The following is a 206,988-nucleotide window of genomic DNA, read 5'->3' on the forward strand; positions in this document are numbered from 1 at the left end:
TTGTTTGTTTTCTTGTTAGGCCTATAGGCTACCTCGCCGTGCTGTGGGGATAAATATGCCACATGCAGCTTTGAGAAGGCTAATCCTGAAGAAGAATAGACTGCACTGAGAGAAGGTACTGGCAGAGCAGTCAAAGCCACTTCAGAATCATCAAATGATCAACAAGAAGAACATCAAGTCAACCTAACCACTGAGCACTGTGCATACTGTTGCCCGCTGCATAGCACACACAGTTGGAGACTTTAAGTAGGCTATCAAACAGATGATGCATTTATAGTGATTACCCAGCCATCGCAGTCATGATTAAGTTTAGCCTATATCACGACTTCGTGATAAAATGCCATGTCGCAGGGCTGAGTTTTATAGCCTGTCCTTGATGTTGACGTGCACTTGCTCACTGTGCGCTAAACACCAGAGCGTCTTGATGTGCGACAGAAACCATCCTATTTCGGTGGACACAGATCAACACCGAGAGAGAGAGAGAGAGAGAGAAAGCTGAAACTTCAATATTCTGCCTCGAAGGTCAGAGCCAACCTAGACTAAATCAAATAGGAGTGTTGCTTTTTAGATTTAACAATTTTATTTCAGCTGTCTCCCATTCCATCATTGCACTGTGGCATGAGAGAGTGGGATTAGGGGATAGGCTGTATTGCGCATGGTGCTTTATCAGAGGGGCTTTGATAGGCCTATCGGTTGTGACAGTCGGACTGCGCCTGCCTGGAATACAGGTGTTCTTTGGTCAAATATGGACGCAGAGCGCATCATGCACAGTGAGCAGATTGTCAACACTCGCGACTTCATCATCTCAGTTAAATGCACCTCCGACACCTCGGGAAAATCGGCATTCGGTGGAAGATGAGATTGTAGCCTTGACCACTACGGTAGTGGCCACGTCTGTGAATGGGGATCTCAGCTGCTCTCGGTGGATTGTAGCAATTTTCATTGATTATTCATCTCTGTGCGCCCTCAATCGAATGCAGTTCTGACCGTAGGATGCTTGTTTAGCCTACTATGGCCGTTTCAAATTAACACCCGGTGATTATTACATGCTGTTATCTCAGTGATCATTCATTCAGAAGATTCCTCCTCGGTATTATTCGTAATATCTCTCGGATACCCAGCCTACCATTCAATAACGATAAGGAGTGGCGGACCCAAGCACAGTGCAAGCTGCAAGGCTTTAGTAGGCTGAACACTCGCCCAGAGGGGAGCAGTTTAGTCGGGGATATCATGTCACATTGACGCGGCCGGGATGTGCTTTGTGCTTGATTAAAGCTCTGTGTGTGAACAGTTCGTAAATGTAAAAACCTTTAGAGATTGAATGATGGTGCCTGGGGCTCCAACAACCATGCTTCCCGCTTCCGAGGCTGCCAAAATCTACCAGACCAACTATGTGAGGAACTCCCGCGCTATCGGGGTTCTGTGGGCCATCTTCACCATCCTCTTCGCTATAGTCAACGTGGTGTGCTTTATCCAGCCCTACTGGATCGGAGACGGGATGGACACGCCGCAGGCCGGTTACTTCGGCCTCTTCCACTACTGCATCGGAAACGGGCTGTCCCGGGACCTGACGTGCCAGGGCAGCTTCATGGAGTTCAGCACGATCCCTTCCAGCGCCTTCAAAGCCGCGTCCGTCTTCATCGGGATGTCCATGGTGCTGGTCATCGGATGCATCGGCTGCTTCACGCTCTTCTTCTTCTGCAGCACAGGCACCGTCTACAAGATCTGCGGCTGGATACAGCTGGCTGCGGGTAAGTTCCCCCGTTTGCATATTGATTCCTTGAAGGGTGAAGGAGTTCAGAACTTCAGCAGTTCTACAACCAGAGAGAGATCTCTGTACTCCAGCTGTTCAATCAGCCAGGAAGGGGAAATACAAAATGTGTTAAAGCTAGAATTCTTAGTTGCTACATACATTCTTGGACTTGTAAATTATAGGCTGCCAATTGATTATTGATGAATATAACTAATACATGCCTCATGAGTTTAGTTCAACTGTTGTGCCCCATCAGAACCCTAAATATAAACTTGTTTTACTCCAATGTTGATAAACAACGTAAATGTAAACAAACACTGTATAGCCTAAAAACATGGTTAAAACTATGCTTTCGATATCATTGGTGGTTAGTCCTTGCGTCTATAGGTCTGTCTGTGAATTTTAGAGTGGTTACATTTCTCCAGCCCAATCACTTAGATTTTTTTGCAAAACGGTCGGGGATGCTCTTTACTATTGTTTAAATGACGGATTCTAGCTTTAAGTGTGGTTGATAGTGTTATACTTGACGTCCGTTTTATAAGACGTGCATGATCAATGTCGGGGGGTTAAGTAGGTGGGTTAAGCAAATATATTTCTATAAAATGAGCAAAAGCTCCTTGCAGATGACAGCCATGTTTGTTTATCTGTCTTAAATCATCATACACTGTCACACTATCTTTAACACATCTATTAATGGAGCAAAGACAACAACACAAAATACAGCCAGACACGCGAACGACACCGGCCAAGTTGCATGTAAAAAACCTTGCAAAAATACATGTACACACGCACGTGTCAAGCGCAAACGTGGTTCTATTTCAGATGCTGCAGGTGCTGCAAGTCCCCTCCTTCTTGTATATCAGGAAGATACAAACCCACATAGATGCTTGAAAAACACACGATAAGAGATGGATTAAAGATAACTAAACACATTTACATACATTTAAACACCAACTAGGTTTCCCTTTTTATCTGTAGATGAGTCCTTGGAGTAGAGAAACACACGATTATGTATGACTCCAGGTCAAAATTCTACAAAAAAACATCTTAAAAGAGGACCATATGAATGTTAGGTAAAATAACAACCCAATGTTAATCTCCCAGCTAAATATCCATTAACGTTTCATGTGTTTTTGACCAACCCAAAATTAATATAATTGATGCACAGTTGATTTGAGTTTTAACCTGCATCTCATGATTGCATCTTGACAGATAGACAAAATCCCAGTGGCATGCAGACGCACTCCAGTGGTGTAGTCTCACACATCAGAATTTACCCAAGCTTGTAAACAAGCATCACAGTGAAAGTTACTTTGCAGAATTTAAGCTGGTACAGAATGCACACAGACTCCAGGTTGTGGCTTTAAAGCGGGTGCATACGATCATCGAGTGATCCACCAAAGGCAACGATCCTTCAACTCATCTCTGTAGCAAGTAACACAAACCACTGATTTAAAAAAACATAATGAATGGGTGTTAATGCTGCTTGACAGATGTTGGTCTGAGACCCACAACACCATCCGTCTGTACAGCTGTAGGAGCCTCGCTGTAAATTCATGTTGAACACAAACACTAGCATGGAGGATTCCACAGCATTCTCGTCCCAGACTGAGTTCAAACGGAAGCCCTGCCCAATGAACACAGCCAGGGTGTTTATATCAGTACCTTGTTTTTCCACATGAAAGAAAGACACTGCTTATCCCTCAGTGGTGACCGCTTGGTTGGTATCCACAAAAGGATTCTCAGGGCAGGAGTGCAGATCTAGGATTGGTTTTGCATTTTAGATCATCATGAGTGTGATTATATGGACAGATCCTAGATAAGCAAGCCTACTCTGAGATGTTCTGCATACGGTCTTCATAATACGGTACAGATCTGATCATGTTCAGACTATACAGGGGGGTGATCAACAAACGGACTAACACGGCCTGTATGATGGCAAAAAACACACTACTAAACATATTGTAAATATTTACGTCATTTAAATTAAGATAGTTATTTTTGACGATCTCTGCCTAGTTATGGGGCCTTTTCACCACTGAGATTCTCCAAAAATACAGGTGACAAATATGTTTTATCAACTCAACAGTCCATGCCATGTTGAGGTCACTGTGAAATGGGCTATTAAGACGTTCCTGGGGAGTAGTAAATCGAAATATATTGTACTTTTATTTTCTGATTGCAGCTACAGATCCCAGGCATGATTGTCAAATCCTTCTAGGCTCAGTGTAGTCAGACTTCTATCCAGGACCAACTGGCTGTTGTGAGTGTCTGCCAAAGACGGCTCATAGCGAAGATGCACCTCTCCTTAAAAGCAGAGGAGAGGATGAACGTCTGATGAGAACAATCTACCTGTAGGCATTTGAACAGCAACGCCAGAAGGAAATGTACATGAAACCAACTGACATGTTCCCGTCACAGCAATACAATACCTAAACAAGTCTGTCTCCTTACTACTATGAACACTCTTGAATAATCTGCTTAACTGGCCCACTGCACACAGCACGTCTCAGGTAGACATGCCCAGTCTGCACTCAGCCCAGTAGCTGCCTGCAAACTGGAGCAGCAGGACCATCCGCCCTGCCTCCCTCCATCCTCCCTCTCTCCCCCCTTGCGTCGCCTTGACCACCCCGATCACTGCGGACCAATTAACTCCCGAACTAAGACTGACAGGAAGCCCCCTCCATGACAACCACACTGCATGGTCGGTCGATGATAATCACACTCATCCTGTGACAACTTCCACCAAATGCCAGGCGCTTCTCCACTCTAGTGGAGGATGTGATGGATGGGTCGGCTCTGGCAGCATGACAATGTCTGCCTGTCTGGCTCTAGTGAGGAAGCAGATTGGTGCTCGGCTCGCCATCCTGGATGGAAACAAGAACTCCGCTGACCATCCCTATTTCCCACCCTCACCAAGGCAAATGCCTGAACACGCAGGAAGGTGATTATCATTCATGTATTCGGCAGGGGCTCCTTGCTCCGTTTGGATATGGCTTCCACAAGCAAACAAAGGAGCCAGGGGGGCTCTTGAGTGCGTTATGGAGGCATTTCAATGACCTGTTTCCTGGCTCTGTTTGGACCACTAGGCTGCCCATACGGGTAAGTGGCCGCACATTGCTGCACTCAGTACTGGTCCAATGGGTCCCCAGAGACGGAGGCTGGCATTAGCATCAAACATTAAAAGGCCCATTTGGTTGCTAGTGGTTTATTGATCCAGAGGTTTCTGTGCAGAACAAAACAGCACAAAGCTTCACTAATGGGAGACATATGCTGTCACCGTCTGGCTCCTCTGCTGCTTACAGGCAGTACTGTCTGTTGGTCTATTTATTCAGGTGTGTGTGAGTGTTTGAGTGTGTGTGTGCTACTCTTTACCGTGTCTTTAAATTATCATAGGTGTCTGTCACAATCCCTCAGTCTGGGGATTGGGCCCAACCCGTGCCTATGCATGAAAATGCATGATTTGGCATTTAAATACACACAGTCTGTTCATACAGTACTGTGGCTGTTGGGGATCTTTGCACAGTGTGGCTCTCCATTTCTCACACTTCTTTAAAATGGAGGCAAGTGAGAGACATCACATGGTGCCTTGTTGGGGGAAAGAGAGGAGGTGGATAAGAGACGTCAACTAAGGGAGGGGATGAAGACCAGCAGGGAGGAAAATATAAAAGCACATTAAAGAAAATGGAAAGTGATGGTCACAAAGAAGGTTTTGGAGAAATAAAACAGAGAGAAGAAGAATTCAAATATTGATGCTGAAAAGTACTATCAAGAGATGCGGTCAGGAAGAAAGCCATGCCATTAGAAGTTCAAGCTCGGGCCCAGCCTTTCTGAACCGAATATGACCAGCCATAAATGAGAGCTTAGCCTCCCTCTCCACTCACACCTTTACAAGGTTGTGCACTAAATCCAGTGGGCAGTTGCTGTGTGTGTCATAATACCACTAAAGTCAATAGATATTGACATCAACCAGCTCTTATCCTTCCTGTCAGTGATAACGTGATGAACTGGCTGGCTGGGCCTGAGATGATTCGGGAGATGATGTAACATGACCAAACGGGAGTCCTAGTTACTCTCTCTCTCTCACACACACACACACACACACACACACACACACACACACACACACACACACACACACACACACACACACACACACACACACACACACACACACACACACACACACACACACACACACACACACACACACACACACACACACACACTAGAGACATTAGTCAGAGTTTTAGAGGACAGCAGAAGTAGTGTGGTGGGACATCAGGAGGAGTTGTGAATGGGGCTGATGAAAGCCGGCCCACTACTCCAGCTCTTTGGAAGCCCATTGAGTCTCCCACAGTATACTCCACAGATCAGACTCTCCCACAGCATATTCCACAAATCAGAGACTCTCCCACAGCATACTCCACAGATCAGACTCTCCCACAGCATATTCCACAAATCAGAGACTCTCCCACAGCATACTCTACAGATCAGAGACTCTCCCACAGCATACTCCACAGATCAGACACTCTCCCACAGCATACTCCACAGATCAGACACTCTCCCACAGCATACTCCACAGATCAGAGACTCCCCCACAGCATACTCCACAGATCAGAGACTCTCCCACAGCATACTCCACAGATCAGAGACTCTCCCACAGCATACTCCACAGATCAGACACTCTCCCACAGTATACTCCACAGATCAGAGACTCCCCCACAGCACACTCCACAGATCAGAGACTCCTCCACAGCATACTCCACAGATCAGAGACTCCCCCACAGCACACTCCACAGATCAGAGACTCCTCCACAGCATACTCCACAGATCAGAGACTCCCCACAGCACACTCCACAGATCAGAGACTCCTCCACAGTATACTCCACAGATCAGACACTCTCCCACAGCATATTCCACAAATCAGAGACTCTCCCACAGCATACTCTACAGATCAGAGACTCTCCCACAGCATACTCCACAGATCAGACACTCTCCCACAGCATACTCCACAGATCAGACACTCTCCCACAGCATACTCCACAGATCAGAGACTCCCCCACAGCATACTCCACAGATCAGAGACTCTCCCACAGCATACTCCACAGATCAGAGACTCTCCCACAGCATACTCCACAGATCAGACACTCTCCCACAGTATACTCCACAGATCAGAGACTCCCCCACAGCACACTCCACAGATCAGAGACTCCTCCACAGCATACTCCACAGATCAGAGACTCTCCCACAGAATACTCCACAGATCAGACACTCTCCCACAACATACTCCACAGATCAGAGACTCTCCCTCAGAATACTCCACAGATCAGACACTCTCCCACAGCATATTCCACAAATCAGAGACTCTCCCACAGCATACTCTACAGATCAGAGACTCTCCCACAGCATACTCCACAGATCAGACACTCTCCCACAGAATACTCCACAGATCAGACACTCTCCCACAGTATACTCCACAGATCAGAGACTCCCCCACAGCACACTCCACAGATCAGATACTCCTCCACAGCATACTCCACAGATCAGACACTCTCCCACAACATACTCCACAGATCAGAGACTCTCCCTCAGAATACTCCACAGATCAGACACTCTCCCACAGCATATTCCACAAATCAGAGACTCTCCCACAGCATACTCTACAGATCAGAGACTCTCCCACAGCATACTCCACAGATCAGACACTCTCCCACAGCATACTCCACAGATCTCCAGAGAGGGAGAGAGAGAAAAGGGGCCCACCCCTCTATCCCTCTCCTATTTAACTCATCCCTCTCTCCGTTCCATCCCCAATCTGCAAAGCACCTGTCCATGCCCTGCTGTCAGCCACACACACACACCATCCTTTTAGAGTGTAATGTTATGTACAATGGGCCAATGGACCTTTAAGCCTCCAATGCAGTCATCAGGAAGTTAGATGGTGCGCCTGCCAGGCATGAAATGTGTGATTTCTCAAACCCACCTCCCAAATGATCAGCATAGCATGCCTCTTAATAGAACTGTCAGCTGGTAAATAAATCAGAAAGCAGATGTTGTACGTCAGGAGGTGTGAAGGCGTCAGAGCAGGAGGTGTTTTATGTATCTTCCTGTGGATTAGAGGTGGCAGATACAGTGCCAGGTTTAGGATGTCATTCTGACACATCCTGTACCTGCCAATGACCCATAAGATGGGTTTGTGCTAAGAGGAGAGAATGACTGTAGATGCCATTATTGGGATTTGCTTCAATAACATTTCATTACTAGATCTGATGGTTTATATGCCGTCTTATTATTCAGATGCGGGGAATTGTTTTAAAGATGTTGTGATCTCATCGTATTGGTGCACACCATTACTTTGATAAAATAGCTCGTCAATTTTTTTCATGAGTTTGATTGGCAGCTGTGTTGGAGGACTTGCTAGGCCTGTTAGAAATAGAGTGGGAGTGACATCTCTGATTGAAGAGTTGCATGGTCTTTTGGGACTAAACTGTGACTGACTTATGATTAGATCTAAGAGGGTGATGATAAGAAGGTGACAAGAGACAAATGTACAGCAGAAGAGAGGTTTGAAAGACAGCCGATTCCAGATAGAGACATCTAAAATAGCATGACAATGCAAATCCCTAAAGAACAGTTAGTCCTCTGGGAGTACAATATAGCCTCATTCAAAATGGGTTCTAACACTCAACTATCTTATGATCAATTTCCTTCCAATCGAATTTGCTTGGTATGGAGTGCAAGCATCAGCCATACTGCCAGGGAAAATTCAGAGCAATCCTAAATATATTTGATGGAGGCCTATCTGTCAATACACTGTTCCTCTCTGGAGTTAAATTCAAGCTTTCATAACCACAGGCACTCTGACTCTACTGCATCATTAAACCAACTTCCAGTAAAATAGAGCCATTTAAATGCTCTGCGAGCTATTAAAGTGGGTTCCTGCACATCAGTGGATTTTCATTGTGGACCGGCACAGTTGAACCACAAATTGAACTTTGTAATTTTTCAGGTGAAGGCTTTCCCCGGTACATGTCGCGCTTCCTAAAGAGCTGTGTCTTTCTGGACCTTTTCTCCCGGGGTGTCAGCCTCGGTGCCACAGGTGGGTGGGGGGTAACGCACTGTACCGTGGCACCGGCCGGCTGGCGTTAGTGTTATTTCCTGGGGGGTTGATAATGGGATTAGGACTGGTCGACTGACTGAGACGCTGGTACAGCTGACAGGAGAGATAACACAGCCTTTCCTAGAGGTCCTGCAGGATGCACATGGTGTATGTGTCAGTCTGCTGTTGGTGATGCAAGCTACAGCTCAAATCAGATGGGATGCCGTATCGCTGCAGAATGCTGTGGTAGCCATGCTGGTTAAGTGTGCCTTGGATTCTAAATCAATCACAGTGTCACCAGCAAAGCACCATCACACCTCCTCCTCCATTCCATGCTTCACGGTGGGAGCCACACATGTAGAGATTATCCGTTCACCTACTCTGCGTCTCACAAAGACACGGCGGTTAGAACCAAAAATCGCAAATTTGGCCTCATCAGACCAAAGGACAGATTTCCACCGGTCTGATGTCCATTGCTCATGTTTCTTGGCCCAAGCAAGTCTCTTCTTATTATTGGTGTCCTTTAGTAGTGGTTTCTTTACAGCAATTTGACCAGGAAGGCCTGATTCACTCAGTCTCCTCTGAACAGTTGATGTTCAGATGTGTCTGTTACTTTAACTCCGTGAAGCATATATTTTGGCTGCAATTTCTGAGGCTGGTAACTCTAATGAACTGATCCTCTGCAGCAGAGGTAACTCTGGGTCTTCCTTTCCTGTGGCGGTCCTCATGAGAGCCAATTTCCTCATAGCGCTTGATGGTTTTTGCGACTGCACTTGAAGAAACTTTAGAAATTCTTGAAGTTTTCCGTATTGACTGACCTTCATGTCTTAAAGTAATGATGGTCTGTAGTTGCTCTTTGGTTATTTGAGCTGTTCTTGCCATAATATAGCTTGGTCTTTTACCAAATACGGCTATCTTCTGTATACCAATCCTACCTTCTCACAACACAACGGATTGGCTCAAACGCGTTAAGAAGGAAAGAAATTCCACAAATTAACTTCTAACAAGGCACATCTGTTCATTGTAATGCATTCCAGGTGACTACCTCATGAAGCTAGTTGAGAGAATGCCAAAAGCGTGCAAAGCTTTCATCAAGGCAAAGCGTGGCTACTTTGAAGAATCTCAAATATCAAATATATTTTGATTTGTTTAACACATTTTTGTCTACTGTGTGTGTGGGTGTGTGCAGCTGTATGCAGCATTGTCTGTGTATTCCTACACATTTGACAGTTATCCTTCAGGAGTTATGCGTCTGCAATATTTGCCAGCACTACCTGGGTAATCTTGGGTAGAATGAGCAATCTACAAATGTCCTACTCTGCAATAGAGATCTTGCTCAGTCTGCTACAGTGCAGATGTAGGCTATTAATTTGAGCTAGCATGCTACAGCAGGAAAATAATCCTGCAGCAACAGGAAATTGGAATTATTATCTGTATTATAATTAATGGACATTTTTGTAGGAGTTGATACATTTTTCGTACGTACAAATCTAAAATGGAAATGACAAACTTCAGAAGGCTTTTAATAAACCTCAAATAAACCAGAAGTTTTACATTTCCTGCATTTCAGTTAAGTTCTCCTGCAACAGGGTGATCAAATTAAGATCCTACATATGTATCATCCGTCCCCAAGGGAGCGTCACTAAATAGCTAGGCTACCCACCACTGCACAAGGGATCAGTGACAAATCCCCTAGCAGGGGAAAGTAATAATCTCAAGGAGCATAAGCTTCTCCCAAGAAGAGAAAATACTGCCTGTCTCTCACTTTCTCTCTCCATTCTCTCTCTCATACAGCTCAGCTATCACTGATCATAGTGAGAGAAGCCGACTTATTTAAAGCAGATGGGTTAATGCCACATGTAAAACTTAATTTTAGGTCACTTGTAGAAGTAGCTATCATCAACTGCAGTAGTGAGTAAAAAATAAGTTGACCCGATTGACTTGTAATTTGTATGTTTGTCCTACTGCAGTTAGTCAAACAGTATGTGCTGAAGTAAACCTTTAATCCAACTGTCATGATGTGCCCTGGGGGGAGGATCCAAGCCCCCCCCAATTCAATTCAAGGGGCTTTATTGGCATTTGAAACATATGTTAACATTGCCAACGCAAGTGAAGTAGATAATAAACAAAAGTGAAATAAACAATAAAAATGAACAGTAAACATTACACTCACAGAAGATACAAAAGAAGAAAGCTATTATAAATATCATATTATGTACTGTATATATACAGTGTTGTAACGATGTGCAAATGGTTAAAGTACAAAAGGGAAAATACATTTAAAATACATTTACAATGGTGTTTGTTCTTCACTGGTTGCCCTTTTCTTGTGGCAACAGGTCGCAAATCTAGCTGCTGTGATGGAACACTGTGGTATTTCACCCAGTAGATATGGGAGTTTATCAAAATCGGGTTTGTTTTCAAATTCTTTGTGGATCTGTGTAATCTGAGAAAAATATGTGTCTCTAATATGGTCATACATTTGGCAGGAGGTTAGGAAGTGCAGCTCAGTTTCCACCTCATTTTGTGGGCAGTGTGTACATAGCCTGTCTTCTCTTGAGAGCCAGGTCTGCCTACGGCGGCCTTTCTCAATAGCCGTAGGCAGCTCACTGAGTCTGTACATAGTCAAAGCTTTCCTTAAGTTTGGGTCAGTAACAGTGGTCAGGTATTCTGCCACTGTGTACTCTCTGTTTAGGGTCAAGTAGCATTCTAGTTTGCTCTGTTTTTTTGTTAATTACTTGACACATTGAAAATAATTATCTTTTTGTTTTCTCATGATTTGTTTGGGTCTGTGGGGCGACGCACAACTGGCCTAGCGTCGTCTGGGTTAGGGAGGGATTGGCTGGTAGGGATATACTTGTCTCATCGCGCACCAGCGACTCCTGTGGCGGGCTTGGCGCAGTGCGCGCTAACCAAGGTTGCCAGGTGCACGGTGTTTCCTCCTACACATTGGTGCGGCTGTCTTCCGGGTTGGATGCGTGCTGTGTTAAGAAGCAGTGAGGCTTGGTTGGGTTGTGTATCAGAGGACGCATGACTTTCAACCTTCGTCTCTCCTGAGCCCGTACGGGAGTTGTAGCGATGAGACAAGATAGTAGCTACTAAAAACAATTGGATACCACGAAATTTGGGAGAAAAAGGGGTAAAATTCAACAACAAAAAACTGCATTGTTGGTTAAGGGCATTTCACTGTAATGTCTACATCTGTAGTATTCGGCGCGTGTGTCAAATAAAATGGGATTTGATTGTGTTATGATTGAAAATGAGATCATTATTGTTAAAAACTCTACATGTGCCAACAAACAAACCACAAGACACACACATGAAAACAGGTGTGAACAAGATCTGTTTCTTATGCTGCATATTCCTGAGGAGGCTTCAACACCCTAAAATGAGGGCTATGAAGCTCTCCATTAACGTAGACTTGTATTGGCCATGTTGATGAACTATGACAAGCACATCTAGCATACAGCATTGTGAACTCTTCTCACCACCAGACATTCTGCTCTCAACCTGTTAAATAAAATCGCTGTTTGATCCATCAATCCAGACAGTGTTGTTGTAGTCTAAGTAGTGATAGGCTATAGATGTATTGACCCCCATGTCTCCTCCAGTCTCTATGTCCCAGCCAGCGTTCAGAGGATTTGGCTTTATAGATTTCCAAACTGTGTTTATCTTCTAGATCAGCAGAGCCAAGCAAAGGAGGCAGGGGTTTGATTTATCCCCCTCTTCCAGAGAAATGAAGGGAAGAAGGAGGGAGGGGTTTGATTTATCCCCCTCTTCCAGAGAAATGAAGGGAAGAAGGAGGGAGGGGTTTGATTTATCCCCCTCTTCCAGAGAGAGGAAGGGAAGAAGGAGGGAGGGGTTTGATTTATCCCCCTCTTCCAGAGAGAGGAAGGGAAGAAGGAGGGAGGGGTTTGATTTATCCCCCTCTTCCAGAGAGAGGAAGGGAAGAAGGAGGGAGGGGTTTGATGTATCCCCCTCTTCCAGAGAGAGGAAGGGAAGAAGGAGGCAGGGGTTTGATGTATCCCCCTCTTCCAGAGAGAGGAAGGGAAGAAGGAGGGAGGGGTTTGATGTATCCCCCTCTTCCAGAGAGAGGAAGGGAAGAAGGAGGGAGGGGTTTGATGTATCCCCCTCTTCCAGAGAGAGGAAGGGAAGAAGGAGGGAGGGGTTTGATGTATCCCCCTCTTCCAGAGAGAGGAAGGGAAGAAGGAGGCAGGGGTTTGATGTATCCCCCTCTTCCAGAGAGAGGAAGGGAAGAAGGAGGGAGGGGTTTGATGTATCCCCCTCTTCCAGAGAGAGGAAGGGAAGAAGGAGGGAGGGGTTTGATGTATCCCCCTCTTCCAGAGAGAGGAAGGGAAGAAGGAGGCAGGGGTTTGATGTATCCCCCTCTTCCAGAGAGAGGAAGGGAAGGAGGGAGGGGTTTGATGTATCCTCATCTTCCAGAGAGAGGAAGGGAAGAAGGAGGCAGGGGTTTGATGTATCCCCCTCTTCCAGAGAGAGGAAGGGAAGAAGGAGGCAGGGGTTTGATGTATCCCCCTCTTCCAGAGAGAGGAAGGGAAGAAGGAGGGAGGGGTTTGATGTATCCCCCTCTTCCAGAGAGAGGAAGGGAAGAAGGAGGCAGGGGTTTGATGTATCCCCCTCTTCCAGAGAGAGGAAGGGAAGAAGGAGGCAGGGGTTTGATGTATCCCCCTCTTCCAGAGAGAGGAAGGGAAGAAGGAGGCAGGGGTTTGATGTATCCCCCTCTTCCAGAGAGAGGAAGGGAAGAAGGAGGGAGGGGTTTGATGTATCCCCCTCTTCCAGAGAGAGGAAGGGAAGAAGGAGGCAGGGGTTTGATGTATCCCCCTCTTCCAGAGAGAGGAAGGGAAGAAGGAGGCAGGGGTTTGATGTATCCCCCTCTTCCAGAGAGAGGAAGGGAAGAAGGAGGGAGGGGTTTGATGTATCCCCCTCTTCCAGAGAGAGGAAGGGAAGAAGGAGGCAGGGGTTTGATGTATCCTCTCTTCCAGAGAGAGGAAGGGAAGAAGGAGGGAGGGGTTTGATGTATCCTCATCTTCCAGAGAGAGGAAGGGAAGAAGGAGGGAGGGGTTTGATTTATCCCCCTCTTCCAGAGAGAGGAAGGGAAGAAGGAGGGAGGGGTTTGATTTATCCCCCTCTTCCAGAGAGGGAAGGGAAGAAGGAGGCAGGGGTTGATGTATCCCCCTCTTCCAGAGAGAGGAAGGGAAGAAGGAGGGAGGGGTTTGATGTATCCCCCTCTTCCAGAGAGAGGAAGGGAAGAAGGAGGCAGGGGTTTGATGTATCCCCCTCTTCCAGAGAGAGAAGGGAAGAAGGAGGGAGGGGTTTGATGTATCCCCCTCTTCCAGAGAGAGGAAGGGAAGAAGGAGGCAGGGGTTTGATGTATCCCCTCTTCCAGAGAGAGGAAGGGAAGAAGGAGGCAGGGGTTTGATGTATCCCCCTCTTCCAGAGAGGGAAGGGAAGAAGGAGGGAGGGGTTTGATGTATCCTCATCTTCCAGAGAGAGGAAGGGAAGAAGGAGGCAGGGGTTTGATTTATCCCCTCTTCCAGAGAGAGGAAGGGAAGAAGGAGGGGAGGGGTTTGATGTATCCCCCTCTTCCAGAGAGAGGAAGGGAAGAAGGAGGGAGGGGTTTGATGTATCCCCTCTTCCAGAGAGAGGAAGGGAAGAAGGAGGCAGGGGTTTGATGTATCCCCCTCTTCCAGAGAGAGGAAGGGAAGAAGGAGGCAGGGGTTTGATTTATCCCCTCTTCCAGAGAGAGGAAGGGAAGAAGGAGGGAGGGGTTTGATGTATCCCCCTCTTCCAGAGAGAGGAAGGGAAGAAGGAGGGAGGGGTTTGATGTATCCCCCTCTTCCAGAGAGAGGAAGGGAAGAAGGAGGCAGGGGTTTGATGTATCCCCTCTTCCAGAGAGAGGAAGGGAAGAAGGAGGCAGGGGTTTGATGTATCCCCCTCTTCCAGAGAGAGGAAGGGAAGAAGGAGGCAGGGGTTTGATGTATCCCCCTCTTCCAGAGAGAGGAAGGGAAGAAGGAGGGAGGGGTTTGATGTATCCCCTCTTCCAGAGAGAGGAAGGGAAGGAGGGAGGGGTTTGATGTATCCCCCTCTTCCAGAGAGAGGAAGGGAAGAAGGAGGCAGGGGTTTGATGTATCCCCTCTTCCAGAGAGAGGAAGGGAAGAAGGAGGGAGGGGTTTGATGTATCCCCCTCTTCCAGAGAGAGGAAGGGAAGAAGGAGGGAGGGGTTTGATGTATCCCCCTCTTCCAGAGAGAGGAAGGGAAGAAGGAGGGAGGGGTTTGATGTATCCCCCTCTTCCAGAGAGAGGAAGGGAAGGAGGGAGGGGTTTGATGTATCCCCCTCTTCCAGAGAGAGGAAGGGAAGAAGGAGGCAGGGGTTTGATGTATCCCCCTCTTCCAGAGAGAGGAAGGGAAGAAGGAGGGAGGGGTTTGATGTATCCCCCTCTTCCAGAGAGAGGAAGGGAAGAAGGAGGGAGGGGTTTGATGTATCCCCCTCTTCCAGAGAGAGGAAGGGAAGAAGGAGGCAGGGGTTTGATGTATCCCCCTCTTCCAGAGAGAGGAAGGGAAGAAGGAGGGAGTGGTTTGATGTATCCCCCTCTTTCCAGAGAGAGGAAGGGAAGAAGGAGGGAGGGGTTTGATGTATCCCCTCTTCCAGAGAGAGGAAGGGAAGGAGGCAGGGGTTTGATGTATCCCCCTCTTCCAGAGAGAGGAAGGGAAGAAGGAGGCAGGGGTTTGATGTATCCCCCTCTTCCAGAGAGAGGAAGGGAAGAAGGAGGCAGGGGTTTGATGTATCCCCCTCTTCCAGAGAGAGGAAGGGAAGAAGGAGGGAGGGGTTTGATGTATCCCCCTCTTCCAGAGAGAGGAAGGGAAGAAGGAGGCAGGGGTTTGATGTATCCTCATCTTCCAGAGAGAGGAAGGGAAGAAGGAGGGAGGGGTTTGATGTATCCCCCTCTTCCAGAGAGAGGAAGGGAAGAAGGAGGGAGGGGTTTGATGTATCCCCCTCTTCCAGAGAGAGGAAGGGAAGAAGGAGGGAGGGGTTTGATGTATCCCCCTCTTCCAGAGAGAGGAAGGGAAGAAGGAGGGAGGGGTTTGATGTATCCCCCTCTTCCAGAGAGAGGAAGGGAAGGAGGGAGGGGTTTGATGTATCCTCATCTTCCAGAGAGAGGAAGGGAAGAAGGAGGGAGGGGTTTGATGTATCCCCCTCTTCCAGAGAGAGGAAGGGAAGAAGGAGGGAGGGGTTTGATGTATCCCCCTCTTCCAGAGAGAGGAAGGGAAGAAGGAGGCAGGGGTTTGATGTATCCCCCTCTTCCAGGGAGATTTTTTAAAATGTATTTATTTTTTTAACCTTTATTTAACCAGGCAAGTCAGTTAAGAACAGATTCTTATTTTCAATGACGGCCTGGTGGGTTAACTGCCTGTTCAGGGGCAGAACGACAGATTTGTACCTTGTCAGCTCGGGGGTTTGAACTCGCAACCTTCCGGTTACTAGTCCAACGCTCTAACCACTAGGCTACGCTGCCGCCCCAGAGAGGAAGGGAAGAAGGAGGGAGAGAGGGACAAGGGCATGGTGATCCATTAAAAAAGCAGCGAGGCGGCAGCAGCATGTGTGATGTTGGTGTGTCTGAGTTTACTTTGTCAAGAGACTGTCGCGCAGTTCCTGTTTCTGTCATCATCAGTCTCTCCAACCGGCTGGTTATGACACCTGGCTTTCATTGTTGGGTTCTGTTGTTGGGTGATTAATGGGGAATGAATGAGATGCAGCGAGGGTAAGACTACTTGGCCCAGTTACTCAGGTCTAGAAAACAACAACGCCACCTGTAAAATGCTCATCTTTAAGAGACTGTGTGCTTGACTGTGTGGGCAGTGGTGACTCGTCTCGTACTGGCCAAAGTTTTCAGAGATCTTTAACTTTTTAAGTTTCCACGCCAATCAAAGGAGGACATAATATAGGGCAAATCCTTTGATGTGCTGGACCTGGGCAGCCATCCACTGTGTTGGAGCGTGTACGCCTCATCCTACTCATCCGGTCTCTCTCTTCCTCCCCTGATGTGCTGGACCTGGGCAGCCATCCACTGTGTTGGAGCGTGTACGCCTCATCCTACTCATCCGGTCTCTCTCTTCCTCCCCTGATGTGCTGGACCTGGGCAGCCATCCACTGTGTTGGAGCGTGTACGCCTCATCCTACTCATCCGGTCTCTCTCTTCCTCCCCTGATGTGCTGGACCTGGGCAGCCATCCACTGTGTTGGAGCGTGTACGCCTCATCCTACTCATCCGGTCTCTCTCTTCCTCCCCTGATGTGCTGGACCTGGGCAGCCATCCACTGTGTTGGAGCGTGTACGCCTCATCCTACTCATCCGGTCTCTCTCTTCCTCCCCTGATGTGCTGGACCTGGGCAGCCATCCACTGTGTTGGAGCGTGTACGCCTCATCCTACTCATCTGGTCTCTCTCTTCCTCCCCTGATGTGCTGGACCTGGGCAGCCATCCACTGTGTTGGAGCGTTGTCGTGGAAATTTCCTCTATTTACCTAATCATGGGAGCAAACCACACACACACGTCAGAGTTAGTTATAAAAGTCCATCTTTAATTATATGAGCTCTTATCACAATCCTCTGACTCTCAGATAAATTCAGTGTCTCCCAGTGAATTCTCCGAGAGCCCCTTTACAATGCAACTGAGTTCCTTTAATAGCAAAGACACACATAGTCAGACAGCATAGACATAATTCATCGTTCAGCTTTGTCTCCTTTCCCAAACCCCAGAACCAATAAACCAAATCCTCCATATCAACAGGCATATATCAAATTGTCATTTATACACAACCCACTCTAAATACAAACTCACGGAGAGGATAGAATGATTCCAGACACTGCCATCCTCCATGAGAAAAGTAGGGAGTGAACTGGCACACACACAGTGGAGCAAAAGACATGCTTACTCATGATGACACTTTGACCTCTCCCCTCTCTGTGGCCCAGGCAACTTAGTTTTGACATAGAACAGATAACTGCAACCTCACCACAGTATTATACAAATATACCATTCTGATGAGAAGTAACTTACACACATTTGATGAATATTAAACATCTTACAAATGTTACCAACAAATTCTGATAATTCCACGACAGCATGTACACCTCATCCTACTCATCCGGTCTCTCTCTTCCTCCCCTGATGTGCTGGACCTGGGCAGCCATCCGCTGTGTTGGAGCGTGTACACCTCATCCTACTCATCCGGTCTCTCTCTTCCTCCCCTGATGTGCTGGACCGGGGCAGCCATCCACTGTGTTGGAGCGTGTACGCCTCATCCTACTCATCCGGTCTCTCTCTTCCTCCCCTGCTCCTCCTGACCCATGGCTAATCAATCAGTCATTGTTTTGACCACCTCTTCAAACCGTAAACCAAAACCCAAGCCCTGAGGGCAATCTCATTCTCCATGTTATCCATGGCCGCCTCATCATCTCTCCGCACTTCCACGCTCATCATTTTAATCTGCTCATCAATCAATGCATCATAATGGATTGGGTTTTCCTGGGCTTGGCTGTCATATTGCCGTGCCTCCAGCATGTATTACCCTAGCTAACCCCAAGTCCCTCCCCGTCTGGGAGAAGCAGCTTGTGAAGATGTAGGTGGTCAGCTGACCCCAGAGTTGAAGGGAAACATGACAGCCTATTGCTAGCCAGCCACAGAGACCGGGACCTGGCATAGGGGTCTAATAAACGACCAGCAGGGATGGTTTTCCTGGAGCACCCTGTCATTGTTAAGTAAGCCACTAACACCGCTTGGGGAATTACCCCCGAACAGTAATTACTGTGAAGGAAGGCAGTGCAGCCATGTGAATGGGAAATTAGCCACTGGGCAAAACTGGTTGAATCAATGTTGTTACCATGTCATTTCAATGAATAAAAATCATTGGGGTGACGTTGAATCAATGTGGAAAACTGATTGGATTTGCAAAAAGTCATCAATGTATGGGCATTTCATATTTTTTTCAACCAACTTTGAACCTAGAACCAATGAGGTGGTGACATTTTTTGATTTCATGTTAAATATACGTTAGTTTTTAACTCAACCAAGTATGTGAAATGGGACCAGTGTGTATATTCAAAGGGAATGGATCTCTGTAAGACAAGCCATTTTTATTAATTGGTGCAATATCTAAAGGACTGGTAGTACCGAGCGGAGCTGGTTTTGAGGAACAATGTTCCCGCTGTGAAAGAAACAGCTAATGATGTTGACAGAGTGTTTCTTTCAAAGCGAGCCTTGCCGAGACCATGGTAAAAAAAAACTTTTACAAATGAGGTCTGTGTTGTGAGGACATCAAATGGCTTCGGCACTCGCGGAGCAGCACAACAGCAGAGGTTGTTATCTGAAAAATTTAGCGCAGTATATTGGTCTCCGGGAACGTGTGGTTGATACTCCAGGGAGTCTGGATGAGGACACGTTCTGTGTGCATTGCTGCACTTGTGACTTATTATACAATCTCCCCTGGGTTCAAATACCATACTGCTCTTTAATGAGATACTTTAATGAGATCGTCTATGTTACAGCTTCTGGTTTAGCATTGTAGTTAAGTTATTTTTGTGTTGCGATTTTGATCTAGCTGTAACCCAGTACGTTTACATGGACCTGTTTATGAAGGTTTACGGCTCGGAGGATGCGTAGCTGAGAGAGAGATGCACTGTTTCACCGTTGTTCGCTGTCAGCTCTGTAGTCAATATTCTTTCCGAGCTTGGCTCGCTCACTCCCCTGTGTTGCCATGGAAACGGCACACTACTCGCTCGCTTCCTGCCTCTCCCTATCGTGTTGCTGTGAGATGGGCAGGAACTCTCGGACACGGCGGGCGGAGACTGGTGTAGTGGTCAAAGAGGTTCCTTCTGGGAAGGCACCACTAGTGTTAAAAGGCGTGTCTCCATGGCAACCAGCTGGATATCGACCAGTCTGCCCTTTAAGCCGTTCCCTGCTGCCCTCGCCCCATGTCACTAGTTGGCATCAAAGCCTTCCCTCTGATACAGCTCTGCCATTCATCACTGCTCACCAAGCTCCTGCTGATCACTCTTGTTGATCATCATGACATAAGATCAGAGTGGGCAGAGAGAGACATGATGTGTCTGGCCCCCTACACAGACAATGAAACGACTGACAGTCCATCATTTAGCTTGGAAACTAGATTCAACCACTCACATCTCTCACTCTGTAGACATTTTCAGCTTTATAAACAACTTTTAAATTCCACAATTATTTCAGTATTCCACTCTCTGTGACACACTGCTTCCAGATTCTCACTATTGTCCCATTCAACAGTCTCTTCCCACTTCAGCTGAATGTTATTTTCATGATTACAGCACAACAGAGACGGTTGCATAAAGTAACTGTGCAAGATCACTCCCTGTATCCCCTCCTCTCCCAGTCCATCATTAGTCAGCTTGGTACTTCCAAACTGATCTCCAAGCAGTAGAGAGAGGATCACATCACATGTACCCTTCCGTCAGCCCAGATCAGAGGAATATTAAAACAATCCCATCAGCCAACTTCAAACGGAGCCGGGTGGGAAAAAAAGAAACGAGGACATCTAGAATATTCACCTGAACAGCCTTAGCCATCTTCCACTTCCAGAACCCTGTCACCACATCTGAGGAACTTGGGAAAGAAAGGAAGGATCCACGCTGAATAGTGAGGAAGTTCTTCTAATCTAATGGGGAGATGATGAGGCTATACTTGGGCCCGTCTCTTTCTGTTCAACTAAAAACTCAGGGAAGGGATTTTTGTTAGACATCAAGCATTGATGAGACACCTGGGTTGATTGGTGCAATGTAGAACTAACCCTGTGGGGGAATTATCTTGGAGGCTTGCAGCTCTCCATCAGAGTGGAGGAAATTGCTTTTCTATTGCTGCTCATTCAGCACAGTCAGTAAGCAGTTCCCAGTCTGTAGCTGGGTCCCGTCCAAAAAGCCTTGTTACTTTATGATACTATACTACTACTACTCAGCTTATACTACTACTCATTCCCTCTCATGGAAGCGCATCAAAACATTATTAGGTCGATTTTTTACATTTTCTTCTACTCACATGATTACAGTGCGTCAATAATTGTTGTTTTCCCTGTGAGGCTGCATTGCATGTCACTGTGGCTCCTCGTTGGCAGATGCGCGATACTCGGCGGGTCTGCCGCCGGTAGTTAATTGTAACACCTGTTCCCAATCACCTCTTCTGCTCTTCCGCCCTAGAGGTTCATGGGAAACAGTGTCCTCTGTGCAATGTGTCAGGCTACTGTAATACTACAGCTCTTTATGAGTATGATAAAGGGCTTGTCATATCTGAGCGAGGGGTTGAGCGTGAGTGTCCGTGACTCTTTAGAGGGATTGAGGCATATGGCAGGGTTGGGTTTACTCATGAGATGCGATGAAAGAGTGAGAGAGAGAGAGAGAGAGAGAGAGAGAGAGAGAGAGAGAGAGAGAGAGAGAGAGAGAGAGAGAGAGAGAGAGAGAGAGAGAGAGAGAGAGAGAGAGAGAGAGAGAGAGAGAGAGAGAGAGAGAGAGAGAGAGGGAGAGAGAGAGAGAGAGAGAGAGAGAGAGAGAGAGAGAGAGAGAGAGAGAGAGAGAGAGAGAGAATTAAAGAGAGGAACAGAGAGGAAGGGGAAAATGAGAGAGAGAGAGCTGGCTATGTGACTCATGTTGTCCTCTGTCACAGCATCAGGAGTGTGTGACTCTCACGGCTAACTGAGAGAGTCAGGAAGAGGTGACGCAAGAGGTTTTAGTCCGCCCAAAATCTGTCCATGAAAATAAGGAATTTAATGAGTGTCAACAAAAAAATGTTATTGCTGATTTGCTGTGTGTGGCTTATTTGATCGAATAGAAGTTTCGTAATGGTTAAGTTGTTATGAAAGCACTGATATAAGTGGACGCACATGGCATTTCTGCAACTTTATATCAGAGCCTGTTGTCATAGAGATAGAGGACTCATCATGGATATAACCCGTTTTAGCATGGACATTGCCATTGAGGGCTTCCACCATTTTATAGTAGTCATCTGGGTGGGGATTTCTATGAGTTGGGAGCAATCAGCCAATGAAGAAGAAGAAAATGGAATACTTTAAAATGGAGCCCTGTAACAATGTGCTCTGAGAGTCAGATAGCAAGTTCAGGGAGTGAGTGTTTTAATTTAAAAAAACACAACATAATACAAAATAAGAAACACGAACAACGCACAGAAGGAAGGATCCAAGGGGAGGGACATATATAGGGAAGGTAATCAAGGAGGTGATGGAGTCCAGGTGAGTGTCATGAGGTCCTGGTGCCCGTGACGATGGTGACAGTTGTACGGGAGAATGAGCAGCCTGATGACCTAGAGACCGAAGAGGGAGCACACGTGACAAGCCCAGAGGGGGTCAGTCAGTGGGCTTTCATAGAGAGATTTAAACCAGAGGGGGTCAGTCAGTAGGCTTTCATAGAGAGATTTAAACCAGAGGGGGTCAGTCAGTAGGCTTTCATAGAGAGATTTAAACCAGAGGGGGTCAGTCAGTAGGCTTTCATAGAGAGATTTAAACCAGAGGGGGTCAGTCAGTAGGCTTTCATAGAGAGATTTAAACCAGAGGAGGTCCGTCAGTGGGCTTTCATAGAGAGATTTAAACCAGAGGGACTCAGTCAGTAGGCTTTCATAGAGAGATTTAAACCAGGGGAGGTCAGTCAGTGGGCTTTCATAGAGAGATTTAAACCAGAGGGGGTCAGTCAGTGGGCTTTCATAGAGAGATTTAAACCAGAGGGGGTCAGTCAGTGGGCTTTCATAGAGAGATTTAAACCAGAGGGGGTCCGTCAGTGGGCTTTCATAGAGAGATTTAAACCAGAGGGGTCAGTCAGTGGGCTTTCATAGAGAGATTTAAACCAGAGGGGGTCCGTCAGTGGGCTTTCATAGAGAGATTTAAACCAGAGGGGGTCCGTCAGTGGGCTTTCATAGAGAGATTTAAACCAGAGGGGGTCCGTCAGTGGGCTTTCATAGAGAGATTTAAACCAGAGGGGGTCCGTCAGTGGGCTTTCATAGAGAGATTTAAACCAGAGGAGGTCCGTCAGTGGGCTTTCATAGAGAGATTTAAACCAGAGGAGGTCAGTCAGTGGGCTTTCATAGAGAGATTTAAACCAGAGGGGTCCGTCAGTGGGCTTTCATAGAGAGATTTAAACCAGAGGGGGTCCGTCAGTGGGCTTTCATGGAGAGATTTAAACCAGAGGGGGTCAGTCAGTGGGCTTTCATAGAGAGATTTAAACCAGAGGGGGTCCGTCAGTGGGCTTTCATAGAGAGATTTAAACCAGAGGAGGTCCGTCAGTGGGCTTTCATAGAGAGATTTAAACCAGAGGGGGTCAGTCAGTAGGCTTTCATAGAGAGATTTAAACCAGAGGGGGTCAGTCAGTAGGCTTTCATAGAGAGATTTAAACCAGAGGGGGTCCGTCAGTGGGCTTTCATAGAGAGATTTAAACCAGAGGAGGTCCGTCAGTGGGCTTTCATAGAGAGATTTAAACCAGAGGGGGTCAGTCAGTAGGCTTTCATAGAGAGATTTAAACCAGAGGGGGTCAGTCAGTAGGCTTTCATAGAGAGATTTAAACCAGAGGGGGTCAGTCAGTAGGCTTTCATAGAGAGATTTAAACCAGAGGGGGTCAGTCAGTAGGCTTTCATAGAGAGATTTAAACCAGAGGGGGTCAGTCAGTAGGCTTTCATAGAGAGATTTAAACCAGAGGAGGTCCGTCAGTGGGCTTTCATAGAGAGATTTAAACCAGAGGAGGTCAGTCAGTGGGCTTTCATAGAGAGATTTAAACCAGAGGGGGTCCGTCAGTGGGCTTTCATAGAGAGATTTAAACCAGGGGAGGTCAGTCAGTGGGCTTTCATAGAGAGATTTAAACCAGAGGGGGTCCGTCAGTGGGCTTTCATAGAGAGATTTAAACCAGAGGGGGTCAGTCAGTGGGCTTTCATAGAGAGATTTAAACCAGAGGGTCAGTGGGCTTTCATAGAGAGATTTAAACCAGAGGGGTCAGTCAGGGGCTTTCATAGAGAGATTTAAACCAGAGGGGGTCCGTCAGTGGGCTTTCATAGAGAGATTTAAACCAGAGGGGGTCCGTCAGTGGGCTTTCATAGAGAGATTTAAACCAGAGGGGTCAGTCTTTCATAGTCCAGTCCGGGCTTTCATGGAGAGATTTAAACCAGAGGGGGTCAGTCAGTGGGCTTTCATAGAGAGATTTAAACCAGAGGGGGTCCGTCAGTGGGCTTTCATAGAGAGATTTAAACCAGAGGAGGTCCGTCAGTGGGCTTTCATAGAGAGATTTAAACCAGAGGGGGTCAGTCAGTAGGCTTTCATAGAGAGATTTAAACCAGAGGGGTTCAGTCAGTAGGCTTTCATAGAGAGATTTAAACCAGAGGGGGTCCGTCAGTGGGCTTTCATAGAGAGATTTAAACCAGAGGGGGTCCGTCAGTGGGCTTTCATAGAGAGATTTAAACCAGAGGGGGTCAGTCAGTAGGCTTTCATAGAGAGATTTAAACCAGAGGGGGTCAGTCAGTAGGCTTTCATAGAGAGATTTAAACCAGAGGGGGTCAGTCAGTAGGCTTTCATAGAGAGATTTAAACCAGAGGGGGTCAGTCAGTAGGCTTTCATAGAGAGATTTAAACCAGAGGGGGTCAGTCAGTAGGCTTTCATAGAGAGATTTAAACCAGAGGAGGTCCGTCAGTGGGCTTTCATAGAGAGATTTAAACCAGAGGAGGTCAGTCAGTGGGCTTTCATAGAGAGATTTAAACCAGAGGGGGTCCGTCAGTGGGCTTTCATAGAGAGATTTAAACCAGGGAGGTCAGTCAGTGGGCTTTCATAGAGAGATTTAAACCAGAGGGGGTCCGTCAGTGGGCTTTCATAGAGAGATTTAAACCAGAGGGGGTCAGTCAGTGGGCTTTCATAGAGAGATTTAAACCAGGGGAGGTCAGTCAGTGGGCTTTCATAGAGAGATTTAAACCAGAGGGGGTCAGTCAGTGGGCTTTCATAGAGAGATTTAAACCAGAGGGGGTCCGTCAGTGGGCTTTCATAGAGAGATTTAAACCAGAGGGGGTCCGTCAGTGGGCTTTCATAGAGAGATTTAAACCAGAGGGGGTCAGTCAGTGGGCTTTCATAGAGAGATTTAAACCAGAGGAGGTCCGTCAGTGGGCTTTCATAGAGAGATTTAAACCAGAGGGGGTCCGTCAGTGGGCTTTCATAGAGAGATTTAAACCAGAGGGGGTCAGTCAGTGGGCTTTCATAGAGAGATTTAAACCAGAGGAGGTCCGTCAGTGGGCTTTCATAGAGAGATTTAAACCAGAGGGGGTCAGTCAGTGGGCTTTCATAGAGAGATTTAAACCAGAGGGGTCAGTCAGTGGGCTTTCATAGAGGGATTTAAACCAGAGGAGGTCTGTCAGTGGGCTTTCATAGAGAGATTTAAACCAGCGGGGGTCAGTCAGTGGGCTTTCATAGAGAGATTTAAACCAGAGGGGGTCCGTCAGTGGGCTTTCATAGAGAGATTTAAACCAGAGGAGGTCCGTCAGTGGGCTTTCATAGAGAGATTTAAACCAGAGGGGGTCAGTCAGTGGGCTTTCATAGAGAGATTTAAACCAGAGGAGGTCCGTCAGTGGGCTTTCATAGAGAGATTTAAACCAGAGGAGGTCAGTCAGTGGGCTTTCATAGAGAGATTTAAACCAGAGGGGGTCCGTCAGTGGGCTTTCATAGAGAGATTTAAACCAGAGGGGGTCAGTCAGTTGGCTTTCATAGAGATTTAAACCAGAGGGGGTCAGTCAGTGGCTTTCATAGAGAGATTTAAACCAGAGGGGGTCCGTCAGTGGGCTTTCATAGAGAGATTTAAACCAGAGGAGGTCAATCAGTGGGCTTTCATAGAGAGATTTAAACCAGAGGGTGTCCGTCAGTGGGCTTTCATAGAGAGATTTAAACCAGAGGAGGTCAATCAGTGGGCTTTCATAGAGAGATTTAAACCAGAGGGGGTCCGTCAGTGGGCTTTCATAGAGAGATTTAAACCAGAGGAGGTCAATCAGTGGGCTTTCATAGAGAGATTTAAACCAGAGGGGGTCCGTCAGTGGGCTTTCATAGAGAGATTTAAACCAGAGGGGGTCAGTCAGTACGCTTTCATAGAGAGATTTAAACCAGAGGGGTTCAGTCAGTGGGCTTTCATAGAGAGATTTAAACCAGAGGGGGTCCGTCAGTGGGCTTTCATAGAGAGATTTAAACCAGAGGGGTCCGTCAGTGGGCTTTCATAGAGAGATTTAAACCAGAGGGGGTCCGTCAGTGGGCTTTCATAGAGGGATTTAAACCAGAGGAGGTCCGTCAGTGGGCTTTCATAGAGAGATTTAAACCAGAGGGGTCAGTCAGTGGGCTTTTTCATAGAGAGATTTAAACCAGAGGGGGTCCGTCAGTGGGCTTTCATAGAGATATTTAAACCAGAGGGGGTCAGTCAGTGGGCTTTCATAGAGATTTAAACCAGAGGGGTCAGTCAGTGGGCTTTCATAGAGATTTAAACCAGAGGAGGTCCGTCAGTGGGCTTTCATAGAGAGATTTAAACCAGAGGAGGTCAATCAGTGGGCTTTCATAGAGAGATTTAAACCAGAGGGGTCAGTCAGTGGGCTTTCATAGAGAGATTTAAACCAGAGGGGGTCAGTCAGTGGGCTTTCATAGAGAGATTTAACCCAGAGGAGGTCAATCAGTGGGCTTTCATAGAGAGATTTAAACCAGAGGGGGTCAGTCACTGGGCTTTCATAGAGAGATTTAAACCAGAGGGGGTCAGTCAGTGGGCTTTCATAGAGAGATTTAAACCAGAGGGGGTCCGTCAGTGGGCTTTCATAGAGACATTTAAACCAGAGGAGGTCAGTCAGTGGGCTTTCATAGAGAGATTTAAACCAGAGGGGGTCAGTCAGTAGGCTTTCATAGAGAGATTTAAACCAGAGGGCGTCCGTCAGTGGGCTTTCATAGAGAGATTTAAACCAGAGGGGGTCCGTCAGTGGGCTTTCATAGAGGGATTTAACCCAGAGGGGGTCCGTCAGTGGGCTTTCATAGAGAGATTTAAACCACAGGGGGTCAGTCAAAGGGCATATACTATAACGCTCTGCATTTTCTATGATGGAATCAAAAAATATCTGAAAACAAAATGATCTGAAATATTCTTCATGAGGAGTCACAACAGTGTACCCTTGTACATTTGGTAAGAATAAGGCATGTAGAAACTTGTGTTTCGGGTCGACTGTTTATTCCCCCCCCCCCTGGCTATTATGAATAGCTAATATAGTATAACTGATGTGATCTTGCCTGGGCCTGGGGCTGATACAGACGTGGGCGGCTTGCTGCAGAATGATTGGGTTATTCATTTGATCCTCAATCACTTTTACGGCACACTGTCCTCCAGGGACCATCCATAAACCCCTCTGCTTTAGGAATGGAGAACAGAAGCAGATTTCTCTGCTTTGAATAGGATAGGACTTTTCCCCAGGCAGGGTAGAAAATACACAAAGGTCAAAGTAATGAATTGCAGAACAAATGCAACATATCTATTGGTTTAATTAAGAACCACCATTGCTGCTCAATTAAGGACAGGATGGAGTAGTCTTGCTAGTCGAACACTTCCTTTCCTCTCTTTATGTGTCAGATGGTGTCACGATCGGCGTAGTGAAGAGACCAAAGCGCAGCGTGGTGTGAATACATTATTTTAATGTTAGACGAATGAACACGAAGATCACTAAACAAACAAACAAACAAACAAAATAATGAGACGACCGTGACCGCTATCAATACTGTGTGAAAACATGCAACATCACATAGACAATAACCCATGAACCACAATACAAAACAGACTACCTAAATTTGGTTCCCAATCAGAGACAACGACAAACACCTACCACTGATTGAGAACCATATCAGGCCAAAACGCATAGAAACAGACTAACTAGACATGCAACATAGAATGCCCACTCATATCACACCTTGACCAAACAAAACATAGATACAAACAACACAAATAATGGTCAGAGTGTGACAGATGGGACGCATTGGGATTCTAACCCTGTATCCTCCCGATGGTACTTCCATTCAGCAAGCCCTCCCTCTATCCCTCTATCTTCTCCCCCATCCACACTCCCTCTATGTATTCCCACCTTCCTCCTCTCCTCTCTCCCTAGGAAAGAAAACAACAGGCACCTCATATAACTCTTACTCTGTTCAGACACTCGTTGTATAAACTAATAGTGCGTGTTCCTGACATGATGCTCTTTGCCTCTCTGTCTGCCTGCTCCACCTGTGCACAGTAGAGAAGCAACAGCTACAATTGATGTCATTCTGCGCCTGAGCCATAGAGACAGAGTGCTCAGCTCTTTCCCTCTCTCCTTCTGTCCCTCTCTCTTTCTAATCTTATTCCTTTGCCTTTATCTCTCCCCCTCTCCTTCCCTGTCTGCTTCCTTGTAAAATCCTTGTCGGCCCCAATGACAAGTGAAACAAGTTGTTGTGGAGGGAGAGAAAAAGAAGCATGCCAATGCTATAGTCTGCCTGAGTGTGTTGGATGCATACAGAGATGAGGGGGAAGAATGCACTCTAATCCAAACCACAGAGCAGCTCATGTAAGCCAGTTGGGTGAATGCAGCAGGTCTCCAATGGGGGTTTCAGCACCTCTTGATTGGACAGCTCCCTGCTAGCATTACAATTCAACTGTCTAAAATGAATCTCTTTGGCTGTAATCGCATTGACTGCTCTGTTTGTACAGTCAATGCGCGGTGCTGTAATTGGCTGTGCGTGCACATGGGTGTTTGCATTTGTGCTTTTGATGAGCTAATGAGCCTGGCCATATGCAGAAGACGGCACAGCATCCATGTCACACAGCCTGCATCCCCACATTACCCTCAGCCCTTAACACACTGAGCCTGTGACCAGCAGCACTATGGGAGGATTGAGGGGAAAGGTGTGAGAGGATTCGCACAGGAGAGGAGAGAGCCCAATTTTCATCTATCTCTCTCTGCCCCAATTTACACTCTCTATATATGCATTTGGCATGGTTCACCTTCGCACTGAAAGAAAACCTGCACGCACAAACACAACCTCAATCCCAACCAACCAGCCAGCCTCATTCACAACCAACCAGCCAGCCTCATTCACAACCAACCAGCCAGCCTCAATCACAACCAACCAGCCAACCTCAATCCCAACCAACCAGCCAACCTCAATCCCAACCAACCAGCCAGCCTCAATCACAACCAACCAGCCAGCCTCATTCACAACCAACCAGCCAGCCTCATTCAAGACATTAAGCAGCCGTGGAGTGAACGGGCGGAGAACTGGGGCTGTAATCTGTCTGTCTGTGTTGAGGAGAAGCAGCAACAGTTGGCGGGAGGATGGAGACGAGGAGTGAGAGGACTGAAAGTTCCCGACTCTGACTCCACTTGTCAAGATAATCCATCCACCTGACAGGTGTGGCATATCAAGAAGCTGATTAACCAGCATGGTCATTACACAGGTGCACATTGTGCTGGGGGCAATAAAAGGCCACTCTAAAATGTGCAGTTTTGTCACACAACACAATGTCATAGATGTTTTGAGTGAGCATGCAATTGGCATGCTGACTGCAGGAATGTCCATCAGAGCAGTTTCCAGAGAATTTAATGTTAATTTCTCTACCATAAGCCACCTCTAACATTGTTTTAGAGAATTTGGCAGTACGTCCAACCGGCCTCACAACCGCAGACCACGTGTATGGCGACGTGTGGAAGAGAGGTTTGCTGATGTCAACGTTGTGAACAGAGTGCCCCATGGTGGCGTCATTGGCTCATTAATTGACTTATTCAATGTTTGCCTGAGACTTAAACTTTAGGCTCCTTGTCCATTTCAGATGTAGGATCTTAACCCATATTGTTACAGTAAAATAATCCTGCAACAACAGGATTTTAACATTTGATGTTGCCTGTTTGTTGGTTAGGCTATTAGCGGGTCAAAAGTAGGCTACATGAAAAGTGCAATACTGTTTAATATAACCGTGTGTTAGTGTGGGTTTTCAGGGACTTTTGTAAATCACGAGGCTCATCTGCATTTCCTGTGTTGCAGGAAAATTGATAACAAAAGTGATCAAATTAAGATCCTACATCTGTAGGTTCCCATGCTCTTTCCTCACTCTGCATCTCCCTGGTTCACTGTAAGAGGAAGTGAACGGGTAAATTATGTTTTTATTGTTAATGTTGAGTTCAGAGTTAGAATGACTGCCCTCCTCTCAGTCTGGACCCAAGCTATAAGACCACCTCAGAACCATATTGTGTCATTTATGAAAAGGTCTGGAAGTGAGAGGACCATAGTCAAATGCAGAGCATCCAATCCAACACTCTCTCACACACAGCACATATAAACAAGATCAACGTTAAAAACGAGAGAAACTCATCGGTGTCCCATCCTCTGATCCGAGAACAGTGATTAGCAATGTGGATGATCAGTGCCGGAGTCTGACGCAGCGCTAACACTCCCGGCTAGGATGATCTGTTCACAATGATTCAGAAATAGAGAGGCATAGGTGATCATATCTCAATGTATTTAATTCAAATGATTATGTTTTTGTCAAATGCTATTGGTTTGGGCTACTTACGGTCAATTTGCAGAGTACAAATGATTTTAAATTGTGTTCCGGCCCCCTGACCATCCGCTCAATAAAAAATTGTCCCGTGGTTGAATGTAATTGGGGACCTCTGGTGTAGAGGTGGGATTAGATTATAGCTATTACATGCTTTAACACCAGTGTGCATTATTAAAGATCAGTTAGCACCGTTTCTATCATTACCACAATTCTGATCCATATCATCATGTCCTGTTGAACTCCATACTAACAGGAAACCACATGTCCTGTTTAACTCCAGACTAACAGGAAACCACATGTCCTGTTTAACTCCAGACTAACAGGAAACCACATGTCCTGTTTAACTCCAGACTAACAGGAAACCACATGTCCTGTTTAACTCCAGACTAACAGGAAACCACATGTCCTGTTTAACTCCAGACTAACAGGAAACCACATGTCCTGTTTAACTCCAGACTAACAGGAAACCACATGTCCTGTTTAACTCCAGACTAACAGGAAACCACATGTCCTGTTCAACTCCAGACTAACAGGAAACCACATGTCCTGTTTAACTCCAGACTAACAGGAAACCACATGTCCTGTTTAACTCCAGACTAACAGGAAACCACATGTCCTGTTTAACTCCAGACTAACAGGAAACCACATGTCCTGTTTCCTGAGATTGTGTCTTAAGTAGATAGATTTCTCTCTCTGTACTCTCTCACTGACTCTTTAGCTTAGCCTCTGACAGCAATGTCCACGATTGTTAACACACACAAATGCCTCTACTACGGACTCTGCTCCTGTGACTGTGTGGGACTGCTAGATATCCTCTGACAATACTTTTATTGATCTGTTACCACAGCCTGCACTGACGTCTCCGTGTTATTGTCACACACTCTGAACAAGTGAATTGAATTGAAGACAGTCCCAGTGTCTCTGGCTGGAGTGGCTGTGCGTACTGTTTGTGTCCATGGGGAGCTGCAGTGGTCACTCTGACAGTGGTCAGGAGATCAGGAGAGTGAATCAATCAGCTAGTGAACAGAGGAGAGGAGAGATTACAGGAGTAGGGGAACAGGAGAGACTACAGGGGGAGGATGAGAGGAGGGACTACAGGAGGGGAGGAGGAGAGACTACAGGGGGAGGATGAGAGGAGGGACTACAGGAGGGGAGGAGGAGAGACTACAGGGGGAGGAGGGACTACAGGGGGAGGCTGAGAGGAGGGACTACAGGAGGGGAGGAGGAGAGACTACAGGGGGAGGAGGGACTACAGGGGGAGGATGTGAGGAGGGACTACAGGAGGGGAGGAGGAGAGACTACAGGGGGAGGAGGGACTACAGGGGGAGGATGAGAGGAGGGACTACAGGAGGAGAGGAGGGACATCACAGGAGGGGAGGAGGAGAGACTACAGGGGGAGGAGGGACTACAGGGGGAGGATGAGAGGAGGGACTACAGAAGGGGTGGAGGAGAGGAGGGACTACAGAAGGGGAGGAGGAGAGACTACAGGGGGAGAAGGGACTACAGGGGGAGGATGAGAGGAGGGACTACAGGAGGGGTGGAGGAGAGGAGGGACTACAGAAGGGGAGGAGGAGAGACTACAGGGGGAGGAGGGACTACAGGGGGAGGATGAGAGGAGGGACTACAGGAGGAGAGGAGGGACTACAGGAGGGGAGGAGGAGAGACTACAGGGGAGGAGGGACTACAGGGGGAGGATGAGAGGAGGGACTACAGAAGGGGTGGAGGAGAGGAGGGACTACAGGAGGAGAGGAGGGACTACAGAAGGGGAGGAGGAGAGACTACAGGGGGAGGAGGGACTACAGGGGGAGGATGAGAGGAGGGACTACAGAAGGGGTGGAGGAGAGGAGGGACTACAGGAGGGGAGGAGGAGAGACTACAGGGTGAGGAGGGACTACAGAAGGGGTGGGGGAGAGAAGGGACTACAGTAGGGGTGGAGGAGAGGAGGGACTACAGAAGGGGAGGAGGAGAGGAGGGACTACAGTAGAGGTGGAGGAGAGGAGGGACTACAGAAGGGGAGGAGGAGAGGAGGGACTACAGAAGGGGAGGAGGAGAGACTACAGGGGGAGGAGGGACTACAGGGGGAGGATGAGAGGAGGGACTACAGGAGGAGAGGAGGGACATCACAGGAGGGGAGGAGGAGAGACTACAGGGGGAGGAGGGACTACAGGGGGAGGATGAGAGGAGGGACTACAGAAGGGGTGGAGGAGAGGAGGGACTACAGAAGGGGAGGAGGAGAGACTACAGGGGGAGAAGGGACTACAGGGGGAGGATGAGAGGAGGGACTACAGGAGGGGTGGAGGAGAGGAGGGACTACAGAAGGGGAGGAGGAGAGACTACAGGGGGGAGGATGAGAGGAGGGACTACAGGAGGAGAGGAGGGACTACAGGAGGGGAGGAGGAGAGACTACAGGGGGAGGAGGGACTACAGGGGAGGATGAGAGGAGGGACTACAGAAGGGGTGGAGGAGGGAGGGACTACAGGAGGAGAGGAGGGACTACAGAAGGGGAGGAGGAGAGACTACAGGGGGAGGAGGGACTACAGGGGGTGGATGAGAGGAGGGACTACAGAAGGGTTGGAGGAGAGGAGGGACTACAGGAGGGGAGGAGGAGAGACTACAGGGTGAGGAGGGACTACAGAAGGGGTGGGGGAGAGAAGGGACTACAGTAGGGGTGGAGGAGAGGGAGGGACTACAGAAGGGGAGGAGGAGAGGAGGGACTACAGTAGAGGTGGAGGAGAGGAGGGACTACAGAAGGGGAGGAGGAGAGGAGGGACTACAGAAGGGGAGGAGGAGAGACTACAGGGGGGAGGAGGGACTACAGGGGGAGGATGAGAGGAGGGACTACAGAAGGGGTGGAGGAGAGGAGGGACTACATTTGGGGAGGAGGAGAGACTACAGGGGAGGAGGGACTACAGGGGGAGGATGAGAGGAGGGACCACAGAAGGGGTGGAGGAGAGGAGGGACTACAGGAGGGGAGGAGGAGAGACTACAGGGGAGGAGGAGGAGAGACTACAGGGTGAGGAGGGACTACAGAAGGGGTGGGGGAGAGGAGGGACTACAGTAGGGGTGGAGGAGAGGAGGGACTACAGAAGGGGAGGAGGAGAGGAGGGACTACAGTAGAGGTGGAGGAGAGGAGGGACTACAGAAGGGGAGGAGGAGAGGAGGGACTACAGTAGGGGTGGAGGAGAGGAGGGACTACAGAAGGAGAGGAGGAGAGGAGGGACTACAGAAGGGGTGGAGTAGAAGAGGACTACAGTAGGGGTGGAGGAGAGGAGGGACTACAGAAGGGGAGGAGGAGAGGAGGGACTACAGAAGGGGTGGAGGAGAGGAGGGACTACAGAAGGGGTGGAGGAGAAGAGGGACTACAGAAGGGGTGGAGGAGAGGAGGGACTACAGGAGGAGAGGAGGGACTACAGAAGGGGTGGAGGAGAGGAGGGACTACAGTAGGGGTGGAGGAGAGACTACAGGGGGAGGGATGGAGGAGAGACTACAGGGGGAGGGAGGAGGAGAGACTACAGTGGGAGGGATGGAGGAGAGACTACAGTGGGAGGGATGGAGGAGAGACTACAGGGGGGTGACTACAGGGGGAGGGATGGATGGAGGAGAGACTACAGGGGAGGAGGGGAGGAGAGACTACAAGGGGAGGCAGGGATGGAGGAGAGACTACAAGGGGAGGGAGGGATGGAGGAGAGACTACAGGGGAGGGATGGATAGAGGAGAGACTACATTTACATTTACATTTAAGTCATTTAGCAGGGGCTCTTATCCAGAGCGACTTACAAATTGGTGCATACACCTTATGACAACCAGTGGAACAGCCACTTGCATCTAAATCTTGTTGGGGGAGAAGGGGGGTGAGAAGGATTATGGACTTACCCTATCCTAGGTATTCCTTGAAGAGGGGGGTGGAAAGGAAGGTGGTGATTACAGGGGAGGGGGACTACAGAGGGAGGGATGGATGGAGGAGAGACTACAGGGGGAGGAGGGGAAGGAGAGACTACAGGGGGAGGAGGGGGAGGAGAGACTACAGGGGGAGGAGGGGGAGGAGAGACTACAGGGGAGGGGGAACTACAGGAGGTGGGATGGATGGAGGAGAGACTACAGGGGGAGGGTGATGAGTTTAGAATGCTGCATAGATATGGTATGGGTTAATCTAACACTATCTCTTTGTCTCTCTCTCCCTCCACCTTTCTGTGTTTCTCCTGTACTCTCTCTTTTCTGTAATCTCCCCCTTTCTCCCACGTCTTCCTTTCTCCCTCCATCCCCCCATCCCTCCCTCCCTCTGTCTCTCCATCCCTCCCTTCCTCTGTCTCTCCGTCCCCCCATCCCTCCCTCCCTCCCTCCCTCCCTCCCTCCCTCTGTCTCTCCGTCCCCCATCCCTCCCTCCCTCTGTCTCTCCCTCCCCCCCTCCCTCCCTCCCTCCCTCTGTCTCTCCATCCCCCCATCCCTCCCTCCCTCTGTCTCTCCATCCCTCCCTCCCTCCGTCTCTCCATCCCCCATCCCTCCCTCCCTCTGTCTCTCCATCCCCCCCATCCTCCCTCCCTCCCTCTGTCTCTCCATCCCCCATCCCTCCCTCCATCCCTCTGTCTCTCCATCCCCCATCCCCCCTCCCTCTGTCTCTCCATCCCCCCATCCCTCCCTCCCTCTGTCTCTCCATCCCTCCCTCCCTCCCTCCCTCTGTCTCTCCATCCCCCCATCCCTCTGTCTCCATCCCCCCATCCCTCCCTCCCTCCTCCTATCCCAGGTACGTGCCTGATTCTGGGCTGTATGATCTACCCAGACGGCTGGGACAGTGACGAGGTGAAAAGGATGTGTGGGGAGCAGACAGACAAGTACACCCTGGGAGCGTGCTCCGTGCGCTGGGCCTACATCCTGGCTATCATGGGCATCATGGACGCCCTGATACTCTCCTTCCTGGCCTTCGTCCTGGGAAACCGTCAGGATGGGCTGATGGCTGATGAACTGCTGGATAGTAAGGACAACACTTAATCTAAAATCAGTTTGGGATTTTAGGTAATTATGAATAAGATTACATGGACAGGGGGGACCTGATTCTAGATCAGTACTCCTACTCTGAGATACTTTATGAATACAAGCTGTGGACTTTCCTCATGTGAGCATGCCATACAGAGGCTGTCTCAAAAAGTGATATGTGTGATAGTGCAATGCTCTTCAATCCTGCCCCTGGTGACCACAGGGTGTCTACCTGTCTCTGAAGGGCAGCACCATACTGATGTGTTAGTGCAGTGCTGGACCAAACACCTGCACACCCTTTGGCTCTCCGGGACCAGGAGTGAAGAACACTATTGCACAGAATAACAGAACCTCTGTAACTGAAGTCTGAACCCCCTCTCCTCCAGACACTTCCACATCTCCCATATCTTGGTGTTTAATGTATTTAGGCTAATAAATAAACACTTCTCATCAACCCCCTCCTCCAAAGCCCATAGCATGGGGTGGGTGTGTATCAAATGTACCCTGCTGTCAAAACCCCACATGGTAGATATTCATATTCTGTCCCTTTTTATGCAAATATTTTCAGCATAATTTCACACACCCGAGCCATCACCAATTAACATATTTTAACTGCTTCTCACATAACACCTGCCTACTGTTATTACCGATGGGATTGGGAATTGGTGAGTCAGAGAGAGAGAGAGAGAGAGAGAGAGAGAGAGAGAGAGAGAGAGAGAGAGAGAGAGAGAGAGAGAGAGAGAGAGAGAGAGAGAGAGAGAGAGAGAGAGAGAGAGAGAGAGAGAGAGAGAGAGAGAGAGAGAGAGAGAGAGAGAGAGAGAGAGAGAGAGAGAGAGAGAGAGAGAGAGATGGAAAGGAGAGAGGAAGAAGAGAGAGAGGAGATGGAGAGAGGAGAGAGAGAGAGAGAGAGAGAGAGAGAGAGATAACAAAACAAGATGGCAGAGTCGAAGAGAATGGCTAAAACGACAAGAAGGGGGAAGGAACAGAAAAAGAGAGAGATGGAATGGAAAGGAGAGGGGAATGGAAAGGAGAGGGAGATGGAAAGGGGAGAGGGAGATGGAAAGGAGAGGGAGATGGAAAGGAGAGGGGAATGGAAAGGAGAGGGAGATGGAAAGGAGAGGGAGATGGAAAGGAGAGGGAGATGGAAAGGAGAGGGAGATGGAAAGGAGAGGGAGATGGAAAGGAGAGGGGAATGGAAAGGAGAGGGAGATGGAAAGGAGAGGGAGATGGAAAGGAGAGGGGAATGGAAAGGAGAGGGGAATGGAAAGGAGAGGGGAATGGAAAGGAGAGGGAGATGGAAAGGAGAGGGAGATGGAAAGGAGAGGGAGATGGAAAGGAGAGGGAGATGGAAAGGAGAGGGGAATGGAAAGGAGAGGGAGATGGAAAGGAGAGGGAGATGGAAAGGAGAGGGAGATGGAAAGGAGAGGGAGATGGAAAGGAGAGGGAGATGGAAAGGAGAGGGAGATGGAAAGGAGAGGGAGATGGAAAGGAGAGGGAGATGGAAAGGAGAGGGAGATGGAAAGGAGAGGGAGATGGAAAGGAGAGGGAGATGGAAAGGAGAGGGAGATGGAGAAAATAAGACGGAACAAAAAGGGAGAGAATTTACAGAGTCCTGAATTACTAATGGCTGTTTACACAGCTTGGCTATCAGCCTGTCTAAATGAATCACATGAGCTGATCGGCGAGGGCTGCCAGTTGGCGCAGGAGAACGCCATGTAACAGAGGGAGGATGCCGTAATCAGCTATGGGACAGGAGGAGAGAGAGAGTCTCAATTGGGCACACATTCAAATGAAGTCTAGTAGGATCTGCTTCCAAAATCCCAGACACCCTCAATTATCAATGTTATAGGGTTTCAAGATGTCTGACTTCACATTATCAGCTATAAGACGAGAGAGAGAGAGAGAGAGAGAGAGAGAGAGAGAGAGAGAGAGAGAGTGACCGAGTCTCATTTTGGCAAAGTGATTAATTGTTCTGTTGCAGTAATGTATGTGTCAGTCCAATGATTAACTATGTTTATAAAGGAGGTCTCTGAGCCATTTAGATAAGGATGTCATTACCTTACCACTGATTGGTGACTTTTCCTCACTACTGCCACCGACTGGCGTGGCTCTGGTACTACAAGTACAGAAGCTCTAGTGGTATTCATAGTGACATTACCAATGCTAACCTCTCCTTTCTGTCCTCACAGAGACTGGTAATTCCATATAAACAGCCAAATACTGTACAAAGGTGGGTGTGCTTTTTTGTGAATTGTGAATTATCAATATAATTATAATAATTATCATAATCAATATTATCAATATCCATATGCTTGTGTTGCCATTGGTACATCTAATTGTGCTCTTTATTCACAGGTGTTGGTGCCCATCAGAGGTAAAGATAATGTAACACAACGTTCCAGCTTTCATACCTGTCACTCTGGAGGTGGAAAGGAGAGCTACTGCTGTTGGAAAGAACAGAACGAGAAAAGGACAATTGAATGAAAGGAGGAGACATCCACTCCAAGAGAACCCACTTAGTAAAGACCAACCCCTACGGCCCCGTTATCACCCAGACATGACCTTGAGTGCAACAACAGATGGAAGACTTCATATTGTTTTATGAAATCCGTTACTGAGTGGACACGGTAGGCCTAACGGGCGGCAGATAGCCTAGTGATTAGAGCATTGGGTCAGTAACCGAAAGGTCGCTGGTTTGAATACCTGAGCCGACAAGGTGAAAAAAAGTCTGCCGTTGTGCCCCCTGAGTAAGGCACTTAACCCTGATTTGCTCCAGAGGCGCTGTACTACTGTGACTGACCCTGTAAAACAACACATTTCACTGCACCTATCCAGTGTATGTGACAATAAAACATATTAGGAAACATATGAGAAAAGGTTTGTTTGTGAAAAAGACCTTGAGATTCTGTCCCACCATTCAAGGCCCTAGCATAGGAAAACACAAATTAACCCAGCGATTCCCAAACTCAGTCCTGGGGATCCCAAGGGGTGCACGTTTTGGTTTTTGCCCTAGCATTTGACCCAACTAATTAAAATAATTAACTAATCACCAAGCTTTGAAAACTTGAATCAGCTGTGTAGTGCTTGGGGGAAAAAACAAAACATGCACCCCTTGAGGTCCCCAGGACTGAGTTTGGGAAACGGTCAACTAACTCATGACCACACATGACCGCTAGGCTACAGCATTGGATTGTTCAGACGTCTGATCAAACAGAGCTGTCGTCTTTATTGTGTCAAACTCACCCCTGGACACAGACAGTACACATGTACCTGAACTGTGGATTCCTTCATGACTTGTGTTCCACTCTTTGCTCTTCATTGGGCTCATCATTGTAAGACTGTTTACAGTGGGTGAGCATGGTCCATGAGAACTGTAAGCACTGTCTGGAAGGGTGGAAGGGTCAGTGGTGCCTGGGAACCTTTGGACGTCCCTACACAAAACCCTAACCTTTATCCTTACCTTAACCTTTTTAAATAGAATCTTCAACGGGGTGACATCAGAATTGGTACGTCCCAAGGATCCCATTTAGACGTGTCCCTACTGGAAGACAACGGCTGAACAGAGAGCGATGCTCCACCACTGACACCACATTAAATGTGACCAAGTTGAAGGTAAAGAAGACATTTTGTAGCTGTAATGAATGACTGTTGTGATAGAATCAGCGAGGTAGAGATCAGCGCCATGTAGGACTAGAGGTCAAGAGCAGGCTGCCAATCATAGTGTCCTCGGCAACCCTGGAGAAAACCATGCTGAAGAACCATGTATTAAGTAGAAGAAAAAGCCTATTAACAAATAGAAATAGCTGTTCTACGTGTTGGAATATTATTTTGTCTCGACTATGATATTTACAATCGATGGACAACACTTAACACCCAATCGACAGTATTGTAGAGTATTGCCATTTTACTATGTGAAGAAGTGTTTCCATAAAGTGTGGCTCAGTGTCTTGAATTGTATTATCTGGGAATATAACCTTAGAATCCATCTGCAACTTTATCACTAGTAGCAATGTGTCCTTTAACGGAAAGTCATTCTTGCTCTCTATCCAGCACATTTTATCAATGAATACAAATACAATTTCTTGAAGGTCAAAATATGGACGTTATGGCCATATAAAGGGACAGAACTGGTTGAAAAGATCAGTAGCCTCCAGAGCCCATGTAAACTCAAGTCACGTAGTTTACCACTGTCACACAAACAGGGCTGCAACGCAACTTTATAACTATTATTTCAGCAGTCTACTGCCAGCAGCATAGCACCCTGCATCCCACTGCTGGTTTGCCCCTGAAGCAAAGCACGGTTGGTCCCGGTCAGTCCCTTGATGGAAGACCGGATGCTGCTGGAAACGGTGTTGGAGGGCCAATAGGAGGCACTCTTTCATCTGGTCCAAGGAGATCCTAATGCCCCAGGGCAGTGAAGGGGACATTGCCCTGCATAGGGTGCTGTCTTTCAGATAGGAAGTTAAATGGGTGTCTTAACTCTCTGTGGTCATTAAAAATCCCATGGCATTTATTGTAAGAGTAGGGGGTTAAATTCCCAACCTGGCCACCTAATCATCCTCCTAATTGGCATATATCACTTTCCAGCCGGTGAGTGTAGTGCTTTATAAATCCACGCTCATTATGTTATAAATGTGCCGAGTGTTCTTATAGGGCTTCTGGGCTGAAACAAGCTCAACTTAACATGTGAACCACAGAAAGCTGCTGTGGGGGCGGCTCATAGTAATGTCTGGGAACGGAGGCAATGGAATGGCATATCATTCCACTGATTCCAATCCAGCCATTAATATGAGCCAGTCCTCCCCAATTAATAAGGTGCCACCAACCTCCTGTGATGTGAACTAATCAACATGTGAACATATTCAATCAGTTCAAACCCCACTTACCTTATTATACTGGCTAGTCCAACCCCCACCTACCTTATTATACTGGCTGGTTCAACCCCCACCTACCTTATTATACTGGCCGGTCCAACCCCCACCTACCTTATTATACTGGCCGGTTCAACCCCCACCTACCTTATTATACTGGCTGGTTCAACCCCCACCTACCTTATTATACTGGCCAGTCCAACCCCCACCTACCTTATTATACTGGCTGGTTCAACCCCCACCTACCTTATTATACTGGCCGGTTCAACCCCCACCTACCTTATTATACTGGCCAGTCCAACCCCCACCTACCTTATTATACTGGCTGGTCCAACCCCCACCTACCTTATTATACTGGCTGGTTCAACCCCCACCTACCTTATTATACTGGCCAGTCCAACTCCCACCTACCTTATTATACTGGCTGGTTCAAACCCCACCTACCTTATTATACTGGCTTGTCCAAACCCCACCTACCTTATTATACTGGCCAGTCCAACCCCCACCTACCTTATTATACTGGCCAGTCCAACCCCCACCTACCTTATTATACTGGCTGGTTCAAACCCCACCTACCTTATTATACTGGCTAGTCCAAACCCCACCTACCTTATTATACTGGCCAGTCCAACCCCCACCTACCTTATTATACTGGCTGGTTCAAACCCCACTTACCTTATTATACTGGCTAGTCCAAACCCCACCTACCTTATTATACTGGCCAGTCCAAACCCCACTTACCTTATTATACTGGCCAGTCCAAACCCCACTTACCTTATTATACTGGCTAGTCCAAACCCCACTTACCTTATTATACTGGCTAGTCCAAACCCCACCTACCTTATTATACTGGCCAGTCCAAACCCCACTTACCTTATTATACTGGCTAGTCCAAACCCCACCTACCTTATTATACTGGCTGGTTCAAACCCCACCTACCTTATTATACTGGCTAGTCCAAACCCCCACCTACCTTATTATACTGGCTAGTCCAACCCCCACCTACCTTATTATACTGGCTAGTCCAACCCCCACCTACCTTATTATACTGGCCAGTCCAACCCCCACCTACCTTATAATATAATAATATATGCCATTTAGCAGACGCTTTTATCCAAAGCGACTTAGTCATGTGTGCATACATTCTACGTATGGGTGGTCCCGGGAATCGAACCCACTACCCTGGCGTTACAAGCACCATGCTCTACCAACTGAGCTACAGAAGGACCTTATTATACTGGCTGGTTCAACCCCCACCTACCTTATTATACTGGCTAGTCCAACCCCCACCTACCTTATTATACTGGCTGGTTCAAACCCCACCTACCTTATTATACTGGCTAGTTCAAACCCCACCTACCTTATTATACTGGCTCGTCCAAACCCCACCTACCTTATTATACTGGCTAGTCCAAACCCCACCTACCTTATTATACTGGCTAGTCCAAACCCCACCTACCTTATTATACTGGCTAGTTCAAACCCCACCTACCTTATTATACTGGCTAGTCCAAACCCCACCTACCTTATTATACTGGCTAGTTCAACCCCCACCTACCTTATTATACTGGCTAGTTCAAACCCCACCTACCTTATTATACTGGCTCGTCCAAACCCCACCTACCTTATTATACTGGCTAGTCCAAACCCCACCTACCTTATTATACTGGCTAGTTCAAACCCCACCTACCTTATTATACTGGCTAGTCCAAACCCCACCTACCTTATTATACTGGCTAGTTCAAACCCCACCTACCTTATTATACTGGCTAGTCCAAACCCCACCTACCTTATTATACTGGCTAGTTCAACCCCCACCTACCTTATTATACTGGCTAGTTCAAACCCCACCTACCTTATTATACTGGCTCGTCCAAACCCCACCTACCTTATTATACTGGCTAGTCCAAACCCCACCTACCTTATTATACTGGCTAGTTCAAACCCCACCTACCTTATTATACTGGCTAGTCCAAACCCCACCTACCTTATTATACTGGCTGGTTCAACCCCACCTACCTTATTATACTGGCTAGTCCAACCCCCACCTACCTTATTATACTGGCTGGTTCAAACCCCACCTACCTTATTATACTGGCTGGTTCAAACCCCACCTACCTTATTATACTGGCTAGTTCAAACCCCACCTACCTTATTATACTGGCTCGTCCAAACCCCACCTACCTTATTATACTGGCTAGTCCAAACCCCACCTACCTTATTATACTGGCTAGTTCAAACCCCACCTACCTTATTATACTGGCTAGTCCAAACCCCGCCTACCTTATTATACTGGCTAGTCCAAACCCCACCTACCTTATTATACTGGCTAGTTCAAACCCCACCTACCTTATTATACTGGCTAGTTCAAACCCCGCCTACCTTATTATACTGGCTAGTTCAAACCCCACCTACCTTATTATACTGGCTAGTTCAAACCCCACCTACCTTATTATACTGGCTCGTCCAAACCCCACCTACCTTATACTGGCTAGTCCAAACCCCACCTACCTTATTATACTGGCTAGTTCAAACCCCACCTACCTTATTATACTGGCTAGTCCAAACCCCACCTACCTTATTATACTGGCTAGTTCAAACCCCACCTACCTTATTATACTGGCTAGTTCAAACCCCACCTACCTTATTATACTGGCTAGTCCAAACCCCGCTAGTCCAAACCCCACCTACCTTATTATACTGGCTAGTCCAAACCCCACCTACCTTATTATACTGGCTAGTCCAAACCCCACCTACCTTATTATACTGGCTAGTCCAAACCCCACCTACCTTATTATACTGGTTGTCTGGTCAGCAAGCAGTGACAGGATCCGGGCGGTTTCCAAGTGTAGCTGGAGGAGTTGACTGCATGACAAAGTGTATTTACGGGTTAACACTGGGGTGCACAGTCCAAAAATATCTGCACACATCCCGTACATATCCGATAACAGACCACTTCTGTGTGCAGACATTTACAGACATGTATATATAAATTGGAGATGTACGGGACAATGTCAGACCCGTAAATGTGCCTTTTCATGCACTGTGAGTGTGTATGACAGCCTGGGAGGTGAAGAACCAGGGAAAGGGGTTTGTCCCAACCATTTCCATGTACATAAAAGCATTAAATATTATCCTACGAATACAACAGTTTTTAGAGAGCCAAAACAGGGGGGTAAATAAACTTTGAAAACAAACTCACTGCATTTGTTTCTTTAATGGTGTTTCTTTCAAATGTAATGACATTGTGTTACAATCAAAGACAGAACAAGCAACACAAGAAAGGCACTTCAAAATACAGTCGTGTGTTGTGTTGTAAAGCTTTGTCCCCATGCACGATGGGGACAGGAGAGCACTTGTAACCATGAAGAGGCTGCTAAATCATTGATGTCAGAGATTACATGAAATTCATCACAATACAGTCACATCAGCACTACATTATTACAAACACATTATGTATATGTACATTAAGAAATGATCAAACAGAAGAGACTGGAACAATTTCATCTAATATTAAACTAAATATTTGCAGGGATCTTTTTTTCTGTGATTCATGTGATGTTAATGCAAAGTGCAGTATTTTAAACTTAACAGAATCAAGGTCCATGCTGAGTATATGTCAGGATACCATTATCTTTGGTAACATCTCCACACTTCTGCAATGTCAAAACGTCATCCTCAGTCTGTGTGATTGACAGGGGAGATAATCAGAGGAGCAGAGTTTTCATCCCCAAAATTAGCACAAGGTCCTAAGTATGGATATAGTTTCTTAGCGAAGGTGCAGCCAGTGAAAGAGTAGATGTGAGACCTGGCCTCTACATCATAAAAGGAGACCAGCCCCTCCTCATAGTCCACAAACACCCCCACCTTCTGGGGCTTTTCTCTCAGGGAAAGGAGGACAGGTGTGGAGGTACAGGCTAGGTACTTACACTTTTCCCTCAGTGCCACAGTCCAGTAACCATCCTTAGGGCTCAGAGTGATAGTTCCCTTCCTGTTGATGGACTCTCTGGCCACTCCTAAATCCCACTTAGTCTTTCCCTTAACAGTCACCTCATAGTAAGATCTTCCTGAGGAGATGCCTTTATTTCCAATGACACAGGGACAGGTGGAAAACCTCTTTGGGTTGTCAAGGAGATCTTGTTGTTTCTGTTGATATCTCACTTCTTTCCCACTTGTCGACAGGATGATATAGGGGTTTGCCGTATCAGGGTCCAGAGTCACATCTACTGCATAGCGCTGCGCCCTCTTCAATTTGACTTTATCCATCTCTTTATTCAGTGTCTCCTCCAGTTGGGACACAACTCTCCTCCCAGTCCCCACATACAGATCACTGTGAACACTGATCTTAGACCAGTCCTTGGTGGGTGGAACGGTGCAAAGAGATGGGAAGCTCTGTAGGAGGTGGAGGTGGTCCTCAGTGTGTGAGAGCTGCTCCAGCTTAGTGCTTCTCCTCTGTAGCTCAGTGATTTCCTGCTCCAGCTCTTTAATGAGCCCTTCAGCCTGCCTCTCCGCTTTTTTCTGCTTCTCTTTGACCACCTCAATGAGCTCAGCCTGACTTCTCTCAATGGAGCGAACCAGAGCAGTGAAGACCTGCACACTGTCTAATATCTTTCTCTCTGCAACTCTCTTGCTGAGCTCTACAGAGTGTTTGATCTCCTTAACCTTTCTAGATCTTGTATGCAACATCTGCTGTACTACTGCCATCATCTTCCCCAGCTCAGCCATCTTCTCTCCATACTCTTCCTCCAGAGGGACTGTGTTGTGAGTCTTGTGTTTTGCCTCAGTGCAGAACTGACACACACATGTCTGATCAGTTCTGCAGAACAGCTCCAGGAGTCTGTCGTGCTTCTTACACATCCTGTCTTCCAGATTCTCCACAGGTTTGATCAGCTTGTGTCTCTTTAAGGCTGCGACTCTCTGATGAGGCTCCAGATGAGTCTCACAGTAAGAAGTCTGACACACCAGGCAGGACTTCAGGGCCTTGAGCTTCGTCCCAGTGCAGATGTCACAGGAGACTTCTCCAGTTTTGGCAGGGAGTTGGTCTGAGCTGCTGGTAGTTTTCACTTTAACTGATTTCCTGAACTGAGCAGCCATCTCAGAAATTAACGTATTGATGAACAGATCTGGTCTCGTATCAAATGTTTTTTTACACATGGGACACTGGCACAGGTCACTGGTATCCCAATACTTCCCAATACAGGCCATGCAGAAGTTGTGTCCACATTGAATAGAGACCGGCTCAGTGAACACATCCAGACAGATGGAGCACAGGAACTGCTCTTCAGCGAGGACATTGCTGGAGGACGCCATATCTAGATAGAGACCAAGGTAAAACCATAAAGCATTTCTTGCAATCAATCTGCTCTTGACAGTTTACCAGCATTGCCTTATGTGCAGACTAATCAATCTTGATACAAGGTGTTACCAAGAAACTTAGAAAATAGTTATACAACCAAAGGACAAAGAGTTAACGTTGGCCTACTGTAGCAAAGAAAAAGGGAGAATAAATAAACAAACACAGTAGAGCTGATCTTCAAATGTCCATATTAATCTCTCTACTCACCTGCATGTGTTTATGGATAAGATTTCAGTTCTACTTTCTGTTAGGTGTTAAGAGGTCCAAACACTGAATTTCACTATTTAATAGTTTTCTGAAGAGCTGGGGAGTTGGGTCTCATGCACAACATACTGCGGGCTTTAGTTTCACTTCAGAGAAATGACATTGAAAATGTTCCTCCTCCCCACGCAACACTGCAATGCACTTCTCTTCCTGGAATAATTAACTATACACAACCCAAGGGCACTCACTTGCCCAACCCCTATAGCCCTATTCTGATTGGACCATTTTGTTTTGCATGGCCCAGTTCCCCCGTGTGGGTGGAGAATTCACTTAAGGATCAATGGAATATTCTAAAACATGCAATCTCCACTCAACCGGGGAACCGGGCCATGCAAAACGAACCGAGCCAGGCATTGAACACAGACTTCTCGTCCAGATGGAACAGCACACTCCGGTAAAACGAGAGGGGCGGTCTGTGCATATTTGTAAAACAGCAGCTGCTGCACGAAATATAAGGAAGTCTCTAGATTTTGCTCGCCTGAAGTAGAGTATCTTGTGATAAAATGCAGACCACACTACCTGCCTAGAGAGTTTTCAGCTATACTTTTCGTGGCTGTTTATTTACCAACACAGACGGATGCTGGCACTAAGACCGCACTCAGTCAGCTGTATAAGGAAATAAGCAAACAGGAATCCGCTCACCCAGAGGCGGCTCTCCTAGTAGCCGGAGACTTTAATGCAGGGATACTTAAACATAATTTCCATCAGCATGTTAAAACCAGAGGGGGGGAAAATATTCTAGAGCACCTGTACTCCACACCCAGAGACACATAAAGTTCTCCCTCGCCCTCCATTTGGTAAATCTGACCAGTTATATCCTGCTGATTCCTGCTTACAAGCAAAAATTAAAAGCAGGAAGCACCAGTGACTCGGTCTATAAAAAGGTGGCCAGGTGAAGCAGATGCTAAACTACAGGATTGTTTTGCTAGCACAGACTGGAACACATTCCGGGATTCCTCCGATGGCATTGAGGAGTACACCACATCAGTCACTGGCTTTATCAATAAGTGCATTGAGGATCTCGTCCCCACAGTGACTGTACGTACATACCCCAAACAGAAGCCATGGATTACAGGCAACATTCGCACTGAGCTAAAGGGTAGAGCTGCCGCTTTCAAGATGAGGGACTCTAACCCAGAAGCTTATAAGAAATCCTGCTATGCCCTGCGACGAACCATCAAACAGGCAAAGCTTCAATACAGGACTAAGATCGAGTCGTACTACACCGGCTCTGACGCTCGTTCGATGTGGCAGGGCCTGCAAACCATTACAGACTACAAAGGGAAGCACAGCAGAGAGCTGCCCAGTGACACGAGCCAACCGGACGAGATAAACCACTTCTATGCTCACTTCGAGGCAAGCAACACTGAGGCATGCATGAGAGCATCAGCTGTTCCGGACAATTGTGTGATCACGCTCTCTGTTGCCAACGTGAGTAAGACCTTTAAGGTCAACATTCACAAGGCTGCGGAGCCAGACGGATTACCAGGATATGTGCTTCAGGCATGTGCTGACCAACTGGCAGGTGTCTTTCACTGACATTTTCAACATGTCCCTGATTGAGTCTGTAATACCAACATATTTCAAGCAGACCGCCATAGTCACTGTGCCCAAGAACACAAAGGCAACCTGCCTAAATGACTACAGACCCGTAGCACTCACGTCCGTAACCATGAAGTGCTTTGAAAGGCTGGTAATGGCTCAGAACACCATTATCCCAGAAACCCTAGACCCACTCCAATTTGCATACCGCCCAAACAGATCCACAGATGATGCAATCTCTATTGCACTCCACACTGTCCTTTCCCACCTGGACAAAAGGAACACTTATGTGAGAATGTTATTCATTGACTACAGCTCAGCGTTCAACACCATAATGCCCTCAAAGCTCATCACTAAGCTAAGGATCCTGGGACTAAACACCTCCCTCCAACTGGATCCTGGACTTCCTGACAGGCCACCCCCAGGTGGTGAGGGTAGGTAGCAACACATCTGCCATGCTGATCCTCAACACTGGAGCCCCTCCGGGGTGCGTGCTCAGTCCCCTCCTGTACTCCGTTTACCCACGACTGCATGGCCAGGCACGACTCCAACACCATCATTAAGTTTGCAGACGACAACAGTGGTAGGCCTGATCACTGACAACGACGAGACAGCCTATAGGGAGGAGGTCAGAGACCTGGCAGGGTGGTGCCCGAATAACAGCCTATCCCTCAATGTAACCAAGAATAAGGAGACGATTATGGACTACAGGAAAAGGAGGACCGAACACACCCCCATTCTCATCGACGGGGCTGTAGTGGAGCAGGTTGAGAGCTTCTAGTTCCAACAAACTAGAATGGCCCAAACACACCAAGACAGTCGTGAAGAGGGCACGACAAAGCCTATTCCCTCTCAGAAAACCAAAAAGATTTGGCATGGGTCCTGAGATGCCAAAAAGGTTCTACAGCTGCAACATCGAGAGCATCCTGGCTGCATCACTGCCTGGTACGGCAACTACTCGGCCTCCGACCGCAAGGCACTACAGAGGGTAGTGCGTAGGGCCCAGTACATCACTAAGCTGAGTGCCATCCAAGGACCTCTATAGCAGGCGGTGTCAGAGGAAGGCCCTAAAAATTGTTCTAGACTGTTCTCTCTACTACCGCATGCTAAGCGGTACCGGAGTGCCAAGTCTAGGACAAAAAGGCTTCTCAACAGTTTTTACCCCCAAGCCATAAGACTCCTGAATAGGTAATCAAATGGCTATTTGCATTGTGTGCCCCCCCCAACCCCTCTTTTACACTGCTGCTATTCTGTTTATCATATATGCAGTCACTAACTATACATTCATGTACATACTACCTCAATTGGGCCGACCAACATTGGCTAACCAGGCTATCTGCATTGTGTCCCGCCACCCTCTCTTACACTACTGCTACTCTCTGTTCATCATATATGCAGTCACTTTAACCATATCTACATACTACCTCAATCAGCCTGACTAATCGGTGTCTGTATGTAGCCTCGCTACTGTTATTTTTCACTGCTGTTTTTATTTCTTTACTTACCTATTGTTCACCTAATACCTTTTTTTGTACTGTTGGTTAGAGCCTGTAAGTAAAGCCTTTCACTGTAAGGTCTACACCTGTTGTATTAGGCGCACGTGACAAATCAACTTTGATTGGAAACACGTTTCTCTCGACCACATGTCCCTGAACTGTGGAATCTCTCCACTTGTGAACATGGAAGAGAGACACTCCAAAACCAGGAGTGGTGTGTTGTTGTGAAGCTCATTTGTGCTGGTTAGTCATGTGCATAACGGGGACAGGAGAGCACTTGTAACCATGAAGGGCCTGCTTAATCATTGATGTTCATGAAGACCGGAGTGTCTGCATTGATATGCACACAGCACAACAGATCAAAGAGAGAGTTGCCGCAACATCTGCTTACCAGTGATAAACTACCACTAACCAACATGCACAAGAGAGGCAGGCGCTCATTAGATGCAGTTAGTGTTGCTCTCCTGATGGAAAGGTCTACAATCTGTTGTGATAAGATAGCAGGCAACCACTAAAGAAATATTCATTAATGGGCATATCTGTTGCTGGCATGATGGTACACATTCCTTACACCTGAAAGGTAATCCACTCTAAAGGAATTCTCAGGGGACATGCTGAAGATGGTTCAGGTCTCTATGGTTCCATGATATGGTGAAGTTGTCCGACAGCATCCAACCAGGAGTTTTATTTGGAGGCGACAGGCAGCTTGCTGGTGGCATGTCAGGTAGGTTAGTGCTATCCGGGGTTCCTTGGGACATCCCTACCCTAAACATAACCATAGTCCTTACCTAACCCTTTCCTTGACCATTTTCAACGGTAACTTCTATGGAGTAGGGACGTCCCAAGGATCCCGGATAACAAGGACCACGTCAGGTAGGAGTCATCCGTCAAACCGTTTGAAAGTGATGCCAACACATCAGCCTTCCTTCTCCCAGACAGACAGAACATACAGACAACACCACCAGTGGTATAAAACTGTCATTACAGTGATTTATTATAATGAACCATGAAAATAGCCAACCAGTGCAGTGTTTGAGTCTCTCTCCTCTCCTCTGCACAAACATACTCACACGCACACACAAATAATACAAAAAAGACTACACTGAATAGTCCAGAGTGGAAGAACAAAAGAAAAAAGTGCTACGGTCACAGAAACATTAATCTTTGCCAAGAAGAGCGCTCGTATTTACAACCATATTCCAAAATGGGATGGGAGCCAATTGTACAAGCATAGGAAAGAAAAGAAGCAAATATATACAACCTGTTTCCGGAGAAGGCTGGAGTAACCACCTATACATTAAATTACAATTTCTACAAATAACCATTGATATTCAAAAATAAACCGCTATAACGTCCTACCTACGGGTGAGACCTCACTCTGGCTACCACAGAGGACTACTGCACTCGTTTCACACCATCACTTCCCTTTCTCCCACACAGGACAGACAGACACACACATACAGTCCACACACCTACACACACACAGTCCACACACCTACACACACACAGTCCACACACCTACACACACACACACACACACACACACACACACACACACACACACACACACACACACACAAGTGCAGCCTCCTGGGGCAGTGAAGCAGGCTCCCAGAACAGCATTTTCTGAGTCACTGCAGCGGTGCACAGATATTTGTTAAACAGTGGAATAAAAATAATAATTCTGTATTTTTTTTATCTTTACAAAAAGCTTTCTGTTTGCTATAATGAGCCACTAGATAAAACGAATAAACGGTGTAGAAGAGCAGACAATAGACAAAGAGAAGTAGAAGTGAAAGGCGGACTAACTGATGAAGGGGGGTGGAGGCTGGAATGTACATTGATACAGAAAGTGCGGGACCTTACAATAGAAGTCCAAAACAGACAGACGGTCAGACGGTCAGGCACTCTCTCCGCCACAGGAGGGATATTCAAAAGAAAACAGAGGGAGGGACGTCGGAGAGAGAGTGGGATGAGCACCGGGGGAATCGTCCATCTTCATTTCAAACACAAAGTCTCTGAATAAGATTGTTTCCCGGTCCTTGTTTTCAGTTTGTCCTTTAAAAAGCACCCCTTTATCCCACGTTCTCCTGTTTTTCCATTGGCCATGTGTTCAGGTACATAGAAAATATTTACAGCTTTTGTTGCTTGTTGTGTTCCGCTGTCTGTCAGAGAGAGTTCACAGGGGCTGGCAGGGCCAAGGGGGAGGCCTGCATGGAGGCGGTCAGTGCCACCCCGTGCCCAGGTACCCAGCGTTGTGAAAGGGGGCGGGGGACGCAGGGGCCCCACGTGTTCCGCTGGGCATCTGAGTGGCGGTGGGCACGGCCTGGGCCGGCTGAGTCTGCTGCTGGGGAGGGGGAGGAGGGGGGGGCAGTCCAGTCTGCTGGTGGGGCGGGGGGTAGGTGGAGGGGGGCACCGAGGGGTTAGCGGTGCCGCCGGTGTGCATCAGCGGGGCTGGAAAGCCCCCCAAGTTCTGAAAGTGGTGAGGGGCCTGCACTTGCATGGGGACACCGGTGGAGGAGGCAGGAGGAGGGGGTGGAGGGAGAGGCAAGCCCTGGTTGAGTGACAGGAGGGTGCTGGCACTGGGCTGCTGCAGCTGGTGGGTCTGGCCCTGTGGGGGAGGGGGCGGAGGAGGAGGGAGGGAGGACTGGGGGGATGTGGTCAGGAGGAGCTGGTGCTGCTGGACAGGAGGAGGCTGCAGGTTAACGTGTAGCAGGGCCGGGCCGGGCCCAGGGTGTTGTGGTGGGGGAGGGGGAGGAGGAGGGGGAGTGGTAGAGCTCTGGTAGTGCAGGGCGTGGGGAGGAAGAGTCTGCAGGAGGGGCTGGGCTCCAGGGGGGAATGGGGATGTCACGGAAGGCTTGAACCCAGGGAAGGATCCCACAGTGGAGGCTGACTGGCTGGGGAAGTAGGCCGCTGAGGCTGGAGGTGCTGGTGGAGGAGGGGGAGGCGGAGCGGACTGTGGGCTGTACTGGGAGAAGGGGGGCAGTCCTGGTTGAGCCTGTGGCTGGGACTGAGGAGGAGCAAAGAGGAAGGCCCTCTGGCTGCGGTAAGGGGAGCCCTGAGCCTGGGGGTTGGGGGAGTGGAGGAGTGAGGGTGCAGCAGGGTGTAGCTTGGTGGGGGTCAGGGGGGCTGTCTTGGGTACGGCAGGCTTGCTGGGCTGCTGTGGGGCGGCCTGGGAGGGGGTCCGAGGCCGGCTGTCACTCTCCTCCTCCTTCACTGTGCGACTGCCAGGCTGGGACGGGCTGCTGGGGCCAGGAGAACACGGCTAGGGAGGAGAGAGAGACTGAGCGAGGGAACGGGTAAGTCATGAACAATAACAGCCTACATCAGGGGTAGGCAACTACATTCAGCTGCGGGAGGATCTTTGTTGGAACGAATGGTCGGTGGGCACACTGCAAACTGACGACAAAAAGAGATTGTATTTGAAAATAACAATCATGTCATACCTTGATCACATTGAGACACCATCATGTCTTATTCTTTGTGGGAATACTTGGGAACAGATTTCCTGAATTTTGTTGTAGACCGAAAACTAAATTTTAACTTTGACGGTTTTGGCTCATGGGCCACCTGTTGCCAACCCCTGACCTACACTATAGGCTGTGTGATGGCTGTGTTTGGCAGCAACATGTACTTCACACTACTGTTTGAGCCAGAAAGCAGAATGTTTCTTACCGTGTGGGTTGGGGTCCTCTGCAGGCTAGGAGATGAACAATCTCTGCTGACTGGGGCCTCACTGCCCTCGGTCTCTCCATCTGAAACAAGCACACATTATTACAATTAAACTATCATCAGTAAAGAAGTTATGTCCAAGTGGTGTGTGTGTGTGTGTGTACCTTTGTCCTTGCTGTGGTCACTAAGCGACAGGGCTCTGTGGTAGCCACGCTCTCTTGCCTGCTCCACCGAGGTGGACGAGGTCCACTGTCCCTCTCCCCCCTCTCTCTCCCCCTCGACAGGGGGCTCTGTGTCCTCGCTGGGCTGGGGGGTATTTGGCTCAGGCGGGGTGGGGGCCACTGGAGCTTGGTCCGGAGCAGGAGCCAGGGGTGGAGGCTCTTGGGTGGTCTCCATGGGCAGAGGGAACATCTCCACCAGGGTAGGTGTTGTAGAGACAGGCGAGCCGCATTCCATTTTGGAGCCGCTGCGCCGCGCCTCGCGCTGACGTTTCCTGTACTCCAGCAAAGACACCTGGGAAAACACATGAATCACACAAAAACAGACATACCATTATCAGTCCAGGAACCTTAAAACAGCTTGAATGGGGAGGCTGTATAGAGAATATAGCAACTCACCTTTTTCTTCTGTGGGGGATTCTGTCCTGACCCTCCCTCTCCGGTGCTGTCTCCACTTAGTGAACGAGAGAAGGCCAGCGTTCCCCCCTCCTCAGGGCAGGGGTAGAAGAGAGACCCTGCAGCCTCTGTGAAGGGTCCTGCTGCCAAGGGTACTGGTACCGTCACAACACCAGCCACAGCCACCGCCTCAGGCCTGAAGGCCAAGATGGGCTCCAGGGTGTGTGAGGGGGTAAGGTCCCTCAGGTTAGAGTTGATGGGGGAGAAGGACAGACCCCCTGGCCCTGACAGACCCACTCTCTCTGGACTCTTCATCCAGGGGGAGAGGAGGGAGGAAGAGGCTGGGTCTGTGGGGGGGGCCTCGCTGCTGCCCTCAGCCCCGATCTCTGGCCCCTCCTCTCCCCCACAGTCCTGGGACTCGGCGGTGGGGGGCTGGGGGCTCAGGGGGGCGCTGATCTTGGCCTCGTGGGGGGGGAACACCTCCAGACTGGGAGCCCTGACCGCTACACAGGGGGAGGAGAGCAGCGAAGGTGGCCGCTCAGCCTCTTGGGGGCTGGATCTGCGACTGCCCTCTGGTGAGCTGTCCAGGGAAGACTCGCTCTGTGGACACAGGAACAGAGATATTAACACATTGTTCACTTCCCTCTATGAGTGTGTGTGTGTGTTTGTAGGTGAGAGTGCGTGTCTTACTTCCTGCGGGGCACTGAGTGTGTGTGTAGGAGTGCTTGGTAGAGCCTCGGGGCTCGGCTCCTCCATACTGGTGACGCGGGGTGGCGTGGCCATCAGCAGGGGTGTACCCGGCGCCTCTGATAGGTCGGCCCGGGTTGGCGTGGCGCAGGGAGAGCCGTAGGGGGTGGAGCTCTCTGACATGCAGGCGTCTAGTGGACACAGACCCAGGCGTCGCTTCTTCAGAGGAGTGGGCAACTCTGTATGACACATACACAGAGAGGAAGGGTTACTCACATGCAAAAAACAGACACTTGCATACATGACTTATGTTCCTTCTAAGTGATGAGAAACACATTCCTGAGTCCTCACCAGAGTCCTCACCTGGCAAGGTGCAGCTGCCGTTGTAGGGGAGTGGGCTGTCAGAGTCCCCGTTGATAGGAGGGCTGAGAGGGCCCTCGCTAGGCATGACCAGGGTGGGCCGGCCGCTGCTGGGTGGAGGGGTGGTGGTCTCCTCCTCTAGAGCCTGCTTCAGCCAGCGCTGTGGGGAGAAGACAGGGAGGGAGAGGACTTAGACACGTCAACCACAAATACAAATCACGTTCACTGACAATAACACTGTCAGTCTGTCCCTCTGCTGGTAACACTGTCAGTCTGTCCCTCTGCTGGTAACACTGTCAGTCTGTCCCTCTGCTGGTAACACTGTCAGTCTGTCCCTCTGCTGGTAACACTGTCAGTCTGTCCCTCTGCTGGTAACACTGTCAGTCTGTCCCTCTGCTGGTAACACTGTCAGTCTGTCCCTCTGCTGGTAACACTGTCAGTCTGCCTTTCTACCCTGCAGCTATACCTGACAGCTAACACTCTCCATTCCCCTGCGGGGTGGTGAACAACATACCTTCTTGCAGGAGCCTGAGGTGGGCGGCGTGTCGGGCAGCTCGCGGGAACGCCGGCGTCCGGTGGGCACCCCAGGGGTGGTGGGGCTGCGGTTGGCCAGGAAGGGCGAGGAGAAGCGAACATAGTGTTTGGGCGTGCTGTAGACGTGCGGGCTGGGGCCCATGCCGGGTAGGGCGTTGAGCTGGGTGGCCAGCACCTCCAGGTCGCTGCTGATCCTCAGGGGCCTCTCCGGGGCCGGCTCTGGGGTCCGCAATGACCGCTCCTGCTTGTCGACGCACCACTCACTCACTAAGTGCTGTAGAGAGACAGAGAGCTTTAGTCAGAACCACACTGCATTTGACTATAGTATTGAGTAACATTTCACTAGAAGGAATAGAACATTCCTATAAGTCTAAATAGAATAGTGACTAGTCATGTTTAGGGGTGAGCACTGAGCCGTGGCTAGGATACCTTTTTAGTTTTCGGGTACTTCTGCCCGGAGCGGTTTCTGTCAGGGGCCGGGGAGCCACTGTAAGGGGGGCTGGTGTCGGGGGCATGGGAGGAGAGGGCCTCTGGCTCGGGGTCCCTGGAGGCCTCTACGTCTGGGCCGTCATTGGCCAGGGGATCCAGGAGTTCCCCAGGCGAGCCGGGAGGTATGTCAGAGCAGGTGCTGATGGTGCGCGCTCGCCGCCTCTGCTGCCCAATGTGGGTGCGGCTCCGCGAGAAGCTCTTCCTCTGCTTGCTGCCTCGCAGCTTGGCCGGCGTGGGCTTGTTGAGACCCGGCTCCTCCTTCACCTCTAGCAGGGGCTGGGAGAGACAGGTTTAGGAAAGAATACAGTAGCATAGTTTTGGATGGGTTTATAGTCACCTTCAGCTAACCCTTCAGATTATTGACAACATCCTCTTTTAATACTAACGACCTGGTGAGTGCAGGCATAAAGAACTTGTTGAGGCAACTATCACTTACCGTCATGATACCAGGAGACTGCATGTCGGCCTCGGGGGTGGCAGGGGGCTCCTCCTTGATGCCCCCCTCTGACTTGGTGCCGATCTTCTCCAGGGCCTGCTCCCGCCTCTTCTCCCTCTTCTCCATGCGGGCAAAGGCCTGCAGGATGGCCTCCATCTTCCTCTCTTCACGGGTCTGTAGAGGAGAGGAGGACAGAGCAGTAAGCGTTAGTCCACGTGGCCTAGTCTCCTGAACCCACTGGGCCTAGAGGGGGAGGGACACGTTATCGCAACACAGGACAGGCAAGAGGCAGTCTGGCTGGCAGAGAAAAAAACAGCAGCGGCGCAGAATGACAGAAGAAGGACCACCACTTCCTCTTCCAGTGGAGGAAAAACCAATGGAGATTCAACAAGTAAACACCCTGTTGATGTGAGACCAAACTAACTGGATGTGGGAACGTAACATTAACCCTTACCAAACCATTCAGGGTGTTTAGAATACCACGGCTGCCTCCACCAGACTAGTTTTACCACCCCCAGTAGCAGAGACACACTGGGGTCTGCCACAGGGCCGGTCAGTGGAGAGAAGATGGAGGTGGGGGTTAGTATGTTTGTCAGTCAGTGGGGTCCCCTATGAGGTGGAGGGGCAGGCAGGCAGGCAGGGGGGGTATGTTTGGGGTTGGTGGGTCAGGTTTACCTCCGGTTTACTCAGTCCCAGACAGCTGGAGGCCCCCACGCCTTGCAGATGGGACTCCTCCGCTGGGCTGGCCTGAATGGTTTACAGAGAGACAGCCTGGTTTAGAAGACAAGAGGCCCGGTCCCCCCCAATAACACACATAGAACATACACACACCACCACGGTTCCCCACTCTAGGGGCTTCAGTGTGTTGCCGACCCTCAGACAGGTGGAGGTGTGGAGAGGTGACCTGGGCACTACAAGGTTATGAAAGAGGGGAGAGAAGAGGGGGGCAGATAGGGATAATTGCTGCCTTATGCCTGTAGAAGTGTGTCCAGTCAGGACTTCTTCACCTTGTCTGCTTACACCAGCATATCCAGTAGCAACACAACCCACCACTGGAACTCAGCCACTTGTTCACCACAGTGTCATAAACCACATACTGAACCCACGACACAAGGAAAGAAAACGAAGACAATAGCAACCAACCCAATCGCCAACTTTCACCAAGGTTGATAACATACCATCTGCAACACCCAAAACCAAACCTTAGTGCAACCAACATATTAACTGTGTGTTCCATGCCGTGTCTGTATCCCTGGCACCAAACCGGATCTTTAACATGAGTGTGGGAGACATACCATGCCTAACACACACAGACATCCGCCAGCGTTAAGAGCCCATGCAGACAGGCCATTGTTGTGGATGAGTGGTTGGGGTTGAACACCATAAATACACCAGACCAGAGGACGACAGTTTACGTCAGAGGACGACAGTGAATCCAGAAGCTCTTTCTTCCATAGTTTTGGGGGTTTACTCCTCCTGGACCAGCTTGCATCTTCCCTTGGAGGGAGGCAGGCAATTGGATGTCCCAAAGTCAATAAGGCCCTGGCAACAGAGAAGCCCCCCCCACCTTCTCTCTCTCCATTGGCCAGAACGATGAGTCAGCGCTTTACACCTTGGGCCTAGTCGTGTGAAAGGGAGCTGACGGCAGGGTAATTTCCAGAGTGTGTGTGTGTATATATATATGAAAGAGGGAGCGTGTGCCAGCGTGTGTGTGAGCCCATCTCTCTGGGTCACAGAGCTCTTTAGCAAGGGAGAGGGGAGTAATTGGCCATTTCAAAACAGTTGGCCAATTTTGTACGTGAGGGTCATACTCAGACACGCAGGGAGAGTTCCAGTACTTACGTGTGATGAGGCTGGGGCTCTTGTTTACTCAGATAATGAGAGGGGAGGAGGGGTAGGGGGGCCTGTGGCTCTGGAGGGCCCGGAATGGTGCAGTGTGTGATTGTTTAGCAAATTAACTCTTAAATAAATGAGGAAAATAACCCATAATGATGACCAAAATACAGAGCCTCAGTGTTTGAGGGCTCTGCCAGAGGAAGTGAGTGAGCGACAGAGAGCAGGGGGGGGACCCCGTGGGCTAGGCTACACAGCAACAGAATGAGGCAGAGACAGCAGCAGAAGCAGGGAGGTGGGGGAGAACCACCACCACACAAACAGTGACCCATACAGGCAAGGATGAGCTTTTTCCTATGGGTGAGAGAGGGGGGGGGTTATGGGCTGCATACAGCAGGGCGAGCTGCAGCCCTGGCTCACAGAACTTACCATCTTCCTCTTTCTCTCTGCAATGGTCTCCTCTGACTCCATCTCTACTTCACTGCTAACGGAGTTATCAGGCTGGTCTTCTACACCCTCTAACTCTGTAGGATCCTGTTAGAGGGGGAGAAGTGCTTTATCATGGCACTGACCAACCACAGGCAGTCTGGCTACAGACTAGAGGGTCTAGAGTAGTGAGGTGGTAGGTGTAGGGGGAGGGGGGGTAGTCTGGGGGGAGAGTGACCGTTGGGGGCACTGACTGGGGACGTGGTGGGTTTGTCTGTGCACAAACTTGCTCAGAGCTTGTATTCGGTCCAAGGCAGTCAGAATAACAGCAAAACGCAATCGTACCCCTTTTCAAAGAAGAGCGAGAGACCAGGCTCACTTCTGTAGTACCTTGTGGTCAATTGTTTTGTGCCCAGTCCCAACAACTAACCTATCATATGTCAAGTTGTGGCTCTTGTGGTCACACAAAGGTCTGTTAGCGCACAATGACAGATGTGGACAGCTTCCAAATTCAGCGTGTTCATTTCATGGTTTGTGCGTGTTGTTCCTATAGAGATGCCTCGCACGTCATCTCTGACGTCAGACCCCCTCTTCACCGTTCCTCATTCTAGACCAGGCCTGGGCAACTCCAGTCCTCGGGGGCCTGATTGGAGTCACACTCTTTACCCCATCCCTAGCAAACACACCTGATTTAAACTAATTAAATTCTAAACTGAAGATCATGATTAGGTGATTATTGGAGTCAGGTGTGTTAGCTGGGGAAAGTGTGACACCAATCAGTCCCCCGAGGACTGGAGTTTCCCAGGTCTGTTGTAGACCATACATCAGTCTAACAAGTCTCCATAAACCATGCTTCTGTGTCCTTCCCTCAGATCAGTCCTTAAAAATCACTCGTCGTGGGAACTACCAGTCTCTACCACAGAAGCAACAGGCTTGCCGATAAGACCTACGGCCTGGGTCGGGGTTATTAGACAATGCAACAAAATGTTTGCAATGGAATAGGAAAACAGACATTTCTTACTGGACAGGTTCAGATTGTACCTCTCAGTTTCACTGAGCGTTTTCTTCCGTTTGGTATCTACTGAACACAAGTTTGGGGACCACCCCAGAGACAGAGGGCTTTCTCTCTGTGTATAACACTGAGTACAGGGATGCCTAGTGGTGCGTTCAGGAGCTCCTGCAGCAGAGAGGACACAGCGTGATAGCATGTCTCATCTGCCACTAGAGGGCTGGATGCCAGACAGCTCTGAGCAGAGATACACGGCATGGTGAGAGAGATGGCTGGGTGCAGGAGTGGGCTTTGGGCCAAGGAGAACCAGGATGGATGATAGAGGAATACAAGTAGTCTACGAATGGATAACACAAATAAAACAGAAATGCAGCAAATATAACAGAAATATAAAAAAAAATGGCTACACTCATGGACATTGGACGCTAACTAAATGGAAAACAAGCTAAATATGATAACACAAAGGTCTTCAAGAGGAAAGCCAACTTATAGGCTCCTATGGGGCAATCATGAACAGAGAGAGTGATGGGGACCGGGGTGGGGGGGGGTGCGTGGTGGAGACATGGATTGAGGTGAGTTGTGTTGCCAGGGAAATCTTACCTGGTTGTTGGAAATGGAGAGGCGGAGGGGCGATAGCTTCCTCTGCTTTCCGTCGGCTCCCAGACCCTTGGTCCTGCCGTCACAGTCCAGGGTCATGTTCTGATTCTGGCCCAGGTCCAGGTGGTCCCCTCGCTGCATCATGGGCTCCTTGTCCTTGCGGCCCCGCCGGCGGCTGCTGGCTTCCAGGTTCTCTGTGGGCTCCAGGTTGTACTTCAGCACCGGGCACTCTGTGTTCCCCCTTACACATGCACAATCCACCTTGTATTTACTACAGAGAGGGGAGAGAGAGAGAAAGAGAGAGAGGGTGGGGGAAGAAGCGGGGGAGAAGAAAAAAGGTTGAAAGATAAGATTGGTCAACATCAACCATGTTGTCTTATATATATATATAAATGTGTGTGTTATGTGTGTGTTATTAGAGAACCCAAAAATGCATATACTGGTTCAAATCAGCAAATTTTTATATATATAATGACAATTACAACAATACTGAATGAACACCTATTTTAACTTAATATAATACATAAATAAAATCCATTTAAAATCAAATAAATAATGAGACATGTACAATTTGGTTTAAATAATGCAAAAACAAAGTGTTGGAGAAGAAAGTAAAAGTGCAATATGTACCATGTAAAAAGCTAACGTTTAAGTTCCTTGCTCAGAACATGAGAACATATGAAAGCTGGTGGTTCCTTTTAACATGAGTCTTCAATATTCCCAGTTAAGAAGTTTTAGGTTGTAGTTATTATAGGACTATTTCTCTCTATACCATTTGTATTTCGTATACCTTTGACTATTGGATTTTCTTAGGCACTATTGTATTGCCAGCCTAATCTCGGGAGTTGATAGGCTTGAAGTCATAAACAGCGCTGTGCACCAAGCATTGCTAGGAGATGCAGGCATACGCAGGAAAGTGCTGTTTGAATGAATGCTTATGAGCCTGCTGCTGCCTACCACCGCTCAGTCGGACTGCTCTATAAAATCATAGACTTAATTATAATGTAATCAACACACAGAAATACGAGCCTTAGGTCATTAATGTGGTCAAATCCGGAAACTATCATTTAGAAAACAAAAAGTTTATTCTTTCAGTGAAATACAGAACCGTTACATATTTTATTGACCGGGTGGCAACCCTAAGTCTAAATATTGCTGTTACATTGCACAACCTTCAATGTTATGCATAATTATGTACAAATCTGGCAAATTAATTACGGTCTTTGTTAGGACGAAATGGTCTTCACACAGCTCGCAACGAGCCAGACGGCCCAAACTGCTGCAAATACCCTGACTCCGCTTACACTGAACGCAAGAGAACGCAGTCTACTCGTGGATTGCAATGTAATTGGCCATAATCGGCATCAAAAAGTGCTGATTATCGATTGTTATTGAAAACTTTAAAATCGGCCCAATTAAAATTGGTCAAATTATATATGTGTGTGTGTGTGTGGTACGAGGTGATCAATTCCACCCTGCTTACCAGCAGCCATAGTCATAGTCGAAGCCTATGGTGATCTCGGTGCCTTTGCTGATGGACCTCAAAGAGTAAATGTACAAATGGAGCATACCATCCTCTAATACATGACGCACCTGAGAGAGAAGAGAGAGGTGGAGAAAAGGGGAGAGAGAGAGGCACCTATTGAAACTCATGAGGTTACATTAAGTTGAAGTTAGTGGCTCTGGGGGGTGTGGTCAGGGTTTAGAGCCGTAGGTTTTGTATCGTGGTCTGCGATTGGCTACTCACCTCAGAGTTGGGGGTGCAGGAGCGTCGAATGAAGCGGGCCTCGTTGCCAAAGCTGCGGGCGTCCACACACATCTCCAGCCCGTCAAACTTTGAGTAGAACAACACAAAGGGGTACGGCCTGGAGGGGGGAGAAAGAAAGACAGAAAAATAAAGAAAAATTAATGAAATGGAGTGCTGGGCAGACACATAGTAACAGATTGGGGATGTCCATATGGTGATCAGGGGAAGACAGCCAGGAGCTCAACAAGAGCTGAGAAAGAAGGTGAGGGACTTCACTGCCCACTGCCAAGGAAGGACCACAACAAACACACCCCTTCTATCAATCTCTCCCTCTACCTCTCAAATGTCTCAGACATACAACTATGGAAAGGAGTAGAATTCCACTTTTAAATTTGAGCTGAGGATTCTTCTTGAGCTCAGGTTTCCACCAGATGGGTCCTCACCTCTTGAAGAAGCATCCGTTGGCCTCAAACTGCTGTCGCAGCATGAACTTGCCCCTGTACTCTATGATGAGGGAGTCTGGAGCCAAATCCCTCACTGCCTTCAGGATCTTCTTGTTCTTCTGAACCTGGCTCTGGAGAGGGGAGAGAAAACAGGACATGAGGAAAGAGGCTGACTGATATTTGCAGAGGCAATACGTGTGTACAAACTGTGTATGCTGTCTGCTCAGGCACATTGAGGACACATGTTTGTAGGTCACTGTGTCGGTTCCAGCTACCTCCACGGGCGGTTTGAAGGTGGCCGTGTGAGTGTTGTAGGCCAAGGTCTTGCCGTCGCCGGCCTCCTTGACGCGGAGCAGGATCTGGACGTCCTCGCTGTACTGGTTGCTGCCGGCATCCTCGTAGGCCTCCATCCAAGCCTTCATCTTGTTCTCCCACAGAGACGGGTGCTCCCCGGGCTCCATTTCTGGAGCGCCACCCTTCACTCTGGAGGACTTCCTGGAGCCCTCACGGAACGCCTGTTAGACAGACAGCATAAAACAACAAGGTTTTACCACCCGTTTAAGAGACGTTACATAGTGCATAACAAATCGACAGATTTCTGTTCAAATAAAAATGCCAACTCATTTTTGGGTGAGTTGCTCCAAATACATGTAAAACTCAGAGGTACTGTTGGTGTCAAGATAAGAAACTATTGAGTGTCAATAGGTTTGAATGGAAGTTTGAACACAGACCTTCTTGGCTCGGGCTGACGTGGCGACGGGCTCCTTTTCTCCGCTCCTCTTGCGTTTCTTGTCGGCCTGCTTGTTGCCCGCCAGGCGGCCGGTGGTGAGTGTGATGCTGGTGGGCGTGTGCTGGAAGGCCGTGTACAACTCCAGCGGCACCTCGTCCCCACTCTCTGTGGCACTGGTGTCCCCGTCTGCAGAGATACATACCGGTATGCCTTAATAAAGCATTGGTAATAAAGGTTTATTTGTGCATCTTGTACAGCAGGGTCCAACCAAAGCAAAGTTTTCCTGGTTCTAATCTATTTAAAAACAAGATTTTCCATAGCAATCTGCCATTCTAAATGTCTGCATTGTTGTATTACTTGATGTGCCCAGCAGGTGTCAGCATTCAGCTGAATCAGAGATGTGGTCCTGGGACCCCCAAGGTGCACATTTTAGTTATTGCTCAGCACTACACAGCTGATTCAAATAACCGACTCAGCATCAAGCATTGATTATTTGAATTAGCTGTGTAGTGCTAGGGTAAAAAACATGTACAAATTACCTTGACTAACCTGTACCCCTGCACATTGACACAGCACCCCCTTTATATAGCCTCGTTATTGTTATTTTGTGTTACTTTTATTACATTTTTAAAAATGTATTTAGTAAATATTTTCTTGACTCTTTCTTGAACTGTTGGTTAAGTGCTTGTAAGTAAGCATTTCACATTAAGGTCGACACCTGTTGTATTCGGCACGTGACAAATAAAATGTGATTTGTGGCCTGGATCTCTCCAGACCCACAAGGGGAAGAGGCTGCAGTAGTGAGCAGAGCAGCCTGACTTACACAGCCTTTATTACACTGCCATCTGATCTGAGAGCTGTTTACTGGAGCGCACTGGGAGGGACTGGAAAAGGTAGGTATATATCTCACCATCTCTCCACTCACCGGACATGTTCTCCCTCTTGCGGGTCTGCAGCACGATGGCCCGGTCTCTGTCCAGGATGCGCGGCTGGCAGCGCTCACACAGGTACGTCTCAGGAATGTGCTGCCTGTCGATCCCCATGCAGTCTATGTGCTGCCACACACTGAGAGAGAAGAGAGAGGAGAGGGCAGAGAGTCAGTAACAGCAGCCATTCACAGTGCAACAGGGGATCTAGAGAGGGGTCACTAATCCCAAAGAAAAGTTGAGATGAGACATGGACACTGTTTGAAGGCTAGAATGTTCATAAATCACTGCTAGGACAGTTTGGACTCTGGTCTAAGTTACTGTGACCTGATAAAGGAGAGGGTCTATCCCAGTTCCTACCTGCACTTGTCGCAGCAGATCATGTAGCCGTCGTCGTGGGTGAAGCCACAGATGCAGCGGGTGATGTCGGCCCCGTAGCTGCCGTCCTCTGAGGTGCTGAGTGTGGTGCCCCTGGAAGCCTCGTCCTGCAGGCCCCCCGGCACAAACAGCCCCTCGCCTGGCCGGATCAGCATGGAGGGGGGAGGGGAGGCCGGGGGAGTGGGCGGGGGGCGTGCCCCATAGTTGTGGTCCTTGGGAGGAGGACATAAAGGTGTTGAAGGTGACACAAACAAGCCACAAAAATAAAAGAGTCGCACACTATATATAAACTCCCAGTAAATCACCAACTTTTCGGCATCACTGTGACTGCTTCAGGTTGACACACAACAATAGAATGTCAAACATTGAAATTCTAATTCAACAACTGCAAACGGCCACTTATTTCCAATATGAATTGTTCAATTGTCTTGAATTGGAATTTCCTTTTCGTTATTCACTAAGCTAAGATGGCATTGTGATTGACCCTAACCCATATCCACAGTCTCCTCCCCCAGGTGAGTGAACTAGCCTGTATGAGGAGTATTATAGTGAACGGTAGTGTCCATGTATTATAGTGAACGGTAGTGTCCATGTATTATAGTGAACGGTAGTGTCCATGTATTATAGTGAACGGTAGTGTCCATGTATTATAGTGAACGGTAGTGTCCATGTATTATAGTGAACGGTAGTGTCCATGTATTATAGTGAACGGTAGTGTCATTATGGTGTACGGTAGTGCCCTGTATTATAGTGAACTGTACTATAGTGTACGGTAGTGTCAGAGAACTGTATTATAGTGGCCGTGTCCTGTATTACAGTGCACGGTAGTGTCAGTGTCCTGTATTACAGTGCACGGTAGTGTCAGTGTCTTGTATTACAGTGCACGGTAGTGTCAGTGTCTTGTATTACAGTGCACGGTAGTGTCAGTGTCTTGTATTACAGTGCACGGTAGTGTCAGTGTCTTGTATTACAGTGCACGGTAGTGTCAGTGTCTTGTATTACAGTGCACGGTAGTGTCAGTGTCTTGTATTACAGTGCACGGTAGTGTCAGTGTCTTGTATTACAGTGCACGGTAGTGTCAGTGTCTTGTATTACAGTGCACGGTAGTGTCAGTGTCTTGTATTACAGTGCACGGTAGTGTCAGTGTCTTGTATTACAGTGCACGGTAGTGTCAGTGTCCTGTATTACAGTGCACGGTAGTGTCAGTGTCCTGTATTACAGTGCACGGTAGTGTCAGTGTCCTGTATTACAGTGCACGGTAGTGTCAGTGTCTTGTATTACAGTGCACGGTAGTGTCAGTGTGCTAGTGTGTGTCCTGTATTACAGTGCACGGTAGTGTCAGTGTCCTGTATTACAGTGCACGGTAGTGTCAGTGTCCTGTATTACAGTGTGTCAGTGTCCTGTATTACAGTGGGTAGTGTCAGTGTTACAGTGTCCCTGTATTACAGTGCACGGTAGTGTCAGTGTCCTGTATTACAGTGCACGGTAGTGTCAGTGTCCTGTATTACAGTGCACGGTAGTGTCAGTGTCCTGTATTACAGTGCACGGTAGTGTCAGTGTCCTGTATTACAGTGCACGGTAGTGTCAGTGTCCTGTATTACAGTGCACGGTAGTGTCAGTGTCCTGTATTACAGTGCACGGTAGTGTCAGTGTCCTGTATTACAGTGCACGGTAGTGTCAGTGTCCTGTATTACAGTGCACGGTAGTGTCAGTGTCCTGTATTACAGTGCACGGTAGTGTCAGTGTCCTGTATTACAGTGCACGGTAGTGTCAGTGTCCTGCATTTCAGTGCACGGTAGTGTCAGTGTCCTGTATTACAGTGCACGGTAGTGTCAGTGTCTTGTATTACAGTGGTGTACTGCAGTTTAGCGTTGAAGTGGAGTGTACTCACGGCGTAGGGCAGCCCAATGTAACTGTGGGAGTGGTGAGAGCTAATGCTGTAGATCTGGTGCGGGTAGCTGGACTTCTCCACCACCACAGGGCTGGCCTCTACCGATTCTGGTCTGCTGGACAGAGAGAAAAACAGTTAGGAGGGGGGATCCCATTCACAACGTAACAGAGAAGAGAGATCAGTGTGTTTTAAATAGAAGAGGTGCAGAAACAGTAAGGGGGATTCCATTTACAATAGTAAGAGAGAAAGCAGAGAGAAAAAAATGAAAGCTAGACATGAGGGAGAGAAACAGGAGGGAGATGAGTGTAGCGTTAAACGACAGGTAGAGTGAGAAAAGGGGTAGACTAGGAGAGCAGAGAGAACCTCCTCATAAGCAGTGAGTGTACTGTTGTGCTTCATTGATTCTCCTCTTCCACTGGCTAAATGAGGAGTGTTTATTTGGGAGGGCTTTAGGGGAGCTGACAGTGGTTATGACAGAGTGGAAGTGGCATGTGTGTCCCCTGCCCTCTTCATATCACCTTTGCTAACTGGACAGAGCTAATAGCGGGGATAATAACTATAATACAATATTTAAACCTGAGCCCCATTTCTGGAGGACACACACTACTGGAGGCTAACACACAACATTGACACACGCAGAAACAATAACAGACATTCACTTCCGTGAGCTCATTTATCAAACCGGTAAATCCACTTTTATTCTATGACATTGTAGTGGCACAGAGAAAGCCTGTTGAACATGGGAGTATGGTTAAATAGGCTACTTCTCACTGGCATTGAAGGAGGGGCGAGGGGTTCAAAAACAAGGGAAGTGGGATTGGCAAATGGACAAGAGAGGATATGAAGGAGGGAAGGTGTGATGGGAGGAGTGGCACTGTCAGGAGAGAAGTAAAGAAAGACCAGTGACAGCCTAGGCAGTTGGGACTCCAAGCTGATGTCATGACAAATCAGAAGGCTAGCTGAAGTTCCAACAACTAATACAGCAACTCCTACACACAGACAGCCTGTTGGTCAGTCATGAGGAAGAAACTCCAAATCCTCCCCTTCTCATGCAGGATAGTCCAGACAACTGCTTCAAGGTCGAAGAGGGGGGGAGTGAAGGAGAGAGAGGAGAGATGCCCCCAGGTGTATCTGAGGCTGGCTTTGCACATTCACACACATTTCAGAAGCAAAATGAAACCTTGACAAGAGGCCAACTGCCCTGCCAAAACGTTTGGCTAACAATGCAGAGCACAAGAGAAAAGCCCACTAAACAAACTGGACAGCTTCACAGGTACCGTGTTATAACATGTATGTGTGGTCTGATGGTGTAGTAGAATCCCTGAGGGGATGCTATGGCTATATGGCTCAAACAGGCTATGTAGCATATTTGGACATTGAGTACAAGGAACAGTTGACACACAAACCCTGAATAATAAAGAGAATATGTGAAACCACACACACACACACACACACACACACACACACACAGCCCCGCAGAAACACTTCCAGACAGTAACTGGAATACATGATAAGCCAGTAGCAGCACAGTAGGGTAGCAAAACTAGGCTACTCAAAACGAGTGGACGTGCCACGTGTCAGCATGTTAAAGTACAAACACACCTCTCCAATGCTCCAACCCTCCCTCTCCTTCTCTCTAGACACCCCGTCCCTCCTAGGGTAAAGCAGCAGTACCTGGTGGAGGCAGTCGTTCACCCCTAGTCTCCCCGCGTGCTGCACACCATGACCTCTCAATGCTCGCTGTGCAGCACTTCCTTAAATATGGTATTGGCGCTCAAGCACCAGGAGCTTTGTGTCAAACTGAAAACACAAGTGCATGTAAAAAGGTCTAGGGGCGGGCCCCAGGGAAGGTGTGTGTACATAACTTGCTGAAACACACACACACACACACACACACACACACACACACACACACACACACACACACACACACACACACACACACAGAGAGAGAGAGAGAGAGATCACTACTCTTCCCAGGGCAGAGAAGTATCCCAACCCAAATCCAAAGAAACTTTAAAGTAGGCCACTGAAAACAGTGTGAATGATTTACTAGAGTCAAATCTATACTTCATAATCAGGGATTTGCAGGGATGCAGCATGCATCATTCAGTGGTGAGAGAACATTCTCATTCATGTATTAAAATGAAATCAGTGATTGTATGATGAGTCATTAAAATGGCCTTTCTTGTGTTTTCATGGGATAGTTCCTCTGGTGAGAGGGGGGGGGATGATAGAAAAAGGAGAAGAGAACAGACATGTGATGAGCGAGATTGTTTGACGGATGGTGAGGGGCCATGTTTGGTCTCAGTGTGAGTGGCCAAAGGGACTGAGACTGACTGCATCAATCATATCTGTCTCATAGGAAGTCGGGGACGAAGGCAGAGAGACACAGAGCCAGAGTAGATGATGCTATAGTCAATCAAACACACACAAAAGTCACACAAAAATCTCACACACGTCTAGGGGGAAGCTATGAGATGTGAGACACCGGGAGACTCAGAGAGCAGAGACAGCAGAGAGAGACAACATAGATGGAACGGAGGTTTCAATTAAACAGACAGCTAGGCATGTGCTAATCATAGCTCACAGCTCAAGAGAGCTTAATATGGAGCAAGAGATCACACACACAGAGAGAGAGAGAGCACTTCTGCACAGCCAGAGGCAACGCCTTCACACCAAAGTGTTTCCACTCACTGCCATGGCGACGCACTGTAGCCATCAGCGAGTGCACGCAAACTGTGCCCCGTGTGTCGCTGGGTAGCTAGAATAACACACACGGCAGCCGCGCACAGCAAGTCACGACACACACACAGTCTGCAGCCACAGCGCATCCCCCTGCTCGTCCCAACGCTGCATCTTTCAGAGGGAGGTGGAGAGAGTGACTGCTCCGCTGGGAATAGTATTGCTGTTCCTAGGGTTAGCAAGTTAGCACACTAATGCTAACCTCAGCCCTGTGTTGAGAACACGAGGGCCTCGAAGAGTACCAAGGATCTGTGACTTGTTTTATCAGTAGGGTGGAAGGAAGAGGGCTAGATGAGAACTACCCTGGTCTGTGGGCACGCTGGCGGTCGGTAGTCTTGTGTGTGTGTGTTTTACAGACAGCCAGCTATACTCTGTGCTCCCGCACATTGGAGGCCCAATTCAAGCTTGTATCAGGCAGGGGGTAGGTCGCCGCTGGGCGGAGAGAGAAGGATAGAGAGAGAGGGCTTAAAACCTGCCCCTGTGAACAGAAGGGCTCTGGGCTGAGACACAGCCCTATAAAAAGCTGACTGGAAGGGGGAGGAAAGAGGTGAGCGCGACGGGAACCATTTAAGACGCCTTAACCGCAAGAGGGCCACCTGCCATTCAGCCCAGTGACCATGGCAATGGCCCCTGCGCATTGCGGAAGGGAGACATTGGGGGAGGTTGTCATGGCAACCAGCTGTAGCCGACTGCAACAGCTCTTAAGGCTGGGGGAGAGTGACACGGCCCCATTTAAAGAGACAAGCCCTCTAAAAGGAGACCTTTCTATTCTTCAACCACAGGAGCACAGAGGAGGTCTCTCTTATTTGTCTGTAATACTTTGCCAGTATCCCCGAGGAGGGTATAGGGAATACTATGAGGAGGGTGGTATGTTGTTGCTGCCATGGCGCCAGGCTCCACTTCCCTAACAAGGTGCACAGCATACAGACAAGAATCAGGTGAATCATTTTCAGAGTAAAATTCTCCCTCCACCTGGTGGAGTCATTCTAAAATCATGACATTAGCTACACTGACATTGTATTACACAGAAGCAACTCAGAAATAGAAATTGAACAGTAACAGTGTGATGCTAGATAGTCAAATACAACATATGCTGTGCTTATAAGTGACATGCTCTTCTGCCTCATATCTTCTCTACAAAGTGTGTTTTGTCATATATGGAACTTGGATGGTCTGGTCAGATTAACAGCTAGGACATTGAGAATGGTTATGGGAAGTGATGGTGTGAGACGGTGAGTGCAATGTATGTGATCAATGGCAGTGATTGACCAGGTCTGTCCCTTACAGCAGACAGCAGGGCTATGGAGCCCCTCCGCAGGGCTAGAGCAGAGACAATGCATCACAGAGACACAGAGAGTAGATACACACACAGAGACAGAGATACACATAGACAGAAAGCACTTAAGGCCGTAAGGGGGAGATATGGTCAACAGACAGATGACAGGCCCAATTAAAGTGAATGAGGAAGCGGGGGAGAAAGGATGAAATAAAAAGAGAGAGTGGGTGAGAAAGAGATGGGAGGGGGGATGACAGCAGCAGACAATGGAGGAGAGGCAGAGAATGAGTGAAAAGGAGAATAGAGAGTAAGAGAAGGGTGAGATGAATCATGAGATGGTGGGTTGGGCCTGAAGACGTTGGTATACTCACTCTGAGCCTGCAGCCATTTCCAGGTATGAGGTGTCTGCTGTGTCCACCCCTACAGGGATCACTATGCTCATGACGTTCTTTGCTGATCAATTCTTGTCCTACTGAGTCCAGAGCATGGGAGTCCAAAACACTGAGGCATGCCAGCCACAGCACTCATTGCAGACATCTAAGTGCATCCACAAGGCCTGCCAACACAGAGGGAGAGAGAAAGACAAGGGACAGACTGAAAACTGGGGTATTTCCAGGAATCACCATGATTCATAAATTCAGCTGTGTGAGATGTAGGTACTAGCTAACTGCTAGTAACATGGAAAATGAACCGCATGATAGGAATTTCCCTCACAAAGCTCTCAAAGAGAACCCTCGCCCACCTCACTGGCTACCTGAGACATTCATGGATGCAAGGAGGTAGAGGAGCACTATACACAGACTGCCAGGAATGCAGGATGCTGCGGTGGCAGTGTTCCACCACAAGGGGGTGTGAGAGAACACAGAGCTCTGACTGGCGGCCATTAATGTAGGGGAAAGAAAAACGCAACACTGAGAGGCCATCTTTTCACGGAGCTTTATTGTTCTATTAAGCAGAACAGCACACGCACGCACACACACACTCTCGCAAACACACAATCCTTTAACGCTGTAATTAGAGCTGTCACAAGCCCCTGGCTGTCTGGATGTGAAAGCCAGTGTTAAATAGGCATCTTGTCTCACTCTCCCCCTCTCACACTGTTTGTTCAGCATTGCAGGTGGACAGAAGATGCATAGAAAGACTAAGTCAATAATTAACTCCATTAGGTGTCAGGCAGACTGCAGCCTCTCTCGGATGAAGAGAGAAGTAGTACGAGGGACTAAATGGTTGGTTGACAGACAGGGGTAGCCATTCCCGCTAACAGGCAATAACAATGCTGTGTACATAGATTAAATAGACCTGTCCCAAGTAGCCTATACACAAACGGTGGGTGCTAATGTACAGGCTATTATAGCTTATAGCCTACGTAATGCAATGCATGTGTCCAGACAGGGGCATATGCGCTGGCCCTGATACTGAGAGCACAGCGTTGTTGATAAGTGGGATTAGTGGGAGGGACAAAATAGGATGGAGTTCACACCTCTGTGTGTATGTGCACCAGCCCTATAGCAAAGAGGGCTCATCTCAGACACACTGCTATACAAATCTGGACATTTCAGGTTTACTAGACCACTGAAACATTTTTACAGTCTCTTTAAACAGCAGGGCCCATATCACAACACAGCTTTGTGTGGCTCAAATAACAATAGAAACCAATTGTTGGTGGAACATTTCACAGTAACAGGGCTCTTAGCCAGACCACTGAAATGACATAAAACCCCTTTGTGGTATCTCAAAGGCTCACTATGTTTTGGTGTAGTAAAAATCCCTTCCTTCGGGAAACAGGCCGTCTGTTTCCAAGAGTTTTGCTGTGATCGTCTCTGCCTCTGTCGAAGAGAATCCTGCTGTCACTGCTCAGGAATGCACACACACACACACAGCTCACAACCCCCCCACACAGACAGATAAACCAAACCCCCTCCCCTTCTAGACCCTTGCACACATTCCTTTGCTGGGAGGCACCCAGGGGCGCAAGCACACACACAGCTACAGGCATTGCACCAGGGGCCAGACACATTCGAGACACACAAAAGGGGGGTTGGAAAAAGGCTAACGAGGACAGTACAGCATTCCTGACAAAAATCTGAGTGCTGTGAATGCCTCCGACGCTCCTCCCACTTCCTTTAGCGGAGCCGTCTGTCACACGGGACCAATATGCCAAAAAAAGCAGAGGAAAAAGACAAATGCTCTCTTCACCTCGCTCCTTCTGCCCTCCCTTGCTGTGCCCCATCCACCCCACCCCCGCCGGATCTCTCTCCTCCCTGCACTTCCTAAATAAACCTCAGAGCATGGAAGGGAAGGGGAGTGCCGCAGACAGTGCTCCTAATTACAAAGAGGCTGAGAGAGAGAGAGAGGCTGTGAGACAGGCTGAGCGAGAGGCTGAGAGAAATATCCAAAGTAAGCATTAGCAATATGTACATTGTTACATCATGCCAATAATGCAAATTGAATTGAGAGAGAAAACGGCTGAGAGAAAGAATGGTGAAAGGGAAAGGAGAGCGAGTACAAGAGGGAGATGGGGGGGAGAAAGACAAAGCAAAACATTATAAATGGCAGAACACGAGCTCGTCAAGTGAGGAGGAAAGCTGCAGCTCTCGTCCCCCACTCCCCCTTGCGTTCTGTCTGAAGTTCTCTCATCACGGATCTCACAGCGCTGCAGGGAGCCTTCCAAATGATCCATCTACCCTCTGTTTGGGAGAGGGGTGGGGGAGGTGCCCAAACTCCTGTATGGGCAACTAGGGTTCCTCTAGCACAGGCACAGCAGCCTTCTGAGACTGTGTGAGAGTAGAGCAGAGATGAGAGCTGAGCCCACTCCACCCCCTCTTCTCATTTGCCCTCATCCCTTTCCCAATCTCCCCTCCCTCACTAAGGCCATAGTCACGTCATTGTGTGGGGGAATAACTTTCCTTTTCAGACAGACCAGTCACTCTACTAAATTCAGCAGGAGAAACACACACACGCTCCCTCGTGTTAGGCTAGTTGGAGCCACTGTACGTCAGAGCTTGATTTCATTGAGGCTCTTTGGGCCAAGTCTCAGTGTTTGATTTTGAGCCGGGAGAAGAAAACGATAGACATAAAGACGGGCTTCTAACTGAAGCTGCGCTCCTCCTTTCCTCTAAGTTCCCTACAGAGGGCTGAAGTGACTTCACACCATCCTCATAGGCCGAGTCATCGCAGCAGCCAGCCATGAGCGCACACACACCAAAATAAAAGACACTCCTATACACTGGAAAAAGGCACCATCAGAATGTCACAACCCTTCCTTTCACAGTGCCCAAACAGGGCTACCCTCTGCAGCAGCTGTCCTTCATTAATCACGGTGCCCAAACTGCCAGGGCTCCCTCTGTGCTTTACCTCTGAAGGCGAAACCATACATCAACAATACAGGACATAAGAGATGTAGGTCTACATTGTGTATGCGTGTGTAAAAGATTGGGCACCACTAGCAGCGAATAGACAAGTTCCACTGTGATGTTTACCCATTGACCACCTATAGCGCAGCAGCAAACTGCCCTAAAGGGCATTGGAGAGAGAATGATATTGCATCGTCCACATCCACGCTCTGCAGAGCACACTAACCAGCAGACAATTAGAGAGACTGTGTCCTAGAGGCTACTCTACACACTTTGGGCTTGTACCCTGTCAAACAAACACACACAGGGGGTAAAGGAGGGATCTCCCATCTCAGGGGCAGGGTACAGCCAGCCAGCCAGGGTTTTCAGTGCAGAACATCCAGATTCTGACAGCTGGTCTGGGGCAGCCCTGCTCTGGCCTACTCTCCCTCCATACACCCTCCTCTCCCTAACAGAGCACGGCCCCATTTGACATTCTTAAATCTGATAAGGATGACCGATGAGAAACAAAATCTTGGATTTGCATCGAGCTCGCCTGTCCACCTGTGTGACTCAGTCTTATCTATATTAGGAAGGAAGGGCCAACTACTCAAACCAAATCAAATTAGACTGACAGGCTCAAATGCAGCTTTTCTGTGCCTGGTGTTAATTGTCGAGAAAGTGGGTCGCAATTATCACAATTGCAACATTTGGTTAAAAATGAGGCCTAGGTTTTTTTTGCCCATATCGGGCAACCCTACATGGCAGTGTGGAAATTATCTCAAATGAGTGCAGGAAATACAGAAATTGATTAAAAAAATGCAAGAAATGGTTTTATAGTGTTTTCAACCTCATCCAAAAATTATCTGAATGGAGAAAGACTCATTGAAATCACCCTAGGGCCTCGCACTACTCATAAAGCTAATTCAATACTTTTTACAAATAAATACAAATAAAGCTAATTCAAAACTTTTCTTTTTTTAAACACTAAATACCATCAAAAATAAAGTGATTTGATATTTTTGCCACCCACCACTGGTCAGACACTCCAGCCCCATTACAGCACAGTTCCATGATCGATTTCACACCTGGCGTTATATCACCAATCACCACATTCACCCTCACCTCCACTGAGTCTGCCCAGTACCCAGCGTGCCCTGCACTAAGTAAGTTGTGTTAGCATGTAGCACAGCAACAGGAAGTGGGCGGGGCTAGGGAAGTATCAGGCCACCTATTTGGGAGGTAGTCCATTACAGCCCAGCACCGCAAAAACAGTTTACCTGAACCCTGTTTCCCTCTCCTCCTCTTGTGTGACCTACACGACCGTGCTGGGCCTCAGAGCAAGGCCAGACTCCCATGAGCTACTGAAGGCATGACTCTAGCTCTACACAGAAAGGAGGACACTGGAGGCTTAGTGCCAGGCAGCCCCACAGGGTAAAACTACCTAGGCTGGCAGTGTACTGTTGTCAGCCAGCTATATCTATACAGATTATAGTTTCAGGATGGAGTCTGTTGTTCTCCAGGGACAGAGGGAGCAACACAAACACAAGTGGCACTCTTTACAGTGGAGGATGAGGCAGAGAGGAAGTCAATAGATTCTCACTATCCCCACTGAGGTGTGGCCTTCTTCTTTCCTACCCTTCTGCCCTACCCAGTGCAGTAAACATCCTGTATAATGAACCCCTTCACTTCCTCACTCTGTGGCCCACTGTCCTGGCTATTGGCAGCTCAAAAAGCCTTCATGACTTCTCTTATTGAGCCCTTCATGGATGCAAGTGTGCTCCTGGGATTGAGGTGAAAGGAAAGGTGCCACACAGCAGCAAGAGCTCCCTGCCACGCACTCCTCTGTCCCCCAGGGGGGAGTGGCAGGCAGGCCACATCTCCCTGTCTCTGTCAACACAGCCAGCGAAACACCATATCAGGTATTTACAGCTGTGTAAGAGTGTGCAGAGAGGGGGCACCCACCAGGGGAGCGAGGAGAGGGAACCAGAGAAGGCAGTGTGAGTCAGCGTGTGAGGCAATTCGAATATGGTGCAGATAGGGAGACTGTTACAACGCTACGAGACTGTGACATGGTTATGGTAGCATGGCGTCTAGCACCAGGACAGAGCGCAGGCCACTGTCCCTTTAAGAGGAAGAAGAGGTAGGTGACTGTGGATTGTGTATTATATACCAGCCTCTGATTAGACACAGCAGGCCCGCTCTCATCCAGTATTTATGTCCACTCAAAAGTGATAATTTTTTTACTGAATTCAGGGAGGCCAACATCAGGGGAAACAGATTTTTACTGTGTCAGCTACATCCATACACACAGGCCTCGTTACATGTCAGAGGGTTCCAAGCCTGCAGTTGTTCTGACGAACGGAGCGGTTCAAACTGGTGTCTATTTTACTTCCCGACAGGGGCCCCAAGTCTCCCAAGGTCTCTCTGCATCTAGGTCTCCACTGCATGAGTGACATCACAAACGTATCATGACATCATTCATTTGGTGGAGAATGAATCCCACTATGCAAAGCTAAGCTGTGGAAATACTAGAGGGAGCAGCATACAGCAGTCTGAGGCCTTACATTACCCCCACTGTTGACAGGCATTTGTGAAACAAGCACCTGTGTCAGTGAAAAGAAAGATCAGGAGTCACAAGCAAATGAGTGCCTGTATCAGTGTGTCAGTCAGTCAGCTGTGGCAGCGACCTACACAGCTCTCACTAGGCTCCTCTGGAGAAAGAGAGCAGCTGCACAGCCTCACTGTGGGGAAAACTGAAAACACCTCTGCCTCCAATGATTTGGCCTCCTGTCCTCAATTGGCAGAGGGGGAATTAACATAACCCTCACCTCATAAGGACACAGAAGCCTAATTAGTGCCGTCCTGGAGAACCAAAACAGAAAAGATTAATGGCCGTCTCTCTCGGCAGTCTCCATCCAAGATGGTCACAAATCCGGATAATTTTCTGTTAATGTGAGGAGGAGTCTCGTCTTAGGCTATGGCAACATGGGGTCATGAGGAGAAAAGGAGGAGAGAAAAAAAAACACTGGGCGACTGTCTCAAACTGGCATTTGGACAGAGGCTGCCAAAGTTTGCGCCACAGAGAAGTATCCAACTTCTTTAGTTTGTCTCACAGGCCAGAAGGGAGGAGGGAATGGAGCGGTGTAGAGCTGCCTGCCTCACACCACCCAAAAGCTAGAGCCACCACCAGGGGACTGAGGCATACTACTGGGAATGGGGCCTGAGCTGATGGAAAAATGTCACAACACATGAAAAGAAAGACATGCATTGTCAGGAGAAGATTGTTTGGGCAAAGTGGAGTCACGTGTACATGCAAGGTGTAGCCAGGCAGATTTAAAAGGTCTTGTTGTGGCACTGGGGCTCCTTCTCATTTCTATAATGGGTGATATAGAGCTCCTCGCTGGCCAACTCTCAACACGATCACAAAAACAACAGACAAAAAAACCCTGGCCATTTATTTTTCATTGGTGGGTTATTTGATGACGGACATCTGTTCTGAGCCTGTGAGGAGCTGAGAGGGCAAGAGGAGGGCAGCAGGTCTTTGTCAATGTCAAAGGGAAATAACCAAGTCACAGCTGTTGTTTCATTCCCCCTTCACAAACCTCAACACCTCTGACCACCAGGTAGGACTTGGGAAACAGCCTGTTGTTTATCTATTCATGAATTTAATGTGAATTAGGCAAATTCAAATTAGGCAAATCCTAATTGGAAAATACAATTGAGACAAAGTAGCCTATGTTCCAAAGAGCTAGGCCAAATCACACTGAAATCTTCCTAGCTAATTTAATGACAGTTTCTTGTACTAGGCATACCCGAACACTGGTAAATATTACACAAGCACATCGTTCCAGCCATAATGACACACACCATGGTTGTTGTGACCGGTTTCCTCTATGGTTCATATCCACAATCAGTGTCATGCTTTCCTTCTCAGTCGAGCTGACCTTTAGATAATCACTACTTATTAACTACATTTTAGAGGTTGACCGATTATGATTATTCAACGCCGATACCGATTATTGGAGGACCAAAAAAGCAGAGGCCGATTAATCGGCCAATTTTTTTGTTTGTAATAATGATGATTACAACAATACTGAATGAACACTTATTTTAACTGAAATAATACATCAATAAAATCCATTTAGCCTCAAATAAATAATGAAACATGTCCAATTTGGTTTAAATAATGAAAAAACAAAGTGTTGGAGAAGAAAGTAAAAGTGCAATATGTGCTATGTAAGAAAGCTAACATTTCAGTTCCTTGCTCAGAACATGAGAACATATGAAAGCAGGTGGTTCCTTTTAACATGAGTCTTCAATATTCCCAGGTAAGAAGTTTTAGGTTGTATTTATTATAGGAACTATAGGACTATTTCCTTCTATACCATTTGTATTTCATTAACCTTTGATTATTGGATGTTCTTATAGGCACTTTAGTATTGCCAGTGTAACAGTATTGCTTCTGTCCCTCTCCTCGCTCCTCCCTGGGCACGAACCAGCAACACAACGACACCAGCCACCATCGAAGCAGCGTTACCCATGCCGAGCAAGGGGAACAACTACTAGAAGGCTCAGAGCGAGTGACATTTGAAACTCTATTAGCGCGCGCTAACTAGCTAGCCATTTCACTCCGGTTACACCAGCCTAATCTCGGTTGTTGATGGGCTTGAAGTCAAAAACAGCACAATGCTTGACGCACAACGAAGAGCTGCTGGCAAAACGCACAAAAGTGCTGTTTGAATGAATGTTCACCCGCCTGCTTCTGCCTACCATCGCTCAGTTAGATACTTAGATACTTGTATGCTCATCAGATTATATGCAACGCAGGACACGCTAGATAATATCTAGTAATATCATCAACCATGTGTGGTTAACTTGTGATTATGATAGATTGTTTTTTTACAAAATAAGTTTAATGCTAGCTACTGCATTCGCGTAACAGGCAGTCTCATTGTGGAGTGCAACGAGAGAGAGGCAGGTCGTTTTTGCGTTGGACTAGTTAACTGTAAAGTTGCAAGATTGGATCCCCTGAGCTGACAAGGTGAAAATCTGTCATTCTGCCCCCGAACGAGGCAGTTAACCCACCGTTCCTAGGCCGTCTAGTTAAATAAAGGTATATATATAAAAATAAAAATCGGCACCCAAAAATACCGATTTCCGATTGTTATGAAAACTTGAAATTGGCCATTCCGATGAATCGGTCGACCTCTACTACATATGCGCAGGAGAATGGGTAGCCTAATGATAGTGAATTATGAGATATTAAAATCGTCCTGTCTCGTCATCATGTTGCTTTCTACAAACATGAGTTAAGACTAGTAGCCCACTTACTGTTAAATGTGGTAACTTGGTCCAAGTTGCCAAAATGGGTGGGAGTGTTTAGTGTTGGACAAAGCATGAGGTCAAAGAAGAGTGGGGGTGGCAATAAACATCATTGTTCTTTATACAAAGTGCTGGGTTTATATCCTGTTATGCAACTCCTCAATATGACAACCTGCTAATAACATAGCCAAATTCAACAACTACAATAAATCTGAGCTGACGTATATTGCGTTGTTGTAGTAGTATCTGTATATACATCCTGCTCCTCAAATACAATGCATCACGAAACACAATATTAGCAAAGAAATGTGAATGAACGTCATTGGGGGGGGGCTATTAGCTAACCAGACAGTTGGACAGCGAATCTCAAACTTATGACCTGACAAGTGTATGTTTGTATCAAAGGCGGACATTGTCACTATTTTAATGTACGACAGAAAGCAGTCCTTATTCATCTATCCCATTGTGCACTAGCTTGCCCGTGACTGTGTGTCGGCGTTGCAGTCAGCTCAGCCGATAGGGGTGTGGAGGGCTGAAAGCAGCTATTAAATTACAACATCAAGCCAAGCCGCCATTTTCATTGCGCTTTTCTAAGGACGGCAAGAAAACCGTGTAACTGGGGGACGGACACTCGCCACGAGAAGAAAATCCCCAAGAAATCAATCAATCGTCTTTCAGACATTCTTACTTAAGTATCAATCTGTCGATGCCGTTTATGTGTAGTTATTATTAGAAAAATGTAGAATCTCGTCGATAATTTAACCAGCTGGTTAGCTAACGAGTCATGCTAGCTAGCTGCAATGGCTTTCAAAGATACAAAACGTTGGCTAGCGAGTCTCGGCAAAGCAACCATTTTCTCAAGCTACATAGCTAGGCGGCTAACAAATTATATTGGGCCTCTTCGTCTTGAAAAATACATAAGTGAGTTATTGTATCAATATTTGAAGCTTGAACTACTACCCGACTGTTACATCAGTTGTAGTAAGTACTTAGCTAGCTAATATTAGCGTTCGAACTACGGTAAACGTCGTTACGCTGGCCAACGAGGTCTTTAACATGGAAAGATTAGCTACCCAAGCTAGTTTAGTACGGCAATTTGGCACGTCATAGTGTGAACAATGCGTAAAGTTCACACTTACTGAATATACGCTCTCGCAGTTTGATTTCACTTTTAAATAGCATTGAAACAATAGTGTAACCAATCGCAATTTAAACGATCAAAGAAGCTACATTGTCAGTGGAGGCAAGATTCCCCGATTTGAGTATGCCCCCTCCACTGAGGTATGGTCCCCTCCCCCCACGTTTGCAGCAGTTAAACCACATACCCTCTGAATCTAAATTAAGGGATGTAAATGCATTTGTCAACTAGGAACAAAATATAATGGTGGGCGTTTATCGGTCCAATAGCAGTTTGTTAATCTAGTAACAGAAGGTCTCTAGTTTTATATATAAAAAAACATTTACACAATTGTGGACATGCGATTGAACTTTGACCAGAAATATAATGAAACTACAATTTCCAGAAAATTATACGTAGTCTTTTGTTATCTATATGTAAACAAAAGACCTGTCAATGCCCTCTGCGCAACACCACATTTTGTGGACTAGCTGGCTACTCAAACGGAAATAAACCTTCATAGGATCAACAAGAAGTGCACTTCCAACCACATATGAAAATCTGTAACTAGATAACGAGCACGGATGTGTTAAACCAAGGCAGTCCAACAAATACTGCAATACAATTCATGATTTACTTGTTCTGTAAGTACAATTTTACCACTAGCCTATTGCATGGGAGTACATTGGCAAACTGACCATCCTTTGGGGGCTGGTTGAAAGAGAGCGGGGTAGTTCTCCATGCCACCTAGTTCGACTGCAACAGCATACTGACATTGCAGGTAAAACGAACTAGCCAAAATAGTTCAGGTTTGATATTGTATTGCTTTCCTTTCATTAACAATCCAATGTTATTCAACTGCATTAAGTAAGCGTGCTAACGTTTCAGAAGCAGCCAGTTGAATCTAAAATTCAAATGCGCTAAAGTTAGCCAGCTAAACACTGCACTGTCTAACTAGCAAATGCTAGCAGCTGCTAGCCAGCTAATACAAGCTAACGTTACACCAAAACAATACTATAATTCAGGCTAACATTCTAAGTGGCTCACTTATATAAAAAAATAACTAATTTCCTACCAGAAAGTTAGTTATCAACTTCCATCTAACTATAGCAGCATCCACGTAGCTAACGTTACTAGCTACAGTAGCTAGCCATGAGAAACCAAGTCGGCTAGGTAGACTAACTTGGTGAGCTCTTGAAAGTAAGACAACCTATGAGGTAGTTTTAAAGCGTTTTACTTACAGTTAAAGTCCACTGTAGATAACCTGAATAAAGAAACAGCGACCTGGGTGAGACCCCCGTCGCTAGAGCCTCGCTCTCTACACAACCAAAACAATAGCTACTTCACTCCACACTGCGGCTCTATAAGGTTTAAAAATATTTACACTGATAGCAATCTTTTTTAGAGACTCCCCCTACTGTAATTAATTTTCGTTGGTAATTATTGGAACCCAATAATGACAGTCAGTTCCGAACCGTTAAAATTGTGTCCAACCTACGCCGACTGTTAGAAATTAGATCCCCTCTACCCTGTCTCTTTTCCCTTTGCAAAAATGGCGGCCCTGGCAGGACTACCGTGACTCCGCCTCCTCCAGCCCCATCAACCCCTAACCCGAGCCCCGCCCCTACACTCTCCGGGGTCCACAGGCCAAGATTACAGGGGCGCCGTGAGATGAGATGGCTACATGCGCGTTCACGCGTCCGTTCTGTTCTGTAGTTTTCTGTCTGTAGTCCAAATTTCGCCGCTATAATGCCACTATGCAGGATTTGTTAGTTCAGTTGCAACGAGTTAGTTCTAGTGTGTGTGTGTGTGTGTGTATGTATATATATATATATATATATCTCTCTCTATCCTCTTGTTTATATGATCTCCAAACTTAATGTATAACAAATGTAAACATTTGTAGGATTGTTAAGAATCAACATCTCAGATTGTGTGAGTACAGCATGTTCAGCAACTCATTAAAAATGAATCCATTACCATGAATGGGATAATACCTCTTTATTGTCAATTAAAACATTTCATAAACATTTACATTTTCCTTCAACTGCTTGAAAGATCAAGCAACATGGTGCAACACAAAATGACAATACATGACAGACAATACAAGGCATAGACTAAACTCATGTACATAGTCCTGTATGTTTTTTTCTTTTCAACATGCATCTGAGAACAATTTCTACACTTTGATGTGTGAGGGGGTAAAATTAGGGTGGTCAGTGCTTGATTTGGGCAGAAGTTTACTGAAGCTGCGTACTGGCACTTCAGATTATCTACTGCTTGGGTTCCTGCACCATCTATAGAATATTAGCTCAAAAGTAGTGTGGAGCTCCTGCACCTGAATATAAACAGTACCCAAAATGAGTACTGGCACCTCCAGTATTTCAGTCCATGTCAAGCACTGTTGTGTGTGTGTGTGTAGTCAATGCAGTTTCTTAGCAGCCAAGCACAAAGTCTGGTTGCTTTTATTACTTCCTCTGGAGGAACTTGTTGAATTGTCAGCCCTTTCCCTCCTGTTTCGCACTTCTCTCAACTGCAAAGCAATCTGATGTGCTTTTGTCAACCATATGACCATGATGTCTGGCACAGAGAAATACAATGTTCTACATCTATGGTCTGCCATCTCACCACCGCTCATGTCTCAAAGATTCATTCATTCAAGTTCTCTTTCACTTTTATAGATGATCCTGCTGCAAAATGTCAAACTTTATTAAAATATAAAAAACAAACAGAAATATATTGTATTGTCACTGAGGTCCATGACACACCTTCTGTATCTGCTACAAATAAAACAAACTCATGAATGGCAATTATTTACATTTACATTTAAGTCATTTAGCAGACGCTCTTATCCAGAGCGACTTACAAATTGGTGCATTCACCTTATGACATCCAATTATTAGGCCCTAGTTACCAGAGTTTGAAATTAGCATCTAATTCTGCTGCCCAATGCAGTAGGAGGAAACAAATATCTTCCACATGAGCCCGTGCTTTCTTTGATTTAACTGAAGGCAAGGTGGGTGGCAGGCAATACTGACCAATGTCAACACAATCTACAAATGGAAGCATCGTGCTATTGTTAACAAGTACATTTAATTCATAATTGCCGTTACATTATTCCAGTCTCCCCCCAAAAACGGCACTATTATGAATACATTTTATATGTAGGCCTAGTTCAATAATACTGACAACAATGCGTATGGGCTACAAGAGGTCGGCTTCAAGAGGTCGAGGCAAACGGATCGTCGTATATGTAAAGTAAAACGTCTCCATGGCCAATTTTCAGAGTATATCATCCACACAGATTCATTTTCTAAGAGCTAAAGAGGTGCGTCCAACAAAGAATCAAAAAATACGTTGGACATGTCGTGTACGTGTCGTTCGAATTAAGGCGAAGATACAGTGGCTCCTGCGAATGTTCCTATCCTGTTCAAATATACAGTCATTGCCTGTTCACATGACATTACAGTTCGACCTCCCCTCCCCCACTGAGATCTCGCCAAACCGCATCCCCGCGCGCACGCGTAATACTGAAACTGGGCTTTCTCGTCTGTTGCTTGTATCAGATCGTCTTGACAGAGTAGATGAGCCTTCATAACTGCTACAACTATACTCATTTCGGAAATCTTATAGCGAACGTAGGTGATATTGTACAACAGTCGTTGGGCTATATAATACTGTATATATATATATATATTTTTTTTGTACTTGATTCAGAGTGTAGGTTTTTCATAACACTAGTTGGAGACGTTATCAAGAAGTAGCCTAGTCGGTTTCCGGGCAGTTTGATGAGGATGAGATTCGGTGGTAAAATAGAGCGTTCTCTCGTTTTCGCAAAATGGCGTTCTTGTTTTGATAGATTGACATTGCTCTCAGCCAATGATGCATGAATTGGCCTGTTTTTGCAGAAATGGTTGGCTTCTGATGACATCATTCGGACATCGGTTGTAGGCGGGTTCTGAGCTGTGAGGGGAGAGTGGCGCAACCGGAGAACTTGCAGAGCCAGGCGCCATTAGGGCTGAGTCAAGAAAAACAATGCTTTGGAATGCAAGATAAATACGGGATGAGCAATTTATTGCTGTTCGACGATATGAATTACTCAAATGAACTCGCCACTCAACGTATTGTATGCAGATAGCTATAGATCACTTTCCGTTATTTTTGTGAAATTGCAACAACGCCGCTGGTGGCAAATAAGATGGCGCCTGCCGTTAACGAGCACGCACGTGCATAAAGCGCACTGACTAGGCGGCGGCACTGCGCGCACTCCCGAAAGGATTGCGGAAAGCATCGTTTCTAAACCATGCTCTTAACTTTTGTCGTTAAGTCGTGTTTGGTCTTTATGTATTTCCTATTCTGGCATTTAAACCGAGATGCAGACTGGCGAGCCAATTTATAAGTCGAAACATGGGTGGATGGAAAGTAACGGTCAATGTCTATGAAATTGTAAAAGTGGCCAAAAAAAGCTGAACTGAACATTGGCATGAAAGGGAAGAAACTTTTCTGCAGGACTTTAAAGTACAATTCGATTACAGCTGGATACATTACAACTGATGGAACGCGAAGTTAATTGCAAATTTGATATTTTTGTAATAGTTTCCACCAGAAAAAAAGCAACTGTCAAACCGCTTAGCTGTCGATAGGGAGCTTAGAGCTTGTCCGCCATGTTTTTCCACTCGGTTCTCAGATTCATTAATCAGTAAAGGGCGAATACTCTTCACAATTACTAAACAGAAGAACTGCTCTCGTAATTTAAATGCTCATTAGCCATTTGTACCTGTTATGCCTGTCTTTTGTCACTTGATGTTTTTCTTTAAACCTGACTGCCGTCCTATAATATCCCTCCACCTTAATTTACTATACTGGATGCAAAACAAATGCACTGCATTTTCTACTACTATTCACCACTCACCCATGTCATGGAAGACATATACACATTAAAGGCAGGAGGTGCATGACGTTCCAACACAAAACCTTTACTCAAGAGGAAGGAAATTGGAAGGACTGCCATGACCACCAACCGTCCTTGCTCAGTTGTCAGTTTCTAAAAGTTTGCACAGATGCACGTATGCATTAATTCACCATGTCACAACACAAGTTTCCAGCATTACATTTTCATATGAAAAATTAAATACACATTTCCCAAATATTTGCTATACGATTCCCTTTTATGAGTTTCATACATAGATGCATTTAAAAAATCTACTTCTGTAACTACCTAATATACATATACACGTATATAAAGGGCTTTGTCTCCATCTAGTGTGCAAAAGTGGAAGCGACACGAGTCGATCCATTTTCTGAACAACCCTCCATCTCGACCAATCATAGCGCTCGTTGTTGGTTGGTCGCCCTCTGTCAAGGTGGAACGACATTTTGAGAAAACACTGGGGGAAGAGAGAAACAACGATGTCTTCTTTTGGAAGGGCCATGGGTGTCCTTAGGGCCGGGACGCAGCTTCTTACACGTGGACCTCAGAAAATAGTAACCCGAAAGTAAGTAACGTTACTGGTGTTATAAACGTTAACTAGCTATGTGCTAAGGACGAAAGGTTGACTTCAATATCGTCCTTCATAATTAAATAAACATTATCAATCACAAGTCAACTGTACACATATCACTGTCTTCTTAGCTTTAAACAGTAACGTTTGGCTATAGCTTATAACTAGCTTACAAGTTAACCAACTAGCTAGCAGTCTGACAGTAGGCCTACCAAACAGATGTCCAGAGGTAGGCGCCATGATCAGATGTTAACCCATTGGGTTGTTGGGTTTAATGAAATGTGTAGAGCGTAGCTACATTATACCGGTATAGGGTGTAAACAGTGATACCATCAGTGCTCTGGTTTTCTGTTCATTTTCAGAGCTGGCGGTGGACCACACATAGAGGCCCAGTACAGGCAATTCCCACAACTCACCAAGAGCCAGACGTTCCAAGCAGAGCTCCTCAGCAGTGCCATGTGGTTCTGGATCCTGTGGCACTGCTGGCATGACCCAGATGCAGTAATGGTGAGTTAAATGTAGATTAGGCTCCTAATCATAGTTATGCCTGATATGTCCTGTCCAATCTAGTTTTGGCAGTTCATAGAGTAAAGGATGGAGACAAAGCCGGTGTCTGTCAAGCAGACTTAACCTCATAATGCCTCTTCTCTCAGGGTCACTTCCCATGGCCTGATGCATCCGCATGGACAGATGAAGAACTGGGGATCCCAGCTGACAATGAGGAATGAGTTGCTCTCTACCCCCAGGTGTGCCTTTTGCCCTGTCTACGGCTACATCAGTCTTCTCCACCACAGGATCTGTGACTCATCCAAGGGATGTTTGTCAATGAGAATGTCTTGTCCTCTGATGGAAGATTGTGTTCATCACGCAACAGTCTTAAACTGTTGGTTTTATGCACATTTGCATTAGGATGGGAAATGGAATGCTTATTCAGTTAGTACAGTATATGCACGAGAGCCCTTCTGTAACAAGATGTGTTAATATGCCCATTTCAATTAGGTTCCTTACTGTAGCAGTGGCATGTTGTATAAGTATATTGTAATAGTACTTCTCTATTTCTTGCATTTCTAGACCCTGTGTGTGTGTGCCCAGTCGCTACCTGGAGGTTAAGGGTGTCCCGAAAGGCTTTGTTGTACATAGACAAATAAAATTCAATTTATTCTAAAACATATCTTTGGGGTGTGTACATATGGAACGCAATGACTGTTTTTGAATGAGTCTAATAACTCCTAGTTCTAGTCGTTTCCTGTAAAAAAAACAATAAAAGCATCAATTCATTTATATATTTACAGGTCACTTTTGAAATGCTGAAACAGTCAATGCATTAAGTAACAGTGTCACAGTAAGCCAGTGTTTATGGTTCAAACCATCTGAAGGACTAATGCACAGAGAAGAAACATGACCATTGATGGAAAAAAAAATATGCAAATAGATTTGCATGTAAGAGTTTACGGTAAATTCTGTACAATGAGAACTGCTGCTAATAACAAACCCTGCCTGCAGGCTAGCTCTTGTGCTTATTATTACACAGACGAGTGGTGAGGACTTCAACATGCAATAAGAGTTAAGGTGGAAATGTCTGGCAATAGGATTCAACACTATTCTGTGGAGGGGAAGACATTAAAGTAGTGATCTTAGTCATTAGGTGAAATCTCATTAAGGGCTGAGCGATAGACCACAATTACACCAAGGTTTGGTGCACTGCAAGTTGAAATCATAGCACAGCTTTCAAGTCAGATACTGTATTAAAGTTACTTGGCGACTAAGTAAGTCGATGTCATTTAGTGAAATATTCTGTAGACTAGAGAGAGGGTGTCTAAGGATGTCGGGACAAGCATTTAGCTCAACACGTACAAGTGGTGTTTGGGAGGGGGTCTGTCAAAAGAAAGATTTTGAATGTCTTGGATGTAGAGTTAAACTTGTTAAGTAGCTAGGCAGAGCTTGAGCATAGATGGTATCATCTCCCCCCCCCTTCAAAATGTACTTTTCTTCAGATTAAAAAGGACCAATTCAAAAGCACAACTGCTTAGTTAGATGAGAAAGAAGTGGAACAGGAGTCTGGTTGGAAGAACTTGCCTTAGTAGTGTACATAATGTAGCTGGTGATTAAATCAGAGGTCATATCTGTGGCATCATTCCCTGAGAGTGAATAACTACAATTCCAAAATCCACTTCAGCACCATATCATAGGAATCCCCCCTTCCCCCCTTCAGATTAAAAGGACCACCAAAGATTTTCGTTAGCCTACTTGACGTTGTCTATAGGTGTAGCAGGGCAGGTAACCTTTTGGAGTCACAGTATTACCCATTCTCTTAACACACAACCCCTCTAACCTTTGGAAACCAGAAGAGATATAGGTTCAAATCAAGTTAAGAAACCCTACTTGGACAGAATAGAAGTGGAGAAAAACAAGTTTTAGTTAGAAATGATCTTACTGACCTACACAATATATCATGACCACATGAAGTCTAAAATGTCCACATATACAATAATCATAAGAGAACAAAAATAAACCCCTTTCGAAGAAAATCCGAGGTTTACGGCCAAAATATAATAAAATTATTATTCACCTCAATTAATAAATACATAATTCAGAATCCATAAAAAAAATAAAATTAAAATCACTTTAAAAAAAACTATAAATAAATTAAGCAGGATATTGTACAAGTTGTTTTTCAACCAAGTAAACAACTTACACGATAAAACATTTCTTATTGAGGCAGCACTCTGTGTTAGTCTCCCTTTGACCATCAGAGGGCAGCAAAATCATTTCGATTCTATATAGTGGAGTATGGCTTTCGTATGACCTAGCAAGCATTAAAGCATGTGAAATTCAAATAGAGAAACTTATGATGAACGAATGCAGACAGGTTAAAATGTCATTGTTTTAAACCTGATGGGTTTTTACCCCCCAAAAAAACAGTGCAATTATAAATTCGGCAATCATCTTTCAATAGATGAATGACAATGTATCAGGGAATGCTAACCAAGAGAGTGCTGCCTCAAAACTTCTCTCAACGTCATTATTGCTGGTGTGATTGAGATAAGGGGAGTTGGGAGCATGGAGGACGTACAAACATTAAGCACCATTTCGAAAAATTAGCTTAGCACTTTCTTCCCTCAGGGCCAAAAAGGACCCTGCTAGAGAGAGCCCAGACACGGCGCCAGGTGGGTCAATGCCAGTCTGTGGAAAGCCAGCGTGTCTATCCCAACTTCCATCTTGTCCTGGGTCTCATCCAGTTCATAGTGCTCCAGATATTCAAGGAAGGCAGCGCTGGGAGATGCAGATGGTGGGACATCACACAGCCTTCATCAGCCATTAACATTGGCTGAAGATTTGTCTTCAATGTTGCGATGTACTGTAGACCTCATTCCTACCTCATCCAGACATCTAACACTTCCCCATGTCACATTAATGCCCACTGGAACTCTCTAAGTTTCCCTGAAGTTGAGTAATCAACATGCTTCCCCCATCTTCTCCATTACGTTTTAGAGTGCTTGCAGTGAAGCTGTGCGCTTGATTGGTAGCTTGCTCATGTGAATCCAATACCCTGTGGTCCTAAGCATGCACAGTAAGCCTGTTCGTTTGTGTGTCTGACAACAACAAGTCTTTCAGATGGGCCCTTTCCCCAGGCAGTGATTTCTCCAGGCCAAAAAGGTTTCGACTAAATGTACAGAATAATCTGGATGTGAGGACAGGGGTCTGTTCCCCTCCTTTAGCTTTGCCTGTGGCCCTCAGAGCTCTATACAAAGACGCCATTGTGTCGGTTCATCTTTAGGATCTTCCCCAGTCTCTGCTTGGCCGTGGCCATTCCTTTCTTGGGCCGCTTGCCTGAAAAACAACCCAAAACCCCACATGAATGGCTGACGTGCTGAATGAAGAGAGAGTTGTGTCACAGTAGCATCCAATCCCTGAGAACATGAACTAATTACTAGACAAATGGAAAGAATAAAATAGTTGGTTGCGTACCTTTCGTGGCCTGGTTGCTGACGGGAGGGGAGTTGGAGGCATGTCTTTTGGAGGGGTGGAGAGGGGGAGATATTGAGGGATCACAGTACTGGTAGTTGTCGACCTCTGGGCTGGCGTCGTGGCTCAGGGCCCCAAGGGAGAGGGGCCCCTGATTGTCCCAGGCCTCGCAGCTGCTGTTGCCCTGGCTGTCCATGGGGCTCTTGTCCCCCGCCACGCGACGCTGGTGCTGCTCTCGGCGCTCAGGCGAGCCTCGGCTCGGGCTGGACCACCACGGCTCCTGGGAAGTGGCGGCCTCGTCTGGCTTGGAGGGGCACAGCAGGCCAGCCATGGACAGCATGCCTTGAATGGCCTCCTCTGTGCTGGGTGAGGTAGGACGTTCTCTGCAGGGACACAGAAGAGTCAATCACAGGCCACCGCGCCAGACTCCACAAAAGCCAACTGTGGTCATCTTTACCAGTCAAAAGGGAAGTTGTACATATAATCTTTGTATGCATAATTGGCACATGCTTCGGTTTCAATTCCATCTCCATCGTTATGAGATTACTAAACCGATGGCGTGAACTTTTAGACATTTCTACAAGAAATCATCCCTTAATAAATAACTCAATTGCTAAAATATTTTTGTGATTCCAATAACAGGAGCTGTGTTTTAGCTCGCCCACGCACAGCGGGTCAGACCACCCACCTTTTGAGTGGCTTGTGTTTGTGCCGGAGGTTCAGGTCTGTTTGGTCCAGCTCTATGGTGTGCCCCGCAGCCCTCTGGGATGAGCCCCTCTCCTCATCATCATCATCATCATCATCATCACTCTGGGAGCTTCCTGAATTTTCCTCAGAAGAGGTGTTTTGCTGCAGAGAGGGAGAGAGACGAGAAACTGGTTGAGGGTTGATGCACGGCAGCGTAGCCTAGTGGTTAGAGCGTTGGACTAGTAACCGGAAGGTTGCGAGTTCCAACCCCCGAGCTGACAAGGTATCTGTCGTTCTGCCCCTGAACAGGCAGTTAACCCACTGTTCCCAGGCCGTCATTGAAAATAAGAATGTGTTCTTAACTGACTTGCCTGGTTAAATAAAGGTAAAATAAAACATTAAATAAAGAGTTAAGTTCTCACTGACAAAACCACAGTGGGGGTAGACCATGTTAATATCAGGTACCTGTGTGTTGGAATCACTGTCCGAGTCCATGTCCGACACATCGGAGTGTCCTGAGGCTTCTTCACCGAGTTCAGTCTTAACCCTCTCAATACCCCCTGAGAAGGCAAACATACATCATTAACCACAGATAATGGTAGGAAACATTCCCTCTCCGTGTCCAAGTCAACAGGTTACTAGACCTAGTCAACAACATGACCCTTTAGAAAGCATGGTGTGTCTGGGACAATGAGGTCAATAAACTGACAAAGTTGAGTCAGATTATAAACCATACAACAAACACATACACATATATACACTCTGTCGTCACAGAAAAAGACCACAGTGGCATGCCATTCATTTTCTAATAAAAGCTGAGTACTGGGGTATTGTCCAGACAAAGATTTTTAGTGTAGCAATATTAAGTTTATGAAATTAAATCAGATGTGAAAAATAGGCTATGCAAAAATGTGGGCACCCTTGTCATTCTGTTGATTTGAATACCTGTAACTACTTAGCACTTATTAATTGGAACACACAATTGGTTTGGTGAGCTCATTAAGCCTTGAACTTCATAGACAAGTGCATCAAATCATGAGAAAATGTATTTAAGGCCAATTGCAAGTTGTTGTTCTCTTTGACTCTCCTCTGAAGAGTGGCAACACGGGGGCCTCAAAACAACTCTCAAACGACCTGAAAACAAAGGTTGTTCAACATTATGGTTTAGAGGAAGGCTACAAAAAGCTATCGCAGAGATTTAAGCATTTAAGCTGTCAGTGTCCACTGTGAGGAGCATAGTGAGGAAATGGAAGACCACAGGCACAGTTCTTGTTAAGGCCAGAAGTGGCAGGCCAAGTAAAATATCAGAGAGGCAAAGGATGGTGAGAACGGTCATAAACAGCCCACAGACCACCTCCAAAGACCTACAACATCATCTTGCTGCAGATGGTGTCACTGTGCATCGTTCAACAATTCAGCGCACTTTGCACAAGGAGAAGCTGTATGGGTGAGTGATGCGGAAGAAGCCTTTTCTGCACACACGCCACAAACAGAGTCGCTTGAGGAATGCAAATGCACATTTGGACAAGCCAGCTTCATTTTGGAATATGGTGCTGTGGACTGATGAAACAAAGATTGAGTTATTTGGTCATAACAAGGGATGTTATGCACGGTGGCAAGAGAACACAGCGTTCCAAGAAAAACACTTGCTACCCACAGTCAAATTTGGTGGGGGTTCCATCATGCTGTGGGGCTGTGTGGCCAGTGCCGGTACTGGGAATCGTGTTAAAGTTGAGGGTCGCATGGATTCCACTCAATATCAACAGATTCTTGGGAATAATGTTGAAGAATCAGTCAAAGTTTAAGTTACGCCGGGGCTGAATATTTCAACAAGACAACGACCAAAAACACTGCTCAAAATCTACCCAGGCATTTATGCAGAGGAACAAGTACAATGTTCTGGAATGGCCATCCCAGTCCCCAGACCTGAATATCATTGAGAATCTGTGGGATGATTTGAAGCGGGCTGCCCATTCTCGGCAACCATCAAACCTAACTGGAGATGTTTTGTAAGGAGGAATGGTCCAAAATACCTTCATCCAGAATCTAGACAGGCGATGGGAGAGGCGATGGGAAGCGTCTAGAGGCTGTTATATTAGAAAAAGGAGGCTCTACTAAATATTGATGTGATTTTTCTATTGGGGTGCCCAAATTTATGCACCTGTCTAATTTTGTTTTGATGCATATTGCACATTTTGTTAATCCAATAAACCTCATTTCACTACTGAAATATTACTGTGTCCATCAGTTATGTGATAGATGAAAATGAAATTGTTTATCCAAACACCCAATTATTTATAAATGGAAATCATTGAAATTGTCAGGGGTGCCCAAACTTTTTCTTACGACTGTATATACATACATACATACATAGTGAATTGCTTCAGCATCATGACTTACTGAGGTGGCCTGGTTTCTCCTCTCCTCCCATAGTGCTGTGCTGCCGTTCCTGGTCTGACTCCGTCTTCATCTCCTCTCTGCTCTTCAGCTGGCCCACGGACGACCGCTCACTCCCCGCCTTCACCGGGCTGCTAGCCGTGCTACTCCCTGGTCTCCTCGCGTCTCGGATGATCCGTCCGTTGTGCAGCGTGAGACGCAGGTGTGTGTCTGGGTTCTCAGCAGCAGCGGCAGAGGCGGTGGACACCATGTTGAACTTCCCATGCACCGGGGGACAGAAGGTAGGGTCCTGTGGTAGAGACAGAGAGAGAGTTATAGGACTCATTCAACACAGGTATCAGACGTTTCTATTGAATTGTATTACTTTGTCTAGTATGGGAGCAGTATTTTGTAGTAGTAATGAACGGAAAATACTAAATGTGGTTTATTGATTGATCTAATGATAATTTCCAATAATAACAACAAGGCATTTAAATATGACGTATGCCAGAGAGCGTGTGACATGCTAGTTTTACGTTGTGGGAGTTTGACCTGCTCCTCTCACCTCCTCCAGAGGGCCCACCACCAGCCTCCTGAGCACCTCTCTGGTGTGCAGCTCCAGGATCTCCAGGTTAGAGGGAACCTTAGGGCCCTGCTCCTGCTGCTCCCGGAGCCTCCGGGCTGCCCGCCGTGCCTGACGGGCCGGGCACACCCTCTCCAGCGTGGAGCGCGTGGCCGGACACTGGCTTCCACCGCTTCCCTGAGATTTCACTGGCTTGTTGGTGCCACCACTGCTGGCCTGGTCTTCCTGTTGGAACACACACACACAACATAACACCATTAGAGGAGGGAGGGGTTTGAACATAACCTCAATCTTTAAATCTAATCTACGTCTATGGACAAGGAAGCCGCAAGAGACAGATTGGCAGTTACAAATAAGGTGCAACAAATCAAACACGTCAGTGACATACTGCATGATCCTGAAAGATGGATTTGAAGCACTTGTCATACAGCCCCTCAGATCGAGTGCTCTTCCACCTACACAAAGGTGATGCTCCTCAGGCCCTCCATCCTCAGACCTTACCTCTAGGTAGCGGATTTCCTTGGTCAGCTCTTTAATGAGACGGTTGGGCCTGATATGGTCCGGGACCTCGCTGGTGGGCTCCGTAACCTGCAGTCAGAATGTTCCATACACACAATTAAGGTGGAGTTGAACAGAGAGGCTGTGTTTCCACCACTGGCACAGTGTCATCAGATCTGGGGAAAACCACTATGACCCCCCCCTCCCAACCCCCCCATCATCAGAGCTCAGCTGGGAGATAAACCATTCAGTCTAGATATTCATCAGCCAACAGAGTCAGGTGCAGAATAGAGAAGGTGAAGCCAGTACCATCACCCAAAGATACAATGGGAAAAAAAAAAATCACATTTCATTCTGTGCCCCTCACCTCTCTCTTCAGCCAGGTTTTCAGTGGACTGATTAAAGATTTCACTCCCTCCACTAGGTAGGTCTGGGGCGGGCAGTTGTCTTCTCGCAACTCTGAGAAAGAGAACAAAGGCGTTATATTTGTTATGATGCATGCAAAATAAAATGTAAAAAGCCAATAAATATATTGTAGTATCATGTGGATTTTACAGCTTCACTCACCTTTCAGGGTCTCCAGCAGGTTCTTGGCCACATACCAGCAGATAGCCTCAAAGTAGGGAAACTTGAAGAGGTCTGGAGTCTTCAGACGACGCTCCATCTCGTAACACCTGAGCTGCATGCCAATGTTGAGGTTGTGGAGGAAGTTGCCTCCGAACGCCATGCAATCCTGAGAGGTGAGGACGGCATGGATCCATCCTGCAGAGGGCAGCACACAAACACACAGTCAATGTTTGACTCACTGACTGGTAATACATGGACACTGGCTAGGTGTTGTATTCGTCAAATAGCAGCCAAGCATCGATCATCATGTCACCAGAACCCATTGGAAAGGAGCATCAAGCCTATCACCTTGTACTTTCACCCCCCTGTGAAGTTCACAAGTTTTATCATCTGTATCCTAATAAACTGCATGGTTTCATGAGTCGTAGTGGGAAGACCACACACCATGTCATCGTGTGACTCCAAGTTTACTTCAATATGATGGTTATTATATCAACATTTGCACAAAGGCAGTTCCATCACATAGTTCATTTTATCGACACAAAAAAAATCGACATCTTGTCCAGCGCATTTTGTTTTGACGACAATTGGAAAGTTTACAGACAAATGTTGTGTTTCCGTCAGGTCTGTCATCACATTCCCTCTCCGACATCTACTTTACTGGCATAAAAAGGTTGGTATTTGACACAAACACCCAACCTGATAAAAACCGACACACACACACTGTTGGCACACAAACTGACCTGACAACACAAACATACAGGGTCATATCAGGTCTGCCTGACCTGGTCAAGATAAAGCATTGCTCTTTATACCTCCGGAGAGAACAGAAAGCAGAGACGGCGGTGACGCAGCACTGATACTGCAGGCACTGACGCGGTTACGGGGTTACTGCGGTTGAGCGGCCAAGTATGTTGTGCTCTACCCCCTCCCCAAATATCTATCCCACCTCTCCACACCCCCTTAACCCCCTGGAAAAGACACAGCTGAAGCCCTGGTCATGATTAGTCTTAACCTTTACTCAAGATACACACAAAAAATTTTTTTTTAAATGTGTGTGTGAAATTTTTCTCCCCAATTTTGTGGTACTATCTTGTCTCGCTACAACTCCTGTACGGGCTCGGGAGAGACGAAGGTTGAAAGTCATGCATCCTCCGATACACAACCTAACCAAGCTGCACTGCTTCTTAACACAGCGAGCATCCAACCTGGATTGTGCGTCGCCCCACGGACCTCCCGGCCGCAGCCGGTTACGAACACAGAGTCTCTGGTGGCACAGCTGGCGCTGCAGTACAGCGCCCTTAACCACTGCGCCACCCGGGAGGAAAGGTATACAACTTTGGGAGCATTTTAAAACGTGTGGGTTTTCCTTCTTGTTCCTATGGGAGTATTGACACAGAAATGTATGGATACCCTGAACTTTTGAAAAGTCTGTTGAGTTGCACACGATTTCTGTTCTGAACCGATGACATATCCTGTATAGTTTTACATCGTCCTCAGGTGATCTCCACAGGCAAAAAAAACATGGAACCCTGTGATCTACAAATGAAATACGACCCCCCCATCAGGTAAGCTTATGGAAGGATCCTTGTGGTGATAACAGAGATGGTGAGATGGGGTTAAATCACTAAAGGACATGAGTGAAACCCCTCTAAAAGCCATCTGGAGTTAATGAGGAGAACAAGGAGCATGTGTTAACCATGAGGTTCTGCTTACTGCGGTCGCCCGTTCACAGCTCTCTAGACGTGTTACGTCATCAAGACATGGGGTGGAATGTGAGAGGTGAATTACAAGTCACATGCTATAGCAGAGGCTTGGCTGAGGATAAAGTAGGCCCAAGAGCTGCTAATATGGTCGCTTTCATGACATTACTGGTGCTGTTGTTCCATTAGGGAACTTCCTATTGTGTTACGACAATATAGACGGGTGTGTCTAGTGTCTAGGCTGTTGCTGAGCAAAGATTCCTTTTCCAAATTCACTTGGCAATGACATGTCAGTGTTTTTCCCAGGCAGGAACCCTGGGAAACTAGACCGTTTTTGTTTTTTGAGGATATAGACAGGTTTCTCTACGGAAGGGCAGACAAGACTACCAGTCTATTTATACATCACCAAAAGCAGGCGTGTGAGAGAGGTATTTAAGGACACAGTGGAAAAGGTCTTTTAAGGACACTGTCTAATTCCAGAAGGGGTTTCTGTGTCACACGCTCACAGGGCCAGTCTCCATCGTCAGTAGTAACCCCTCTTCATCTACACTATGGTTCCAGGAACACAAGCCTAATGTAAGCTGTTTAGCTCTTCAGGAAAACTAAACACATGGCCTGTTACAAGAGAAGGCAGTGGAGGCTGCTGAGGGGAGGACTGCTCATAATGTCTGGAATGGAGCAAATAGGATGGTATCAAACACATGGTTTCCATGGTTTCCATGTATTTGATACCATTCCACCTGTTCCGCTCCAGCCGTTACCACGAGCCCGGCCTCCCCACTTAAGGTGCCACCAGCCTCCTGTGACACACACACCTGTGGGGATGAGCAGCGTGGTTCCTTGCTGCACCACACACTTGTAGCACTTGTCCACCTTGTCCCCAAAGAACACCTCACTCTGGTTGGGGGAGGAGCTCCACGCCTCGTATAGTGCAAGGTTGGCCTGGGTCGGCTTGATCATGTAGAATACCTTCTCACCCTGGAAACACAGAGAGAGTAGAGAGAGTTAATGAGAGTTCATAAAAATAAAAATAAAATTTAAACCAAAAAACATCAGAATGTGACTAAAATTAGAAGCATTCAGATGCCTGCAAAGATGCTTCATTTCAGACACACAGATGCGTTTGACTTTCACACCAGGGGATTTTTTTCTTCCTGTTTTTCACAAGCTGAGCTGCACATTGCTTCTATAGCGAAGGAGAGTGCTTGCCTGCCAGCCTGGTGATGTCACCATGAACACAAAGCACAGTTTGTGATTAGCAGTGGTTGGTTACTTTGTTGCCGTTGGAGGGATCATTTATTACCACGGCGGGGACACAATTCCCCCTGGAACTTCTGCCAGGGTACCAATCAGCCTAGATTGCTCTAAATAGCTCCCCCATGTACAAACATACTTGATTAAATGTCAGCACGCATTACAAGTGGTGAGAGGAATGCCAAAGAGCGAGCCAGGCCGTCGATTTATCACCAAATAATGTTGTGGACACAGTTGATTTCATTGACTTGCCAAACTGCACTCAGCTCACTGCTACGATTTGATAGTTACATGTCCTACATGGACACTAGGCTAACACCCACTCACCCAGAGAACGTGGTACCACACAGAGGTGCCGCCGAAGTCGATGTGGAAGTCAGTGTAGCTGTTCTTAACCCCCATGAGGCAGTACTTCTGGACAAAGGGCTTGGGGAAGAAGGAGTCATCTGGCCAGTAGTTCTCCACCCAGGACATGTTCTGAGCTATGTCAGGTACCACCACCTGATCTGCCATTCTGGGGGGGAGAGAGTGAGCGGTAAGAGGGGTATGGCTACTTAAGAGGGTCAAAAATCACAGTAAAAAGTGCTGAAATTGACTAAATAATGAGATCATTGATAATACGTAGTTTGATCACTTTTGTCATGAGCTGAACATCATGTATTGTTGAATGTTTGTGTTCATTCTTGTTTTTCTCTTGTGAATCATGAAGAACTTGACAGCAGTCTGTGGATGCTCTTGTTTTCGGTTTGCGTGTCTTGTAAATAGCATTAATTTAAAATGTATCCATTTGAATGGAGAGAGAGTCTGCAATGGATTATTAGAAGTAGGACCAAATTACAGCTTACCTGGTATCAGAGAACTCCAGGCTGATAACGTTGAGCACCTTGGGCCGATGAGGCTTGTAGTAATACTTAATAAACTCTTTCAGCTTCATCTTGCTGTCTGCTTGCCTGGCCACGTCGATGACGTCAATGACTTTGTCACCGCCTGTGGACGACAAGAGAATGATGACCAAGCCGTCATATAGTGGAGCAGACAGCAAAACGTGGTATCAGTCTGCCCATGGAATCATCATCATTTTGTGTCTACAGTCTAACAGTTGCACCATTCAGCCAGATATATAATACATCTGGTTAAGAGAAAGGATCATTCCTACTGAAGTGACAGACACCAGGGATAACCATTTTAAATGGGAGTCAGTGGGCGAGGGGATCTGAACTCTGAAGCTCTCTGGCATTTCCATGTCTCTGTACAACTCCTAAGGGAGATACCGGCACAGCCAATACACCATATGAGTGGATGGAGTGGGGGGCGGGGGGTGAGGGCCAGACAATCTGTCCAGTCCATATGAGTCCCAGAGGTGGAGACTGGGGAAGGGGCCACTGTCTTTAATGGGTGTGAGGGTAAAAACCCACCAGCACTCACACACACAGCTGGGAGGCAGTGAATCAAACAACACAGTGAACGCCGGGGAGAGAGAGGGCCGGAAACGGGGGCCTATCGGCAGTGTGGGGACAGGACAGCTGGTGCTTGTGTGATCCTCCCACCACCAACCCACACACCCCTAATGTTCCCCAACCCCCTACACACACAGCGGGTCCAGCTGGACAGCGTCTGATGACAGTGAACAGCTGGAGTTAGGGTAGCTAGCCAAACAGAGAGAGCAGAACAGAGAGTGTTCGTTCTGTCAGTACCAGCCAACAAGCCCAAAACAGACCATAGTAAATACTCCACACTACACCTTTATATTGGCTGGTAGCACATGGTCAAACTATTCCTGTGTTTTAAGCAATGCACCGACACCTGGCATTCACTCCAGCTAGACCCTGTAGGGTCCTTCCAGACACCAACCTTTCACATGATATTTAGACTGAAAACTTCACCTACCTCCAACGAGGAGGAACAACATTAAGTACTGGGAGGTGACAAATGCCAGGTTTATCCTAAGCTGTCCGACCATAGTCTAGGCTTGGGTAACCCCAGGAGACAGCAGGTTCCAGGCCTGTCCCCCATTGTGTCCCAACTTTTAAGGAGGTAGGTAACCTGATCCTGCTTGTGTTCTGTCTCCACCCAGTCACAACACCTGTGCTGCTTCCTATCAGAGCAGCTTAATGCTCAACGGAGTATGGCAGAGGGTGGAATATGAACTTCCACGATGAAACACAAGTAGCTTAATGCTCAACGGAGCATGGCAGAGGGTGGAATATGAACTTCCATGATAAAACACAAGCAGCTTAATGCTCAACGGAGTATGGCAGAGGGTGGAATATGAACTTCCACGATGAAACACAAGTAGCTTAATGCTCAACGGAGCATGGCAGAGGGTGGAATATGAACTTCCATGATAAAACACAGTTTAATGCTCAGCGGAGCATGGCAGAGGTGGAATGCTCATGAAACACAAGAGCATGGCAGAGGGTGGAATATGAACTTCCATGATAAAACACAAGCAGCTTAATGCTCAACGGAGCATGGCAGAGGGTGGAATATGAACTTCCATGATAAAACACAAGCAGCTTAATGCTCAACGGAGCATGGCAGAGGGTGGAATATGAACTTCCATGATAAAACACAAGCAGCTCAACGGAGCATGGCAGAGGGTGGAATATGAACTTCCACGATGAAACACAAGCAGCTAATGCTCAACGGAGCATGGCAGAGGGTGGAATATGAACTTCCATGATAAAACACAAGCAGTTTAATGCTCAACGGAGCATGGCAGAGGGTGGAATATGAACTTCCATGATAAAACACAAGCAGCTTAATGCTCAACGGAGCATGGCAGAGGGTGGAATATGAACTTCCATGATAAAACACAAGCAGCTTAATGCTCAACGGAGTATGGCAGAGGGTGGAATATGAACTTCCATGATAAAACACAAGTAGCTTAATGCTCAACGGAGCATGGCAGAGGGTGGAATATGAACTTCCATGATAAAACACAAGCAGCTTAATGCTCAACGGAGCATGGCAGAGGGTGGAATATGAACTTCCATGATAAAACACAAGTAGCTTCATGCTCAACGGAGCATGGCAGAGGGTGGAATATGAACTTCCATGATAAAACACAAGTAGCTTCATGCTCAACGGAGCATGGCAGAGGGTGGAATATGAACTTCCATGATGAAACACAAGCAGTTTAATGCTCAACGGAGCATGGCAGAGGGTGGAATATGAACTTCCATGATAAAACACAAGTAGCTTAATGCTCAACGGAGCATGGCAGAGGGTGGAATATGAACTTCCATGATAAAACACAAGCAGCTTTGGGTTGCGTTGGGCATCCAGTCGGTCCAGATAGCTGTGGGTTAGTAATGGGCTTGTAATAGGAGCCTTGTGGTACCAGGCCTTTCTATTCTATAGAGAGCAGAGGTGGTCCTGTTGGGGGCTGAGGAAGACCTGCCCTCCCCTCCTGTAGGGCTTATTCAGCCTTTGGGAGATGATTGATAAAGGGGCTAAATACCCTCTGAACCTGGCAACCTGTTTGTTTGATGGACAGATGGCGTCCGCACAACGTTAGGCGCTCATTATCTGACAGAGAATGCATTCATTAGCTTTTAATTATATTCTATTTCAAAACAATAGGTGCAGGTCACATATGTCCTATCAAATAGGCATCCCATGCAGTAGACAGGCAGTGGATGGGTTGGTTATCAGTCTTAGTTGTGCTACATACTAAATGTCTGCCCTACTACCCCACTTAGTTACTTAGACAGACAAAAGCCCAGGGTGCTTGAGCATGTACTCAAGCACCCCCCCCCCCCACACACACACACACGTATACACTCTCTCTCTATGTCCTTACCGACAACTTGCTCCACATCTTTGACAGAGAAGGATGGTTGAGGCAGCCTGAGTCCTAGTCCCTCTATGTTGGACACAGCGATGGGGTACTGCCAGCCGTGGCTTTCCAGGTACCTCTGGGTCACCTGCTCCCCAGCCATCCACTGCAGGATCTCATCCCCACTGCGACACACAGACACACAGACAGACAGACAGACAGACAGACAGACAGACAGACAGACAGACAGACAGACAGACAGACAGACAGATACACAGACAGACAGACACCCAGACAGATACACAGATACACAGATACACAGATACAGAATGGTTAATGGCTAATTCCTGTTGATATGTTCAACTCTATGTAAATACCCAATGAGAGAAATTAAGAACATAATACATGTTAAGTATTGTGACTAAAACAAAGATCACAGTCTTGTTCATAGAAACACGACTGCTGAGGAAACGTGCGTTTTCTGTGCAGGTGTGAGAGTGGGTCTAGCTTGGCATTAGAGTCCTCGGTGGTAGGTGTTCTGGGCTCCTACCTGGCAAAGGTCCTGTTCTGGAGCTCCTTGACAAACACAGAGGTGCCAGCCTGCACTGGCTTGGTGCCATCGTCCTGCTCGGTGTAGTCATGCCTGTGCCAGTTGTTGCGCTTTTTCACTGCAAGAGGAGAAACGCAGAACATCAGACTCACAAAACGCCACAGCCTTCACTGGCCATGAAAACGATCACTATAGCCAGTGACAGACCTGAGACAAATTATTACTGTATTCAATTTTCTTCCCTTAAACCAACAGAGCCTTGTGAATTATGGATAGTCATTAGTCTTGATAATATATTTTCCCCGTTCATCCCCGAGCACAGAGGCCAAGGTGAGGGCTAGGACCCATTTAAGTCAAAAGATTACAGCTCCATTCAATTAGCCTGTTAATGTCTGGCCCCAGGCTCTCAGGGGTCAGGCTCCTCTAAATCAGACTGGAGACTCTGCTGCTCTCCTGGGGACAGTCCATCAGCCATGAAGGGAGAGAGAGGGGGAGGGATGGAGAAAAAGAGGAAGAGTGAACAGGCACGGGGGACGGAACAAATAGAGAGAGATAAAGAGAGAGAGCGCGGGAGAGAGAGATAAAGAGAGAGAGATAAAGAGAGATAAAGAGAGAGAGCGCGAGAGAGAGATAAAGAGAGAGGGGGAGGGATGGAGAAAAAGAGGAATAGTGAACAGGCACGGGGGACGGAACAAATAGAGAGAGATAAAGAGAGAGAGCGCGGGAGAGAGAGAGCGGGAGAGAGAGAGCGCGGGAAAGAGAGAGAGCGTGAGAGAGAGAGATAAAGAGAGAGAGATAAAGAGAGAGAGATAAAGAGAGAGAGCGCGGGAGAGAGAGATAAAGAGAGAGAGCGCGGGGAGAGAGAGATAAAGAGAGCGGGAGAGAGAGATAAAGAGAGAGAGCGCGGGAGAGAGATAAAGAGAGAGAGCGAAGAGATGAAGAGGGAGAGAGATAAAGAGAGAGAGCGCGGGAGAGAGAGATAAAGAGAGAGATGAAGAGAGAGAGCGCTGGGAGAGAGAGAGAGAGATAAAGAGAGAGAGCGCGGAGAGAGATAAAGAGAGAGAGGGGGAGGGATGGAGAAAAAGAGGAAGAGAGAGAGAGAGATAAAGAGAGAGAGATAAAGAGCGGGGAGAGAGAGATGAAGAGAGAGAGAAAGAGAGAGAGAGCGGGAGAGAGAAAGAGAGAGCGCGGGAGAGAGAAAGAGAGAGAGAGATAAAGAGAGAGAGCGGGAGAGAGAAAGAGAGAGAGCGCGGGAGAGAGAGATGAAGAGAGAGAGAGCGCGGGAGAGAGAAAGAGAGAGCGCGCGGGAGAGAGAAAGAGAGAGAGCGGGAGAGAGAGATAAAGAGAGAGAGCGCGGGAGAGAGAGATAAAGAGAGAGAGCGCGGGAGAGAGAGAAGAGAGAGAGATGAAGAGAGAGAGCGCGGGAGAGAGAGATGAAGAGAGAGAGCGCGGAGAGAGAGAGAGAGAGCGGGAGAGAGAGATGAAGAGAGAGAGCGCTGGAGAGAGAAAGAGAGAGAGCGCGGGAGAGAGAGATAAAGAGATAAAGAGAGAGCGGGAGAGAGATAAAGAGAGAGAGATAAAGAGAGAGAGCTAAAGAGAGAGAGAGAGAGAAAGAGAGAAGAAAGAGAGAGAGAGCGATAAGAGAGAGATGAAAGAGAGAGCGCGGGAGAGAGAGATAAAGAGAGAGCGCGGGAGAGAGAAAGAGAGAGAGCGTGGGAGAGAGAGATAAAGAGAGAGAGATAAAGAGAGAGCGCGGGAGAGAGAGAAAGAGAGAGAGGGGGAGGGATGGAGAAAAAGAGGAAGAGAGAGAGCGCGGGAGAGAGAAAGAGAGAGAGCGCGGGAGAGAGAGATGAAGAGAGAGAGCGCGGGAGAGAGAAAGAGAGAGAGCGCGGGAGAGCGCGGGAGAGAGAGATAAAGAGAGAGAGCGCGGGAGAGAGAAAGAGAGAGAGCGCTGGAGAGAGAAAGAGAGAGAGCGCGGGAGAGAGAGATAAAGAGAGAGAGCGCGGGAGAGAGAGAGATAAAGAGAGAGAAAGGGAGAGAGAGCGGGAGAGAGAGAGATAAAGAGAGAGAGCATGGGGAGAGAGAGAGAGAGCGCGGGAGAGAGAGAGAGAGAGAGATAAAGAGAGAGAGAGAGATAAAGGAGAGAGATAAAGAGAGAAAAAGAGAGAGCGGGAGGGATGGAGAGAGGAGAGATAAAGAGAGAGAGCGCGGAGAGAGAGATAAAGAGAGAGAGCGCGGGAGAGAGAGAGAGATAAAGAGAGAGAGCGAGAGAATAAAGAGAGAGAGATAAAGAGAGAGAGCGAGGAGAGAGAGAGAGATAAAGAGAGAGAGCGGGAGAGAGAGATAAAGAGAGAGAGCGCGGGAGAGAGAGATAAAGAGAGAGAGCGGGAGAGAGAGAGATAAAGAGAGAGAGCGCGGGAGAGATAAAGAGAGAGCGCGGGAGAGAGAAAGAGAGAGAGAGATGAAGAGAGAGAGAGAGAGAGAAAGAGAGAGAGCGCGGGAGAGAGAATGAAGAGAGAGAGAGATGAAGAGAGAGCGCGGAGAGAGAGAAAAGAGAGAGAGCATGGGAGAGAGAGATAAAGAGAGAGAGCATGGGAGAGAGAGATAAAGAGAGAGAGAAAGAGAGAGAGCTGGAGAGAGAAAGAGAGAGCTGGAGAGAGAAAGAGAGAGAGCGCGGGAGAGAGAGATAAAGAGAGAGAGCATGGGAGAGAGAGATAAAGAGAGAGAGCATGGGAGAGAGATAAAGAGAGAGATGAAGAGAGAGCGCGGGAGAGAGAAAGAGAGAGAGCGCGGGAGAGAGAAAGAGAGAGCGCGGGAGAGAGAAAAAGAGAGAGCGCGGGAGAGAGAAAGAGAGAGCGGGAGAGAGAAAGAGAGAGCGCGGGAGAGAGAGAAAGAGAGAGAGCGCGGGAGAGAGAAAGAGAGAGAGCGCGGGAGAGAGAAAGAGAGAGAGCGCGGGAGAGAGAAAGAGAGAGAAGAGAGATAAAGAGAGAGAGAGGGAGAGAGAGAGAGAGATAAAGAGAGAGAGAGATAAAGAGAGAGAGAGCGAGAGAGAGCGGGAGAGAGAGATAAAGAGAGAGAGCGGGGAGAGAGAGATAAAGAGAGAGAGAGAGATAAAGAGAGAGAGCGGGAGAGAGAGAGATAAAGAGAGAGAGCGATAAAGAGAGAGCGGGAGAGAGAGATAAAGAGAGAGAGCGCGGGAGAGAGAGATAAAGAGATAAGAGAGAAAGAGAGAGCGGGGAGAGAGAGATAAAGAGAGAGAGCGCGGGAGAGAGAGATATAAAGAGAGAGAGCGCGGGAGAGAGAGATAAAGAGAGAGAGCGCGGAGAGAGATAAGAGAGAGCGCTGGAGCGGGAGATAAAGAGAGAGAGAGATAAAGAGAGAGAGAGAGCGCGGAGAGAGAGATAAAGAGAGAGAGCGCGGGAGAGAGAGATAAAGAGATGAAGAGAGCGCGGAGAGAGAGAGATAAAGAGAGAGCGAGAGAGGGAGAGAGAGATAAAGAGAGAGAGCGCGGGAGAGAGAGATAAAGAGAGAGAGCGCGGGAGAGAGAGATAAAGAGAGAGAGCGCGGGAGAGAGAGATAAAGAGAGAGAGCGCGGGAGAGAGAGATAAAGAGAGAGAGCGCGGGAGAGAGAGATAAAGAGAGAGAGCGCGGGAGAGAGAGATAAAGAGAGAGAGCGCGGGAGAGAGATAAAGAGAGAGAGCGCGGGAGAGAGAGATAAAGAGAGAGAGCGCGGGAGAGAGAGATAAAGAGAGAGAGAAAGATAGAGAGCGCGGAGAGAAAGAAGAGCGGGAGAGAGAGAGATAAGAGAGAGAGCGCGGGAGAGAGAGATAAAGAGAGAGAGCGCGGAGAGAGAGAGATAAAGAGAGAGAGAGATAAAGAGAGAGCGCGGGAGAGAGAGATAAAGAGAGCGCGGGGAGAGAGATAAAGAGAGAGAGGAGAGAGAGAAGAGATAAAGAGAGAGAGCGCGGGAGAGAGAGATAAAGAGAGAGAGCGCGGGAGAGAGAGATAAAGAGAGAGAGCGCGGGAGAGAGAGATAAAGAGAGAGAGCGCGGGAGAGAGAGATAAAGAGAGAGAGCGCGGGAGAGAGAGATAAAGAGAGAGAGCGCGGGAGAGAGAGATAAAGAGAGAGAGCGCGGGAGAGAGAGATAAAGAGAGAGAGAGCGGGAGAGAGAGAGATAAAGAGAGAGAGCGCGGGAGAGAGAGATAAAGAGAGAGAGCGCGGGAGAGAGAGATAAAAAGAGAGAGCGCGGGAGAGAGAGAGATAAAGAGAGAGAGCGGGGAGAGAGAGATAAAGAGAGAGAGCGGGAGAGAGATAAAGAGAGAGAGCGGAGAGAGAGAGAGATAAAGAGAGAGAGCGCGGGAGAGAGAGATAAAGAGAGAGAGCGCGGGAGAGAGATAAAGAGAGAGAGCGCGGGAGAGAGAGATAAGATAAAGAGAGAGCGGAGAGAGAGAGATAAAGAGAGAGAGCGGGAGAGAGAGATAAATAAAGAGAGAGCGCGGGGAGAGAGATAAAGAGAAAGAAAGAGAAAGAGAAGAAAGCGGGAGAGAGAGCTAAAGAAAGAGAGTGCGGGAGAGAGAAAGAAAGAGAGTGCGGGAGAGAGAGATAAAGAGAGAGAGCGCGGGAGAGAGAGATAAAGAGAGATGGTAGTAAAACAGATAGGAGAGAAAAGAGATGGAGAGAGACCGACTGAGGAAGAGAAGACAGAGAAAAAGACAGGATGGACAGACAGCGACACACACAGAAACAGACTGGAATACTGACTCAAGGAGGGTCCGTGTTGGGGTTCACAGTTAGGACAGTGGTAAACGTCAATATCCACCGCATGGTGCTCCTCCACCTGGACACAGCTGTGGGGAGACAGGAGACATCACATTACTGTCAGTATATACACAATTGAAGTCGGAAGTTTACACCTTAAATACATTCAAACTCAGTTTCACAATTCCTGACATTTAATCCTAGTAAAATAAATCCCTGTCTTAGGTCAGTTAGGATCACCACTTTATTTTAAGAATGTGAAATGTCAGAATAATAGTAGAGAGAATTATTTATTTAAACTTTTAATTTTTTCATCACATTCCCAGTGGGTCAGAAGTTTACATACACTCAATTAGTATTTGGTAACATTGCCTATAAATTGTTTCACTTGGGTCAAACATTTCAGGTAGCCTTCCACAAGCTTCCCACAATAAGTTGGGTGAATTTGGGCCCATTCCTCCTGACAGAGCTGGTGTAACTGAGTCAGGTTTGTAGGCCTCTTTGCTTGTGCAGGCTTTTTGAGTTCTGCCCACAAATGTTCTATAGGATTGAGGTCAGGGCTTTGTAATGGCCACTCCAATACCTTGACGTTGTTGTCCGTAAGCCATTTTGCCTAAACTTTGGAAGTAGTGTCCATTTGGAATTGTCCATTTGCAACCAAGCTTTAACTTCCCAACTGATATCTTGAGATGTTGCTTCAATATATCCACATAATTTTCCTGCCTCATGATGGCATCTATTTTGTGAAGTGCACCCGTCCCTCCTGCAGCAAAGCACCCCCACAACATGATGCTGCCACCCCCGTGCTTCACGGTTGGGACGGTGTTCTTCGGGTTGCAGGCCTCCCACTTTTTCCTCCAAACATAAATGGCCATTATGGCCAAACAGTTCTGTTTTTGTTTCATCAGACCAGAGGACATTTCTCCAAAAAGTACGATCTTTGTCCCCATGTGCAGTTGCAAACCGTAGTCTGGCTTTTTTAATGGTGGTTTCGGAGCGGTGGCTTCGTCCTTGCAGAGTGGCCTTTCAGGTTGTCGATATAGGACTCGTTTTACTCATAACACCAGAGAAGCTGTTGTGGAAACAGGCTCTCTCTCACTGATATCTCCATCCATGGTTTCAGGGCCCATGCTCGGGATTGAGAGAGTTTTGTACACAAAAGGAATAAGCCCACTGCATGAAATACTTGACTTTGTCTGTGGGGGGTGACTCCTACTTACATGATTTAAAGCCTTTGGGAAAAGGGGTCACATACAAGTTTCTCTCACTGGGTCATCCGTTGGGCCAGACTTGAGACTTACGAGACACAAAAGATATCATGGTTTTGCGAAACTGACACCCTGTTCTGGCACTCTGTGTGGCTGTGGATAGTGATGTATAGGAGGAGTAGAGAGAGGCCAAAGAGAGGTTAGAGGTAAACACAGAGCCAGAAACACTACAGAGTGGTGTTGTATATGAGGAGCAGGGAGAGGTTAGAGGTAAACACAGAGCCAGAAACACTACAGAGTGGTGTTGTATATGAGGAGCAGGGAGAGGTTAGAGGCAAACACAGAGCCAGAAACACTACAGAGTGGTGTTGTATATGAGGAGCAGGGAGAGGTTAGAGGCAAACACAGAGCCAGAAACACTACAGAGTGGTGTTGTATATGAGGAGCAAGGAGAGGTTAGAGGTAAACACAGAGCCAGAAACACTACAGAGTGGTGTTGTATATGAGGAGCAGGGAGAGGTTAGAGGCAAACACAGAGCCAGAAACACTACAGAGTGGTGTTGTATATGAGGAGCAAGGAGAGGTTAGAGGTAAACACAGAGCCAGAAACACTACAGAGTGGTGTTGTATATGAGGAGCAGGGAGAGGTTAGAGGTAAACACAGAGCCAGAAACACTACAGAGTGGTGTTGTATATGAGCAGGGAGAGGTTAGAGGTAAACACAGAGCCAGAAACACTACAGAGTGGTGTTGTATATGAGGAGCAGGGAGAGGTTAGAGGCAAACACAGAGCCAGAAACACTACAGAGTGGTGTTGTATATGAGGAGCAGGGGAGAGGTTAGAGGCAAACACAGAGCCAGAAACACTACAGAGTGGTGTTGTATATGAGGAGCAGGGAGAGGTTAGAGGTAAACACAGAGCCAGAAACACTACAGAGTGGTGTTGTATATGAGGAGCAGGGAGAGGTTAGAGGTAAACACAGAGCCAGAAACACTACAGAGTGGTGTTGTATATGAGGAGCAGGGAGAGGTTAGAGGTAAACACAGAGCCAGAAACACTACAGAGTGGTGTTGTATATGAGGAGCAGGGAGAGGTTAGAGGTAAACACAGAGCCAGAAACACTACAGAGTGGTGTTGTATATGAGGAGCAGGGAGAGGTTAGAGGCAAACACAGAGCCAGAAACACTACAGAGTGGTGTTGTATATGAGGAGCAGGGAGAGGTTAGAGGTAAACACAGAGCCAGAAACACTACAGAGTGGTGTTGTATATGAGGAGCAGGGAGAGGTTAGAGGCAAACACAGAGCCAGAAACACTACAGAGTGGTGTTGTATATGAGGAGCAGGGAGAGGTTAGAGGCAAACACAGAGCCAGAAACACTACAGAGTGGTGTTGTATATGAGGAGCAGGGAGAGGTTAGAGGCAAACACAGAGCCAGAAACACTACAGAGTGGTGTTGTATATGAGGAGCAGGGAGAGGTTAGAGGCAAACACAGAGCCAGAAACACTACAGGGTAGTGTATGTGGAAGACGACCTCAGGTGACCTTTTGCTCCCTCATTATTTTTAAAAGGTATGAAAAGTCAAGCAACCTTGAAGTTGGGAGGCGATCGGTTTTACTTGTCTGGGGGACAGTGGCCTTCGGGCAAGGAATTAGTTAGTTAGGGCAAGGAGATTTTCCCTGGGCCCTAACAATAACCTCTAGACCACTCTGGGCCAGACCTTTCCCATTAGCTCAACCATGTGTTTGTCTCAGTATCACACAGAACTGCAACAGTGTCGACGTCACTCAAACCCCTACACCACCAAACCCCCGACCGCCCCACAACAGCCAGACCACAGGCAGCAACACACACATTCCTCTGGTGCATACCAACGCTCTGTTCCATAAGAGAACGCTGAATAACACACAGAATCCTGTGAATAGGCTCTGAGTGTTGCCATTATGCGTGGATGCCCACCGATGCATGTAAAGGGGGAGAAAAACAGCAGGCAACATTTGTGTCACTGGGATATGGGAGGAATCTAAGACAGCACTTTAAAGAGCTTCTTCTCAAGTAAACAAAAAGATAAATTGTCTAAGCTAAACTTTAGTTTCAGCTGACAAGAGCATAAAGAGACAGATGTGGACTAATATCTGTTGCTGCTCTGACATGGATATTATGTAGCAGAAGACACAAAGGGACTGTTTGTTCATAGTGACAATCTGTTCTCTTGTAGAAATACAAACAAATTGAGTTTCTCGAGTAGCTAGTTTAAGAGTCTTGAGAGTTCATGAAGATGGCAAACAACTCTATGAACTTTACGCAATTCCGCCTTTTTCCCGCTCTGCAGTCTTCCTCTCATTCGAATCTCCCTGCTCTGTGACTGGTCTTCAGTGGGTAAATCTAAATGAGTTTGGAGGTCCTGCTCTCTGAAGTTGGGAGTGACAAACAGTGGAATTCCTTTCAGTGTGAAAACAGAAAACACTCGGGGACTTGCTTAGGGTGGTAAATGACAGTCATTAAAGTTCCAGCTCCCTCCCTCAGGGTCCTGGAGTTAGCCTGGAGGCTAGGTGCTGTGTGGTAAATGACAGTCATTAAAGTTCCAGCTCCCTCCCTCAGGGTCCTGGAGTTAGCCTGGAGGCTAGGTGCTGTGTGGTAAATGACAGTCATTAAAGTTCCAGCTCCCTCCCTCAGGGTCCTGGAGTTAGCCTGGAGGCTAGGTGCTGTGTGGTAAATGACAGTCATTAAAGTTCCAGCTCCCCCCTCAGGGTCCTGGAGTTAGCCTGGAGGCTAGGTGCTGTGTGGTAAATGACAGTCATTAAAGTTCCAGCTCCCTCCCTCAGGGTCCTGGAGTTAGCCTGGAGGCTAGGTGCTGTGTGGTAAATGACAGTCATTAAAGTTCCAGCTCCCTCCCTCAGGGTCCTGGAGTTAGCCTGGAGGCTAGGTGCTGTGTGGTAAATGACAGTCATTAAAGTTCCAGCTCCCTCCCTCAGGGTCCTGGAGTTAGCCTGGAGGCTAGGTGCTGTGTGAGGACGTAGGAAACGTTTCAAAGCAGATAATGATACTATTTTCACAGAGGGCCTGTCTAGGAGTGGACACAGTTCTCACCAGCCACTATCAGCGTTGATCAGAGTGGAAATTGCAGGAAATTGTAAAGGGAAACAAAGGCCAGCAGGAAACACCGTCACACTTGAACTTTCTCTGGTGGTGTGTTGTTGCTTGTTAAGTCTCCTCAGCAATGGTGTTGTTGTTCAGCAGAATATTGATAAGACAGCAGCTATCAGGCTACGCCTGATTTTAGGTAGGGATAAGTGTCATATATTTTTTTTATTGTAACATTTCTTGGGTACTTTTTACCCCTTTTTTGTGGTATCCAATTGGTAGTTACAGTCTTGTCCCATCGCTGCAACTCCCGTACGGAGTGGTTGAACGTCGAGAGCCATGCGTCCTCCGAAACACGACCCTGCCAAGCCGCACTGCTTCTTGACACACAACTCGCTTAACCCGGAAGCCAGCCGCACCAATGTGTCAGAGGAAACATTGTCCACCTGGCGACTGTGTCAGCGTGTATGTGCCCGGCCCACCACAGGAATCGCTAGAGCGCGATGGGACAAGGATATCCCGGCCGGCCGGCCAAACCCTCCCCTAACCCGGACAATTGTGCGCCGTATCATGGGTCTCCTGGTCTGGGCCAGCTGCGATACAGCCCAGGATTGAACCCGGATCTATAGTAAAGCCTCTAGCACTGCGATGCAGTGCCTTAGTGGTCTCCCGAGTGGCACAGCAGTCTGAATTTTTCCTGGTCAGGTCATCGGAAAAAACTCAGGGCCACATTTACAGAAGATACAACGCTATAAACTCCTTCAGTATCCTAACCCTACAGAGTGGCCTCCACAGTCCACCTCCACAGTCCACCTCCACAGTCCACCTCCACAGTCCACCTCCACAGTCCACCTCCACAGTCCACCTCCACTCACTTCCTACGTCAGCAGGCATGATGAGCTACAATGCAGCAGTGGGCTGGAATCTTGGCTCCTGAGTCCTGAGGTTGCTCAATGGCCTTGCTGGGGAGATGAGAATGAGTCACCGCGCCAATTACGTCACCCCGGGCCTGACATGAATTCTCCTGCCTGTCTGTCGGGTTAGGACATGCTAGAGCGAGCGCAACAGAGTGAGCGTCTGGCTGTGGGATTGAGCCGAGCCAAGCTGACCTCCTACACCTACTCTGCCTGGTCATCTTGTGTAACACCAGTGCAGCGCGGGCCGGCACGAGGGGGAAGCAGGGCACTGTGCCACCAGACTGATGCGGTTTCTTCCTTTGCGCAGCTATGACGGGTTGGGGGAGTCACTTGGAAACTGGAGGGCTGGGGAGTGTTGATGATGCAACTTGTGTAGCTACTTATCCTTGACTCCTCAAACTAAATCAATCTCACTCTTTAAAAACTACTGAGGCTGCCCCATCGAAGACAACAAAACTATACATCTGACTTCATTTAAGAGCTGTGTGGAAGACAAAACTTTGGTATTTAGTGTATAGTAATAAATCAAGTGACATCAGCCCTGGGGGAAATAAAGCCCAATATGGTTCTGTGTGTCTGTCACTGTCTCACCACTCTCCCAGAAACAATGCCAGCCCCCTGCCAATGGTGGGCAGACACCAGCCTAGCAGCATGAGGTCAAACCACAGAGATAGATTGAGGACTCATATTTTTATCTGTGCCATTAAAGAATCTGTAACAGCATGGGAAGCACCATTGAGGCTTTCTTCTTCTTCATTGGCTGATTGCACCCAACTCATAGGAATCCACACCCGGTTGACTACTTTAAAATGGTGGAAGCCCTCAATGTCAAAGTCCATGCTAAAATGGGTTATATCCATGATGAGTTCATCTCTATGGGTCAAACATCCTGTCCTGAATCAGGAGAGCTGTCAACTCTCCCACCACCATCAGCTCCTATCCCTCTACATCCTCTGTTGTGGAGCTGCCCGCCTTCCTGTGTGACTGGGGTTATTCATTAGTCTATGTACTGTGAGGGCTTCATTGTGTCTCAATGATCAGCCGAGACACACAAAGGGTTGTAGGAGGGCTCAGCCATTACGTTAAGCACTTAATAAACCCCCTGCATTGGGCTCCAACCCGCCTATATTAGAGAACTGGCAGATAGCTAATGGATAATGGGGGAGAGGATGGGAGATGGGGAGGGGTGAGGGCAGTTAAACACACCTGCCTGGGTTCATTTAGACCCAAAGGGCACCTGACCCCTGCCTTTCCAAAGACTAGGATCCAAGTGGGCATAAAAATCAGACCATTTGCACCCTCACTGAGAAAAGGAAAGGATACCCATCATATCAATGGGGTACAATGCACTGATGAAGGGCCTTCGTACACAACAACGTCTCTCCACCATTAACCCACATCACTAAGCTTCTACAGACAGCTTAGGGTAGAAGTACTTCTCTGTAGGCAGCTGGAAAACAAAAGAGGATTGCTGCTTTGTTGTTTATGGGACATTGCAGTCCCCTGGGGAAGGAGTGGAACAACTTCATTGTTTATGGTGCAGGTTGCATTGCCTTGAGCTGAGTCGTTTCTTCTAAGGCGGTGGGGGACTGGGTTTGTGTCTTCTCACACATGCTCTCAACATAGGCCTACGTCTTTTAGTGAGCCTCATACACCTAGGCCACACACCTAGGCCTTCATAGTACACCCTCAGTCTCTGCCTCTCCCACTAGATCGATCAACTAGAGGTTGACCGATTAATCGGAATGGCCGATTAATTAGGGCCGATATCAAGTTTTCATAACAATCGGAAATCGGTTTGGCCGGGGGTTTTTTTCAAACTTTTTTTTACACCTTTATTTAATCTTTATTTAAGTTAAGAACACATTCTTATTTTCAATGACGGCCTAGGAACGGTGGGTTAACTGCCTTGTTCAGGGGCAGAACGACAGATTTTTACCTTGTCAGCTCAGGGATTCAATCTTGCAACCTTACAGTTAACTAGTCCAAAGCTCTAGCCACCTGATTACATTGCACTCCACGAGGAGCCTGCCTGTTATGCAAATGTAGTAAGCCAAGGTAAGTTGCTAGCTAGCATTAAAAACGTATCTTATAAAAAACAATCAATCAATCATAAATCACTAGTTATAACTACATATGGTTGATGATATTACTAGTTTATCTAGCGTGTCCTGCGTTGCATATAATCGATGTGGTGCGCATTTGCGAAAAAGGACTGTCGTTCCTCCAATGTGTACCTAACCATAAACATCAATGCCTTCCTTAAATTCAATACACAGAAGTATATATTTTTAAACCTGCATATTTAGCTAAAAGAAATCCAGGTTAGCAGGCAATATTAACCAGGTGAAATTGTGTCACTTCTCTTGCGTTCATTGCACGCGCAGTCAGTGTATATGCAACAGTTTGGGCCACCTAATTTGCCAGAGTTTTACGTAATTATGACATAACATTGAAGATTGTGCAATGTAACAGGAATATTTAGACTTATGGATGCCACCCGTTAGATAAAATACGGAATGGTTCCGTATTTCACTGAAATAAATGTCTTGTTTTCAAGATGATAGTTTCCGGATTCGACCATATTAATGACCTAAGGCTCGTATTTCTGTGTGTTGATTATGTTATAACTAAGTCTATTATTTGTGAGAGCAGTCTGACTGAGCGGTGGTAGGCAGCAGCAGGCTCGTAAGCATTCATTCAAACAGCACTTTCGTTTGTTTTGCCAGCAGCTCTTTGCAATGCTTGAAGCATTGAGCTGTTTATGACTTCAAGCCTATCAACTCCTGAGATTAGGCTGGTGTAACCGATGTGAAATGGCTAGGTAGTTAGCGAGGTGCGCGTTAATAGCGTTTCAAATGTCACTCGCTCTGAGACTTGGAGTGGTTGTTCCCCTTGCTCTGCATGGGTAACGCTGCTTCGAGGGTGGCTGTTGTCGATGTGTTCCTGGTTTGAGCCCAGGTAGGAACGAGGAGAGGGACGGAAGCTATGTTACACTGGCAATACTAAAGTGCCTATAAGAACATCCAATAGTCAAAGGTTAATGAAATACAAATGGTATAGAGAGAAATAGTCCTATAATACCTACAACCTAAAACTTCTTACCTGGGAATATTGAAGACTCATGTTAAAAGGAACCACCTGCTTTCATATGTTCTCATGTTCTGAGCAAGGAATGAAACGTTAGTGTTACAGATACAGGTATTCTGTGTCTGTGTCTGTGTCTGTGTCTGTGTCTGTGTGTGTGTGTGTGTGTCTGTGTCTGTCTCCTGTGTTCTTTTCTCTCCTTCTCCCCTCACAGGTGAAAATCATCACTCCTCAATCAGTCACCAATCCAATCATCAATCAGAAGACACACTTCCTCCCGTTTCCTACCCAATCACCGTTCCTTTCCCTTGGTTTAAAAACCCCATCAGTTGTTTGCTCAAGAGCTCAATCTCTCTGAAAATGCCATGTCTGTAGGTCTCTGTGTTTCACTCTCTCTTTGTGTATTAACCTATCTTTTGTTTGAGCACCTCCATAGCACTTTCATCACCTGTGAGTATTGTTTTGGTTATGGTGTTTTTGTTGGTTTGCTGGTGGGAAAAGGGGAAACCAAGACAAGTCGCCCATGGGCATACACTACCCGTAGGTAGACTTTTAAATACACTAGTTAGAACTGGGTGGACCACCCACTGTATTTTTGGTTAGTTAGCTGTTAAAGTAGGCTAGTCTAGCTTGGGTGTTTTTGAATACTTAATGTTTCTTTCCTTGGGTCCAGCTCAGCCCCTTTTCCTGCTCCCCCATTACCGTGTGTTTACAAATAAACCTTGAGTTTGACGGTAGATTTCTGTTGTCGTAGTTATTTCGTTCTCACTTTTACTTTGTCACTATTATAAATTGCATGAGTTATGTTACGGGTCTCATTACCATCCCCCCTAGACTGTCGGGCCAAAAGGGATTCGTAACAGTTAGCTTTCTTACATGGCACATATTGCACTTTTACTTCTCCAACACTTTGTTTTTGCATTATTTAAACCAAATTGGACGTTTCATTATTTATTTGAGGCCAAGTTGATTTTATTGTTGTAATTGTCATTATTAAAAATACATTTTTTATATTTTTTTAAAAATTGGCATCGGCTTTTTTTTGGGGTCCTCCAATAATCGGTATCAGTGTTAAATCATAATCGGTCAACCTCTACTGTCAACGCATGATTACACTGGCTGACAAACTGGATTGGTCCTTAGTGCAGCAGAGCTGACTCTTCTAATATTCAAGCATGATATGTAGGCAAAGTAGATGTCAATCAGGCAGTGATGCAACTTGCCATGCTACTTTTCAGAGGGTTTCTGTCAGTGATGAAAGGAATGCAATCAGCTAAATGTGGTTATCCTTAGTAAAATCCTACTTTCAACTCCTCATTGTATTTCCAAGAGATCAAAACATTGGTCCATTCTCCCCATCAGCTGCAGAATAAGTTTGAAGCCAAGTTCACCCTTGCTTCATCATCATAAGCGAACCAACTAATATACCGTGACTCTAAACGACTGGAAATCAATACATGATGCTGTTGACCTCCTAATCAGCATTGATCAATCTGAGAGCAATGTCATTAGCATACCCCAGAGACAAAGACCCCACAGATTCCCACTAATGAATGTAAACATGACACTAACCGTCTGAGTCACACACACTAAAAACAAGCTCTCCCACAAATTCAAATTCTCACAACATTGAGGACAGGGGGAGAGCATCCATCTCTCTTCAGTCTTTTCCCCTGGTTGAGAGTGTAGCACATGTTGGATGCCTCTGGAGCGACCATCAATCATTCCCATGTCCCATCCAGTCTGCTGTTTCACCACTACCACACACTCTACCAGAACCAGACATGAACTGGGAGTTGCAGCCTGGAGAGAGATGCAGGTCTGTGGGCTGCAACGTGAGACACTGACGCCATACGGGGTTTGTTGTCGTTCGTAATGCAATGTCTCAGAGTGCCATCTCCTTAGTCTCAGCAGAAGCATCCGCAGCACATGCCTGCTCAGTAGATGTGAGGCTCTTTTACTGCACAGGCCTGTAGTGTAGTGTGTTAGGCCATTAGGAAACTATCAGGGCATTCTTTCTGTCTTCTGCCCCCTACCTGGTCCATAGTCTACACCTTATAAACAACACAGAACACTCTGGTTGGCTCCTCTGCCTAGTTCCGTTTGGAAGCCATACTGGTGTAGCCAGGGTTCAGTCACTGGTGAGAGAAAATAGATGCCCTCCCGGCCAGGCAGCTAGACACAACCCCGGCTCACTTGGGGAAGTATGGTGGTGTGCCGACAAGCGGGCACCAGGATTCCGGTGCAGGCATGGCAGCTTCTCTGCTTTCCACTACGTTTGCATGCCACTTCCTTCTGGCGAGCCTGATGGGGAAAGAATGGTAGAGAACCCTCTGGTTTTGGAGCAGAGCAGTGTGTACATGTGTTATTAGTCAATGGGGAAGCGCCAAAGTTTGTTCCTCTTCTTTTGGCACATGACAGACTGAGTTCCCTGGCTCAGGCATCCCATCATTCTGGGTGTTGTTCTTGGCAGTCTACAGAGTGTAACGCAATAGCTTTGCAATTTCCACACACGCAAACTGCTATTGTAGTCTTATTGTCTTTAATTTTCTCCTCAATACTCCTTTCTTCCACTAGGGGTATAAAACATGTGCCCATTTTCGATGAAAGGGGGATTTAAATACCCCAACCTCGAGCTGTCAATCAAAAGCCCACATAACAATCATATTTTCTCACCATAGGTTTTTGGCCACAAACGAGGTCACTCACTCAAATAGTAGGATTTGTGTGGTTCACCCCTAAAAATGTTGATCGTGCAATAGGTCACTTGGCTAGTGAAGTGATGCCACCAATGTGCAAGAGATTGATGTTCCATTTCAATCGAATTCACAAAAGCGCGTGGCCTAAATTCTCAACTAGGAACGTCCAGGGTCAGGTCAGGCTGTCACATGCACCAACATAGTCTGATTAATCAGACTGTAACACACAATTATTGTATATTAGAGGCTGATTAAGCAGACTAGCATTAACCCAACTCATTTACCCAACTCAATAGTAAAGTATTAAAATCAGAACCCACGCCTTTACTCGATAACCAGGCAAGTTTGTTCTCAACTCAATTGGATAGGCGAAGCCTATAGGCTTCTTTCAACAGACCAGATGTTTAAAGGGCTGGCTTTAATCACTGAGATTGACAACTCGTCACACACAAGCTTAGCTGGCTAGCTAACGGTAGCAAACTAGTAACGTTAGGCTAATTTCTTTTGACAAACTGCTGTCGGCAGTCACGTTCAAACCTCCAACACACACTAATATCCCAATAAGTAGAGTAAAATACTAACTCACAATATGTATAATGGAAATAAAACGGCTCGGTTTACTATTTTGTAAAGTTTAGCTAGATCGAGGTGTCAATAGAGTGAGACCAGCGAAGACCCCGTTACACACAAATAGCAGTCACAACGGCATGACAATCCTCGCTTACTCCCAAGCACCTGCTGTTAGTTTAGTCGGTTAAATCGATTGCATGTGTCAAGGAATGTGTCATCTCCATACCTGCCATGAAACCAGTCGTTACAGAGGTCGCATTCGATCATAAACCGACTCACATCGTAAGACTGCCGGCAGACACAGTACAGCGGGGCCGCCGCCATCTTCCTACTGTCCCCAAACAACGCAGGAATAAAGTGGGGCGGGGATTTGGTTGGGTACGCGGAAAGAGTCGAGGGGAAACCCGATCATATGCGAAAGAAAGCATGGGAAAGCCATTGGGGCAAGCCTATCTCTGACGTCAATTTCCAAATTATTTATTTCCATCTGGTTACTCAGTGTAATAGCAAACACCTATACTTATAACATTGTGAATGATGTAAATAGTTGTTTTTTATTTAACTCGACAGTGATCATTGACCTATAAACAACAGTGATATGATGCAAACTGACACAACTTGGTCAAAGTGCCCAAGGCTGCACTCAGCAGGAAAAGCACTGCCATTGGTTTGGACTCATATGGCCTGGTTCAGAATACAGGAAGCGTGATCAACACAACAAAATGCTCTCCCTGCCTGGTATTTCTCACGGAGCGTGTCTGACGTGCTCTACGTGCTTTGTGGGCAGGGAATAGCAATAGGACTGCCGACCCGTTTGATCTGTGTGAGCTGACAGTGCCCATCCCCCCCATAAACCCATCTGTGCAGCTCTGCATAGTCAAGTAGGCTTAATGCATGCAGGGCATGCGGAACTGTGACTGCACCTATGGAAACATGCAGTTATTTGCTGACTTTGGCATGTGCCTGATACTGTATTTATACTAGAAAACCATTTATGAAGCCCTCCTAAGGAGAGACAATGATGCTATTTAGCAGTTGATATTTCATAAACATGCCAATAATTGTCGGATTTTAACATGTGTAAGTGTAACTGAGTTTGGATGTTTAAATAGCCTTGCTACAACTTGATTTTAGGGTGCTTAGGTCAAAGCCCATCAGTCATGATGGTGTGGATATGGCCTGGGGCATTCCCTAAGGTTTCATGACAGCTCCCTGTGGGGAGCCACGCTGCTTTAATGAGCTGTTGTTACCATAGTCGGCATGTCAGAATAAGCATCATCCAGGCAGGACACTTCGCCTGCATTGGTCTATTTGAGCAGAATCGCATTAGTGGAAACCAAGACTGTTCTCATGGCAGGGCTGGTTGTGGTTAGGTATTTTATAGTTGCGTCAGAGACAATTTTAGCTAACCCTAGCCCTAATTCTCATAACCTACTGATGTGAACTGTGCATGAGCCCAACAATGCCTTTTAATTAATTATAAAGTCTAAACAGCTGGGGTTACTTCAGTTGAAGAAGCAGTGTGTGTGCCAACAACATGCAATCAGAGCAGGCCAATTATAAGGGATGAAAATATGTTAAAATGGAAAACGGAATTGCAATGTATACTTAATGTGTATGTTTTAAGTAAAAGGTATGTTGTAAAAACATTACCACACGAATTTATTGTGCAATAGCAAAATACTAGGCATGATATACCTAGGTCTAAAATGGTGAAGCTAATACAAATCGTTATCATCCTGTATACAAAATAGTTTTGAACTTAATAAAATTATGCAACATTTGGAATAATGTCCTACATTTTAGGGAACAAGCTTTGAAAGAAGACAAAAGAATGCGGTGTGAGAGTATTTTCACGGGCTCGAGCGCCATCAGGTGTACAATGCGTAAAATGACAACACATTTAGAGCCATTCGCGAGCTCGTCGACAGGTGGCGCTAATTGAAAATGACCATTGACAGTTCATATCGCCTAGCGGGTGGTCGTGTTGCTAAAACAAGACAGCACCCGGTGAAGAACGCTAGAAGCTAACACACGTCTTTTTTCACTCGTTATAATGTTATGAATTGATACCTGCTTTGCAATCAATTTACCGGAGTATAGACGCATGAAACCAAGGTAAAAAGAGACAATTATGAATGAATGGTTCTCAGACAGCCATGAGCATCTTTGCTAACTTGTTGTAGTTTACGTTGGTGATGCTGGTGTTGTGTGGCTGTACAATGTTTACTATCACTAGCCATTGAAGGAAACACTATATATCATATTGACGTTGGTGGGCTATTTCAGTTTTTTTGCATAGATAACGTTATTGCCCACGGACACGAATGTATATTGAATTGGGCTTGGTGCCCCAACCCCCCCGTTGCTTTCTAGCTATAATTATACTGATGAGGACTTCCTCGTGCCGGTAGTGCTGAGCGATGAATGCTTTTTGAGGTCGGTTCGATTTCGGTTCATTATTAAAAAATAATCCCAGATTTTGGTTTCGAATTTGGGTTAAATGCAGTAATAACACAGAATAAAACAATAAATGTACTATGATGGTGGTAGTGACTGCTGTATTTTATTAACCATCATATTGACATTCATTTATTTCCGTTGTTTACATTTACATTTAAGTCATTTAGCAGACGCTCTTATCCAGAGCGACTTATATCATGTTTTCTTATTTGATGACATCATTTAATTCCAAGTCATCTCATCCTATAGAGCTGCTGCCTATGCTGTCTGACAAAATCACTATTTTGTAGTTCTTCAAAGTAAATATGGCATACTTTTATGACTACTGAATACCAACTATCAATCACTTTGATCGTGTATTTTCAGCTAGAGCTACCTGGCCAAGAAACAAGCTGCTCTCAATAGAGGTGTCATAATACCCATAAAACCTAGCCATCAAAAGTGACCTTGTCCTAGAGAGATTTACACGGTTAACAAAACGTCACGCCAGGCACGGTAAGCCTACACGAAACACAGCCATTATTTTAAGTGTTTCTAAAGTCCCCTATGGGAAACGTGAATGCTGGGAAAATGATTTGAACAAGTTTCTTGTTTGGCCACAAGGTCTTATGACTCACCGTGGTACTCTATATCCCCTCGTGGTACCTTCTCCGCTGTTCAATCCAGTTTCCGAGCTGGTCACGGGTGCACCTCAGCCACGCTCAAGGTACTAAACGATATCATAACCGCCATCGATGAAAGATAGTACTGTGCAGCCGTCTTCATCGACCTGGGCTTTCGTCTCTGTCAGTCACCGTATTCTTATCTGCAGACTCAACAGCCGTGGTTTCTCAAATTACTGCATCCCTGGTTCACCAACTACTTCTCAGAGTTCAGTGTCAAATCGGAGGGCCTGTTGTCCGGACCTCTGGCAGTCTCTATGGGGGTGCCACAGGGTTCAATTCTTGGACCGACTCTCTTCTCTGTATACATCAATGATGTCGCTCTTACTGCGGGTGATTCCCTGATCCACCTCTACGCAGATGACACCATTCTGTATACATCTGGCCCTTCTTTGGACACTGTGTTAACAAACCTCCAAATGAGCTTCAATGCCATACAAAACTCCTTCCGTGGCCTCCAACTGCTCTTAAACGCTAGTAAAACTAAATGCATGCTTTTCAACCATACGCTGCCCGCACCCGCCCAACTAGCATCACTATTCTGGACGGTTCTGACTTAGAATTTGTGGACAACTACAAATCCATAGGTGTCTGGCTAGACTGTAAACTCTCCTTCCGGACTCATATTAAACATCTCCAATCAAAAATCAAATCTGGAATCGGCTTCCTATTTTGCAACAAAGCCTCCTTCACTCACGCTGCCAAACATACTCTCGTAAAACTGACTATCCTACCAATCCTCGACTTTGGCGATGTCATTTACAAAATAGCCTCCAACACTCTACTCAGCAAACTGGATGTAGTCTATCACAGTGCGATCCGTTTTGTCACCAAAGCCCCATATACCACCCACCACTGTGACCTTTATCATCTAGTCGGCTGGCCCTCGCTACATATTCGTCGCCAGACTCACTGGCTCCAGGTCATCTATAAGTCTATGCTAGGTAAAGCTCCGCCTTATCTCAGCTCACTGGTCACCATAGCAGCACCCACTCGTAGCACACGCTCCAGCAGGTATATCTCACTGGTCACCCCCAAAGCCAATTCCTCCTTTGGCTGCTTTTCCTTCCAGTTCTCTGCTGCCAATGACTGGAACGAATTGCAAAAATCACTGAAGCTGGAGACTTCTATTTCCCTCACTAACTTTAAACATCAGCTATCTTAGCAGCTAACCGACCGCGGCAGTTGTACATAGCCCATCCAATCTACCTACCGCAACCCCAAATAGTTTTTATTTACTTTTCTGCTCTTTTGCACTCCAGTATTTGTACTTGCACATCATCATCTGCACATCTATCACTCTAGTGTTAATTTGCCAAATTGCAATTACTTCACTATGGCCTATTTATTGCCTTATCTCCTCACGCCATTTGCACACACTGTATAAAGACTTAATTGTTTTCTATTGTATTATTGATTGTATGCTTGTTTATTCCATGTGTAACTCTGTGTTGTTGTATGTGTCAAACTGCTTTGCTTTATCTTGGCCAGGTCGCAGTTGTAAATGAGAACTTGTTCTCAACTAGCCTACCTGGTTAAATGAAGGTTAATATATATATATATATATATATATATATATATATATATATATATATATATATATATATATATATATATATATATATATTTTTTTAAATGGTCATGCGTTCCTGTCTCTCCTTAAGCAGGTGTAAAAAAATAAATAATAAATTGACCTGACATGAATTATGGCTCATTGTAGTTAATTACCATGTTTTATGTACTAAAATATTGGCCTGTTGGAAACTACAACTCCCTACTACATCGCACAGTTCAGGCTGGAACTGATTTCTCGCTAGAGAAACTGCAATGTGCACATTGAGCTCACAGAAAAAATAAGGAATTAGTCATTTAAAAACTGAAAAATAACCACCATTTTGGTTAATCGCTCAGCACTACATGTGGGTAGTAACTCATTTGAAAAAAAAAATTACATAGTTAGTTGATTGGAAGAATGTGGTGTCAGTGATATTGCCAATCAAGCCTAGCCAGGTATGACCGATGTGTGTAGCGATGATGGTGGTAACCTGCATATTGTTTTATTCCTATATTACACAGATTAGAGAAAAAAAACATAAAGGACTATTCTGTATGATTTCACTTTCCCAGGTTAGGTGTATGAAGGGAGGACGTGGAGAGTGGTCCTGAAGATGAGGCGTCTGTACAGGAAGAAAGCCCTGAGTCTGGTTAAGGAGCTGGATGCCTTCCCCAAGGTCCCAGAGAGCTATGTCGAGACCACAGCCACAGGGGGGACAGGTGAGATTTCACTCTCAATACTGCTCACATATGTCAGAATACTGATTCAGTAGCCTCAACTTTGGATAATGTCGCTAATGTTCTTCTCTCGCCCATCCATAGTGTCCTTGATAGCATTCACTGCCATGGCACTGCTGGCCTTCTTTGAGTTCTTTGTGTATCGGGACACCTGGATGAAGTATGAATACGAAGTGGATAAAGATTTTTCAAGGTACATAGAACTGTTGATTTTGTTTCATCATGATAAGCTCTTATATAAGACTGAACTGTGTTTTACTGCCAATACATTATCTTGGAATCTGACAATACTTTTTCTTCATTTACAGTAAATTGAGAATAAACATAGATATTACAGTTGCCATGAAATGCCAACGTAAGTATTCAACTTATCACACTATTTATTGGAATCATTCATGAAATGTAGGCCTTCATATTTTGGGCATAATTAATGTGTTATGATGTACTGTAATTTTCCCCACAACCCCCTGGAGCTAAAGATTGAGTTGGTGTGCTGTTTCAGATGTGGGTGCAGACATTCTGGACCTGGCAGAGACTATGATAACATCAAATGGCATTCGGTATGAGCCTGTGAGTAGATCACTGAGCATTCTATTACATACAAATAGACTTTGGTGATCCTAAACCCTGATCTATTTTCTTCCCTGTGTATAAATGTTCAGGTGATTTTTGAGCTGACCCCGCAGCAAAAACTGTGGCACAGGTAAGTAGTTTACTCAGTTAGTACGTGTGCATGTCACTGTTGAAATATCACCCCACCACTTTGTAGGTGAACAGCTGAGGGTGGGGTAGAAATGTAACTACTCTCAAATTCATAGACAGAGCTATGGATCCCAGGACTGACCATCCATGATATCAGAATGATAGTTGTTCTTTTTTGTTGTTGAGCCTATACAGTGTTTGTTTACAAGTAAATTAATTACTAACAAAATAGTAAAACAAGCTTCTATTTTGGGTTCTGATTGGGTTAGACAGTTAAACTAAGCTCATGAGACATTTATAATGTTTTATTCTTAAATAATCAATGGCTATATATCATGAATTTAAAAGTAAAAATAAATAGGTAGTAATTGTAGATTAGCCCTTGAAGCACTTCGTTAATAGTTGGAAAATCTCACTCAACCACATTCCAAAAGAAAAAAACTATTTAGTCATCCTTCCTGTATGAAATGAGTAGGTAACCTGTTTCTCCCTCTCCCAACTCTCTTTAGGACCCTGTTGCTGATACAGAACAGGCTGAGGGAGGAGCATTCTCTACAGGAGGTCTTGTACAAGAGTGTTCTAAAGGGAGCCCCTACGGCCTTGCCCCCTAGGTTAGTAGTCCCGCCTTGCCCCCTAGGTTAGTAGTCCCGCCTTGCCCCCTAGGTTAGTAGTCCCGCCTTGCCCCCTAGGTTAGCAGTCCCGCCTTACCCCCTAGGTTAGTAGTCCCGCCCCTAGGTTAGCCCCCCCTAGGTTAGTAGTCCCGCCTTGCCCCCTAGGTTAGTAGTCCCGCCTTGCCCCCTAGGTTAGTAGTCCCGCCTTGCCCCCTAGGTTAGTAGTCCCGCCTTGCCCCCTAGGTTAGTAGTCCCGCCTTGCCCCCTAGGTTAGTAGTCCCGCCTTGCCCCCTAGGTTAGTAGTCCCGCCTTGCCCCCTAGGTTAGTAGTCCCGCCTTGCCCCCTAGGTTAGTAGTCCCGCCTTGCCCCCAATGTTATGGTTAGTAGTCCCGCCTTTCCCCCAAGGTTAGTAGGCCCGCCTTGCCCCCCCCACTCCCCCATGTTATTAGAGGCCCAGCCTTGTCCCCCCCAAGGTTAGCAGGCCCGCCTTGTCCCCCCCCAAGGTTAGTAGGCCCGCCTTGCCTCCCCCCAAGGTTAGTAGGCCCGCCTTGCCCCCCCCCAGGTTAGTAGGCCCCCCCAGGTTAGTAGGCCCGCCTTGCCCCCAAGGTCCCCCAAGGTTAGTAGGCCCGCCTTGCCCGCCTCCCCCAAGGTTAGTAGGCCCGCCTTGCCTCCCCCCAAGGTTAGTAGGCCCGCCTTGCCTCCCCCAAGGTTAGTAGGCCCGCCTTGCCTCCCCCCAAGGTTAGTAGGCCCGCCTTGCCTCCCCCCAAGGTTAGTAGGCCCGCCTTGCCTCCCCCCAAGGTTAGTAGGCCCGCCTTGCCTCCCCCAAGGTTAGTAGGCCCGCCTTGCCTCCCCCAAGGTTAGTAGGCCCGCCTTGCCTCCCCCAAGGTTAGGTTTGCCTCCCCCAAGGTTAGGCCCGCCTTGCCCCCCCAAGGTTAGTAGGCCCGCCTTGCCCCCCCTTGCCTCCCCCAAGGTTAGTAGGCCCGCCTTGCCTCCCCCAAGGTTAGTAGGCCCACCTTGCCTCCCCCAAGGTTAGTAGGCCCGCCTTGCCCCCCCAAGGTTAGTAGGCCCGCCTTGCCTCCCCCAAGGTTAGTAGGCCCGCCTTGCCTCCCCCAAGGTTAGTAGGCCCGCCTTGCCTCCCCCAAGGTTAGTAGGCCCGCCTTGCCTCCCCCCCCTAGGTTAGTAGTCCCGCCTTGCCTCCCCCCCCTAGGTTAGTAGGCCCGCCTTGCCTCCCCCAAGGTTAGTAGGCCCCCTTTAGCCTCCCCCCCAGGTTAGTAGGCCCGCCTTGCCTCCCCCCCAAGGTTAGTAGGCCCGCCTTGCCTCCCCCCCCCCAAGGTTAGTAGGCCCGCCTTGCCTCCCCCAAGGTTAGTAGGCCCGCCTTGCCTCCCCCAAGGTTAGTAGGCCCGCCTTGCCTCCCCCAAGGTTAGTAGGCCCGCCTTGCCTCCCCCAGGTTAGTAGGCCCGCCTCCCCCAAGGTGCCTCCCCCAAGGTTAGTAGGCCCGCCTTGCCTCCCCCAAGGTTAGTAGGCCCGCCTTGCCTCCCCCAAGGTTAGTAGGCCCGCCTTGCCTCCCCCAAGGTTAGTAGGCCCGCCTTGCCCCCCCAAGGTTAGTAGGCCCGCCTTGCCCCTCCCAAGGTTAGTAGGCCCGCCTTGAACCCTAGGTTAGTAGGCCCGCCTTGAACCCTAGGTTAGTAGTCCCGCCTTGCCCCCTAGGTTAGTAGTCCCGCCTTGCCCCCTAGGTTAGTAGTCCCGCCTTGCCCCCTAGGTTAGTAGTCCCGCCCCCTAGGTTAGTAGTCCCGCCTTGCCCCCTAGGTTAGTAGTCCCGCCTTGCCCCCACTTAGGTTAGGTTAGGGCCCGCCTTGCCCCCCCCCTCAAGGTTAGTAGGCCCGCCTTGCCCCCCCAAGGTTAGTAGGCCCGCCTTGCCCCCCCAAGGTTAGTAGGCCCGCCTTGCCCCCAAGGTTAGTAGGCCCGCCTTGCCCCCCCCCAAGGTTTGTAGGCCCGCCCCCAAGGTTAGTAGGCCCCCTTGCCCCCAGGTTAGTAGGCCCCTTGCCCCCAAGGTTTCCCCCTAGGTTAGTAGGCCCGCCTTGCCCCCCCCAAGGTTAGTAGGCCCGCCCCCAAGGTTGCCCCCCCCAAGGTTAGTAGGCCCGCCTTGCCAAGGTTAGTGAGCCCGCCCCCCAAGGTTAGTAGGCCCCCCCCAGGTTAGTAGGTTGCCCCTCCCGAGGTTAGTAGGCCCGCCTTGCCCCCCGAGGTTAGTAGTCCCGCTTTGAACCCTAGGTTAGTAGTCCCGCCTTGCCCCCAAGGTTAGTAGTCCCGCCTTGCCCCCTAGGTTAGTAGTCCCCCAAGGTTAGTAGGCCTTGCCCCCTAGGTTAGTAGTCCCGCCCCCTTTAGCCCCCCCTAGGTTAGTAGGCCCGCCCCCCAAGGTTGCTCCCCCAAGGTTAGTAGGCCATTGCCCCCAAGGTTAGTAGGCCCGCCCCCCCCAAGGTTAGTAGGCCCGCCTTGCCCCCCCCCCAAGGTTAGTAGGCCCGCCTTGCCCCCCAAGGTTAGTAGGCCCGCCTTGCCCCCCCCAAGGTTAGTAGGCCCGCCTTGCCCCCCCCCGCCTTGCCCCCAGGTTAGTAGGCCCGCCTTGCCCCCCCAAGGTTAGTAGGCCCGCCTTTAGTAGGCCCCCCCCCCAAGGTTAGTAGGCCCGCCTTGCCCCCCAAGGTTAGTAGGCCCGCCTTTCCCCCAGGTTAGTAGGCCCGCCTTGCCTTGACCCCCTAGGTTAGTAGGCCCGCCTTTCCCCCCCTAGGTTAGTAGGCCCGCCTTTCCCCCTAGGTTAGTAGGCCCGCCTTTCCCCCCTAGGTTAGTAGGCCCGCCTTTCCCCCTAGGTTAGTAGTCCCGCCTTTCCCCTAGGTTAGTAGTCCCGCCTTTCCCCTAGGTTAGTAGTCCCGCCTTTCCCCTAGGTTAGTAGGCCCGCCTTTCCCCTCCCCCCTCCCAGGTTAGTAGGCCCGCCTTGCCCCCAAGGTTAGTAGGCCCGCTTTGCTCCCCCAAGGTTAATAGTTGGTATGGCTCTCAAATGCAAAATTCATCACTACTGAGGTGTTGGGATAATACATTAAGTACAGATATGTTTTCGTACAAAGGTAATAGTATGTGTGTGTGTGTGTGTCTTCAGAGAGGGCACCGCCTCAGAGCCCTTAAGTGCCTGTAGGATACATGGGCACGTCTACGTCAACAAAGTGGCTGGGAACTTCCACATCACAGTGGGAAAGTAAGATACCGATACACTTTCCTATAAGCATGATATATTTAAGCAACGATGCCCGAGGAGGTGTGGTACATGGCCAATATTCCACGGCTAAGGGCTGTTCTTATACACAACGCAACGTGGAGTGCCTGGACACAGCACTTAGCCGTGGTATATTGGCCATATATCACAAACCCCCGAGGAGCATTATTGCTATTAGAAACTGATTACCAACATAATTAGGGCAGTGAAACTAAATGTTTTGTCATACCCATGGTATATGGTCTGATATACCATGGCCTTCAGCCAATGAGAATTCAGGGCTCAAACCACCCTGTTTATAATTAAGCAATCGTGCCTGAGGGGCTGTGGTGTATGGCCAATATACCATGGTTAATGGCCGTTCGTAGTCACGACGCAACACAGAGTGCTTTGGATACAGCCCTTAGCCGTGGTATATTGGCCATATACCACAAACCCCTGGAGTGCCTTATTGCTAGTATAAATTGGATACCAACGTAATTACACCAGTAAATAGTCATGTTTTGTCATACCCATGTAATACAGTCTGATATACCACGGCTTTCAACCAATCAGCATTCAGGGCAAGAACAACCTTTTTTTTTAATAGTGCATTTTGAATGTAAATCATTCTTTATGGGTGTAATGGGGGAAAGCTATGTAATACAGCCAAAGACTCAGAGGCTCATGGAGTTTATCTCATACGTTAGAAGCTTCCAAGCTCCACAAATTGATGCTGCGAATGATTTATGAGTCTATGTCTGATGGGGAAAAGGGCACTCATCCTATAGAGCACAGTATATTTATTTTTGATGAAAATGCTCCTCACGCTTCTAACCCTCTGTCTTTCTCAGGCCTATTCATCATCCTCGTGGCCATGCTCATATAGCAGCTTTTGTAAGCCATGACAGTAAGTTCTCTGCCAGCCTGACCAGGAAAGGGTGACACTCATTTGCATAAGTTATTTGTTTTTGACAAGGACAACATTAGTACTGTTCTCTGGTTGCTTACATATAATCTGCATTTCCATTTTTCAAGTGATAGATAAGTGTACTCTAATGCAGTGCCAAATAACTATTTTCTCAGAATGATTCACTCCCAAATAGAGGTTTTCACTGTCCTATTTCACCTGACTGAATGTGAGCTGGGTTTCATCAATGCATTGCAGCGTACAACTTCTCCCATCGGATAGACCATTTGTCTTTCGGAGAAGAGATCCCCGGCATCATCAACCCTCTGGACGGGACAGAGAAAATCACCAGCAACCGTAAGTTACTGATCCTCCTCACCGAGACCAGGAAGTAAACACATTAATATGTTCTTATCAAACCTCATTCAACTGTTACTCAATGTGTAGCTATGACTACAGAATGGTAGAGCTGTAAGTGACTGTATATTGAGGTACTTTGTAGCAACAATATTGTGTTGTGAATAAGCCACACTGTCAAAACTCAAACTGTGTGTAGGCTGATTATGTACATGAGCTCTGATCCACACTTCCAGCCTATTCTGCTCAGCATGTTGTCATGAGTTTGCAGGGAGAAAATGTAGCTATTTGTATCCATTTGAAGTGGATTCACTGCAGTCTTGCTTTCATTCACTTGCCATTCAAAGCAGCCTAGTTTCTCCAGGGGAAAGAACTGGAGCCCCCTATTTCACCTTTCTGTGTAGTCTGTCACTAGATGGATGGGTTTAAAGGCTTTGCTCTTTGTCTTGTTGTTGCAGATAATGAGATGTTCCAGTATTTCATTACGGTGGTTCCTACCAAACTGCACACGTCCAAGGTGTCGGCAGACACACACCAGTTCTCTGTGACGGAGAGGGTAAGTCCTGATTTAGGCACAGATCTACTATCAGCCTGCCTTCCCCAAATCCTCATATTAACCGTCAGGGGGAAAGGAATTCTATTTGATGTTGACCATGATGGAGGATGCTGCAGTGGGTTCAGATGATGGATCAGTCTCCTCATCCATCCATCCATCCATCCATCCATCCATCCATTCAGCTCCCTCTGCTGGCTGCCAGAAGTTACTTCTAGCTCTGCTGTATGACACCACATCACAACCCGAGACAGTCATAGATTTCTCTCTTACAAACACACAAAGGCTAGATGCTAGAAAGGTGTGTGTGTGTTAGAGGTCGACGGATTAATCGGCATGGTCGACGGATTAATCGGCATGGTCGACGGATTAATCGGCATGGTCGACGGATTAATCGGCATGGTCGACGGATTAATCGGCATGGGCGACGGATTAATCGGCATGGTCGATTTGAATTAGGGCCGATTTCAAAACAATCGGTAATCTGCATTTTTGGACGGCGATTACAATGCAATCCACGAGGAGACTGCGTGGCAAGCTAACCACCTGTTACACGAGTGCAGCATCAAAAGGACCTTGAGGCTGCAAGGAGCCAAGGTAAATTGCCAGCTAGCATTAGACTTATCTTATAAAAAAAACAATCAATCTTAACATAATCACTAGTTAACTACACCTGGTTGATGATATTACTAGTTTTAACCTGCCTGTTAATTTATCATTGAATCACAGCCTACTTCGCCAAACGGGGGATTTAACAAAAGCACATTTGTGAAAAAAGCACAATCGTTGCACCAATGTACCTAACCATAAACATCAATGCTTTTCTTAAAATCAATACACAACTATATCTTTTTTTTAAAACCTGCATATTTAGTTCAAATAAATTAATGTTAGCAGGCAATATTAACTAGGGAAATTGTGTCATTTCTCTTGAGTACAGTGGAAGCAGCGTCAGTGTATACACAGTTTGGGCCGCCTGGCTCGTTATGAACTGTGAACCATTTCTTCCTAACATTGACCATAATTAATTTGCCAGAATTGTACATAATTATGCATAACATTGAACATTGTGCAATGTCACAGCAATATTTAGACTCAGGGTTGCCACCCGTTCGATAAAATACAGAACGGTTCCGTATTTTTTTTATTTTTTTTTATTTCACCTTTATTTAACCAGGTAGGCTAGTTGAGAACAAGTTCTCATTTGCAACTGCGACCTGGCCAAGATAAAGCATAGCAGTGTGAACAGACAACACAGAGTTACACATGGAGTAAACAATTAGCAAGTCAATAACACAGTAGAAAAAAATGGGCAGTCTATATACAATGTGTGCAAAAGGCATGCGGAGGTAGGCGAATAATACAATTTTGCAGATTAACACTGGAGTGATACATGATCAGATGGGCATGTACAGGTAGAGATATTGGTGTGCAAAAAGAGCAGAAAAGTAAATAAATAAAAACAGTATGGGAATGAGGTAGGTGAAAAAGGGTGAGCTATTTACCTATAGACTATGTACAGCTGCAGCGATCGGTTAGCTGCTCGGAAGCTGATGTTTGAAGTTGGTGAGGGAGATAAAGTCTCCAACTTCAGCGATTTTTGCAATTCGTTCCAGTCACAGGCAGCAGAGTACTGGAACGAAAGGCGACCAAATGAGGTGTTGGCTTTAGGGATGATCAGTGAGATACACCTGCTGGAGCGCGTGCTACGGATGGGTGTTGCCATCGTGACCAGTGAACTGAGATAAGGCGGAGCTTTACCTAGCATGGACTTGTAAATGACCTGGAGCCAATGGGTCTGCAAGTAGTGAGGGCCAGCCGACTAGAGCATACAAGTGCAGTGGTGGGTGGTATAAGGTGCTTTAGTGACAAAACGGATGGCACTGTGATAGACTGCATAGTTTGCTGAGTATGTTGGAAAAGATGACATCAATCAATCAGTTTTACTATAATCAGCATAGTGAAGGAGGCTTTGTTGCGGACACCTGGTTGATTTTTGATTGGATTTTGATGTGAGTCTGGAAGGAGAGTTTGCAGTAAGACACCTAGGTACTTATAGATGTCCACATATTCAAGGTTGGAACCATCCAGGGTGGTGATGCTAGTCGGGCATGCGGGTGCGGGCATCAAAAGCATGCATTTGGTTTTACTCGCGTTTAAGAGCAGTTGGAGGCCACGGAAGGAGTGCTGTATGGCATTGAAGCTCGTTTGGAGGTTTGAACAGTGTCAAAACGCACATTTGGTGAAAAAAGCACAATCATTGATATATACAGAGAAAAGAGTCACCAATGAACCTGTGGCACCCCCATAGAGACTGCCAGAGGACCGGACAATGCCCTTGATTTGACACACTGAACTCTGTCTGCAAAGTCAATTGGTGAACCAGGCAAGGCAGTCATATGTTGAGTCTGCCAATAAGAATTTGGTGATTGACAGAGTCCTGCATCGATTTACTGTCTTTTATCGAATGATATCATTTAGTACCTTGAGTGTGGCTGAGGTGCACCCGTGACCGCTCGGAAACCAGATATGGGATTCGAGATGGTCAGTGACCTGTTTGTTGACTTGGCTTTCGAGACCTTAGATAGGCAGGGCAGGATGGATAGGTCTATAGCAGTTTGGGTCCAGGGTGTCTCCTCCTTTGAAGAGGGGGATGACACAGCTTTGGGCCGCCTGGGGATCTCAGACGATATGAACAGGCTGGTAATAGAACCATTTTTCCTAACATTGACCCATAATTAATTTGCCAGAATTGTATCTGGATTTGGGTAAAGGAGAACCTGGAGAGGCTTGGGTGATAATTATGCATGCTTATTGAAGTTTTCGAACGGTGGACATTGTGTTTCCTAAGTGCAGTGGGCAGCTGGGAGGAGGTGCTCTTGTTCTCCATGGACTTCAGTGTCCCAGAACTTTTGGGAGTTGGAGCTACAGGATGCAAACTTTTGCCTGAAGGTTGCTGGCCTTAGCTTTCCTGAAAATAACAGATATCACGGGGGCTATTCGATGCTATTGCAGTCCGCCACAGGATGTTTTTGTGCTGGTCGAGGGCAGTCAGGTCACTGAAGAATAAAAGTTTTGTTTTCGAAATGATAGTTTCCATATTTGACTATATTAATGACCTAAGGCTTGTATTTCTGTGTGTTTTATTATATTATAATTAAGTCTATAATTTTATAGAGCAGTCTGACTGAGCAGTGGTAGGCAGCAGCAGGCTCGTAAGCATTCATTCAAACAGCACTTTAGTGCGTTTGCCAGCAGCTCTTAGCGATGCTTCAAGCACAGCGCTGTTTATGACTTCAAGCCTATCAACTCCCGAGATTAGGCTGGCAATACAATAGTGCCTATAAGAACATCCAAAAGTCAAAGGTATATGAAATACAAATGGTATAGAGCGAAATAGTCCTATAATTCCTATAATAACTACAACCTAAAACTTCTTATCTGGGAATATTGAAGACTCATGTTAAAAGGAACTACCAGCTTTCATATGTTCTCATGTTCTGAGCAAGGAACTGAAACGTTAGCTTCTTTACATGGCACATATTGCACTTTTACTTTCTTCTCCAACACTGTGTTTTTGCATTGTTTAAACCAAATTGAACATGTTTCATTATTTATTTGAGACTAAATTGCTTGTATTTATGTATTATATAAGTGTTCATTCAGTATTGTTGTAATTGTCATTATTACAAATATATACATAAAAATCGTCCGATTAACCGGTATCGGCTTTTTCTGGTCCTCCAATAATCGGTATCGCCGTTGAAAAAAAAATATCATTGGTCGACCTCTAGTGTGTGTGTGTAAAGGAGAGATTAACCCCCACCCCACTCTACCTACCCACTGTCTGGTCTAGGAGCGGGTGATCAACCATGCCGCGGGCAGCCACGGTGTGTCTGGGATCTTTATGAAGTACGACACCAGCTCTCTGATGGTGACGGTCAGTGAGCAGCACATGCCCCTCTGGCAGTTCCTGGTACGACTGTGTGGCATCATCGGGGGTATCTTCTCCACCACAGGTCCAGACAACACTCACTCTTACCACCCAGTGTTATGGGCAGACCTCATACTGTTCATGTCTCACAAATCATTCCACAGTTGCTTTGCCAGCCTGATACTGTGCCACGTTAGAGAAATGCACCCTGAACATCTTCATTGATCTTCTCTCTTCCACAGGCATGATCCATGGATTTGTTGGCTTCTGTTTCGACATAGTCTGCTGTAGTTTCAAACTAGGCCCATATAAACCTAGAGAGGTGAGCCCAGTCTTCTTTATTGCCACTAAAACTATGTCACAAAATGATGGTAAATCCATGTACATGTACCAGGTTCCCTGTGTCTCACTGGTAGTAGTGTATTTACACTGTACTTCTGCGTGTTTTCTATTTCCAGGTGAACAATTGTGCTGCTCCGCTCCTGACGGACAACCACGTACAGGAGTAGCCCTGTGACCTGCGCCCATATCCACAAAGCTCTGTGAGTAGGAGTGCTGAGCTTGGATCAGTTTTGCCCTTTTAAGATAAGATTGTATGGACAGATCCTAGATCAGCACTCCTACTGTGAGACGCTTTGTGGATATGGGACCTGGAGCCTGCTGCTGATCGAAGTATCCAATCACAAGTATGTGGATTGCTGGGAGTTTGGTTTGAACCAAATAAGAGTAAACTGATTAGGATCTGACAATCATAATTGTTCTATTTATTGTTTTGGACAGTATCCTCATATGACTACCATTATAATATATTTATATCCTGTAAATATGTATTTTACACTGGAAAATGGAAAGCTGCTAACTCCCCAATTTTATCAGGCTTAGTGTGTAAAGGTATTGGGACGTTGTCATCTGTAAGTTAGGCTGAATGAAATCTGATCCTTCATACTATTAACTTGCATGTCATGTTTGTTCTATTTCTATCTATTTGCACTGTTGTTCAGTATCTGTTTCACATCTGTCAATGGGAGATGTCCTATTAAACGTGTTTTAGTGCACTTCATCACTTCATGCTGTACACTTTACATTAATTTAAATCTCTCGTTTGGTATCCCACTATGTGATTGTGCATGCGCTTACACAGGCAGTCCATTTCGGATCTTTTTTCCCACTAATTGGTCTTTTGACCAATCATGTCCAATCTCTCAAAAGACCAATTAGTGAAAAAAAAGATCAGAATTGGGCTGCCTGTATAAACACAGCCATGGAAGTAGGCTAAATCTATTTTCTACATGAGGCAGCAGTGTATGAAGCAGAATGATTAGCACACTGACCAATTTGTTGTCTTTTGGTTTATTCATGTTTTGCCAAACAAAGTGTTTTCAAGAGCAGAAAGAGGGTCATTTAACATTTGCCAATTACATTTGAAAAAGGAAAATTAAACAAAATAAAGTCAAGTGTTGCAGTTTACAGAACATTGCCCAGTTAGCTCTGATCTACCCACAGTGCTCTGCTTCCACTATGTATCATAACAAAGACACTGCTTTGTTGTCAACATGACAGATGCAAAGATCTGTAACAAGCAGGACATTTTGTACAACTTCATTGTACAGAAAAAGCCATTTTCTGTATTTGGCGTGCGTTTGGTTCATAGTCCCTTACTGAATTTAGGAAAGGACGGTCACCATTGTTGCACACCATTACTGACTCACATATAAACATGTTGTTCCAGAGGGAGGATTTGGGGTACATTTAGTCAAGACTTCTACCATAGGTCTACCATAGATACTGTATATAGCTGTATCAACAAATAAAATTGGACTACTGCTGTCTGCCACAAGTAACACTACAGATCTAGTCTGGGGAGTGCTGTGGTAGAGTCCGACTCCTGCAGAATCAACCCTCAGGAATGGTAGTCTAGAAAAATAATATAGAACTTCAACTATTTACACATCTTCCACACTTATATACGATACTATCACCATCTACAGAGCATTTGGAAAGTATTCAGACCCCTTGACTTTTTCCACACTTTGTTACATTACAGCCTTATTCTAAAATTGTCCCCCCCCCAATCTACACACAATACCCCATAATGAGAAGTCTAAAATTCCTGTTTTTGCTATTTTAGCAAAGTATCACATTTACATAAATATTCAGACCCTTTAGTCAGTACTTTGTTGAAGCACCTTTGGCAGCGATTAAAGCCTTGAGTCTTCTTGGGTGTGACGCTACAAGCTTGGCACATCTGTATGTGGGGAGTTTCTCCCATTCTTCTCTGCAGATCCTCTCAAGCTCTGTCAGGTTGGATGGGGAGCATCGCTGCACAGCTATTTTCAGGTCTCTCCAGAGATGTTTGATCTGGTTCAAGTCCGGGCTCTGGCTGGGCCACGGACATTCAGAGACTTGTCCCTAAGCCACTCCTGCATTGTCTTGGCTGTGTCCTAAGGGTCGTTGTCCTGTTGGAAGGTGAACCTTTGTCCCAGTCTGATGTCCTGAGCAGGTTTTTCATCAAGGATATCTCTGTACTTTGCTCCGTTCATCTTTCCTTCTATCCTGACTAGTCTCCCAGTCCCTGCCGCTGAAAAACATCCCCACAGCATAATGCTGCCACCACCATGCTTCACTGTAGGGATGGTGCCAGGTTTCCTCCAGATGTGATGATTGCTGGGCGGCCAGCTCTAGGAAGAGTTTTGGTGGTTCCAAACTTCTTCCATTTATGATGGAGGCCACTGTGTTCTTCGGGACCTTCAATGCTGCAGAAATCTTTTGGTACCCTTCCACAGATCTGTGCCTTGACACAATCCTGTCTCGGAGCTCTATGGACAATTCCTTTGACCTCATGGCTTGGTTTTTGCTCTGACGTGCACTGTCAGCTGTGGGACCTTAGACAGGTGTGTGCCTTTCCAAATCATGTCCAATCAATTGAATTTACCACAGATGGGCTCCAAGTTGTAGAAACATCTCAAGGATGATCAATGGAAATTTCGAGTCTCATAGCAAATGTCTGAATACTTGTGTAAATAGGGTATTTGTTTTTTATTTAATGAATTTGCAAAAATGTCTAAACTTGTTTTCGCTTTGTCATTATGAGGTAGTGTGTGTAGATTGAGGAAAAACATGTATTTAATCAATTTTAGAACAAGGCTGTAATGTAACATTTGGAAAAAGTCAAGGGGTCTGAATACTTTCCCGAATGCACTGTACCACTTACATAGGACAAGCCTTAGTTTGACACAATTATTTATAAAGATGAAAAAATAGTAAACTTAGTTTCAAAATAAACTGCTGTACAAAACAGGTAAAAAGTGGACAAACGGTAAAACAAAGAATGAGTCTTATGCGTTGTGTCAATCATACCGATGTCAATATTCAGTAGTCATCAACCAGGTCAGATGTTTGTAGTTCTACAGTAGTAGTCTCCAGTGGTTAAGATTTAGGGCTCCATTCAATCCACATCAGAAGTTCAGCTTTACGGCATGATTGAAACAAAGGGAATGTACCTGCTCTTGAAGACTGCATTCACGGTAAAAGCTGCATGTGTTGGCTCAATTGGAAATGACCTTTTTAATTTATATCACAGTCTAATGCTTCAACTTCACAGATTGAATAGAGCCCTTAATGTGATCAACACTGAAGTTACTCTCGGATATCCTTAGCTGGCCTCGCTACAGAGTACAGGTTCCCAAATATTCTGTCAGTACAAACCAATACAAGGTAAAAAATACTTTGCCCATGGAAGAAGAGAGGAGGCCTGACATACAGTATTTCAAGTATGCAAAAAAAATAATCTATGACATTGTCTGGGTTGGGGAGGACGAAAACTATGAGCAAAAACGTGGGGAGAGTATACAATGAGTTTATTGTTGCACATGTAATCTGTCGCTTTAAGAAAAGCCGTAGTTCGAAAAGAAATAACACTTACATAGTGGTTTTACTGTATGACGTACAACAGGGTCAGAAGGAACAGTGTCTGGTTGAGGAGTGGGGTTGTGTGCTGCTGGTCTGAGGGGTGTGGTCTGGTTGAGGAGTGGGGTTGTGTGCCGCTGCTGGTCTGAGGGGTGTGGTCTGGTTGAGGAGTGGGGTTGTGTGCCGCTGCTGGTCTGAGGGGTGTGGTCTGGGTGAGGAGTGGGGTTGTGTGCTGCTGGTCTGAGGGGTGTGGTCTGGTTCTAGAGGAGTGGGGTTGGGTGCTGCTGGAGGTCTGAGGGGTGTGGTCTGGTCTGAGGGTGGTCTGTGGTCTGGGTCTGAGGGGTGTGGGGTTGGGTGCTGCTGGAGGTCTGAGGGTGGTCTGGGTGAGGTCTGGGTTGAGGAGTGGGGTTGGGTGCTGGTCTGGAGGTCTGGGTGAGGAGGTGTGGTCTGGTCTGAGGGGTGTGGTCTGGGTGAGGAGTGGGGTTGTGTGCCTGCTGCTGGTCTGGTTGAGGAGTGGTGTGGTCTGGTCTGAGGGTGTGGTCTGGTTGAGTGGGGTTGGGTGCTACTGGAGGTCTGAGGGGTGTGGTCTGGTTGAGGTGAGCAGGGCGTTCAGCTGGTCAACGGTCAGTTGGTCATCAGTTGGTAAGTGTGCTGGAGGCCCTGAAGTAGGAGAGGAACTTGAAGCAGAGGCTGACCACAAAGTACCAGATGTTCCTAGCCATCTGAGAGCGGGCGATGAACACCCTCCAGATGAAGACCAGCAGTAGAGTGTTGAATGTGTAGCGGATGTTCCTCAGCCTGAGGGAGGGAGGGAGTTGGTGATAGAGGAAATCGTAGTTAAGATGAATAATTATGTATACATTATTGATATTCTAATACTATTATGTTATGATATGAAAAGTAAAAGTTATTGGTTAAGCTGTTACTGAAAATGTAAGCAGAACTAATTTGATTGTCTGTGCCTCTTGGGAAGGTCAAGGGGGAGAAAAAGCTTTTCAGACAAGATAAGAATGTTTGGGTTTTGTTCCATTGGTGAGAGAAATCTGTATCTTTTAGACAGGTTGTAATGTCTGGTTTATGAGGGGAGTAGAAAGCATCTCCGGACCTAAACAAAAAAACAACGGGGCTATCGTGGGAAACTGATGATGTCATTTTGAGTTTATAACCTGTGGAAATCTGTGTATGTAGTTAGTACTCTCTGGAATTAAACGCTCTTTAACCTGGCTTTTAAGACTGGTCTCGATCTACTTCATGCATAATTAATGAACTTACAACTCATTAAATGAATTAGAAATGAGTGCTAATTGGTTTTGGCAATTAAAACATTAAAGGAATTTAGAATTCCTCTATCAGTTGGAAGTACACACTCATTTACATCCTTCTTCAAAATAAGACAGGAGCAAACACAGTCAGCCCTGTAAGTAGTCTACTCACTTCCTGAGGTGTTGCCTGGCTGCAGGGATGTCGGACATGTCTTCATTCAGAACGTACTTCTTGGTGCCGATGCAGTAGTTCTCTATGTATTCCGGCCAGTTCAGCTGACGCACGTCAAAGTTGAATGTCTGGGGGAGAGAGTTAGGATGTTGATGTGCGGTAAGACATGGCTATTATGGTCACATTCAGGCGATTATGGGACATCTATAATTTAACCCTCTGAAAATGAATGATGTAAGTATTAGTAACCTGTTGTCTTTATCAATAAAGCTGTTTGAGCTGAAATGATGGCTTGGTGGCATTACTAGGTGTAAAACATACCATTTGACTACATACATCAACATGCGGAGATAGTGTGTGCATAGAGGATGGATGCTGAGTCTACTGTACCTTCCTGTCCTCCGGGCTGAGGTGGCTCATCAGCATGTTCATGTTCTCTGAGTTCCACTCCCAGTCCTGACTGCTGAAGTACTCTAGCAGGCCGATGGCCTTGTGTAGCCGGTTGAAGATACGCATCATCCTACACAGAGAGAGCGGAATGGAGGATCTCAGTCCAAATGTGCTGCATGTATGTTTATAACACAAGTGTAATGTTTGTTTCACTGAAGATCACTTGTATGCAGCAAACACTGATTTCAGATAATTTGATATATTTTTACATCACACTGTTGATTGGGTTGAAAACAAGTAGGTAGTTCAATTTTCATAGACCGAACAATGGTCTAGTGATAATGCTGATTGTCAGGACATTAGTAATCTTACTGGGGTTTCTGTCCAGACAGTCTCAGGTAGAGGTCGTAGATGAGGGCAGGGAACTTGTGGCTGACCAGGACCCAATACTGGTTCATCAGGTAGTTGGAGGTGATGTTGGCATTGGGCCTTCTGAAAGCCTGCTCCAGAGGGTTCCTCTTGAAACTGGACATCACATGGTGCTCTGAGAGAGAAAATACAAAGCAGTTAAAAATGTGAAGGAATCTGTGGCTTAGAGCTGACATCCATATCTTACAGCTCTATTCTGTTGTGGCATTTAAGAGGAGTAACGTTAAGGACGTGCCTTTCACATCTTCCTCAGCCACAAAATTAGAGAATTGGGATGTATCCAGGGGTGTGGTTTTCTGTTGCACTAATGACCTCATTCACAGCAGCTGCATACCTTCCCCACCTGGCTGCAATCAAGGCTGCTCAGACCAAGGTAAAACTGCTGGGGGAACAGCTAAGTGAAAGAACCAGTGGGTGATACTGGTGTGAATTTGTTCCTGTGTGCTTTCTTTTGAAGAGTTGTGACCTACCAGCCTCTATAAAGAAGTGAACAGGCTTACGAGGGTAGCTCTCTCCTGTGTTGAAGACTATCCGGGGTAAGCCCGAGGGTAGCTCTCTCCTGTGTAGAAGACTATCCGGGGTAAGCCCGAGGGTAGCTCTCTCCTGTGTAGAAGACTATCTGGGGTAAGCCCGAGGGTAGCTCTCTCCTGTGTAGAAGACTATCTGGGGTAAGCCCGAGGGTAGCTCTCTCCTGTGTAGAAGACTATCTGGGGTAAGCCCGAGGGTAGCTCTCTCCTGTGTAGAAGACTATCTGGGGTAAGCCCGAGGGTAGCTCTCTCCTGTGTAGAAGACTATCTGGGGTAAGCCCGAGGGTAGCTCTCTCCTGTGTAGAAGACTATCTGGGGTAAGCCCGAGGGTAGCGCTCTCCTGTTGAGTTGTAGTTTTGTCATTTAATTTATTCCCTCTAACTGTTTTTGTGTTTTTGTTTAAGTTGATCATCACTTTTGAGACATCTCCACAAGATGAGAGCCAAGTGGAGAAAGCACCGTATGCGCAGGCTGAAGCGTTTAAAGATGGAAAATGAGGCAGAGGTCCAAGTAGACTGGGCCCATCCCCTACAGCTGTGATACCCCTCCAAGACCACTCTGGTGATTGAAGCCTGCAGCCCATGATGTGAACCATGGTTGTATGAAGCCAACCTCATTGCAATGGAGTAAAGGACAGATCCTGGCTACCCAGCCCTCTACTATGCTAATGGAGGCTGGCCAGCAATGACTACTGGAGAATGGCGAGGAAGACTTGAGGAAGACTTGAGAAATTATCTCCTGTCATTGAACTCTGGACTTTTACCACCTGCCCAGCATTTTATTTGTTGTAAAGACTTTAATACATCTTTGGTTTATTAACTACAAGATAGAGAACCATTTTTATTGGTTAAACCCTTGTCTATCATGTTGTAGTACCGCCCCTTCACCTTCCATTATACCCAGACTAGATGTAACACAGTAAATGTAAGTCCGGGCGACACTCTTTATTACATGTTTTTTGCCTTACGTAGACTGTCTAGCAACCCAAAGGTTGTGTGTTCTAATCTCCTCACAGACCATTTTAGCTAATTAGCAACTACAATACTTAGCATGTTGGCTAACCTTAACCCCCCCCGCCTCATTAGCGTTAGTCATCTAGCTAATGTTAGCCACAACCAATTGGAATGCAATATATCCCTTACAGTAACTGCAGTCAACTGTGGTATTTTGGATGCAGTAATTGCTGCATTTATACTCTAGCCCAATTGTAATCTTTTTTTCCATAAGGGATATTTTGCAAATTCTTAACATGCTGTAAGATTTGCAATTCATGAAATGAGACATCTACAAATGAATACATCTCATCCTAAATGGAGTGTCTTGGATTTAAGTACAAAATGCTCTGTGACCACGTGCCACACATGACCCTTCGAAGAATCAAAGCCACACTGTGCTCCAGCCCATTTCTGTGGATGATCAACGCTCCATCATTTGTTCTAAGATCTTAACTCTAAGTAGAACAACATTTTGGGAAGGGATTAAATATTTTTTAGCCAGGATTCTATCTGATTGCGATTTGTTGGTTATGTGCCATTTAAAGGGAGAACATGCTATGTTTACCTTGAGCACTGCCTTTACAAGGTGCATAGCTGACAACGGGTGATGTTATTGAATCTCAGACACAGTGAATATTCTCCAGCCCCACTAACAAGAGTTGAAAGATGGTTTTGGTGTTGAGTGCGAGTGTTCTTTGCTAGGGAAAGGTAACACAAATATACATTTTTTGAAAAAGGACATCAGCAAGATTAGATCCTGTGACCTTCTGGTCCCAATCCCTGTGCCTAGTCCACTGCGCTAGTAGGGGGGAGGGTAGCAAACTTAGTTGTTTCATGTATTTAATGATGTTCCGTCAAAGTTAAAAAAAAAAAAAAAAAACTAAGATTAGAAATGTAATTAGTTAAAAATGTTTGGTAAGGAAATCAAAATTCAGAACCAGGATTTGAACTGGCAACCTTTTGGGTCAAAATCCATGTTGAACACCCTCCATCCACCTTCAACCTACCTCCCTGAAAGCATTCATTTTATTTGACTCATCTGTAAACTCCACCCACTTAGTTTTCATCCAACCAATCACATTTGTTCTGCCCTAGAAAGTGGAGCTTCCCTCAGAACAAGATTGAGGCTGGGGATCAATTCATGGTGCTGTTAAATGGTACATTGTCGAGTGCCTAGTGCGCTGTTCTATAACAAGCCTTGGATTGAATCCCAGCCTGATTGAGGAAAACTCCTGAGCCCTATTCCATGGCTCTTTCTCAATTCAAGGGCTCCTTCATCGATTCCTTGGGAGATTCTCTATTGCACAAAAGTCCGGCCTCTCCTCGACGCCTACATCATCCTCTCCTCAGTGATAAGTGGTCATGAAGAGTGTCAATTCATTTGCAAGCTATCAGAGGAGTGTCATCCAGTCCTCGATAGCCTCCTCTCACCAAGGATAATCATAGCTGCTAGCTCCGAAGTGTTTCAAACTTTGCCACACCCCCTTTGAATCAGCTGTTGTTTTCTCGAAGGATAAATACTTTACTTATTCTTTTATCTATAGAATGTATTGCACAAGTAGCTATATTCGTTTTTATGACTTTGTATTTTGTGATTCCTCCTCTGTAAACGTTATTTGCCTGATGTCGAGCGAGTGAATGACCGTCTCATTTCTTGCAAGAGCATTTCCCTCCACGTTCCCTCTCCTTACCGCTCCTCAGTTATATTGACCTTTTTCAAAACTGGGTGAGAAGCGGACAGTGGTGAGAAGGCAACCAAAACCAATTAAGGTACCAGAATTTTGATAACATATCCAGCCAGCAAACCTCAAATTTCCCTAAGCAGCCCCATGGGCCCCCTAGACCCAGTTTGATTAGCTTGATTCTTATGTGGTCCGGTAGATTAGTGCCCACTATCCCCACTATCCCTGGTTTATAACAGTGATGATCCCTAATCCCTCTGCCAGCCATCTGGTGGCAATTTCCCAGAGTGAAAGGAGCAGATTCACTAATCTAATAGTATAGGGACCCTGGCTGTCGCCCGCTACCGCGCTAATCTGAGCCTGACAGATACCCGGCCCGCATGCATCCTTTTCATCTCATCACTGGGATATACTGTAGATGATGGGCCGGGAGGTGAGCTCCCACCACAACCAATTTTTTTTATTTTTTATTTTACCTTTAAAATGCTGGTGGGGGTGATGATTTCATGATGACACTTTGCCTCTACTTGTTATTGTTTGGTCAACTGTGCTTTACTGCTGATGGGAGTTGTCATTTGGGCAGATCCAGAGTGGTGAGGTCAAACAGATGTACACAGTGTGGGGGTTCAGTAATGTTCTACTAGCTGCCAGAAGGTGGCAGTAAACCCTCGCCACTGTCAAATCCCTGGGCATCTAATTATGACACAGATCATTTATCCACCTGCTTCTCACTGCTACACCATTCAAAGTGATTTAGGAGAACCAGGACTGACAGACAACCCACCGTTTCATATCCCCGGTGGGAATGTATGATGTATAGTGACAACACCATCAACCAAATGGATCACTAGTCACTTTAATAATGCCACTTTAATGTTTACATATCTTGCATTACTCATCCCATGTGTATATGCTGTATTTTATACCATCTATTGCATCTTGCCGCTTTGTCATTGGTCATCCACTTATTTATATATATATATTCTTATTCCATTCCTTTACTTAGATTTGTGTGGATTAGGTAGTTGTGGAATTGTTAGATATTGCTGCACTGTTGGAACTAGACGCACAAGCATTTCGCTACACTCGCAATAACATTTGCTAACCATGTGTATGTGACCAAGATTTCAACTACTGAAGTACACTGATTTATGAGGACGGAAGCCACAGCGGCAGATGAACAAACACTAATGATGTCACTATAAAAGGCAGACAGATACCTACCGATCTCTCCCCAGTGGAAAGGGTTGATGCCGCCCGTTGTGCAGTTGTAAACCAGCGCTGCTTTGGGTCTGCAAGGGAGCAGAGAGAGGAGGTCAGAGGGGTCAAGTGTTAAAGGGATCAAAGGGGAGGGTCCATTAGGAAACATCTATAAAATGAGCCCATGAACACATCACATTAATTGAAAACACTGGGCTTCTTCATCAGTCAATGGTGTAGAGCTGGGGAGATGTGTTTGAACAAACTGGGCTAAGGTAGGTTTACAGGAGAACTTCCTGCAGGTCAATATGGGGGGTGTTTGTTTGTGTGGGTTAAACCATACAGTCATTGGTCAAACCATATTCCACCTGGGGGGAAAGTTAACCTGTGCACTGCCGTGTACCAGCCAGCGGCCAGGGTCAGGTTGATGACCACGTCCACAGGGATGAGGTCCGCCACCGCATCATTGTTGGCTCTCATGGTGCGCAGGATGCCCTTCCCCGCCTGATCAGACAGGACACAGGGTTACCACCACAACTCATCACCTGATCATCGTTTAAACTAGTGGCATCAAAATGAGTATATGAAAAATACAACGTAATAAGTATATGCTGGTACTTACGGCGATGAAGACTCCGCTTGGTCCATTGAAGTTGTCGATCCAGCCCTGAGACAGAAGAATAGGGAGGGAATACATTTGTGTAATGAGAGATTAGGGGCTCTATTCAATCCATAATTTAAATTTAAAGGCAATGTTCCCGCGTTAGACATATGCAGTCAAATGCTGCATATGTCTGTTCAATCGGAAAGTACTTAAAAATGTATATCTCGCAATCTGGAACGCTAAAGCGATGCAGACTGAATAGAGACGTAGATGAAAGAGAACCCTAAGTACCCCCGTTAAAGCTGGAATCCTTAATTGGATGTATAAATTAATGATATATACCCATTGATTCTTGAAGAATATACCTTATAAATGCCTCATGAGCTTAGTTCAACTGTCGTACCCCATCAGAACCCAAAAATACAAGCTTGTTTTACTTTCATGTTTGTAAATGTAAACAAACATTGTGTAGCCTAAAAACATAGTCAAAACTATAACTTTAATATCATGGATGGTCAGTCCTTGCGTCCATAGCTCTGTCTATAAAATTTGAGAGTGGTTACATTTCTCCAGGCCCATCTCTCAGCTTTTTACCAAAACACAGGCAGGGTGTCCGCTTTGTTACTGTTTCAATTAGGGATTCTAGATTCAAGCACCGCTATAACATTGCTGCAACATCATCAAGTTACAAATAGCCTCCTAACAGCAACATAAATTAGATTGTTGTGTATCTGCTGAGTTAGCATTCCGGTGGTGTGCTAAGCTAGCAACCTACGGTGAGTGAGATTGAAATAGGGAGAGTAACATAGTGTCCACATCAATTAGCCCTCCGGTAATACATTGGTAATAGACTGGGCTTATCTGTGTGGGTCTGTCTGTGGCTTGTCAATACAGGGTAAGACTACATGATCTGGTGCAGACAGACAGACAGATAAGAGTCCTTATCACACCGTCTCAGTCCATTTTTGGCCCCCAGTGACATTTGAACACTTAACGGAGTTCTGAGGACATGGAGATGGAAGTTAATCTCACACACACACACACCTCCCTCGTCGCTCCCACGGTCTCGAGGTGCCAGTGCAATAAACTGGTAATACGTGATCTTTTGGCTGTTTTGCCGCCAGGCCTGGCCCATCTCCACTTCTACACCCACTGGCTCTGGATCCTACACTGTTCAAAAGTTACAGTCCCAGAAAACTAAATACAGCCCTGGGGCTATGTAGTCGTTTTCTGTGAATATACTTTGTGCTGTTTAAAAGTGTATTATACTCTTATCATTTTTTCGTCTTCTAGATCTTTGGTATTTTTCTGTGTGAATTCATGAAGCCTCAGACGTTCAAATAATATTCCCGTTGGAAAATAAAGTAAGCATGTCACCTGAATTTGATTTGGGGGAAAGAACTTTGACGAATATTATAGTCATGAAAATGATGAAATGTTGAACACCATCCTCCTATTGCTCCTCCAAAATTTTAAGCAGCAATAAAGTCTACATTTATTTTTAAAAGGCTTTAATATGTCCATCTGCCGCTATGTTAAGTGAGATTATAACGCTAAACGCTGTGGAATCCTTACGCTAAGATGTTAGCCTACACTATAACAGCTGGACAGAATAGAAAATAAAAAGCAGCTTACTCATGAAAGTACCATCACCCTGTACATCCAGAAGAGGACTGGCCACCCCTCGGAAGTTGGTTCCTAGCTAGCTTTCTCCCTAGGTTCCTGCGTTTCTAGGGACAACTGCTGATGTCAAAAGGCCGTTATAAAATACATTATATTGATTGATTGTTTACTGCACTTTCAGAGTGGCCTTTCCATTAACCTACAGTTGCTTTTCAGTGACCTTCTATCTAGTAGGAGACATTCAGAGGCTCTCCGGTTTCAGCACTGGCAGTACCCCTTCCCCCATCGCCCCTTCCTTGCCCCCCTAACATCGCCTACCCAGCTGTTGGGGTTAGGGATTCTCCTCTTCGAGTCCTGGAATCTAGCCAAGCCGGACTTTCTGAACCATAATAACACACCCGTCTTGGTCCAACCCTAATACAACCATTACTCACCATTACACCCCCAATCCCCCTTTAAGTCTGACTGTACACAGGGGCAATATATTGACCAGTGTACTGTTACAGCGATCGATCGCTAATTCCCATCCATTTGGCACCACAGCAGGACATGATGGTGTGAGAATTGACAGGATTTTGACTGTGCCCTTCTACCATCACAGTGAAAGTGCTACATACAGTCAGTCAGGTGGCTGAGCCAATCACACTTCTTCTGATATACTTATCTTGCTGACCACTGTGTAACGTCCACAGACTACATACAGAATGTGATCCATGTATCTATTGATCATCTATTGAATTTATTGCTGCCAGCTATCCAGAGCCAATTCCCAATAGAGTAATCAAGTCTCACAGAATGATGTATGTATATGATACTGTATCTCTATGGTAACGGTACTCACAGGGAAAGGCTCCTGCCAGCTGGCTCCCACTATGGAGGGTCTGATGATGCCGATGCTGAGCTTGCTGCTCTCCCTCTGAACCACGCACTCTGCCAGGGCTTTGGTGTAGGTGTAGGTGTTTGGGCGCTCCCCGATGAGGCGTGGTGTGATGTCACGGACAATGCTGTCCTCCATCCACCTGCAGTCACAGACACAAGAGAACACTCACAATTAGACTCACATCACAATGGTACAGGACACATGCCAGGATTGAAGTAAAGTTGGCATTTTGTGTAGATAGACGAAACATCACTCTGATAGCTGTCTGTGATGGTATTTATAATCAATCATTAGTTGGAAATGGCACAAGGTGGTGTGAACTTGACTGCACCCGTGGTTCGGTTCAATTCCATTTCAATCAGTTCATTCAGGAGATTAATTGAAATTCAATGAATATACTGTCATTTATCTAACTAATGGCTAGATTCTATCAGATCTGCGCTAGTCGACACCAGCATAGCAGTTGTTTGGTGGAACAGCGTTAGAGCTGTCAAATCCACAAGCAGCTCCCGACATTATACCTAAAGCAGACATTTTCTCGTTCTGAACTTCCAACGCGAGTGGGACAGGTGTGGCATTGTGACAATGATCACATGAGCAGCTGCTCACCGATGTGACAGGTACAACGTAGTTCCACCTCCGACTGCGCCAAAACATCAGCTATGCGGGTGTTGGCTCTCGCCGGTTAAAGCTTGATCTGATTGAATCCAGATCTATGTGCCATTTATCTTCAGTGAGCATATTTTCAATGCATGAAATTTGCAAATTAATTCACTTCCTGAATAGATGGAGTCGTAATAGCAGCAACCCCACCCTCAACTCGGGTGCAGAAAGTAGACTTCACACTACTCACTCCAGGGTGTCGATGAGCTTCTTGGGTTCTACAGGCGGTGGGTAGATGATCTCGTCGATGTGCCTGCGGTTGCAGTTGGCATAGGCTGTGGAGATGTGGATGAAGGCCTGGAGGTGGTGCATCTGCTGAGCCAGACTCAGGAGCTGCTGCGTCGCAATCACATTCAGCTGCAGGGCGTGTCTAGGAAGAGAGGACACACACACAGCAGGACTAGGTAAGAGATCACTGTGCATAAGTACACATAAGAAGCATAAGCACACTATGCATTACCATAATATCATCACAAGGAGAAAAGTGAGACAGTGAGAGAGAGACCAAGAGAGACAGAGACAGAGCGACTGAAAGACAGTGATAGACCGAGAGAGAGAGACAGAGATAAAAAGATAAACAGAAAAAGAGAGAGAGGAGGGTGAGAGAGAGCACGTTGGAAGGTTGGCATTATAATCATCCTCCCTCAAACCCTTTAATCGTCACACTTCATTCCAGGAATGTGCTTCCATTCCAGGAATAAACAGACAGAACTCTAGCTCACCTCTCAGCCAGTCTACAGAGAAAGATAGTGCTTCTCAGCCACAGTCAGGCAGTGTGGACGGTGTGTGTGTGTGTGTGTGAGTGCAGATGTGGTTTGGCAGCGGTTTCCCATTAACGGCAGCGCAGGGACGGCAGTCATGACAGTCAGTGGCGACAGTCAGTGGCAGTGGCATGTCACGGGGGATAAGAGTGGTAGTAGAAGTAGGCAAGTAGGCCAGTTTGAGAACTATCAGAGCACTAGGCCAGTTTGAGAACTATTCTAGAGTACTAGGCCAGTTTGAGGACTATTATAGAGAACTATTCTAGAGCACAAGGCCAGTTTGAGAATATTCTAGAGAATTATTCTAGAGCACTAGGCCAGTTTGAGGACTATTCTAGAGAACTATTCTAGAGCACTAGGCCAGTTTGAGAACTATTCTAGAGCACTAGGCCAGTTTGAGGACTATTATAGAGAACTATTCTAGAGCACTAGGCCAGTTTGAGAACTATTCTAGAGAACTATTCCAGAGCACTAGGCCAGTTTGAGAACTATTCTAGAGTACTAGGCCAGTTTGAGGACTATTATAGAGAACTATTCTAGAGCACAAGGCCAGTTTGAGAACTATTATAGAGCACTAGGCCAGTTTGATAACGACTATAGAGCACTAGGCATGTTTGATAACTATTACAGAGCACTAGGCCAGTTTGAGAACTATTATAGAGCACTACGCCAGTTTAAGAGAGAACACCACTGTGACTGTGGACTGCTCCCAACGGTGTTTCTCACTGTTCCAAGCTGCTAACAGTGCCTCTTCAACCTCAGGAGGAAATTTGGCTTGTCACCAAAAACACTCAAACTTTTACAGATGCACAATCGAGAGCATCCTGTCGGGCTGTATCACCGCCTGGTACGGCAACTGCTCCGCCCACAACCGTAAGGCTCTCCAGAGGGTAGTGAGGTCTGCACAACGCATCACCGGGGGCAAACTACCTGCCCTTCAGGACACCTACACAACCCAATGTCACAGGAAGGCCAAAAATATCATCAAGGACAACAACCACCCGAGCCACTGCCTGTTCACCCCGCCATCACCCAGAAGGCGAGGTCAGTACAGGTGCATCAATGCAGGTACCGAGAGACTGAAAAACAGCTTCTATCTCAAGGCCATCAGACTGTTAAACAGCCATCACGAACATTGAGTGGCTGCTGCCAACATAGTGACTCATCTCTAGCCACTTTAATAATGAAAAAATTGATGTAATAAATGTATCACTAGTCACTTTAAACAATGCTACTTTATATGTTTTCATACCCTACATTACTCATCTCATATGTATATACTGGACTCTATACCATCTACTGCATCTTGCCTATGACATTCGGCCATCGCTCATTCATATATTTTTATGTACATATTCTTATTCATTCTTTTACACTTGTGTGTATAAGGTAGTTGTGAAATTGTTAGGTTAGATTACTCGTTAGATATTACTGCATGGTCGGAACTAGAAGCACAAGCATTTCGCTACAGTCGCATTAACATCTGCTAACCATGTGTAGGTGACAAATCCAATTTGATTTGATTTGACAACATTGTGTGACAGACAAGAGAACGTGAGAGAGAACAGGGAAGAGAGAGAGAGAAATACAGAGGAAGGGATGGAGAGGTAGGGGTGAAAAGACAAAGACAAAGTGAGAGAAGAGAGCTATGATGCTGTTCAGAGAACAATCTCACAGCTTTTCCCAAACTGAGCTGTCAGTCATGGCTAATGTCCCGCCTCCCCACACCTCCTTTCACCTCTCTGACTGCATCTCATCCCTTAAGGCTGTCCTGTCTGTCCTACTCAACGGGATATGTTCCCAGCAGCCACACAGACACCCAGACAGGCGTATTTAACACTATGATGAATACTTGTGAGAATACACTGAGACAGATAGCCACAGAGCTCTTTAATGTTTTAATAATCCCTCTGAAGACCTCATTCCTGCTTCCTCACTGAGTAGGAGACATCTAAAGATCTCTCTACCCCCTACAGCTAGCTACCTGCAGACATCTCTCTACCCCCTACAGCTAGCTACCTGCAGACATCTCTCTACCCCCTACAGCTAGCTACCTGCAGACATCTCTCTACCCCCTACAGCTAGCTACCTGCAGACATCTCTCTACCCCCTACAGCTAGCTACCTGCAGACATCTCTCTACCCCCTACAGCTAGCTACCTGCAGACTCCCTGGATACATCTCTCTCTCTCTATCTCACCACATGGAACATCGATGCACTGTCTACTACGTGAGATAATGAAACCACGTGGAATATTGAAAACTTAAACAGTTTCAAAATCCTTAATATAAATTCAATGTTACTGTAAGTCTTTATTCGCTCAACAACATTGTTTTGGATTTTGATTTAATATGTTTAATGATGCACTCAACAACCCGGTCGCATTCCGCTTCGCTCCACAGGTAGTATCACATTTTCATTTCATTTCATTACAGCACAACGGTTTGATTTGTTTGATCGTAGCTAGCTACATAGCCGTCTGTGTATCAAAGATAATTGTGTAGTCTAGAGCGATTTTCTAGGTTAGCTAGCCAGCTATTGTCGTTCTTTTAACGCAACGTAACGTAATCAACACTGCTAGCTAGCCAGCTAGCCCCTGAATAGCAGCACTGTAGAAACTATTACACTCAACGGAACGACTTGATTAGTGTAGTGTCAACAACGCAGCCACTGCCAGCTAGCCTACAAAGTCAACAACGCAGCCACTGCCAGCTAGCCTACTTCAGCAGTACTGTATCATTTTAATCATTTTAGTCAATAAGATTCTTGCTACGTAAGCTTAACTTTCTGAACATTCGAGACGTGTAGTCCACTTGTCATTCCAATCTCCTTGCATTAGTGTAGCCTCTTCTGTAGCCTGTCAACTATGTGTCTGTCTATCCCTGTTCTCTCCTCTCTGCACAGACCATACAAACGCTCCACACCGCGTGGCCGCGCCACCTAATCTGGTGGTCCCAGCGCGCACGACCCACGTGGAGTTCCAGGTCTCCGGTAGCCTCTGGAACTGCCGATCTGCAGCCAACAAGGCAGAGTTCATCTCAGCCTATGCCTCCCTCCAGTCCCTCGACTTCTTGGCACTGACGGAAACATGGATCACCACAGATAACACTGCTACTCCTACTGCTCTCTCTTCGTCCGCCCACGTGTTCTCGCACACCCCGAGAGCTTCTGGTCAGCGGGGTGGTGGCACCGGGATCCTCATCTCTCCCAAGTGGTCATTCTCTCTTTCTCCCCTTACCCATCTGTCTATCGCCTCCTTTGAATTTCATGCTGTCACAGTTACCAGCCCTTTCAAGCTTAACATCCTTATCATTTATCGCCCTCCAGGTCCCCTCGGAGAGTTCATCAATGAGCTTGATGTCTTGATAAGCTCCTTTCCTGAGGACGGCTCACCTCTCACAGTTCTGGGCGACTTTAACCTCCCCACGTCTACCTTTGACTCATTCCTCTCTGCCTCCTTCTTTCCACTCCTCTCCTCTTTTGACCTCACCCTCTCACCTTCCCCCTACTCACAAGGCAGGCAATACGCTCGACCTCATCTTTACTAGATGCTGTTCTTCCACTAACCTCATTGCAACTCCCCTCCAAGTCTCCGACCACTACCTTGTATCCTTTTCCCTCTCGCTCTCATCCAACACTTCCCACACTGCCCCTACTTGGATGGTATCGCGCCGTCCCAACCTTCGCTCTCTCTCCCCCGCTACTCTCTCCTCTTCCATCCTATCATCTCTTCCCTCTGCTCAAACCTTCTCCAACCTATCTCCTGATTCTGCCTCCTCAACCCTCCTCTCCTCCCTTTCTGCATCCTTTGACTCTCTATGTCCCCTATCTTCCAGGCCGGCTCGGTCCTCCCCTCCCGCTCCGTGGCTCGACGACTCATTGCGAGCTCACAGAACAGGGCTCCGGGCAGCCGAGCGGAAATGGAGGAAAACTCGCCTCCCCTGCGGACCTGGCATCCTTTCACTCCCTCCTCTCTACATTTTCCTCCTCTGTCTCTGCTGCTAAAGCCACTTTCTACCACTCTAAATTCCAAGCATCTGCCTCTAACCCTAGGAAGCTCTTTGCCACCTTCTCCTCCCTCCTGAATCCTCCTCCCCCCTCCTCCCTCTCTGCAGATGACTTCGTCAACCATTTTGAAAAGAAGGTCGGCGACATCCGATCCTCGTTTGCTAAGTCAAACGACACCGCTGGTTCTGCTCACACTGCCCTACCCTGTGCTCTGACCTCTTTCTCCCTCTCTCTCCAGATGAAATCTCGCGTCTTGTGACGGCCGGCCGCCCAACAACCTGCCCGCTCGACCCTATCCCCTCCTCTCTTCTCCAGACCATTTCCGGAGACCTTCTCCCTTACCTCACCTCGCTCATCAACTCATCCCTGACCGCTGGCTATGTCCCTTCCGTCTTCAAGAGAGCGAGAGTTGCACCCCTTCTGAAAAAACCTACACTCGATCCCTCCGATGTCAACAACTACAGACCAGTATCCCTTCTTTCTTTTCTCTCCAAAACTCTTGAACGTGCCGTCCTTGGCCAGCTCTCCCGCTATCTCTCTCAGAATGACCTTCTTGATCCAAATCAGTCAGGTTTCAAGACTAGTCATTCAACTGAGACTGCTCTTCTCTGTATCACGGAGGCGCTCCGCACTGCTAAAGCTAACTCTCTCTCCTCTGCTCTCATCCTTCTAGACCTATCGGCTGCCTTCGATACTGTGAACCATCAGATCCTCCTCTCCACCCTCTCCGAGTTGGGCATCTCCGGCGCGGCCCACGCTTGGATTGCGTCCTACCTGACAGGTCGCTCCTACCAGGTGGCGTGGCGAGAATCTGTCTCCTCACCACGCGCTCTCACCACTGGTGTCCCCCAGGGCTCTGTTCTAGGCCCTCTCCTATTCTTGCTATACACCAAGTCACTTGGCTCTGTCATAACCTCACATGGTCTCTCCTATCATTGCTATGCAGACGACACACAATTATATCTTCTCCTTTCCCCCTTTTGATGACCAGGTGGCGAATCGCATCTCTGCATGTCTGGCAGACATATCAGTGTGGATGACGGATCACCACCTCAAGCTGAACCTCGGCAAGACGGAGCTGCTCTTCCTCCCGGGGAAGGACTGCCCGTTCCATGATCTCGCCATCACGGTTGACAACTCCATTGTGTCCTCCTCCCAGAGCGCTAAGAACCTTGGCGTGATCCTGGACAACATCCTGTCGTTCTCAACTAACATCAAGGCGGTGGCCCGTTCCTGTAGGTTCATGCTCTACAACATCCGCAGAGTACGACCCTGCCTCACACAGGAAGCGGCGCAGGTCCTAATCCAGGCACTTGTCATCTCCCGTCTGGATTACTGCAACTCGCTGTTGGCTGGGCTCCCTGCCTGTGCCATTAAACCCCTACAACTCATCCAGAACGCCGCAGCCCGTCTGGTGTTCAACCTTCCCAAGTTCTCTCACGTCACCCCGCTCCTCCGCTCGCTCCTCTCTCCACTGGCTTCCAGTTGAAGCTCGCATCCGCTACAAGACCATGGTGCTTGCCTACGGAGCTGTGAGGGGAACGGCACCTCAGTACCTCCAGGCTCTGATCAGGCCCTACACCCAAACAAGGGCACTGCGTTCATCCACCTCTGGCCTGCTCGCCTCCCTACCACTGAGGAAGTACAGTTCCCGCTCAGCCCAGTCAAAACTGTTCGCTGCTCTGGCTCCCCAATGGTGGAACACACTCCCTCACGACGCCAGGACAGCGGAGTCAATCACCACCTTCCGGAGACACCTGAAACCCCACCTCTTTAAGGAATACCTAGGATAGGATAAAGTAATCCTTCTTCCCCCCCCCCCCCTTAAAAGATTTAGATGCACTATTGTAAAGTGGCTGTTCCACTGGATGTCATAAGGTGAATGCACCAATTTGTAAGTCGCTCTGGATAAGAGCATCTGCTAAATGACTTAAATGTAAATGTAAATGTAATGTAAGTGTTTGCCTGTCAACCATTTTAGGTCAACAATGTTGCTTGATAGACGCTACACAAAGCTATATTATTGGGGAATCTCTGTTATCTTTCTCAACATCCTCATCATACTCTAGATGTATCAGCTTTCCCATTGGTCAACACCAGAACACAAATAGACCACACTATCAACCAAACATCACTTCCTGTAGGAAGTCCCCGCACACTGGGCACTTCCTGGTACTCGGGACAATGACAAAGCAAAACCCTTCGACCCCATAAACCAGACCAGAGTAAAACATCAAAAATAAAACATGTGACCAAGATACAGATGACCCTGGCCCCTATACGGGCTGACCTCGTCTCAACTAGAGACGGTCTACTGTGTTGACGTCAGTTAATAGGATCTCTATGTCTTTGTACCTCTCTCTGTGTCAGACACAAGCTATGTCCATGCATTTATACACAATCAAACAGATTTGATTTGTTGAGTTGATAAAGTGGTGAGTCAGCATGATAGCTAGGTGATAGAGGAAGAGTCAGTGTGTAGGGGGTTGTGGTCCTCACTTGAGGGGTTCGTCGAAGCGGATGGTGGCAGCACAGTGGAAGATGATGTTGACGCAGGAGGTCAGTCTCTCTACGTCCTCAGGACTGATGGCCAGGGCAGGCTGTGTCAACTCACTGCTGATAGGAACTATCTTCTGGTGGAAGTCTGGGTTGTCCTCCCTCACGCGGTCAAACAGCTGCAGGAAATGCACACATAGATGCATCAGATCATATCAACGTATGTCAAGCCATTGATTTAGCCAGGTCCATATGTAAAGGACACTATATGCATAGATGTCTGTAACAATTCTGTCCACATTGATGTTTGGCTGGAGGCTATTCCTCTGCACAACTGCTACTGTGTGAAGCCATGGCAGCTTTTACCTAACAATAGCACCATAGTAGTATTTGCAAGCCTCAGTATTAACAATATGGGTCATGTTGCCCTATGTAATTGATGAATGACTCGTATTTAAACACAGATTGAGCGGGTGTCAATATTTGCATTTTCCCACAATGCCCTTGTAGCAGTGGCGTTGCTCATAGGAGACCACACGCTGCAGTACCAGAGCACACTGTTTGCGTGTGTGTGTGTAACATGTTCCCTTTGGCTGTGACTCAGATGAGGCAGGGCGTGCACCCTACGGAACACTGCACAGGAAATGAAACCACCTTATCACCAAGGAGGGAGATAATATCACTCCTTATCCTCCATGCAAAAACCATGATCAACAAATTATAGGTTTTAGTCTTGAAGGATGGTGTTTTAGGGCTGAATATAAGAACACAACAAACAGAAGGGAAGATAAAGTATCTTGTGACAGAAGAGACATAAAGTAGATGGCCAGCGTGCACCTCAGATTTGGCTCTGGGTGTCAAGAATAAAGGAAGTGCAGAAGAAAACTTAACATTTCAGATTGCTAGTGATTAGGATTAGCATGTGTGAGTTATGAAATTGGCTCTGTGTGTGTGTGGTGTGTTTGTGGCAGTACCGGCTGCCCTGGTAAGCAGACCACGAAGTGAAGAGCAGGACAGATGTTGAGTAATGCCTCCAACAGCTGTTCATATCCATATTCTCTCTCTCCATCTCTCTTTCTATCGCTGTCTCTTTTCTGGCTCTCTAATGAGTCAATGTTGACTGCACTTTTCCTCACATCCTGACAAACTCTGATGAACTCTGTTGACCTCATTCACCCTGGTGGAAAAAGCCCAAAGTCACTGAGGTCACAATGTATTGTCCTCCCCATTCTGCTTTCTACTCCAGCTCATCCCAGCCTCTACTCTACTGATTTCAGAGGAGCTCGGTGTGGCCCCACCATTTTTTCAATGCAGCCCTGAAGTTGTGGCCGAGCTGGCCGTGAACCTCTAGGCCATGTGTTGGTGTAGCCCCCTTGAAGGTGGGCACCAAAACTGGCACACCAAAACTGGCACAAACACCCACCAACCAACCCAGGTAACACAGTGCTCCGAGGAAGTTTTTACCCAGTCAGCAAAACAACAGAAATCAAACAGAGACCAGCCTTTTACAGTTCTGTAACACAGCTGCCTTGGAAGAGGTACTGGGTCTAAAAAGCATGAAAACGAGGTGGCATAAAGTGGCACAGACCCTTTCATAGTGGCTTGGAAAAGGCCCACTTTAAGGTATGGGGCACGCTTAGTGAGAGAGACAGAGGGAGGGAGGGAGAGAGCAGGATCAGTTTCACTCCCGTCTGTAACCGGCTATTCCCTTCACTCTTATCAGAGTGGTCCCAGCCATACAGAAAACCACTGCTGCTGATCCAACAAAAAACTATGACTACACTGTACATCATGTATAGTACCAACGCTACTACTACACTGTACATCATGTATAGTACCAACGCTACTACTACACATCATGTATAGTACCAACTTTACTACGACACATCATGTATAGTACCAACGCTACTACGACACATCATGTATAGTACCAACGCTACTACTACACATCATGTATAGTACCAACGCTACTACTACACATCATGTATAGTACCAACGCTACTACTACACATCATGTATAGTACCAACGCTACTACTATACATCATGTATAGTACCAACGCTACTACTAAACTGTACATCATGTATAGTACCAACGCTACTACTACACTGTACATCATGTATAGTACCAACGCTACTACTACACATCATGTATAGTACCAACACTACTACTACACTGTACATCATGTATAGTACCAACGCTACTACTACACACATCATGTATAGTACCAACGCTACTACTACACATCATGTATAGTACATCACTGTCATGTATAGTACCAACGCTACTACTACACTGTACATCATGTATAGTACCAACGCTACTACTACACTGTATAGTACATCATGTATCATGTACCAACGCTACTACTACACATCATGTATAGTACATCATGTATAGTACCAACACTACTACTACACTGTACATCATGTATAGTACCAACGCTACTACTAAACTGTACATCATGTATAGTACCAACGCTACTACTACACTGTACATCATGTATGTAGTACCAACGCTACTACTACACTGTACATCATGTATAGCACCAACGCTACTACTACACTGTACATCATGTATAGTACCAACGCTACTACTACACTGTACATCATGTATAGTACCAACGCTACTACTACACTGTACATCATGTATAGCACCAACGCTACTACTACACTGTACATCATGTATAGTACCAACGCTACTACTACACTTTACATCATGTATAGTACCAACGCTACTACTACACTGTACATCATGTATAGTACCAACACTACGACACTGTACATCATGTATAGTACCAATACTACTACGACACTGTACATCATGTATAGTACCAACACTACTACTACACTGTACATCATGTATAGTACCAACGCTACTACTACACTGTACATCATGTATAGTACCAACGCTACTACTACACTGTACATCATGTATAGTACCAACACTACTTACTCACTGACACATCATGTACAGTCAACGCTACTACTACTACATCATGTATAGTACCAACGCTACTACTACACATCATGTATAGTACCAACGCTACTACTACACATCATGTATAGTACCAACGCTACTACTACACTGTACATCATGTATAGTACCAACGCTACTACTAAACTGTACATCATGTATAGTACCAACGCTACTACTACACTGTACATCATGTATAGTACCAACGCTACTAATACACATCATGTATAGTACCAACACTACTACTACACTGTACATCATGTATATGTACCAACGCATCATGTATAGTACTACTACACTGTACATCATGTATAGTACCAACGCTACTACTACACTGTACATCATGTATAGTACCAACGCTACTACTACACTGTACATCATGTATAGTACCAACGCTACTACTAAACTGTACATCATGTATAGCACCAACGCTACTACTACACTGTACATCATGTATAGTACCAACGCTACTACTACACTGTACATCATGTATAGTACCAACGCTACTACTACACTGTACATCATGTATAGCACCAACACTACTACTACACTGTACATCATGTATAGTACCAACACTACTACTACACATCATGTATAGTACCAACACTACTACTACACTGTACATCATGTATAGTACCAACGCTACTACTAAACTGTACATCATGTATAGTACCAACGCTACTACTACACTGTACATCATGTACAGTACCAACGCTACTACTACACTGTACATCATGTATAGCACCAACGCTACTACTACACTGTACATCATGTATAGTACCAACGCTACTACTACACTGTACATCATGTATAGTACCAACGCTACTACTACACTGTACATCATGTATAGTACCAACGCTACTACTACACTGTACATCATGTATAGTACCAACGCTACTACTAAACTGTACATCATGTATAGCACCAACACTACTACTACACTGTACATCATGTATAGTACCAACACTACGACACTGTACATCATGTATAGTACCAATACTACTACGACACTGTACATCATGTATAGTACCAACACTACTACTACACTGTACATCATGTATAGTACCAACGCTACTACTACACTGTACATCATGTATAGTACCAACGCTACTACTACACATCATGTATAGTACCAACTTTACTACGACACATCATGTACAGTACCAACGCTACTACTACACATCATGTATAGTACCAACGCTACTACTACACATCATGTATAGTACCAACGCTACTACTACACATCATGTATAGTACCAACGCTACTACTAAACTGTACATCATGTATAGTACCAACGCTACAACTACACTGTACATCATGTATAGTACCAACGCTACTACTATACTGTACATCATGTATAGTACCAACGCTACTACTACACTGTACATCATGTATAGTACCAACGCTACTACTAAACTGTACATCATGTATAGTACCAACGCTACTACTACACTGTACATCATGTATAGTACATCATGTACATCATGTATAGTACGCTACTACTACACTGTACATCATGTATAGTACCAACGCTACTACTACACTGTACATCATGTATAGTACCAACGCTACTACTACACTGTACATCATGTATAGTACCAACGCTACTACTACACTGTACATCATGTATAGTACCAACGCTACTACTACAACTGTACATCATGTATAGTACCAACACTACTACTACACTGTACATCATGTATAGTACCAACGCTACTACTACACTGTACATCATGTATAGTACCAACGCTACTACTACACTGTACATCATGTATAGTACCAACTACTACTACTAACTGTACATCATGTATAGTACCAACGCTACTACTACACTGTACATCATGTATAGTACCAACGCTACTACTACACTGTACATCATGTATAGTACCAACGCTACTACTACACTGTACATCATGTATAGTACCAACACTACTACTACACTGTACATCATGTATAGTACCAACTACTACTGTACATCATGTATAGTACCAACGCTACTACTACACTGTACATCATGTATAGTACCAACGCTACTACTAAACTGTACATCATGTATAGTACCAACGCTACTACTACACTGTACATCATGTATAGTACCAACGCTACTACTACACTGTACATCATGTATAGTACCAACGCTACTACTACACTGTACATCATGTATAGTACCAACGCTACTACTACACTGTACATCATGTATAGTACCAACGCTACTACTACACTGTACATCATGTATAGTACCAACACTACTACTACACTGTACATCATGTATAGTACCAACACTACTACTACACTGTACATCATGTATAGTACCATACTATCATGTATAGTACCAACACTGTATCATGTATAGTACCAACACTACTACTACACTGTACATCATGTATAGTACCAACACTACTACTACACTGTACATCATGTATAGTACCAACACTACTACTACACTGTACATCATGTATAGTACCAACACTACTACTACACTGTACATCATGTATAGTACCAACGCTACTACTACACTGTACATCATGTATAGTACCAACACTACTACTACACTGTACATCATGTATAGTACCAACACTACTACTACACTGTACATCATGTATAGTACCAACACTACTACTACACTACACTGTACATCATGTATCATGTACCAACGCTACTACTACACTGTACATCATGTATAGTACCAACACTACTACTACACATCATGTATAGTACCAACGCTACTACTACACTGTACATCATGTATAGTACCAACACTACTACTACACTGTACATCATGTATAGTACCAACACTACTACTACACATACATCATGTATAGTACCAACACTACTACTACACTGTACATCATGTATAGTACCAATACTACTACTACACTGTACATCATGTATAGTACCAACTGCTACTACTACACTGTACATCATGTATAGTACCAACGCTACTACTACACTGTACATCATGTATAGTACCAACACTACTACTACACATCATGTATAGTACCAACACTACTAACATGTATAGTACCAACGCTACTACTACTATCATGTATAGTACACTGTACATCATCATGTATAGTACCAACACTACTACTACACTGTACATCATGTATAGTACCAACACTACTACTACACTGTACATCATGTATAGTACCAACACTACTACTACACTGTACATCATGTATAGTACCAACACTACTACTACACTGTACATCATGTATAGTACCAACACTACTACTACACTGTACATCATGTATAGTACCAATACTACTACTACACTGTACATCATGTATAGTACCAACACTACTACTACACTGTACATCATGTATAGTACCAACGCTACTACTACACTGTACATCATGTATAGTACCAACACTACTACTACACATCATGTATAGTACCAACACTACTACTACACTGTACATCATGTATAGTACCAACACTACTACTACACTGTACATCATGTATAGTACCAACACTACTACTACACTGTACATCATGTATAGTACCAACACTACTACTACACTGTACATCATGTATAGTACCAACACTACTACTACACTGTACATCATGTATAGTACCAACGCTACTACTACACTGTACATCATGTATAGTACCAACGCTACTACTACACATCATGTATAGTACCAACGCTACTACTACACTGTACAACATGTATAGTACCAACGCTACTACTACACTGTACATCATGTATAGTACCAACACTACTACTACACATCATGTATAGTACCAACGCTACTACTACACTGTACATCATGTATAGTACCAACACTACTACTACACTGTACATCATGTATAGTACCAACACTACTACTACACTGTACATCATGTATAGTACCAACGCTACTACTACACTGTACATCATGTATAGTACCAACACTACTACTACACATCATGTATAGTACCAACGCTACTACTACACTGTACATCATGTATAGTACCAACACTACTACTACACTGTACATCATGTATAGTACCAACACTACTACTACACTGTACATCATGTATAGTACCAACACTACTACTACACTGTACATCATGTATAGTACCAACACTACTACTACACTGTACATCATGTATAGTACCAACGCTACTACTACACTGTACATCATGTATAGTACCAACACTACTACTACACTGTACATCATGTATAGTACCAACGCTACTACTACACTGTACATCATGTATAGTACCAACAATACTACTACACTGTACATCATGTATAGTACCAACACTACTACTACACTGTACATCATGTATAGTACCAACACTACTACTACACTGTACATCATGTATAGTACCAATACTACTACGACACTGTACATCATGTATAGTACCAACACTACTACTACACATCATGTATAGTACTAACGCTACTACTACACTGCACATCATGTATAGTACCAACACTACTACTACACTGTACATCATGTATAGTACCAATACTACTACGACACTGTACATCATGTATAGTACCAACACTACTACTACACTGTACATCATGTATAGTACCAACGCTACTACAACACTGTACATCATGTATAGTACCAACACTACTACTACACATCATGTATAGTACCAACGCTACTACTACACTGTACATCATGTATAGTACCAACACTACTACTACACTGTACATCATGTATAGTACCAACGCTACAACTACACTGTACATCATGTATAGTACCAACACTACTACTACACTGTACATCATGTATAGTACCAACGCTACTACTACACTGTACATCATGTATAGTACCAACGCTACTACTACACTGTACATCATGTATAGTACCAACGCTACTACTACACTGTACATCATGTATAGTACCAACACTACTACTACACTGTACATCATGTATAGTACCAACACTACTACTACACTGTACATCATGTATAGTACCAACACTCATGTACTACACATCATGTATAGTACTAATCACTACTACTACACATCATGTATAGTACCAACACTACTACTACACATCATGTATAGTACTAACACTACTACTACACATCATGTATAGTACCAACACTACTACTACACTGTACATCATGTATAGTACCAACGCTACTACTACACTGTACATCATGTATAGTACCAACACTACTACTACACTGTACATCATGTATAGTACCAACACTACTACTACACTGTACATCATGTATAGTACCAACGCTACTACTACACTGTACATCATGTATAGTACCAACACTACTACTACACATCATGTATAGTACCAACACTACTACTACACTGTACATCATGTATAGTACCAACGCTACTACTACACTGTACATCATGTATAGTACCAACGCTACTACTACACATCATGTATAGTACCAACGCTACTACTACACTGTACAACATGTATAGTACCAACGCTACGACTACACTGTACATCATGTATAGTACCAACGCTACTACTACACTGTACATCATGTATAGTACCAACACTACTACTATACTGTACATCATGTATAGTACCAACACTACTACTACACATCATGTATAGTACTAACACTACTACTACACATCATGTATAGTACCAACACTACTACTACACATCATGTATAGTACTAACACTACTACTACACATCATGTATAGTACCAACACTACTACTACACAGTACATCATGTATAGTACCAACGCTACTACTACACTGTACATCATGTATAGTACCAACACTACTACTATACTGTACATCATGTATAGTACCAACGCTACTACTACACTGTACATCATGTATAGTACCAACACTACTACTTCTACACATCATGTATAGCACCAACACTACTACTATTACACTGTACATCATGTATAGTACCAAAACTGCTACTACACATCATGCATAGCACCAATACGACTACTACACATCATGTATAGTACCAACACTACTACTACACTGTACATCATGTATAGTACCAATACTACGACTACACTGTACATCATGTATAGTACCAATACTACGACTACACTGTACATCATGTATAGTACCAATACTACTACTACACTGTACATCATGTATAGTACCAACGCTACGACTACACTGTACATCATGTATAGTACCAACACTACTACTACACTGTACATCATGTATAGTACCAACACTACTACTACACTGTACATCATGTATAGTACGAACGCTACTACTACACTGTACATCATGTATAGTACCAACGCTACTACTACACTGTACATCATGTATAGTACCAACGCTACTACTACACTGTACATCATGTATAGTACCAACGCTACTACTACACTGTACATCATGTGTAGTACCAACGCTACTACTACACTGTACATCATGTATAGTACCAACACTACTACTACACTGTACATCATGTATTGTACCAACACTACTACTACACATCATGTATAGTACTAACACTACTACTACACATCATGTATAGTACTAACACTACTACTACACTGTACATCATGTATAGTACCAACACTACTACTACACTGTACATCATGTATAGTATGAACGCTACTACTACACTGTACAACATGTATAGTACCAACACTACTACTACACTGTACATCATGTATAGTACCAACACTACTACTACACTGTACATCATGTATAGTACCAACGCTACGACTACACTGTACATCATGTATAGTACCAACACTACTACTACACTGTACATCATGTATAGTACCAACGCTACTACTACACTGTACATCATGTATAGTACGAACGCTACTACTACACTGTACATCATGTATAGTACCAACGCTACTACTACACTGTACATCATGTATAGTACCAACGCTACTACTACACTGTACATCATGTATAGTACCAACGCTACTACTACACTGTACATCATGTATAGTACCAACGCTACTACTACACTGTACATCATGTATAGTACCAACACTACTACTACACATCATGTATAGTACCAACACTACTACTACACTGTACATCATGTATAGTACCAACGCTACTACTACACTGTACATCATGTATAGTACCAACGCTACTACTACACTGTACATCATGTATAGTACCAATACTACTGCTACACTGTACATCATGTATAGTACCAATACTACTACTACACTGTACATCATGTATAGCACCAACACTACTACTGCACATCATGTATAGTACCAACACTACTACTTCTACACATCATGTATAGCACCAACACTACTACTATTACACTGTACATCATGTATAGCACCAATACGACTACTACACATCATGTATAGTACCAACACTACTACTACACTGTACATCATGTATAGTACCAACACTACTACTACACTGTACATCATGTATAGTACCAACACTACTACTACACTGTACATCATGTATAGTACCAACGCTACTACTACACTGTACATCATGTATAGTACCAATACTACTACTATACTGTACATCATGTATAGTACCAACGCTACTAACACTGTACATCATGTATAGTACCAACGCTACTACTACACTGTACATCATGTATAGTACCAACACTACTACTACACATCATGTATAGTACCAACGCTACTACTACACTGTACATCATGTATAGTACCAACACTACTACTACACATCATGTATAGTACCAACGCTACTACTACACTGTACATCATGTATAGTACCAACAGTACTACTACACTGTACATCATGTATAGCACCAACACTACTACTTCACATCATGTATAGTACCAACACTACTACTACTACACATCATGTATAGTACCAACACTACTACTACACATCATGTATAGTACCAACGCTAGACTACACATCATGTATAGTACCAACGCTACGACTACACATCATGTATAGTACCAACACTACTACTACACATCATGTATAGTACCAACGCTACTACTACTACACATCATGTATAGCACCAATACGACTACTACACATCATGTATAGTACCAACACTACTACTACACTGTACATCATGTATAGTACCAACACTACTACTACACTGTACATCATGTATAGTACCAACGCTACTACTACACTGTACATCATGTATAGTACCAACACTACTACTACACTGTACATCATGTATAGTACCAACGCTACTACTACACTGTACATCATGTATAGTATCAACACTACTACTACACATCATGTATAGTACCAACGCTACTACTACACTGTATATCATGTATAGTACCAACACTACTACTACACTGTACATCATGTATAGTACCAACACTACTACTACACTGTACATCATGTATAGTACCAACGCTACTACTACACTGTACATCATGTATAGTATCAACACTACTACTACACATCATGTATAGTACCAACACTACTACTACACTGTACATCATGTATAGTACCAACACTACTACTACACTGTACATCATGTATAGTACCAACGCTACTACTACACTGTACATCATGTATAGTACCAACGCTACTACTACACTTTACATCATGTATAGTACCAATACTACTACTACACTGTACAACATGTATAGTACCAACACTACTACTACACTGTACATCATGTATAGTACCAACGCTACTACTACACTGTACATCATGTATAGTACCAACACTACTACTACACATCATGTATAGTACCAACACTACTACTACACATCATGTATAGTACCAACACTACTACTACACATCATGTATAGTACCAACGCTACTACTACACTGTACATCATGTATAGTACCAATACTCCTGCTACACTGTACATCATGTATAGTACCAATACTACTACTACACTGTACATTATGTATAGCACCAACACTACTACTACACATCATGTATAGTACCAATACTACTGCTACACTGTACATCATGTATAGTACCAACGCTACTACTACACTGTACATCATGTATAGTATCAACACTACTACTACACATCATGTATAGTACCAACGCTACTACTACACTGTATATCATGTATAGTACCAACACTACTACTACACTGTACATCATGTATAGTACCAACGCTACTACTACACTGTACATCATGTATAGTACCAATACTACTGCTACACTGTACATCATGTATAGTACCAATACTACTACTACACATCATGTATAGCACCAACACTACTACTACACATCATGTATAGTACCAACACTACTACTTCTACACATCATGTATAGCACCAACACTACTACTATTACACTGTACATCATGTATAGTACCAAAACTACTACTACACATCATGCATAGCACCAATACGACTACTACACATCATGTATAGTACCAACACTACTACTACACTGTACATCATGTATAGTACCAATACTACTACTACACTGTACATCATGTATAGTACCAATACTACTACTACACTGTACATCATGTATAGTACCAACACTACTACTACACATCATGTATAGTACCAACACTACTACTACACATCATGTATAGTACCAACACTACTACTTCTACACATCATGTATAGCACCAACACTACTACTATTACACTGTACATCATGTATAGTACCAAAACTACTACTACACATCATGCATAGCACCAATACGACTACTACACATCATGTATAGTACCAACACTACTACTACACTGTACATCATGTATAGTACCAACACTACTACTACACTGTACATCATGTATAGTACCAATACTACTACACTGTACATCATGTATAACACCCACACTACTAACTTATCAGAATTAATGTAACCTGTCAGCCTTGTTGTAAAAAAAACAATTTAAGACAAGAGAGGGATAGGAAAAAAGAGGAAGAGAGAGTGAGAGAGAGAGGAAGAGCGAGGAAGAGAGAGTGAGAGAGGAAGAGAGCGAGAAAGAAAGAGAGAGGAAGAGAGATGGAGGAAGAGAGGGAGAGAGAGGGGGAGAAGGAGGAGGTAGAAATAGTGAGTGCATTAAGGTCAGAGGGGTAAGTGAGGTCAGAGATTGTGGGCCTGTGCATGGCCTTTGTTCAGAGATGAGGAGAGAAGGGCATTGTGGGATATGGGTGTTCTTTTGTGAGAGACTGAGGCAGTCTCCCAGTGCCAGCCTACCACTGATCTCCCCTCTGGCACAAACCATCTGACTGTGTGTTACTGTGTGTGTCTCTCTCTCTCACTCTCTGTGTGTGTGCATGAGTTTCAATGTGTGTGAGAGATGTGTGGATGTGTGCCCGCATCTTCCCACAGTAACAGCGCAGCATGGCCGTCAGGGCTGAGACAGAGGAGCTAATCTCTCTGTCTCTCTGTATCCTCAGACACAAAGTCACTGCTGGGATGACTGGGCTCGAACACAGCATCCATTTAACAGGGATTATCTATTCAACAGAGTTATCTATTAGATATCTGTTATTCTGACTATGTAGGGCTGCCAGCCTCGCTGCCTCTCGTGCCACATGCCAACCAGCCCCAGATGAGCAGCGGCATGAAATGACTGGCACCGTGCAAAGCTGGCAGCCTAGGCCTCTCTGTCAAACTCCCGGTCTCTGGGTGGGTCTCTGGGCAGGACCTGTGTGTAAGGGTATAACCCTGTGTCGGTGAGTACTCTCTGATCATGCCAACCTGCTTCAGGTGAGTCTATATGTGAAGAAATGCCTAGGGGTCGTAAATCTCCAGACTCTCCTCCCACTTGGCCTTGGGGGTCGTAAATCTCCAGACTCTCCTCCCACTTGGCCTTGGGGGTCGTAAATCTCCAGACTCTCCTCCCACTTGGCCTTGGGGTCGTAAATCTCCAGACTCTCCTCCCACTTGGCCTCGGGGTCGTAAATCTCCAGACTCTCCTCCCACTTGGCCTCGGGGTCGTAAATCTCCAGACTCTCCTTCCACTTGGCCTTGGGGTCGTAAATCTCCAGACTCTCCTCCCGCTTGGCGTCGGGGTCGTAAATCTCCAGACTCTCCTCCCGTTTGGCCTTGGGGTCGTAAATCTCCAGACTCTCCTCCCACTTGGCCTTGGGGGTCGTAAATCTCCAGACTCTCCTCCCACTTGGCTTTGGGGTCGGAAATCTCCAGACTCTCCTCCCACTTGGCTTTGGGCTCGTAAATCTCCAGACTCTCCTCCCACTTGGCCTTGGGGTCGGAAATCTCCAGACTCTCCTCCCACTTGGCCTTGGGGTCGTAAATCTCCAGACTCTCCTCCCACTTGGCCTAGGGGTCGTAAATCTCCAGACTCTCCTCCCACTTGGCCTAGGGGTCGTAAATCTCCAGACTCTCCTCCCGCTTGGCCTTGGGGGTCGTAAATCTCCAGACTCTCCTCCCACTTCAACAGTGGCGTTTGTAGACTTTCACAGTGTTAGGTTCTAATTTTCAGAGTAAATAACTCGAGAAGCTTTAATCAAGTTAAATTCTTCCCAAAGGTTCGACACAGCTGTATTCAGACAAAAGACATGACTTCCCCCGTGGTGGTAATCATACCCCAGTTTGGGTGGAGTCTCCTCTTTATCTCTAAACATTGCATCATTCTTGCTAAGCAGGGAACTAAGTGATATGAGCCTTCAACAGTTTCTCCACTTATCAGTACTGTCACATGCAATCGTTTCCCTTGCACTCAGCACATTCCAAGCTTAGTTGTCTTACTACAGAGAACCATTCACTTCTCACTCTTTTATATACTAGGAGTCTGATCTATCATGTCTTTAATATCTCAATGTTCAAAGTTTACCCCGAATACAACAACAGAAACCCAACACTAATGGCCCCTTCCTTTCAGCTAGCAACCTAAGCTGCCATGTTAAAACAGCTTCACTGACCATCCTGTAAATATAGCCGCTCATTCACAGTCCCTTTAGAGATGTCAGAGAGAGTGAGAGAGAGCGAGGGAGAGAGCGAGAGAGAGAGAGAGGTCCCCTGGAGCAAAGATATGGCAGGGAAAGAGAGAGTAGCTAGAGCGAGATAAAGAGAGGGAAGGGAATAAAAGTTACAATGTGAATGACAGAAAGGGAAGGATGTAGAGTGTTTTGTGTGTGCTGTTGTCCCTAGGGAGGCTTGTATACAGCAGCATGATGAGATTGTATTGCTCATGCATGGTGGGCTGTGGTTGGATGTGATGGGGAGTGGAAGGGAGCTGACTGGGTATCTCTTTGCCAGGTGAGCCACAACTTCACAGGTGTGAAATAGAATCATGACATAGAAGACTGGCTGCAGCTCTGGAGTGATGCAGACTGGGCATCTGTCCTGATTCATGTACAGGGTCCCTAGTGGCTGAAGCAATCACATGTACAGCTCAGGATTGGCACATAAATGCACACGGGGTAAGACACACAAATGAACATAGACACATGTAAGTACGCACACGCACACCCACCCACCCACACACACAGCCATGTAGGCCAAATAGGCTGTCTCTGCAGGTAGCCGGCTGGTAAGTGCTCAGATTAAACGCAGTACACACCAAAGATATCCCTGGCTTCTTCCCCCACTCCTGGTCGAACAGCTGTTAGTGTTTCAGCCAGGCTGGGTGGATAGATGCTGGGTAATTGGGTCTGCTTTGTGGTTGGCCCCCTCTCAGCTGATCACAAAGCCGGAAATCTACAGTAGCTCGAAGTCCCGATAAGTCTACAGTACAAAGGTAGAGCACTATAATATAGGGAATGGAGCTGTTTAAAGACATATCATGGCTTTAAGCCATTTCTATGTGTCTCAGTTTATTATCTCTGTTTAGTCTTCATATTCTCTGTGGTTGACTCTTGAGGGGAAACATTGGAGTGGACTTCCAGGAACGATTCCCCTGGGAGAGAGCGCCAGCTCTCTTGGACGTCATCCAGTTCCCGTACATACCACGGCTCCTCAAAGACCCGGGGGATTCTTCAGCGGTGCAGACCAGGGCATAGGTCACAAAAGCAAACAGAGGCGGAAGACAGAGCATTGCTGATCATCCAGTCCCAGCTGGAGGCTATCTAACGCTGTGCTCAACTCAATACGAGAGGATCAATACCAACAGGACAGTACAGTTTACTTTACGGTGACAAACTGCAATATTAGAATATGCGCTCGGCAGTCGGCATACCGATGGCATGACATTCCACTTCTGAGACAGTGACCTCATGGCGAGCCATGGCAAATTCCATTATCCCTCTAGAACAAACTAAATGGAACTCAGGACTACTTTGTAATGAGTGATACAAATCCATGTGGTCACTGGAAACCACCGACAGGGACAGGCCTAACTCCATGCTTTTATGATCAAGCAAACGTAATGCTCACGTTAACTGCTACTTCTCCTCAGTGGTCGTACTGTTGTAACCCCTAGGGGTTAGGGAAGATGACAGAGGGCTGTGGCCCCTCTGAGGAGCGTTACTTGTGGCCCCCGGCGGCCGGCCCTGGTCCAGAGGAGTGTTCGGCCGAGCAGAATCCCGGAACTCGGGTCGGAGCGCTATTGTCGTCAATCCATCGATTACAGAGGAAACCAAGCTGACAGCACCCCCACGCTCCAACGAGCACCGAGACACACACTGCATCATGGCAAGAAAAACACACACACTTCAACAAAAAAATACCAGAGGTGCTTCCACACAAATGGAATGTTTCCATGTAACAGAATCAGCATTCTACTGGCATCCAAACCATCCTCCTTCACCTGAGTCACTTATTCCTTAAAGGAAACCTTCTGGTGGTTTGATTCAGTCTGGTGACGATGTGTGTTTCAATCAGTTTCCATTCACAGTTTATCAAAGGGAGGAACACGGTGAGGCTGGGTAATCTTGATGAACACGATATCCTCTGTGTTATAGAGAACAGGCTCTTATCCTGACATCAAAACCTGGAGCTTCTCAGAACCTCTGACTCCTTTAGAGGAAATGAAAATGGAGCTCTCTCATCCCAGGCTAGATCAATAGCATGCACGTAGGCATGCAAACACCCGCGCGCACACACACACACACACACACCTGCACACACAGACACACACGCATACCAAGGGCTAAGTCATTACACATGAACAAGTCAACGCTGACCCCCAAGCATTCCATACTTTCATATTTCACAGCGACAGTTTCTCTTTTCCTCTCGCTGTTTAAGCTCCATCCGTCAACCACAAGTCCAAGACTGGAGAGCAGTAGGTGACCAATGGCTGTGCAGGTCTGAAGAGATGACCTCAGGGCTCTGTCTACTGCCTCCTCCAGGTCATTCATGTAGGGCGTCTGTTAGAGTTGGAGACGTTGTGATTTGGTGTGCACCAAGGCACCGTTCTAGCATCGCTACTTTTTGACCTCAACATGCGGTCACACAAAAAGGTCATCAATCATGTAGAAAGACCATCACATTGGATCAGCGAAATGCCTTGTCTAATACACAAACAACTATCTAGATGTGGAAAGGGCAAGGTGTTTGGCAGACTCTTTATCCCTATGGGGACACCAGTGTGGGTTGCTGTGGTCCCCATTAGGGCCACCACTGAGCATGTGCTAAATGCATGTCTTCCCGACCCTGATGGGTCTCCTGGCACTGTTCAATGTACTAATTTGTTCATTTGTGGCCTAATTAGACGCAAATCTCTTTCTTTCTCTCTCTCTCAAGGGAGTCGTGGGTGTGTGGAGTGCCTGCCGCTAGCCTCGCTGCCCCTCGTGCCACATGCCAACCAGCCCCAGATGTGTAGCTGCATGAAATGACTGGCACCGTGCCAAGCTGGCAGCCTAGGCCTCTCTGTCAAACTCCGGTCTCTGGGCGGGTCTCTGGGCGGGTCCTGTGTGTAATGGTATAACCCTGTGTGGGCGAGTGTTCTCTGAACTGTTATATCCACCATTTAAACAGCTTTACAGAGCCTTGTAATATACTTTTATGTATTGAAATGTAATTCCACGCAGTAAACACACCATACTATAGGATGCAGTCATTGGACCTAGTTCAATAACACCAGGCCAGATGGGAGCAGCAGTGCTAGCCATGGACCCGTTTTACAGTTATGCCCTGCCTGTGTTAAAGGTGATTACCCACAGTGAGAGCTGGCCTTTATCAATGCAGGGAGACAGTTACAAGGTTATAAGTAGGGCAGGAACAAGTGGAAACACCAAGCTCCCTGTTAGGGAAGAAAGCAATCAGGCCTGAATATGAGTCGCAAAAAAAGAGGAAATCGATAATGCAATGTATTCGTGGGGGACCCATGCATATCCACGAGCACACGCATACGAGCACACACACACATATTTATCCGCAGTACCCTTAATGGGCTCGGGAGTTGAGGGCCTTCCCTCCTTCACTGTGGGTGACTCTTGAAACTCTCATACTAGAGCAGGTCTGCAGTGCGTAGACTAGCCGTGTAAACACAGCCAGCCAATAAATGTTACCCTGGATGCTCCCCTGAGGTACTTGGTCCACACCAGCCGGCCCATCCATCCCAGGGGCACCCAAAATGCAAAAAAATATAGGCTGAATGCCAAGCTTGTAAACTTTGTGGATTTTACATTGCCTGGCCAACATGCCTTGCTTATATTTTTACAACTCAGTTGTTCGTCATATCATAGAAATAATTCAAATGTGTAAATGGCTGGTGCACCTTAAAGGAGCCGAGGGATTATTAAGTCATCATTGGCCAGTTTTCCTCCATGTCTAGTTTTCCCTGACCACAGAACCTGACCAGGAAAACTCCTGGTCCTAATGGGGTATGGATGTGGTAGTACAATAACCTTTAGATGACTGGCTAGGTAGTCTGTCCTGGCTGTCATTCTGATCTGGCCCTGCCCTCCCTCCGTAGAGACTAAACTCCAGGCCAATGTTCCCTCTAAGCTGCGAGCGTTCACAGTCACGCAGCTCCCCCAGAAACAAATATAGCCCACAGAGAGAAGCACTCAACAATCGCAATCGACTGGTCGATCTCCAAGCAGGGCTGTGGCGGACACAGAATTTTGTCAGCCAGTGAAATGTCAAGAAAATAACTGTCGGTCTCACAGTAATTGACCGTTCATGAACAAACACATTTAGCATCTCCTGGCTTCCACACACAGCCTACAAGACACGGATGCAGACCTGTGGAACATCGACATTTGAAAAAGTCTAATAAATGTAATATAACCTACACCTTCACAATAAATCCATTATTTACTTTAGACAGGTCTAAAGAAACATGATATGAAGAAAATGTAGTCTATTTCAGAATAACAGAATACCATACTCTGAGTTGTCCTTATGTTAGATACTGATGTGGTATGCCATATGGCTGTGGGCTACACTAGTTAATTTAGCTGACAAGATTTGCTTCGAATTTCGTGGCATTATTTTATAGAATGAAGAATACAATTGAATACAATTGCAACAGTGTGCATCCTTATCCAATTCCGAGGTGCATATTGAAGACATTGGAACTGTCCACATTTAAGATGAGTAGGCCTAACGAACAGCAAGAGCACTAGCCTATGTCAATCTACTCTCCCCATAGTACAAAAGTTGACCTATTCTATTCTGTGTGAGAAATAAATATTCCAAACAGTCTGGGACAGATGCGATAGATCCCAAATTAACACCACCACTAGCATCAACATTTTTTTTTTTTACGCAATTAGGCTGACGCAACCGATCAGAACGTTTAGCTTAAACTGTTGATAAACTATTAGGCTATTTCGTCACATTATAAGCACAGCAATACGCACACGGCAGTAGGCTACAAACGCTAATGGGAAAACAGAATTATCAAAAGTTACCACAAATATGATATGCAGGTAATGCTTTTACTATCAAGGTACATTTTATGGTGAAAATGATCTTCCCCAAAGTTGAAACTCACACGCTGCACACATGATGTATGCCAGTTCAACTCCACACCCGTTGTAAAGCAGATTAATGTGCTTCATTTTAAGAAGTTATTTGGCCACTTTAATTGTGATACAATCCTTATTAAAACATATTGGCCTATGGGTTAGGCTACATGGGGTGTGTGACTATGATTCGAAAAAGTAATTTCAAAAAGGCATTGTTTCTTATGCTGGGCATCATATACAAATGATAATATATAATTCACAAGTGACAGGCTAATATTGCACCCATCAGACCCAGCAGCGTACTTAGAGTTCCACATGTTTAATAATTATGAAACTCACCAAAAACAATACAGAAGAAAACTAAACGTGACGTCCTGGGCTGCTCACAGGCAGCTACACAACAACAAGATCCCACAAACAACAGGTGGGAAAAGGCTGCCTAAATATGATCCCCAATCAGAGACAATGATAGACAGCTGCCTCTGATTGGGAACCATACCAGGCCAACAAAGAAATAGAAAACATAGATTGCCCACCCTAGTCACACCCTGACCTAACCAAATAGAGAATTAAAAGGATCTCTAAAGGTCAGGGAGTCATTAAAACTTGTTTTTTAACCACTCCACAAATTTCTTGTTAACAAACTATAATTTTGGCAAGTCGGTTAGGACATCTACTTTGTGCATGATACAAGTAGTTTTTTCAACAATTGTTTACAGACAGATTCTTTCACTTATAATTCACTGTATCACAATTCCAGTGGGGCAGAAGTTTACATATACTAAATTGACTCTGCCTTTAAACAGCTTGGAAAATTCCAGAAAATTATGTCATGGCTTTAGAAGCTTCTGATAGGCTAATTGACATAATTTGAGTCAATTGGAGGTGTACCTGTGGATGTATTTCAAGGCCTACCTTCAAACTCAGTGCTTTGCTTAACATCATGGGCAAATCAAAATAAATCAGCCAAGACCTCAGATAAAACATTGTAGACCTCCACAAGTCTGGTTCATCCTTGGGAGCAATTTCCAAATGCCTGAAGGTACCACGTTCATTTGTACAAACAATAGTTCGCAAGTATAAACACCATGGGACCACGCAGCCATAATACCGCTCAGGAAATAGACGTGTTCTGTCTCCTAGAGATGAACGTGCTTTGGTGCGAGAAGTGCAAATCAATCCCAGAACAACAGCAAAGGACCCTGTGAAGATGCTGGAGGAAACAGGTACAAAAGTGTCTATATCCACAGTAAAACGAGTCCTTTATCAACATAACCTGAAAGGCCGCTCAGCAAAGAAGCCACTGCCCCAAAACCACCATAAAAAAAGCCAGTCTACTGTTTGCAACAGCAGATGGGGACAAAGATGGTACTTTTTGGAGAAATGTCCTCTGGTCTGATGAAACAAAATTAAAACTGTTTGGCCATAATGACCATCGTTATGTTTGGAGGAAAAAGGGGGATGCTTGCAAGCCGAAGAACACCATCCCAACCGTGAAGCACGGGGGTGGCAGCATTGTGCTGTGGGGGTGCTTTGCTGCAGGAGGGACTGGTGCACTTCACAAAATCGATGGCATCATGAGGGAGGAAAATTATGTGGATATATTGAAGCAACATCTCAAGACATCAGTCAGGAAGATAAAGCTTGGATGCAAATGGGTCTTCCAAATGGACAATGACCCCAAGTATACTTCCAAAGTTGTGGCAAAATGGCTTAAGGACAACAAAGTCAAGGTATTGGAGTGGTCATCACAAAGCCCTGACCTCAACCCTATAGAACATTTGTGGGCAGAACTGAAAAAATGTGTGTGAGCAAGGAAGCCTTCAAACCTGACTCACTTACACCAGCTCTGTCAGAAGGAATTGGCCAAAATTCAACCAATTTATTATGGGAAGCTTGTGGAAGTCTACCCGAAACATTTGACCCAAGTTAAATCAAATCAAATGTATTTATATAGCCCTTGGTACATAAGCTGATATCTCAAAGTGCTGTACAGAAACCTGGCCTAAAATCCCAAACAGCAAGCAATGCAGGTGTAGAAGCACCTGCAAGTGTAGAAGCACAAACCATTTAAAGGCAATGCTACCAAATACTAATTGAGTGTTTGTAATTTTCTGACCCACTGGGAATGTGATGAAAGAAATACTATTTGAAATAAATAATTCTCTGTACTACTATTTTGACATTTCACATTCTTAAAATAAAGTGGTGATCCTAACTGACCTAAGACAGGGAATTTTTACTAGGATTAAATGTCAGGAATTGTGGAAAAACTGAGTTTAAATGTATTTGGCTAATGTGTATGTAAACTTCCGACTTCAACTGTATACTAAATAATATATGTGTGAAATTTGTTTTGATTTAGAATGGACCATTATCATGCAAACAGTGGTAGGGGAAAAATACATGCCATCACTGCACTTAAATAGCGAATGGAGGACGCTTTTCCTGTGGTTCATTTTCATGCCAGTGAGGTAGGCTATACTCCTGTTGTAAAGATAAGTAATGTGCTTAATATTTGCTTAATATTAGGAATGTTGAGAAATAAATCAAGTAGGCCTAGCCTATAAAAAGCTGAATGGTGCCTCCCCTTTATAATAGAAGCCATCACTCTGTTTTCTCATACAATTGCATAGCCTATATAAATGTTGCACTACATGAGCTCATGGGCTCTTATGAAGTGTTTGATTCGTTTTGTAAATACATTTGCATTGATGTCAGAGTGATTAGAGGGACAATAGAGTGCTGAGTACCAGGCAGTTAGCGAGTTTGGTAGGCTACTAATGACCATCAGCAGCATCAGAGCTTGGAGATCCTTATTACTGTGACTAAACGATCACATGGAATTTGACTTCCTTCATGACTCGTGATGGTCACTGCAACATCAATGTTGTATTTTGAGACAGGCTTGAATAAGCCAAGTAGCCAATAGGCAGAGGGTAGCATCATTTGTCTGATTCTCTGTAATAATGGATGGGAAAAAGAATGCATTTTATTTTGTAAAAAGGTTTCTTGCATCAAACAACACCAACATTTTCAGTCAACTTGTCTGAAGGACAAGTGGATAAACAGTTAAAACATTTTTTTTTTTTAAACTCGGCAAGTCAGTTAAGAACAAATTCTTATTTAATTCAGATCACTGGGCCAACTGTTCCCCACCCTATTGGACTCCCAATCACAGCCGGATATGATGCAGCCTGGATTCAAACCAGGTACTGGAGTGACACCTCTTGTACTGAGTTGCAGTGTCTTAGACCATTGCGCCACTCGGGAGACCAGTTTAATATCAACACCTGCACGTTTTTATCAAACGTTTAATGGAATGTAGGCCTACACTGAACACCACACATTGGCTGCTACTGTAGGGTGAATGATAGAACAGCTATATCCATGTTAAAAAGTTATTGGACGGCCTCCCGGGTGGCGCAGTGGTCTAAGGCACTGCATCGCAGTGCTAGCTGTGCCACCAGAGACTCTGGGTTTGAGCCCAGACTCTGACGCAGCCGGCCGCGCCCGGGAAGTACATGGTGCGACGCACAATTGGCCCAGCGTGTTCCGGATTAGGGAGGGTTTGGCCGGTAGGGATATCCTTGTCTTATCGTGCACTAGCAACTCCTGTGGCGGGCCGGGCACAGTGCACGCTGACCAGGCCGCTAGGTGTACAGTGTTTCCTCCGACACATTGGTGCGGCTGGCTTCCTGGTTGGATGCACGCTGTGTTAAGAAGCAGTGCGGCTTGGTTGGGTTGTGTTTCGGAGGAAGCATGGCTCTTGACCTTCGTCTCTCCCGAGCCGTACGGGAGTTGTAGCGATGAGACAAGACAGTAACTACTAATAATTGGATACCATGAAATTGGGGAGAAAAAGGGGGTAAAAAAATTATGGGATGCTTTTTCTCCATTGTTTTTGAAGGTAGGCCACTCTGGTAGGCCTGCATTATGATCAAATTGCCACAGTAGCCTACTTGGCTAGTAGCCTATTTAAAGTGGGTACAGCCTCAGTGTTCACAGTAAATACGTGCTGGAAGTTGCACAGAATGTTCACAACATTCAAGTTTGCTCTCAGCAGAACTGAAATTTGCTCAGTGCCAAAAACAATTAGACGGAACGTAGCTCCAGGCATGTCCCAACAGACAGAGATTAAAACAGGAAAAGCACATAGCCCACACTACAACAACAGGCTTTTCCTAAGAAATATACATCCAACTGGCTGTGGTCATATATATATATATATATATATATAGAGAGAGAGAGAGAGAAATCCAATTTTGATAAACTCCCATATCTACTGGGTGAACAGTGTGCCATCACAGCAGCAAGATTTGTGACCTGTTGCCACGAGACAAGGGCAGCCAGTGAAGAACAAACACCATTGTAAATACAACCTGTATTTATGCTTATCTATTTTCCAATGTTAACACATGTTTCCCATGCCAAATGCATGCTTTTCAACCGATCGCTGCCTGCACCCGCATGCCCGACTAGCATCACCACCCTGGATGGTTCCAACCTTGAATATGTGGACATCTATAAGTACCTAGGTGTCTGGCTAGACTGCAAACTCTCCTTCCAGACTCACATCAAACATCTCCAATCAAAAATCAAATCCAGAGTCGGCTTTCTATTCCGCAACAAAGCCTCCTTCACCCACGCTGCCAAGCTTACCCTAGTAAAACTGACTATCCTACCGATCCTCGACTTCGGCGATGTCATCTACAAATGGCTTCCAACACTCTACTCAGCAAACTGGATGCAGTCTATCACAGTGCCATCCGTTTTGTCACTAAAGCACCTTATACCACCCACCACTGCGACTTGTATGCTCTAGTCGGCTGGCCCTCACTACATATTCGTCGCCAGACCCACTGGCTCCAGGTCATCTACAAGTCCATGCTAGGTAAAGCTCCGCCTTATCTCAGTTCACTGGTCACGATGGCAACACCCATCCGTAGCACGCGCCCAGCAGGTGTATCTCACTGATCATCCCTAAAGCCAACACCTCATTTGGCCGCCTTTCGTTCCAGTACTCTGCTGCCTGTGACTGGAACGAATTGCAAAATCGCTGAAGTTGGAGACTTTTATCTCCCTCACCAACTTCAAACATCAGCTATCCGAGCAGCTAACCGATCGCTGCAGCTGTACATAGTCTATTGGTAAATAGCTCACCCTTTTCACCTACCTCATTCCCATACTGTTTTTATACTGTTTTTATTTATTTACTTTTCTGCTCTTTTGCACACCAATATCTCTACCTGTACATGCCCATCTGATCATTTATCACTCCAGTGTTAATCTGCAAAATTGTATTATTCGCCTACCTCCTCATGCCTTTTGCACACATTGTATATAGACTGCCCATTTTTTTCTACTGTGTTATTGACTTGCTAATTGTTTACTCCATGTGTAACTCTGTGTTGTCTGTTCACACTGCTATGCTTTATCTTGGCCAGGTCGCAGTTGCAAATGAGAACTTGTTCTCAACTAGCCTACCTGGTTAAATAAAGGTGAAATAAAATAAAAATAAATAAATAAAATGCCAATAAAGCCCCTTGATTTGAATTGAATTGAGAGAGTGAGAGAAAGAGAGAGACAGAAAGAGAGCGACAGAGAGAGTCAGAAAGAGAGCGACAGAGAGAGACAGAAAGACAGAGATAAAGAGAGAGGCAGAAAGAGAAAGACAGAGATAAAGAGAGAGAAAGACAGAGAGAGACAGAGATAAAGAGAGAGCGAGAGAGAGCGCGAGAGAGAGAGAGCGAGAGAGAGAGAGAGCAGAGAGAGAGAGCGAGAGAGAGAAGAGAGCGACAGAGAGAGACAGAAAGACAGAGATAAAGAGAGAGGCAGAAAGAGAAAGACAGAGATAAAGAGAGAGAAAGACAAAGAGAGTCAGAGACAGGGATATGCTATACAGCTATAGGTGGAGTGTGATAGCCACCCTGCCCTAAACGTGTGTGTGACACCGTGATCAGGGTCGGTCAGGGAGACAAAATGAAAGGCAAAATGTAATTTCTCTCTCACTCTCTCACACACACACACACACACAGGAATGGGGACGTGGATACCTAGTCAGTTGCACAACTGAATGCATTCAACCGAAATGTGTCTTCTGCATTTAACCCAACCCCTCTGAATCAGAGAGGTACGGGGGGCTGATTTAATCCACGTCATCAGCGCACAAGAACAGTTCTTGTGTGGCGTAACTGCCTTACTCAAGGGCAGAAGACACAGTATATCACCACACCCTTGCTTCCCTGCTGCTCCGTCAGTCACACAATGTACCCTTCATTCAGAGTAAGACGAGGAGGACAAAGAGAGAGATGACTGTTCTTTACCAAAACAAGAACAACACAACAGTTGTTCAGTAGAGGCCTGGTTCAACACCCTCCATGCCCTCCTCCTCCCCTCTGATAACTGAGTACAAGTTTGAACAAATATGGAGAACCAACAATCGGTTACATTTCCACATCCACTAGACCGTTTGATAAGAGAGGTGTGGTAATAGCGGAGGTATGGTGTTAAACAGGAGAACAGAAGGTGGGCAGTGGGGGACAGTTCTGGGATGCAGTACACCAGGGCAGTTGTTCAGTTCTGGCCCTCCTTTGGTGAGATCCAGATGATAAGGTACACAAACACACAAACAAACACACACACACACACACACACACACACACACACACACACACACACACACACACACACACACACACACACACACACACACACACACACACACACACACACACACAATCCCTCCATGGTTTACATGGAGCCATTTAGGTTCCACCAACCACATCCCACCAAACTAAAAACCACTCCTCTTCCACTGACCAATTCTCAATACAGAACATATTGGCCAGGTCATCACCCACTCAGACCCAAGCCCAGTCAGCAGAATTCCAGCAGATTCCCATTCTTGCCCCTCTAGCATTCCAGCATCCCCACCTCTCCCACACAGATCTGCACTCTGACAAGAACACGCTGGGCTAAAGCTCTGTTTCAGCTCTAAATAAGGTTATTCTATGTCTAGAATATAAGAGAATAGCAGCCTATTAGTGGGAGAAGGCATGCAAAAAAGCCTCAACTATAAGGCACCCTTACCCCTTATGCATATCTATCACACGTTACATTACATCCAATGCCCTGCAATTCACAGAACTCAACTAACCAGACAACAGCTAATTTATAGGCCTGTTCTTTAATGGTCAAGGCATATCAGGAGAGAGTCAAATCAATCAGATGTCTATCTGGATGTCCTTTTCCAGGTCACAGCACCTCTGCCTTAACGAAGCCCACAGAGACGCTCGGTTTGGCTGTTACCTAGCAACAAGTGTTCTGAGTGACATTCGATGTCCATAAGGCCATACAGCATGAAAGGCGGCTGGAACGGGCCGAGAGCATTCATCCTATAGAATCCTCGTTTGTAAAGAAAAACCTCTAAGACGGATAAAACAGACCGTAAACACGGCACCCAGAATCTCAAGTGAACTCTGTTGTTATGACTGTCACGAGAGACGATGCAGACTGCAACAGTGACATGAATAACAATCGGAGGGAAATACTTTATACAGACGTAGTTAAGCACATTCCTTTGCATGGTCTGGTTTGATTAGGCTAGATATGGCAGCCAGTCTGTTTCTTTATCCTCTCCTCCCTCACTGTCTTGTTTGGCCGGCTGGTGTTGTCAACTGCACAAACAGACTACTGTGTTTGATGAACACCAAGTTGTTATCCTATCTCTGGTGTGTGAAGACACATTCTTGGCGTTTGAATTCAGCAGCAGGTAGACACATCTCTCTCTCTCTCTCTCTCTCTCTCTCTCTCTCTCTCTCTCTCTCTCTCTCTCTCTCTCTCTCTCTCTCTCTCTCTCTCTCTGGCTCTCTCTGGCTCTCTCTGGCTCTCTGGCTCTCTCTCTGGCTCTCTCTCTGGCTCTCTCTCTCTCTCTCTCTCTGGGCTCTCTCTCTCTCTCTCTCTCTCTCTCTCTCTCTCTCTCTCTCTCTCTCTCTCTCTCTCTGAATTCAGCAGCAGGTCTCTCTATCTCTCTCTCTCTCTCTCTCTCTCTCTCTCTCTCTCTCTCTCTCTCTCTCTCTCTCTCTCTCTCTCTCTCTCTCAACCATTAACTGGTGCCTCCATTGTAGACAGAGAGTTAATTAAGACACAATTAACTGGTGCCTCCATTGTTTGCAGTTAATTATCTGTGTGTGTGTGTTTTCAGTTAGAGCAGTAGCAGCAGATAGTAAAACAGAGGCCCGATGCTTCAGTGTGCATTTGTGAACACGTCAATACTCTCCCAGTCTCAATCTATCAGAGCTCATTAAGCCCAACAGTCTTTTCCCATCCCTCTCTCCTTCCCTCTTTCTTTCTCTTCCTTTCTCTCTTGCCCCTTTATCTCTCTGTAGGTGAGTAGGCTCGTATGGTTTGGATGAGCTTAGTCCATTGGAACTTCACTGGCAACAGCCATACAACCATTTTATATACTATTCATTGGGACATTTCTCTCACAACATCAAGCAATGTTTCAATAAACACAAAGCTGCATGAAAACAAAACACTGAAGCCAATCAACCTGCATGTGGCACAAAGCCAACAGGAAACAGATTCATTATACAGTTTTCCTTCACTTCAGATCTGTGCAGATCAATAGGATGACATCATGAGAAGGAACTTCTTTAGACTAGATTCACCCCCTGGTATAGTGTACTACAGCCTAGTGTACTACAGCCTAGTAGTGCCCCTCACCTTGCACTTCATCATGTCGCTGACCCGTTCCTGCATGGACTGTCCAGCCTTGGGTCTGACCAGGATGTAGAGGGTTCGGACCTCTGGACAGGACCGCAGCAGTTTCTCCACCAGCACCTTGCCCATGAAGCCCGTGGCGCCAGTGATCAGCACATTCTTGCCTGCGTAGTAGTCAGCGATAGATGCCATGCTGGCGTCTGCCCCTGCCTCTTCTTCTGTCTTTCCCATCTGTGTAGCTCGTCCCAGTCCCAGCCTTCACAAGGCAGCTCCTAGAGAGATAGATAAAGGGGTGGATGGAGAGAGAATGAGAGAGAGAGAGAGAGAGAGAGATAGAGAGAGAGAGAGAGAGAGAGAGAGAGAGAAGAAACGATAGGAGACAATTAGCTGAGGCTGAGAGAAAATTAGAACCACACTACACTCTGTTCAGACTCAGAATCTCTTTACATGAGCAAACACTCATTACTCTTGACATAACCTACACTATGTATTGTGTATGTATTAATGCTTAGTATTAGGTGACAGACCTGTAGAGAGAAGTAAAGCTGGGACTCACTGGGTGCTGGGAGTAACTTTGTCATGGTAAGTGGGGAGGACAGGAAGGTCACAGACATGCACAAGCGTGTCTGTGATGTTATTGCGGATGTAGTGAAAGTGTCACACCCTGATCTGTTTTACCTGTCTTTGTGCTCGTCTCCAACCCCCTCCAGATGTCACCCATCTTCTCCATTATCCCCAGTGTATTTATACCTGTGTTCTATGTTTGTCTGTTACCAGTTTGTTTTGTTCGTCAAGCCTATCAGCGTTTTTCCCCTTGCACCTGTCTTTTTCTAGAAATGCTTGTGTTCCTAGCACCAACAGTGCAGTAGTATATAAGAAAACACAAATCAAAAAGTAAAATAATGGAATTAATAAATAAATAAATATGAATGCAAAAAAAAATGTTTTGGGCTAATAATGTAAGAAATAACACCAAAAAAACAAAATACTGCAAAGTTGCTTAGGAGCTAGAAGCAGAGCTGCCATGTCTATCAGCGATCATGAATATTCATAAGGCAATCAATCACAGCCTATAGCTGTAGTAAAGGTAATGCATCATTATTACCCCATTCAGAAGAGTGTCAGCCAGCTTTGGTTATAAGATAGTTTCCAAGCCAGTACAAAGAGCATCATTAACCCCTTCCTTCTCAGGGCAGTCATCCAGAGAGCCAACTACATATCGAGGTCAGCAATAGAGCTCGCCAGCTTGTAGTCACAAAAAAACTGAAATGACTTAGCATTTTCTACCTCTAGCTTGTTCAGCCATTCCTATGGAGGAAATGAAAAGGGATAGAATGGGGTTTTGGGATAAACGCAGAAAACAAGGTCTGGGGTTGAAATAGGTTTAGGAGATTCAGTCATTTTAGCAGATGCTCTTATCCAGAGGGACTTACAGTAGTCACTGCATACATTTTCATACTGATCCCCCACGGGAATCCAACCTACAACCCTGGCGCTGCAAGTGCCCTGCTCTACCAAGTGAGCCACACATTTTGTTCTATGAGATAACATCAGTCAGTCAACATGACCTTTATGAATTATGAAAACTTCATGTGCTTTGGGACTGTTTTTATTCCATAAATTCTTCAGAATTCACAAAAAGTGACATTAGCTGATGATGATGATCTCCTAGAAAAAAATGTATAAGATCTCTTAAGCCTGTGTTTACCACAGAACTTATTTTGGGAGTTTATCCAAAACCCCTACAAAACCTCCATTAATTTCCCCACAGGCTTTGGCCATCGAGCCATGGTGGAATTAGTGTCCGTTAGTGCCTACAAAAAGACACCATTACTATTGCTCTCAATGCCCGCACTCCTACTGTATCTTAACACCTTAACCAGCATGAGATGTGAGGTGAACAACATCGCAGCACGATCCGTGACTGCTGCAGGCTAGGGTGGGGTGTGTGTGTACACGGGTGGCTTGGTCTGTTAGAGCAGCACCCTCATGGTGTGTTTGAGGAGTATCATCTCACATTCTTATGCCAAGCATAGCAACACAGTTACACATGGAATAAACAAACATACAATCAATAATACAGTAGAAAAATCTATATACAGCATCTGCAAATGAGGTAGGATAAGAGAGGTAAGGCAATAAATAGGCCATGGTGGTGAAGTAATTACAATATAGCAATTAAACACTGGAATGGTAGGGTGTGCAGAAGATGAATGTGCAAGTAGAGATACTGGGGTGCAAAGGAGCAAGATAAATAAATAAATACTATATGGGGATGAGGTAGATTGGATGGGCTATTTACAGATGAGCTATGTACAGGTGCAGTGATCTGTGAGCTGCTCTGACAGCTGGTGCTTAAAGCTAGTGAGGGAGGTAAGAGTCCCCAGCTTCAGAGATTTTTGCAGTTCGTTCCAGACATTGGCAGCAGAGAACTGGAAGGTGGTGGCCAAAGAAAGTATTGGCTTTGGGGGTGACCAGTGACATATACCTGCTGGAGCGTGTGCTACGGGTGGGTGCTGCTATGGTGACCAATGACAGTATACCTAGCTTCACGTTGAAATGATGGTGTCCTTTGGGTTTATGTAGGCTACATTGACATCTGATTTGTCCAACCTCACATCAAATGTACTTTCAAATACAGCCAGCGTTAGAAAAGTTAGAGGAGTTACTTTCAACTATTCAATGTGATTCCATTCAACATATCACACGTCTCTCCAAAGCGGATGACAACCCTGGCCTAAGTTAACCAGCCTGCAAAACTGGTGTCCTATCACTGTTATAAACGATGCCCATCAAATACTGGCACAAAGATTGGTCAGTGCTTAGTGGGGCCAGCCACAATAAGTGTTCAAGCTAGAAAAGCCATGTGCGGGTTCTCTGTATCCTTCTCCATCTTCTCTCCTGGTCTCTGGGCCACAGGTTCCCAACAGTGTTAGCTGAAGGACTGGAACTACATCCCCCAAAGAAACAACTAAGATAACAGAGAAAATAGAGAAAAACCTACCTCCCTCCCTCAAACACACATCTCTGACCCTAACCTCTCTCTCCCACAGTGTGACTCTTTAAACGCCCCTACAAAAGGGGGTCACGGTCAAGGTCCCTCCATTGATATCATGTCATTCCGGCTCTATGCTCCAGTATATCGCAGAGATTCTTGGGAGACTAAAGGACCAGGGGGGAGGAGCTGGAGGTCACTATGGATTAGCTCCTCACATGGATATACACACACACACCAGTGGTCCAGCCAGGGCATTCCATCCAGGTCACAGCCTGCAGCCGCTCGCTCCTCTTCTCCCCATCAAGAAGTAGATTGGAGTGGGAGAGTGAAGGAGCTGATAGGAATAGCCTCACTAACACTCACACAGTATGGAACTATGGTTATCTATGATCTGTAGACCACTATACTCTCTGTGACTGCTTACAGTAGTTTGGGTCTATAGGGAGAGACTGGCTCTCCTGCCTTCACTAAACATCAGCTATGGTATGTCCTTCACCAAGGGGATGGACACTGACACCTGCTGCAGTAGAGTCCCAGTCTTAACACATGGGGCTGGGGGCAGAGGGGAGCTGTCAATCACAGACATGCAGCTTGGAGCGAGGGAAGGTGAGGTTGATCCTGGCTCAGGATAAATCCCCAAACCATTTATCTGGTCGATAATGTGTATGATCGAGACTTAGAGGACTCTTAGAGGCTCTGGAGATGTCAATCTGTATTAACTTGATCCAAACTGCTCTGTCACTAAATGACAATATCATCACATTCCCTGCTTTGTAACCCTAAAGAATAAGTCAACTACTTGTTTGCTGATAAGTGCAGAGTCTTCTTGACAAAGAACCATGTAGCCTCAGAAAGTCATTTAAAGACAGTTCCATAATGATGTTGAGAGACTTTTCTGCTACCAAAGTTACAACACAAATCCTCCTCCACTGCAGTATTTTCTCATTAGGCATCCAGCTACTGCCGTTTCCTTTGAACGAGTGCTTTTCTGTGCTTTTCCTTGGCAGCTCCTCTCACCAGGAGGTCTGTGCCTGTTTTAAGGAAGACAGCTGTTGGAGTCACGGCGTTCCTCAGCGGTACTCTGCCACCGAGGGCCTTACAGCCTTTAAGCACATCAATCTACCATTGGTCGGTCAGTACTAAGAACGGGCAGTGCCCAACATCACAAAAGAGAAGTCAGCAGCCTTTTTCACAAAACAGCCACTCTGCCCTGAGAACCCGGGCCTTGGAGGCTGCTCAACCAAAGAGCACCACCCACAACAGTAAAAACAGCCACTCTCCCCTGAGAACCCGGGCCTTGGAGGCTGCTCAACCAAAGAGCACCACCCACAACAGTAAAAACAGCCACTCTCCCCTGAGAACCCGGGCCTTGGAGGCTGCTCAACCAAAGAGCACCACCCACAACAGTAAAAACAGCCACTCTCCCCTGAGAACCCGGGCCTTGGAGGCTGCTCAACCAAAGAGCACCACCCACAACAGTAAAAACAGCCACTCTCCCCTGAGAACCCGGGCCTTGGAGGCTGCTCAACCAAAGAGCACCACCCACAACAGTAAAAACAGCCACTCTCACCTGAGAACCCGGGCCTTGGAGGCTGCTCAACCAAAGAGCACCACCCACAACAGTAAACACATCTGTGCCAACCACCTGGGTTTCAGGGAGCAGCGGGCACCGGCTGCCAACAGCCCTATCTCATCCAACAACCTGGCATTGTGCACTCCCTGGAACCCGTGAAGCCGTGCCCTACTTAGGAGCCCAACTATTCCACAGCCACAGACTGTCAGTCTGCCTGTCTATCGTTGGCTAATGGGTCAAACACAGAGCTCTGTTTAGAGATTAAGATGGATGACATTGATGATGAACGAGGATTACTGTTTTCATGAGGCACAACGTTTACTGGGAAGGATGAGTAGGGTACAGCCTTGTGAATGAGGGCTGGCATTTACAATGCTGCTTTCCTTCGTTTTGCAGGCCTACTGGTTTGGCCAAAAGAGGAAATGAGTTATTCCTTTCTCTGTGTTGCAATACGGTGCTCTTTGGCCTGAAGGGGTGGATGATGGAGAAATATACTGGTCATTAGATTAAAGCAGTGATTAACGTTTCAACAAATTACACCTTAAAGAAAAAAAAGATGGATGAACAGGGAATAGAAGGTACATGAGAACGCTAACAAGCAAACTAAGAAGCACAATAATTGGTTTTCAGCCCAGGACCCACATCAATTTCAAGATGGTGGAAATTCAGTGGACCGCCAACAGGTTAGTATGACATTCACTGACAATCCACTGCTGGTCATTCACTATTCCCAGGAGACACAAGAGTGTCAGTAAACCAGACACAACCCTCCACTGTTGCTGAAGCATCCATGTCTTGGGCCTTTCTCAATGATGCATCATCCTTACATGTAACCGCAGCCTCTACTTCCTGCTATCTAGGTCATAATAGTGTAAACAAACATCACTTTGTGGTCAAAACACAAAGCAATCCACCACAAAAGCCTTTCACCAATAAGTGACAGTCAAGGGCTCTCGTTGGAGATGGCATTATATTATTTACCCCACACAAACATTCTGTCAGGAGCTTTTCCTGCTTTGTTTTTTGTTGCCTTGCATGTGTGGGCGTTTAATTGCCAAAATAGTTTGATTTAATTGCATTAGCTGTGCAAAAATCTTTAAGCTCTTTCTTTTATAAGCCTATATGTGATTAATTTAATGTAATAATGAATTTAATTTAGTAATTTCCTTTCTAGTTCTCCCTCCACTCTATAGATACACAGTAAACCTGGGCAATGGAGACGGTTGTTATTTTATGACGTCACATTTCCAGTATGGTGCTTGGCCCATAGACTCTCACTTTGCTGTTTCCACAAGCCCACTGTCAGATTCAGGTGTCCTCTATGGAACTCATGCACTGGTCGATTGAATGTGTGTTACCTGTGATCTAAAGGATTCTGTAATTACACTACCCCTGACAGTGAGTGACAGAGGCTGGGTACATGGTGTCTATTTGCCTTTGGTCCAGACCCAGACCTGGCCTCTGCTCACTGTACTGCATCACCCTGGTCTGAGTCAGACAGGCCAGGCACAGGATATCATGGCACCTTGGCATCAGTCCAAAGCTCCTATATGGTGAGTGACAGCTACCACAGCTTCCTTGCTCATTAGCCAATAAGATCCAGGATATCTGTGTCCATTTTAAAGACAACCTGCCTAACGTGTGGGTATAACGTTTAGGGTTTAATCATGTTAAAATATTGAATATGACAGTAATAATATATCATACATAGAGTAAAATACAAGCCTATATGTTCACGTATTTTAGTAATGGACACATCCACTCAATCGCATGACATTTTGAAAGCCACACAGACCAAAATGATGTGATCCCATGAAAATACACACATGCACTGGTAGTCCTGTCCACACACGCACTGGTAGTCCTGTCCACACACGCACTGGTAGTCCTGTCCACACACGCACTGGTAGTCCTGTCCACACACGCACTGGTAGTCCTGTCCACACACGCACTGGTAGTCCTGTCCACACACGCACTGGTAGTCCTGTCCACACACTCACTGGTAGTCCTGTCCACACACGCACTGGTAGTCCTGTCCACACACGCACTGGTAGTCCTGTCCACACACTCACTGGTAGTCCTGTCCACACACGCACTGGTAGTCCTGTCCACACACGCACTGGTAGTCCTGTCCACACACGCACTGGTAGTCCTGTCCACACACGCACTGGTAGTCCTGTCCACACACGCACTGGTAGTCCTGTCCACACACGCACTGGTAGTCCTGTCCACACACGCACTGGTAGTCCTGTCCACACACGCACTGGTAGTCCTGTCCACACACGCACTGGTAGTCCTGTCCACACACGCACTGGTAGTCCTGTCCACACACGCACTGGTAGTCCTGTCCACACACACACTCTGGTAGTCCTGTCCTCACACACACTCTGGTAGTCCTGTTCTCACACACACTCTGGTAGTCCTGTCCTCACACACACTGGTAGTAAGGGGTTAGGATAGATCAGGGATGGGCAACTCCAGTCCTTGGGGTCCAGAGAGGTTTCACACTTTTACCCCATCCCTAGAAAACACAGCTCATTAAACAAATTGCATTCTAAACTGAAAACCATGATTAGTTGATTTTTGTAGTCAGGTGTGTTAGCTGGGGCGAAACTGTGACACCAATCAGGCCCCCCGAGGACTGGATTTGCCCATCCCTGGGTTAGATTAGGGGGAAATGATATACCACACCCAGGCAGATTACAGTATTGTAAAATATTTCTTTCTTTCCATGAACTCGGCACACAAGAAGAAAATCTCCCTGGATGCCTCCAACAAACATAGACAAGATGTTCTAACATGTATCATCCACACAACCATCTGTAAAGTAGAGGTACAACCTAGAAAAGCTCACAGATATCAAGGGAGATGTAGGACTATTCTTCTTTCACAGGAGAACAATTCACAAAGGAATATTTTTTATGTCGGTTTTTATCCTTTTAATTCCAAGATTGCCAAAGACAATTTTCCATTAACCTAATGGACAATAAAGTTTTCTTTCAAATCTGACTAACTAGATTTTGGGCCGGGAGTTCTTGTTGTGTTCATTTGGTTGTTCGGGGAAAAGGGGATACAATCAGCTTTGGCCTTCTGCTGGGTACAAGGCTGGTCGGAGTGAGAAATTAAATAAATGCTGCTCTTACAGCTCCCAGCTGTCTCTAAGGTTATTCTCAGAGACACCGCTATTGCTATAAAGTCTTGTCCCACTTATCTCACACTGTGAAAATATTCCAAACACAGACAATTAAGTTGTTTGCTTCACAGTGCTCTTCCAGTAGGTGACAGACATTCCTGAGACATTCAGGTGAGAGTAAGACATTCTTGAGACATTCAGGGGAGAGTAAGACATTCTTGAGACATTCAGGGGAGAGTAAGACATTCTTGAGACATTCAGGGAGAGTAAGACATTCTTGAGACATTCAGGGGAGAGTAAGACATTCTTGAGACATGCAGGTGAGAGTAAGACATTCTTGAGACATTCAGGGGAGAGTAAGACATTCTTGAGACATTCAGGGGAGAGTAAGACATTCTTGAGACATGCAGGTGAGAGTAAGATATTCTTGAGACATTCACAAGGATGTCAAACCCTTGCGTGTGTCGTCACATGGACTGAGTGGCTCTATCATTGGAGAAGCTGTGAGCAGCGTTAGCCTATAGCATACTGGCCTATAGCCATCCTTTGGGATAACATCACTGCCGACATTTAAACAGTCTCATAACTCACACACACACACACACACACACACACACACACACACACACACACACACACACACACACACACACACACACACACACACACACACACACACACACACACACACACACACACACACACACACACACACAAACAATTGTATTGGTCTCCATTCCCTCTATTAACCCATTTAACCCAGTCTAGAGATGGAAAATCAGTACCTCTTCTCAATGATGCTTTATGATATTCTGTAAACAGAATACCCGTGTCCTTCTACCTGTTCAGAAAATGTCAAACTCTACCCTGTTTTTTTCTTTTTTCCCAGCTCCCACAACACGGCTCTGGTCTGAAACAGCCAACAGGTCCACAGACATCATAGGGAGGCAGCTAGTGTTGAATTTATATCCCTGCTTTGAGGCGTAAATGTTCCATCAAATGAACTGTTAACAGTGTGTCAGGCAGCTGGGCAGCTCCCCGCCCCCCCCCTTCCCATCCAAAGGCCATTCATCCTTGAGGTCTGACAGGTCCCCTCCTTGATCCCTTGCCTCCCCTGCTCATAAATACAGGGACCGGGTACAATGGCCTTCAGTGGTGACACAGCGGAATCTGGGTCTCCCATGAGGGATGTGGGTCAGGTGGAAGAACAGCGTTCCGTTTCCTTCCTCTTTCCTCTGCCTCATTTGTTCTCCTCCTTTCTTCTTGGTATTTTCCTCTGCTTCTTTTCTCTTCTATTCTGTCTATTTATCTTGCTCTAATGCTATTTAATGATCCTTCCTTCATTCTTTTGAACTCATGACAAAACGTTTCCTTATAAGAGGGTCTTCAGACTTATAAGACTTTTCACAATAAATACCCTTGTCATCTATATACTGCAATGTAAACTTGTGAACTTGTCACTTCTCGACTGCTACCTCCAGAGGTAGGGCACAACACTCCCCCAAAAGTTTCCCCCCTCTAAGCAGGGCAGTGTAAACACAATCGTCTCGTTGAGCCAACACTCTTACAGTACAAATTGTAATAGCATAGCAATGTTTTTGAAACAGCTGAAATGTACAGACATTTACCTTATTTCTAAGACTTGTTTTATTGAGTTTTTACCTAAAATACATTCTGAAATTGTCACCGTAGGCTCAAATCTCAGTTGTTGTTTTGTTTTTGCTCGACTGCACTGAGCCAACGAGGTCCAGGCTAGGAAGCAACTCTGAATTATCAACGTTTTACCTCATATAATGACTTCAATGATATTGATCAAATTAAGCCTGGTTTGTTCTAAGATAACTCTAATACGCTAGCTAGTGTAAACCTAAGCTATGGTTAAGCTAAACGTCAGAATTCAGCTACAGCCATCACGTTTATATGAGAGTTAAGAAATTATATTGTTTCGCAACCTAGCTTGCTAGCTAACGTTACCTAGCTATGTAGCCTATATCAAATCAAATTTTATTTGTCACATACGCCCAAATACAACTTGTGTAGAATTTACAGTGAAATGAATGATTATGAGCCCTTCCCAACAACGCAGAGTTGAAAACTAAAAATAGCAACACAAGAGGAGTAAAATAAAATACACAAGAATGAAGCTATATACAGGGAGTACCAGTACCAGATCAATGTTCAGAGGTACGAGGAATTTGACGCAGGGTAAAGTGTCTAGGCATCAGGATAGATAATAATAAGAGTAAAATAAAGAACAGAGTAGCAGCAGCAAATTATGAGTGTAAAAGTGTATGAATGTGCATGCGTGTAATGTGTATGTATGTGTGTTTGTGTTGGGTCAATCTGTGTGTGTGTGTTATGTGTGCGTGTGAAGTATATGTGAATGTGTGGGAGTTTTGTGTTGGAGTGTCAATGTAGTGTGTGAGTGAGTGTGTATATGGTGTGTATATGTGACCAGTTTCAGGAAACTAGGCGTATGTCGCAAGTCACAAATTCACAGGAGAGCCATTTTAATGTTTTAAAAAATTAAATAAATAATGCAGGTTGTTTTTGCAGAAATGCCTTCTGGAACATGCATGTGCCTTAACAAACTTGTATGCCATCTGTAAATATGAATACAATTATTAAATTACAAGCTTTGTTGGTTAAGCCATAGAAAAAGTCAGCAACCTTCCAACGAGCAATGATTGGCTGAGATAATGAGTGAGCTGGACATGTCGAGAGAGGAGTTCGGATTGGTCTGCCATATAGAAGGCTTCTGTCTATTTGAGCTGGTCAGTCTGTGTTAGTTATCCTGTCAAACGCAGCTTTACATTTTTTTATTGTGTAGTGAAACTGCATAAGTGTTGCTCTCCACTTTCTGGAGGATCAAGTTTAGAAATCAGTGGAATTAGAGTATGGTAGCTAAAGAGATGGAGAAAACACCTGTCTCCGTATTATATCTTCAAACTAAGGACAACCGTCGCATGGCATCCGTGACAGGGAGACGTCTCCATCATGCATGATAATGTATAAGGGTAAGATAGTCTAGTGTTACCTAGCTACATTTTCAGATATGACATGTTTCTAATTTTGACAGAAAGTGGTTTAATTTCAAGCTAAACTGTACTGTTAGCTAGCTAGCTAATGTTAGCTGGCTGTCTCCCTAGCTGACGTTATTATTCGTATCCCAGAGTCGTTTGCTTTGCTAGTTAGAGCCTAATGTTAGCTAGCTAACATTGAACCTGGTTGGTTAGCTCCCAGCCGATTCATGAAGGGTAGTCACGACATGATTTGGCACTGTGTTCATTGTTGTTTAACTAGCTAACGTTAGCTGGCTGGCTTTTTAGCTAACGTTACGTGACGTGTGTGATCTTACATGTTGTTTACCTAGCTAGGGTAATTGTTTACCTAGCTAGCTACATGTCTAAAGTGTACAACACCTGTTGAATATGGCGGGTGTCAGTAAACGTCGGCAAAAAAGCGTAATGAAATTATTGCCAGCGGAGCTGGTTAGGCTGTTTTCATGTTATCCAGAGGTAAACAAATCATCAGTCAAGTGTGCACTCTGAACGCTCCAAGAGCGAAACGAGATGGGTGGGGTTAAAGCTTAAGAAGGTGTGTAGACAAAGAAGAGCTCTTCACTGCATACCAAAACATTCAAAGGCCATTTTATCAAAAGTGAGTTTACAAGTGTATCAACTTTCAAAGCAGAATTACTTTCCCGGAGTTCCTAAAAAATGCAGTATATGATATACCATTTTGTAGCTCTGAGTCTCTACTTTTATCAAATGTAAAAAAACACCATTTCAAATTTTGCTACATAAGACCGAATCCAGGTGGTGAGTCACATATAGAGTCTAGTCTGGCAGGCCTGGGCAACTCCAGGCCTCAGGGGCCTGATTGGTGTCACAGTTTTGCCCTATCCCCAGCTAACACACCTGACTCCAATAATCAACTAATCATGATCTTCAGTTAAAAATGCAATTACTTTAAATCAGGTGTGTTTGCTAGGGATGGGGGAATAGTGTAACACCAATCAGGTCCCCGAGGACTGGAGTTGCCCAGGCCTGTGTGAATGTGCATAGTGTCAGTGCAAGATAGAGAGTGCAGATAGTTTGGGGTACCATTCATTTACTATTTAGCAGTCTGGACATTTAGCAGTCTTATGGCTTGGAGGTAGAAGCTGTCTCGGAGCCTGTCTCTGAATTTTTCAGGCCTTCCTCTGACACCACCTGATGTAGAGGTCCTGGATGGCAAGGACTAGTGATGCACTAGGCAGTCTGCACCACCCTCTGTAGTGCTTTGCGGTCAAGGGCAGTACATTTGCCATACCAAGCGGTGATGCAGCCAGTCAAGATGCTCTCGATGGTGCAGCTGTAGAGGATCCGAGGACCCATGCCAAATCTTTTCAGCTACCTGAGGGGGAAGAGGTGATGCCGTGCCCTCTTCACGACTGTGCGGGTGTGTGTGGACCATGTCCTTAGTGATGTGGAAGCCAAGGAACTTGAAGCACTTAACCTGTTCCACACCAGCCACTTCGATGTGGATGGGGGCGTCCTCTCCCCTCTTTCTCCTATAGTCCACGATCAGCTCCTTGGGCTTACTGACGTTGAGGGAGAGGTTGTCGTTCTGGCACCACACTGCTAAGTCACTGGCCTCCTCCCTGTAGGCAGACTCATCGCCGTCTGTGATCAGGCCTACCACAGTTGTGTCGTCAGCAAACTTGATGGTGTTGGAGTCGTGTGTGGCCACGCAGTCGTGGGTAAACAGGGAGCACAGGAGGGAACTAAGCACACACCCCTGAGAGCACAGTGTTTAGGGTCAGCATGGCGGAGGTGTTGTTGCCTACCCTCGTCTCCTGGGGCCGTCCCGTCAGGAGGTCTTGGATCCAGTTGCAGAAGGAGGGGTTCAGTCCTAGGGTCCCTAACTTGGTGATGTGGTTGGAGGGGACTATGGTGTTGAACGCTGAGCTCTAGTCTATGAGCAGTATTCTCACATAGTTATTTCTTCTTTTCTTCAGGTGGGAGAGGGCAGTGTGAAGTGAACTTGAAATTGCGTCATCTGTGAATCTGTTGGGGTGGTATGCAAATTGGTGGCCAGCTTGAAACATGTTGGGATTACAGACTGGGACAACGAGAGATTGAAAATGTCTGTGAAGACACTTGCCAGCTGGTCTGCGCATGCTTCGAGAACGCGCCCTGACATTCCGTCTGGCCCGGCAGCCTTGTGATTGTTAACCTGTTTAAATGATTGGCTCACATCAGCCATAGAGAGCGAGATCAGACAGTCATCCAGAAAAAAAGGGTTTTCATTCAAGGCACAGTGTTATATTCCTAATTTGGGAGTTCTGCATAGCTGGGCAACTCATGGCTGGGTTTCCCTTTGTAATCCATTATCGCCTGCAAGACTTGCAACACATACGACGAGCGTCAGAGCCGGTGTAATAGGATTCAACCTTCCTCCTATATTGTTCTTTTGCAAATTATAATAGGAAGGATACTGTATAACGTTACTGTATTTTTATATTCCTATGGGTGGGGTAAACATTCATTATTGATATGCTAACGTTACTTGATCATTAAGCATGTTGTTAGTTAGCTAGCTAGCAGGAGTTAGCTATGTATTGTGAGCTAATTTAATGTGTACGGACGAGAAAGTGAACCCTTTAATTGTAGGGCTGGGAATTGCCAGGGACCTCACGATACAATTTTATCATGATGCTTAGGTGCCGATACGATATGTATTGCGATTCTTTCGATTCTATATGTATTATGATTCAATAACGGGATTTTATTGCGACTATGTGTTTCCAACATATTGCTCAGAGGGACAAGAGAGAGCCATAATAAAACTAATTGGCTCCCTATTTTAAAAGAAGATGAAGAGAAAGCTATGGAGGAAAAATACTGGAGTTTTGGTTCAGGTACAACGATATGATACGATACATCGTAAAAAAGGATCTGCACATGATTTGGTTGCATTATTCAATATTGTAATATGTTTAAGTAGAAAAGTTGCTTGGATTATGAAATCATTTTTTGCTTAACTTAGTGGCTACTTTGATATTTACGGTCAATTTGAGCTGCGGACCAAGAATGCATGTAGTGTGAATTAAAAAGTAGAAATCTCTTTGGCCACTCTGTTCCTCAGACTCTCCTTCATCTCTCGTAGTGGGAATAGGGCCATATTTAACAGAGTGTGTGTTTAGTGTTACTCACATCCTGCTGTGCCAACTCTCTCCATGACAGGATTAGCATCTCCACTGGCACTGAGCACACAAATCACACAAAACCAAAAACACAGAACCAAATCAACCAGTTAAATAGATTACATGGTCACACTAATTATGGGACTGTATTGGAACAGAAGCAAAGTTGAAGTAATTGTATCACAGATATGCCTCTAATAAGTTAACTGAAGCAGTAATAAACATCCTACAAAGCAAGTAGCCTAAATTGTTTCCTTTCCCATTGCTTCAGTCTAATGTGTTTGTATTGTCTAGGGGTGAAGTGCATCATCAAGTCCCATTAACATGGCTCCTGTGCCTGACCTCTTCAACCCATCACAGGATGGGACTACACGTCTCCTTATCTATGCATTTCCCTACATTATTCATTCACTTCATAGACAATCCCAACAGCATGCAGGTCCTTGCATTCAACACATGAGACTGTTAAAGTTTGAGGTCTACCTTTTCTTCAGCATGTTTTTAGTGGTCATTAAAGGTAGCAATCAGCAGTTAAAATAACAACAAAGCAGCTCCCCACCACTGTGTGGGTAAAAAGCAGGGGGATGGGGCTGGAGCAATGGGACCAGTCTCAAATTCAAAGACAGAGCTATGGATTTAATGACTGACCATCCGTTTTAAGCATGTTTTTTAAACATGTTTCTATGAACTGTAATATAAGTTTTTTAAACTTTTCGTCTGAACTTTCACCTGGACTTGCCCGTGCCTAGTGAATTTGGATTTGTTTACCAAACATCCTAACAAAAGGAGGCATTTGGACATAAATGATGGACTTTATCAAACAAAACAAACATTTATTGTGGAACTGGGATTCCTGGGAGTGCATTCTGATGAAGATCATCAAAGGTAAGTGAATATTTATAACGCTATTTCAGACTTTTACTGACTCCACAACATGGCGGGTATCTGCATAGCTTGTTTTTGTGTCTGAGCGCCGTACTCAGATTATTGCATGGTTTGCTTTTTCCATAAAGCTTTTTTGAAAACACAGCGGTTGCATTAAGGAGAAGTATATCTATAATTATGTGCATAATAGTTGTGTCTTTTATCAAAGTATATTATGAGTATTTCTGTAAATTGATGTGGCTCTCTGAAAATTCGCCGGATGTTTTTGAGGCACAACATTACTGACCATAAAGCGCCAATGTAAACTGAGATTTTTGTATATAAATATGAACTTTATCGAACAAAACATACATGTATTGTGTAACATGAAGTCATCTGTGCCATCTGATGAAGATTATCAAAGGTTAGTGATTGATTTTTATCTCTATTTCTGCTTTTTGTGACTCCTCTCTTTGGCTGGATAATGGCTGTGCGTGTTTTTGTGACTAGGCTCTGACCTAACATAATCATATGGTGTGTTTTTGCTGTAAAGCCTTTTTGAAATTAGACATGATGGGTAGATTAACAAGAAGTGTATTGCACTTGTGAATGTATGAAAGTTACATATTTCAAAAAAATATTTTTGAATTTCGCCTTTTCAGTGGAATGTTGTCGAGGGTTTCCGAAGTTGTTTAAGGGATACAGTGTTTGTTCATATTTACTGTTTACAAACATTGGAGTAAAAAAAAGCTCATATTTTGAATTCTGATGGGATACGACAGTTGAACTAAGCTCAACTCCAAAAATGGATTTAGCAACTTCTGACTATCTGTTTGAGGAGGTTATTTACGGTTACATAGTTGAGGAGTTCATGCAATGGAATATCTCTGATTCTCAACAGGTGTATTTTTCCTTTTCCCCTCAGGTCCAGAACACTTACAGCACAACCTACAGTTACAGCGCGCCTCATCACATGAGCTTTATGCCACAAAACTCCCCCCAAATATCCATCCACCCACAAGCATCCTGATGTGTTTGCATAACACAAAGCCTCTTTGACAAAAACCCCTGCAGGTCTCCAGACTAACCATACGGGTCTTGACAGATTCAGACCTGCTTTACACGTAGATGTTTCTAGAAGTGCTTTTGAGGCTGTTGCACAACTCTTCCACCCCAAACTTGTACTTCCAGAAATGAACACGAGTTGAAAGGAGGACGGGACTTATCTAAGTGGAGAGGAAATACTCAACCACCCATGATACATCTGTGATGTCCATGCCACCCTCTCTCACTCTCTCCTACACCCAGGTTCTGTTATCTCAGGTCGTAAATTCCTGGCTGAGACTCTCTCCCCCATTTCATGCAGAGAGAGACCACAGAGTGAACAAAGGATTTCACATGGCCGAACTTCTAAATCCCCAAAATGGGAAAATTAAACTACATGTCCACTTGTGAGAATGTGGGAAGGGTCCGTGGACACTTAAGGGACAGTTATGTTGAGTGTGTTTCATTTGGTGACCTCACGAAGGACAGGAAACACGCATAACTATATCTCTGAATGTGTACATTTCTCAATTATGGTGTTTGCATCTAATTGTTGTATAAAATTAATGAGTAAAGATGAAACTATTTGTGAAATGATGTAATGTGATGTTAAACCTTTAATTTTGAGAGAATTGTATTCCCTGTCAAATTTAACTAGTCAGCGGCCACACCCCCTGAGCACAGACATAATCAAGCGTCATGGAACCACCCCTTCTACTGTTACGAATAAAAGCCCCTCCTAAAACAATCCTCTTCAGACTAAGCAAACCCACAACGGGAGCTGTGATTGCGAATAGTTAAGTACCAAAACTAGAAAACTATACCACGTGGAGCATTGGCTACACGGCTGGAAATGGTTAAACTCTGAGACTATCGAACCCTACAGAATAAGAGCAAATCTTAGATACTAATTACTGGTCTGCTACTAGAAATGATGTAAATCTGGGATGCGAATGCCGACAACCGCCGAAACATCTATCCTAAGAATAATGGATGCCTGACATATCCATTACAACAGACACGATCAGGAGCAGCCGATAGACCCTACAACCACTCTCTGATGAACTGACTCCAGCAGACAGACTGACGATTCCAACAGAGAAGATCACAATGACATGTGGGAGTAATATATATTGATTGCAATTATTCCAGAATGAGTGAGCGTTCATGTGCAAAGGACTATCATTTCAATGAATATAATTATCAACTGTGTGTAGTGATCCCTTTTGTCTTTCCCGCTTCTTTCCCAGTCCACACACCCACTTCCCTGCATTTCTGTGATTAGTAAATAAATGATTAAGCCAATTGGTGTATGGATGATTTATAGTAAAGGCTGGGTTCATGCAGATAACCAACCATTTATGATGTTCAGATGAGACTGACGTGAGGTAAAGAATAATTCATTCATAGAAGACTAATTGATCAGATATTAAAATATCCATAGAGTTATATTCGGAAAATTATATTTTTGTAATCTGAAGATTTTCCATGGTGCCCCGACTTCCTAGTTAATTCAATTTACATGATTAGTTTAATCACGTAATAATAATTACAGAGAATTGATTTGATAAAATAACAGCCTTCACCTTTAATGATGCCAAAGACACGACACTGCCTTTCCACACTAAGAAATAAGAGAGGGAGAGGCAGGAGAGAGAGAAGAGAGAGTGAGGCGGAGGAGAAGCAGGGCTCAGAGACAGTAAAGAAGAGAGAAAGAGAGAATGCAGTGAGCACAAAGGAATGGAGAGGGTATGCCCCTGGAAATTGAGGGTGTAATTTAGACTTCCTTAATGTTCAGTCAAGAGGGTCAATGGTCATCTCTAGTGTAATGTTCTCAGTAAATTACATTACTACGTACCTTACTGGAATGAGTGTACAAGAATGTAGCGCAGCTTTTACATGGACTTTTATGAGGGGAATGAAGTGTACTCTGTCAGGTGTCTACACCATGCACATTCTCACACACACATAACTACTTGGCTGTGAACAAGAGCAGATCATCACTGAGGTCTCCTAACAGAACAAACAGTAAATATAGACCAGTGCCAGTCTCTGAGGATAATTCAACCTATCTGTGACATCTATGTTTATTAACCACCACAAGACAATACCTTTCCTATGTTTTCTTTCTTTTTAAAACTGATGACAAGTGACATAGTGTGACAAGCTATTTTCTCACACCACATACCTCTGGACTCCAATAACTGGCTCAAAGCACACTGACATATTTGGTGCTTGCAGAGGTCAATTTGGGCCTCACTCTCATTCTCCTCGCCTCTGCAGGGTTGTATATAAGGTCAACAGGGATTCTCACACATTCAAAGGTTAGGAGCCCATCAAGGTGCAAATATAGGCTTAAGGTCCAGGGTCAGCCACTTCAGATATGTTGTAAAGGACTATATGAACTCAAATTCAAATCTGACGACTGGAAGTCCCACACAATACAGTGGTGGATGCTAGCTAATTCTAATGGACAATGATAGCAAAAGACACACACATTGTCATGATGCAAAATCCAACATTATCTACAACATTATCTCCTGTTAATTTGAGGCATTTTAATTCGGAAATAAATTCTTTGGAAGTTGCACAACATAGATAACAATACTGTCAAAACACGTACCCCCAATAATTTATGAACCTTGTTGCGCAAGATAGAGAACGCGTGCTTCACTTTCAGCGCTTAGAGAGAGCACTCGCGGATTACTCAATAAATGAGCGCCAGCGCTGATTCCACATGAGAAAGCGCTGCGCAATATACCAAGATGACAGTTCCATCTGAGTCATTTTACCGGCTTTTATACCGCCTCCTTTTATTCAGCACCATTTATCTAGCCGAATTATTCAGTTCTTTTGGACTATTGTAAACTAGTCTATGTGTGCCTACAAGGAACAATATTTACGCACACAGAAATATTTTGAGGATTTACAAAGAGACCTCCCTCACCTTCCGGAAAGCTATATGCTGTAGCGACTGTTCTGGATTGACTGGCCGCTGGTAAAATCGGGCACTGTAGCTCGCGCGCACTCACTCATGTTAAGAAATGAATGAAAGCGATCACAATATGGCTAGGCTAAATTAAATGTGCATCATAACAAGCTAATGTGCATGTTTTTAAACAAACTGAAGGCGTCAAATGGGCACGCTTTCTACATTCCCATCCCAGACAAATCTGACTGGGGATTGGAGAGATGCTACAGCCTTCAGTCCTTCACTCCAGCGCCTTCTTATCCAATTACACCAAAACGTGATTTTAAAAATTGAAAAACGAGTCAAATCAATCTTACCTTGGATAGGATATCCTTGTATGTATGTTTTGGCTGTAGGTTTGCGACCCAGAACTGAAACATGCACCTTTCACCTGGGGAATGCAGATGCCTGCCTGCTCCTACGAACAGTCTCGTTGTGGAATACTTTCACTGTCCTAGACCGCGACAGCCGGCCTCTCTCATGTCTCCCAACGGAATACAGAGGAGGAGCGTGGTTATGGGTGATATGGGATGAGAGAAACTGGAGGGCGTGTTCCAGACAGACAGAGACGCACCTTTTCTCAGTTATGGAAACCGTTGTTTTCTTTTGGTTCACCTGAGACGGACCCTTTCCGGATGCCATCCTTCGTTTTTTTGATGATGGTCAGCAACAAAAGAGAGGCTTCAGCACAGGTCACTGTATAACCAAACACATTGGTTGTGAACTGAATTGTATGGATATTGGACACAGATAACAAACAACCAACCACAGGTGATAGGTATTCTTCTGCAAGTACCAGCCCACATCTAAACACTCACCACTGAAAACCAGTTGAGTGGTCCCATGAATGCCTTATTTTTCATTCAGAAGGAAGCTCACACATCTCCATCATGTCAAGACATGTTCTATCAATTACTGAATGGACACTTCATTATAGAACATTAGAAGTTGACATTTAGTACTTAAATGTGCTACACATAGGATTTATTTTTCATTTTGCATTGTAATTTCACAAAATGTTCATAATATATATGCAGTAATAGTGGAATGATAGTGTTTCACAGTGTTGCGATTGGCTGTGATATTTTCCTACTGATATCTCCTGCCAAAGCAGCATCTGTTGTCAAAATGGGAAAGCTGTTCTGACTTTGGGGCTGTGTTATCTAGTGGAAATGGTTCTGTCATTTCCTGGTTGCTAAAATGTTACACTGTTCGCTCAATTTCAGTTTATGTGAGAAAGCAAGAGCTTAATAGTGTAGGGAATCATTGTACTATCGAAATCGCTGTGAAATATCTTGCAATTCACCTAGCATTAGGCTGCATTCAAAACAAATGCAAATAATCTAACAAATCCTATGTGTATCACCTTTAAGGTTGCCAAGGAGCAAGCCTCCATCCATCTGACTCCACCCATCCCAACAGGGTAGGCCTGGCTCGCAGTCGGCATTCCAATTCATCCCAAAGGTGTTCTATGTGGTTGAGGTCAGGGCTCTGTACAGGCCAGTCAAGTTCTTCCACACCGATCTCGACAAACCATTTCTGTATGGACTTCGCTTTGTGCACGGGGCATTGTCATGCTGAAACAGGAAAAGGCATTCCCCAGACTGTTTCCACAAAGGTGTAAGCACAGAATTGTCTAGAATGTCATTGTATGCTGTAGCGTTAAGATTTCCCTTCACTAGAACAAAGGGTTCTTAGCCCGAACCATGGAAAACAGCCCCAGACCATTATTTCTACTCCACCAAACTATACAGTTGGCACTATGCAACTGCTCAGCCTCCGTCCACAAGGTACTACAGAGGGTAATGTGTACGGCCCAGTACATGACTGGGGCCAAGCTTCCTGCCATCCAGGACCTCTATACCAGGCGGTGTCAGAGGAAGGCCCTAAAAATTGCCAAAGACTCCAGCCACCCTAGTCATAGACTGTTCTCTCTGCTACTACATGGCAAGCATTTCACTGTAAGGTCTACAACTGTTATATCCGGCGCATGTGACAAATAAAATTTAATTTGATGCATTGGGGCAGGTAGCTTTCTCCTGACATCCGCCAAATCCAGATTCGTCCGTCGGACTGCCAGATGGTGAAGCGTAATTCATCACTCCAGAGAATGCGTTCCCACTGCTCCAGAGTCCAATGGCCCGCGCGCTTTACACCACTCTAGCCCACGCTTGGCATTGCACATGGTGATCTTAGGCTTGTATGTGGCTGCTTGGCCATGGAAACCAATTTCATGAAGCTCCTGATAAACAGTTCTTGTGCTGACGTTGTTTCCAGAGGCAGTTTGGAACTCGGGTAGTGAGTGTTGCAACCGAGGACAGACGATTTTTGCACACTATGCGCTTGTATGGCCTATTACTTCACAGCTGAGCCGTTGTTGCTCCTAGACGTTTCCACTTCACAATAACAGCACGTACAGTTGACTGGGGCAGCTCAAGTAGAGCAGACATTTGACGAACTCACTAGTTGGAAAGGTGGCCTCCTATGACGGTGCCACGTTGAAAGTCACTGAGCTCTTCAGTAAGGTAATTCTACTGCAAATGTTTGTCTATGGAGATTGCATGGATATGTGCTCGATTTTATACACCTGTCAGCAACCAGTGTGGCTGAAATAGCCAAATCCACTAATTTGAAGGGGTGTCCACATACTGTTGGATATATGGTGTATTAATTTCAAATGTTTTTTTATTTTGGGATTTTAATTTAAAATCACTTCCTGAATTGACTTCTTTCAATTCTAATGAACCCCAGCCCTTAGGGAAACTGTGGCTGTAAGGAGGATGAGACACACAGCCCCTGTGTGTGTGTGTGTGTGTGTGTGTGTGTGTGTGTGTGTGTGTGTGTGTGTGTGTGTGTGTGTGTGTGTGTGTGTGTGTGTGTGTGTGTGTGTGTGTGTGTGTGTGTGTGTGTGTGTGTGTGTGTGTGTGTGTGTGTGTGTGTGTGTGTGTGTGTGTGTGTGAAGAGAGAGAGAGAGAGAGAGAGAGAGAGAGAGAGAGAGAGAGAGAACCGGCTCCGCTCCTCAGTACTACAACAGGAGCCAGCAGAGAAAACAAGGTGACAGATGAAAGGATAAGGAAAGAATGGGAGTGTTTCACTGCTCTGATGCAAGCCTCGCCTCATTTAACACATTTCGTTACACAGAGAGGCAGCTGTCGCCTACGGAGAGAGGGAGAATAGATGTTTCCCTCTGGCCAGGAGAACAAGTAGGGAGACAGGTTTCCCTTGTATCAAAATTGAGGATCCATTGACAGGTCAATATTTCTCAGAGTAACATGTTAAAGACACATTTAATATTTGCGGTAAATGTTTGGTGACCCTTGGTCGAGTGTGAGGGAGTGATTCTAACATTCCCTGAGAGAGAGGTAAGGCCATCCGTTCATTCACACCAGATAAATGCCCAGAATTTCCTCATACATTCAGTAGACTAGGGAGTAGAGCACTGGGATGGAATCTGGTACTGTTATCTCATCCAGTAGACCCAGCCTATGGACACTACTGAGTATCAACCAGCTCTTTTTAAATGTTCTGTGTAAAGAACAGAATGTATTCTATGAAGGAAAATATACTCCATGAGAGCATCTTGTGACCGCGCCCTTCCAATAACCAATAGTCTTATAGCTATTTCCTAATTACCATGTTACACTCTCAAGCATGTCTGAACCCAGCAGGTTTAATGGACGGGGGGTTATGATGACAGAAGAAAACCTGCTCTTTGTGGAAATACAAGTTGTGTCTTGACATGTTATCCCAATCAATGTTCTTAAATCCAGCTCCTCCATCACAGCTAAGAGTCTGCCTCCAGGTAGAAGAACCGGTTCAATGAGTCATGATGGGAGACATAGTTTGCTTTTACTGAGGAAAATACATTAGCCCCACCCTGGTTCTAGTTCAGCCTCTGGCTCTGCATCAGCAGGAGGGTTTGTCTGGGTTTCTCCTGCGGTGCCTCTCTCTCTAGGGCAGTGGTCACCAACCGGTAGATCGCGATTGACTGGTCGAACTACAAGCCATTCCTAGTCGATCACTAGAAATTGATCAAGTGAGATTTCCAAACTTTTAAAACCATTAAAACGAGAGACAAAGAATGCAGCTGCTCTTTTTATGAGTAAGTTCATGTTTCAATTGTTATTCAGTACTGTCAATACCTTGTTAAACATTTTTATAAGCTATTAAATGCCCGTTTCGATAAGCTCGAGTTATTATTTGTGCCCTGTCTTTTTTAATATCGAGGAATATTTCACGTTCTCTGGTCATAGGAGTAACAACATGAATTGGTGCACGAAGCAGAAGTAATGCCGTGCGACTTAAGTTTTGTCATCAGCTGAAAGACTGTGTCCCCTTTTCTCAACGGAGGGCGGGAGTGAAGAGGGGTGGTAAGTGCCAGCAGCATACCACCCTGCATACCACTGCTGGCTTGCTTTTGAAGCTAAGCAGGGTTGGTCCTGGTCAGTTCCTGGATGGGAGACCAGATGCTGCTGGAAGTGGTGTTGGAGGGCCACTCCAGCAGACACTGCCCTGTGTAGGGTGCCGTCTTTCAGATGGGACATTAAAATGGGTGTCCTGACTCTCTGAGGTCATTAAAGATCCCATGGCACTTATCGTAAGAGTAGGGGTGTTAACCCCGGTGTCCTGGCTAAATTCCCAATCTGGCCCTCATACCATCACCTAATAATCCCCAGTTTACAATTGGCTCATTCAACCCCGTCCTCTCCCCTGTAACTATTCCCCAGGTCGTTGCTGCAAATAAGAACGTGTTCTCAATCAACTTCCCTGATAAAAAAAATAATTAAATAAAAATCAGTTAATTTAAGTCTGGTGAGAGGTCAACCTCACCACTGCTCCCTCCATCCCCCAGTCTGACCATCAGATGCAGGCCACCAGTCCAGTAAAAGAAGCACATTATTATACTCACTTAGCTGTGCCTCACAAGTAATACAACACATCATCTATTACCAGTGTGATCATGTTCCTACAGTTTTGAAATAGTTTCAAACTTGTCTGAGAAGAACCACATTGACAGGGCAAGTCAAGCTTAGCCAATATGCAGTGATAATGTATTGGGCCTGTAGCCTGCTGCACAAACCTCATTGCTACACAACAGTTTTTAATTGGTTAATGTTGCATACATATGCTTGTTTTTTAAAGTCATGTTACATTTTTTTATTTTATCTGAGCGGTAGATCTCGGCTTGCATTTTGACTCAGAAAACGTTGGTGACCA

General features: G+C 45.9%; 7 protein-coding genes and 2 long non-coding RNA genes across 33 annotated transcripts; 5 read left to right on the forward strand and 4 right to left on the reverse strand.

Annotated features, from left to right (window-relative positions):
- Nucleotides 1-450: 450 nt before the first annotated feature.
- On the forward strand, nucleotides 451-40,299 carry LOC118377786 (LHFPL tetraspan subfamily member 3 protein). The gene is made up of 4 exons (XM_052460512.1): nucleotides 451-1,751; nucleotides 35,213-35,440; nucleotides 37,632-37,672; nucleotides 37,798-40,299. The coding sequence occupies exons 1-3, from the start codon at nucleotides 1,322-1,324 to the stop codon at nucleotides 37,649-37,651; spliced, it is 678 nt and encodes a 225-aa protein (XP_052316472.1). The 5' UTR covers nucleotides 451-1,321; the 3' UTR covers nucleotides 37,652-37,672; nucleotides 37,798-40,299.
- A 3,205-nt stretch (nucleotides 40,300-43,504) lies between these two features.
- LOC118377785 (zinc finger protein RFP-like) lies at nucleotides 43,505-47,243 on the reverse strand. Its single transcript, XM_035764740.2, has 2 exons — nucleotides 45,877-47,243; nucleotides 43,505-45,625 (listed from the first exon to the last, which is right to left on the reverse strand). Exon 2 carries the CDS (start codon nucleotides 45,621-45,623, stop codon nucleotides 43,992-43,994), a length of 1,632 nt encoding a protein of 543 aa, XP_035620633.1. The 5' UTR covers nucleotides 45,624-45,625; nucleotides 45,877-47,243; the 3' UTR covers nucleotides 43,505-43,991.
- A 2,693-nt stretch (nucleotides 47,244-49,936) lies between these two features.
- LOC118377779 (inactive histone-lysine N-methyltransferase 2E) lies at nucleotides 49,937-81,067 on the reverse strand. Of its 15 annotated transcripts, XR_008062964.1 has the most exons (23): nucleotides 80,780-81,067; nucleotides 70,136-70,320; nucleotides 65,744-65,858; nucleotides 63,835-64,064; nucleotides 63,459-63,613; nucleotides 62,550-62,758; nucleotides 62,094-62,333; nucleotides 61,819-61,949; nucleotides 61,376-61,493; nucleotides 61,112-61,221; nucleotides 59,632-59,899; nucleotides 58,026-58,130; nucleotides 56,439-56,510; nucleotides 55,764-55,937; nucleotides 55,268-55,603; nucleotides 54,819-55,112; nucleotides 54,296-54,464; nucleotides 53,948-54,183; nucleotides 53,261-53,857; nucleotides 52,808-53,156; nucleotides 52,647-52,726; nucleotides 50,475-52,236; nucleotides 49,937-50,443 (listed from the first exon to the last, which is right to left on the reverse strand). XR_008062964.1 is itself a non-coding variant. In XM_052460500.1 (22 exons), the coding sequence occupies exons 2-22, from the start codon at nucleotides 70,204-70,206 to the stop codon at nucleotides 51,196-51,198; spliced, it is 5,058 nt and encodes a 1,685-aa protein (XP_052316460.1). In that variant the 5' UTR covers nucleotides 70,207-70,320; nucleotides 80,780-81,067; the 3' UTR covers nucleotides 49,937-51,195. The 15 variants fall into 15 exon arrangements, 14 of the variants coding, with proteins under 14 accessions (XP_052316460.1, XP_052316454.1, XP_052316459.1 ...); XM_052460500.1 differs by having other exon boundaries at nucleotides 49,937-52,236; nucleotides 62,550-62,734; nucleotides 63,474-63,613; nucleotides 65,744-65,855; XM_052460494.1 differs by having other exon boundaries at nucleotides 49,937-52,236; nucleotides 65,744-65,855.
- Nucleotides 81,068-84,864: 3,797 nt separating this feature from the next.
- LOC118378638 (NADH dehydrogenase [ubiquinone] 1 beta subcomplex subunit 2, mitochondrial-like) lies at nucleotides 84,865-86,210 on the forward strand. Of its 2 annotated transcripts, XM_035765627.1 has the most exons (4): nucleotides 84,870-85,033; nucleotides 85,402-85,546; nucleotides 85,693-85,785; nucleotides 86,111-86,210. In XM_035765627.1, the coding sequence occupies exons 1-3, from the start codon at nucleotides 84,948-84,950 to the stop codon at nucleotides 85,765-85,767; spliced, it is 306 nt and encodes a 101-aa protein (XP_035621520.1). In that variant the 5' UTR covers nucleotides 84,870-84,947; the 3' UTR covers nucleotides 85,768-85,785; nucleotides 86,111-86,210. The 2 variants fall into 2 exon arrangements, with proteins under 2 accessions (XP_052316473.1, XP_035621520.1); XM_052460513.1 differs by having other exon boundaries at nucleotides 84,865-85,033; nucleotides 85,693-86,210.
- A 97-nt stretch (nucleotides 86,211-86,307) lies between these two features.
- On the reverse strand, nucleotides 86,308-117,765 carry LOC118378640 (lysine-specific demethylase 7B-like). Of its 3 annotated transcripts, none has more exons than XM_052460508.1 (16): nucleotides 117,607-117,765; nucleotides 105,767-105,852; nucleotides 101,005-101,122; nucleotides 100,479-100,639; nucleotides 97,519-97,660; nucleotides 97,001-97,187; nucleotides 96,235-96,397; nucleotides 93,717-93,911; nucleotides 93,517-93,608; nucleotides 93,153-93,239; nucleotides 92,634-92,876; nucleotides 92,093-92,378; nucleotides 90,158-90,252; nucleotides 89,694-89,854; nucleotides 89,009-89,388; nucleotides 86,308-88,870 (listed from the first exon to the last, which is right to left on the reverse strand). In XM_052460508.1, exons 1-16 carry the CDS (start codon nucleotides 117,753-117,755, stop codon nucleotides 88,782-88,784), a joined length of 2,634 nt encoding a protein of 877 aa, XP_052316468.1. In that variant the 5' UTR covers nucleotides 117,756-117,765; the 3' UTR covers nucleotides 86,308-88,781. The 3 variants fall into 3 exon arrangements, with proteins under 3 accessions (XP_052316468.1, XP_052316469.1, XP_052316471.1); XM_052460509.1 differs by having other exon boundaries at nucleotides 117,554-117,721; XM_052460511.1 differs by lacking the exon at nucleotides 117,607-117,765 and adding an exon at nucleotides 114,077-114,207.
- LOC127906837 (uncharacterized) lies at nucleotides 107,006-108,217 on the forward strand. Of its 5 annotated transcripts, none has more exons than XR_008062966.1 (4): nucleotides 107,006-107,298; nucleotides 107,427-107,490; nucleotides 107,680-107,743; nucleotides 108,193-108,217. It is a non-coding gene; the product is annotated as an uncharacterized LOC127906837 (long non-coding RNA). The 5 variants fall into 5 exon arrangements; XR_008062969.1 differs by lacking the exon at nucleotides 108,193-108,217 and adding an exon at nucleotides 107,555-107,618 and having other exon boundaries at nucleotides 107,006-107,362; nucleotides 107,680-108,148; XR_008062967.1 differs by lacking the exon at nucleotides 108,193-108,217 and adding an exon at nucleotides 107,555-107,618 and having other exon boundaries at nucleotides 107,680-108,148.
- Nucleotides 117,766-119,256: 1,491 nt separating the features above from the next.
- On the forward strand, nucleotides 119,257-134,143 carry LOC118378637 (endoplasmic reticulum-Golgi intermediate compartment protein 2-like). Of its 2 annotated transcripts, XM_035765626.1 has the most exons (15): nucleotides 119,257-119,445; nucleotides 120,157-120,285; nucleotides 122,580-122,726; nucleotides 122,829-122,937; nucleotides 123,053-123,099; nucleotides 123,247-123,314; nucleotides 123,407-123,447; nucleotides 123,956-124,057; nucleotides 127,203-127,298; nucleotides 128,150-128,205; nucleotides 128,464-128,562; nucleotides 129,021-129,118; nucleotides 132,972-133,134; nucleotides 133,292-133,371; nucleotides 133,508-134,143. In XM_035765626.1, exons 3-15 carry the CDS (start codon nucleotides 122,621-122,623, stop codon nucleotides 133,556-133,558), a joined length of 1,116 nt encoding a protein of 371 aa, XP_035621519.1. In that variant the 5' UTR covers nucleotides 119,257-119,445; nucleotides 120,157-120,285; nucleotides 122,580-122,620; the 3' UTR covers nucleotides 133,559-134,143. The 2 variants fall into 2 exon arrangements, with proteins under 2 accessions (XP_035621519.1, XP_035621518.1); XM_035765625.1 differs by lacking the exon at nucleotides 120,157-120,285.
- A 3,383-nt stretch (nucleotides 134,144-137,526) lies between these two features.
- si:dkey-97m3.1 (fatty acyl-CoA reductase 1) lies at nucleotides 137,527-202,284 on the reverse strand. Of its 3 annotated transcripts, XM_052460517.1 has the most exons (13): nucleotides 202,089-202,284; nucleotides 196,903-196,952; nucleotides 183,002-183,270; nucleotides 154,651-154,826; nucleotides 147,573-147,752; nucleotides 146,681-146,858; nucleotides 144,235-144,279; nucleotides 143,998-144,116; nucleotides 143,637-143,704; nucleotides 139,152-139,323; nucleotides 138,780-138,909; nucleotides 138,390-138,517; nucleotides 137,527-137,753 (listed from the first exon to the last, which is right to left on the reverse strand). In XM_052460517.1, the coding sequence occupies exons 3-13, from the start codon at nucleotides 183,227-183,229 to the stop codon at nucleotides 137,591-137,593; spliced, it is 1,587 nt and encodes a 528-aa protein (XP_052316477.1). In that variant the 5' UTR covers nucleotides 183,230-183,270; nucleotides 196,903-196,952; nucleotides 202,089-202,284; the 3' UTR covers nucleotides 137,527-137,590. The 3 variants fall into 3 exon arrangements, with proteins under 3 accessions (XP_052316477.1, XP_052316475.1, XP_052316476.1); XM_052460515.1 differs by lacking the exon at nucleotides 196,903-196,952 and having other exon boundaries at nucleotides 202,089-202,283; XM_052460516.1 differs by lacking the exon at nucleotides 196,903-196,952 and having other exon boundaries at nucleotides 202,163-202,279.
- LOC127906838 (uncharacterized) lies at nucleotides 190,149-191,423 on the forward strand. Its single transcript, XR_008062970.1, has 2 exons — nucleotides 190,149-191,022; nucleotides 191,053-191,423. It is a non-coding gene; the product is annotated as an uncharacterized LOC127906838 (long non-coding RNA).
- Nucleotides 202,285-206,988: the final 4,704 nt, after the last annotated feature.

The sequence above is a fragment of the Oncorhynchus keta genome, chromosome 13, assembly GCF_023373465.1.
Source record: "Oncorhynchus keta strain PuntledgeMale-10-30-2019 chromosome 13, Oket_V2, whole genome shotgun sequence".
NCBI classification, from domain to species: Eukaryota; Metazoa; Chordata; class Actinopteri; order Salmoniformes; family Salmonidae; genus Oncorhynchus; species Oncorhynchus keta.

Excerpts from the sequence above, each read along its gene's own strand:
- LOC118377786 (XM_052460512.1), top strand. The coding sequence starts at position 1,322 with ATGATGGTGCCTGGGGCTCCAACAACCATGCTTCCCGCTTCCGAGGCT. Across the intron at positions 1,752-35,212 it reads CTGGATACAGCTGGCTGCGG|GTACGTGCCTGATTCTGGGC; the intron begins GTAAGTTCCCCC and ends CTCCTATCCCAG. Across the intron at positions 35,441-37,631 it reads GGCTGATGAACTGCTGGATA|AGACTGGTAATTCCATATAA; the intron begins GTAAGGACAACA and ends CTGTCCTCACAG.
- LOC118378637 (XM_035765626.1), top strand. The coding sequence starts at position 122,621 with ATGAGGCGTCTGTACAGGAAGAAAGCCCTGAGTCTGGTTAAGGAGCTG. Across the intron at positions 122,727-122,828 it reads CACAGCCACAGGGGGGACAG|TGTCCTTGATAGCATTCACT; the intron begins GTGAGATTTCAC and ends GCCCATCCATAG. Across the intron at positions 129,119-132,971 it reads AGTTCTCTGTGACGGAGAGG|GAGCGGGTGATCAACCATGC; the intron begins GTAAGTCCTGAT and ends TGTCTGGTCTAG.
- LOC118377779 (XM_052460492.1), bottom strand. The coding sequence starts at position 70,206 with ATGAGCATAGTGATCCCTGTAGGGGTGGACACAGCAGACACCTCATAC. Across the intron at positions 61,222-61,375 it reads CCTGCACCCCCAACTCTGAG|GTGCGTCATGTATTAGAGGA; the intron begins GTGAGTAGCCAA and ends CTTCTCTCTCAG. Across the intron at positions 53,157-53,260 it reads ATCCCCCACAGAAGAAAAAG|GTGTCTTTGCTGGAGTACAG; the intron begins GTGAGTTGCTAT and ends GTGTTTTCCCAG.
- LOC118378640 (XM_052460508.1), bottom strand. The coding sequence starts at position 117,755 with ATGCTTTCTTTCGCATATGATCGGGTTTCCCCTCGACTCTTTCCGCGT. Across the intron at positions 93,240-93,516 it reads AAACCTGGCTGAAGAGAGAG|GTTACGGAGCCCACCAGCGA; the intron begins GTGAGGGGCACA and ends TTCTGACTGCAG. Across the intron at positions 92,379-92,633 it reads TGGTGGGCCCTCTGGAGGAG|GACCCTACCTTCTGTCCCCC; the intron begins GTGAGAGGAGCA and ends TCTCTACCACAG.
- si:dkey-97m3.1 (XM_052460517.1), bottom strand. The coding sequence starts at position 183,229 with ATGGGAAAGACAGAAGAAGAGGCAGGGGCAGACGCCAGCATGGCATCT. Across the intron at positions 139,324-143,636 it reads TTTCCACTGGGGAGAGATCG|AGCACCATGTGATGTCCAGT; the intron begins GTAGGTATCTGT and ends TTTCTCTCTCAG. Across the intron at positions 138,518-138,779 it reads TCAGCCCGGAGGACAGGAAG|ACATTCAACTTTGACGTGCG; the intron begins GTACAGTAGACT and ends TCTCTCCCCCAG.
- LOC118378638 (XM_052460513.1), top strand. The coding sequence starts at position 84,948 with ATGTCTTCTTTTGGAAGGGCCATGGGTGTCCTTAGGGCCGGGACGCAG. Across the intron at positions 85,034-85,401 it reads CAGAAAATAGTAACCCGAAA|AGCTGGCGGTGGACCACACA; the intron begins GTAAGTAACGTT and ends GTTCATTTTCAG. Across the intron at positions 85,547-85,692 it reads ATGACCCAGATGCAGTAATG|GGTCACTTCCCATGGCCTGA; the intron begins GTGAGTTAAATG and ends CTCTTCTCTCAG.
- LOC118377785 (XM_035764740.2), bottom strand. The coding sequence starts at position 45,623 with ATGGCGTCCTCCAGCAATGTCCTCGCTGAAGAGCAGTTCCTGTGCTCC.